Source organism: Panthera pardus, unplaced genomic scaffold (genome assembly GCF_024362965.1).
Source record: "Panthera pardus isolate Hobbes unplaced genomic scaffold, ASM2436296v1 HiC_scaffold_10, whole genome shotgun sequence".
Classification (NCBI taxonomy): domain Eukaryota; kingdom Metazoa; phylum Chordata; class Mammalia; order Carnivora; family Felidae; genus Panthera; species Panthera pardus.
Window position 1 is genome coordinate 34,431,884 of NW_026526655.1, and position 258,305 is coordinate 34,690,188.

Genomic DNA, 258,305 nt, shown 5'->3' on the forward strand with positions numbered 1-258,305 from the left:
GACAGAGAGAGAGAGCAGGAGAGGGGCAGAGAGAAAGGGAGAAATCCCAAGCAGGCTCCACACTGCTAGCACAGAGCCTGATGCAGGGTTCAAACCCACAAACTGTGAGATTATGATTGGAGCTGAAACCAAGATGCTTAACCGACTGAGCCAAACCACCACAACCAGGAATTCTAGTACAAACCTGCAGTAAGCAGGCATGTGTGATTAACCACAGTTTAGATTCTGCCCTGTGATTAGGACCAAGGGAAAGGCAAGGGTATCGAGGGTGGGTGCAAGAGAGTGAGTTCAATGATGACATGTGGACTCCAGCTAGGTAAAGAAGGAGGGAAGAAATAAAAAACGTTGAAAAAAAAAATTTAAAAAAAAAAAAAAAAAAAGAAGGAGGGAAGAAGTCAAGGGTGGTGTTGGCATTGGAAAGATGGCAGATAGGGTCAATGGACTAACCAGAGGCCCCAGTGGCACTGCAGACTGTTGGGAGGCAGGGGCCTAGAGAAAATGAGATGGAATGGTAGGAGGTGGCTGTCATAGAGAGAAGTGTTTGCAATTGAGACTTGGGTGGAAATATTGGCAAAGACAGAGTTTACTGGATGCATGACTAGGAGGATATTGTGGTTAAGCTGATGTAAAGGTGGTTGGGAAGCTCAGGGGCAAATGCAGAGTGAAAAAATGGGAAAGTGAATGCCAAAATGGAATTATAAATGAATTAACTCTTTTTCTTTGTGTGTTATTCTATTTCCCAAATATTCCACAATGTGCATATATTACTATATAAGCAGAAAAAAAGCTATCAGGTAAAATCAAAGATATTACACAAAGATAAAAAGGAAAAAAATCCCTTTATTTTATTGGTGAGTCAATTACTACTATGTACAAGTACCCAGTCCACAAAGCTCATAAAGTTATTCCCGTTCTAGAGTTGTACCAGTACTTCCAAGCATCTAACAGAATCATTTAAAATGAGACCAAATGACAGATATGAGTTTCACAGTGTACGTACTCTGTTTCAAAAAAAGCCTACTTTAAAATACATATATATTTGTACTTGCTATATTTGCATTTGCATTAAGAAATCCTGAAATTATCTCTGGGATGCAAAGGTGGGAGGACTGGGCATTTAGTGGACAGAAATGCAGGCAACACTTATCTTGAATACCTCTTTGTATTTTCTTATCGTTGAACAATGTAAAGATAATACCTATTCAAAAATAGATTTAAAAAGTAAAAATTAATACAATTTAAAAATTTTAATAGAAAAATCCTCTTTTAAAAATTCATATATGCTAAAGTTATGTTATAAAATGCTTCTTTGTATTAGCAAATCAGTCTTTCTTTAAACAAAGAATTTCCCCTAGTACCTTTTAAAAGCTTTCCATTTTTAGGAATTCAGCTACTGTTCAAAGATACAAATGTGATATTCACATCCTTAAAAGCAAACTGCAGACTTTTTTTTTCCCTTTTTAATTTTAATGCGAGCAGTGGAAAGGGGGAGACAGAGAGACAGAGACAGAGACGGAGACAGAGAGAATCTCAAGTAGGCTCCACGCTCAGTGCAGAGCCCAATGAGGGGCTGGATTCCACAACCCTGGGATCATGACCTGAGTTGAAATCAAGAGTCAGACGCTCAACTGACTGAGTCACCCAGGTGCCCCTGCAGACTTCTGAGGAGAGCCAGATCCTACCAGAAAGAAAGCTAAATAACTTGTCACATGAAACATGTACTTCACCAGAAGAGAGTTACATGTCTTTGGTATGGCTCCAGAGTTTAGAATGAGAGGCAATGGATTTAAGTATGTTCTAAGCAGGTAGATTCAAGTCACCACAGGGAAAAGAACAATGAAAGCTGTCCAAAAGTAAAACCAGGCGGCAAGATTGCAAATCAGGAAATACACAGGATTGCAAATGTTCCACTAACAGCTGTAAGACTTTAGTAAGCCTTTTTACACCCTGAAGGCTGGACCATGGGTTCTCTAGGGTCCTTCCAAGCTCCCCAGTCCATGGCTTTGTGTGTAGTGTGAGTTCTCTCTGTTGAGAGTTAAGCAGTGGTTGAGGGATGATGGTCTAGGAGTCTATCATGGCTTAAGAGGATGAACTGGAGCAGGTTTCAAATAGATTAACCACTGGTGCCTGACAGTAAATCTGAGGACCTCTGGCCATGGACCCCAATCCATGCTACATTAAAAAGCTCAATGCAAAGTTCATCACTTTCTATGGGCACCAGGATGTGAGCACAAAAGTTGCTCAAATATGATTATGCAGAAGAGCCAGGATGCATCTCTATTAATTTTTAAGATTATCACCAAAAAGGAATTACAACATTTCAAAGTGAAGGTGGAGAACTCATAGACCCTGAGAATAACTCCACAAACATCTAAGGACCCAAGAATTCCAAGGTTGAGAACAACTTCACTAAATCACTCATAAAGTATCTGACCTAGAAGATTTTGTGAATCAAATATGGCACAAAAGTTATCTACAAAATGAAGTAAACTTCTAATTTGGTCTACCTCAGTGGAGACTTGATCATTGATTGATAAGGGGCTGCTATTCAGCAGCATTCACCATAGTGTTATACATACTGGTCAATGTGTTTTGATTGGTCAGTAACCATATTGTACCAGCTGCTTGTATGTTTGAATTACCTGAGCACTGGCTAAGGGAAACCCTGGTGATATCACAACTGCCCACTGCCATGGTGAGACCTTGTAGCAGAGGCCACTAGGATGCTGTGGTGACTAATATCTCTAATAATAATCAACTCCAAGAGTACCATTATTAAATAACTAACATTTGTATAATATTCTATTAAAATTTTCCACGTCCTTCATTTTGTTTGGTATAAGCCCAACTTTTGAGAAAAAAATAGAAAACAAAGAAAAAAATCTAACTACAGCTCTTGTAGGTTGAGCAAAACTAGGCAAAATATACAGAAACCTCACTGGGTCTGCACATTTCTTTCATAAATGTCTGCACAGACAATGGCGGTAGTCTCTGCTGAACAGCTGTGACCAAATCACTTGCTGTGCTCCACTCTAAATTATCACACACGTGGGCGCACACACACACACACACACACACACAGACAAGGGAAAAGTGTGTAGATGCTCCATTTAGGAGAAATGACTGAAGGATGATTGTACTCCTACTGTCTGCATAGGCGTGTGACTTACAGTCATAAATGTCTAGTGACCCCTAAAGTGCCTGCTGGAGAACTCTGAAAAGAAAATTCATGGGAAAGTTTCCTGATCCTAGAACTTAACCTTGCACAACCACTAAGTTCCAGCAAAACAAAAATACAAAATAGACCACAGGACCAGGACTTATACATAAAACCCCAAATGTTGCTGAGGAAGGAGAGTTCATTAGCAGTGTTTTGTCCAGCTGGATTCAGAGCCAAGAGCTAGCCTGCTGCTGCCGGGGACATTGTGAATCAGTCAGGGGAAAACCAACATTTCCCTAAGAGGACATCGGTGGGTATTAGTATTGATTTGTGGCTAAAATTCAGCTGGAATTAGACACAAAAGAACTCAAACTCTATTTCCGTTAGGTGACTGCCAGAGGTATCTGCTACGTAAAGGTCTTGTATATACCTCACAACAACTAGATTTAAATGGATTTATATATTAACCTATCCTTATCTTAAATAGGTAATTTTTCTCTACTTTATAGATAAGGCTCGAAAACTAGCTTGACTTAGTGTCTCAGAGCCAGAAAGTCACAAGGCAAAACAGAAACCAAAGGCTTCTATCTCCAGATTCTTTGCTCTTTGCTTTGTACCACACCATCTTTCACTTGCAGAGAAGGACTATGAAGTGGCCAAAAGCTGTGTATATTCAACTGGGGAAGGACTGTAATCACCAGCTGTTCGCTTTGACTTGTATATACAAAGGTTCTGGAAGATCATTGGACTTACACATTAATAATTACAAAATCAGGCATCACTGAGAGTTATTCTTCTTCATTCCTGGATATCTTTCATGGGTGTCTACATATCCAAGGAAATGTTCCTAAAAAGCCCTGTTATGTCCCATGACATTCCAGTTCACTCAAGTGGGAAATAAAACCCTGTAAACAATAACTGGCTGGGGGACTGTAGCAAATCACTCTGCCTCCTTGGGCCTCAACCTCTTCATCAATAAATAGAGGCCTTAGGTACAGGACTTTCAATCTCCCTCCCTTAGAAAATAAAAAAGAAAAATTCCTCTTGAAATTGAAAAAAAAAGTTTACATACATAAAGATATTCAAAACCTTAATGTAAAAAGTAGCAAGGCTTCCATACAGAACCACACCCCCCACCAAGGCACAGCCAGACAACTCTCTAAGGAGAGAACAACAACTTCTGTGAATAGCTTCATCCCTAAGGCTGTCTCTCTCCTCAATTCTTTGGGCCAGAGAAACAGAGCATGTTGGAAACAAGGCAGGGGCTGTTGGCTTTAGTCAGCACAGTGCAGCCACCAAAAGAAGCTCTGGCCAAGAGAGAGACGCTATAGTGCAGACTGAGTCCTGATTCAAGCTTCACCTGAAGCCAGCACTACCCAATTGTGTGTTTTCAGATGAATGAGGCAATAAATTCCTTTCTTTGCTTTGGTTGGTGTGATGTGGGTGTTCTGTCATCAGCACCTGAAAAGTTCTGATCGACACAGAATTTAACCTCAGGCTGTAACCTCACTCTGGTCCCAGAGTGGCTGAGTTGTCTCTCTTCATACTGAACTATCATCTTCCTAGAGCCAAACCTGTTCCCAACCCAAGATAAAGAGTTCCTGTGGAAACACCTTCATTATACTAAAGCTGGAAATGGGCATCATATAGACAAAAATTTCACCCCAGCAGATGTGGAGATGAGAAGCCTTAGGAAGTGGAGAGCAGAGAAAGGGTCAATGAACCATGTGGGATCTCATCATTATCCAATGTCCAAAACAAGGCCACGCAGAAGGGACACAGAATGTTCACAAGGGGTGGTCATACAGAGAGGAAATCAAAGCTCAGTTGAGGTTAAGAATAGTGGTTCTTTAGAGCTCAAAGGAATCTTAAAATGTATCTGGTACTACCTTTTACCTCACAGATACACAAACCAAGGCCAATTGCTTTTTCTCAGGGCACAAAACTAATGCCAAGACTACAACCCAAGGCTTCAATAAAGTGTTCTAACAATTAGACTTGTCAAAAAAAAAAGGTTTTTTTTAAAGAATTTGTTGAATCAGAAAATAGGGCATTTCCTATTATTGGAATGACAGGCTCACCATCTATCAATGATTCCTATGGTGGGTGGGAGATTGGAAGAGATGACCAAAGGTTCCTTTCAAGTCAAAGAGTCATTGAGAACTCTCTACTACAATAAAAGTTTTTCCTGTGGCACAGGGAATACTAGTTTTTTCCGTAGTGTATAAGCAGGTTGGGGCATCTGTCTCTTTGTTCCTTCTTTGTTTGCTTGTTGACTCACATCATTGTTGACAGCAGTGAGGATGGATAAAATATCTTCATGTCTGCAGGCAGATAAGAAAAAATATTTTCAATCAGGAGACAGAAATCACATACCAGGTCATACAAAGAAACCCTAAAACATGTGGCTTCTTCCTAGTCTAACAGGGCAAAATTCTAACTGGAATCCTGTCAAATATAAAGAAATTCTTATTTTGAAATTAAAAAAAGAAATGCTAAATTATACAAAAGTTTTCAATATTACATTTAATGTTTGAGAACACTATAATAGACACATCTTGCATTTTAACTTTTTTTAGTTTATTATTTATCTTGGGGAGGGTGTGGTGGGAAAGAAATTGAGAGACAGAATCCGAAGCAGACCCTGTGCTGAGAATGTGGAGCCTGGTGTAGGGCTCATACCCACAAACCATGAGATCATGACCTGAGCCAAAACCAAGAGTCGGATGCTTAACCGATTGAGCCAGCCAGGTGGCCCTCTTTTTTCTTTTAAGCAATCTACACCCAACATGGGGCTTGAACCTGACCCTGAGATTAAGAGTGTCACACTTTTCTGACTGAGCCAGACGGGTACTCCACAACTTACATTTTAAGGTCGTTGGTCCACAAAGGAAGGTTGCACATAATTATTTTTCCATGTTTCTCCTCCAAGCTGGTGGATAGATATAGACAGACACACAGACAGATGATAGATAGATGATAGATAGATAGATAGATAGATAGATAGATAGATAGATATAGATAGAATAGATAGGTAGGTGATAAAGATAGAGAAGGACTCTACTATTTTTTTTTAAGTTTATTTTGAGAGAGAGTGCACATGTGCACAAGTTAGGAATAGAAAGAGAGAATCCCAAGCAGGCTCTGCCCTCTCAGCACAGAAACCCTGACACAGGGCCCAAACCCACAAACCATGAGATCATGACCTGAGCTGAAGTCAAGAGTTGGACGCTTAACCGATTGAGCCACCCAGGTGCCCCAAGGGACCCTACTATTAATAATGCCCTCTCTATTCTTGGTTTGAGGAGGATACAAAGATAAACATGACACAAATTTCTAGGCATTTCAAATGCAGACATGAAGCATGTACCAAATATGGTATATACACAAAATGCATACTATAAGGCAGAATGTGATCAATACTATATGAAAAGTGGACAAAGTTCCACTGCAAGTTCAGACGAAAAAGAGAACTTCCTGGATTCCATACAGGAGGTAGCTTGTGAGCCTGGGCTTGCAGGATATTTAACATTTACCAAAATGTTCCAAGGATGGGCAATTCATACCACTGGGGGAAAAAAAAAAAGCAAGGCTCTGGAAATAGAACTCAGGTTTGAAGCATGGTTCCATCACTCGTGGACCCGTGTGGTCTTAGGCACAGTCACTTATTTCACACTAAATATGCCTCTGTTTTCTCAGCTCTAAAATAAGGACCATAAGAATACCCATTTTAGGGACTGCCATGAGAAGTAAATGAAGTAAATTTGTGTAAAGCACATAGAAAACTGGCTATAATATTCCACTGACCATCATTTTTATTGTTATTAACATTGCCACTACTTATCCTCATCATCATTGCTATGTTCAAGGGACAGCAGGCCCTGCCTGGTTCTTAGTTCTTACACCCTGTCTCACACCAGCTGTTCTCTCTGCCTCTGGATCATCCTGTGGTTGACTCATCACCACTCAGTCTCACTTGAAATATCACCTCTACCAAGAAGCCTTCTCAGGTAGCTCCCTGCCCCATTCTCTATAATATCTTGTTTGCTTTCTTCACAGCAGGTATCACTTCCTGAAATTATCTTATTAATTTAAATATTTACCTTCTTACCTTCACTTACCCACTGGTCTATAAGCTCCATGGAGAAGACATTCTGTCTCCCTTGTTCATAACTTACCCTTAGCCCGTAGCTCGGTACCCAGGACAGTACGCACACAGTAAGTCCTTGATAAATCTGCCCTGTCCTCAAAGTCATAGGACATTGGTTTTTGATGGCTATGGTGGGGATGGAGGGATTAATGAAGAAGATGGAAAAGCTAAGGTTGACTCAAGGTTCCAATCCTGAATTCCTAGTTTCGAATTCCCAGAACACTTTGACCATTCCTTAAAATGTGAATTCAGGAGAAGAAGGCAGATAGAGAGGGCTGGAAGATGAATTGAGGACTATGCATACTGAATATGAGCTCCAAGGGCAACAAGGAGGTGGGATGTCTGGTAGGCTGCAAGAAATGTATTGGACCGACCCTAAGAATGAGATTCACTCAGTCACTCATTGGTCCAGCAAATATTTATCAAGCTCAACAATATATCAGCTACTGTGTCAAGTGCTAAGGACATAAAGTTGAATGAAATAACTCTGCTCTCCAAAAACTCAGAGATTAATGGACCAGAGATGGCAACTTTGGAGACATTTTCATGGAGGTCAAGCGGCCTCCAGGGTATAGCTGAAGCTGCCCAGAGCTATAAAGAACATAGAATGGGGTACAGGGCAGAACTGCAATGAAGACCCATTTCCAGGGTACCAGGTAAGGAGCACATGGTAGATACAGATGGAAAGTTGTCAGAGCAGTGGCAGGAGATCAAACGTATAATGCCAAAGGCAATACATAGGCACTCAGTAAACATGAGTGACTGATAAATAAATGAAGGAACAAATAAAAGGCCCTCTTACCTTTATTTATACTGTTTCCTTCTGCCCAGCATTTCTTTCATCTCAATTATTTACCTAACATCTATTTGTCATCTCTAGAAGCTTTCCCTGATCCTTCAAATCTGGGTGAGGTACTAGTTCTATGTGTTTCCATAATACCTATGCTGTATAATGTGTATTTGCCACAGGGAATGCTCTTCCCCCATCTATTCTTTCTATCTCTCTAGACTGTGAGCAACTCGAAGGCAGGGACTGTTTTGTTTTTTTTCAATTCTGTATCTTCCTTTCCAGTTATATGCTAATGCTCAACATAGGTTTATTGGATGGATAAATGTTTGGATGGATGGACAGATGTTTGGATGAATGGGTAGATGGATGATGGATGAATGGATGGATAGATAGATGGGACAGATGGATGAGTAGACTGATGGATGGATGGACAGACAGATGCACAGATGGGTATGTGAAGAGACAGACGAACAGGTAGGTAGATAGATGGATGGACAAACCGGTAGGTATATAGTACAACTCAAACATCTCACCTTGGGACCAAGTTCTTCAGATTATTATACAGAGACTGAATATACCAGCTGCCTTCCTCTACATGCCGAAAGGATACATAGCCAGGGACAGTGGCCAGGCCAAGAAGGAAATCTGCATCACTGGGAACACTGGCCAGAAGGGAAGGGGTAGGAGGTGAATGCTCGGAATTTATAGCATCTGCTTCAATGGATACAGATGGTTGTATCTCTTCACCCTGACAGGCCTGGATAAAAAAGAGTTTGGGTTTATGAGCCAGGCCAGGGCACTGCTGGGCTGTGAAATGAGACATGATCTCCCGAATGGGAACAAGGGCCTCATCTGAGGAGTAGACAGCTCCAAATTTCCCATGGGTCAGAACACAGAACACAAAGCAATCTCCATCAGCATGGCCTGGATGACTCTTATATTCCTTCAGAACCTCATCTAGACGTCCTTTGGTCACATTATTATATATATGTACGCTGAACCCCAGCCACTGAAACACACGCTCCAAGCACTCTGTTAAAAAAAAAAAAAAAGGAAAGAAAGGGGAAATAATAAAATGAGATAGAGTAAAATGAAACAAAATTAAGGGGTGGAACAATGTTAATAGTTATAAAACTTGCACAGCAAGTAGCCTGAAGCTTGGGTTTTTATTTTACTTTCATAACAATAAAATTTTATTATTTACCTACCTTCTTATAGTACCCACAGCACTATCACAATGGTCCTGAGAGTCAGCAGAGGCCACAGTTTCATACTACTTCACAGATGAGGAAGCCAAGGCCCAGGACTCACCCACAGTCACAAACTAGTTTGTGGTGGAGCCACAGCTCAAACCCAGTTTTTTTGTTGCTGATGCACCATACTTTCCCCCAACCCACAGAGCTGTACATGGTCAGGGACTCCTTTTGCTCTTTCAGCAGATTGGTAATACCCCAAGTGCTATGGTCTTCATGTTTGTGTCCCCCTAAAATTCATATGTTGAAATCCTAACCCCCGAGGTGAGGGTATGAGGAAGTGGGGCCTTTGGGAGGTGATTAGGTCATGAGGGGAGAGCCCATAAAGAGACCCCAGAAAAAAAAAAGAGACTCCAGAAAGCTCTTCTGCCATGTGAGGACACAGCACAAAGACTGCCACCTAGGAAGCGGGCTTTCACCAGGCATCAAAATGTCAGAGCCTTGATCTTGGACTTCCCAGCCTCCAGAACTGTTAGAAATAAATGTGTGTCATTTATAAGCCATCTAGTTTATAGTATTTCATTACAGCAGCCCAGGTAGGCTAAGACACCTGGGATATACAAGAGGCTTAGAACATTTATATTACCCTTACATTTAAATTTTTTTAATGTTTATTTATTTTTGAGACAGAGAGAGAGAGGGATAGAGAGACAGAGCATGAGTGGGGGAGTGGCAGCTAGAGAGGGAGACACAGAATCTAGGAAGGCTCCAGGCTCTGAGCTGTCAGCACAGAGCCAGATACAGGACTCCAACCCACAAACCCTGAGATCATGACCTGAGCTGTAGTCAGATGCTTAACCAACTGAGTCATCCAGGTGCCCCATATCATCCTTACATTTAAATGGAAGATAGGGGCACCTGGGTGGCTCAGTTGGTTAAGCATCCGACTTCAGCTCAGGTCACAGTCTTGCGGTCCGTGAGTTTGAGCCCTGCATCAGGCTCTGGGCTGATGGCTCAGAGCCTGGAGCCTGCTTCCGATTCTGTGTCTCCCTCTCTCTCTGCCCCTCCACCGTTCATGCTCTGTCTCTGTCTCAAAAATAAATAAACACTAAAAAAAATAAAATAAATGGAAGATAAAAAATTACAGAAAGAAAATATGAAAACTAAAAAAAAAAAATGATTTTAAGATCCCCAACTTGCATCTTATAGACTATTCAGACTTTCTTACCAGCATCTCTATGAGTCCCTGGTCGATCTGAGAGTGAGGTAAAGCTGTGGTTATTAACAACAACACAGTGGCCTCTGTGCTTCCGATCCATTCTGTACACAGCTGCTTCCTTGAAAGAAGAAGAAATAGAATGACTTATTAGGGAATCCTCATTTTAAGGGTTTAATGTTTCTAACCAATCACTTCATTTATCAGTACCAAAGGCTGAGAGTTCTCAAGGCTATGGTCCTGGTCTAGAATTACTCAATTAAGTCCAAGGTGAAATGCCAGGTATTGATTAAAATTCAGACTTCATTTGGTTTGACTGCAGAATGTCAATTAGCAGTGTTAAATAACAGAATATGTAATTTAACTTCAGCAAATCAAGAGCTTATGCAAAAGCATCTTCCTTTCTGTTTTCTTTTTTGTTTCTGTGTTTTTTTAGAGAGAGAGAGCTAGCACAAGCCAGGTAGAGGGGCAGAGGGAGGGAGGAAGAGAGAGAAAGAGAGAGAATCTCATAAGCCAGGTAGAGGGGCAGAAGGAGGGAGGGAGAGAGAGAGAGAGAAAGAAAGAGAGAGAATCTCAAGTGGGCTCCACGCTCAGCACAGAACCCAACGCAGGGCTCGATGTCACAACCCTGGGATCATGACCTGAGCCAAAATCAAGAGTCAGACTCTCAATTGACTGAGCCACCCAGGCACCCCACATCTTCCCTTTTGGATTAGCAAAGTGAAGGAAGCATAAGTAAGGATCTAACAAGACAATAAAGATATCAAATGTTTATTTCTTTTTCAGATGGTAAGATTCTGGAGTGATCTGACTCCCCTGAAAACAGAAAAGTCTCTTTTGTAGAGATCACAGTGAGAATTTTAAAATACGTGCCATTATTTCTGAAGGTTATTGTAAACAGCATGTAATTACAAGTGAGCTGAGTTGGCTCCAGTGGGACCTGTGTGTGGCTGAAGTGATCTCCTAAAAACATGGCATATCTTTGATCCAAGCAGAAAAGAAGTGGCTTCAGTCAATAGAAAAGAAACTCCCCTACCTGGAAATAATTCAAAGGCTGTGTGTGGCTGTAATGGCAACAGCATTGCCTCCATAGGCAAAGGTGAACACACTTCTGATTGTTTCAGAAAAAGGTGGGATAATCACAGAGACAGAAACAAGAACAATGACAGAAACAAACATCTCTGAGCCCTCAAAGTCATTAAGGGATGGACCCTAGCTGGAGAAGACCTTTGTGCTGGTTTCAGAAGTTAAAGTCTCAACAGATGCTCCCAAGATCTCTATGGAGACCAGGGTTTCTCTGTCGCCTTGAAAGAGAAGTTCTCAGATTCTTCAAATATCTTTCCCCAAACATTTAGATTTCCTTACAGAGGATGGGTTAAGAGTCAAGATCATGTGAATCAGCTAAAGTATTTCTGGCAGAAAGCTTGGCTGGGTTGAGACAGTATCTATCTGTTACTGGATATAGACAGGCTGGACGGACACCAGGAAGAGGAGGGGGAAAAACAGAAAGCCCAGAGAACCCAGTCTGGGTAGGGCAAAAATCAGACCACAGCCCAGAATTCATTTAGCCATGTCTTTGGCATCGGCTAAAGATCGCATTCCTCTGAAGTGTTCCTGCAAATTTCTTGGTTCCTCTAAATATGAATCCACCACAGATGAAGCCAGTGATGCGTTGTCACGTAGCAATACAGGAAAATGAAACTTGAAACTTTTCTTCTCCCACATCCAGCAAGTTTTCAGTAGAATCCAGCAAGCTCTGCCCTTGTCTCTAAGGCTTGAGTTAGTTATTAACTATAGTTAAGGGTCACTCCTGGGTGCACAGCTCAGGCTGAGTGAATCCAGCATCCCCAGACCATAGAACACAGCCAAAAGGGGCCAAACTTCAGCTGTACACAGCACCTATAAATTCCTCCTCACCTTGGGAGAAGGTAATACTGCAAGAAAGCCATGTTCAAACTTCCAAACCACAGAATTGCAAAACTGAAAGAAACTCCCTTATTTTTCAAAGAAATGAAGCAATCGCCTGAGCGCCTGAAGCCACACTGTGTTAGAGCCAGGTCTTCAGAGGGTGAGCTCTGGAGTCAGACTCCTGGGTTCAGATCCCAGCTTCACTAGTGGGTCCATTTAGGAAGTACTATATCCATTCATTGAGTCTCCACTTCCTTGTCATTAAGTGAGAATAACAGCAGTACCTACCTCTGGATTGGAGGATTCAATGAGATAAGCCCTAGAAAGCTCTTAGGACAGTGCCTGCCTGGCACATAACAAGTGCTCAGTAATGGTAACTCTAATCAACATTGTATCACACACTTTCCTGCTTAGGCAGAAAGCAGAGATTCCTGGGAATGTGAAGTGTTTGGACTCTGAAGTTTAAATTTCCAGAAAAAAAAAAAAAAAGGAATCGCTTCTGATAAACTTTACATATCACAGGGAGACTACACCAAAAGCGTGTTCATAAGCCGTTTAGCTCTGTAGCAGATTCTGTAATATTTTCCTAAGGTTATGATTTTGGGGCAAAGATCCAAGGCACTAAATACATCATTGCCAAGTCCCTCCCTCTGTCATCTCTCACTCTGAAAAATACAAGCAGTATCTGGAGCCACACTACACCAGATGTTCCCAGAGTCAACATTCTGCTCTGTCATGCTGGCCTGTGGGTTTCAGCCCTACCAAGTGTTCCTTCCCTCCTTACAGAGGGTGATCTAATTCTGAAGGGTAGAGGGAGAGCAGATGCCAGCATTCCCCAGATGCTGTGGTGCAAGGGTTTCAGAGTACAAACCACCCATTTCTCTCCATTCTCCCACAGAAAAGCCTGGTAGAATCCATGCCTGAAATGAGATAAGAAATGAATTCTCCACTAATTTGTTACCTTTCTCCCTCAAAACATCTCAAATTGCTTGGTAACTGTCATATGTTTCTATTCCTGCCATACTGATCCAAGTTATATAAAGTGTATTAGAAACATCTACCATAATTCCTCATGGGCTGATCTTGCCCAGAAACCCTCTGTTGAGGAAACAGGAAATGAATGAAATGCAGGAAATCCACACAGTTAGGATGAGGGTCAAAAAGCTGGACTTGATGCAAAGAACAGACACTTAATCCCCAGCAAGTTCAGCAGCAAGTGACAAAAAAGAGAATCATCTCTCTCCTTTCAGAGGAGGAGGCTCACAAAGACACAGTGGCAAAAATACAATATGACATATGCACAAAGATATTTATTCATTGCAGCATTATTTGAAATAACGAAAGACCAGAAATAACTCTAATGTCCACCACTAGGAAGTGGGCGAAAGAGCTGTGGAGCAGGATGAAGAAGATAATTTCTGTACAGGAGATCCCGTTACATGAAGGAAGTCAAGCGAAAAACAGTATTTTAATGGGGCACCTCATTTATAATAAAGGGGACAGATGGCTGGGTTTTTTTCAAAAGTAACAACAGGATAAATAGAAAATAAACTAATAAAAAAAGGTAATCTACGGAGGAAAGGGAAGAGGGGCAAGAATGCAATGGAGCCTCCTCTGAGTATACTCTCTTGACAGTTTTTACTTTGGGCCTACAGAAACATTTTATATTATTAAATGTAAGACTGAAACATAGCCTAGGGTCCTCACCTTTTGTGCATGCTCTACCACATTCACTCCACTCCCAAACCCCTTGCCCTCAGCCTGCAGCAGAAAGTCTCAAAGGGGTTCTGGGGAGGGGTTAACACTGCCACTTGGCCACATGGGGCGCAGCACCAGACCTGTTTGAGGTGACCGGCAAGTCATCCCCAAGTTCCTGGAGGTGCCTCCCTGCTGGAGCCCACCAAGCTTCCGGCTGCAAGAGAGGGACTTATCTTCAAGCCAGACCAAAGCCACACAGCCTCACTCCCAGGCTGCACAATACCAGAATTTCCCAACTTTGATGAACAAATGAAAAAAAGAACTTTAGTTTCACTCTCTAAAACACTTCCGGCCTTTCTTTTTGCAAGCCGTATTTTCCTTCCTGCAAAATGCTAATTTCTCTCAGCGACATCCAAGGACCAAGCAGGCTGTTTTCTGGGTTTATCCAGTTGGTTTTGAAAGCAGTTGAGTGAATTTTCTGGAATTAAGGGCAACACAGATACAGCAGCAGGCTCTGCCCAGCATCCCCAGGACCCAGGTTTCCTTAATTTGTCTCCTTCCTTGTGCTGATAAAATCAGCCAAAACAGGGACTAGAAATAAGCTTTAACGTCAGCCTGGCTCTTTCTCTGAAAATGCTGCATCTTCTGTTGACACCCTCCCAAACTCTGTGTCAGAGAGGAATGAATGAATGAAGGAAGGAAGGAATGAATGAACGAATAGATAACTGACCCACTGCCTGGACATGCTCAGTCTTCTTTCCACTGTTTTCAAATAATAAGGGTCCAATAAGTCCTTAAAAAGAAGCTGATATTACATCTCTTCAACAGAAGAGCATGAAGAGAAAATGCAGAATAACAGAAAGCATTAAGATAACAGAAAAGCATTAAGAAATCATATTCCACATTCAAATATATTGATTTGGTTTTTAATGTAAATCAATTTAAATAATTAGGGGTGTTACTTGAAATACAGTTTCTTCTCATTAAATGCAATGGTTGGTAGTGCTCTTTTATGTAAGAAAACCTCTAAGGTGCTAATGAAACATGATATGATTTACCAACTTTCATTTTATCCAGGGCCAGGATTGCCTAGATAACTTTTTTTTAACATCCCAAATACTCAAACTTTATTTTATTTTTTTATTTTTTCTTCCAAGATTTTATTTAAATTCAAGTTTGTTAGCATATAGTGTAGTATTAGTTTCAGGAGTAGAATTTAGTGATTCATCACTACATCTAACCCCCAGTGCTCATTACAACAAGTGCTCTCCTTAATCCCCATCACCCATTTAGCCCATCCCCCTACCCACCCCCTCCAGTAGTCCTCAGTTTGTTCTCTGTATTTAAGAGTCTCTTATGGTTTGCCTCCCTCTCTGTTTTTATCTTATTTTTCCTTCCCCTCCCCTATGTTCATCTGTTTTTTTATTTCTTAAACTCCAAACATAAGTGAAATCATAGAGTATTTTTCCTTCTCTGACTTATTTCCCTTAGCATAATATACTCTAGCTCCATCCACATCATTGCAAATGGCAAGATTTCATTCTTTTTGGTATGTGTGTATCACATCTTCTTTAGAAATTCATCAGTTGATGAACATATGGGTTCTTGCCATAGTTTGGCTATTGCTGATAGTGGTGCTATAAATATTGGGGTGCAGGTACCCCTTTGAATCAGTATTTTTGTGTTCTCCAGATAAATACCTAGTAGTGCAATTGCTGGGTTGTAAGATAATTCTATTTTTAACTTTGAGGAACCTCCATACTGTTTTCCAGAATTGCTGCACCCGTTCGCATTCCCACCAACAGTGTAAGAGGGTTCCCCTTTCTTTGCATCTTTGCCAACAACTATTGTTTCCTGAGTTGTTCATTTTAGCCATTCTGATAAGTGTGAAGTGGTATCTCATCATGGTTTTGATTTGTATTTCCCTGATGATCAGTGATGTTGAGCATCTTTTCTTGTGTCTGTTAGCCATTTGCTTGTCTTCTTTGGAGAAATGTCTGTTAACATCTTCTGTTCATTTCTTAACTGGATTATTTATTTTTGGGGTACTGAGTTTTATAAGTTCTTCATAGAACTTATCCAATATGTCTTTTGCAAATATCTTCTCCCATTCCACAGGTTGCCTTTCAGTTCTGTTGATTGTTTCCTTCACTGTACAGAAGCATTTTATCTTGACGAAGCCAAAGAGTTCACTTTTGCTTCTGTTTTCCTTGCCTCTGGAGACATGTCTAGTAAGAAGTTGCTACAGCCAAGCCCAGAGAGGTTGCTGCCTGTGTTCTCCTCTAGGATTCTGATGGTTTCTTGCATAAGTAACTTTTAAGACACCTTCTGACCCTGAAAGTCTAGGAGAAGGCATGTAATATGAGGTGCTCCCTCCCAAAGCCTCCTATACTCTCAGCACCATGACAACTCCTCCCATCTTCATCTGGCCATAGCCAGAATCCTCTGAGGTCAGCAAAATAGCAGCGCTCTACATGCCAAGGCTGAGCTACTCCCCTTAGAAACTACTGAATTTCTAAGAGGCAAAGAGCAAAGTCGTGTGTGTGTGTGTGTGTGTGTGTGTGTGTGTGTGTGTGTGTGTGTGTGTTTTCTACATGCACAGAAGTATCTGAGCACACACAAAATTAGTTGAAAAAGTAGGTGCAGAGAAGGATTAAGTTTAGCGGGCAAAAAAACTTTTAGAGAAGAAAAGAGGGCTCTCGCATATAGCAGAATGCTGAGTGCTGACTTATAAAGGTAGAGAAAATACTGGAGTTTGAAAATCATTGCTTTTCAACCAACATAATAAAAATTGAATCACACTAGGATCATTAATGGATACTAAATCTAGGGGAAATTCTTGATGCAGAGTGGGATATTTGTAAAGTCTCAAAATGTCTCTCTACCACTTGCTTACTAGTTGCAGGGGAGAAATAGTAACTATACAAAATTAACTGTATAGTGAAGAAATCAGACAACACCTTGACCAAACAATCAAAATTACCATCACAAATAGGGAGCAGACGGACACCACTGCTTCCAGGTGTGATGCCCTGAGAAGAGTACATCATTTAGGTAATATTCCTGCCAGAATATTTAAGCTTGAAACAAATCATAGGCAATACAACGCACACCAAAAATGAGGACAATTCTATTTTTTTAATAAAAGGTGGTAGTGAGGGTGACAATATTCTTCAAAAATGTCAATGTCATAAAGAAAAGTTGTTCAAGATTAAGGGAGACTACAGACACATGACACCTAAATACAATAATGATCCCAGATAAATTATGTGTTGGAGGGGGAAAAAACTATAAAGGATATTATTTGATCAACAGAAAAAACTGAAATGTGGAACTTCAATTTGGTGAAAGTATTGTATTAAGTAAACTTTACTGGCATCAATAACTGTACTATAGTTTTAAAAGAATATCCTTATTCTTAGGAAATACATAGTAAATATTCAGGGGTAAAGAGTCATGATGTGTGCAAGCTACTCTCAAAAAGTTTGGAAAAAAATTATGTGTGTTTAAATAGATAGATGATATATAGGTAAATAGATAGGTAGGTAGATAAAGACAGAGAAAGAAAGCAAAGGCTAACACAAATGGTGTAAAAGTCAACAACAGGTAAGTGAATCTGGTAAAATAGTACACAGTGTTCTTAGTATTACTCGCATTCAACTTTTCCATAAGATTGAAATTATTTCCAAATTTAAAAATAAAAAATTGTAACTGTAAAAATATGAAACCATGAAAGTAGTAAAGAAGCTATGAATGAATTTTTAAGAATAAAAAATAAAACTTCCACAAACAATCCAATTAAAAAATGGGCAAAAGGACTTGAATAGACATTTCTCCAAGAAGGATAACACAAATCGCTAACAAGCACATGTAAAGATGCTCAACATCAGTAATCATTAGGGAAATGAAAATCAAAACTACAATGAGATACCACCTCATACCCATTAGGATGACTACTATCAAAAAACGAGAAAATAAAAAGTGTTAGCAAGGTTGTGGAAAAATTGGAACCCTTATGCTTTATTGGTGGAAATGAAAAATGATACAGCTGTCATGGAAAACAGTAGGAAGGTTCCTCAATAAATGAAATACAGAATTACCATATGATCCAGCATTTCCCCTTCTGGGTAAATACCCAGAACTGAAAGCATGATCTTCTGGGTAAATACAGGAACTGAAACCATGATTTCAAAGAGATATTTGTATACCCATGTTCATAGCAGTATTAATTCACAATAGCCAAAAGGTGGACACAATCCATATGTCCATCAAACATATGTGCATTCATTTATGAATGGATAAACAAAATATGGTACATACACACAATGAAATATTATTCAGCTTTCAAAAGGAAGAAAATTCTGACATGGTTGAACCTTGAGGACATTATATAAAGTGAAATAAGCCAGTCACAAAAAACAAATACTATATGAATCCACTTATATGAGGTACCTAGAGTAGTCAAATTCACAAAGATAGAAAGTAGAATGGTGTTTGCCAGGGGCTGGTGGGAGGGAGGAATGGGGAGTTACTGTTTAATAGATATTGAGTTTGAGTTTTGCAAGATAAAAAGAGTTCTGGAGATTGGTTATACAACAATATAAATGTACTTAACAGAACTGAACTGTACACTTAAAAATGATGAAGATAGTAAATTTTATGTTGTCTTTTATCACAATTAAAAAAAGTTCCAAGGCCAAGATAACTGCATTGATACTGATAGATGTTAGCAAAATAAAACTGCCCAAGTCAGCTGGTAAGAAACATTAATTCCAGGGAAGAATGTCATATGTGTCTTCCAAGGATCATGATCATGTTATAAGAAACACACTGCTCCTAGGTTTCAGCACGAAGAAGAAGAAGAAGAAGAAGAAGAAGAAGAAGAAGAAGAAGAAGAAGAAGAAGAAGAAGAAGAAAAAGAAGAAGGAGGAGGAGGAGGAGGAGGAGGGGAGGGAGGAAGGGGAGGAGAAAAAAAGGAAAAAAAAAGAAAATGAAACAGATTGCAAATTTCCCAGTGTTTTCCCTCTATCCACCCTTCTATTGCTGGGCACTAAAGGAACCCAGTTCTTGTTCTCTGGAAAGGACAGGCTACATAATTTGTAGGGCTCCATGCAAGATAAAATGTGAGGCCCTTTGTTCATACATAAAGAACTGTTTAAATTTTTTTTTTATTTTATGGAAAGAGAGAGCAGACATGAGGGGCAAAGAGAGAAGGAGAGAGAGAGAGAGAGAGAGAGAGAGAGAGAGAGAATCCCAAGCAGGCTCCATGCTCAGCAAGGAGCCCGATATGGGGCTTCTATCCCAAGACTCTGGGATCATGACCTGAGCTGGAATCAAGAGTCAGATGCTCAAATGACTGAGCCACCCAGGAGCTCTCATTATTAAGAATTTTAAAACAGTGACAGCTGAGCATTAGAAAAGCATGGGCAATGTGGGACTGCACAGGCTGTACATTCAGGAAGCTGGCCTTGATCAAATTGCACAGATAAAACAATCCATTTCAAAGCAATCCAGTGGTGTACTGGAGTCAACTCAAACCAGCTAGTGAGAGCCATTTGTCAGATTTTCAGAAATTCTGCAAAAACCTGAAATCAGCCATAATGGGAACACTTACCCCAAACACTACAAATCAGAGTCTCTCTCCTCTCTCTCTTTTTTGTTCTTTCTTTTTGGAATAGGGAATTGAGGGTGGAGAGTAGAGCTGGTCATTAAACATTTGCCAACACATCATTGAACCTACCTGTAAGGCTCCAAAGAATTGGTTAACATCTGAACGAGAAAATAGTTCTTCCTCTCCTTTATGCAATGACTCAGTTTCCTGGTCAACAGGAGGTGTCACTACCTGGGAGGCTGGAAATAGAATCACAGACAGTAAAACAAAAATCATCTTCTGACTAGTAGTAATCCAAGGTAACCAATCATCACAAGATATTATTTTATAGGGACCTGTAGATTTGTAGTGCCATTTACTTAAAGAGGCCTACATATATACCTAGGAAAAAAAATGTGAATTTATAAATTGTTTTTCTTTATCATTGTATTTTCATTCCTTGTATTATTATATTTCATTTCTTATTATGTTTGTGTTTTTATTCTTTTTATAATGTTACTAGTTCCTTAAAATTACCATATACTGTACTAAATGCTATTTCAGAATGTATGGTACTTAATGTGTCAGATAATGGCCAAGAGATAACAAAGGCATTACCTCAAAAAATAAAAGCAGAACTAAGACCATAGTAAAAAAGATAAAGAAGAAAAAAAGGAAGGGAGGAAAAGAAAAAAATCAAGAAAAAACACTCAAAAGTGGTAATTAAATAAATATGGGTTTTTTTTAATACTAAACATGTTATGTATATAAAGTTATTTCTATGGAACCATTACTAAGAATGAGCTATGTCTGTATTATGTTCATAGGAAAATATCAGCTATATTAGGTGGGAATAAAGAAAGTTATATATGATTAGCATGATTTTATTTAAATATATATGTATTTATCTATCTACACACACACACACACACACACACACACTCACAAACTGTCTCCATATAGAAGAAAGGCTACAAAAATATACTCCAGTGATTAGGTCTGGGGACTGGCCAGCAGTAGATAAACTCTATTGTCATTATTTGAATTTTTATTTAATTTTATTATAATTATGATACATTACTTTTAATAAGAAATTTAAAATACTAAAGCAAACACCAAGACTCAAGAAAACTTAGAAAAGTATCCAGGCAGTCCTTAAATAGAGCTTGTGTTCTAATCAGATACAATGGACTTTGACGTGGGCGTCTGGGTAGCTCAGTCAGTTCAATGTCCGATTTTGGCCAGGTCATGATCTCGTGTTCATGAGTTCAAGCCCTGCATTGGGCTCTGTGCTGACAGCTCAGAGCATGAAGCCTGCTTCAGATTCTGTTTCTCCCTCTCTCTCTCTCTGCCCCTCCCCCACTCACGCTCTCTCTCTCTCTCTCTCTCAAAAAATGAATAAACATTTTTAAAAAGTGGACTTTGCCTTTGGATCACATTCATTTACAGAAAAGTCTAAAATCTGCATACCTACTATTTTTTCAGTCCTTTAGTCCTTAATCCTAAATGGCAGAATTAAGCCCAAACTCTTAGGGCTACAGAAAGTCAACAATGAAATATTAATTGATATTTATGATATAATAATAAATATGTATTTGGTCTCTGCCCTCCTTTTCCTGGCACGCAGCTCCTAAAACCCTTGGAATCTCTGAAGTGCTAAGCATCTTTTGCTATAAGATGCTAATAAGATGACTGGTGATTGGGGGCTCCTGGACAGCCTCTAGAGGGGGGCTACTTGCCAGTGGTCAAAGGGTTAGAACTTTCAACCCCACACTCAGACCTCTGAGAAAGGGAGAAGGCCTAGAGGTTGAATAAATCATAACGGCCAATGATTCAATCAACCATGCCTACATATGAAGCCTCCATAAAAATCTCTAACTGAAGGAGCTTGGAGAGCTTCCAGGTTGGCAAATACGTGGAGATGCTGAGAGAGTGAGTTGCCTGGAGAGGGCCTGGAAGCTTTATCTCCCTTCCCCCATACCTTGCCCTATCCGTTTCCTCCTACACTTGGCTGTTCCTGAGTCAAATATTTTTATAATATATAAGTAATCTAGTAAACTGTTTTCCTGAGTTCTGTGAGCTTTTCTAGCCAATTACTGAACCTGAGGAGGGGCTCATGGGAACCATCAGTTTGTAGCCAAGTTGGATACAAGCCGTGAGTATTCTGGGGACTCGCTAACTTGTGACTGGCATCAGAAATAGGGGGCAGTCTTAGGGCACTGAGCCTTTAGCCTAATTTAGTTAAGGTGTGTACTAACTCTGGTTAGTGTCAGAATTGAATTAAATCATAGGACACCAAGTTGGTGTCTACAGAGAATTAGAGAATTGGTTGGTATAAAAAAATCCTACCCATCTAGGTCAGAAGTGTTCCAGAAGTGTTGGTGTGATAATAGTAGAGGAAAACTTTTTTTTTTATTTTGACACCCAAAAGAGATCACACAGCAGGTAGGTTGTAGAAAAGAAAAGTCAAAATTAGAATTCTTCTTCTGATATAAAGCTCAGGGTTCAAGATTCACTGAGGCATTTACTACATAAACACTAGAGTGCCTTCTCCAGAGTTCAAATATCCAAAATAATTTGACCACCTACCCTGCTCATTTTGCGTGGGGTACTAGCTACAGGAAAATGGCAATGTAATTTTAAAAAAATCTCTGCATTCAGAATTCAGTAATGATTCCAAATGTATTTTTGATATCAACTCTCTGCTTTTTATTTCTCACTTGATAACTTTGGTTAGAAGAATCATTTTTATTTTTCATAACTTTTACTTAAATTATACATTTATTCATTGCCTTATTATTGTTTGAGATTTTATCAATTTAACAACAGTATATTTTGTCTCTCAACTCATTGCGTATTTACAGAATTCTTAGAAGTTTCCTTTTAGCTAGTTTCGTTTTCAACCAAAGACATTTGCACACCAGATTAACTCACTGAACTAAAATATGGGTGTGGCATTAAAGCTACTCATGCATTTTTATTTCAGCTCTTGTTTAACACTGGAGAAACAGACCTGGAAAAACACAAATATTTACCAACCAGCTTTGACTTCCACGCTGTGCTATTACCTCCATATAATACGACAGCAATACAACCTTTACAAGACAGGACTAAAGAAAAAAACAAGGAAATAAAATTCTTCTCTGTTAGTAATTTCTGAGAATATGAACGTTTTCATGACTTTCTGACAAACATATTCATAGCAACATGTTTTACGCTATGCCAGACATGCATTTTACAGGAATTACTTCATTCAGTTCTCAAAACACTCATGAGGTAGATAGTATTATTATCCCCAGTTTACAGATGGGGAAAGTGAAACACAGAAAGGCTAATAAAAGAACCACTGAATCATTAATAAGTGGAGTCCTGGCAATCTGACTCCATAGACCTCATTCTTCATCCTTATGCTATTCTGCCTCCTTCTTTTTTGTTATTTCATTCAAAATTATTTTCTCTACTCTCGCCCCACAGATGAATGAGAAAAAGACATTTACCTAAACCTTTTCTTCATTAGAATATAAGATCCAAGACAGCAGAAGCTTTGCTGTATACACTACTGTGTCTCCAACTTCTAAAACTCTGCCTAGTACAGAGTTCGCATTCAATAAATATGTCTTAAATGAGCAGATGGGGAGAGAGTTCTGGCTTTTCTAAGACAATATCATCAGAGTGATGAGTAAACATCATTAATGACCAGTTAGTTTAAGAATTCCCATGGTCTTGTGCAAAGAAGCAAGTGTAAGTAAGCTAGTTACCTTTCTCTCTCTTATATTTTTCTATCTTTCTCATAAGGTTAGGTACAACTTTTCTGCAGAGATCCTCCAGTAACATCAGATTATCTTCATCTATTAGAGCTTGTTTCTCCAGATATGCCAGGAAACTTAGAGAGGTCTGCAAGAGAATCAATGGAGTCACATTTACTTGCCCTCTGAGGATCCATTCATTCTTTAAACATTACCTGCATGGCCTCTAGTCACTAGATTTTGCAATGATGAATAAGGCAGAGTGTTTGCCCCTGAGGGGTTCAATCGTATGGGGGAAGGTGGATTACCAAGTAAAATATACAATCTATATTAATACCAAATACCAAATATATGTAACTCACTACATACCAGGCAGTGCTTGCTGTACATTAACCTCAAAAACAAGCCAATGAGGCTAGATCCTATTATAATCCACATTTTAAAGATGAAATAACTGAGGTTCAATCACTTGTCCAAGGTCATAGAGCCAATAAGTGGCAGAGCTGGTATCTGTACCTGCCAGTCTGATGTCAAAGTCTCTCTTATTAACTAACCATTGAACTAGACTGCCTGTCACTTACAGCTGTAAATGATATAATTAGATTAGGGCAGCAGCAAAACAGAAGCACCAAAGAAACAAGAGGCAAATATTTGGTATTTGAAAAGAAAAAAAAATTTCTTAAATACTGCTGGGAAAAAAACACAAATCAGCTAGTATTATTTTAATATTGAAATACATGTGGGGTGGAAGGTATCATATTCTTTTCAGTAAATAAGGCTTCTCAATGTATTAAGCTGGTTATGAAAAAATATACAGGGACAAAATTACATTAGAACCCACAGAAAAGAATAGCTGCTTAGAAAGGAACCTCTGGACACTATCCCACTGCATACATGAAGCATCAGCAGAGTGGGAACTGGGAGAAGTCTCCAGATATATGGAACAGTTGAACGGTTAAAAAGGGACAGTGTGTTCAGGAACACTGAGAAGGAAGCTTGAGTGCAAACACTGAGCGAGAGCTAGATCATGGCTAGAACTGCGGGCTGGTATCAGACCACGCAGGAACATACAGTATATGAGGAGTTTGGGCCAAGTGTCCCACGCGTCAAGGAGTGGCAGAAGTAGTTTTTAAGGAGGACAGTAACATGAATACATTTATTTTTAGCAGAAGTTTTGAAATAGGTTGGAGAAGGAAGTGGATTAGAGAGAAAATATTGGCAAGAGGTACTGGACCTGAGAAACAGTTCTGAAATAGAATTTGGTGAGTTGTGCAGATCAATTGGGAATGGGTGAAAAAGATGACTTAAAATGGTGGTATCACTCATTTATTCATCATTCGTCTATTCCACATAGCAGGCTTCACAAAAGCTGCACATGGGAGAGAACTCTTTTTTTTCATTTATTTTTTTTTATGTTTATTTTTGAGAGAGAGAGATAGAGCATGAGCAGGGAAGGGGCAGAGAGAAGGGGAGACACAGAATCTGAAGCAGGCTCCAGGCACTGAGCTCTCAGCTCAGAGCCCAATGCGGGGCTCAAACTCACAAACTGTGAGATCAGGACCTGAGCCAAAGTCAGATGCTTAAATGACTGAGCCACCCAGGCACCACTGGGAGGGGATTCTTGAAGGATGACTATGTCTTCACTGCCAGCGTGGAAAAGGACATTCCAGGCAAAGAAAACCACATGGGAAAAGTGATGTGAAACTACAAATCTGGTTATGAGGAGGTTCATGTTGGCTTCAGTACGAGCAGTTTCATTGGAGTGATGAAGTTGAAGTCATATTGAAATGCATTGATATGTGACCCAGAGTTGACTTAGTGGAGAAAGAGCGCATACAAACTATTCTTTAAAGAAGCTTGGCAGTAGAGGGAGGGAGGGAGAAAGAGCAATAACAGAAGGATGAGGAAGGGTTACTGAGTGTGTGTGTATGTGTGTGTGTGTTTTCAAATAAGGCACTCAAGATGTCAACAACCAAGGAAAAGAACAGAATTGATTACTTGATTTCTGTTCTCATCTGATCAAAGAGAGATTATAATTTTTTTTTTTAATTTTTTTTTTCAACGTTTTTTATTTATTTTTGGGACAGAGAGAGACAGAGCATGAACGGGGGAGGGGCAGAGAGAGAGGGAGACACAGAATCGGAAACAGGCTCCAGGCTCCGAGCCATCAGCCCAGAGCCTGACGCGGGGCCCGAACTCACGGACCGCGAGATCGTGACCTGGCCGAAGTCGGACGCTCAACCGACTGCGCCACCCAGGCGCCCCGAGAGATTATAATTTTTTAAGACATTCCAGAGACAGGGCTCCTGGGTGGCTCAGTCAGTTAAGCATCTGACTCTTGATTTCAGCTCAGGTCATAATCTCACAGTTCATGAGTTCGAGCCCTATACCAGGCTCTGCACTGACAGTGTGGAGCCTGCTTGGGATTATCTCTCTCTCCCTCTCTGCCCCTTGCTCACTTGCACCCTCTCTCTCAAAAACAAATAAATAAATAAAAGAAGTGTGTGTGCCCCCACGTGCAGCCCTAGCACACCAATAGCTTGGCCCAGGAATAAAGCAGGAGAGAGGAGCATGTGCAGGAAGATTCATCCAGAGCTGATCAGCTGGGCAAAGGGGTCAGAGGGAATCTACCACACAAGGGTCTGTGGTAGGTCACAGGCAGATGAGCTCTCTCTGAACCTCAAAACAGAAACCCCATTTTTTTAAACTTTCTTTTTTTTTAAGTTTACCTCTTTTTAAGAGAGAGAGAGCACAGAAGGGGCAGAGAGAGAGGGAGAGGGAATCCCATGCAGGCTCCGCAACATCAGTTTGGAGCCCAATGTGGACTTAAACTCATGAACTGTGAGATCATGACCCAAGCTGAAGTTGGATGCTTAACCGACTGAGCCACACAGGCACCCCGAAACCCCATTTTTGACAGCATCCTACTAAGGGTGAAGAAAAGGGACTAAGACACGATTCCAGAAGCAATGATAGAAATTCATTATAACTTCGTGGAAAGTTCATTGGATGTTTGGTAAATGACACCTTCTATACGCGCGCGCACACACACACACACACACACCACGCAATTTAAATGGAGTCTGTACTTTAAGAACACCACTCTGGTTAATACTAGCAGGAAGTGTCTGAAACCTCTTTTGTTGTGCTCCTTTGCTAAGCTAGTAGATTTGGGTGTGGTTTCCTTTACATCCAACGTCCTAAGTTGATTGCTACTCTGAGAACGGATTTCCGGACTGTTGTTTGAGTCTTTCAGCATGTGTAAAGACAGCTATTCTGCTATGAACCTGTAGAAAGTTATCAAAAAGGAGCCCTAGAACACCCTACAAAGGTCATTTCTCTAACTCTGGAGAGACTGTGTGAATTTAGAACATTTCCTTTTTGACTGAGGGAAGTTCAGGCCCTCCCCACCCAGCTGCTAAATAATTTATTTCAGTAACAAAAGTCTTTGCAATTGCAACTGCAGATAATGGAGTCTTATTAAGCCCCCATATAGAAACTCACCTAGCTGCTTAGAGACTGTCCTTTACATACTTCAGAAGGCTAGCCTGATCTCAAAGTCCAGTTGAGATCAACCTGGATTATCTCAGGTATATAACTCACCCACAATTCTCACATGACAAAATAGATCTCCTTCGAAATAAAGCTGAGATCATTTGGAACCCAAGAAGGAAGTGTGCTTTTCCTGAATCTGACCGGGTATTTCCATAGTTCTATGCCACAGCGAAATACAGTGATTTCTCCCTTTACTCCTGTACTGAATGAGAAAAGCATAAAATCATTTGGCTGCCTGAGCATGGGCCTTAAATGACTTAAAAGCTAATTTAGCAGGGGGCAAAATGTTTGGAATACTTCTGGCAACCAACCACAGATGGCTGCAAGCTAAGGTCTAAGACCCATGAGGAAGTACAGGAAGAAATACATCCCCCAGTTTTTCCTAGTAGAAAATCACGGCTTGGTGTGGAGCATATCAGGGATTCCTGCCCATCTCCTCATCCCTCATCCTGCTGTGGGGAGTATGGACTTCTGTCCATGACGCAGAGAGAAGTGTAACCACAGAGAGTGGGTTCATTTTATTTATAAACCCAGACACTAGAGAAATCACAAGAGGATGTTCCAAGCTAGGAGAAAATATTATCAGAATAATCTGGAGCACTTCAAACTACAGGAAATCAATGTGGAGACATTCAGACTCTGAATCCAGCTGCCGATTTGCAGGAAACACAGGGGAAAGAGGAGCACATTGAACTGTACCAAGCACACGCAATCAGCAAAACTCAGACTGAGGGAAATTCTACTGGCCAGGTGTCCTGGGGTTCTTCAACAGACACATTTTAAGAAAAAGAAAGGGATTGGGGGGAAGATGGTTTAACCTACAGATTAAAAGACACTCAAAAGAAATAAACTGGCCAAGACTAAACTTGACATCTAGGGATGCACAGGTAAATGATAAAGTCGTAAAGACACATAAGAACATTGTTACCATAAAAGCCAAAACAGTGGTTTCTTCCAGCGGGTGGTAAGTAAGGGGCTGTGATTGGAATGGGACAAGTGGAGGGGTTTCTAGAACAGCTGGCAAAATTCAAATTCTTGACCTGGGTAGTGGTTTCAAGAGGATTAGCCTTATAACAATTCTTTAGTCTGTATGTGTATTTTATTCATTTTTCTACACTTGTGTTTTGTTGGGGTTTTTTTTAAGAATAAAAAGATAAAAGAAAAAAGTGTAAAAAAAAAAAAAAAAAGAAAGAAAGATATCAGAACTTCCAGAGAGTATCTAAGGGAAAAAATTAGTAGATTGTGACAAGGGGCAACAAGTATAAGAATGTTATTAGTGTATCTTTGCACAACCCCATTAGGGTGGCTTAGTTCGTCCTGCTAATCTCTCCAGTCATTCATCATAAAATCACATAAAAGCAAGGGTCCAGGCCATTTTCTCAGAAAGAGAAGGGAAAGATTGTATCATCCCATTCATTCATGCTTTCATTCAGAGCACCATTTTGTAACAGATTCTACAAGGTTCCGGAGCTATAACAATGAGTAAGACTTGGTCACCAACTCCAAGGAACCCACACCCAACTTTTAGAAGACAGGAGGAAGCCTCCATAAGTGACTAATCAAAAGACACAGAGGGTAAAATCCCTGAGGGGTATGAAAGAGGAAAAAAAAGATCTTAAAAAACTGTAGCCTAAACAAAATGAACCTGTTCGGGTCTACAGGTCTAACACCAGGAAATATATTTAATGAATTCCTTACATAGTCCTCATTTGACCTACCCCACCCACCCACCTCCTCATTTCCTTACTGTGCCCGACACATTTCTATATGGTAAAACACAGTGGGTGCCAATAGAAGTTAACAATTTACTACCTGATTACTATGTGCCAAATACAGGCCCCTAAAGTTTTACCCACATTATTTCATCCAATTCTCCCAACAGTCCTGGAAGGAAGTAGTGTAATTGTCTACAATATGACACATGAGAAAATGGAGACTCAGAAAGGTTCAATCACTTGCCCCACATCGAGGCATTAGTCACAGAACCAGGACTAGAATCCAGGCCCATCCAACACCAAAGTCAATGTTCCTAAGCACTGTATGGTATCATCTCCTACAAATATAAACCCTTCTTGAAGACCCTTTCCAGCATATTCCCAACACTGATTAAGGCAGTGCTCACAGGGGCACATGGATGGGTCTGTCAGGAAAGCGTCTGACTTTTGATTTTGGCTCAGGCCATGATCTCAAAGTTTGTTGAGTTCAATCCCCAACTCAGGCTCTGTGCTGACAGCATGGAACCTGCTTGGGATTCTCAGTCTTCCTCTCTCTCTCTCTGACCTTCTCCTATTCACAATCTCTCTCTCTCTCTCTCAAAAATAAATAAACATTTTTTTAAAAGGCAGTGCTGACAAATACCCCACTCTTTATGACCCACTTACCATCTGGATTTTGGGAATCGATTCCCTCATAAGGAAGACCATGTCCTTTAAGTTCTCTGAGCCGATTCCCTCTGACAGTTCGTACAGCAGGTTTCTAAGACATACATCCAGAGAGACAAGTAAAGCCTCACACTTGCAAAGGACAGCACAGTAAATTGAGTGCTTTTTTATATACATTTTCTCTCATTTGAATGATCACACCCTGTGAGCAGATAATTTCAAATCCCAGTGTATAGATTCAAAACTAAAACTCTAAGCTTTAAGTGGCCTATTACATAAAGATAACATAATAAGCAGTAGAGGCAGTCCTTCTGATTCCAAGTCCAGTGCTACTTTCCATCCCACTAGGAAGATGTAAAACTCAATGTTGGCATGCCTTCCCATCTCCTGACCGCATTCTAGGAATTCAGGCTTACTCTATAGGCCTTCGTCAGAGAGGACTTGATACCATTCTATAGAAAGTCCACTGTTGAAAAAAAAGGAAACTATCCCAGCTTCTGGAGAGTCATGTAACTGACCACCAGAAAAGCTGAACATTCCATTCACACACTAACACCTCTGTATGCTGGAGATCTTAACCAGCGGAGTGGAAATAATGACTTCCAGAATTCCCTCACTGACTCAAGTATAGCTCAGATTCTGGGAGCCACTTCAAGGAGGGAGACCTGAAGGATTCTAGTCACCCCAGCCATAAAATAACACTTCAACTCTTCCTTGGGAAGTTCTCTAATGTAGATACGTCAGTGGACAATTAAAAACCGTATTGACTAAGTCCTGGTGATGTATTGTACAACATGGTGACTACAGTTAAACAACACAGGTGACCCTTGAACAACACAGGTTTTAACTGCATGGGTCCACTTGAACTTGGACAAATACAGTACAGTACTATAGATGTATTTACTCTTCCTTATGATTTTCTTAATAACATTTCCTTTACTCTAGCTTATTCTATTTTAAGAATGCAATATATAATACATGTGACATACACAATATGTGTTAACTGTTTATGTTATCTATGGGGCTTCTGGTCAACAGTAGTAGTGAAATTGGAGGGGACTCAAAAGTTTTGCTGGATTTTTGGCTGTGTGGGGATCAGCACCTTAACCCCCACATTGTTCAAGGGTCACTGTACTGTGTTACATATTTAAAAGTTGCTAAAAAAAGAAGAGTCTAAAAGTTCTCACCACAAGCAAAAAAACTTTGTAACTATGTGTGGTGATGGATGTCAAACTTACTGTGGTGATCATTTCACAATATATAAATATATCCCATCATTATGTGGTACACCTAAAACTATTACAATGTTATAGGTCAATTATATCTCAATTAAAAAATTTAATTAAATAAAAAAAATAGTGTTATCTAAGGTCTGACCCATTATAGACCTAATCCCTATATTTCACCCCTTGTGTAAAACGTCTATATTTTACCCTTCTGGGTTTCATACAAAAGGGTATGAACATTTAAAACCGGACATGGCATAAATGGTGTCCTTCCCTACCTCAGAGACACATCCCCCTTTTCATTTTGCTTACTTGGCCCCACGCATGCATTATCTCCTCTCAAATCCCCGCAATGACTCACAGGAGGAAGGGCTGTCTGGGAGTACAGAGGGTAAAAGGAAAGCGCGGGCCCTGCTATGCTGAGGCAGGCTTCATTTGGCGGTGAGAAGCAAACCAAGGGAAGCCACTACCAGGCCCAGAGCTTTGCTGACCTCCCAACTTTTCATCTCATTAGTGCTGGAAGCTGAGAGATCTCCTGGTTTGGAAGCATCCAAGGAGGTAGATAAGAAAAAGATCTTAATCCCAACCTCCTTTCAAAGCCCAGTGGCCCGAATGAACACTAGCTAGATGGAAAAACCCCCCTGTCTTGATCACAGACCCCTCCTCACCTGAACAGAGAGACCCTCCTTCGGGTGGGCAGCAAACTCTCCACTTGCTCTCTGCTTTGGCGGAGGTACCGCAGCAGCGAATTCTGTTTGAGTATATAGAGGAGTTCTGCTAGGAAGAAGGGGTCTTCCTCACTCAGCAGCTCCCCTGCCAACAGATGACCAAAAATATCCGAGGCTGAGCTGGACTTCTCCAGCTTCTTGTGGGAGATCCAGTCTCGGCAGAGAAACTTCAAGCCCTCCACATCTTGGGCCTCCAGGTTTGAATCAATAATCAGAAGCTTCTCACGGAAGTTCACTTGACAATTATCATCTGAACGGAACCTCAAACTTTGACCTTGAGATGTCATGGCCAGCCTGAAAGAGACAGAGAGGTGGGACAGCACATAAGAGAAAAAGGATCCACAGAACCCCACTTCCCCAGCCTCCTCCATGTCAGGCATTAGAATTTCCTGGAAGTGCTGAAAAATAAAAATTCCTGTGAAATTATTTCAAAAACCAATAGGCAAAAAAAAAAACCCAAAAAACAAAAAACAAAAAAAACCAACCTTCAACCACAGCACTTCTATGTTAACCCTTCTGGAGGTCTGGAAGGAGCTCTTTTTGGAACTCAACCTACTTTTCTTTCTCCCAAATCAAAATGTCCCTGGTGGGCGCTAGTCAAAAGAGAGAATGACAAAGCACAATTTCTCCCTGTTAGAGCTCTTAATTCACTTCCACCAAATGGCAGAAATAGTGCTCAGATTTATGCCTTTCATTTTAGAAATAAAGCAGTCTCGGATTTTATATTTCATAAGTGTCTACCAATTTAAGGATGAGGTAACACTGCTAACCATAATGGGACAGGTTTGTATCTCACAAAAAAGAGAAGCCATAATCCTAGACTCCAAAGGGTGGTTTTAAACAAGAGTTGCTCAGATCAGTGAAGGAAGTCACAAATAATCTAAATCAATATTTCTACCGGATTAGTTCATAAAGTTCATATGGTATTTTCTATACCAAATTCCATTCGAATCAAAGGAGCAATGAAGTGATAAAATTTTTCAGTGTAATATAATTCGTACTATAAGACCTCAAGGTATATACTCTTTTCGAAACTGAGCTATTTAGAAACAAGAAACCACTTTCTAAAGGAAGAACATAACAAAACACAATATCGATAACAAAAAATGGTTATACCTAGGTGGTATAATTACAAATAACTTTTCTTCCAGGCTCCTCTCTGAGTTTCTCAGATTTTCTGCAACAAACACACATTACTTTTGTTGTTAGAAAAAGAAAACAGAGAGGTGCCTGTCTGGTTCAGTCAGAAGAGCATGCAACTCTTCATCTAAGGGCTGTGAGAACAAACCCCACATTGGGCATAGAGCTTATTTTTAGAAAGAGAGAGCAAGAAAATAGAAAATGTTATTTTTAATGTGATCATCCATGGGGTCTTTCCTTCTGGTAGCAGCCTGTGATACCAGAAACCAAATGAATGGCTTTTTGGAGATGTCTTCCTATTCCAAGGTAGCATACGTTTGCCTTGCAGTTTCCCGAAGATTCCAATCTATAACTTTAGTGAGTCTAACAGGCTTTGTCTCCATTTGTGGACTAGCATATTTCTGCCAGTAAAAGTCTGTGTTGGAGCTTTCCTGGGACTTTTTAAACCTTCATTTTCCCTGGCATGGCTAATAAATCCCGGCAGAAAGAGTGCCATTGCTGACAACGAGAGCTTTTGCAAGTTTCTAAAACTGAAAGAAGGAACAAGGCTAGCGTGTAAGACCTCAGCAGGGGAAAGGTGCTAATCACATACCTTCAGATCAAATTCCGCTTGTCCTCTGGAGGTAAATGGTTCCGGGGGAAATTGCCTGAAAACAAGTTTTTAAGAAATTAAAATTCTCTGTGTAATCCACGTTCCAGGGAAGCTCCCATTTGCGCGGGAAGAGAACTCAAGACTTTCTGCCTATGCAAGTGAAAACTGGATGTCCCGGTTCGGGTAACTTGATAATTAACTTCCTGCTCACGTCATAGCTCCCTTGACGGCCTCTCCCCCTCCCTTTTCCAGGTTTAGGATAACTCTGACAAACAGCGCCTCCTAAAGGCAAGAGTTACAACTTTCCTGCCGGACAGCTAGGGATTTTCCCAGGTTAAACCAAAGACTGCTGCAAATGAATTCTTGGAAGGCACTAAGTGTTTTTAGCCTTTCCCTTGGATCACTAAGATTGGAGAATCAAAAAAGAAAGAGAGAGAATTGGAAAAGGAGAGAAGGAGAGGAGATGAGAGAAGGAGGGAAACAGAAAAAGAAGAAAGAAAGAAAGAAAGAAAGAAAGAAAGAAAGAAAGAAAGAAAGAAAGAAAGAAAAGTAAAAAAGAAAAGAGAGAGAAAGAAGAAGCAGGGAAGGAGGAGGGGAGAGGAAGGAGGGAAGGATGGAAGGAGAAAGAAAGAAAGAAAGAAAGAAAGAAAGAAAGAAAGAAAGAAAGAAAGGTAAAAAAGAAAAGAGAGAGAAAGAGGAAGCAGGGAAGGAGGAGGAGAGAGGAAGGAGGGAAGGATGGAAGGAGAAAGAAAGAAAGAAAGAAAGAAAGAAAGAAAGAAAGAAAGAAAGAAAAGGAAGGAAAGAAGGAAGGAAGGAGGAATATTTTCCTCACCATCTACTCCCCCAAACTCATTTAACCTTTAAAATAAAACCCAAAAAGCTCAAGAAAGGGTGGTCAGCCATATTAACTCTTTCTCAAAAAATTGCATGTGCAAATAAAAACATTATTAAGACAAAAAAAGAGGGAGAGCTAGACTATAAGCCCATTTGGAGGTATTTTCAGGGAACTCAATTAACAGCAGACAAAGTCGATGAAATCTTTGGCCTCATAGCACATTCAATGCAGCAGGAAAGAGACTTTGGAGACATTATTTCTAAGAATAAAAACAATACCTAATACTTATATGGCAACTACCATGTGCCAGGTACTATTTTTCATTCAATCATCTCAAGTCTCTAAGATAAATACTACTAGTATGAACGCTCTTTTAAGGTGCAAAAACTAAGACACAGAAAGGTTAAGTAATTTGACACAGTGAACTAGTGGGAAAGCCATAATTTAAACCAGCAAACCTGACTCTAATTCACTATACTATAATTCAACTAATTCAAACGTGCAGAGCTCTGGGAAGAAGCACAGAATCTTAGAAAGGTATTTTATCTCTGAAAAAGAAGTAAGATTTATGATGCTTTATTAACAAATATATTAAAGTGCCATTCTCATATCCTTGGCGTCATCCAGAGAATTTCTGTGTTTAAGAAAGACGAGCCCTATTACTCAACTATAAAAATGAATGAAATCTTGCCATTTGCAACGTGGATAGACCTCGAGTGTATTATGCTAAGTGAAATAAGCCAATCAGAGAAAGACAAATACCATGTGATTTTACTTACATGCAGAATCTAAAAAACAAAACAAATGAACAAACAAACAAAACAGTAACAGACTCATAGATACAGGAAACTGTTGGTTACTAGAGTGAGGTTTGGGGGGCAACCAAAATACGTGAAGGAGATTAAGAGGTAGAAACTTTCAATTATAAAATAAGTAAGTGATGGGAATGTAACATAGAGCATAGGAAATATAGTCAGTAATTTTGTAACCACTCTGTGTGGTGACAGATGGTAACTATACTTAACATGGGGATCATTTCATAATGTATAAAAATATAGAATCACTATTAGGTATACTTGAAACTAATAGGATATTCTATGTCAATTGTAGTTCAATTTTTAAAAATTTTTTTTAACGTTTTTATTCATTTTTGAGACAGAGAGAGACAGAGCATGAATGGGGGAGGGTCAGAGAGAGGGAGACAGAGAATTGAAACAGGCTCCGGTCTCTGAGCTGTCAGCACAGGGGCCCGATGCGGGGCTCGAACTCACGGACCGCGAGATCGTGACCTGAGCCGAAGTCGGCGCTCAACCGACTGAGCCACCCAGGCACCCCTGTAGTTCAATTTTTAAAAAGCTTACAACTTGAGGGGTGCCTGGGTAGTTCAGTCAGTTAAGTGGCAGACTCTTGGTTTTGGCTCAGGTCATGATCTCACGGTTTGTGGGTTGGAACCCCGAGTTGGCTCCACACTGGCAGTGTGGAGCTTTTTGGGATTCTCTTGCTCTCCCTCTCTCTGCCTCTCCCCCCCTCAAAATAAATAAATAAACTTAAAAAAAATAAAATAAGCCTATAACTTGAAGTCTAGAGGAAGGAAGGAAGGAAGGAAGGAAGGATGTAAGAAAAGAAGGAAGGAAGGAAAGAAAAGAGAGGGGAGAAGGAGGGAGGGGGAAAGAGAGATTAAATTGCTCTGCAAGTGTGAAAACTGGAAGCAAGTGTGAAAAACCTGAATGTGGCTTGAGGAAATGATTGTGTATGACACAATAAAGTACATAAGCCGTTTCAACTTTTGTTCAACAATATCAAATATTTAGTAACCTCTTCCTAAGTGCAAAGCACTGAACTGGGCACAGTTAGGAAGAAAGTGAATACAATGCAATGTCTGCCTTCAAATAATTATGACTACTACCATTTCTTCACCTCTTCTTTTCTGATTAACTGTATAAAGTCAAGATTATTAGTCCATTCAGTAGATGATGAAATCAAAGTTCAGAGATGCTAAGTATCTTGCTATCATCCCAAAGCTGTTGATCCCAAGGCTACTGCCGCCTGTAACTCCATGTGACATAATGTCTGTAAACATTGGGCAGGGCATGGTGACGCTGCCACGGGGCTTCACCTAAATGCCACAAAAGCCCCAAGGAACAAAGGATGGATCCTGATGAAGATGCCTTGGAGGAGGAGGTATTGAGCTAAGCCTGGAAAGTAGAAGTAGAATAGAGACAAATGAAGTAAAACTTAAACTTTTATCCTAGTACTCAACCAAAGTTTACACTCAAACCAAGTTTACAGAGGTAAGACCGTGTGCCATGTCATTTGTATTGAATATTTCATACTTCTTCCAATTTGGAACACAGTTACTGAGGGCGTGCTGATGGCAAGTTGATAGTAGTGGAAAGAATAAACATTTCTTACAGCATCTTTCCTGATTGGTCGCAGTCAGCTGGGTCTACATGAAGAGCTAGTCAAAACCTACATAGCCTTTTATAGCGATGGGAGTCTGCTACTACCCTGGTGACAAAGAGGAAATACTGGATTATTTCTTTTTAGTTCTGCCTTGAGAGCGGCTGGTGGTGGCAATAGAAGGTTTTTCTTTACAACCAGGCTTTGGTCCAGGTTTTCCACCCTCAAAATTTATAAAAGGAAACTTTATAAGTGTAAAGACTCCTGAACTAAAAAATGGACACAGGTGATGGGGAAGGTAGGTGTATGAACTGGAGAAGAGCTCTGTGCCCTAAAATTTGCACTTCAACCCTGGTTCTGAGGTAGCAGGTTATTTTGATTAGCCATCCCATCCCAAACTTCCAGGACCTCCACACCTTATCCACACACTCCAGACCTTGCCAGAAACAATTTTATTCATGGGAGCATGGTGAAGCCAAGTACCAAAGTAGAAGACTTTCTCTGGCAAGGATCCCAGCAGAGATCTCTAACTAGTGAACTGGCAGGAGACAAGTAAAATGTGGCCCATTTTGGATTCACTATATTACAGACTGACCTGTATTAATATGTCCCTTTTCTTATTACAAAAGTGGTAATTAAAAAAGAGAGGTTAACTTCCAGTATTTAATGTAGAAAAGCTGGAAAATGGAGAAACATGCAGTAACTTGTAGTCTATAACTACCTTAAAATTTTAGTATATATTCTTTCACATTTTTATGTGTATATTATTTACCAAAAATTTAATTATGCTGTATAATTTTCTTTTTTCACTTAATAACACACATTTTTTCCCATATCATTACATAATCTTTGAAAACATGATGTATAGTGGCTACATGATATTCCCTTCCATGGATGTTCCATATGTATTTAACCAATTTCTAATTATCAGACATCCAATTTGTTTCCAAGTTTTTGCTATTGTGAACAATGCTGCATAGAAGATACTTATAGAGGGGTGCCTGGGTGACTCAGTCCGTTAAACATCAGACTCTTGAGCTCCGCTCAGGTCAGGATCTTGCAGTTCCATGCAATGGAGCCCCGTGTCAGGCTCTGCGTTCACAGTGTGGACCCTGCTTGAGACTCTGTCTCTCCCTTCTCTGCCTCTCCCCCCCAAAAAATAAATTAATTAACATTAAAAAAAGAAGATACTTACAGACAAATCTTGGCACATTTTTTATTATTTAAAATAAATTAAATTAAATTATTTAAAACATTTTAAAATTATTTTCTTTGGATGAACCCAAATGTAGAATTAGTAAGCTAATCTTTAAATTCACCCTACCCCAGTCCATCTTACTTTTAAGTGAGCTGGGGGCAGGGGGGCGGTGCCTGGGTGGCTCAGTCAGTTGAGCATCTGACTCTTGATTTCAGGTCAGGTCATGATCGCAGGGCCGTGGGATAGAGCCCTGCATCAGGCTCAGCATTTATCATGGAGCCTCCTTGAGAGTCTCTCTCTGCCCCTTCCCCTCAAAAAAAAATTAAGTGAGCTTGGGACAAGAAGCTCGGTAATTCTGAGGTGACAAAAACCTCAAAGTTCCACAAGATAATGATGTTTACTAAAAGATTTTAACAGATTAACATTGGATTCGCTAGGGAACTAGGTGGATGTGGTTAAAAGAGTAAAATATTTTTAATGCTGCTAAAAAAAAAAAGAATCAAAAGATAACTCAAAATGGGTCAGAGACCTAAATGTAAGAACTAAAATCATAAAACTCTTACAAGAAAATATAAGAGTAACTCTTCATGACCTTGCCTAATGGCAATAGTTTTGGACATATAATGCCAAAACTTTTAAGCAACAAAAGAAAAAATACATCAATTAGACATCATCAAAATATACAAATTTTGTGCTAGAAGAGACCCTATTTAGAAAGTGAAAAGACAATCCCCAGAATGGAAGAAACTATTTGCAAATCTTCTATCTGATAAGAGACTAGTATCCAGAATATATAAGCAATACTTATACCAGAACAGTAAAAAGATAATCAATTAAAAATGGGAAAGGATTTGGAGGAGCCAAGATGGCGGAACAGCGTGGAAGCTTTTTGTGTGTCTTGCGTCCATGAAATACAGCCAGACCAACACTAAACCATCCTACACACCTAGAAAACTGATTGGAGGATTAACACAACAATCTGCACAACCTGAACCACAGAATTCAGCGGGTACGTGGCACAGAGAGCTGAACTTGGGGAGCAAGAAGCCACTAAAGGTAGGGAACCCCTTTTGCGGGCAGAGAGAGGACGGAGACTGGGGAGGGGGGGAGCATATGGGAAAAGCACCCCTCCCCAAAAGTAGCTGGAGAGAAAGTGGAAAACTGGAAACAGCCACGGGACTAAACTAAAAAGGGAGAAAGGAGAAAGGAGAGGGTTTAAATTCCATTAAGACTGTAAACAAGGGAAGCGCAAAGGCTGCAACTCTGCAGCTTGATACCTGGCGATGCTCTGGTGGGAAGGGCGAATCCCCAGGAACAGAGTGGGGTCTGGGAGGTTCTCGGGCCACACAGGGAAAAGCAGTTCTACTGCTGGGGGGCATTTGGTAGAGACTATTGAAGCCACCTGGTCCCAGCAGACCCTGGAAGGCAGCCACATTTGCTGGTGCTGGGACAAGGTCGTTGAGGGTGAAGCCTGGTACCAGATTGTGTTGTGATTTTCCATAATCCCTGAAATGCTGCTGCTACACTGTCTCACGAACTTTTTTGGGGGCGGGCTGGCACCTGGCCGCAGTCTCAGAGCACCGGCAACAGCATGGCCCAGCAGGCGTTCCTGGGTGCAGCCGACATTCGGCCATTGCTCATTCAGCCATTGCTCGGTGAGACCCTCCCACAGAGGGGCGGAACGGGTCAAAGCCACAGTCCTTCGGAAGTAAGGGGCCAGGGAAAACAGCCACATCTGACACAAAACTTGGGAGAGCAGTACTGCCTCAGGCCTGGTCACAGAGAGTGAAAAAGCGGGAGTGGACGAGAGCTAAAGACAGAGGACCGGTGTGCAATTGCTGATCCAGGAGAACAGACTGGGTAGCTAGGTGGCACCATTTTCACTGCTCCCACAAATGTGCATACGCACCTACGAGCACCACAACAATCCACCCCAGTAGGCTAGCAGCACCATCTAGTGGAGAGCAGAGCTGTTACACTGAGCCCCGCCCAACTGGGCCAACATTGGTCTTCAAGAACACAAGCCTCACCGCCGGGCTTAATTTATGGACTATAAAGAGCTACATAGACTGACCTGTAGGGGAAAATGAGGCAATTTCAGTCCTACTTCAATCTGTTAGCAGGTTCATCTATTCAATTTTTTTTCTTTTTTAATCTTTTTTTTCTTTTTCATTTTCTTCTTTTACAATTCTTCTCTTTTTCTTGAATACAGAAAGAGAAAAAATTCATTTTTATTTTCAATTTTTATTAAAAATGTCTGTCTTCAATTTTTATTACTATATTTTTTACTTTTGTGTAATTTTTTTCAAATTCTACTTTACTTCCATCATTTTATATTGGTCTACTTCAGTGTACTCACCTTTTCAAATTTTCAAACAATTTCCTTTTTTTCTTTCTCTTTTTTCTCTTTCTCATTTCTTTTCATTTTCTTGAATGCAGAAAGAGAAAAACTTCATTTTTACATTCAATTTCTTTTAAAAATATATTTATTTAATTTTGTATACTATGTTTTTTGCTTTTATGTAAATTCGTTCAAATTCTATCTTACTCCCATCATTTTATTTTATTCTACTACAGTGTATTCACTTTTTCAAATTTTCAAATGATTTCTTTTTTTTCTTTTCTCTTTTTCTCTTTTCTCTTTTTTCTCTTTTTTCTCTTTTTTATTTCTTTTCTTTTTTCTTAAATACAGAAAATGAAAAAATTCATATTTACTTTTAATTTTTATTAAAAATATTTTTCTTTAAATTTTTTTCTACTATATTCTTTCCTTTTGTGTATATTTTTTCAAATTCTATTTTACCCCCATCATCTCATTTTAGTCTACTTCAATGTACTCATTTTTTCAAATTCTCAAACGATTTCCTTTTTTTTTCTCCCCCCCCTTTTTTTCTCTAATCTGTCAAACCACTTTCAACATCCAGACCAAAACACGCCTAGGATCTAGAATCGTCTATTCTATTTGTGTGTGTGTGTGTTTTAAGTTTTAATTTTAATATTTTTTTAATTTTAATTTTTTTAATTTCAGTTTTTCTACCTCATTAATTCCTTTTCTCCCTTCAAAATGACGAAACAAAAGAAGTCACCCCAAAAGAAAGAGCATGAAGAAATGACAGCCAGGGATTTAACCAACACAGATACAAGCGGGATGTCTGAACCAGAATTCAGAATCATGATAATAACAATACTAGCTGGAGTCAAAAATAGATTAGAATCCCTTTCTGCAGAGATAAAACAAGTAAAAAATAGCCAGAATGAAATTAAAAATGCTATAACTGAGCTGCAATCATGGATGGATACAGCGGCAGCAAGGATGGACGAGGCAGAACAGAGAATCAGCCATATAGAGGACAAACTTATAGAGCATAACGAAGCATAAAAAAAGAGGGAGATTAAGGCAAAAGAGCACGATTTAAGAATTTGAGAAACCAGTGACTCATTAAAAAAGGAACAACATCAGAATCATAGGGATCCTAGAAGAGGAAGACAGAGAAATGAGGGTAAAAGGGTTATGTGAGCAAATCATAGTGGAAAACTTCCCTAACCTGGGGAAAGACACAGACATCAAAATCCAGGAAGCACAGAGGACTCCCACTAGATTCAATAAAAACCAACCATCAACAAGGCATATCATAGTCAAATTCCCAAAATACTCAGGCAAGGAGAGAATCATGAAAGCAGCAAAGGAAAAAAGTCCTTAACTACAAGGGAAGACAGATCAGGTTTGCAGCAGACCTATCCACAGAAACTTGGCAGGCCAGAAAGGAGTGGCAGGATATATTCAATGTGCTGAATCAGAAAAATATGCAGCCAAGAATTCTTTATCCAGCAAGGCTATCATTAAAACTAGAAGGAGAGGTAAAAAGTTCCCCAGACAAACAGAGATTAAAGGAGTTTGTGACCGCTAAACCAGCCCTGCAAGAAATTTTAAGGGGGATTCTCTGAGAGGAGAAAAGATGAATGAATAAATAAATAAATAGATAAATAAATAAATAGCAAAAGCAACAAGATTAGAAAGGACAAGAGAACACCACCAGAAACTCCAACTCTACAAGCAACATAATGGCAATAAATTCATATCTTTCAGTGTCACTCTAAACGTCAATGGACTCAATGCTCCAATCAAAAGACAGAGTAACAGAATGGATAAGAAAACAGGATCCATCTATATGTTGTTTACAAGAGACTCATTTTAGAGCTAAAGACACTTTCAGATTGAAAATAAGGGGATAGAGAACCATCTATCACGCTAATGGTCAACAAAAGAAAGCTGGAGTAGCCATACTTATATCAGACAATTTAGACTTTAAATAAAGACTGTATCAAGAGATGCAGAAAGGTATTATATCATAATCAAGGGGTCTATAGACCAAGAAGACCTAACGATTGTAAACATTTATGTGCCAAATGTGAAAACACCCAAATATATAAATCAATTAATCATAAACATAAAGAAACTCATCAAATTACCATAATAGTAGGAGACTTCAACACCCCACTCACAGCAAAGAACAGATCATCTAATCAAAAAATCAACAAGGAAACAAGGGCTTTGAACGACAGATTGGACCGGATGGACTTAACAGATATATTCAGAACATTTCATCCTAAAGCAGCAGAGTATACATTCTTCTCCAGTGCACATGGAACGTTCTCCAGAATAGACCATATACTGGGACACAAATCAGCCCTAAGTAAGTACAAAAAGATCGAGATCATACCATGCATATTTTCAGACCACAATGCTATGAAACTCAAAATCAACCACAAGAAAAAATTTGGAAAGGTAACAAATACTTGGAGACTGAAGAACATCCTACTAAAGAATGAATGGGCTAAACAAGCAGTTAAAGAGGAAGTTAAAAAGTATATGGAAGTCAATGAAAATGATAGCACCACAACCCAAAACCTCTGGGACACAGCAAAGGCAGTCATAAGAGGAAAGTATATAGCAATCCAGGCCTTCCTAAAGAAGGAAGAAAGATCTCAGATACACAACCTAACCTTATGCTTTAATGAGTTGGGAAAAGAACAGCAAATAAAACCCAAAACCAGAAGAAGACAGGAAAAAATAAAGATTAGAGCAGAAATTAATGCTATCGAAACCAAAAAAAAAAAAAAAAAAAGCAGTAGAACAGATCAATGAAACCAGAAGCTGGTTCTTTGAAAGAATTAACAAAATTGATAAACCACTAGCCAGTTTGATCAAGAAGAAAAAGGAAAGGACCCGAAAATAAAATCAAGAATGAAAGAGGAGAGATCACAACCAACACAGCAGAAATAAAAACAATAATAAGAGAATATTATGAGCAATTGTATGCCAATAAAATGGGCAATCTGGAAGATATCGACAAATTACCAGAAACACATACACTACCAAAACTGAAACAGGAAGAAATGGAAAATTTGAACAGACCCATAACCAGCAAGGAAATCGAATTAGTAATCAAAAATCTCCCCCAAAAACAAGAGTCCAGGGCCAGATGGCTTCCTAGAAGAACTCTATCAAACATTTAAGAAAGAGTTAACACCTATTCTCTTGAAACTATTCCAAAAAATAGTAACGGAAGGGAAACCTCCAAACTCTTTCTATGAAGCCAGCATTACCTTGATTCCAAAACCAGAGACCCCACTAAAAAGGAGAACTATAGACCAATTTCCCTGATGAACATGGATACAAAAATCCTCAACAAGATATTAGTCAACTGGATCCAACAATACCTTAAAAAAAATTATTCACCATGATCAAGTGGGATTTATACCTGGGATGCAAGGCTGGTTCAATATCCACAAAACAATTAACGTGATTCATCACATCAATAAGAGAAAGGACAAGAACCATATGATCCTCTCAATAGATGCAGAGAAAACATTTGACAAAATACAGCATCCTTTCTTGATAAAAACCCTCAAGAAAGTAGGGATAGAAGGAGTATACTTCGAGATGATAAAAGCCATATATGAACGACCCAACGCTAATATCATCTTCAATGGGGAAAAACTGAGAGCTTTTCCCCTAAGGTCAGGAACAAGACAGGGATGTCCACTCTCACCACTGTTATTCAACAAAGTATTAGAAGTCTTAGCCTCTGCAATCAGACAACACAAAGAAATAGAAGGCATCCAAATCAGCCAGGAGGAGGTCAAACTTTCACTCTTTGCAGATGGCATGATACTCTATGTGGAAAATCCAAAAGATTCCACTAAAAAACTGCTAGAACTGATCCATGAATTCAGCAAAGTGGCAGGATATAAAATCAATGCACAGAAATCGGTTGCATTCCTATACACCAACAATGAAGCAACAGAAAGAGAAATCAAGGAATTGATTCCGTTTACAGTTGCACCAAAAACCATAAAATACCTAGGAATAAATCTAACCACAGAGGTGAAAAATCTATACACTGAAAACTATAGAAAGCTGATGAAAGAAATTGAAGAAGACACAAAGAAATGGAAAAAGATTCTACGTTCCTGGATAGGAAGAACAAATATTGTTAAAATGTCGATACTACACAAAGCAATCTACATATTCAATGCGATCCCTATCAAAGTAACATCAGCATTCTTCACAGAGCTAGAACAAATAATCCTAAAATTTGTATGGAACCAGAAAAGACCCTGAATAGCCAAAGCGATCTTGAAAAAGAAAACCAAAGCAGGAGGCATCACAATCCCAGACTTCAAGCTATACTACAAAGTTATAATCATCAAGACAGTATGATACTGGCACAAGAACAGACACTCAGATCAATGGAACAGAATAGAGAACCCAGAAATGGACCCACAAAAGTATGGCCAACTAATCTTTGACAAAGCAGGAAAGAATATCCAATGGAATAAAGAGAGTCTCTTCAGCAAGTGGTGCTGGGAAAACTGGACAGCGACATGCAGAAGAATGAACCTCGACCACTTTCTTACACCATACACAAAAATAAACTCAAAATGGATGAAAGACCTCAATGTAAGACAGGAAGCCATCAAAATCCTTGAGGAGAAAGCAAGCAAAAACCTCTTTGACCGTGGCTGTAGCAACTTCTTACTCAATACATCTCCAGAGGCAAGGGAAACCAAAGCAAAAATGAACTACTGGCACCTCATCAAAATAAAAAGCTTTTACACAGCGAAGGAAATAATCAGCAAAACTAAAAGGCAATGGACAGAATGGGAGAAGATATTTGCAAATGACATATCAGATAAAGGGTTAGTATCCAAAATCTACAAAGAACTTATCAAACTCAACACCCAAAAAATAAATAATCCAGTGAAGAAATGGGCAAAAGGCATGAATAGACACTTCTCCAAGGAAGACATCCAGATGGCCAACTGACACATGAAAAAATGCTCAACATCACTCCTCATCAGGGAAATACAAATCAAAACCACAATGAGATACCACCTTACACCTGTCAGAATGACTAACATGAACAACTCAGGCAATAACAGATGTTGGCGAGGATGCAGAGAAAGAGGATCTCTTTTGCATTGTTGGTGGCAATGCAAGCTTGTGCAGCCACTCTGGAAAACAGTATGGAGGTTCCTCAAAAAACTAATAATAGAACTACCCTACGAACCAGCAATTGCACTACTAGGCATTTATCCATGGGATACAGGTGTGCTGTGTTGAAAGGATATATACGCTCCCATGTTTATAGCAGCGCTATGGACAATAGCCAAAGTATGGAAAGAGCCCAAATGTCCATCGACAGATGAATAGATAAAGAAGAAGTGGTATATATATATATATATATATATATATATATATATATACACACACACACACACATACAATGGAGTATTACTTGGCAATCAAAAAGAATGAAATCTTGCCATTTGCAACTATGTGGATGGAACTGGAGAGTATTATGCTAAGTGAAGTCAGTCAGAGAAAGACAAAAATCATATGACTTCACTCATATGAGGACTTTAAGAGACAAAACAGATGAACATAAGGGAAGGGAAACAAAAATAATATAAATACAGAGAGGGGGACAAAACACAAGAGACTCATAAATATGGAGAACAAACTGAGGGTTTCTGGAGGGGTTGTGGGAGGGGGATGGGCTAAATGGGTAAGGGGCATTAAGGAATCTACTCCTGAAATCACTGTTTCACTATATGCTAACTCATTTGGATGTAAACTTTAAAAAATAAAAAATAAAATTTAAAAAAAATGGGAAAGGATATGAATAGATGTTTCTACAGAGAACATATACAAATGGCCAATATGCACATGAAAAGATCTTCAACAGAATTAGTTATTAGGCAATGTAATCAAAACTACAATGAGGTATCACTTCATATATAATAAAAAAAGAGAAAGAAAGAAAGAAAGAAAGAAAGAAAGAAAGAAAGAAAGAAAAAAGGAATAAAAAAAGAAAGAGAAGGAGAGGAAGGAAGGAAGGAAGGAAGGAAGGAAGGAAGGAAGGAAGGAAAAAATAGACAATAACAAGTGTTGGCAAGGATGTGGAGAAATTGGGACATTGCTGGTGGGAATGTAAAGTGGTGCAGCCACTTTACTAAAACAGTTTAGCAGTCCTCAAAAAGTTGAACATATACTTACTATATGATCCAGTAAGTCCATTCCCATGTATATACCCAAGAGAACTAAAAGCATGAATCCACACAAAAACTTACACATGAATACTCATAGCAGCATCATTCATAAAGGCCAAAAACATGGAAACAATCCAAATTTCCATCAGTTGATGAATAGATAAACAAAATGTGCTCTGTCAATTCAATGGAATATTATTTAGCCATTAAATGAAATGAAGTACTAATGTATTCTTCAATATGGATGAACCTTGAAAACACGCTACGTAGAATAAGTCATATACAAAAGGAAACATACTGAATGATTTGTTCATAGGAAATATCCAGAATGGACAAATATGTAGAAATATAAAGTGGATTAGTGTTTGCTCAGGGGCTGGAGTGAAGGGGAAAATAGGAAATGATGGCTACCAGGTATGGAAATTCTTTTAAGGTAGATGAAAATGTTTTGAAATTAGATTGTGCATGTGCACAACTGTGAATATACTAAAAACCAGTGACTTGTATAGTTCAAAAGGATGAATTTTATAAAATGTGAATTATATCTCAATGAAAAAAGAAAGGGATGTCTGGAATATGTCACAATCATATGTCACAAACTACCTTGTGATTGTTAATTGTATGGTGTCAACTTGACAGTTAAAGGATGCCTAGATAGCCATTAAACATTATTTCTGGGTATGTCTGTAAGGACGTTTCTGGAAGGGTTAGTATTTAAATCTGTAGACTGAGTAAAGAAAATCTGCCCTCATCAATGTGGGTGGGCAACCTCCAATCCATTAAGGATTGGTCCAATAAAAAGGAGGAGGGGCAAATTTTCTCTCTTTTTGAACTAGGATGGTCAACTTCTTCTACCTTTGGACATTAAAATACTCTTGGTTTTCTGGGTCTTTGGATTCTAGGACTTACAACAGCAGCCTTCCCTGCTCCCCACTCTCCAGCCACACCCTTACGGTGTAAACAATAGAGAATCTTAAAGGTTTCTAAGGAAAGTGACAGAGCTGCAATTAGGGAGATTCTTCAGGTTCTATGTATAAAGTTATCATAGAATTAAGAGGGTGGTGGCAGGATCAGTGAGAAAGCTATGATCATAGTTCAGTGGAGAAATGATGGAGGCAGAAGAAATGTAATAATAGAGATAGATGGAAAAGGCATTATAGGTACAGAACCAACTAATTTGGAAACTAGCTGGATGAAGAAACATAGGAGAGGGTGGGTCAGAGTGAAAATGATATTCTGGAGGTGCTGTTAACTGAAATTGAAGACACAGGCAGAAAAGCAGATTTGGAATGGAGGTGTTTTTGTTTTTGTTTTTAATATTTGGAATATATTGAGTTTGAGGCGCGAAAAGGAAATGAAGTGGAAACACTGGCCAGGAAGCTGCAGGGCAAGATTTGAACTTGAAGAGTCTGCACTAGAAATATCCAACTTATTAGCAGCACAGGAGTAGTAACTGAAGTTACAAGATTGTTAAAAGAGAACATATAAAAAGAGAAACAAAGGAGTGATCCTTGTGAATATCCACATTTATGGATCTGGAGGAGAAAGATACAAAGAAGACTTGGTCAGAAGTCTGTCCTTGACAGAACTTCTAGGGTGAAATACACTAGGGAAGTAGGAAGGGGACAATGACCCCATAGAATCTAAGGACTACAAGTTTGGTAAGTAAGCTCAATGTTGCTCTTGGATCTTATAGATGTGGCAGAATGATTAAGGTGAAATCCAGATATCAGGGAAGTATGGAGTAAATGGGTAGAAGAGGAGAGGGTATAGTCTAAAACATACCTAAGACAGTAGCTTGAAAGAGAGGGGCATGGGGCACTGGGGTGGCTCAGTTAGTTAAGGGTCCAACTCTTGATTTTGGCTCAGGTCATGATTTCACAGTTTGTGGGATTGAGCCTGGAGTTGGGCTCCACACTGACAGTGAGGAGCCTGCTTGGGATTCTCTCTTTCTGCCCCTCCCTTGCTTGCTCTCTATCTCTCTTTTTCTCACTCAAAATAAACGAATAAACATTTTTTTTTAAGGGAGACAGGCTTTATTTGATGGAGGAGTCAGAACTTGTTTTTAGACCAAAGGTTCAAAGACAGAAAGAGAGATTAATGATACAAGACAGTTGAAATAACGTTCAGTCATGGATGGAACTGGAGAGTGTGATGCTAAGTGAAATAAGCCATACAGAGAAAGACAGATACCATATGGTTTCACTCTTATGTGGATCCTGAGAAACGTAACGGAAACCCATGGGGGAGGGGAAGGAAAAAAAAAAAAAAAAAAGAGGTTAGAGTGGGAGAGAGCCAAAGCATAAGAGACTGTTAAAAACTGAGAACAAACTGAGGGTTGATGGGGGGTGGGAGGGAGGGGAGGGTGGGGGATGGGTATTGAGGAGGGCACCTTTTGGGATGAGCACTGGGTGTTGTATGGAAACCAATTTGACAGTAAATTTCATATATTAAAAAATAAATAAATAAAAAATAAAAATAAAAAAAAAAAAGAAATAACATTCAGTCTTGACAGAAGACTGACCTATGCCAAAGGAAGCACTAAGAAGAGGATGCAAATCCCAGGTTTCGGGCAGGAAGTCCTTACCAAATAAGGAAGAAAAGATGTTTCTTGTATCATCATTTAAATAGTGAAAAATAAAATAGTGAATAACTTAAATATGATACAAAACATATATAGACATGACTACTTGAATGAAAAGAAAGAACAGTGTTAAATATTATGCCATTTATGGGGGTGCCTGGTAGCTCGGTGGGTTAAGCGTCCAACTTCAGCTCAGGTCATGATATTGCAGTTTCTGAGTTCAAGCCCCACGTCAGATTCTGTGCTGACAGTGCAGAGTCTGGAGCCTGCTTCGGATCCTGTGGCTCCCTCTCTCTCTGCCTCTCCCCTGCTCGTTCTCTCTTTCAGAAATAAATAAAAACATTTATTAAAAACAATTATGCCATTTATGTTTAAAATAAATGCATCAAATGTGTTTATGTATTAAAGAAACTGGACCTTTTACAATACATAATTTTTATTTTATTTTCATTTTCATTTTTTTAATGTTTATTTACTTTTGAGAGAGAGAGAGAGAGCGCGCACGAGCAGGGGAGGGGCAGAAAGAGAGAAAGAGAAAGAGAAAGAGAGACAGAATCTGAAGCAGGCCTCAGGTTCCGAGATGTCAGCACAGAGCCCAACGCAGGGCTTGAACTCATGAACCGTGAGATCATGACCTGAGCCGAAGTTGGACACTTAACCGACTCAGCGACCCAGGCGCCCCATTTTAGTTAATTTTTTGAAGTTACAATATGTGCTTTGCATAAAATGAAACAAATAATACAACTGCATTTATTTAAAACTCCCAGTATGCTACCAACGTTAGGTATTGCGAGACTCAATATAAAGCTTAAGGATCAAAACAGTGTCATATTAGTAAAAGAACAGACAGAAAAATCAATGGAATGCAACAAATAGTGCCAGAACAACTGGACATACAGAAAAAAAGAATATAGACACAGACCTTGTACCTTTCACAAAAAGTAACTCAAAATGATCATAAACTTAAATATAAAATGCAAAACTACAACTTCTGGCTAATAACAGAGGAGAATATTTAGGTGATCTTGAGTTTACTGATGATTTCTTAGAGCACAAAAGCACAATCTGGGCGGGGTGGGGGGAATGGATTAATTGAACTGCATTAAAATTAAAAACTTCTACCACAGACTGAGAGAAAATATTTGTAAAACATATCTGATAAAGGACTTCTATCCGAAATATACAAAAAACTCTTAAAACTGACCAGTAAAAAAACCAAACAACTCAGTTTAAAAATGGGCAAAAGAGGGGTGCCTCTGTACATCAGTTAAGCATCTGACTTGGGCTCAGGTCATGATCTCATGGTTCAGGTGTTTGAGCCCCACATCAGGCTGTGTGCACTGACAGTGTGGAACCTGCCTGGGATTCTCTTTCTCCCTCTCTCTCTGCCCCTACCCCACACATACTCTCTAGCTCTCTCTCTCTCAAAATAAATAAAAACTTTTAAAAATAGGCAAAAGAGGGGCACCTGGGTGGCTCAGTCAGTTGAGTGTCTGACTTTGGCTCAGGTCATGATCTCACAGATAGTGAGTTCGAGCCCCACATCAGGTTCTGTGCTGACAGCTCAGAGCCTGGAGCCTGCTTCGGATTCTGTGTCTCCCTCTCTCTCTGCCCCTCCCCCGCTCATGCTCTGTCTCTGCCTCTCTCTCTGTCTCAAAAATAAACATTAAAAAAATTTTTTAATAAAAAATGGGCAAAAGATTTGAACAGACATCTCAACAAAGAAGATATACATATTTTAAATAAGGATATAAAAAGGTACTCACCATCGTGCCATTTCGTAATCATAAATTAATACGTGTTATCATTATACATCTATTAAAATGGCTAAAATCCAAAACATTAATGCCACCAAATACTGGCAAGAATATGGAGATACAGGAACTCTGCAAAATGGTATATATAGCCACTTGAAATACAGTCTTACATTTCTTCCAAAGTTGAACATAGGCTTACCATACACTTCAACAATTGTTCTCCTAGGTATTTACCCAAATGAGTTGAACATTTATGTCCACACAAAAATCAGCATAAAAATGTTTATAGCACCTTTATTCACAATGCCAAAACTTGGAAGCAACCAAGCTGGGTGTTAAACATGTAGGTAGCTCATATTTTAAGTGCACATATATTTTTAAACAATAATTAGAGGGACTCCTGGGTGGCTCAGTCAGTTAAGCGTCCAACTTCGGCTCAGGTCATGATCTCACGGTTCATGAGTTCGAGCCCTACATCAGGCTCTCTGCTGTCAGCACGGAGCCTGCTTTGGATCCCCTGCCCCTCTCTTTTTCTGCCCCCTCCCCACCCACACTCTCTTTCTCAAAAATAAATAAACATTAAAAAATAATTAGAAAATTAAAATAATCATCCAGATAAATTTTTCTTTTAAACTTATAACCTAAACATTTTAATCAAATAATAATGCATCAGTTGGACTGTGTTAGGTTTAAAAAATATAAATATAAACCCCACATTTTTTCTCTCACATGAAAGTCCAGAGGTAGGTAGTCTACAGCTGGTATAGTGATTCTGTCCTCATCCAAGAAGGGTCCTTTCTGCTCACCACTCAGCTGTCCCTATAGTGTGGCCATTATCCTCATAGTTCCATATGGAAGTTAAGGCTCCAGCCATCACATCCACATCCTAGTCAGCAAGATGGAAGAAGGGATAAAAAGGTGAAGGGCAAAAAATAACTGCCTTTCTTAAATTTCTAATTCCAATATAGTTAACATACAGAGTTACATTGGTTTCAGGCGTACAATATAGTGATTCAGTAATTCTATATATTACTCAGTGTTCATCATAAGTATACTCTTAATTCCCTTCACCTATTTCACCCTTCCCCTCACTTCCCTCCCCACTGGTAACCATCAGTTTGTTTTCTATATTTAAGAGTCTGTTTTAGGGGGGCGGGGGGCGCCTGGGTGGCTCAGTCAGTTAAGCGTCTGACTTCAGCTCAGGTCGTGATCTCGCAGTTTCTGAGTTCAAGCCCTGTGTCGGACTCTGTGCTAACAGCTCAGAGCCTGGAGCCTGCTTTGGATTCTGTGTCTCCCTTTTTCTCTGTCTCTCTCTGTCTCTCAAAAATAAATAAACGTTTTAAAAAAGTTTTTAAAGAGTCTGTTTTTTGAGTTGTCTCTTTTTTTTCTTGGTTTGTTTTGTTTCTTAAATTCCACATATGAGTGAAATCAGATGGTATTTGTCTTTCTCTGACTTATTTCATTTAGCATTATACTCTCTAAATCAATCTATGCTGTTGCAAATGGCAATATTTCATTCTCTTTATGAATGAGTAATAAATATTCCATTGTTTATATACCACATCTTCTTTATCCATTCGTCACTCAACACTTGGATTGCTTCCGTAATTTAGCTATTGTAAATAATGCTGCAATGAACATGGGGGTGCATATATCTTTTTGAATTAGTGTTCTTGTAATCTTTAGGTAAATACCTAGTAGTGGAATTACTAGATCATATGATAATTCTATTTTTAATTTTTTGAAGAACCTCCATACTGTTTTCCACAGCAGCTGCACCAGTTTGCATTCCCATCAACAGTACATGATGGGAATGAAGGAACAGAAAAGGGTTCCTTTTTCTCTACATCCTCTTCAACATTTGTTATTTCTTCTCTTTTTTATTTCAGCCATTCTGATAGGTATGAGGTGATATCTCATTGTGGTTTTGATTTGCATTTCCCTGATGATCCGTGATGTTGAGCATCTTTTCATATATCCGTTGGCCCTCTGTATGTCATCTTTGGAGAAATGTCAGCTCATTTTTAATCAGATTGTGTTTAGCTGTTGAGTTGTGTAAGTTCTTTATATATTTTGGATACTAACCATTTATTGGATATGTTATTTGCAAATATCTTCTCCCATTCTTCAGGTAGCCTTTTAGTTTTGTTAATTGTTTCCTTCACTGTGCAGAAGCTTTTTGTTTTGATGTAGTCCCAATAGTTTATTTTTGCTTTTGTTTCCCTTGTCTCAGAAGGCATGTCTAGAAAAATGTTGCTACAGCTGATGTCAGAGAAATTACTGCCTGTTTTCTCTTCAAGGATTTTTATAGTTTCAGGTCTCACATTTAGGTCCTTAATCCACTTTAACTTTGTTTTTGTGTATGGTAAAGTAGTTCAGTTTCATTCTTTTGCATGTAGCTGTCCGGTTTTCCCAATACTATCTGTAGAGGAAATTGTCTTTTTCCCTTTGCATAGTCTCACCTCCTTTGTCTTAAACTAATTGACCATATAATCATAGGTTTATTTCTGGGCCCTTTATTCTGTTTCATTGATTTGTGCCAGTATCATACTGAAAAAACAACTGTCTTTTAAGAGAAGTTCTCAGCAACTGCCAAATGATTCTGATGCTAACATCTTATTGGCCAGGACCTAAACATATGACCACATCTAGCTACAAATTGAAGCTTGGACAAGTAGACTATATTCTGTGAGGCTTTGTGCCCAGTTCCAAATCAAGGCTTCTATTACGAGGGAAAAAGAAAATGAATATATGAGGACAGCAAGCGGGGTCTGTCCACAGCCAAATTGACAAGGCTGACCTCAAATTCTGACCTCTTGATGGTATAAATAACATCCTTAATCCTGAAAACTTGCTTCTAAAATCTCAGAGGAGAAGAAGAGATTCTCATATCAAACACTGCAGATAAAGGTGTCAAGTGACTCCCACTATGGCCTATTCATGGAAGAGGATTGAAGAGGTTGGGGAATGGCATAGAACAGGGTTAAGGTTGGGAGAAACAACAGGGATAGAAGTATTGGTCAACTAGGGGTTTACTAGTCAGTCTTCCTAACCAATGGCTCAGAAAAGCAGCCCTGAGACCAGGAGTTCTGCTTCTGAAAAGAGGGGCTAGAGATGAGACAGAGAAATAAGGATAAAAGTAAGAAGAGAGGGTAGTTTTGTTAGTGATGAAGAATCAACTACTTGAAAGTTGAAAGGAACCACCTAGGCTCTAGGGCAAAGTCAATATTCTCAAATATATAGACAGATGGAGATGAGAATTTGGAAAACAGAAAGAAGAGATAATATCAGCCACAGTTCTGTCATCCATACGCCACTTTGTAACTATTTCTTTCTGGCCCTTTGTTTTCCTATGGGAGGTATTTTCTGTTTTATTTTAAGCATAGTTAACATAAACATACTATTTTGTACTCTTTTCCGGGTAACATGAATATATGAGCATTTTTCTCATTATGATATTCTGTCAAAGCCATATTGTGAACTGGTTAAGCATTTGGGCCCCAAAGTAGCTCTCTTCATGGCTTGAGTTTATATCCTAGTATGGGGTGATCACGGATAAGCTACTTAACATCACTTTGCTCATTTTCCTTATCTATAGGATGGGAAGAAAAAATAATGAGAATAATACCTACCTCATACAGCTGTTTTGAGGATTAAATGAGATAATTCGTTTATTTGTGTTTATCTATTTGTGTAATTATCTATTTGTGTAAAGAGCTAATAATAGGGGCGCCTGGGTGGCTCAGGCGGTTAAGTGTCCGACTTCGGCTCAGATCATGATCTCACGGTTTGTGGGTTTGAGCCCCAAGTCAGCTCTATGCTGACAGCTCAGAGCCTGAAGCCTGCTTCAGATTCTGTGTCTCCCTCTTTCTCTGCCTCTCCCCCTGCTTGCACTCTGTCTCTCTCTCTCTCTCTCTCAAAAATTAATAAACATTTAAAAAATTCTTTTAAAAAGAGATAATAACAGTTTGATGTAAGCTCTTATTATTTACAAAGATAATTTTAATGGTTACATAAAGTATCAACCAGTGGACCTATCATCATAAGCATACCCTTATTACTGAACACTTGGCTAATTCTCAGTTTGGGGCTATTATAAGGTTTGAAACATTTTATTGCATTTATCTCTTTTATATTTAGGATTATTACTTAAAGTAATATCTTAAGAATCTTCACATATATTTTAGAACATTTTATTTAAGCTAGGTGGTAGGTACCATGGGTATTCATTATATTGTTATCTAATATAACTCTCTTTTAGCATGTCTAAAATATTTCACTAAAAACCATACTCAAAAAGAATAAGAAATGCATCTAGTAATCAAATACTCATATGAAAAAGTATCAAAGGAGAAGTCATAGACTCTACTATTCAAGTGAGAAAAATAACTTCCATGGAAACTAGTGGACCAAGATGAGGGCCTTGAAGGCTCTCCACGCTCTAACAATAGGCACCTCCTAGCTTACCACTCACCATTGCTCACATTCTCTCTATGCCAGGTAAAAGTTACACTCAAATTTTCTAAAACATGTCTTGCATTTCCCCTGTCTCTTCACTTGCGTTGTCTCCTCACCTACAGCATATTCTCCTCTCCACCTCAAAATCCTACAAACTTTACAAGGTTTGGTTCAATATTTCCAAAATAACTTCCCCACAGGGTGGTATAATGATAATAGTAATGTTCACATGGCATCACCAAAGCAGTTACAAAATCTCCTTTATTGGGAGGGCGCCGTATCAGGCTCAAGTGGCCCCAAGCACTCTCCTGTCTTCCTCTTCCCCTAAGGGCTTCAAGGTGACAGCCAGGAAATCTACACTGACACCTGTCAGCTAAACTATTTCCAGCTTAGCTGAGCTTCTGACAGACACCTTTATTCATGGCTGGAATCTCCAGTCATAGCTATGCATCAACCCATGTTTGGACTTCTTTCCATTACTGGACACCCCATCCATGACGGAACATCCTAATTATGGCTGAATGTTTCCATCCATAGCTAGACATCCCCACCAATGGCTAGACATTCTGCCAACATATAGATATATCCCCGTGGCTAGACATCTCCATCCATGTCAGAACATCCTAGCAATTACCAACAGCTGGAAATTTCCATCTATGATTGTGTATTCTATCCCCCATGACTGGGCTGGGCATTCACAGTCATGGCTGGATATCTCCCCTCCCCCATGACTAGACATCCTCCCTGATGACTGAATATTTCCCATGGCTGGATCTGCCCTGTATGTACCTATAAAGGGTTTGTCTGGGAGGGGAAAGACAAGCTCCCCCAATGGGTATGCTCATAAAAGCTCTTTCATTTAAGTAAGCAAGGGAAGGCAAGGCATTATTCCTCCCATTTCGTCAGCCTAGGCCTGAAATCATAATCCCTCTTTACTCCACCCCAAACTACTTGCCAGTGAGCAAAACACCTAAGCAAACACTTAACACTCTTCTCTTTGGAGCCTAGGGATTGGTTGTATTAAGAATAACGTAATACAAAAAAAAAAGAAAGAAAGAAAAGAAAAGTGATAAAAGTAAACAGACGACAGAGTATAATTTAATAAAGTATTATTTAAAAAGAGGGAAGGGAAAGAGAAGGAAAGAAAAGATGCTGATTTGCCAAGCTCTATATTTTCACCATGCCAGGAAGGTGGGATAAGGGGAGATATGTGGCCATGCCACCTATCTGTGGGGAGAGGATAGAGGCTGGAAAGGTAAAATAATGACTCTCATAAACAGCAGAGAGGAGTATGATGCCTTCTCTGAAATGATGCTACACATTTCCAATGTTTGTTTAATTTCTAAAGAACACTAGATGATAGGCTGATGGTCGACATTCTAGATCTAGCACTATCACTGATTTTTTTTTTTCCTGAGATTTGGGAACAAGTCACTTAAAAGCTGTGTGCCTCAGTTTTTTTGATCATAAAATGGATGTTCTCATTCTTTTGGTATGCATTATGGTTGGCTATCCACAGGGTCATTCCATGCCCCACTTTTTAATTTTGGACACCATGTGCCTCAGAGGAGCTGAACCCCTCTCCAGCCCAGGAGACTGAAGCTGGGCTGGTATAAACCAACCATGGTGATCCTATTCCCTCTGCCAAATGCTGGTTTAAGAATGGGCATGTCATTCAATTCTAGCCAATGAGAAATACGGAAAAGAAACACTTGGGGAGGAAGGCTTCTAGGGAAATTTTCCTTTGATCTTAAGAAGGAACACAAAGAAGAGGTGTTTTCCTTTCTGTCATTTGGGTGTGATACTTGGACCTGTGGCCATCTTGTAGTCATTAGATGACAATTCTGAAAATAAAAGCCAAAACAAAGAAAGTACAGAGCGGAAAGATAGAAAGCACCAAATCCTTGATGACATCATTCGATCAGTGACTTAACCAAGCCAGCATCTATACCCCTACCTCTGGACCCTATGCTTAACAAGCATAAACAAACAAACAAACAAAACTGGTATTTTTGTTGTGAGTTACGTCTTCCATTACTTGCATCTTGCATCCGTTACTTACTATCATTTTGAATGATAAAATAGTTAATCAAGAAGGTTCACGTTAATGTGAAAGATTTTCAAAATTCAGTCCTCAATAGAATACAAGATATCATATTACTACTTTTTATTTTAAAATAGAAATAGAAATTAGACTATAACAAGAATACATCGAAGAAACGAGGTTACAAAAAATCAAAACATATCTGATGCCAAAGTCAATAATTCCAGCAATTGGTAAATCTCAACCAATGAATAAAGTCTAACTATAAAAACAGCTAATCCAATTGGATGACAGACTCAGGTAAAACACCCTGAATGGCACACTAAATCTTAAACTTCAAGTCCTGAATCATAGACTATCCATTTTTGCCATAATCTTAGAAAATTTGAAAGGTAAAAAAAAAAAAAAAAAAAAGGAATGTAAACACAATGAAGAAATAAGCCTAAGTACATCATACACATACTTTTGTAACCGAATGTACTGATCCATTTTGTAATCATTGTAAATTGTCTATTTTTTAGTGTGTTTAAAACATTTAAGAAAATCTAATGTATTAGACTTGTGGTTTCAGTTGAATGAATGCTTGATTAAGTTTACCATCATATTTATATACAGAAATTTAATTCATTAAATGTATCAAGTTTTCATTTATAGGTTACCTTTTAAATTCATTTAGATTTATTGTCCTTTTCAAATGTTTTTTCTAGTTTTATTGAGAAATAATTAACATACATCACTGTCTAAATTTTAAGGCATACAGTGTGATGGTTTGATTTACATATACTATGAAATGATTACCATGATCAATTTAACTAACATCCATCTTCTTATATAGATGCAATAAAAAGAAAAGAAAGGAAAGGACAAAGGAAAATTTTTTTCTTCGTGATGAGGACTCTTGGGATTTAATTTCTTAACAACTGTCCCGTATATCGTACAGCAGTATTAGCCACTGTTGTACATTACATCCCTAGTACTTACTTATCTCATAGCTGGAAGTTTGTACCTTTTGACTACCTTCTTCCAATTCCCTCTCCCCCAACCTCTGTGGTTACCTCTGGTAACCACAAGTGTGATGTCTTTTTCTATGAGTCCTTTGTTTGTTTTTTGTTTTCAAGATTCCACACATATGTAAAATTATACAGTATTTTTCTTTTTGTGTCTGATTTATTTCGCTTGCCTAATGTATTCAAAGTCCATCTCTGTTATTGCAAATGCAAGTTATCTTAATAATATACAAAAATGCATAAAACTAAAAAGCAATATAAATAAATACTTTGTTTCTGGGTTTGGTCTGCAATTTTTTTGTGAGCCAAAGATCCTATACATGGTATTTTGAGGCAAGTTACTTGCAAGAGTGGGGATGATCCCACCTCAAAAGTAAAGAGGAAAAAAAGGTAAAAAACATGTGCTATTCCAGCATAAGATAAGAAACAGAATAAATGGAAAATGCTTATGACCTGGTCTGGATGGAACAGAAAAGGATGCCAAAGCTGTCAGGACTCTAAGATCTCTCCCGGTTTCTTTCTGTAATAATTAACACAAGGTTCTGGTTCATGAGGACAGGCATATACATTATTCTTGCAGGTGCCCCTCAACAATGTTACATTCAAAAATATCCTCAGGTGTCCCACACTCATTAAAACAAAAAGCAAAAATAACTGCTTATGAATGGTCTGAATACTCCTTTCATGCTTTTCAGTCTTGCTGATTGGTCACAGCAAAACACACACAAATATGCACATAAGAAATACACACCATTTAAAACCAAGTCAAAAAATATAAAAATAAATATATATTTTTTTTTAATTTTAAATGAGGGGTGCCTGTGTAGCTCAGTTGGTTAAGCATCTGACTCTTGATTTCAGCTCAGGTCATGATCTCACATTTCATGAGTTCGAGCCCTGTGTGGGCTCCCTCTCTGACAGTGTGGAACCTGCTTGGGATTCTCTTTGTCTCCCTCTCTCTCTTACCTTCCCCAGCTTTTGCGCTCTCTCGCTCTCTCTCTCTCTCTCTCTCTCTCAGAATAAATAAACTTAAAAATAAATAAATAAATAAATAAATAAATACTTTAAATATTTTAAATTTTTTAATGTTTATTTTTGAGAGAGAGAGAGAGAGAATGCATAGGGGAAGGGCAGAGAGAGAGGGAGACACAGAATCTGAAGCAGACTCCAGGCTGTGAGCTGTCAGCACAGAGCCCAAGGTGGGGCTCAAACTCATGAACCGCAAAATCATGACCTGAGCCGAAGTCAAACACTTAACTGACTAAGCCACCCAGGCACCCCTTAAATGATATTTTTAAATAATGATCTCTTTTTAGGTCATGTCATCAAATCTGCGAGAGAAAATTATTTGCTGTAAAGTGTCACTTGAGTTCTAGACAGACAAGTAATCTCAAATTATAAAGTCACTGCTATTGTCTGAATGTTTGTGTCCCTCACCAAATTCATAGGTTGAAACCCTAAGCCTCAGTGTGATGATATTAGGAGGCAGGGTGTTTGGGGTGACTAGGTCATGAAGGTAGAGCTATCACAGACAGTTTGCTTCCTGTCTCTGCTCTTTGACATGTGAGGGCACCATGAGAAGATGGTCATTAGCAGACACAGAAGCAGGTTCTCACCAGACACCAGATGTGTCAGCACCTTGATCTTGGACTTCCCAGTCTCTAGAACTGCAAGAAATAAGTGTTTCTTTAAGCCACCCAGTCTCTGGCACTTTGTCATAGTAGCCTGAACAGAGAAAGACAGTCCCCCTGACTTAACATCCGAATCTTGTACACAGAAAATAAATTTGCAAATTAACTGTGGTTGTATGTGGTAGGTAAGATTGTAAGTGTTTGTTACGTTTCATTGTTTTTGTTTTTGTTTGACAGAGAGAAAGAGAGTGAGAGAGAGAGAGAGAGAGAGAGTACATAAGCAGGAGAGAGGGGAGAGGGAGAGAAAGAGAGAATCTTTTTTTTTTTGGAGAATTATTTTATTTTAATTTTTTTATTTTAATAATTTATTGTCAAGTTAGCTAACATACAGTGTATTCAAGATTAGATTCCTAATCTAATGTAAGAACATACAACAGCCAGTGCTCATCCCAACAAGATCTGTCCTCAATGCCCATCTCCCATTTTCCCTGCCCTCTCAACTTCCTACCCCCTTCAACTTTCAGTTTGTTCTCTGTATTTAAGAGTCTCTTATGGTTTGCATCCCTCTCTGTTTGTAACTTATTTTTCCTTCCCTTCCCCTATGGTCTTCTGTTAAGTTTCTCAAATTCCACATATGAGTGAAATCACATATCTGACTTTCTCTGGCTGACTTATTTCACTTAGCATAATACCCTCCAGTTTCATCCATGCTGCTGCAAATGGCAAGATTTCATTTTTTTCATCACCAAGTAGTATTCCATTACACATAATTCCATTATCCATATATCCATCCATCCACATCTTCCTTATCCATTCATCAGTTGAGGGACATTTGGGCTCTTTCCATAATTTGGCTATTGTTGATACTGTTGCTATAAACATTGGGGTACATGTGTCCCTATGAAACAGCACTCCCGTATCCTTTGGATAAATTCCTAGTAGTACTATTGTTGGGTCGTAGGGTAATTCTATTTTTAATTTTTTGAGGAAACTCCACACTGTTTTCCAGAGTGGCTGCACCAGTTTGCATTCCCACCGACAGTACAAGAGGGCTCCCCTTTCTCTACATCCTCGCCAACATCTGTTGATACTAATTTTAGCCACTCTGACCTGTGTGAGATGGTATCTCAATGTGGTTTTGATTTGTATTTCCCTGATGATGAGTGATTTTGAGCATCTCTTCATGTATCTGTTAAACATCTGGATGTCTTCTTTGGAAAAATATCTATTCATGTCTTCTGCCCATTTCTTCACTGGAATATTTGTTTTTTGGGTGCTGAGTTTGTTAAGTTCTTTTTATATTTTGGATACTAGCCCTTTCTCTGATATGTCATTTGCAAATATCTTCTCCCATTCCATTGGCTGCCTTTTAGTTTTGTTGTTTCCTTTGCTGTGTAGAAGCTTTTTATCATGATGAGGTCCCAATTGTTCATTTTTGCCTTTATTTCCCTTGCCTTCAGAGACGTGTTGTGTAAGAAGTTGCTGGGGCCGAGGTCATAGAGGTTGTTGGCTGTTTTCTCCTCTAGAATTTTGATGGTTTCCTGCGTCACATTTAGGTCTTTCATCCATTTTGAATTTATTTTTGTGTATGGTGTAAGAAAGTGGTCCATCTTCATTCTTCTGCATATTGCTGTCCAGTTCTCCCAGCACCGTTTGCTAAAGACACTGTCTTTTTTCCATTGGATACTCAGAAAGAGAGAATCTTTTTTTTTTTTTAACATTTATTCATTTTTGAGAGACAGAGCATGAACGTGGGATGGGCAGAGAAAGAGGGAGACACAGAATCTGAAGGAGGCTCCAGGCTCTGAACTGTTAGCACAGAGCCTGCCACAGGGCTCACACCCATGAACAGTGAGACCATGACCTGAGCAGAAGTCGGATACTTAACCGACTGAGCCAACAAGGCGCCCGTCAGAAAGAGAGAATCTTTTTTTTTTTTTTAATTTATTTTTTTTTTTTTTTAGAAAGAGAGAATCTTAAGAAGGCTCCACGCTCAGCGCGTGTTGCAGGGCTTGATCCCACAACCCTGGATCATGACCTGGGCCAAAATCAAGAGTTGGATGCTCAACCAATTGAGCCATCCAGGTGTCCCTCATTGTTTTGGTTTTTTATTTTACTTTTCTTCTTGGAGCATGGATACACACAGGCTAATTAACTGTGTTACTGCAACCTTATCTCCATGGCTCCGGTTTACTTGATTGCACGAGGGAAGGCAACACAATCATGAGTCACCCAATTCAACCAGTACTTGCTTTTTAAAGTTTCAAAGCCAGGGTGCCTGGGTGGCTCAGTTGGTTAAGCATTCAACTTCAGCTCAGGTCATGATCTCTCTCACGGCGTGTGAGTTCGAGCACTGCATCAGGCTCTGTGGTGACAGCTCAGAGCCTAGAGCCTGCTTCAGATTCTGTCTCTGTTTCTCTGTACCCCTCCCCCATTCACACACTGTCTCTCTCTCTCTCTCTCAAATATAAATAAACATTAAAAAAAATAATAATAAAGTTTCAAAGCTATTTCCTTTCTAACACTGTTTTGACAAGCTTTCAGCAACAGAGGCCAAAACCTTCAACCCAGAAGCTTTAGCTCAAACACCCCTTCCTGATAACATTCCTCACAGACGGTCATTTCTGCCATAACAGGACCCCATCTTACCCACGTGACACATACATTTGCTTGAAAACTACTTGGGGCTAGTGATGGAGACTGCAGAGCTAAGAAAGTCTTTTGGCTTTTCATTTGCAAGAGAGGATGAGTTTCTTTCTCAGAGTGTGCTGCAGCCAGACGTAGTACCTCTCCTTAGCAGACACTTTGCTGTTCCAATCATACACACTGCTGTTGAGTTCAATGTGGAGTTCCAAGAGTGGGCGTCTTCTGGAGGGAATGAGAAAGGCAAAAATTAATGCCATGCAAATATCAAAGAGGAGACAGATTGTCATTTGGGTGAAATGAGGCAACAGATGTGAAAGTGCTTGAAATTGTTCCTTTCTAAATGCTCTATAAGCTGCTTAGTGAGTGATCCAGACCAGCCTGCAACACTCTGGCCCAATGACCCTCACCCAAGAGGCAACCGAGTCATATTCTGGGGACACTCCAGTCAGATGATAACCTAGCTGGACCATCTATGCAAATGGAGGACAGATATAAAAGACCATGGATACTGCTGGTCCATGAAGTGTCTACCTTGGAAGGCTGAGTCATCCCTACTACCGCCTACTCCTTGCTGCTGAGCCACTACTGAGGGGGCTGGGGAGTCACAGGCGATGAGATGTATTCCTGAGGTCCCCAGAGATACAACAGAATGCATTTCACACATGGCTCAGGAACATGATTCTAAACTGTAAGGAGGGAACAGCTGAAAAAGGACTGTTAATTTTACATGGAAGTATAGTGGGGCTTCATTCAGCTTAAATGAAAACCAGATCACCAAGGTTTCCCTTAGAAAAGTATTCTTTCCAATAAACATCAGAAACGTCTGTGTAACAAAGACTTGCAAACCTGAAGAGTCAGGTACCATTTTTCACCTATCAAACTGTCAAAATGGGGAAATAAAAAAAAATGCAGTGTCGGGCAGAGCTCGGGGACATGGGCGCTCTCATGCAAAGCAGGTTTAACTGTCCGAGATGACAATCTGATAAAATGCATCCAAACCTTTAAAAATGCATGTTGTTGGGGTGCCTGGGTGGCTCAGTTGGCTAAGCGTCCGACTTCAGCTCAGGTCACAATCTCACAGTTCGTGGGTTCGAGCCCCACGTCGGGCTCTGTGCTGACAGCTCAGAGCCTGGAGCCTGTTTCAGATTCTGTGTCTCCCTCTCTCTCTGACCCTCCCCTGTTCATGCTCTATCTCTCTCTGTCTCAAAAATAAATAAACGTTAAAAATAAATAAATAGGGGCGCCTGGGTGGCTCAGTAGGTTAAGCGGCCGACTTCGGCTCAGGTCATGATCTCGTGGTCCGTGAGTTCAAGCCCCGCGTCGGGCTCTGTGCTGACAGCTCAGAGCCTGGAGCCTGTTTCAGATTCTGTGTCTCCCTCTCTCTGACCCTCCCCCGTTCATGCTCTGTGTCTCTCTGTCTCAAAAATAAATAAACGTTAAAAAAAATTTTTTTTAATAAATAAATAAATAAATAAATAAATAAATGTTGTTGGACATAGTAATTCTTCTTCTGGGTATTTTCCTCAAGAAAACAGTAAATATAAGCACAAACACTGAACTACAAAGATATCGAAAACTTTTTTTTATGAAAGCGAAACACCTTCCAACGCCTGAAAATTGGTCAAGTAACTTATGCCATAATCATATTGTGGATGGTTCCACAGACATTAAAATGATGCTTACAGGGGCACCTGGGTGACTCAGTTAAGTGTCTGACTTCGGCTCAGGTCATGATCTCATGGTTTGTGACTTCAAGCCCTGTGTCGGGCTCTGTTCTGACAGCTCAGAGCCTGGAACCTGCTTCAGATTCTGCGTCTCCCTCTCTCTCTGTCCCTCCCCTGCTCGTGCTCGCTCTCTCTCTCTCTCTCTCTCTCTCTGTCTCTCTCTCAAAAATAAATATTTTTTTAAAGTTTAAAATGATGCTTAGAAATGTAACTAGTGACATGTAAAACTGTATGTGATATAGTGTTACACCAAGTAGAAGCAGGTTACAAAGTAATAGCAGATAGCGATTTCATTTTGGTTTAAAAAACATATTTATATACGATTGTGTGGGTATCGAAAAAGATCTGGAAGACAATACACCAAGATTTGGCTAACAGAGATTGGTTTTAATAAGCAGGATTATAACTATTGGTTATGTTCTGCTTTAAGCATTTATATTTCATTGTTTTTTTTTTAAATAAGGAGTATGTACTGCTTTTGTAATTTAAAAAAAATTAAAAATTTATTTATTTTGAAGAACAATATCCAAACTACAAGCTGACTAACAAGTGACCTCCTGAAGCACAAAGGCAGGTCATAAAATGTGAATCCTTCCCAAGGCAACCCCAACAAGGAATGAAAAATCCTTTTCTCCCTGAAGAGAAGGGCATCAAATATGGCACAATGGTAATCTCCATCTCTCCATCTTGGCAGCAAGAAAACAAACAAGTGGTCTGGGCATGGGCCACGGCCTGAGTGGCTCACCTTTCTTGCCACAGTTTCTGGGAAAGGCACTTCAGGTACAACGATGGTGAGCTGGAGGACCGTTCCAACAGGGAAACGTCTGCTGTGCACAGGCTCCAGAGGAAGTCAGCTTCTCGGTGGATGGTACAGGGCACAGGCTGCCTGGCCTTGGACTCCACATTGTTCACTGCTGGCCCATCCACCTCCAGGAAGCTGCTGCTGTCCAGTTGGCCCTCTGACACCACATAGTTCTGAATAAAAAAGAGCTTTGGCTTCCCTAAGAGAGAAGGGCATGCATCTCCCATGAACATCCTCCTGATCTGATCCAAAGGGAACCCTGGCTGTGTCTGATCCACGCCAAACACGCTGTGGGAGCCACCTCGGCTCACCAGGACACACACAAAGCTGTCATAGTCTTGGTGTTGGGGCATGCAGGCAACTTGGCGAAGAATCTGGATTATACTGTCCACACGCAGGTACAAAAAATACTGGACTTCATAGCCCAAGGAAGTAAAAGTGTCCCGAAGAAACTCTGGATAAAATAAACACACATGGAAAACAACACTAAGGTTAGAAAAGTTTAAGAGGTACTGGGTAGCAGTCCTAAGCACAGTCTGATCTCCGCTACTTCTCCATTTCTGCTCTTATGCCATATTTTGAGGTTGTGAAGGACCTGAGCATGGGTCAGGAGAGAATCAACCTGAAACACGTGACATTCATGTCCCCGATTCTCACTTACAATCTGTCCCCTATTATGATCTGTCCCCTGCCTGAAGCTACTATCACATCTGGTCACAGGCACAGACTGGGCCCACTTCTAGTCTGATGCAACCAAGGCGGGGTACAAAACTTTTTCTCTTCAAAACAAAGTTGGGGATTTTTCAAAAGGCTCTTTCTTAAAATAACACCCAAGTGTGTAGGAATGGATGCATTTTCAGAGCACAGACCCAAATCTAGATCAAAAATGATGGCACGAGACACGAGTTCCCACCTTCCCGTGGGCTGTGGGCTGATACAGAGGCCCACAACTACATCTAAGTTGTGACCATTTCCAGACTCCCCAGTTCCTCTTAGACCTGCCTCCCAGTGTAACCTCTAACTGAGCAGTGGGAGTCCTTAGCCAAGATTCCCTTCAGTGCCCTCAAAGATTCTTCTCCCAATCTCAAGAAACAAGAAGAATCCCAAATACAAAATCTAACAGCACACCTAAAGGAAATAGAAGCAGAACAGCAAAGACACCCCAAACCCAGCAGAAGAAGAGAAATAATAAAGATCAGAGCAGAAATAAACAATATAGATTCTAAAAAAAACTGTAGAGCAGATCAATGAAACAAAGAGCTGGTTTTTTTAAAAAATAAACAAAATTGATAAACCTCTAGCCAGGCTTCTCAAAAAGAAAAGGGAGATGACCCAAATAGACAAAATAATGAATGAAAATGGAATTATTACAACCAATCCCTCAGAAATACAAGCAATTATCAGGGAATATTATTTAAAAATTATATACCAACAAACTGGACAAGCTGGAAGAAATGGACAAATTCCTAAGCAACCACACACTTCCAAAACTCAAACAGGAAGAAATAGAAAACTTGAACAGACCCATAACCAGTGAAGAAATTGAATCAGTTATCAAAAATCTCCCAAAAAATAAGAGTCCAGGACCAGATGGCTTCCCTGGGGAATTCTACCAGACATTTAAAGCAGAGATAATACCTATCCTTCTCAAGCTGTTCCAAAAAATAGAAAGGGAAGGAAAACTTCCAGACTCATTCTATGAAGCCAGCATTACTTTGATTCCTAAACCATACAGAGACCCAGTAAAAAAAGAGAACTACAGGCCAATATACCTGATGACTATGGATGCAAAAATTCTCAACAAGATACTAGCAAATCGAATTCAACAGCATATAAAAAGAATTATTCACCATGATCAAGTGGGATTCATTCCTGGGCTGCAGGGCTGGTTCAACATTCGCAAATCAATCAACGTGATACATCACATTAATAAGAAAAAGATAAGAACCATATGATCCTGTCAATCGACACAGAAAAAGCATTTGACAAAATTCAGCATCCTTTCTAAATAAAAACCCTGAAGAAAGTCGGGATAGAAGGAACATACTTAAACAGCATAAAAGCCATTTATGAAAAGCCCACAGCTAATATCATCTTCAATGGGGAAAAACTGAGAGCTTTCCCCCTGAGATCAGGAACATGACAGGGATGCCCACTCTCACCGCTGTTGTTTACTATCGTGTTGAAAGTTCTAGCATCAGCAATCAGACAACAAAAGGAAATCAAAGGCATCAAAATTGGCAAAGATGAAGTCAAGCTTTCACTTTTTGCAGATGACATAATACTGTACATGGAAAACCCGACAGACTCCACAAAAAGTCTGCTAGAACTGATACATGAATTCAGCAAAGTCGCAGGATACAAAATCAATGTACAGAAATCAATTACATTCTTATACACTAATAATGAAGCAACAGAAAGACAAATAAAGAAACTGATCCCATTCACAATTGCACCAAGAAGCATAAAATACCTAGGAATAAACCTAACCAAAGATGTAAAAGACCTGTATGCTGAAAACTATAGAAAGCTTATGAAGGAAATTGAAGAAGATACAAAGAAATGGAAAAACATTCCGTCCTCATGGATTGGAAGAATAAATATTGTTAAAATGTCAATTCTACCCAAAGCAATCTACACATTCAATGCAATCCCAATCAAAATTGTACCAACATTTTTCTTGAAGCTAGAACAAGCGCTCCTAAAATTTGTATGGAACCACAAAAGGCCCTGAATAGCCAAAGTAATTTTGAAGAAGAAGACCAAAGCAGGAGGCATCACAATCCCAGACTTTAGCCTCTACTACAAAGCTATAATCATTAAGACAGCATGGTATTGGCACAAAAACAGACACGAAGACCAATGGAATAGAATAGAGACTCCAGAATTGGACCCACAAAAGTATGGCCAACTAATCTTTAACAAAGCAGGAAAGAACATCCAATGGAAAAAAGTCTCTTTAACAAATGGTGCTGGGAGAACTGGACAGCAACATGCAGAAGGTTGAAACTAGACCACTTTCTGACACCATTCACAAAAATAAACTCAAAATGGATAAAGGATCTGAATGTGAGACAGGAAACCATCAAAACCCTAGAGGAGAAAGCAGGAAAAGACCTCTCTGACCTCAGCCGCAGCAATTTCTTACTTGACACATCTCCAAAGGCAAGGGAATTAAAAGCAAAAATGAACTATTGGGACCTCATCAAGATAAAAAGTTTCTGCACTGCAAAGGAAACAATCAACAAAACTAAAAGGCAACCTACAGAATGGGAAAAGATATTTGCAAATGACATATCGGACAAAGGGCTAGTATCCAAAACCTATAAAGAACTCACCAAACTCCACACCCCCAAAACAAATAATCCAGTGAAGAATTGGGCACAAAACATGAATAGACACTTCTCTAAAGAAGACATCCGGATGGCCAACAGGCACATGAAAAGATGCTCAACATCGCTCCTCATCAGGGAAATAGAAATCAAAACCACACTCAGATACCACCTCATGTCAGTCAGAGTGGCTAAAATGAACAAATCAGGAGACTATAGATGCTGGAGAGGATGTGGAGAAACGGGAACCCTCTTGCATTGTTGGTGGGAATGCAAACTGGTGCAGCCACTCTGGAAAACAGTGTGGAGGTTCCTCAAAAAATTTAAAATAGATCTACCCTATGACCCACCAATAACACTGCTAGGAATTTACCCAAGGGATACAGGAGTCCTGATGCATAGGGGCACTTGTACTCCAATGTTTATAGCAGCACTTTCAACAATAGCCAAATGATGGAAAGAGCCTAAATGTTCATCAACTGAAATGGACAAAGAAATTATGGTTTATATACACAATGGAATACTATGTGGCAATGAGAAAGAATGAAATATGGCCTTTTGTAGCAACATGGATGGAACTGGAGAGTGTGATGCTAAGTGGAATAAGCCATACAGAGAAAGACAGATACCATATGTTTTCACTCTTATATAGATGGATCCTGAGAGACTTAACAGAAGACCATGGGGGAGGGGAAGGAAAAAAAAAGTTAGAGAGGGAGGGAGCCAAACCATAAGAGACTCTTAAAAACTGAGAATAAACTGAGGGTTGATGGGGGGTGGTAGGGAGCGGAAAGTGGGGATGGGTAGTGAGGTGGGCACCTGTTGGGATGAGCACTGAGTATTGTATGGAAACCAATTTGACAATAAATTTCATATTAAAAAAGAAAAGATTCTTCTCCCAGTTTCCGGGAATCCTGGATTGACTTTGCCTGAAGAAGCAGTGTAAGGCAGTGGAAAAGTCAGACTTTATGTCAGACAAGGCTGCCTTCTAACACTGACCTTACCACATGATGGTAGCATGACCTTAAAGAAGTGGGTCTCCTTAGCTTTAAATGGAAGTGATGATACCTATCCTGTGAGCATGCTATGAGGATTAAATGAGGTAATACATATAAAGCTCCTGGTGCTCAAGAGAAATGAGTTCCTATTACCTTTAAAATATATATATATTTTATCCATCTTTTTGAAGTTTCCATAGCCTTGGAACTGTAGAAATCGTCCCCAGTCCATTTCTTTCCCATCTGCTCAGTTTGCCCTCATCAGAAAAATAAATACAGTCTCTTGATTTTTTATATCTTTCTAACAGTGAAGAGAGACATCTTTCTCTTCCTCATTAAGAAATGCCACATCCTTTTGAGCCACCCATTAAGTTTCTGTTCCTTGTCTGAAGGATGCCTCCACTTCTTAGTTCATCTGCAGAGCAGAAAAACTGTTCTGCCCTAAGCTAAACAGACGTCTCCCAATTCAGATAGTTACCTTTACTCTTAGCCAACTTTTTGGGATTTCTTTCCATGTCTCATGACTGTGTACCCACCTCTCTTCGTCCCCTGGGGTGTGGTCTTCCAGAAGTCTACCACTGCATTCACCCCAAACCAAACAACATAACAGTAATTAGAACAGATAAAACTTCTACCAAGGAACAAAAAGCCCCCATCTCATACCAGTGTAGGCATCACAGAAAGGGGATGTAAGTCATTCCCCTGAAATCACCACATAACAGTTCTCCACAAATTCTCAACTCTCTACACTAAATGGGAACAATATGAAGTCTGAATAGTCACAAATAATTCAGAGACTCACAGCTTCAACCAATAGTTTCAACCTTCTTGCCCTGCAAATTTTACCAACACTAATAAACTACAAAAGTGAAAGTTAGCTATCACATTTTGTCTTCTGGCTTCTCAGCAGGAAATAGGGAGAGAAAGGTAGGAAAAGAAACCTTGAGTAAACAAAAAACTGGAATAACTAGCCACCGGGCAAATAAAAGCTGGCTTGGGTGCTCTGAGTGTAATTCACCCAGCCTGTGGGCAGTACCTGGATATGTTCACATTGGGTCTAGTGGAACTTTCCACTCAGGAGAGCTGGGTTTAATTGTGGCCCCACATCTACCAGATATGGCAGTTTTAAATGTGTCCACAAATTTTTTGACACTCCTTCCTTAAAAAGAGTGTAATTACCCTCCCCTTGAATGTGGGCCACACTTGGTAACTTATTTCTAATGACTGTGGCTGAAGGGATACTATATGACTTCCAAACCTAGATCATAAAAAAATGCAATTTCTACCTGGCTCTTTCCCTCTTTTGAACAGCTCACTCTGGAGGAAGCCAACTAACCTGTCATTAGAACACTCAAGCAGTTCCGTGCAGAAGCCCACATGAAGAAATAAGGGCTGCACCAACTTCCCAGCCACATGAGGGAGCCACCTGAGAGGATTCTCCAATCCCAATCAAGCCTTGGGATGACCCCAGCTGAAATCTGACCACCATCTACCAAGAGACTCTGGGCCCGAGCAACCCAGCTAAGCTACCCCTAAACTCCTGCTCCACAAAAACTGTGAGAGATATATAAATAAATGAATATTGTTGTTTTAAGCCACTAAATTTGGAGTGATTATTATTTGATAATAATACATTATTTGATAAATAATTCACCAGGTAAGTCAGGAAATCATAATAACCATTAATTAAAGATGTAGTTAGGCTATGTACTTGTATGTCTGGCCCACAGATAAGGGTAAAAAAAACAAAACTATAATGGAGAGATATAAGGGAGGTGCTAATCTCCTTAAAACCCTATGATAAATAAATATTGTGGTGGAAATGAAGAACATGATACACAGGTTGCCGATAACCTATGAAATAGCTCACTCATCCCCACAGGATCTCACTGTGGTAGAAAAAGTCCACCAGCACTGCCCCCTGGCCTTCACCTCAGCAGATGTAGGCAAGCTTTCCATACCCAGTACTGCGCTCAGGTTGGAACACAGGACTGAACAATGTGAGAATCCAGACTAGGAACCCAGTTCCATGACTACTGTTTTATTCCAGTCGTCTATTGAGGACTCACAGGTCATGGAGTATTCTTTCCTCCAGGGGGCAGAAGCAAACAGGGAAAACCAGACTCAAAGCTCTTGTTTACTTAGACTGACTCACTTCCCTCAAAACCCAATCTTCACTGTAAAGATTTCCCCCCTTATCAAAGTCCTTGAAAGAAAGCCATAGTCTCATAGATGCTGGAGAGGATGTGGAGAAACGGGAACCCTCTTGCACTGTTGGTGGGAATGCAAACTGGTGCAGCTGCTCTGGAAAACAGTGTGGAGGTTCCTCAAAAAATTTAAAATAGATCTACCCTATGACCCACCAATAACACTGCTAGGAATTTACCCAAGGGATACAGGAGTCCTGATGCATAGGGGCACTTGTACCCCAATGTTTATAGCAGCACTCTCAACAATAGCCAAATGATGGAAAGAGCCTAAATGTTCATCAACTGATGAATGGATAAAGAAATTGTGGTTTATATACACAATGGAATACTATGTGGCAATGAGAAAGAATGAAATATGGCCTTTTGTAGCGACATGGATGGAACTGGAGAGTGTGATGCTAAGTGAAATAAGCCATACAGAGAAAGACAGATACCATATGTTTTCACTCTTATATAGATGGATCCTGAGAGACTTAACAGAAGACCATGGGGGAGGGGAAGGAAAAAAAAAAAAGTTAGAGACGGAGAGAGCCAAACCATAAGAGACTCTTAAAAACTGAGAATAAACTGAGGGTTGATGGGGGGTGGGAGGGAGGGGAAAGTGGGTGATGGGTATTGAGGAGGGCACCTGTTGGGATGAGCACTGGGTGTTATAAGGAAACCAATTTGACAATAAATGTCATAATAAAAAAAAAAAAGAAAGAAAGAAAGCCATAGTCTCTTTTTCCATGCTGGTGTGCAGGGGTCAGGGACAGAGCAAGGGCTGTCCCGTGCCTTAGATCTCTTTCCTTTTTCTGAGCTTCCTGTAGGCTCTGGCTAGAGCAGTGGCTGTCACATAGCAGTGAGCAGGCAGCTGCATGTGAACAGGGAAAGAGGAAGCAGTCTTGGAATCACAAGATGTGAGTTTAAGTTCTGGCTCCTCCACCTACTGGGTTAGTCCCATTTTTCACAGTAGCTGCCTTGTCATGTCCCTCAAATAGGGGAAGAAAAACTTGGGTGCTGAGTTTGGGAAATACAACCTTAATGACGGCAGAAGTCCCACTTCTCCTTCCACCCACCCTGGAAACCCCAGTACTGACCCAACCCTATATCTGTAACACTTCCACTGTTCTTGAGAAATCAACTGCCCCAAATGGTGAGCAGACAAGGGTAGGGGTCAGCACCACTCACATGTTTGGGGGCTATTGAGATAAAATTCAAAAAATGAAATACAGTCGAAAGTCATGACCCCATTCATTTATAATTTGTTTTCATCAAAAACGAGTTCACATTGGGCACCTGGCTGGTTCAGTTGGTAGCACATGCAACTCTTAATCTAGGGCCATGAATTTAAGCCCCATCTGGGGTGTAGAGATTACTTAAAAATAAAATCTTAAAAATATATACTATAAGACAAAATATTAAAAATATATAAAACAAAATGAGTTCACATTAATCTTGACACAACCTATGAAAAGAAGTCCATTAAATAGACGTATGGAATAACTAAGAAAGAGGGAGCACTTCCTTCATCAGTCTATTTACCATTATGTAGTGAGCACCTTGAATAAGCCCAGTTCTTTCTTTTCTTAATTTCTTTTTAACATTTATTTATTTTTGAGAGACAGAGAGAGACAGAGCATGAGCAGGGGAGGGGCAGAGAGAGAGGGAGACACAGAATCCGAAGCAGGCTCCAGGCTCCGAGCTGTCAGCACAGAGCCTGATGTGGGACTTGAACTCACAAACCGCGAGTTCATGACCTGAGCCGAAGTCAGACTCTTAACTGAGCCACCCAGGCATCCCAGCCCAGTTCTAATTACTCACAAATGGAATACAAGTTGGGCAGGCTATTCTTAGTGAGAAGGGGAGTTCTGAGATCAACTACAAATGTGAGATGCAACATTGGTTAAGACTTAAATAAGTTTCTTTACAGGAGGACTGCTCAGAGACTTTAAGGCCAATATGCAAATCCCCAAAGGAGGAACAAATTATTCACCATTTCTCAAATTCTTTTGACCCCAAAAGTTATGTTTTACACAGTTCCTCTTCCCTATGTGGCAGAAATACATTGTGAAATACAGATGAAGCACCTGTCCTTCAAGAAGCCTATAATCTAGTTGGGGAAGCAAAGCTTATAAATATGCACAAAACAATGGTTGACATGTCACATGTACAGTGGGATTTTAGGTAAAACACACAGTCAGAGAAGGGACTGTCGGTGCAGTCTGAGACACCTGGAGATGAGATTGTGGTAAAAGTACAATTTAAGCTGGAAGAACAAGTGAAATAGGAGGTCCCCCAGATAGGGGATGATGACGAACAAAGACAGAATGAGTGAGTGAGTGAGGAAGTGAGTGGCAGAGGCAGCCTTGGATAAATCTGACTTTTCATTTGTTTCCATAGACCAATCAAGGGGTTTCGCTGGACAATCTATATTCACTCAAAATTATAAACTACTTGTTAAATGTCTTCTTTTTAAGTACAAATGATTACTAGTAATTCCTTCTGGACTAGCTTTTCGTAGCAGAAAACAATATCAATAATAAGCCTGTGTATTGCATGTCAAAGAAGCTTCTGTGGCACCTCAGGCAGCCTCAAAGTACTCTACTCTTCCACGTATTTGCAACTCCTTATCCACAATGCCAAAGCCCCAAAAGCTCTGAAAACCTTCAGTTCTTTTCCTTGATTCATTTTGTGGCAAAACCTTTCCTGAACTGATGAGAGGCTATTGAGAGTCTTTATTCCCCTTAGTGTGAATATCCATTCATTTTGCTGTAGAAATACTAACGTATACAATTATGGGGTACTTCCCTGGACCCCCCTGGAGTGTTCTATGAATTACAGCATCTATACTTTGTCATCTTTCTAAACTCTTGGATCTTCCAAATCCTGAAATACAAAGGTCTCCAATAAGGGATTGTGGACCTATAATTCTTATTTATATCCTAGGTTTAAAGGGGAATTTTATTTGTGATACTAGGTTTCCAAATGAAGGTCTGCTTACCTCTGCTCTCAGAGGTAAGAATGTCCAGAAGAAAAAGGACGCCACCACAGACTTCCTGGTCTCTTGCCTCTAGGAGGAGGCTATCTTTAATAATATATTAATCCCATGATAGCAAGGAGGGGAAGCCCCACTTCCTTGGCACTCAAGCTGGCAGGCAGCATGTGGTGGCTGCTCCCTCTGAGCCGTCTCCACTGCCATTTACCACTTGCCTTCATAGCTCAGAAGCAGAGGTCACAGTGACTGCTCCACTTCCCCTTGCTGAGATGTTCCTACATTTGTTAGTACAGGAAAATGCTACTGATCTGAGTTGTTACTCATTCCATTGAGGGCAAAGGGGGTAAGGGGACTGGGCAACCCCAAGGACATTAAAGCTCAAATCAACACCACCTACAAAGCGTTTCCACTATTAACGTCTGGCTTTCATGACTCCTGTTGCTCTGTTTGAAGAGGAAGTTTACTTACACAAGATTTATAAAGATTTTCAGAGAGAGCAAAGGAGAAGACAGAGGAATAAACCCTTCCTCTTAAAATCTGCAAACACCAACTTCCATTCAGGAGCCTAAAAGCCAGCCAGAGCTTTAAGTCAAAGCTCAGATCCATCCGTCTGCATTTTGAGACATTCAACTCTCCATTCCCAACAAGATCAGAATTCTGGTGCTACATCAGGGCACTGAGAATCAGGACCTAGCAGAGGCCTAGCTTTCTCTTCAAGAAGAGATAATTGACCTCTATCAGGTTTCTTCTCAAGGACAAGCCACCAAAAAATAACTTTATCCTTGTTAAACAATGTTGACACTGGACTGACCGATCTAACACCGGACTCCATCTTTGTCTCACGCAGGGCCAAGCATGGCGTTTTGCACAAAGTGCTCAATAAACATTTATGGGATAAAGGAAAAATAAACCTGTAGATGTTTAGAAGACATGCATACTCTTTGGATAAAAGTCTGATTTTTTTTTTTTTTTCGGAAGACAGGGCAGAGTCTACTAAATTCTACAGATACAAAGGAATGGTTTTAGAAACACAGAAGCTAACAGACCTTATTCCTCCATTCATCTAGCCAACAAATATTTATTGAGCTCCTATGTGCCAGGCACTGTTCCAGATATCAGACACATAGCAAAAGAGATGGACAAGCTCCCCACCCTCACGAAACTTACATTATAACAAAGTAGCTAAAATCAGAGGCTTTGGAGTAAAGCTTTCAAATGTCAGCTCTATCATTTACTAGGGAGTTAAGGAAGGCAGTTCACTGTGTTCTGTTTGCTCACCTTGAAAATGGGGATAATAGTACCCATCTTACAGTATTATTTATGAAGATTGAGTGAGAATTAGCAAAATACCTGGCACAGAGCAGATTTTTAATAAACTTTACACTCTCATCATCACCACCCCTGTTAGTCTCACAGTATCACTGTTAGTTTCTCTCAGAGCCCTTGTTTCAATTGGCAATAATGTCTATTCCCAGACTCCTGCACTCTTTCCAAATAATCAACATTAACCAAATGATTAAGTTAACTAGGCAAGAGACAAAGGAAACCCCACCTAATCTCTCCAGATGAAGCACCCCCCTCCCATGCTGTCAAGATGGAGGTGAAGAAATGAAGTGTGCTGCGTGGATTTAGGATTACTGTCAACTGAAGCAGGATTTCAGGCCTACAGGCCTCAGTGAACAAGTGCCAGGAGAGAATTGGAAAATGAGGAGCTGGAGCCCTAGAGAGAGGGTGTGAGAGAGGAGACTGCCTTCCACTTCAAGTCAATTGATACTCTCCTGCTATTCTGAGTCTCTGCTGGTGCTGGCATATAAATGGATTCAGGACCCTTCGGATGATAAAAGCCACCACACAATGGGAGTAAAAGTGCCCTGTTTCTTAACTATCAACTGGCCACCCGGCCACCAGGGGCTTGTATTAGTAGCCTCAAGATCAGTTATTTGCTTTGTCCCCAGAACCAGGGAGAGCTTGAGTCAAGGGAGCAAATGTTCAAACACACCTATGTCAATACCTGCACATGCCTCAGGCCAGAGATACTGTCCCAGGAGCCACCTCCAATGCTATCCTCACTCCCATCTTTCTCTCCTATAGTCTTGCCACCCCCTACCCTCCCTGGCCCCAACCTTTGTACTCAGACTCTCTGTCTCTGTCAAGCCCATTCATACTGATAACTAGTGGGAGTGGACTGCCCACCTGGGTATTTCCCCTCCATTCCAGTTAGCCCCAGCCTATGGGAACCTGCCCCACTCGTCCCTGAGCCCCAGTGCAGGTGTCAGACCCCCAGTCCTCTGTTTCCTCATTTGTCTGGGCTTAGACTCCATGTACAAAGCCACAGAAAGTTCTAGCTTAGTGGTTTGCAACAAAAATGAAACAAACAAAATGAAAAAATAAGGTTAGCTAGCATTTTGTATATGCTCACAGGGTGCCAGGCACTGCTCTAAGCTCTTGACAAGTATGAACTCACTCACTTCTCCCAACTTCCCCAAGAGAGAAGTCCTGTTATTAATCCATTTTATAGAAGGGAAACTGAGGCATGGAGAGTCTAGGAAAATTGCCCAAGGTTATAATTTAGGACATGGCAGAGCCATGATTCAAACCCATGCAGTCATATTCCAGGGCCCAACTCTGACCATGCTCCTATAACGCAGGAAAACATAAATATACATTCAGTCCCTGCCCACAAGAGGCCCATAACTCAGCAAGGGAAGCAAATATACACTGGGTTTTAGCCACAAATTCATAGCAGGTGATAGCTTTATGATTATCTTCATACAACAAACATACATCGTGCAGCTGGGCACGTTCTGCCAATGAATGAAACAGAACTGACTATAATAGAAAGTAGAAGATGATTACTCTTTTAAAGCAGGAAGTTACTCATTGAGAAAATATTTTCTCATTCTTATATGGATACTAATGGCTAAAAAGGAAAGGACACGCATCTATAGCTGAGGAGATGGTATTTCTCACATTAAACCAAAAATAGAACATGAGAAAATGAGATCGTATCTTAAAATTCTGGGAAATTCAACCTAATATTTGATTATTTGACCTTCTCTTAGAGTCTCTTTCTGTAAAACTCACCCTGGTAACATTTAAGTGAGCCTGAAAGACAGATATGACTCATTCTAAGAATTTTGAAAAGCAGGAAAACTGTGGGAATGTAATGATCAACTAAGGAAGAGGTAAATAATTAAGCACATTGTTTCGCAATGAGATTCTTCTTACATTCTTTGATGCATCACCAGTGATTGATTCAGTTTGAGTAAGACATCCAGCAACAATTGAGCAAGAGAATCAATTCAGATTGAACAACAAGGAACACACAAGTAGTACAGACTCAGGCCAACAACCAAAGTACCGGGTGCCAGAATCAAGTGACACACTGCCTCTAAGTGAACACACATTATGACATTTTTAGTGTCCCCCAGAAGAGCTTTCATAGTCTATCTATATGAAATGATGGGGTATCTGCTAACACTGAAGCCAGCAAGCCTTCCATTTTAAACCCCACTCTGGATCCCCAGCCTCCTCTCTGCCACAGCACCCAGCATGAAAAAGCCAGACTGAAGCTCACCAACTTTCACCAATTACACCTTTGTGCCAGAGACAATGCTATGTGCTCCCCAGGTCTCCTTCCAGTTTCCTCCTGGCATGCAGCCAGACTGAGTTCCTTATCCACTGCAGTTAAGTGGGGCCACATGAGTGCATTTGACCAATGGAATGTGGATGGAAATGATGCATTTCACTTTCTCAGGACTGGCCCCTAAAATCTCTTGTGAGATCGTCCATGAATTTCATTCATCCACTGTGGGATCATGTCAGGGTCCCCAGTTGTGGGTTCAGCTCATCACATCGGGGTCACCAATTGTGGGTTCAGCTTTCAGTTTTGTCCAGCAAAGCCAAGGACGGCAGAAAGGATTACTCAAGACGCCACAAGTCAAGACAGGTGAAAGGGAGGCTAAGAGAAGTTTCCCCGAGCTGCTCTCAAGTTCCTGTATTTATTGGGCCTACATTATAGGGAAAACATTGTGCAATATGTCAGCGGCTACTGCCAGTGAGAACATATAGAAAGCATGCAAAAAAACAAGGTGCTCCTAAGACTACAAAAGAGCAGATGCTGAAAGCAGGGTGGAGAACAAGATAAGATATTCCATAGATAACATGGTCTAAGGAATTCACAAGCACAGGCAGGACCCAATCCCTAAACATGCATTAATTAGATACTGGTCAGCTGTTTTCAGCAGGGCCAGAAAGTAGTATAATGCATTCCCTATAATCTCCTTAACCAGAACATAGCTATTTGATTTCCCACAATCCACCAGCCAGATACAGAGGATCCTGTGGAAAACCCCAAGGCTTCAGATGATGAAGCCACTGAATGACACATGGAACAAAGCTGGCTCCAGCCCAATTCATACTAGGCTGTGCCATGAGTGAGAAAGTTTCCCTTGCTATGTGAAACCACAGATTTTGGCAGTGGTTTGTTATAACAGCTTGTGATGATCACTGATGAATACAGCTTTTCTGGGCCATGACCTCACTGTGGGGTATCAGTTAATCTGCAGCATGCATACCTACCTGTATCATTGCCAATGCAGTCAATTATCAAGCAGATTCCCAGGGGCTTGCTCTGCATCCTATATCTCTCTTGTATGTGCTGGAAAGGAAAACAGCAATTGTTGAAAACGCTAGACATTGCTCTGCTTCCTATAGGTCCCACCCATAAACCATATTTTCTTTTGGATTTCCTCAAACTTCCTGTTGCCAGGTGAGCCATTCAATAGATACAGCCTGAAGTCACCACAGCTGACATTTCCCATTAATTTCATATTTTTCCTCTATTTGGGTAATATGTTTAAGACGAGCTGTTTCAGTTTTTATTTAATTTTAATGAAAATCACAGTCCCTTTACACACGTCTTAGAGCCACAGGATAAAGACAATTTAAAGCTGAAAGGATGGATCTGTTTCCACAGTAACCTAAGGTTACACAAGTGATATCTTTCCAAACCAGTAAAAAAGGAAGCTTTCTATTGTCTCCTTATGGTGAAAAGGTTTCAGCCTTTAAAAAAAAAAAAAAAAAGCCAGAGCAAGTCAAGGTTCAGTGTCATTGCTTACTTATATATTCACCAATCACTCAGCTGGGAAGAGAAGTGCTACTTTGGAATTTTCCTGCATTCCAAAGTTCACTAACGCAATCCACTTCCACAACAACTTCTTTGCTCTATCCAAGGTTCCCCCTTAGGAGATCTCTCAAGAAAAAGGCACTCTCACACTGTCAGCATCCTATTCTTGTCACAGAGAATTCTTAATAGATATTTTAAAGAAGCCAGTGTTCCCCACAGATACTGTGCAAACAATACAATACCAAATTAGATCATTTATTCCATACCTGAGGTAGAGATGTTCCTGATTCCTGAATGGATGTCTTCACTGATTCTCCTGGGGGGGTGGGGGGGTGAGAGAGAGAAACCATTTACAAAGCTGAAGGAGAACTAAGCACACTCCCATGCTGACTGGGTTTCTTTATATCTCAGCTGTCCTCTTCCCCTATTTTCTTCCCCTTACTGTGTCCTCTTTCCTCAGCTCTACTTGGCCCCAAGGTTTCAGCCTCACACTGAAGAACCTAACTGATAAGAAAACACAAGTCTGCATGCCAGGCAGGGGTTATATAGAAAAACTGCTTAAATAGCAAAGGGGGAAAAAAGGCTCTCCCTTGTCTTTCTCCAGGTGAGGACCAGGTGACTGATGAATTTTTAAACTGATAGGGAGAATCCAATAACCTCACCACCTAGCAATATCAATAGCTTTTTTCCATGTGGACAAGGTGGATAAGGCCTAGAGGGGGAGAGCCTTAGAGACTGCAGAGAAGGGAAAATGTACTTGTATTAGCCACTTGTACAACAGATGGCCATGTTTTCTTAGTCCAGTGATATTGAGAGATCATAAAATAAAATGGCAGTTGCAAGATAAGGACAGTGAGGCTAGCAAATGTAGATGAGCCTAAAGTCAATATCATTAGGTAAAAATGACTTTATTAGCCCAGAGAGGTGGAGAAACCACCAGTTTTGAAGCCGTAAAGGGCTAGCTCAAACCCTAGCACCATCACTGATGAGTTCTGTGATCTTAGGCAAGTTTACTGCTGAAGTCTCAGGCTCTTTTGTTTTGGTTTTAAATCCCTAAGGTGAACAAACCAACATCTACCTTAGAAGATTGTTGCAAAAATGAGAATGTCAAAGACAAGCAAAGAAAATGCCAGTATTTTTAAGGTTTGAGGGAAATGAGGCCTTTCAAGTGTGTAAGTTGAAACAGTGTTTTAAGGGGCATCTGGTTGGCTCAGTCAGTGGAGTGTGTGACTCTTGATCTCAGGGTTGTAAGTTCAAGCCCCACGTCAGGTGTAGAGAATACTTAAAACAAAATAAAATCTTAAAAAGAAAACAATCTTTTTAAAGAACAACTGGTGATATCCTTTAAAACAACATTTTGCTTCTAGAAGTTTATCCTAAGGAAATAATAGAGCAAGTATGCAAAAATATGTACTGCATAACTGTTTATAATGACCTCAAACTGGGGCACCTGGGTGGCTTAGTTGGTTAAGCATCTGACTTCAGCTCAGGTCATGATCTTGCAGTTCATGAGTTCGAGCCCTGTGTTGGGCTTTGTGCTGACAGCTCAGAGCCTGGAGCCTGCTTCAGATTCTGTGTCTCCCTCTCTCTCTGCCCCTCTCCTACTCACACTCTGTCTCTCTCTCTTCCTTCCAAAAATAAATAAACAGTAAAAAAAAAATTTTATAATGGCCTCAAACTAGAAAAATACTTAAAAATGAAACTGGCTAAATTAATCATGATACATATAATGGATACTATACATGTTAAAAAGGATAAGAAAGATATTTTTGTATTTGACATGAAAAGATACATAAGACATAGTAAGTGAAATGGATTATTTTACAACATGAATATTATTAATACAACATACTTAAATATATGTATTTGTGTGCATATGCTTACACATAGATATGCTTAAAAATAACAGTCCAGCGGTATATAAATCAAATATTAACAGTGGTTATCTGATACTTGGGATTAAAAGGAAATTTCTCTTTATCATTTTGCATTTAAGCAATCATGGATTAACAGAATAAAAAACACAAAATAACTTATTTTAATATGCTTATCTCAGATTAAGGCATTTAATAAGAGCTTAATAAATTACAGTGATCATCATCATCATCCAATTGAAATCTATTTGGAAGTCAAAATTAATATGAAGACTTTTCCTTTTATTAGCAAATAAAGCATCCAGGTGAAAGCAGGTACCTAGCTCTCCTAAGAATCACCAGAGGTGTTAGGTGCCTCACTTATCTCTCCTGTATAACTACAGTGAAGGATAAACCTGCCGTCAGGGTGTGCTGTGGAAAGAAGACTGATTGTTCTTCATTCCTATCCAAATCTGCCAGCTCTCCTATTTTCCTTTTAAACAGCTTTCAAAATGCAAATTCTCACCACCTCGTCAATGTTTTGAGAAACATGCTGTCACTTCAGGAATAAATTCACTTCTCAATAGCTTTTGCTGGAGAGCAGAATACTAGGTGAGGAATGACAGGCATGAGCTATGCCATCTGGCTAATCTGGGAGAAATCCTTCTCAGTTTCTAGGTGCAGGCAGACAGCATGTAGGCTGAGTCTAAGATTTTGGCAAGGGGCCTGCCACATAAAGAAGGCTTCCATCGGCTCTCAGCACTGCACCCAGGACAAACTCCAAGCCCCTCAGGGAAGACTGAGCCCTCCTTACCTGCCTATCAATCCCCTGCCTCCTTGAGTTCTGAAACACAATCATCTACAATGCAGTGTGAGACCAAGTCTCAGCCTTCACTTGAAGGAGGACTCAAGACAAGCAAAAGAAATTCATTTTTTAAATGATGTTATAGGATCAAGTGCTGATGTTTTAAGAGAGAAGAGAGAAATCGTATGGGTTGAAATGCCTAGTTTTTAATTGTATTTTTTCCTTCTTTTTAGGAGTATAGAGATGTCATCTGTAGAGTATCTAGATGTATTAAATAAGCTATAAAACAAGATCCTAGTAACCTTTCTTCTTCCTGCTGCTAGATATTCAATTTAACTCAATTTATTATCATGGCTAGATTAATGTTTCACATAGCCTGATCGTAGTTCTATTTCAGGTATAAAACCTGAAACTTCTTAAAAACATCGCCAAGATGATGAAACTGAGTAAGAGGTATTTAAGTTCAAATAAGCTAATTCATTACCTAATTAGAAATGCCAATGACTACATTTTAAGAACTTAACTGCTATTTATTTTGAGAACTTAATCAGAATAGGTAGATAAAGGAAATGGGAAACTCCAAAAATGCAATGATTTGTACTTGAATTATCAAGCATTTATAAAGAATGAATGTAGGGGCACCTGGGTGGCTCAGTCAGTTAAGCATCCGACTTCAGCTCAGGTCATGATCTCACGGCTTGGGGGTTTCAGCCCAGCATCAGGCTCTGTGCTGACAGCTCAGAGCCTGGAGCCTGCTTCGGATTCTGTGTGTGTCTCTCTCTCACCCTCCCCTGCTCACATACCCGCTCTCCCTCGCTCTCAAAAGTGAATAAACATTACAAAAAAAGAAAGAAAGAAAAATTGGCCTTACTCTGAGTATCAGGTTGTCCCACATTGAGTCTTTGTTCATTACTTCTCCCATTCTGGAGCTTCAAATATAAAGAATAAGGTCATACCCCCTGTTAGTTTTTTCAGAGGCACTTTATATCACACCTCTTTAAATATCTCAAGAGAATTCTTACCCAGGAAAAAAATTAAAGTATCACATTCACAGTTAAATTATCTAAAGGAGAATAGCAAGAGCGGTTAACTCCGTAAGTCCCATTTCTATAGCCAAAGAACAAGGCAACTCTTCTTTTTAAAAAGTAAAAATACAATGAACATGTAAATATGCTAAATTAGCTTATTAGAATATTCCAAAACAGCTCAATGAAGTCAGATGTTACGGTATTGTAGAGTTGCTATAATAGCTGCAAGTTAGAACAAGCTGTTGGAACATCAGATTGACATTCTACCTGATCCTTTAACACAGAGGCAATGTACGTTATGGTTAAGGATGAGAGTTCTAGGGGTGCCTGGGGGGCTCAGTCGGTTAAGCATCCAACTTCAGCCCAGGTCATGAATCTCACAGTTTGTGAGCTCGAGCCCCGCGTCGGGCTCTGTGCTGACAGCTCAGAGCCTGGAGCCTGCTTCAGATTCTGTATCTCCCTCTCTCTCTGCCCCTCCCCAGCTCACACTCACTCTCTCTGTCAAAAATAAGTTTTAAAAACTTAAAAAAAAAGAAAGAAAGAAAGAAAGAATGAGAGTTCTAAAGTACTGGTGAGGATGTGGAGAAAAAGGAACCCTCATGCACTGTTGGTGGGAATGTATATTTGTTCAGCCACTGTGGAAAACAGTATGGAGGAGGTTCCTCAAAAAATGAAAAATAGAAATACTACATATTCTGGTAGTTCCACTACTGGGTATTTACCCAAAGAATACGAAAATATTAATTCAAAAAGATATATGTACCCCTATGTTTACTACAGCATTATTTTAAAAAGCCAAGATATAGAAGCAACCTAAGTATGTATTGATAAAGAACAGATATGGATAAAAAAGATACGGTATATGTATAAAATGGAATATTACACAGGCACAAAAAAGGATGAGATTGTGCCATTTGTAACAACATGGATTGACGTAGAAGGTATCATGCTAAGTGGAGTAAGTCAGACTGAGAAAGACAAATACCACTCATATGTGGAATCTTAAAAAATATATATATGGGGACACCTGGGTGGCTCAGTCAATTGAGCATCCGACTCTTGATTTCAGCTCAGGTCATGATCCCAGAATCATGGAATCAAGCCCCACATCGGGCTCTGCACTCAGTGTGGAGCCTGCTTAAGAGTCTCTTTCTCTCTCTCCCTCTGCTCCTCTCCCCCGCTCACACTCTCTCTCTAAAATAAAAATAAATTAAAAAATTTTAAAAATATGAATAAACAAACAAAAAGCAGAATCAGACCTATAAATAGGACAAACTGATGGTTGCCAGAGGAGAGAGGGGTGGGAGGATGGGCCAAATGGGTGACGGCTTCCAGTTATGGAGTGAATAAGTCACAGCCTAAGAAATATAATCAATGATATTAGCTTGTATGGTGACAGAAGATAGCTACACTTGTGGTAAACATAACAACATAACATAATGTATAAACTTGTCAAATCACTATGCTGTATACCTGAAACTAATGTAACATTTTGTGGCAACGATACTCAAAAAAAAAAAAAAAAAAAATAGTGGGAGTTCTAGCCCAGACAAACCTGGCTATGAATCCTGATTCTGTCACTTACTAGCTATGTAAGCTTGAGCAAGTTATTTTACCTCTATGTCTGTTTCTTTATCTTCAAATGAGGATAATAGCAATAGCCACCTTATACATTTTTGTGAAGACTAAATGTACACAAGCATTTAGCACAGTGCTAGCTTATGGAAGAGCTTAATAAATGTCTAGTTACTGTGTTTCTATAATGCTTAGCTACACAGAAGTCACATATGGGCTTGGTTCTTAAAAGTCAGCTACCAAAAAAAAAAAAAAATCAACTACCAATTCTGAGGGCTAGAATGAAATTAATCAGAGAATGAAAGATTGAACCGACCCTTTCTCTTCTCAGATGACAGGTCCTTTGTAAGGTACATATACCACATACTCCCAACCATCTGATAGGTTCAGCTTTCAAATGACAGTTCTCCTCTGAAGCTATCCTAGCCAAAAGAGAGAAGTATACTATTCATTAAGCTGTGTCTGTAGCTAAGTCTGTGTGTCTAAATTAAAGAAAAACATGTAAGTTGCTTTTATCACTAATAATAAGAGACTTAGCCAGAAGCTGATAATACTACAATACTACATAGAATTTGGAAACCCACATGGATGTGCATTCACATTTACATAGCTATTAAGGAGATACAACATCAAAACAAAGCTGGATTTAAAAAGCATCATATTGCAGAGTGACACAACTTTTTTATTCTATAAAATGTTGGTATCATGTGTCATTTAGTGTCACTATGATTCACCTCCTAATTTTATGAGAAATATGCTGAATCCATATGCCACAGGGTCTGTTTACTAAATGAATGATCAGGGTCACAGATATACAGAAAATTAAATGACAGAAAATCAAATGTCTATTTACATATACAGTAAATACAGTTATTCTCATCAACAAAATAGAAAGACAATAGTAAAAATATGGCAAGGTTTTAACTAAGAGTGACAGTATAATTTATATTAGATATACAATAGCAGAGAATACTCAGAAAACCTGGATGTGAATCCTAAATCAATTTGGTTTCATAATTTGTTATCATAGAGATTCAGAAGGACAAAAGAAAGTATATTTTATTCTTGAAAAAAAGTGACAGATATATTTAAGCTATGTCATGACTGGTATATAGTTTATTAAATATGCCATGTCACAGAGGAAGGAACATGGACTGGGCCCAGTTCTGGTGATAGGTAGAGGTGGGCAATCACTTAATGCACTTTAGGCCTAAATTTCCTTATTTGTTCAATGAGGGGGGTGAACAGTATAATCCTTAATACCCATTTTAGCTCTGAAATTCTATTGCTCAGAGATATCCTCACATCTCACATTTTTCATGAAACTATATTACAGGGTAGTTAATGTTTTCTTCAGATGCTTTTAAAGTGTTTATAATTTAATCATGAAATTGCACTGTGGCCTGAGGCCTGACTACAAATTCCACATATACTAGGATTAACTCTTCAAGATAAAAAATTAGCCAAGAAGAATTCTGATAATACCTTGCACCATTTACTAAAACAACAACCAGAAGTGACTATGTGATATTTAGGGTCACAACTCAATTACTCAATAATATCACTCAATAACAAAAACACTTTTGTTGAAATCATTAAATACGCCCAATAACAAGCAAATGCACAGAGAGGTAAATACAAGTATATTTATTTTGAATCACTGTATTAAAAAAAAAGACTGGAAACAATCTAAATACACACAAGAAAGGGCTGTACACATTGTAATACACCCAGGATTAATCGTAGGATAGAAGTGATTTATTGCTCTTCTTTTATATTTCTCTATATTTTCCAAATTATCTCAATGAACACATGCCAATTTTGTGATCATAAGAAGTTACACATATTTCAAAAACAAATCCACATGACTATCACATTTTTTCAGATATTAAAGTTCCAGAAAGTAGAACCATATGCACCCATTAAAAGCAATGACAAAATAGAGGTTGTCACATATGATTCATATGGAACAATTTCCAAGAATTCTCAGCTCAATGGGCATAGTGTTCTACCATTTGCACAGAAAGGAAAAACCAAAAATGAGATATGGTATGTATATAGACTGTCTCTGAATGTGTATAGAAGAAAATGGTTAACAACAGCTGCCTCTGGGGAAAGGAAGTGGAGTAAGAGAAAACATACTTTAAAAAATTCTTTTAGTATATTTTGAAATTTTTGTCCATGAGGATGCACTATCTATTTATATTTAAAAAGCTAAATCTTCTAGGGACGCCTGGGTGGCTCAGTCAGCGAAGTGTCCAATTCTTGATTTCAGCTCAGGTCATGATCTCACAGTTTGTGAGATCAAGTCCTGCATCCAGCTCTGCAGTGACAGCAAGGAGCCTGCTTGGGATTTTCTGTCTCCCTCTCTCTCTGCCCCTACCCCATGTATGTGCACTCTTTCTCTCAAAACAAAAACAAAAACAAAAACACCTAAATTTTCTAAAGAACAAATGAACTATGAAAAAAAATGTTCAATTGGATATGTAGATACACAAACATGCATAGAAAAAAGACTAGAAGGAAATTTGCCAACATACCTTTAGATGGTAGGATAGAAGTGATTTATTGCTCTTCTTTTATATTTCTCTATATTTTCCAAATTATCTCAATGAACACATGCCAATTTTGTGACCATAAGAAGTTACACATATTTCAAAAACAAATGCACATGACTATCACATTTTTTCAGATATTAAATGAAGTCCATGCTGTGCAAATGTCTGTATTTTTATCAAAGTTCTGAAACTGTTTCATGCTGGAATTCCATACATGTGCTCCAGACTCACCCTTAAGTTATATGAAGGATCCTTAAGACTCAAATTTGGGAGAGATGCCTGGAGTGCACTTATATAACTTGTTTCACCTCCTTGAGCTATAAGCAGGAGAGAGGTATGGAGTTAAGATTTATAAGTTACTATCAAATGCATATTCAACAATGGCTCAGTTCAGGGTCAATCATCTTTCAAAATATCCTAAACTTTCTAACCACCCTACTAAGGTCAAAATATCTCCCACTATCATTAAGAATGTGCTAAAAATGCTACACCCATCCTTGATTTTTTTGTTGGTCATGGGGTGACCTGTAGATCATTGGGTCTCAGCTATCCCCATTAGGCTGTAACTCTATGGTGGCAGTGGACTGCTAACAGAGCAACAGAGTCCATGCTGAGCCTGAATCTAAAAGACAATGGGGGAGGGTGGCATGAGGAAGAAGGCCAATGTGAGACTGGTCACCTTTAAGAAGGGGGCAAATGCACCCTTTTCCATGGGGTTTTGGAAACTCAGGACACATGCAGGGCAGTTATGGGATCCCAGTGACAGGATGAGACCCAGAATTGGATAGTGGTCAGGCCAAACATTGGAGCAGTGCAGCAGGGCCTGGCATATCCTCAAAAGCTCTGAGTGTCCACTGTGCTGCCAACCTATGCAGAAAATGGGGGTGCAGACTATTTCATGAAGGCCAGGATGTTAGGAACTTCTCAGCAGCATTTTGCAGAGAGCTGAGACTCTGTGATCATGGGTGTGGGTGATAAAGTCAGCAGATCTGAGATATGAAAGTTAGAGGGGATGTGACCTCGAGCCACAGGCTAGTGGGGGCTGTGGACACTCAGGTTCTGTTCCCTCCACCCATCCAACAAATGAATCTTTACCAATCAAACCTAGTATGCCCAGGGTACTTTCCTTGGGCCACTGAGAGGCCAAAATTCTACTTACCAGACTGCTTGTATTTCTGGACTTTTGTCTTCAGGTCTATTCTGTGGATGTTCTTTAAGCATTTTTCTAATAAATCCAATCGATCTGGAGCAATCAGATTTAGCTTCTCCAATTCAATCACAAGATCTAGGAAACTCTAAGAGAGCCACCAAGAGGAAACAAATTTCAGTAAGGTGAACTGTTAAGCCCTAAATGCAAACCCCAAGCTGTGTGATTTGTAACAGCAAGCAAACGTGAGAAGAAGAACCCATTCCATGATCTGCAGTGATCTTAAACCAGACCTCTCTGTTTCATAGTCCCTCCAGGGCCAGAAGCAAATTACACTCCTGGATTTTACAGAGAAAGAGGTGGTGGTAAGTCTTTTGGCGGACAACCTGTACCTAGGTTGGGGACACATGAGTCATTTTACGTCATCAAGAAGTACTGTGAGATGAGGCACCTGGCTGGCTCAGTCAGTAAAGCACACAACTCTTGATCTCAGGGTTATGAGATCAAGCTCCACATTGGGCATGGAGCCTACTTAACAAAAACAACAACAACAAAAAAGTACTGTGGGAGAGCAGGCCTAAAAATAAAATCTGCCTGAGTTCATTCTGTTCCAAAAGGCTACTCTGGTATTATACTGAAAAACTCTAATGGCTTTCCTAAAAAGGGAAGAGAGAAGATAGCTGGGGGAAAGAAAAATCCCCATGATGCAGTTTTGAAGTTCCTAAAATATGTAAAATTTTTTCAATGTTTATTTATTTTTTAGAGAGACAGACTGAGAGCTAGTGGGGGAGGAGCAGAGAGAAAGGGAGACACAGAATCTGAAGCAGGCTCCAGGCTCTGAGCTGTCAGCACAGAACCCAGTGAGATCCCACAAGCATGAGATCATGACCTGAGCCAAAGTCGGACGCTTTACTGACTGTGCCACCCAGGCACCCCAGAAATTTCTAAAATATCTTAATCACTGCTAGACATTCCAACTCATTCTGACTCTGGGAGTATGAGGCAAAATTAAAAAGTTAGGGTATATTGCTACTTACTTGCCCTAGACCACAGAGATTATGAAAGAACTATATTTCAGAAATAGGCATTGCTTTGGGTTTTATTTCCTCTAACATTTAGTTACTGAGGTGCTATATTTATTTATTTTTAATAATAATCATCATGAAATTGATATAAGTGATTGGCAATAAGTTGACTTGAGGATACCAAAAAGAAGTTCTATTTTTTCCTTTTCCTTCCCATTTGACGCATTTGATGGTGGGGGCATACAGTCACCCTATATTTATAGATTTCAGAAACAAAACTACAATTATTATGGAACATGAGAAAATTCTCAAGCAACAATTTACCAGAGTCCTTAAAGACAGGTCCTTTAAGAACATATTTTCATATTCTAGAGACCGGAGTTTTTCCTGGCCCGTCCTTAGGCCAGCAGTACCACATAAGGTCAGACAATTTAAATACTTTTCCAGCAATTGCAATATCCCTGAGATCTTGTTTCCTACCTAGTTTCCAATCCCAAATCTCTAATTTTGCCATTCCCTGGATACACAAGTCATAAGTACCTTCTCCCTCCCAACCTCCACATGCAGCCTAATGACTCCACACTGATCTCAAGCTAGTTGAGGGAAAATAGATGGCCATGGGAGAGCAAGATGAAAGTGAATTTGAAGTAAAAAGATTTACTTTTCTCACTTCCTACCTTCACTCCCAGCTTGGGTCTCCATATTCAAGTGCCCACTTCCCTCTTCCCACACACTACAGAGCAACCCTCTCCTTCTGATATGCCCTTGGAAACATGAACCAAGAAAAAGAATACTCACCTTATCCTTGGCTACCTTGCTTCGGCCCATATGATCCCTCATGAGGAAAATTAATGAGGACACATCAGATTTGTCCAAATCTTCACCAATCTCTGTCATCAACACCCTGCAACCAAACAAGATTTTTTTTAAGTAAATTCAGATACTAATCCTAATGAAAACACCAAAAGCCTATGCTTCTGCCATGCCAATAATTGCTTAAAAGACTAATTCAGGCCCCCATTTGGATGTGCACCCCCATAAAACAGAAAGCCTAGACCACCCTAGGAAGAGATCTTAAGGGAATTCAAAAAGGAAATTCATCCTTTCTCCTACTTTCAATAAGAGATAGTACCTCTCTTTCCAACTAACTGATCTACAAACAACTCAGAGAATAAAAACTTCCCTAAAGAATCCCCTAGTTCCCCCAGATGTTATGATGAAATAAGCGAAGAACATATATGACTAAGATGAAAGATAGAAATAGAATTTGAAGTCATCCTGTCTTCCCCATCTTACAAGCCTCCAGGTGATGAGGATGCTGCAGATCCAGGGCCTACACTTTGAATCACAAGCTTCTAAAGCAAGCTTATACCTGGGATATCGTGGCCCACTCCTAAACTCAAAGGGTAAAAGGCATCTAGATCCTGGGGATTATGACCATAGATATTTTTGTCTACAAAGCCTCACCTGACTCAGTCACCTCTGCTCCAGTTGGAGCCACCATCACAGTTTACCTGGGCTCTCAGGACACCCTGTGGTTGGCATTATTGCCTTGACATTGTCATCTCTGCTTTAGAGGGCTGTTTTCCCAATTAGGCTCTCAAATTCTTGAGGACAGAAGATGCTTCTTTCATTTTGTTCTAATGCTTACTATACACCTAGCATATATAGACCGCCCCCCCATAAAAAGCCCACTGAACAGATGAATCAGTGAATTTAGCATCCCCTCCCTCTACCCACCCTTTCCACCCTCTGGAACTACCTACATTCACATTAGCAAGGAGACAGGAAATAGAGAGTGCCCCAACTTATTCACTGAAACCCAGCACCTCTGAAAAAGTTTTAAGAACATATTGACATTTTATGATGGTTGAAGAGGTAGAAGATGATCAAGAACAACAACAATAAAAATAAACTCTTTCACTTGTTTGTGTGTTTGTTTTTAAGTAGGCTCCATGCCCAGCATGGAAGCCATCATGGGGCTTGAACTTATGACCCTGAGATCAAGACCTGAGCTAAGACTAAGAGTTGGATGCTTAACCAACTGAGCCACTCAGGCACCCCAATAATAAACTCTTGCGATTGTAGAGGGATTCACAGTTTTAAAAGTACTTCACATACTAAATTATCATAATTGATCTTCACCAACAAACTTGGGAAATCAGGTATTATTATTTTTAGCTTTACAAGTAAGAAAACAAAGTCCCAACTGGTGTTAGTGGCTGGCTCAGCCTAGGTGGCCTATAACTGGTATTTCTGGGACTTGAAACAGGCCTCCAGACCTCAGGTCTCTGACACTTTTCAAGGGCAGAGCTGCTTTCAACTCTCTTTAATACAGTTCTCAATAATACACATATTCTCCAAATATACACCATTGATATAACTTAAAGGCTGGTGGTCTGAAGAAAAAGGAACCATTAATTTAAGGTCACAAGTTATCTTCCTTTCTGCAGAAATGCAGCCTTTCTTATGGTTTGTGTTCTCCTCTCAGTCTCCAAGAGAGTAGTTTGTTAACAGGAGGAAGGAAAAACTCAGATGGTCTCAACTAAAGGGGACTCCAGTGACCATCCCTCTCTGAACTGGAGGGGGCCTATGGCTGTTTAATTGATGAAATGTTCATTCAGCACCCCTGCCCTACCAAGCCTCTAGGGGCAAGGACCCCAAAGAAACTCACAGAAAGGGAGTCCACTTCATAAGCTCCTTAGCAGGGGAAAGACCAGTGGGGACTCAGGAGGGAACACAGAGTTCTACAAAGGTCAGGAAAATCACTGTCAGACTTGTTATTTCCTTTCTCAGTACCGGAATTTGCCAGTCTGACATCACAGACCACAACAGATCCCACAGATAGAGGATGGCAAGAATTACTAGTTCTTAGTTGTTCTTATCTCTCTCATTCTATCCATTCGGCAAACACATACTACCCAGCCCTTCCACTTTCTTTATGATCTTCTACCCAGTTACTTTAAGTGAACATGTTCTAAGAATTCAAAGACTTCAAAGGAATGAAGTAACATCATAAGGCAGTCGAATCTGTGGGCACAGAAAGTAATGTGTTTGCTTTTTTTTACTGTCTTCATGTCTATTGTTCATAAGTCCAGACCACCTCACTCCCTCCCACCAGGTCCAGCCTTGGGAATAGATAATGAATTACCTATAGTCTGAAACAAGCTGAGGGTGCCTGAGCAGGTGCGTCTCCACCACCCTTTTGTCCATCTTCAAAATCCGCTTGAGCAAGTCAAACCGCCTCACTCTGTACAGTAGCTCAGCCAAGCCCATGGCAGACAGCTTTCCTCTCTCACTTAAAATATCCAGAAGGTCCCTGACATTAAGGGGAACAACATCTGCAGCAATGTCCCGGCACAAAAAAAGAATCGTTTCCTTCTCGTCTTCATCAAGTGCCTCTTCAACCTGATAGATGACTTCAGCAGACATCCTGCGCAGTGTCTTTCCAAGGAAATGCAATAATAAAACTCCACTCCAGTCAACAAAAGGCCATGAGGCTGCTGACATCATTTCTGATGGTTTTCTTCATTTCTTTCAAAATCCCCTTTCCAATGGAGGAGTTCTGTGATTAAAAGGGAATCTTTTTAAATCCTCTTATCAAAATAACTTATGCCTAACATTCATGGTATAGGTTCTTCCTTTCTTGGTCTAACTTAGAAGATTAAACTTGTATTGTTAACCCTATAGAAAGTGATCTTCAGTAGACAAAGCAACTGATTGAAAAATCAAGACACACAAAGAAGGTAACCTACATTTTAAAGGAAATGAAACCAGAAACAAATTATCTCCCAAAAATCCCACAGGCCTTATCAGAATTTGTAAGAATGTAAAATACAGTAAGAAGAAAATCATAAATGACGAAATGGCATATGAATAAGCTTGGTGGGAGGAAGAAGAAAAAGCCCAATGATGAAGAAGCTAACTGGACCGGAAAAACTGGTGTCACAGGGTTAACTCCCACTTTCAGTGACCCCAACCAGGTAAGTTTAAACAAACATGGGTCTTGATAAGAGACCTTTGGCAGGGTGTCAGAACTACTCCACCCATTTTTCCCAGTTGTCTCCTACTATAAAATCCCTCATTTACACCTATAAGTAGAAACCCTCCCTGGCATCCTCCCAAAGTCTCAGGTCATTTTCACAACTTCATCATGAATACTCATAGGACCTCCCACTTTATCTGAACAAAGGCCTTGTCAAGCTTTGATCACTGCTTCAGACCCTGAGCCCATGGAAGTGCCAGAGGCCCCTTACTCTCAACACATTACTCAGGTCAGCAATTGTCACAAGAGTTCCTGACGGTATCAGTGGAAGGAAGGAAGTAGAACAGAAAATCTGGAGAAAAATCTTGGTCCCAGGGCTGGACTTGGGTGGGAGCAACGGGAGGTCATGCCATGGATGACTTCTTAATTTTTTTCCATTGAAACTCAACCTATTCTCTTTCAAAGTCTAAGGTGCAAATGGCAGTCACTGTCTATTCTAAAGTTTCACAGCTATATTTTATGTTAAATAAACTCTTGTGTTCTGAAAGAGTATCTTGTCTATTTCTATCAGAGAACATTAAAAAAATAATTGGAAATACAACCCAACTATAAGTTGCTAACTATTACTATGTATTTGTGTACAAGTATATTTATATTTTTTTCTTTTTCTTTTTTCTTTTTTCTTTAGGAGAGAGACAGATAGTGCAAGTGGGAGAGAGTGGCAGAAGGAGAGGGAGGGGGAGAAGGGGAAAGGGGGGAGGGAGGGAGGGAGGGAGGGAGAGGGAGGGGGAGGGAGAGAGAGAGTGAGAGAGAGAGAGAGAGAGAGAGAGAAAGAATCTTAAGCAGGCTCCATGTTCAGCACACAGCCCCACATGAGGCTTAAACCCACGACCCTGGGATCATGACCTGAGCTGAAATCAAGAGTAGGATGCTCAACTGAGTGACCCACCCAGGTGCCCCACTTGCATTTTTATGTTATTTATTGAGCTATATTTAGTGAAAATAACACTGAAGGTATTTTATTTATTTATGTACAATTTCAGTCCATAATAGATTTAAAGCATCTTATAATAACAACACTAAGTACAAGAAATATTTTATATGAGAACAAGGCAGGGGGAATTAGGTTAAAAAATATTAGTTTAGAAAGTTGAGCTGGGGTGGAAGGATAGAGAATACAAAGCAAATATGCAGACCAGAAAGGCCTAAACAGTTTTTAGTAGACTGTGAATTCGTCCCTGAGTTTTCTGGCAGTCAAAGCAAAAAATGATATATGGGACATTTTTTTGTTCTTGCTGTCAAAGACAAAATACCTTCTTAGAGTAAGCATAACTTTCCTAGAGATCCAGAGTCCCCCATCAATGAAAATATTGATAAGTTCTTTAGTGTCTGAAAGTAACAAAATCAAATTTACTTTAATTTTCGTTTTATTTTTCAAAAATCTAAAATATTTTGTTTTAAAGTAGACCATTTATATCTTTCACACTGGGCTTCCCACAACCAGGCTAAACAGGTGAGTTCTTAATAAAAATAGACATTTTACTTAATGCATACTTGCTAATAGGTATTCTTATGTCTATGCCAATCTCATACTCATTCATCAAAACTTCACTTAAATCTAGCCATTGTGAATGACTGAGGAAATAGAATTTACTAAACGATTGCTCAATGAAAGTGGAAAATCTGGCACTCAGACTTTTTTTTTTAACGTTCACTTATTTTTGAGACAAAGAGAGACAGAGCACGAACGGGGGAGGGCCAGAGAGAGAGGGAGACACAGAATCTGAAACAGGCTCCAGGCTCTGAGCAGTCAGCACAGAGCCCGATGCAGGGCTTGAACTCATGGACCGCGAGATTGTGACCTGAGCTGAAGTCGGACGCTTAACCGACTGAGCCACCCAGGCGCCCCTCAGACTTTTTTTAAAATTTTTTTAGAGAGAGAGAGAGAGTGGGGGAGAGGTACAGAAGGAGGGAAAGAGAGAGAATCCAAAGCAGGCTCCATGCTCATTGCAGAGCCCAACACAAGGCTAGATTGCACAACCCTGGAATCATGACGTAAGCCAAAATCAAGAGTCAGATGCTTAACCAACTGAGCTATCCAGGCACCCCTACTTTACTTTTTTTAATCTGAAAGCTTAATAACAATTTTATGTGTTTCAGAGACCCTAAATCTATACTTTATTCAGGGGCTAACAATACTTTAACATAACTTCTAGTTTCCATGAAAGGTAGTCAAGTACTTCTTTTTCTATTGACTAAAAGTCACAATTTTGTTAGTAGTTGTTATATTTTAACCTATAAAATATTCGTACACACTAGAAAATATAAAATAAGGATGAGGTCATTAAACACAAGAGGAACAAATGAGATGTTATCCAAATTCACAAGACATATCTGGAAAAAAAAAAAAAAAGCCAAAGAGAACTCTAGAAATCAAATGTACAATTCCCTGTTTTTATTTTTATTTTTTTTTATTTTTTTTCAATATATGAAATTTATTGTCAAATTGGTTTCCATACAACACCCAGTGCTCATCCCAAAAGGTGCCCTCCTCAATACCCATCACCCACCCTCCCCTCCCTCCCACCCCCCACCAACCCTCAGTTTGTTCTCAGTTTTTAAGAGTCTCTTATGCTTTGGCTCTCTCCCACTCTAACCTCTTTTTTTTTTTTTTTCCTTCCCCTCCCCCATGGGTTTCTGTTAAGTTTCTCAGGATCCACATAAGAGTGAAACCATATGGTATCTGTCTTTCTCTGTATGGCTTATTTCACTTAGCATCACACTCTCCAGTTCCATCCACGTTGCTACAAAGGGCCATATTTCATTCTTTCTCATTGCCACGTAGTACTCCATTGTGTATATAAACCACAATTTCTTTATCCATTCATCAGTTGATGGACATTTAGGCTCTTTCCAAAATTTGGCTATTGTTGAGAGTGCTGCTATAAACATTGGGGTACAAGTGCCCCTATGCATCAGTACTCCTGTATCCCTTGGGTCAATTCCTAGCAGCGCTATTGCTGGGTCATAGGGTAGGTCTACTTTTAATTTTCTGAGGAACCTCCACACTGTTTTCCAGAGTGGCTGCACCAGTTTGCATTCCCACCAACAGTGCAAGAGGGTTCCCATTTCTCCACATCCTCTCCAGCATCTGTAGTCTCCTGATTTGTTCATTTTGGCCACTCTGACTGGCGTGAGGTGATATCTGAGTGTGGTTTTGATTTGTATTACAATTCCCTGTTTTTAAAAACAGTAGCCAACTTTTGGAGTTCATAGTTATCAATGATGTAATAATTTTGTAAATTGTTAACAAAATTAGATAATCGCTTTTAAAAATATTATCTGCTCAGTTTGTTCCATCCAACCATTATACCAGGACTGTTTTCTGCCAGTCACGCACACCCAGCAAGCGAACTGGCATGCTGTCTTCCCTCTGTACTAATGGAGGTAAAGTTTGGCAGCAAAATCCAAATTACTCAGTGGTAGCATCTGGCATATTCAGAAAAAATATCAAAAGGAAAACTACAGATCTCATGCTGAGTCAAGCCAACACTCAGCAAAATGCCAGTGTGTATATGTTAGGGTTAAGTGTAGCTAAACACTTAACAGTTAACAGGCAGTTAAGTGTAGCTAAAGGTGACAGGCACTTGAGAAAGGGGAGCATGGAAGGGAGACCTAGGGCTAGGGTCCAGATAATCACTACTTTGTTGGGGTTTCTTTTAAGCCCAAACCAAGAAATTAACATAAAAAGTTCTCTCAGACTAAGGAAGCCTATAAGATCTTCAGAGGCAAACTCAAAACCATCCCATAAAGCTACCTTCACAACCCAGGGCATATGAGACATCCATTATGCTAGAGGCAAGTTCATGCTTAAAAATTACCATGTACAAAAATAAAAATCACCATGACAGTAGACAACACAAATAAAATTCACATCTGAAGAACCTACATCTGAAAGAATTTAAATAAGTATGAAAATAATTCCCAAAAAATGAGGAAATTTTCTGCAGTATAATAGGCCAAATGAATGGTTCTGAATCAGTGGCAATTTTGTCCCTCGGGGGACATTTGACAATGTCTTGAGACATTTTCGTCATCATTACCAGGTGGTGCTACTGGCTGTAGAAAACAGAGGCCAGGGATGCTGCTCAACATCCCCGGATGTACATTCCCCACAAAAAGGAATTATCCAACCGCAAATACCAATAGTGCTAAGATTGAGAAACTCTACATTAGATAATTGAAAAAAAACTGGCTATCATAGACACTCAAATGAATTTATAAATACAATATAAGTCAAATAAAATTTTTAAAAAAATTTCCATGGACTGTGGCAAGCTGATTTTAAATGTATGTTAAGGAGGAGAAAGTCTAAAAATAGCCAATATAAGTTTTAAGAACAACCAGTTAGAAGTTGCCTTACCAGATATCAAGGTTTTATACAAATGTAATATGGTACAGGGGATATATAATAAAGCAACCAATACACAGGTGAGGACTCAGAAATCAATCCATACACAGATGACTGAGGTGGTCCTGAAAATCAATAGAGAAAGGACATTCATATCCAGAAATGGGGCTGGGATAACTGGTTATTCAATACATATAGGGGGAAATTGAGATCCTGTCCTCATATCATTTACAAGTCAATTCCACATGTACTCAAGTCCTGGATATAAAATTCTAAATGAAAATCTATAACCTCTGATTACAAAAGGATTTTATAAGACATAAAAAGTACACATCCTTTTAAAAATGAAAAAGATTAAAAAATGATAAAGCACAGAGAAGGCAAATGCATCATATTTAATTAACAAAGAATTAGTATCCAGAATATAGAAAGCATTTCCACAGGGGCACCTAGCTGCCTCAGTCAGTAGTAGAGCATGTGGCTCTTGATCTCGGGGTTGTTGGTTCAAGCCCCACAATGGGTACAGAGATTACTTAAAATTAAAATCTTTGAGAGAAAGAAAGAAAGAAAGAAAGAAAGAAAGAAAGAAAGAAAGAAAGAAAGAAAGAAAGAAAGAGGGAGGGAGGATGGGCTAAATGGGTAAGGGGCATTAAGGAATCTACTCCTGAAATCATTGTTTCACTATATGCTAACTAATTTGGATGTAAATTTTAAAAAAGAAAAAAAAATTAAAAAAGAAAGAAAGAAAGAAAGAAATCCTGCAAACCAATAAGTATAAGACAAGCAACCCAAAGGGAAAATAGGCAATAGGCACTTCCCAGAAGAAAAAACCAAATAGCCACTAACCATATGAGAAGATGCTTGAGCCATAATAGTGGTCAGCAAAATGCAAATTTAAGCTACAATGAGATATTACTTCCCATCAGTTAAATGCTAGTATCTGTTACCAATTGTCACAGAAATATAAAATTGCCAACATTACTAGAAGAATCACAAATTAGTACAGCCACTTTGAAGAACAATTTGACAATATTTGGTAAAGATAAAAAATATACATTACTCTATGACATGAAAATTTAATTTCTAAGTAAATATCCCTTAAAAACTCTCAGACAGGTATACACACTATACAGCCTGGAAAAGGAATGAACCAGAACTACATGAATCTCACAAACAAAACACAAAACAACACAACAAATATTTTTGCTGAAGCAAAAAGCAAGTTGCTAAAGCATACATACCATATGATTAATTCACATTAAGATCCTAACTGTTAAAAATAATACCATATATTGTTTAGCAATGTGTGTATGTGTGTGTGTGTAGTGAAAATATTAAAACATACATAGTAATAATAAATACTGAATTCAGAAAAGTAGTTTCCATTACAGGATGAACAGAATGTGACTAGCTAAAAATGTACAGGGGAAATGACTGAATTTGTAACGTTTTACTTTATAAGCAGAGAAATAGGTATACAGATATCAAAATAAATGTGCCTCAAACCACATTCTCTGACCACAGTACAACAAAATTAGAAAACTATAATAAGCCAAAGGGAAACCCTACACATTTTCAAAGTAAAAAATTAGTTTTTTCTCTTCCACACCCAGCCTTTACTAGTTCACAAGCACTGTATAAAGAAAATACAGGCGTAGGGGAGGAGGAAAGGGAGAAGCAAAGCATACTGTATAGAAACCAACTCACAGCATTCAAAATGCTTTTAGAGCTTCCGTGGTGTATATATAGATAAATATTAGAACAAGAAAGCCTGGAGGCATCCCAAAGTTATCCTCCAAAAGAACAGGTCAGATTTTATTTAGCATGGTTCAAAGATGGAGAAGAGGGGGTTGGGAGTGGGTGGCAGTTCGAATGAGTTCTTTAAAGTTCCATGTAAGGACAGTGCTCACCACTTGCCAGCCCCCCCCACCCCCACCGCAACTACCACTGCCTGAGCTGCCTAGCTCAGCACTCCACTCACCTCCTTAGATGTTCACTTGCAGCTGCTGAGAGACAAAGGGGGGATCCAAATCCAACTCTTTTTCTTTCTTGTTTTCAAATACCCAGTCCTCCTGATCGGTTAATATTCTGTCAGTTTGGTTTCACGCTACTGTTTTAAGCAGTTCACCTTCTCTAGCCAGACAAAACTGGCATCTGGGTATGTTTTCTAAAATTTGTAAGAAATCCCCCTTTTCTTTTTCTCCCTTTACTGGCAAATTCTAGTTTAATTCTTCTTTTCCACACCTACACAAAGTCTCCACAGTGCTTCAAACTGTCCCCAATCTTCACAACCAAAGCAACAAGACCGGTTCCAGTTTCATTTCTCACATGGAGGTCATGGGACCGTTGCCATTTAAAAAAACTAAACAAAGCTGATGTCACCAGAGTTAAAATCCACAACACTGACTAATAGAAGGGGTGGTATCAGGTTCTAGAAACAAAAAACACTCCAGGTATTTTCAGTAGAAATACATGTAATACAGGTGCTTCCAAAACTGTTGTAAGGGCTGGAGGAAATGGCTCTCGCCTGGGCTTCTGAAAAAACCTCCTCTATACCCAGAAAGATCTTGGTTCAGCCAGGGCAGTGGGGAATCAGGAGGCCGTCCCTGGGAGTGCTGGGCTCACCTGCATGGGAGTGACCCAGAAATCAGAAAGCAGCCGACCACACCACCTGCTTCCAACACCTCTAAATCTGGTGAGTAGACATGGTAACTGCTGCTGCCCAAATCCCTACCTCACCACCACCATGCTTGCCAACAGAGAAACTAACAAGAGCAGCCAGCTGTTAGGCTTTACCTCGCTTCTATTTACAAATCTTGCCTGAATGCACCTAGTTGGCAGAACTTAGTTTACATCCCAGTTGTAAAGGAGTCTAGGAAATGCAGTTTGTAATGTTCCATCCTCTAGGCAGAGATGGGAATGGGTCCTGAGCACCAACTGACCTTAGCCACCACAGAAGGATAATCTATGAGGACATTTTTATCTTCTTTGTGGTTAAATCCTGGGCAAGGACCCCAGTGCCTGACTCATAGTAGGCACTCAATTAGTATTTGCTGAATGAATCAGTGAATAACTGGAGTCTTCACAAGTTGCTACCAGGTAATGGCCTCACTTCCTTTTCTCCCTGGACTGATCCTAGAGCACATGCTAACTCTCTCTGACCAATACCTGCAATTATCTTGCCCTTTTGCCTCCTGACCACCAGCTCTTCGGTATATGACTCGTCCTGATTTGCCAGAACTTTCCAGTTTTAGCACTAAAAGTCCTGTCTGTATCATCAGGAAACTCCTCAGTCCTGGGAAAACCAGGATAGTTGGCCACCCCAGCATCCCATCTTTGGATGGTAAGCCTCCTCCACTCATACATTTAGAGTAGCAAGTCATGCCAAGGAGAGAGGGAAAGATCACACCAAACCCTTGTGGCTTTCAACCTGACCTGGTCCTTACTGTCACTCAGCAACTACTTTTACAGGACCTTGGTCAGCTCCATCTCCACAGCTGCCTAACAGCTCTAACTTTCACCACCTACTAGTGCCATCCCTCATCAGTTGACCTTGCCATTTATCAGGAATAAGTTTCCACAACCTTCCACCTTCCCATTGTGGGGCCATCACCTGCTGCCCTTCACCTTGCCAGGGCCATCCACCCCGTACCCCCCATGCCCTCTGTCTCTGTGAGCCCCTACAAACACTCTTTCATCAACCTCTCTCTACCTCCAGCTTATAAAAATGTTCAAGTCTCTCCAATATTAAAAAAAGAAATAAAACAAAAAAGACCTTAAGCCTGAGATCCCAAGGCCAACCACCCTTTCACTTTATTTCCCTTCACATTAATGGAACCTTATGAAGGAAGAGTCTGCACTCAGTGCTTCAACTCCCACAACTTCAATTCACTCCTTAGTATGCCCCTTATCTGCATCCTCCCTCCCACCATATCCTTTACATAATGACACTCTGTGCCAAGCCATACTGGAACCTGAGGCAAAAGAAAAATCAGTAATACTGACGCTGTCTCTATTTTAAATTCTGATATTTTGTTCATTGTGACTTTTTTGCATTAATGTCAATTTTTTTCAAAATATTACACTTCAAGATTTATCTTTTTTTAATTTTTTTAACATTTATTTATTTTTGAGACAGAGAGAGACAGAGCATGAACGGGGGAGGGTCAGAGAGAGAGGGAGACACAGAATCCGAAAGAGGCTCCAGGCTCTGAGCTGTCAGCACAGAGCCCGGTGCGGGGCTTGAACTCACGGACCGTGAGATCATGACCTGAGCTGAAGTCGGACGCTTAACTGACTGAGCCACACAGGCGCCTCAAGATTATTTATCTTGATTGCTGAGTTTGTGAGCACCCTCTTAAACGTTGTGCCTGAAGTAAGTGTCTTACTTGGCTCACTCTAGTATTCCAGTCCTGCTGACAGTGGTCTACTTCCCATTAAGCAGGGAACTTGGTGACGTCCTAGTAGCTACATCCAAAGTCACTTGGAAGCCCTCTTTTACCTGGGCACACTACTCCGTCTGATGCTGCCGATTAATCCCTCCTGGAAAGTCTTCTTTGGCTCACCTCAGACCACTATAGCTTATGCAATACCTCCCTAACCTTCTCTGACTCCTCAGTACCCTCTTTCAGCAACTTCTCCTAGCAACTATCTTTTAGCAACTATCTCTCACCCAGACTTTTCCCCTGGTCTTTCTGTTCTCCCTGCCTATGGTCTCAACCCCTCCAAATTGATCTCCTTTCAGAATGAACTTTATAACATTCATGCTTGAACTAAGTCATTTTCCTGTTTTAAACCTTCCAATGATTCCTCATCTCCCATTGCAGGTTCCAATTTTCTTTGCATTCAAGGCTCCTTGTAGTCCAGCATCTGCCTTCATCTCTTATTAACACAGACTTTGCACATTTGGCTTCAACCTAACTTCAACACAGAGTTCTTTCCCATGCCTCTATGCCTTTGCTTGGACTACCTCTTCTACTTACATGTCTAGCAAAAACAAAACAAAACAAAACCCTTCTCAGTTTTCAGGGCCAGCTGAAGCATCTCCTACTGTGTAAAGCTTTCCTGGGAAAAGCACACACAGACTTAGCCAGTAACTTTTTTGTATTATCACAGTACTATGAACATACCTCCTTGGTATCCAGCATTAGTCCCAATAGGCGACAGTAAAGTGTGGTTAACTTAAGTCAGGCTTCTCAATCTTTCTCACAGGATGTCAGTTTTGCCTCCAAACTATCTGGTATCTAAAGCACATAACATTCTCTGTAATCAGCAGCACAGCCACCAGCATAACTGGTTCCCATTATACCTCGACCTGTCCAAAGACATACTGAATATTCCATTCTTTGTAGTGCTTCTGTATCTGAAGCAAGGTCATAGCATGGCATGAAAACAAACAAACAAACATGGTCACAGTATGAAAGCAAATGTAATTTCCCTGAAACACCACAAAACTGAACAGTGATGGAGAAAAGCCAGCTTTGCCAGCTGCAGAAAGCAGCATGCAAAGCTGGAACTTTCATGTGTCTGGAAATCCCCACTGAGATATGAACATAAAGTCCCCGAGAGAGTCACCCAGAGGATTCTGAAAGGATCAAGGAGAAGGGGTTACATGATCCTGGGCAAAAGAGAAGTAGCCATCTAATGGGAGTTCTAGAACCTAACAGAACCCCCCTTCCTCCCGTTTGTGTACAGAATCTGTAGAGGTGGGAAGTTTGTGTAACAATTCAAGCAGCTAATATAATGAACCCTCTTTCCTCCTCCACCTGAGGCATTTTAAACCTCAGAGAGCACATGAAATGCCATTTTGCACAACCTCCCCCCCCCACACAGAGATATTTAAAATGAGGTCTATAAATAACAGATCATTATGTGGTTCCTGATTTCTGGAATGCTACAGATACATACTCAAACATAGTCTAGATGACCATATACTGAAGCTGAGCCATAAACACTCCAAGTTGAGATGTTACTGACCACTATTATGCATTAGTAGCTAAAATTATATATTAAAACATGATTTGGCTTCACAAGCCATGTGCTTCAATTATAGCAAATTTCCCACAAACAATAGATAATCTCAATTATAAAAAGACATAAAATTAGAAGATTTTTTTAAAACATTTTTTCTTAGAAAGGGAGAGAGCCAAACCATAAGAGACTCTTAAAAACTGAGAATAAACTGAGGGTTGATGGGGGGTGGGAGGGAGGGGAGGGTGGGTCATGGGCATTGAGGAGGGCACCTATTGGTGTGAGCACTGGGTGTTGTATGGAAACCAATCTGACAATAAATTTCATGTTAAAAACTTTTTTTTCTTTTTTTAAGTAGGCTCCACACCCAACATGGGGCTTGAACCCACAATCCTAAGATCAAAAGTTGCATATTCGACAGACTGAGCCAGCCAGGTGCTCCCCTAGAAGATATTTTTATGAAGTTCTTTAATGAAGTTCAGGCCCATGACTCTCAGGGAAGCTCCCACAAACGCCAACATAACATTACCACCAATCACCTCCCTGTTTTATAACAGTTGCATAGAAGCTGCAGAAAATGAGGGAATTAAAGAACCACAGAATAAGAAAGGATCTAGATAGAAGGAGATTATAAATCATCTAATCAGACACAAAAACATAAACAGAATCACCAGGGGCAATAAAAGCAAATCCTTTTACTGCAATGGCCCACTCCATCTTAACCAAAGTTAAATTTCCACAAGGGCAAACTTCTCCTACATAGCCCAAGCACCTAAGAGTATCTCCCCAAGAATACCTAAGAGTTCTGCCCAACCTGTAATTAAACTCACTGCAAATAGATATCTCCATGTTCTCTGGCCAGTGCTTTTCTGTCCCAACCTCTTTGCTCAAGCATTTGCCTCCATTTGGAAAGCTCCTCCCCTCTTCCCAGTCTCTACCTGTTGAAATTCTACCCCACCTTTCAAGACTTCACTTCCATAAGCTTGTCTTGATCCCCAAATCAAGTCATCTCCTGCTGCTTAGTAGCACTGTTTTATTTATTTATTTATTTATTTATTTATAGTCTTTATTTTTGAGAGAGAGAGCACAAGCAGGAGAGGAACAGGGAGGGAAGGAGACACAGAATCCAAAGCAGGCTCCAGGCTCTGAGCGGTCAGCACAGAGCCTGACGCAGGGCCAGAACTCACTAACTGTGAGATCATGACCTGAACCGAAGTCAGGCACTTAACCGACTGAGCCACCCAGGCGCCCCATCGTAGCACTGTTTTTACTTTCGTCTGGCATTTATCTTATTCTAGTTGGGTACCTGTCATATGTGGTGAGGTCCTTGAGGTTTGGTAGGTTCTCATTCACCTTCATTAGGCTGTGGTGAGCCCTGGCCAGGCCTGCCAAAAACAGACTGGTCATCATTACACAGCTCCAGCAGGCCTGAACATGTGTAAAGCTTACTCATCCTTTCACAATGTACAATGAAGCAAGATGGGAGCTGGTGTTGGAGCAGATATCATACTTGGAACCTGGCTGTTAGATCCAGGAAACAGATTGTGAAAGGTAGCTTTTGCAAATATAAGGGGTAACAATGCTATTGGTTAAGTAACAGTGGCTTAAATGTGATTTGTAAGAGGCTGGGTGAGCCCCTATGCAGGGCTTCCTAGGACCTGGCAGGACCTCACCTTAAACAGGCGGAATACAACATCTCTAGCCAAGATGTGTTAACAAAAGGTACATCTCCCTGTACCTTTAGCTAAAATTTTACCTTTTGCATTTATCACAATTTCTAAAACCCTAAGATTTATGTGTCAGGATTTTCATTTTTGCCAAGTCTCTAGGCAGGTCCTCTGTGTGTGGTATAATTCTCAAAGGATGGACTCAAAGATGCCTAAATTTAAAGAATTCTTTCCTCAAATAGGACATCAACAAAATTACTAATACTTTGGGGCACCTGGGTGCCTCAGTCAGCTAAGTGTCCAACTCTTGGTCTCATGGCTTCATGGGTTGGAGCCCCACGTTGGGCTCTGCACTGACAGCACGGAGCCTGCTTGGGATTCTCTCTCTCTCCTCTCTCTCTCTCTGCCCCTCCCCCACTTACACTGTCTCTGTCTCTCTCAAAATAAATAAACTTTTAAAAAATTACTAATACCTTGTATGGCTCAGATACGTACAAAGAATTAAGGCTAGGTCACAGCCCTTCTTTGCACTACTTGGAACTAAGATCTGGTCTCTGAACTCAGACTTTGCTGAATCATTAAAATTTGGAATCCTGCTTAAACTCAGTTTTGCCTGTTGGTTTTTGTTGCTGTTGCTGTTGTTGAGGAAATTGAAGCCTCAGAGTAAATTGATGAATGTAGTAAATGCCTCACACTATCATATGGCTGTTTGGTGTCTTCTTTATCACCATACAACTGCTATCAGGAAGATACACATTCCCTCTTCTCAAGGTTTTCATCAAAGGACTCAAAAGGGGGTCAAGAAACAACCAAGGTATCAGTTATGCTACAGTAAAATAAAATGTTTAGCAAATATTCTCTGAGGCCCATCTATACAAGACTAGCTTGAATTAAAAATTCAACCTAGGGGTGCCTGGGGTGCCTCAGTTGGTTGAGAGTCCAAATCTTTTTTTTTTTTTTAATTTATGTATTTTTGAGAGAGAGAGAGAGAGAGCACACAAACTGGGGAGGGGCAGAGAGAAAGAGAGAGAGAGAGACAGAGACAGAGAATCCAAAGAAGGTTCCAGGCTCCGAGCTGTCAGCACAGACTCCGATGCAGGGCTCGAACTCACACACCATGAGATCCTGACCTGAGCTGAAGTCAGATGCTTAACCAACTGAGCCACCTAGGCGCTCCAAGAACCCATCTTATGGTTTGGGAGCTTGAGCCCCACATTGGGATTCTCTCTTTCGCTCCCTCTCTCTGCTCCTCCCTTGCTTGCACTCTCTGTCTCAAAATAAATAAATAAAATTAAACAAATTCAACCTAATAGGTATATTTTCTCAGTTTATACAACAGATTCTTAGTAGCTAAAGGGACAAGGTTAGCCCATCAGGAAACAGTCGTGTTCAAAATCACAAGTTGTGCATAATACAGGAGATACAAAGCTCTTAAACTTATTTTTATAGGATTCTTTCTTTTAATTATAAAAAGCACTACTTGGATGCTATAGGAAAATCTGGAAAATGAAGAAAAGTGAAGAAGAAAACTAAAATTCCTCATTTGCTTCAGCCCCATCATTATCTCTGGTACCTGTTTCCAGCTTCTTATTTCCTACCTGGTTCCTCTTTCTACTTTCCGTGGCATTCCTGTTGACAACCCAGGTGAAAAAGATAGACTCAGTAAATGCAGGTGCTCAGTAAATGCTGAATGTAGGGAATAATTAACTTATTATTTATTTTATTCAATTCTTGCAAGGAATTTGATTCATTCACCAGATAGTATCCACGCAAGATTTTCATGTGTTTATTCTTTAAAACAAATATCACTGATTTTAAAAACTATACTTTTTGAAAGTTTCAAGTCCAAAACCAAAACCAAACAAACAAAATATAGTAAGCTAAAGTGAAGATCTGAAAGAAGTTTAAAAAAAAACAACAAAAACAACAACTCAAGAACTTGACAAGTAGATAAGGAAGCTTATCAGATGATAAAAGGAAACCATTACCCTGGGGAACATTTTAAACCTTGGAGCACGGAACTACAAGAGGATTTTTCAATTATATTGAAAAACTGAAGCATATAGATATTAATGTAAATAAAATGGGTTAATTTCTCCAGTAGAAAGGTTCCATGTAGAAGACACAAACCATCTTGAATATATACATGAACATTATATCACATCTTTCACAAGTACTGAATCACCAAAGATGACAACCCAATATATAGAATAAGAAAAAAACAATGAGAAAGCTGTTTGTTTTGCACAAAAACTTAAATGGCCAAATAAAGACAATATGGCTAAAAGCAGAGACCATCAGAGAAAAAAGCAGTTTTATCTGGAAAGAAAATATTAAAATATATACATATTCATCATTCATTCATTCAAATGTACATGGAGTCAAAGAAGAAATTACTTCTCTAAACCCAGAATTGAGGGAGAAAAAACACTGGGGGCATATGAGCAAGCAGATGAATTAAATGTAAATTGTGGATACACATATTCTCAGAAACAAGAAAGGTGGTCATCAGGGGGGAAAAAATCATTAGAAACACTGATGCCAGAGGAGAGTGAAATTACATCTGAGAAAAATAGAGATGTTAATAGAAAAGAAAAAAAAAAAAACAGTTCTGAAATGCAGTTGAACAGCATCATACAAAATAAGAAAACAAAAGAGCAAAAAATTATATATTTAAAAACACTTAAAAGGCTGTATTTGAGTGTGTAAATGTCTGAAAAAGACACTAAACTGCAACCTTTGGTTATCTTAGGGAACAGACTCCTGAGAGCTTTCTCTATTTACTCTGCATGAATTTTAACACAGAAAATTATAATACAACTTAACTGAAAAGTTTTTAAAGAAAAGTATTAGGATACAGAGTGTTAAGTGCAATTCATGGTAAGTGTAAAGACAGCCACAGAGTGTATGAAAATGTAGAGGAAGGGAACATTCGTGGGTGGGTTATGAAGTCTTGGGAGAGGAGGTGACAGAAGCTGAACATAAAGGAGAAATAGTGTTTCTTACCTCAATGATGCATAATACGGAAAACAGGAATGAGCGTTGAGTACATGTTGCCCTCTGTTACCTGTCATTACTTCTCCAACTGGCCCCACCATCTTCCTCCCATTCCTCCCCTGTCAGTGGCCCCCCTCCAGGCCCCTTAAGCCCAAGTTACCCGTGTGGATAACTGCTCCGTCTCCCCCAACCACTCTGAGAGCTTCTGGGGGAAGGAACCAAGTTCAGTTCCGTCTCTATGTCCCCAGCACCCAGAACTCAGCCTGGCCCATAGGAGCTCAATAAATGTTTGTAGGATTACACTGAATCAAAGGAAAGGAGTCAGTTGAGTCCAAAAACACGACTTTAATTAACTTTTGCGGCCCTACAAAGGAAGAAATAACCAAACGGAGTCCGTTCCTCAGATTTAAAAAAGTGACACGCCTCGTGACTTCTACTGCTGTAAGATGAATCCCCAGGAGGCTCCAGAACCGGCCGGAAGGGCCAAGAGGGGCTCAATCCTTTTCTGCCAGGATCCGGGACAGTTACAGCCCCGGAGCCCAGGGCGACTCCCGCAAGGGGGCGCAGGTCGAGAGAGGAGAGACGGACAGGATTCTTAATTCTACTCACGCCCGGGTAGGCCGGCTCTTCCCGCTGGATCTCAGGCGGGAAGGGGACCCACCAGTGCGGGACCTGCCGTTAGGGGAAACCGCGTCGGGAGTACTCCGGGAACTGGAGGAGAGCGTTGCACGCATCAACAGGTGCACTCCCCATTGGGCTTTCCGCGAGCCTCTTCCAGCTGAGCCCCTGTGCGCCTCTTCCAGGCCGCCCACAAGAGACTTAAGGCTCGAGAACCCTCAGCCCCCCACACCTAAGAAACTCCACGAGAGCACATGCGCTGCTGTCCCGAAACTCTCCGTTGTGTAAGCAAAGGGCCCACGTGGCGCTCCGGGGAATTAACGTGCTGCTGGGGGAGACCCAGTAGGTGGGTGCTGCGGCTACGCCCCACCTCCCCACTGAGAGTGAAGGTCTGACTCGCGGGCGCCCCAGAGACGAAACCTGCTTCCGTTTCAATTTGCGCTAGGCCCCCTGCTACCCTGAAAAAACTGCCCTTTACTACACTCCCACCCACCCACGCCCATTTCCAGGAGGGCAAGGTGCACTTCACACCTGCAGGCGGATTCAGTCTCCTTCTTAAAGCAGGTGCAAGCTAGTAAGTAATATAGTGTTAAAGAGAAGTACCAAGGTCAGTAACAAACAGAAATCTAAAACATAAAGTCGTTAGAAAAGGCCATTTTAATCAGGACCTTCATCCCAGAAGCTGTAAGTAAAACACAAGGTAACATGAAAAGGGAAAACTTCTGTATGGCAAACATTCAAAATTCCTTTCCAAATTTGAGTCTTTTCTTTTTAATTTTGGAGTTAAGCCAAGTTTTTTCCTAATGAACTTTATCGTAAGATTATTTAGGGGCACCACCAGAGGGAAAATACCAAAAATTCTGTTCCTCTTATCTGAAATATCTTAACTAAAGTAGGTCAAGCCCACCAGAGCCCAGTTTAAATTTTAGATTACCCAGGTCTGTCGGTGTCCAAATGCTTGACATATTCTCTCTATTGGCACTACAGTCTCATTGCGTAAAAAATTTCAAGTGTCAACAAATGAAAATAATTCGAGGCAATTTAGCGTCCTTACTAACCTACGCCCTTACTCATTTCCTGTTCCCTTGAACCAAAAACGTACTTCAGTGGCCTCTGTTCTATTGCATTCCACTGTTAATGTTTAGAAAGAACATGTCCTTCTGTCCCAATCAGGACACAGTCAAGAAATAACATCTTGAACTCAACGTCTCCCAGTTCTTTGGGGGGAGGCGGGGAGCGGAGAACAAGTTTAAGCTAAGGCTTTACCAAAATCTTACCAATCATTCCAAACTTTCGCAAAGTTTCCTTGCAATTTGCCAAAATACATATTGCACTGCTGTGAAAAACAACAGTCCTGACCTACTTCACCAGGCTATGGGGAGAAAGTAAAAATTCCTGCCAGACCAGCTACTCCGGCGGAGACACATACATACTGCTGCAGGAAAAGTCTTCTTTCTCATCAACTTTTCGAAAGAAAAAAAGCCAAGTCTTTTGAACAGTTTACCCCAGGAATTGAGCAACTCTCAATTTTAAGCAACGTTTACTCGTCCTCTGGAGCTTCAGTGTTAGGCAAGGGTTACGTGGGCTGGAGGTAGGGGCTCTCGGGACAGCACCCGGGACCCTGGCAGCCACCCGCGGCCCTGCTGAGAAGTGGGGTGGGGGAGGGCGAGGGAGCGGGTTTGTTAGGCGGTTTGTCCCGCTGCCACCGCCCCCTGCCACCGCCCCCAGCCGCCCCGGGAGGGCGCCTGCCAGTCCAACGGGAGGTAAGGACCCCACAGGGCTGAGTCACCTGCCAGAAGGCCCCCTCTTCCCGTAACCCCTGCCTGGCTTCTCCCGCCCCAGACCAGTTCCGGGAAGAGCTAGTCCGCGAGTAGCTGCTAGGGGCGGGAGGGGCGGGAGGGGCGGCTGGGGAGGCCCCCCGCTGCCCCCACCAGCCTCGAGTCTTGGACCTGGGGAGGGTGGGGAGCGGGGAGAGCAAGCCCTGGGCACTTACCGTCCTGCACACCGCGGGGCTCTTCTTAGGCTGCCCTGTCAGGCTTCGCTGACACTGACGCAGAAAATCGTAGGCAAGATGGAGAAAGGAAACTGAAAGCCTAAGCCTGGAAGCGGACGTGGCGCCTTCCTGCCCAGTCACGCCTCCATTGGCCTTGCTCACCCAGGAAAAGCCGCTAAGAAAGCTTGATGGCCTGACGTTCACTGTGTTAAACCCAGAGACCCCCCTCCGCCCCCCCACTCACCAGTCCCTGAGTCCTTTTGAATTAAAACACTCCTGTGCCACAGTCAACCAGCTGTTACTACCCTCTATTACTGAGCAGGGGAGAAAAAAATATATCACCCCAAAATGTGTCTTTGGCATGTGGATTGTTCTGGTGATTATTTTCAAGAAACAAACTCGGAAAGAACCTTTGACCCTCCCTCTAACTGTGTAGACGAATTTGGATGTGCTCTAGGAAGGGACCTATCAACATAGTTAACTATAGTATAATATGAACTAGGTGTTTTAGACAGGGAAGAAGTTAGCAAAGTCTGTTAAAATTCCTCTCTCTGTCCCATTGTTTCCGTCTGGCCCAGCAAACATTTGTTTACCGAACATTTACTCTCTTTCATCTTCCTGTGAATTGTCTTCCTTCCCTTTGAGGTCCCAGGCCCCTGACCCCTCCCTTCTCCTTATCTCTGAATGACACAGAAGCCTCACTTGCCTGACTGCCTGATAGGTAGGTAATTAAATTTTGTAGTCTGTTAATCTGTCATATGCCAATTTAATTCTTAGACCAGACAAAAGAACGTTGAAAGGTAAAGTAAAATTGTCTTCTTCCTCAATATCTGGATATGCTATGAACCCAGGGTGTTTGTTTAAGGTAGTTCTAGTTGTCATTAAGAGCAAGCAAACACTGCTAGTGTTTGGATACCAATGCATGGGAATGAATAATCGCAAGTGCAAAAGCACTTTATATTTTAATGTTTATTCCTAAAAACCACTTTCTTCTGTGTCTTTTTTTTATTTCTTAACTTTTCTTGAAATCAATTTAAGCTTACAGGAAAGTTGCAAGAATAACAGCACCAAGAGATTAACTACTGGCCTGAGAGCATGAGGAGCTCAGATGACCCACTCCCCAGTGATACTGATGAAAATTATTTTAAAACAAGCGAACAACAAATAGTCACTTAAACCCTTGGAAATAGTCCTAAGAGAAAAACAGCAAATGAAAAAAATATCTATTCAAGAAAATCCATGAAAATGTGATAAGAAAGGCGAGTGAGAATCTGTAGTATTTCAACCAGGACCGCTTCACCCTCTCTACTCAGCAGAGACCCCACTCTGCTGCAATCAAGAACACAGGTTCTCCTCTCCCCATAATTCCAGGGGGTGGAGCAGAATGTCAGCAATTCTCACCAGGCCCTAGTACCTGACGCTAAAGCTAAATCCTGGGTAGGTGTGGTTGAGAGATGGAGGATCTTTTCTCCCATCCAGTCCACTCATGGAATAGAGGATCTACCTTGGGCTGGAGTGCTGCGAATACTAGGGACCTAATCACCCTCACCTCAGAAGTGGTAGTTGGGACCAGAGAGATAAGCCAGAGGACCTCGGGCTACTACCCCCTCCTCTACCTAGAGTTCAGCCCCTAAGAGCAGAGATGTGACTCAGTTTGCCACTGTTCTTCCTCTTCCCCAAAGCCCTGGCTTTCTAATTGAAGGGGGGGGGGGGGGGGCAGTCCATGAAACACATAGCTTAAATCTCTTCCCAAAGGAAGTGATTTCATGTGCCAAAAACATGGAGAAATGTAAGCCAAGCTGTGCTCTCAAAAACCTGGGGGTTTTAGTGTTAGGCAATTGTGAGGAGATTCAAGATATGGGCTAAATTGTAAATTGGCTAGTTTGCCAGAGAGAACCAAAGATAAAGACAGTTGAGGGAAGCCCTCCTTGGGTGAGAACAGATAATAACACTGACCTCATAAAATATTGCTTCAAAGGACCCAGAAGTTGATTGGATCCATTTATAGAGAAATTTATGTCTCAGGACAGCATTGAAAATAATAGAGCAATCAGGCAGTGAACTGTTGAAGTTTAACAGCTGGGTGTGGTCAGGAAATAAGACAAAGAGAGCTGTAGCCAAATTACCATAATACTAGGATAAAAACATCAGAAATTTAAGAGGGGGGGAGTAAACTTTACTAAAATAATCCAGCCAGTCACTAAACAAATAAACAAGCAAATAATAACAAAGTGAGGAGGACGAGGGAGGAAAAATAAGCACCCAGAGTTGGTACTTGTAATAAATGCCCAGTTTCCAAAGAAAAAACAAGGAAGTATGCAAGGAAACAGGAAGGTATGACTCATACACTGGAAAAATAGGCAATAAAAACTGCCTGTGAGAGCAACTTGATGTCAGATTTATCAGAAAAAAATTCAAAGTAGCCATTATAAATATTTTCCCAGAGCTAAAGAAAAGCAGGATCAAAGAAGAAAGGTACTGATGAAGTTTGGGGGTGATGCATGCAGTGGTCCGGAGCCAATGGCCAAGAAAGAATTCTTGAAGACATTTTTGGTGCAAAAACGTGATTTTATTAAAGCATGGGAACAGGACCCGTGGGCAGAAGAGCGGCACAGGGGTCATGATGGGTAACTCATTATATACCCTCAGGTTGGGAGGGGGTCAGGGATAGAGTAAGTCTCTAAGGTATTTTGGGAGCAAGGTTTCCAGGACCTTGCTAGAGGGGCTAGATGTTGCTAGGCAACCATTTATTACCATTTAATAAAACCTCAGTCATGAGACCCTTCAGATATATATCAGGGGGCCATAAGCCACATATCACACATCATTAAGCCACATATTACATATTATGTCACACATATCCCACCTGGGGTGGGGAGGGGTGGGTGGGAAAGAAGCGTGCTGTTAGCCTGTATTTTGCCCTCAGCTTGGCCCACACTCCTTCATCAGTATGATAATGTCATATCAAAGAAAGAATACCAATAAAGAGATATTCAGCCCCTAGAGCAGGGACATAACTCAGAAATTATAGAAATGAACCAAATAGAAACTCTGGAGTGGAAATAACTTTATTATGGGCTCAACAGTAGATTTGAACTGGCAGAAGAAAGAATAAGCTAACTAAGAAATGGAGATTATACAAGCCAAAGAACAGAGAGAAATGAAGAGAGCCTCAGAGAAATGCGCAACACCATGGAGCACACCAAACACATGCATAATGGGAATACCAGAAGAAGAGAATGAAAAGAAGCAGAAAAAATATACAAAGAAATAAGAGCTAAAAGCTTCCCAAATGTATTCAAAAACTGTAACCTACACATCCAGGAAGCTCCAAAAATTCCAAATAAGATAAATGCAAAGAGCTCTACAAGCAGATATATTACAGTAACAATGCTGAAAGTCAAAGACAAGGAATAAACCCTGAAAGCAACAAAGGAATAACAACTCTTGCTTACAAGTATATACCAGTAAGGTTAATAGTTGACTTCTCACCAAAAACTAAATAAAGGCTAAAGGCAATGAGAAAACATATTCAAAGTGCTGAAAGAAAAAAAACTTTCAACTAAGAATCCTATATCCAGCAAAACAACCTTATGAAAATAAGACTGGGGAAATAAGGTGAAATACTCAAACAAAAACAAAAAAATTGTGCTAGCACACCTGCCTTTCAAGAATTACTAAAGGAAGTTCTTTAGGCTAAAAGCAAATAACTCCAGACAGTAATTCAAATACTCACACACAAAAAACAAAGAGCACCAAAAAAAGTAGTTACAAAATTATAAAAGGCAGTATAAATAAAAACAGTATGGAGGTTCCTCAGAAATTAAAAATAGAAATACCATAATATCCAGTAATTCCACTACTGGGTATTAAAGAAAATGAAAACACTAATTCAAGAAAATATATGCACCCCTATATTTACTGCAGCATTATTTACAATAGTCAACTTAAGTGTCCACCAATATATGAATGGAAAAAGATGTTTATACATATATGTATACATATATATATATATATATACACACAATAGAATATTAGTCATAAAAAAAAGAATGAAATCTTAACATTTGTGACAACATAGATGGATCTAGAGGGTATTATGCTGAAATAAGACAAAGACAAATGATTTGATTTCACTTATATGTGGAATCTAAAACACTAACACACATAACAAATGAGCAAACAAAAAAATAGAAACAGACTCATAAATACAGAAAACAAACTGGTGACTGCCAGAGGAGGGGAGTGGGTGGGTTGATAGGAAAAATAAGGGAAGAGGATTAAGGAGTACAAACTTCCAGTTATAAAAGAAATAAGTCTGGACTAAGTACAGCATAAGGAAAATTATTGCAATAACTTTGTATGGTGACAAAAGGTAAATATACTTATGGTGAGCATTTCATAATGTAATTGTCAACTCATTATGTTGTACACCTGAAACAAATATTGTATGTCAACTATAATTCAATTAAAAACAAAAAAATGAAAATATAGAAAATAGTATAAATTAAAATTTCTTCTCTTCCTCTTAATTGGTTTAAAAAGCAATTGTGTAAAGTAATGTAATGGATCATTGTGCCTATAACAGAGAAATTAATATATGTGAAATATATTTGCCAATAATAGCACAAAGGAGGTGGGTAGGAGCAAAGCTATACTGGGATAAGGAAATGACTACAGATGGTAAAGTAATAATTGTACCAATGTATTTTTGAATGTATAACATTAATTGATGTGATATATAACAAAATACCACAAAGGGAGGAAAGAGGGAATAGAGCTATGTAGGAGCAAGATTTCTATATTTCATTGGAACTAGCTAGTATAAATCCCAGCTGCCTCTGGTAAGTTAAGATGTAAATGGTAAACCATAGAGAAATCACTAAAAAATAACTTTAAAAAATATGTTGAAAAATCATTAAAGAAATTAAGATACTACATTAAAAAATATACGCTTAATGCAAAAGGAAGCAGTAAAAGAGATATAAAGGGACAGAAAAGGCATGAGACATATAGAAAACAAAAAGTAAAAGTAAAATGGCACATGCAAATCCAACTGTGTAAATAATAATATTAAATGGAAAAGGGGGCACCTAGGTGGTTCAATCAGTTAAGCATCCGATTCTTGATTTTGATGCAGGTTTATGAGTTTGAGCCCCTCGTTGGGCTCTGCGCTGACAGTGCAGAGCCCACTTGGGATTCTCTCTCTCCCTCTCTGTCCTTCTCCTGCTCACACTCTCTTTCTCTCTCTCTCTGAAAATAAACAATTATATATATATATATATATATATATATATATATACACATACACATATACATATGTAATGTGTATGCATATGTATGTAAATACACACAATATGTATGTATATGTATACATATATATACATATATATACATATATATATGTAATGGAAAGGCTCAAATAACCTAATCAAAAGGAAAGCTTGTTAGACTGTATTGAAAAAAATCTATGCTCAAGCTATAACTGTCTCGTGGTTGGTGGGTTTGAGCCCCGCATCAGGCTCCCTGCTGACAGTGCAGTTCCTGCTTGAGATTCTTTGTCTCTCTCTCTCTTCCCCTCCCCTGTTCGCTCTCTCTTTCTCTCAAAATAAATAAAAATTTTTTAAAATACAAAGATACAAATAGATTGAAAATAAAAGTATGGAAAAACCATAGACCAGGGGAAAATATTTCCAATACATGTCTCACAATGGACATAAAACTTGAATATATGAACAATAATAACAAAACAAATAACCCATTTTAAAAATACGCCAAAGAGGGGCGCCTGGGTGGCTCAGTCAGTTAAGCAGCCGACTTCGGCTCAGGTCACGATCTCTCGGTCCGTGAGTTTGAGCCCCACATCGGGCTCTGTGCTGACAGCTCAGAGCCTGGAGCCTGTTTTCAGATTCTGTGTCTCCCTCTCTCTGACCCTCCCCTGTTCATGCTCTGTCTCTCACTGTCTCAAAAATAAATAAAATGTTAAAAAAATTTTTTTTAATAAAAAAAATTTAAAAAAATACGCCAAAGATTTGAATAGACACTTTACAAAACAATTGCCAATAAGTACATGAAATGATACTTGATACCAATAATTATTAGGGAAATGCAAATTAAAAGCCTACTGGAATGGCTAAAATCAAAAGAACTGACAATACAAAGTATCAGCGAGAATATGCAACAACTTCAACTTTAATACAATGCTAGCAGAAATGTAAAATGGTACCACTTGGAAAACAGTTTGGCTACTTATTGTAAAGTATACTTATCATATGACCTCACAAAAGTACTCTTAAGTACTTATTCAAGATAAATAAAAGCATGTATCTGTACAAAGACTTGTATATGAACATTCACAACAGCTTTACTTATAATAACCCCAAATTGGGAACAACTTAAAATTCCATCAATAGACAAATGGATAAACCATGGCAGTATATCCATGCAATGGAAATACTACTCAGCAGTAAAAAGAAATAAGCCAAAGATTCATGCAACAACATGGATAATTATGCCTGATATGCAAGCTAAATTATTTAGGGGAAACATACTGATGTCTTTAAAATACATCAAAAAAAAGTCCGTGAGGGGAAGATGGCGGCTTAGGAGGACGCTGGGCTCACCGCGCATCCTGCTGATCACTTAGACTCCACCTACACCTGCCTAACTAACCCAGAAAACCACCAGAAACTAGCAGAACGGAGTCTCTGGAGCCAAGCGCAGACAAGAGGTCCACGGAAGAGGGTAGGAAGGGCGGAGAGGCAGTGCGCGCTCCACGGACTGGCGGGAGGGAGCCGGGGCAGAGGGGCTGCCCGCCGGCCAAGCAGAGACCCCAAGTCTGGCTCGCAAAAGCGGAGGGGCCGGTCGAAGTGTGTTCAGACAGCAAGCGGGACTTGCTTAGCATCTGGGAGGTCATAAGTTAACAGCTCTGCTAGAAAAGCGGGAAGGCTGGAGGACAAAGGGAGGGAGAGTTGCTGAGCCCCGGGATGACAGAGCTCAGTTTGGCGGGGAACAAAGGCGCTCGCCAGCGCCATCTCCCCCGCCCATCCCCCAGCCAAAATCCCAAAGGGAACCAGTTCCTGCCAGGGAACTTGCTTGCTCCGTGCAAACACCCAACGTGGTGCTTCTGCGGAGCCACCCCTCCGGCAGCGGGTCTCACTCCCTCCCGCTGCCACAGGGCCCCTCCTGAAGTGGATCACCTAAGGAGAAGCGAGCTAAGCCTGCCCCTCCTGCCCCCGTGCACCTTGCCTACCCACCCCAGTTAATACGCCAGATCCCCAGCTCCACAAGCCTGGCAGTGTGTAAGTAGCCCAGACGGGCCACGCCACCCCACAGTGAATCCCGCCCCTAGGAGAGGGGAAGAGAAGGCACACACCAGTCTGACTGTGGCCCCAGCGGTGGGCTGGGGGCAGACATCAGGTCTGACTGCAGCTCCGCCCACCAACTCCAGTTATATGCCACAGCACAGGGGAAGTGCCCTGTAGGTCCTCACCACTCCAGAGACTATCCAAAATGACCAAACGGAAGAATTCCCCTCAGAAGAATCTCCAGGAAATAACAACAGCTAATGAACTGATCAAAAAGGATTTAAATAATATAACAGAAAGTGAATTTAGAATAATAGTCATAAAATTAATCGCTGGGCTTGAAAACAGTATAGAGGACAGCAGAGAATCTCTTGCTACAGAGATCAAGGGACTAAGGAACAGTCAGGAGGAGCTGAAAAACGCTTTAAATGAAATGCAAAACAAAATGGAAACGACGGCTCAGATTGAAGAGGCAGAGGAGAGAATAGGTGAACTAGAGATAAAGTTATGGAAAAAGAGGAAGCTGAGAAAAAGAGAGATAAAAAAATCCAGGAGTATGAGGGGAAAATTAGAGAACTAAGTGACACGCTAAAAAGAAATAATATACGCATAATTGGTATCCCAGAGGAGGAAGAGAGAGGGAAAGGTGCTGAAGGTGTACTTGAAGAAACCATAGCTGAGAACTTCCCTGAACTGGGGAAGGAAAAAGGCATTGAAATCCAAGAGGCAGAGAGAACTCCCTTCAGACGTAACTTGAATCGATCTTCTGCACGACATATCATAGTCAAACTGGCAAAATACAAGGATAAAGAGAAAATTCTGAAAGCAGCAAGGGATAAACGTGCCCTAACATATAAAGGGAGACCTATAAGACTCGTGACTGATCTCTCTTTTGAAACTTGGCAGGCCAGAAAGGATTGGCACGAGATCTTCAATGTATTGAACAGAAAAAATATGCAGCCGAGAATCCTTTATCCAGCAAGTCTGTCATTTAGAATAGAAGGAGAGATAAAGGTCTTCCCAAACAAACAAAAACTGAAGGAATTTGTCACCACTAAACCAGCCCTACAAGAGATCCTAAGGGGGATCCTGTGAGACAAAGTACCAGAGACATCGCTACAAGCATAAAACATACAGACATCACAATGACTCTAAACCTGTATCTTTCTATAATAACACTGAATGTAAATGGATTAAATGCACCAACCAAAAGACATAGGGTATCAGAATGGATAAAAAAACAAGACCCATCTATTTGCTGTCTACAAGAGACTCATTTTAGACCTGAGGACACCTTTAGATTGAGAGTGAGGGGATGGAGAACTATTTATGCCACTGGAAGCCAAAAGAAAGCTGGAGTAGCCATACTTATATCAGACAAAGTAGACTTTAAATTAAAGGCTGTAACAAGAGATGAAGAAGGGCATTATATAATAATCACAGGGTCTATCCATCAGGAAGAGCTAACGATTATAAATGTCTATGCGCCGAATACCAGAGCCCCCAGATATATAAAACAATTACTCAAAACATAAGCAACCTTATTGATAAGAATGTGGTCATTGCAGGGGAATTTAACACTCCACTTACAGAAATGGATAGATCATCTAGACACACGGTCAATAAAGAAACAAGGGCCCTGAATGACACATTGGATCAGATGGACTTGACAGATAATATTTAGAACTCTGCATCCCAAAGCTTCAGAATATACTTTCTTCTCGAGTGCACATGGAACATTCTCCAAGACAGATCATATACTGGGTCACAAAACAGCCCTTCATAAGTATACAAGAATTGAAATTATACCATGCATACTTTCAGACCACAATGCCATGAAGCTTGAAATCAACCACAGGAAAAAGTCTGGAAAACCTCCAAAAGCATGGAGGTTAAAGAACACCCTACTAACGAATGAGTGGGTCAACCAGGCAATTAGAGAAGAAATTAAAAAATATATGGAAACAAACGAAAATGAAAATACAACAATCCAAATGCTTTGGGACACAGCGAAGGCAGTCCTGAGAGGAAAATACATTGCAATCCAGGCCTATCTCAAGAAACAAGAAAAATCCCAAATACAAAATCTAACAGCACACCTAAAGGAAATAGAAGCAGAACAGCAAAGACACCCCAAACCCAGCAGAAGAAGAGAAATAAAGGTCAGAGCAGAAATAAACAATATAGAATCTAAAAAAACTGTAGAGCAGATCAACGAAACCAAGAGCTGGTTTTTTGAAAAAATAAACAAAGTTGACAAACCTCTAGCCAGGCTTCTCAAAAAGAAAAGGGAGATGACCCAAATAGATAAAATCATGAATGAAAATGGAATTATTACAACCAATCCCTCGGAGATACAAACAATTATCAGGGAATACTATGAAAAATTATATGCCAACAAATTGGACAACCTGGAAGAAATGGACAAATTCCTAAACACCCACACTCTTCCAAAACTCGATCAGGAGGAAATAGAAAGCTTGAACAGACCCATAACCAGCGAATAAATTGAATCGGTTATCAAAAATCTCCCTACCAATAAGAGTCCAGGACCAGATGGCTTCCCAGGGGAGTTCTACCAGACGTTTAAAGCAGAGATAATACCTATCCTTCTCAAGCTATTCCAAGAAATAGAAAGGGAAGGAAAACTTCCAGACTCATTCTATGAAGCCAGCGTTACTTTGATTCCTAAACCAGACAGAGACCCAGTAAAAAAAGAGAACTACAGGCCAATATCCCTGATGAATATGGATGCAAAAATTCTCAATAAGACACTAGCAAATCGAATTCAACAGCATATAAAAAGAATTATTCACCGTGATCAAGTGGGATTCATTCCTGGGATGCAGGGCTGGTTCAACATTCGCAAATCAATCAACGTGATACATCACATTAATAAAAGAAAAGATAAGAACCATAGGATCCTGTCAATCGATGCAGAAAAGGCCTTTGACAAAATCCAGCACCCTTTCTTAATAAAAACCCTTGAGCAAGTCGGGATAGAAGGAACATACTTAAACATCATAAAAGCCATTTATGAAAAGCCCAGAGCTAACATCATCCTCAATGGGGAAAAATTGAGAGCTTTTCCCCTGAGATCAGGAACACGACAGGGATGCCCACTCTCACCGCTGTTGTTTAACATAGTGTTGGAAGTTCTAGTGTCAGCAATCAGACAACAAAAGGAAATCAAAGGCATCCAAATTGGTAAAGATGAAGTCAAGCTTTCGCTTTTTGCAGATGACATGATATTATACATGGAAAATCCGATAGACTCCACAAAAAGTCTGCTAGAACTGATACATGAATTTAGCAAAGTTGCAGGATACAAAATCAATGTACAGAAATCAGTTGCATTCTTATACACTAACAATGAAGCAACAGAAAGACAAATAAAGAAACTGATCCCATTCACAATTGCACCAAGAAGCATAAAATACCTAGGAATAAATCTAACCAAAGATGTAAAAGATCTGTATGCTGAAAACTATAGAAAGCTTATGAAGGTAATTGAAGCAGATATAAAGAAATGGAAAGACATTCCCTGCTCATGGATTGGAAGAATAAATATTGTCAAAATGTCAATACTACCCAAAGCTATCTACACATTCAATGCAATCCCAATCAAAATTGCACCAGCATTCTTCTCGAAGCTAGAACAAGCAATTCTAAAATTCATATGGAAACACAAAAGGCCCCGAATAGCCAAAGTAATTTTGAAGAAGACCAAAGCAGGAGGCATCACAATCCCAGACTTTAGCCTCTACTACAAAGCTGTCATCATCAAGACAGCATGGTATTGGCACAAAAACAGACACATAGACCAATGGAATAGAATAGAAACCCCAGAACTAGACCCACAAACGTATGGCCAACTCATCTTTGACAAATCAGGAAAGAACATTCAATGGAAAAAAGAGAGTCTCTTTAACAAATGGTGCTGGGAGAACTGGACAGCAACATGCAGAAGGTTGAAACCTGTCAGAAAGACCACTTTCTGACACCATTCACAAAAATAAACTCAAAATGGATAAAGAACCTGAATGTGAGACAGGAAACCATCAAAACCCTAGAGGAGAAAGCAGGAAAAGACCTCTCTGACCTCAGCCGTAGCAATCTCTTACTCGACACATCCCCAAAGGCAAGGGAATTAAAAGCAAAAATGAATTACTGGGACCTTATGAAGATAAAAAGCTTCTGCACAGCAAAGGAAACAACAAACAAAACTAAAAGGCAACCAATGGAATGGGAAAAGATATTTGCAAATGACATATCGGACAAAGGGCTAGTATCCAAAATCTATAAAGAGCTCATCAAACTCCACACCCGAAAAACAAATAACCCAGTGAATAAATGGGCAGAAAACATGAATAGACACTTCTCTAAAGAAGACATCCGGATGGCCAACAGGCACATGAAAAGATGCTCAACGTCGCTCCTCATCAGGGAAATACAAATCAAAACCACACTCAGATATCACCTCACGCCAGTCAGAGTGGGCAAAATGAACAAATCAGGAGACTATAGATGCTGGAGAGGATGTGGAGAAACGGGAACCCTCTTGCACTGTTGGTGGGAATGCAAACTGGTGCAGCCACTCTGGAAAACAGTGTGGAGGTTCCTCAGAAAATTAAAAGTAGACCTACCCTATGACCCAGCAATAGCGCTGCTAGGAATTGACCCAAGGGATACAGGAGTACTGATGCATAGGGGCACTTGTACCCCAATGTTTATAGCAGCACTCTCAACAATAGCCAAATTTTGGAAAGAGCCTAAATGTCCATCAACTGATGAATGGATAAAGAAATTGTGGTTTATATACACAATGGAGTACTACGTGGCAATGAGAAAGAATGAAATATGGCCCTTTGTAGCAACGTGGATGGAACTGGAGAGTGTGATGCTAAGTGAAATAAGCCATACAGAGAAAGACAGATACCATATGTTTCCACTCTTATATGGATCCTGAGAAACTTAACAGAAACCCATGGGGGAGGGGAAGGAAAAAAAAAAAAAAGAGGTTAGAGTGGGAGAGAGCCAAAGCATAAGAGACTGTTAAAAACTGAGAACAAACTGAGGGTTGATGGGGGGTGGGAGGGAGGGGAGGGTGGGTGATGGGTATTGAGGAGGGCACCTTTTGGGATGAGCACTGGGTGTTGTATGGAAACCAATTTGACAATAAATTTCATATACTGAAAAAATAAAAAAATTAAAAATTAAAATACATCAAAAAATAAGATGGATTGAAAAATGAACAAAAGAATGTGTTAAAACAAGTATAGTAGAATCTAAAACATTTGACCTTTGAACTGTGAAGGTTCACATATGCAGATTTTTTTAGCATACTACTATAAATGTATTTTCTTTTCCCTATGATTTTCTTCATAACATTTTCTTTAGCTTACTTTATTGAAAGAAATCAACAGTTTATGTTATTGGTAAGGCTTCTGGTCAACGGTAGTTAAGTTTTTGATGAGTCAAAAACTTAACTATTAGTAGTTAAGTTTTTGATGAGTCAAAATTTATGCAGATTTCTGACTGCATGGGTGATTGGTACCTCTAATCCCCCGCATTGTTCAAGAGTCAATTGTAGTATAATCTAGTAGTAGGTATATGGGTGTTTACTGTAAAATGATTGAACATTTTTTAAACGAAAGGTTTGGGAAGAAAATATTGTGCTGAGTGAAAGAATCCAGACACACAAAACGTACAAGTATGATTTCTTTTACAGTACATAAAGTACTATATAGTATATATATACTATTTATATGACATTCTAGAACAGAAAAAAACAAATCTCTAGTGACAGAAAGTAAATCAGTGTTTGCCTGAAAGTGTTGATTATAAAGGGGGATAAGAAAAATCCTGGGGTGATGGAAATATTCTGTACACTGATTGGATGGTAGTTACATGGGAGTATATATTTGTCAAAAGTCATTAAACTGTACACCTTAAATAAATGTATTTATTTATGTAAACTACACGTTGATAAAGTTGATTTTAAAACAAACAGGCAGGGGCACCTGGGTGGCTCAGTCATTTAAGTAACTGACTCTTGATTTCAGCTCAGGTCATGGTATCATGGTTCCTGAGATCGAGCCCCTTGTTGGGCTGTGCACGGATAGTGCTGAGCCTGCTTGGGATTCTCTCTTTCCCCCCCTCTCTCTCTCTGCCCCTTCCATGTGTGTGTATGTGTGCACGCACACTTGTATGCCCTCTCTCAAAAGTAAATAAACTTTTGGGGCACTTCGGTGGCTCATTCGGTTAAGCTTCCAACTTCGACTCAGATCATGATTTCACAGTTCCTTGGTTCAAGCCCTGTGTTGGGCTCTGTGCTGACAGCTCAGAGCCTGGGGCCTACTTTGGATTCTGTGTCTCCCCCTCTTTCTGCCCTTCCCCCACTCCTGCTTTTACTCTCTCTGTCTCTCAAAAATAAATAAAACACTTTAATAAAAATAAATAATAAAATTTTAAAAATAAATAAGTAAAACAAACAAGCAAACAAAAGTGGATGGGAAGCTCTGAGCTTCTAAATGGGTCTAATCCATTCTGATCATCTCACTGGATAATCTGGTTGTGCTATTTCCTTGGGGAACTTCCATTGTCAGTATTTTCATATTTTTCCTTTAGATTGTTCAGATTTAGCAAGAGGAATTTTTTAACCTCTCACCTGCAAAGGAAAGGCCTGGCTGCCAGAGCTTCCAAAGTGGAGAGGGAAAAGATTGTTGAAGTTTCCTAATCCAACAGGCATACCTCATCTTAGTTGGACATATTTGACCTGCCCCCTTCCCCACTTATTGAAACCCTTTCTTCCTTTGCTTAAAGGAGCCCACTCTCTCCAGATGAACCTCCCACATTTCTGGTCATTCCATCTCAGTCTCTTTATAGATAGAGTTCCTTTGCTTTGTTTGCCCCTTAAATATTGACTCTGTCCTTGACCCCCTTCTTTTTGTCAGCCAGGATTCAATTATCTTTTGTTTTAGTGATCACACATCCCTCTACTGTATTTCTTTAGTTTCCTTGTCCATCTGATTTCTCTTATGGTTTGTTAGAGTTCTATCTGTCATCTGCCTTCATGAAGCACTAAAGGAAATGTGTTGAGTACAGAGTATGACAGAGTCAAGGTCAGAGGAGAGAAAAATAATCAGAGCCTAATGCCACCAACTGGTTCAGTGATGTCCCAGGCCTGGAGGGAGACGCTGACACAGATGTGGCATTTCCGAGTCATACTGCTGCTGTTCCTTACTTGAGATGACCTATTTCCATGCTGTTGCCCCACAGCAAGGAGCCCTTTTGCAACACAAAGCAAATGTTCAGACACTCTGGTTTTCCTTTCTTTTTGACTGAACATTAAAAATAAAATGTTAGGAAAGAAATCATTGTGCTAATGGCAAGAAGTCAGACATTGAAGAGTACATACTGCTTTAGTACGTAACACTGAATTTAGAAATAGGGCTGTTTCCCCATGGCTCAGGGCAGACTCCAGTGGAGAAGCTATCACGCACATATCCCCTCCTAGAGCCTGCAAAGATATTTTGACAAGGGGAGCTACCATTTGAAAATAGGCATGCAGTACATGGTAGCTACTATTTTATCATGGGAATATTAATATGCTGTTTATACAGATCAATTCATGTTATTCTCTGCAGAACCATTATCCTCATTTTATTACTGAAAAAAACTGAGGTTATAGAGGCAGAATAATTAAGTAACCAGAGGTTAAAGTCATGTAGGTAATAATTGGAAGAGCTTGGGTTCAAAAGCAGGGAGTCCAACTCTAGAGCCCTATCAGAGAGACCTGTTGACTAGTGTTAACTAGAAGTAGCTATATTGAGAATAGAATGCCCCTCACTCCCACTCCATATAGAGATACTGCTACTACTGATCATTTTATTGTCTCTATAGTTTTGTCTTTTCTAGAATGTCAGAGAGTTGGAATCATATGTAGCCTTTTCAGATGGGGTTCCTTAACTTAGTAATATGCATTTAAGGTTCCTCCATGTCTTTTCATGACCACAGTTTATTTACCCATATGTCTACTGAAGAACACTTTGTTGCTTCCAAGTTTTAGCAATTATGAATAAAGCTGTTTAGACATCTATGTGCAGGTTTTCATGTGGATGTAAATTTTCAACTCCTTTGAGTAAATACCAAGAAGAAGGATTTATGGATTGTATGGCAAGAGTATGCTTGGTTTTATAAGAAACTGTAGAGAGACAGGTCCTAAAGGTGCAGTGACGAGAGAATTAGAAAGCAGGGGGCTAAGACTCTCCAGGAGCCGAAGCCATCGGTCCCCTGGCTCAATCCTCTTTTATTTTTGCAAACTGTCTGATGACAGCAAGCACATACAACATAGTATATGGCATTTTGACAAGTCATGCACCTGCAGTGTATTCCATACTGGGTCATGAGTACATCTGGCACCAGAAAAAAACATTCTTATCCCCAGGCCTAGCACCTGTATGATGTCCTTCTGGAGAGAACGAGCAGTCTGGGCAACCTTCCATCCTGGGAATGAAACTGCTTTCAGTTTCTTGCTGCTCTGTCCCTTTCCTTCAGGACATTCTTATGGTGCCTCCAGCTTCTTGTTCTCCAACAAGAAACTACCAAACTTTTCCCAAAGTGCTGGTATTTTGTATTCCCATCAGCAATGTATGAGAGTTTCTGTTGCTCCACATCCTTGCCAACATTTGGTGTAAAGAGAGTGTAGTGATATCTCATTGTTATTTTAATTTGCATTTCCCTGATGACATATGTTGTGGAACATCTTTTCATATACTTATTTGCCATCTGTATGTCTTCTTCGGTGAGATGTCCATGAAGGTCTTTGGCCCATTTTTTTAAAATTTAGTTTTTTATAATTACATCCAACTCAGTTAGCATGTAGTGCAATAATGATTTAAGGAGTAGAATCCAGTGATTCATCACCTACATATAACACCCAGTGCTCATCCCAGCAAGGGTCCTCCTTCATGCCTCTTCCCCATTTAGCCCATCCCCCCACCCAAAACATCTCCAGCAACCCTCAGTTTAGTTCTCTGTATTTAAGAGTCTCTTATGTTTTGTCTCCCTCCCTGTTTTTATATTATTTTTGCTTCCCTTCCCTTATGTACATCAGTTTTGTATTTTAAATTCCACCTATGAGTGAAGTCATTTGATATTTGTCTTTCTCTGACTAATTTCACTTAACATAATACACTCTAGTTCCATCCACGTTATTGCAAATGCCAAGATTTCATTCTTGATCACCAAGTAATATTCCATTCTTTATCCATTCATCAGTTGATGGACATTTGGGCTCTTTCCATACCTTGGCTATTGTCAATAACACTGCTATAAACATTGGGGTCCATGTGCCCTTTCAAAACACACCGGTATCCTCTGGATAAATACCTAGTAGTGCAATTGCTGGGTCATGGTGTAGTTCTATTTTTAAGTTTTTGAGGAACCTCCACATTTTTTTCCAGAGTGGCTGCAGCAGTTTGCATTCTCACCAGCAGTGCAAAAGGGTTCCTCTTTCTCTGCATCCTCGCCAACATCTATTGTTGCCTGAGTTGTTATTTTAGCCATTCTGACAGGTGTGAAGTGGTATCTCATTATGGTTTTGATTTGTTTTTCCCTAATGATGAGAGATGTTGAGCATTTTTCTACATGTCTGTTAGCTATCTGGATGTCTTCTTTGGAAAAGTGTCTATTCATGTCTTCTGCCCATTTCTTCACTGGATTATTTGATTTTTGGGTGTTGAGTTTGTTAAGTTCTTTATAGATTTTGGATACTAACTCTTTATCTGATATATCATTTGCAAATATCTTCTCCCATTCTGTTGGTTGCCTTTTAGTTTTGCTGATTATTTCCTTCACCATGCAGAATATTTTATCTTTTTTTTTTTTTAATTTTGTTTCAACGTTTTTTATTTATTTTTGGGACAGAGAGAGACAGAGCATGAACGGGGGAGGGGCAGAGAGAGAGGGAGACACAGAATCGGAAACAGGCTCCAGACTCCGAGCCATCAGCCCAGAGCCTGACGCGGGGCTCGAACTCACGGACCGCGAGATCGTGACCTGGCTGAAGTTGGATGCTTAACCGACTGCGCCACCCAGGCGCCCCCAGAATATTTTATCTTGATGAGGTCCCAATAGTTCATTTTTGCTTTTGTTTCCCTTGCCTCCAGAGACATGTTGAGTAAGAAATTGCTGCAGCCAAGATCAAAGAGGTTTTTGCCTGCTTTTTCCTCAAGGATTCTGATGGCTTCCTGTCTTACATTGAGGTCTTTCATCCATTTTGAGTTTATTTTTGTGTATGGTTCATTCTTCTGCATGTCGCTGTCCAGTTCTCCCAGCACCACTTGCTGAAGAGACTGTCTTTATTCCATTGGATATTCTTTCCTGCTTTGTCAAAGATTAGTTGGCTATACATTTGTGAGTCCATCTCTGGGCTTTCTTTTCTGTTCCATTGATCTGTGTGTCTGTTTTTGTGCCAGTCCCATACTGTCTTGATGACTACAGCTTTGTAATAGATCTTGAAGTCTGGTATTGTGATGCCTCCAGGCTTGGTTTCCTTTTTCAGGATTGCTTTGCCTATTCGGGGTCTTTTCTGGTTCCATAGAAATTTTAGGATTGTTTGTTCTAGCTCGGTGAATAATGTTGGTGTTATTTTGATAGGGATTGCTTTGAATATGTAGATTGCTTTGAGTAGTATCGAAATTTTAATAATATTTGCTCTTCCAATCCATGGACATGGAACATTTTCCCATTTTTTTGTGTCTTATTCAATTTCTTTCTATAATTTTCAGTGTATAGATTTTTCATGTCTTTGGTTAGGTTTATTCCTAGGTATTTTGGTGCAATTGTAAATGTGATTGATTCTTTGATTTCTCTTTCTGCCACTTCATCATTGGTGAATAGAAATGCAACTGATTTCTGTGCATTGATTTTTATATCCTGCAACTTTGTGGAATCCATGTATCATGGATTCATGTATCTAGCAGTTTTTTGGTGGAATTTCATGGGTTTTCTACATAGAGTATCATGTCATCTGCAAAGACTGAAAGTTTGACTTCCTCCTTGCTGATTTGGATGCCTATTATTTCTTTGTGTTTTCTGATTGCTGAGGCTAAGATTTCCAATACTACATTAAGTAACAGTGGTGAGAGTGGACATCCTTGTTGTGATCCTGACCTTAGGGGAAAGCTCTCAGTTTTTCCCCATTGAGGATATTACCGGTGGGTCCTTTGTATGTGGCTTTTATGATCTTGGGGTATGGTCTTTCTATCCCTACTTTCTTGAGGGTTTTTATCAAGGAAGGATGCTGTATTTTGTCAAATGCTTTCTCTGAATCTATTGAGAGGATCATGTGATTCTTATTCTTTTATTAATGTGATGTATCACATTTGCGGATATTGAACCAGCTCTGCATCCCAGGTATAAATCCCACTTGATCATGGTGAATAATTCATTTAATGTATTGTTGGATCCAGTTGTCTAGTTGAGAATGTTTGCATCCATATTCATCAGGGAAATTGGTCTGTAGTTCTCCTTTTTATGAGGGTCTCTGTCTGGCTTTGGAACAAGGTAATGCTGGCCTTGTAGAATGAGTTTGGAAGTTTTCCTTCTATTTATATTTTATGGAACTACTTCAAAAGATTAGGTGTTAACTCTTCTTTAAATTTCTGGTAGAATTCCCCTGGAAAGCCATCCGGCCCTGTACTCTTGTTTTTGGGGAGATTTTTTTTATTACTAATTCAATTTCTTTACTGGTTATGGGTCTGTTCAAGTTTCCTATTTTTTTCTGTTTCAGTTTTAGTAGTTTATATGTTTCTAGGAATTTGTTCATTTCCTCCAGGTTGCCCAATTTATTGGTATATAACTGCTCATAATATTCTCTTATTACTGTTTTTATTTCTGCTGTGTTGGTTGTGATCTCTCCTCTTTCGTTCTTGATTTTATTTATTTGGGTCCTTTCCTTTTTCTTTTTGATCAGTCTGGCTAGGGGGTTATCAATTTTGTTAATTCTTTCAAAGAACCATCTCCTGGCTTCATTGATCTGTTCTATTGTGTTTTGGTTTTTGGTTTTTTTTGTTGTTTTTTTTTTTGATATCATTGATTTCTGCTCTAATCTTTATTATTTCCCATCGTCTGCTGGTTTGGGGCTTTATTTGCTGTTTTTTACCTCCCAGCTCTTTAAGGTGTCAGGATAGGTTGTGTATCTGAGACCTTTCTTCCTTCTTTAGGAAGGCCTGATTGCTGTATACTTTCCTCTTATGACTGCCTTTGTTGCATACCAGAGTTTTGGGGCTGTGGTGTTATCATTTTTATTGACTTCCATGTATTTTTTAATTTCCTCTTCAATTTCTTGGTTAACCCATTCATTCTTAGTAAGATGTTCTTTAATCTCCAAGTATTCATGGTCTTTCCAAATTTTTCTTGTGGTTGATTTTGAGTTTCATAGCCTTATGGTCTGAAAATATGTGTGGTATGATCTCAATCTTTTTGTACTTGTTGAGGGCTGATTTGTGTCCCAGTATGTGATCTATTCTGGAGAATGTTCTATGTGCACTCGAGAAGAATGTGTATTCTGCTGCTTTCAGATGAAATGTTCTGAGTATAGCTGTTAAGTCCATCCAGTCCAGTGTGTCATTTCAAAGCCATTGTTTCCCTATTGATTTTCTGCTTAGATGATCTGTCCATAGCTATAAGTGGGTTGTTGAAGTCCTCTACTATCATGGCATTATTATCAATGAGTTTCTTTCTGTTTGTGATTAATCGATTTATATATTTGAGTGTTTCACACTGGGGGCATAAATGTTTACCACTGTTAGGTCTTCTTGGTGTATAGACCCATTATTATGATGTAATGCCCTTCTTCATCTCTTATTACAGTCTTTACTTTAAAATCTAGTTTGTCTGATATGAGTATGGCTACTCCAGCTTTCTTTTGGTGACCATTAGCATGATAGATGGTTCTCCATCCCCTTATTTTCAATCTGAAGGTGACTTTAGGTCCTAAATGGGTCTCTTGTAAACAGCAGATAAATGTTTGCTTTCTTATCCATTCTGTTACCCTATGTGTTTTGATTGGAGGGTTTAGTCCATTGACATTTAGAGAGAGCACTGAAAGATATGAATTTCGTGTCATTGTGTTGCCTGTAGTGTTGGAGTTTCTGGTGGTGTTCTCTAGTCCTTTCTAGTCTTGTTTGCTTCTGGTCTATTTTATTTTGTTTCATCTTTTCTCCCCTCAGAGAGTCCCCCTTAAAATTTCTTGCCAGGCTGGTTTAGTGGTCATGAACTCCTTTAGTTTTTGTTTTTCTGGGAAACTCTTTAACTCTCCTTCTATTTTGAATGACAGCCTTGCTGGATAAAGAATTCTTGGCTGCATATTTTTTTCTGATTCAGCACATTGAATATATCCTGCCACTCCTTTCTGGCCTGCCTAGTTTCTGTGGATAGGTCTGCTGCAAACCTGATCTCTCTTCCCCTATAGGTTAAGGACTCTTTTCCCTTGCTGCTTTCATAATTCTTTCCTTGTCTGTGTATTTGATGAATTTGACTACGATATGCCTTGTTGAGTGTCAGTTTTTGTTGAATCTAATGGGAGTTCTCTGTGCTACTTGGATTTTGATGTCTGTTTTTCCCCAGATTAGGAAAGTTTTCTGCTATTACTTGCTCATAAAATCTTCTACCCCTTTTCCTCTCTCTTTATCTTCCAGGACTCCTATAATTCGGATGTTATTCCTTTCTAATAAGTCACTGAGTTCTTCTCTAATTCTTGTATCATGCTCTTTCGCCTTAGTTTCCCTCTTTTTTCTGCTTCATTATTCTCCATAATTTTGTCTTCTATATCACTGATTCACTGCTCTGCTTCGTCCATCATTGCCCCTGTTGCATCCATTCAAGATTGCATCTTGGTTATAGCGTTTTTAATTTCATCCTGACCTGATTTTACTTCTTTTATCTCCATAGAAAGGTACTCTATGCTTTTTTCAACCCCATCTAGCATTCTTATTATCGTGATTCTAAATTTTATTTCAGACATCTTGCTTATATCTGCGTTGATTAAGCCCCTGGCTGTCAATTCTTCCTGTTCTTTCTTTTGGGGTGAATTCCTTCATTTTGTCATTTTGGAGGAAGAAAAATAACTAATAAAAAAATAATAAAATAAAATAAAATAAAATAAAATAAAATAAAATAAAATAAAATAAAATAAAATAAAATAATAAAATAAAATAGGGGCACCTGGATGGCTCAGTCAGTTAATCATCTGACTTCGGCTCAAGTCATGATCTCACAGTTTGTGGGTTCAAGCCTCGCATCATTATCTGTGCACAGAAAAAGGAGTGGCAGAATATATTCAATGAGCTGAATTGGAAAAATATGCAGCCAAGAATTCTTTATCCAGCAAGGCTGTCATTCAAAACAGAAGGAGAGATAAAGAGTTTCCCAGATAAACAAAACCTAAAGGAGTTTGTGACCACCAAAGCAGCCCTGCTTCAGATTCTGTGTCTTCCTCTCTCTCTGCCCCTCCTGTTTGCACTCTGTCTCTCTCTCTCTCTCTCAAAAATAAACAAACATTAAAAAAAGTAAAGCCTAAAACAACATAAAAAATCAAATAAAGAAAACTAGATCCTAGGTGTGTTTTGGTCTGGTTGTTGAAGGAAGCTTAATAGGATAGAGAAAAAAGGGAAAGAAAAAAAAAGGAAAAAAGTGAGAAAAAGTTTAAAAATTTAAAAAAGACTTTAAAAAATGTATACAATAGAATAAAATGAAATGAAGAAACTGAAAAAGAATTTTAAAATTTTACACAAAATAAAAAATATAGTAAAAAGAATTTTTTAAAAATTTTTACAGGAAAATAAAAATAAATTTTTCTCTTTCTGTATCCAAGAAAAGGAAAAGAAAGGAGAAAAAGAGAAAAACAAAACAATGTAAACAAAAGCAAACAAAACAAAACAAAGCAAAATGACAAATAGATGAACCAGCAAACAGACTGAAAACAGACTGAAAACTGAGTTACATCCTGTTTTCCCTATAACTGAAACTATGAAGCACTCTATACTCTGTACAGGAGAGACTTGTGGTCGTCCTCTACAGCATGCACTTGGAAGGTGCATTTGGGTGGGGCTTTGTGTAACAGCTCTGTTCTCCACTGGGTGGCATTGCTTAGCTTACTGGAGTGGATCAGTGTGGTGAGCGTGCATGTTTATGCACCTGAGTGGGATAGCTGAAAATGGCATCACCCAGCTTCCTATTTCTGTCACAGGAACTCTGTGCTCTCACCGGCCTGCAATCATGCACCTCTCCTTTGTCTCAGGCTTCCATCTACTCCCTACTTCTTCACTGTCCATGTCCACCTGTCAGGCAGCACCTCCATCCTGAATTTTATCTCAGATGGGGCTGTGTTTCCAAACCCCTCACTTCTGAGAACCCTGTGGCTTGGATCCAGTCCAACCCTCTGAGGCAGGGTCTTGTTGAGCAATGGCCAGGTGCTGGCTTGCCCCAGAGAATGTTCATGCAATTGTGTAGTGGCAGAGGTTCAGAGATTATGGCAATTCACAACACACAGATGGCACCAGGTTTCACCTCACTCTGGCATCTTTGTTCCAATACCAACAAACATGGCTGTTCTCTGGGGTCCTGAGACATGGGCTGTTCCCCATGTCCGCTGGGACCTTTGTTTGTGGGGAAGCTGTATGGCCTCTACCAAATGCCCTCCAGTCAGGGAAACAACTTCTCCCCATGTGATCTACAGACCCGTCGGTCCTCACTGCCTGCTCCTGGGGATTCTCCCTTCCTCCCCACCAGAGCACTGCCAGGTAGTGAGCTCTGGAATTTCTAACTCTGCACTCCCATGTTTATAGAATCTTAATGGTATTGAAACCCTCTCCTTTCTCCCTGTCAATGTTTTTGGGGAGCAGATTTCTTGTTCAGTCCCTTGTAAGGGTTTCCCCTTTTTCTCTTTACCTCCAGCTACTTTCAGGGGGAGTGCTTTCCCTGTATTCTCCCATTGTGCTGCATTCTTCCCCCTTTCTCTGTCCTCTCTCTGCAAAAACAGCTCCCTACCCTCCACAGCTTCTCTCTCCCCCACCTCACTTCTTCACACCATGTACCTGCTGAGTTCTGCAGCTCAGGTTATGTAGATTATTGTGTTAATCCTCAGATCAATTTCCTAGGTGTGCACAATGGTTTGGTACCAATCTAGCTGCATTTCAGGAAGGAGGGAAACTGAGAACTTCCATGCTGCTCTGCCATCTTGGCCCCACCCCTCTCAGGACCACACCCATTTTTAAATGAGATTGTTTTCTTATTGAGTTTTAAGATTTCTTTTTATATTTTGAATTTTTAAAAATTTTTTAACATTTATTCATTTTTGAGAGAGAGAGACAGAGAGACAGAGAATGAGCAGGAGAGGGGCAGAGAGAGACACACACACAGAATCTGAAGCAGACTCCTGTGCTGATAGCTCAGAGCCTGACATGGGGCTCAAACTGGGAATGGCAAGATCATGACCTGAGCCTAAATCAGACACTTAACTGAATGAGCCACCCAGTCGCCCCTCTTTTTCTATTTTGTATATAACAGTCCTTTATCAGATATATCTTTGCAAATATTTTCTCACAGTCTGTGACTTCTCTCTTGATATTGTCTGTCACAGAGCAGAAACTTTTCATTTAAATGAAGTTCATCTTATCATTTATTTATTTCATAAATTGTGCCTGTGGTCTCATATCTAAAAATGATTGCCAAACCCAGGTGTGCTTAGGTTTTATCTGATGTTATCTTCTAGGAGTTTTATAATTTTGCATTTTAAATTTAAGTCCCTGGTCCATCTTGAGTTAATTTTGTGAACGGTGTAAAATCTGTGTTTAGATTAAATTTTTTTTGCATATGTATGTCCAATTGTTCCAGCACCATCTGTTGAAGAGACTGTCTTTGCTCTATTGCATTATGCTTGGTCCTTTGTCAAAAATCAGTTGACTATATTTATGAGGGTCTATTTCTGTGCCCTCCATTCTGTTATGCTGATCTATTTGTCTATTGCCAATACCATATTATATTGATTACTGTGGCTTTATAGTAAGTCTTGGAGTCATAACATCAGTCCCCCAACTCTGTTCTTCTTCAATATTATGTTGGCTATTCTGGGTCTTTTGCCTCTCCATATGAACTTTAGAATCAGCTTGTCAATATCCATAAAGTAATTTGCTGGGATTTTGCTTGAAATTGCACTGAGTCTGTGGATCAAGTTAGGATTGGTTTAGTTTTGGAGAGGATTTATAAATATTGGGGGACAGGAGGCAGAAGAATTATTGTGGAGATATAGAGATAATAAATAAGTTAGTAATAATCAGCTACAGACAAATAAATGGAGGGATTTTAACACAGGCTGTATATTAGATGATATAATATATTTCCATTAAATTTCTTGGGTGTGATGGTGGTATTACAATCATGTAGGAAAATGTTCTTGTTCATAGGAGATAAATACTGAAGAATTTAGGGATAAAGTATTGTGCCTGCAAGTTACTTTCAAATGGGTTAGCAAAGTGTGTGTGTGTGCACAGACGCCCATGTGTCTGAAGGTTTAGAAAGACAGAAATAACAAATGTGGCTAATGTTACCACTGGGGACTCTAGATGAAGTGTGTGTGTGTGTGTGTGTGTGTGTGCGCGCGCACGCGCGCATGTGCACGTGTGTGTATTCTTTAAACTTTTCTGTTTTTCAGACTTGAAATATTTGAAAATTAAAAGTTGGGAAAATATCTGTATGAGATTCTGATATTCTACCAATTGTATTTGGAATGCAATACAAGATATTTCATACACATCATTTTGTTTTAAAATGTTGTATTGAGTTTGGGGGAGAATATAAATATAAACATTTCCTACACAAACATTAGTCACAAAACACCATATCAAGGGAAAAATATATTCTTCTGAAGTTTGGATATTAAAAAGCAAGATACATTCTACTGGGAAGACAGGAACCAGTGAGGTGTTTTGCAGGGTGTCACTGTATATATTTATTTCTTTTCTTATTTATTATCATCCTTTGTGACTAACCTTTAAGATCCATGAACCAGGGACCAAGACTCTTGTTTCTCACTGTACATCCAGCACTTAGTACAGTGCTTGGCTCATAGTAGGTCCCTGTATTAGCTGGGTAACACTCACTGTGTTAACAAAGTAGCCCAAAAATAGTAGTAGTTTAATATAATAGAAATTTCTTTTGTCATCACCTACCTAAACAATGCAGGTATTCCTGGCAGGCAGCTAACAGTGATTTCAGGGAATGAAACGCTTCATGTTTTGGCTTCATCATTCCCAAGGGATTTGTTATCCTCAGCATTCAGTCAGCAGAAGGGGAAAGAGTGTGAAGAAGGCATACCTGCTTCTTAAAATCCTGTCATAGAAATGACACATCTCATTTTCACATACATTCCATTAGTGAAAACTAAACATATGGCCATACTGAGAAGCAATATGTGTATGTGTATGGGTAGAGGGTAGGGGTGTCTGGAAAACCCTTGTCCCTGAGCTGGCAGCCACTTCCCAAGGACAAGTCTATAATATGGAAAGACAGTGAATTTTGGTAGACTGTTAGCCATCTCTATCATAGTGTTCAAATGTTTGTTGAATGGATGAATAATGTTTCTGAGACTGCCTTATTCTTTGTAAATATAATATCTTGTAAATCTTAAGATGGGGAGAAGTTCAGATGCAGTTCATAACAACCACTGGTGGTTCTGTTCACTTTATAAATTCTTCTTTGGCAAGATGTAGTAACAAGGCCTACAGTACCCCCTTGTCTGAAACAACTTAAAAACCAGATCAACAAAATATATGAAACAACAGTTTTCAGACATTGAACATCAAACAGTGCAGGACAGTGATCTTTGAGAGAGGTGAGCCCTATGATTCTCCTAGATTCCTGCCTGGAAAGATTTTCCAGGTTGTGGCACAGGGACAGAGAACTCAGGTAACACCTAGTCATCTCCTTAAATTGAGGAGACACAGTCCTAGGAGGCTAAGTGGCTACAGTTTGCAGAGCATAGTATCAGAGGTGAGAGTAATGAACAGAGAGACAGCTCTAAGGATCTTCACGGGGTCCCCCTTAAATATCCAGCTAACTATTAATCAGTGTGCATGAGGGAAGAAACCATCCAAGTGTGGGGGGAAACTACCCAAAAGAAGCAGAGGAAACAATTCTCAAAGTTCATCCAGGGCCAAGAATGATTCAAGTTTGCACCAGACAGTGGAAAATCTTATAATTCATGGATCACTGAGTAGTGGAGGAAAATCAGCCCTACACTCAAAGCTACTCTAGATTCATATAACTTAAGAGCAAGACTGAAAAAGATTCAACTGTTTATAAATAATTTGCATCTCAGGACAAAGCTCAAATTTACTTATAAGAATACAAAAATATCTAGCACCCAACAAGCTAAAGTTCACAATGCCTGACATTTAATTTAAAAATTACAAAAATGCAAAGAACCAGGAAAATACAACCCATAATGAGGACAGCCATCAATTAATAGAATCAATGAATCCCAACTACAAGAAATATGATAAAACTACACAAAATAACATGATAAATTTCTTACAACCAGTGAGATGCCTGTGGATATGACTAACCTGTCAATTTGTCCCATAACTTTCCCTTAGGACAGGACCTGACTGAGCTAACAACATAATATTTCTAGAACATTGCCAGAATATGAAATTTAGTGTCTCCTCCATTCTAGACCTTAAATGAATCAGATCGGCCCTAAAATGTGAGATCCAGCCTCAGATAATACCAGCTGTCACCAGCTTTCATCTAGACAGCTTCCATTTTACTGCTCAGAATTCTTCCATTTATTTTCTTTGCCTGCCTGGATTGGTGGTCCCCTTGAATTTTAATCTATGCTCACATCCTTTTAACTTGCACAATTCATTTGGACAGGATTTTTTGGCTTTGGCTTTCAACACTCTTCCAGACCTGATTTGGTAAATGTCCTCTGCCCCTCAGGACCAGATAGGCTAACCACCATTCCTATCAGGAAAATGAAAATTTTCCAGGAAATTTGAAAAAACATATCTTAAAATTTCTCATCACAAGAAAAAAAACTGTGTAAGGTAATGGATGTTAACAAAATTTTTCTGGTAATCATTTTGCAATATATACATATATTAAATCATTATATTATACACTTAAAATAAATATGATGTTGTATATCAATTATATCTCAATTGAAAAAAATTTCTGGGGCACCTGGGTGGCTCAGTTGGTTATGCGCCCAACTCTCAGTTTTGGCTCAGGTCATGATCTCACGGTTCATAAGTTCAAGCCCCACATCGGGCTCTGTGCTGACAGCATGGAGCCTGCTTTGGATTCTCTGTCTCCCTTTCTCTCTGCCCCTTCCTTGTTCACACATGCCCTCTCTCTCTCAAAAATAAATAAACATTAAAAAATTCTTTTTAATTTTTCCAAATATAATTTAAACTTTCTGACTATGTGGCCAAACTCTAGGTAATGTTGGCATCTATCTGGGTATTATGAAAGTTTTATCAAGTTGAAAGCTGAGAATTTCAATCATATTTGTTATTAAATCTGGAGCCTTAATTGAAATGTGCCTTCACATCAACTATGCTTTATGAGAAATAGTTCATATTCTTACTGCCTCAATCAAAATTAAGCAATAATTACTAGTGCTATTGACACAAATGCTAACTCTATAAGATGCTTTATATAAATAAAGTTCAATAAAGTATTTTTGGACATCTTCTGTATTACTGCAAAAACTAATTTTTGTTGGATTGTTTGCTTTAATAGCTGTCATTAAAAAATTAACCTAGATACATGGATTTCTGATCATATTGCTCTTTGTTAAAAACACTTGGTCATGCTTCTGCTATATAAACAATGCTTAAGTATCTATATAGAGTCATATGTGGCTTATATGTATAACCCTAAAATAAACCAGAATGGGTAGTGCAGCTTTAGTAGTCCCAAAGAAGGCTAAGATAAAAGAAGTTCTGGAACACAACTTTATTTTTATTTTGGTAGACATTTGGTTCCAGTAAGACAAGGAGTGAAAAGGAATGTGGGAAATCAGAGAATATAGACTATAGCCTGGGGCTGCAACAAGTTGCTAGATGGTGAGCTTTGGAACTCTTATGGCACTGCAGCTAAACCTATGTGATTTGTGGCTTAGTGAATAGATAAAACTATGTATAAGAAGTTTAAATGGGCGCCTGGATGGCTCATTTGGTTAAATGTCCCGACTAATTTTTTTAAAATTTTTTTAATGTTTATTTTTGAGAGAGAGACAGAGCGCAAGTGGGGGAGGGGCAGAGAGAGAGGGTGACACAGAATCTGAAGTGGGCTGCAAGCTCTGAGCTGTCAGTACAAAGCCCCATGTGGGGTTCGAACCCATGAACCACGAGATTATGACTTGAGCTGAAGTCAGATGCTCAATTTACTGAGCCACCCAGGTGCCCCTAAGTGTCCTGACTCTTGATTTCAACTCAGGTCATGATCTCATGATCGTTAAGACCAAGCGCCGTGTGGGGCTCTGTGCTGGGTGTGGAGCCTGCTTACGATTCTCTCTCTCTCCCCCTCTCACACTGCCCCTCCCCAGCTTACTCTCTCTCTCTCTCTCTCTCTCTCTCTCTCTCTCTTTCCATCAAAAAAAAAAGAAGTTTCAATGAGAATTTATACTCTTCATTTAAAAAGCAAAATTGATGAATAGACATTTTTTTAAATTTTTTTTTTTTAACGTTTATTTATTTTTGAGACAGAGACAGAGCATGAACGGGGGAGGCTCAGAGAGAGAGGGAAACAGAATCTGAAACAGGCTCCAGGCTCTGAGCAGTCAGCACAGAGCCCGACGCGGGGCTCGAACTCACGGACTGCGAGATCGTGACCTGAGCCGAAGTCGGACGCTTAACCGACTGAGCCACCCAGGCGCCCCAAATAGACATTTTTTAAAGAAAACATATAGGTACATGAAAAGATGCCCAACATTGCTAAATCATCAGGGAAATGCAAATAAAAACCACAATGATATGTCACCTCATATCTGTCAGACTATTATCAAAAAGACTAAAGGTAATAAGTGTTGGTGAGGTGTGGAGAAAAGGGAACCCATTTACACTGTTGGTGGGAATATAAATTGGTGCAGCCACTATGGAAAACAGTATGGAGATTTCCTCAAAAAACTACAAGTAGAACTACCATATAATCCAGCAATTCTCCTTGTATTTATCCAAAGAAAATGAAAACACAACTTGAAAAGATATCTGCACCCCCATGTTCATTGCAGCATTATTTACAATAGCCAAGATGTGGAAACAAACTAAGTGTCCATTAGCAGGTAAATGGTTAAAGAAGATGTGGTGTGTGTGTGTGTGTGTGTGTGTGTGTGTGTGTGTGTGTGTGTGCATGTGTACTTAAGTAATTATTCACTAAATATTTAAGTGAATGAATAGAATACAAAGAAAAGAAACTGAAATGTCTGCCTCTTTTGTTGTTGCAACTCCATGGACCTCCTTGACTTGGAGCTTGGAGAAAGGTTGGGCAAGAATGCCCCATTATTTGCACTCAGGAGTTCTTTTCCTTGTAATTTTGACAAAACAAAACAAATGACCAATGTGTTGAAGGAGTAATGTTTATTGTGTGCAATGGCCATAGAATAATTGGTTGCATTCAGCAGAAATTGGTCACAACCTCTGATGGTATTTGTATCACCAACTCAACAAATAAGAAAAGGTTATACAGCATGTGTCAAAAAGCTTAGGCCTAACTCAGTTCTAATATCCTTGCCATGGGTTTGGGGAAGGGCCATCCAATCCCAGAATACATGCCCAGGTCACCGTCACAACTTTTTTGTAAATAAGGTCAGTTTTCTGATAGGCAGTTGGAATCCTGGAAGCCTCTTAGACATTGGAAAATATAGGAGTCTCCCCAATTCTTCATTCCCTAAACATTTATAGATTCATAAATGAAGTGTTTATCTGTGACAAATCATTTCTGTCACCTCACTTATATTTTTAGACATCTAATGAGTTTATTCATTCAACAGACACTTCCTAAACACCTATCACATAGGTATAGTCCCTGTCTTCAAGGAGGCCATAGTTTAATAAGGGAGTCGGACAAGGAAATGAATAATTATGATGCATTATAAGTGCTATAATAAAAGTATGTACAGGGTTTAGGCTATAAAAGATTTCATTCATTTTCTTATAAATGTAGAAATTGATAGATTAGACTTATAATTGCTGATTAACCCAAATCAAATATAAGGAAGCATTTACAGATAATGAATTAAGGAATTAATACCTTGAGTTTAATCCCTGTATTGTAAATATATGAATTGTGACATGTTTCCTTGTTAGAACTTATCTAGCATCTACAGATACAGTTTCAGTTTTAATTATATGTTTCATTAGAAAGTCTGGTCTGCATATAAGATATAATTCTAAGACTGTATATCTGTGTTAAACCCTCATGCTTTAGTATTATGTTACTATGACATGGGATTCCCAGGTCCAGATGCTACCACCACCTGTGAACCTGATTCTTTCTCAGTAAAATGATGCCACCTGCACTGACACAGGCATTCTTTATTTTTAGGACAGTTATTGCTATGGTTATTATGAACCACAAAGTTGGCCTTCAGTACTATGTTCCTGAATAGTCAGTATTTCCCATGGAAATTTTGTAGCAAGAGAATAAATGAAATAAAATATATCATACATACAGCACAAGAATAGCTATAACCACACAACATTCACTTAATTGTTGTATTCATTTAAATGTATAATGCAGGGACACCTAGCTAGCTCAGTTGGAGATGTGTACACTTGATCTCTGAGTTGTGAGTTCAAGCCCCACGGTGGGTATAGAGATTACTTAAATAAATAAAACAAATATAAAAGTTTTTAAAACATGTATAGTGCAAATTTTTTTCCAATCTCTTCGCTCTTTTACAATAAGGTAAAAATGTCTGACTAATTTAATTTTTCCCCTAAATTTTAATTTAAATTCTATTAGTTAACATTTTAAATAACTAAATTTAGAAGGATGTTTGGCTTATTACCAACTCAGCAGGAAAATGTAGGTTTAATGCTCTTATTATTTCCAAATTCAGTTTGGGAACTGAGTAATTAAAATTAGCATAGGTGGAACATATGGTACTAAATGCTTTATTTATAATGAGATTTAATTAATTTACAAATACTCTAATTGGTAAAAATCCAAAAGCAAAATTGTGGAGGCTCATAAAGCCTGGCTAGTTAAGATTTAAGAAAGGAATGTTTGCATTGTTAGTAGTGGACAAGGGTGGGGGTGGTGGGGTGCGGTATGGCTCCCAATCAAATAGGAGGAGGTAGGAGATTGTCCCCGTCCATAGGAACTTTAGGAGGAGCTTCCTTAGAGAAAGCAATTGTAGGATCAGTAGATTGTTCAGTATGTAAAGGGACTAAGGCTGCTCTAATTACTCCCCACATCGTAAAGGGAAGATTACCTTGTTCATGACATCTTTTAAAATTTTTACCAACTCTCTCCCTTACTTCAAGGTCTAGAGTTCCTCTATCAGGAAACCAAGGATTGTTTTCAGTAACACTTTTTAAAAGGCTCTGAAGTTGAGCCTCAGTAACCGTTGCTCTGCTAGCTTTTAACAGCTGTCAGAGAACTTTGATGTAATGTTTTTGTTCAGCAGAGTTCTGTTCCATCTTAAGAAACCCAACCCCGAACAATGCCCTGGAAATCAGATAACCTAAGCACGCTTGGATGACTTACTGCGCAGTAGTTTCAGTTTGCCTTCTTCAAGGGTTCCGCCGTCAAATCGTCGCTGCCACGAACCTGGTCGGGGTCACCAAATGCTGGATTTGACCAGTAAACCCTGGGGCGACGAATGACATTACTCCAGACTCCTGAATCCGTGAAAGGAGAAAATGAGGAGACCAATCGTTCTAGTGGCCATGGTCCCAAGCAAAGCTCAGTCTCCGGTTTTTATTGACAATCTTATTAGTACTTCTTAAAGGGTGCAGGGGAAAGGAACGTGTAGTTTCAAAGCAGGAGCAAAGCATAATCACAAATTATCGGGCGATAAGTACAATCAGGGTAGTGACTTACAGGCTGGTGAGCCGAGCCGAACGTGAGGGGGCAGTGTATAGTCAGAGGAAGGGAATTGTTTTACTATTTTAGATTAAGCATTTACAGAGTGGGAAAGAAAACATGCTGATCCACAAGCAAGGTCTGGCTGTTTTCAGCCTTGACATTTCAAAGGAGACCCGGTTTTCCTGGTCTGCTTTGCTGCTTCTCAACCAGCCGTTTCCCAGGCTGCAAACATTCCTCTCTTAATTCTTAGCCAGCCAGGCACTACAAGCCTCCAGACAAAATATTTCTTTTTAACTATAACTTGCTTTGAAGAGCATTGTTTGGAACATTATTAAAACTAATTCTTAGAGTGCCTGGCTGGCTCAGTCGGTAGAGCATGAACTCTTGATCTTAGGGTTGTTGGAACCCTATGTTGGGGATAGAGTTTGCTTTAAAAAAAAAAAAAAAGTACTCTTTTAGCTTTAAAACACAGAATGAAAATGTATGACTTTTCCAAATGGCACAAAACCTGATTTACTTTTTTTTTTTTCTGATTTACTTTTTAAGTGTACATAGTGTTCTTATTTTGTAATAGATTCCCAGAAACATAAGACTTTAGCAATGACCAAAATTCTTTTCAGTTTTGTAATTTGAGGCCACATTTCAAAAGTTACTTCATTTTTTTTTTTTTTGCATGTGAAATTAAACAGAAAAATACACAGACTTAAGACAAGGGTTTTTGTCTTTTTAAAAAATAGCTATAAAGCTATGTTTTAAATTATGTGTATGAAAGATAATTCAATCTAAGACAATATATCGCATTTACCAATTTAATCTTTATCTGAGTTTGCATTTTGAATATAGTTTATTATATGTATAATATTTATAATATTTAATAATATAATACAACATAACAAAATATTAATATGTACTTTTATATATAACATAATATATAAAATTAAGGTAAAACTTCTCTTTGAAGTAGATCCTTTCTGATAGAGTCATTGGCAAGTAAATGCAATTTCCATTAGGTGTTCTAGTCTTTTAGTTTCTGAAGCTGATTTTCCAACCTAAAACAACAAAAAATTGTTTTTATGTTTATCTATAAATTTTGAGAGAGAGAGAGCAGAGAGGGGAGGGGTAGAGAGAGAGGAAGAGAGAGAATCCAATCCCCATGCGGGGCTGGAACCCATGAACCGGGAGATCATGACCTGAGCCAAAACCAAGAGTCATACACTTAACTACCTGAGCCACCCAAGCATCCCACAAAAATCTTTTTTTTTAATTATTTATTTTTTTTCACAAAAATCTTTTTGAAGCCAAAAAACCCAAAACACAAACAAATTTCCAAACCCTCTCCCCACTACCTCACAAATTGTTGTTGGAGGTAAACCAGAACTCACTGAGGATTCCACTCTTATTAGCATAGCATTTGAATTTGAATACCTGGCAACTTTGGGGATTTTGAGGACCCACAAGGATTATATCAAATTTTGAAACTCCTGTTGCCAACTGAATGACAGGTACCATGAATAACATTTAATTTTTGTTGTATACTACCTGGGTTTTATGTTATAAACTATAAATTGAAAAAAATGCTTTAAAAATTTTAGTGAGTTTTTTGAATGCTATTAAAACAATTTTCCTTATTGTTTATTTTCTGAGAGATAAAGAGACAGAGCATGATTGGGGGAGGAGCAGAAGGAGACACAGAATCCAAAGCAGGCTCCACACTCCGAGCTGTCAGCACAGAGGCTCAACCCCATGAACCATAAAATCATGACCTCAGCCAAAGTCAGATGCTCAACCTACTGAACCACCCAGGAGCCCCTGAATGCTATTTTTTAATAACAACACTCTTATGAGGAGAAATCACATTAAATTCCAATCTTTGTCTTAGCATTTTATATGTAATATGTAAATATTATCATCTATGTGCATTCAACATACACAAACAGGGGTGCCTGTGTGGTTCAGTTGGGTGTCAGACTCAGGTAGTGATCTCATGGTTCATGAGTTGGATCCCCATGTCAGGCTCCCTGCCATCAGAGCAGAACCTGCTTCAGATTCTCTTTCCCCCCCCTTCTATACCCCTCTCCTACTCACTCTCAAGCACGCTTTCTCTCTCTCTGTCAAAAATATCATAAATATTAAAAAAATACACAAACATGGAAGTTAAAGGTAAGACAAAGATTAAACATATTTCAAAATATTTGCTTATCATGATGACTACATGCTATCATGAGTTAATATAGCAGATCAATGTACTCTGTTTTCCTTTTTTTTATGTTTCAAGTTTTTATTTAAATTCTACTTAGTTAACATATAGTGTAATATTAGCCCACTCCCCACTCACGTCCCCTCCAGCAACCCTCATTTTGTTCTCTAGAGTTAAGAGTCTTTTATGGTTTGCCTCCTTCTCTCTCTCTCTCTCTGTCTCTCTCTCTCTCTCTCTCTGTCTCTCTCTTTTTCAGATCAATGTGCTCTTAGGGCAGGGTTCATTGTACTGATAGTGGGTCCAAGTTCATATTTTGGTCTTCTTGATTTTTTTTTTTTTTGGTTGACTTTTTTCATGACTAGATCATTGTATTCACCTAGTAATGATGCTGACAGGGTTCATAGCTCTGTTATTTTCTTTTTGTTTGCTTGTTTTTGCATTATTGGTATTAGCTTCAATCAGCAATGTCTTTGTGAAAATCTTTCTAAGCCACTTAGCTACTTCTTGAAGATTAGTTTAGTTAAAACTAATTAATTGATAACAAATTCCACAAGCCAAGCACATACAAAGTACAGTCTGTAACAATTTGCTGAAAAGTTCCTTTATTGTCTGCTTTGAAGGGTAGAACTCCCACTTCCCCTTTAAGACAGCTTATTTACTTTTCAGCATACAGATCTTTTACATCTTTGGTGAGGTTTGTTCCTAGGTATTTTATGGTTCTTGGTGCAATTGTAAATGGGATCGTTTTCTTGATTTCTCTTTCTATTGCTTCATTATTGGTGTATAGAAATGCAACCGATTTCTATACACTGATTTTATATCCTGTGACTTTGCTGAATTCATATATCAGTTCTAGCAGCTTTTTGGTGGAGTGTCTCAGGTTTTCCATGTAGACTATCATGTATGTCATCTGCAAAAAGTGTAAGTTCGACTGCTTCTTTGCCAATTTGGATTCCTTTTATTTCATTTTGTTTTGTGATTGCTGAGGCTAGGACTTCCAACACTATGTTAAAAACAATGGTGAGAGGGGCGCCTGGGTGGCTCAGTTGGTTAAGCGTCTGACTTCAGCTCAGGTCACAATCTCGTGGTCTGTGAGTTCGAGCCCCGCGTCGGGCTCTGGGCTGATGGCCCAGAGCCTGGAGCCTGCTTCCGATTCTGTGTCTCCCTCTTTCTCTGCTCCTCCCCCGTTCATGCTCTCTCTCTGTCTCAAAAATAAATAAACGTTAAAAAAAAAAAAAATTAAAAAAAAACAATGGTGAGAGTGGACATCCCTGTCATGTTCCTGATCTCAGGGGAAAAGCTCTCAGTTTTTCCCCAGTGAGGATGATATTAGCTGTGGGCCTTTCATACATGGCTTTTATGACGTTGCAGTATGTTCCTTCTATCCTGACTTATGAAAGGAATTGACGAAGACAAAAAGAAATGGAAAAAAACATTCCATGCTCATGGATTGGAAGAACAAATATTGTTAAAATGTCAATACTACCCAATGCAATCTAAATATTCAATGCAATCCTAATCAAAATTGCACTGGCATTCTTCTCAGAGCTGGAACAAACAGTCCTAAAATTTGTATGGAGCCACTAAAGACCCTGAATAGCCAAAGTAATGTTGAAGAAGAAAAACAAGGCAGAAGGCATCACAATCCTGGACTTTAACCTCTACTATGAAACTATAATCACCAAGGCAGTGTGGTATTGGCACAACAACAGATACACAGACTGATGGAATAGAATAGAGAATCCAGAAATGGACCCACAAATGTATGGCCAACTAATCTTTGACAAAGCAGGAAAGAGTATCCAATGGAAAAAAACCAGTCTCTTTAGCAAGTGGTGCTGGGAGAACTAGACAGCAACGTAAAGAAGAATGAAACTGGACCACCTTCTTACACCATACACAAAAATAAACTCAAAATAGATGAAAGACCTAAATATGAGACAGGAAACCATCAAAACCCTAGAGTAGAAAATAGGCAACAACCTCTTTGACCTCAGCTGCAGCAACTTCTTACTCAACACATCTACAAAGTCAGGGAAAATAAAAGCAAAAATGAACTATTGGGACCTCATCAAGATAAAAAGCTTCTGCACAGAAAAGGAAACAATCAACAAAACTAAAAGGTAACCAATGGAATGAGAGAAGAATTTGCAAATGACATATCAGATAAAGCGTTAGTATCCAAAATCTATACAGAAAATATCAAAGTCAACACCCAAAAAACAAATAATCCAGTGATGAAATGGGCAGAAGACATGGATAGACACTTTTCCAAAGAAGACATCCCGATGGCCAACAGACACATGAAAAGATCAGTCATCATCAGGGAAATACAAATCAAAACCACATTGAGATACCACCTCACACCAGCTAGAGTAGCAACAACAGATGTTGGTGAGGATGTGAAGAAACAAGAACCCTCTTGCACTGTTGGTGAGAATGCAAACTGGTGCAGAAACAGTGTAGAGGTTCCTCAAAAAAATTAAAAATAGAATTACCCTATGACCCAGCAATAGCACTACTAGGAATTTATCCAAAGGATACAGGAATGCTGATTCATAGGGGCACATGTACCTCAGTGTTTATAGCAGCGCTATCAACAATTACCAAATTATGGGAAAAGTCCTAATGTCCAGCAACTGATGAATGGATAAAGATGTGGTATGTATATACAATGGAATACTACTTGGCGATGAATAAGAATGAAATCTTGCCATTTGCAGCAACATGGATAGAACTGGAGAGAATTAAGCTAAGTGAAATAAGTCAGTCAGAGGAAGACAGATATCATATGTTTTCACTCATATGTGGAATTTGAGAGACTTAACAGACCATAGGGGAAGAGAAGGGGGAAAATAGTTTCAAACAGAGAAGGAAGCAAATCATAAGAGACTGTTAAATACAGAGAACAACCTGAGGGTTGAAAGGGGGGGTGAGGGAGGAGGAGAAAATGGGTGATGGGCATTGAGGAGGGCACTTGTTGGATGAGCGCTGGGTATTGTATGTAAGTGATGAATCATGGGAATCTACTCCTGAAACCAAGGGCACAGTGTCTACACTGCATGTTAGCTTGGAACAATGGAACATTGGATTCCACTTGGAATCCACAAAATGAGAGGAAATCCCACTGTCAATCTGTACAATAAACATTAGTAAAATTGAATTCATTTTTATTAAATATGAAAAAAATATATGTAAGCTTAAATGATGCTGCAATAAACATAAAGCTGCATATACCTTTAAAAAAAAAAAAAGAAAAAAATACGTATGTAAGCTTAAATGTTTTCTCTTCTCTCCCCAGTAGATGGTCTTGCACATTCCCTGAGTTATGTATATTCCATTTGGGGGACCATCATGTTAGAAAATGAATCTATAATCTGATAACCAACTTTTTAAAAGAAAAATGGTAAATATCAGAAATAGGGAAGAAAAGGAGAAGAATCAAGGATAGCACTGAAATTATTTTTACCGGAATACTTCTCTCTAGCTCCTAATTAAGCAGGCCTTGCCAATGTCCTCTCTCTATGAAGTTAAACAAATTTACACTAATATCAGACTGCATTTCCTTTAAAACCCAATACATAGCATCTTCATTTCCACAGTATCATTAAAATCTACATTTGATGGAAGCAGCAAGTGGATGACTGTAAATACACCCCATGGCTGTAAATATATATTGAACACTAAGTTCTGCTTGTTTCTACTGCTTCCATCATGCCAATATCCTGCAAACCCTTCTTTTCCTTTTTCATTTTCTTCTAATTTTTTCTTCTATCATATTAACCACTCACACGGTTAAGTTCCTATTCTTTCCATGTTTTTGTCTTTACATATATTCTCTATACCACCTTGTCCCCTGAAGTGCTCTCTCATGTTACTTTTTTAAAAATGTGTGAACCTCTTTCATTAGGTGTATCAAAATAGAGTTTCCTTCAAAGTACAGGGATACAGGGGCACCTGGGTGGCTCTGTCAGTTGAGCATCTGACCCTTGATTTCAACTCACGTCATGATCTCATGGTTCCCAACCATGAGCCCCAACTTGAGTCTCACGTTGAGCCCCCGTGTCAGGCTCCATGCTGACAGTCTGACAGCACAGAGTCTGCCTGGGATTCTCTGTCTCCCTATCTCTCTGCCCCATGTGCACGTGTGTGTTCTCTCTCTAGCTCTCTAAATTAAATAAACTTTAAAAGCAAAACAAAGTACAGGAATACAGAAAAATTACTATATTCACTATTTGTTGTTTTTCATTAAATATTACATGCCATAATTTAGATTTTTAAAAATCCTTACAGTTTACTTCAAGCATAATTAGATAGTTCTGAGAAAAGATCCAAAAGAATAATTCTATGGCATCTTATAGTACTTATCACATACCAACATGATAGCTAATGTAATATAGTGGTTACTATGGAGTCAGACCTGGGTTGAAAATTTAACTCTGGAACTTACTAGCTGTGCCATCATAGGCTTTGTTACTTTACTATGGACTTGCCTTACATACAAAATGGGGCTAATAATACTTTTACATATAATCATCTACAGTGCTTATTTATGAGGCTAATACTTAATTAACATTATTTCCAATTGTCCTTTGATCATACATTTTAAGAATGAGTATCACATTTAACTGGTTCTAGTCCAAGCAATGGCAGTAGCTAAGATGACAGTGATTTGTGTGCTTTGCAGCTCCCAAGGAATTAAAGCAATAGTTTTCAAAGTAATAGAATGTAAGGAAAACTTCACTCCTTGCTTCCAGAAAAAATTGTGATAGATAAGAAAAACTCAAAAATAGGAGAAAAAAATTATTGTTTTTCTCTATCATAAATGTGTCAAGCACTGCACTTTCCATCTTTTCTGCACCTAACCCAGCAAATGAGTTTACTCATAGCTATTCAGGGTATCTACTTTTTTTTTTTTTTTTTTAAAGTAAGTTCTACACCCAACGTGGGGCTTGAACTTATGACCCTGAGATCAAGAGTCACACACTATATTGATTGAGCAAGCCAGGCACCCCAGGTTACCTACTTCTTAAGTGAGCTTTGATAGTTTTGTCTTTTTATGTTTATTTATTTTTGAGAGAGAGCGAGAGCGAGACAGAGGGTACCCATTTTAATCTCTACACCCAATGTGGGGCTCAAACTCACACCCCCAAGATCAAGAGTCATATGCTCCACCAACTGAGGCAGTCAGGTGCCCCTAACAACCTGTGTTTTAATTGGAAAGTTTTAGAGTTTCAATTTTAGACCACTTACATTTAATGTAATTATTCATATGATTAAGTTTAAATCTACCGTCTTGCTATTTTTATTTTTCCTCTTGTTCTTTGTTCCTTTTTAAACACTTTCCTTATCTTTTGCAGTCTTTTTTTATTATTTCATTTAACCACATTCCATTTACTACTATCAGCTTATTGGGAATTCTTACCTCATGTATTTACTGATTTCTCAAGTTTAGGTTTATAAAGAAGAAATTAACAAAGGAAAAAAAATATCCTGGAGTTTTATATTAACTTTGTTATTCAAGAAAAAATATTACCTCTCTTCAACAAGCTCAGTTTTAAGTCTCAACTTTACTTAGAAATTTAATTAAAATTTAAAAATTCAATGTAGGAAAAATGTGGTTTATTGTTAGAAATACAGGGGAAAAATATCAAACTTTTCACATCATGAGGATAATGAGAACTAAGGCAAGAGTAGATAACATCACAATAAAGAAAAATGAACACAGTACATGGATATGTCAACCAGAACTGGGCTGTAAATTGTTTTATAGTATAATCTATACCACCTGCGGAGGATGGTAAAAACAGCAAGGCCAATTCCCATCTAAAAACATACTGGAGTGCACTCATGTTCATAGTAGCATTATTCACAATAGATAAAATGTAGAAGCAAACCATGTGTCCATCAATGGTTGAATGGATAAGCAAAATTTAGCATACACATACAATAGAATACTATTCAGATTTAATAAGAAAGGAAATTCTGACCCATGCTACAATATGGATGAAACTTGAGGACATTATGCTAAGTGAAATAAGCCAGTTACAAAGGGACAAATACTTTATGGTTCCATTTAGGAGGTACTTTTGAGTAGTCAAAATTATAGAGACAGAAAGTGGAACAGTGGTTACCAATAGTTGGGAGATGGGGAAATGGGGACTTATTTAATAGGTGTAGACTTTCATTTTAAAAGACGAAAAGTTATGGGGATGGATGGTGGTTATGGTTACACATTTTGAATGTATTTAGTACTACAGACTGCACACTTAAAAGTAGTTAGATGGCAAACATTATAACAACTAAAAAAACCTGAAAAAACAGAAAACAAAACCTGTTAAAACATATCCATTTGGTCAGATATATGCTAGTGTTCTGATTGTGCAGAATGCACAACTGCTGGTACTCAATCCCCCACATATTTCAAACCAAATCTGATATGGCTTGAGACTTTAAATAATCTCTACACCAAATGTGGGGCTTGAACCCATGACCCCAAGATCTAGAGTCCCATGCTCTACCAACTGAGCCACCCACATGCCGCAAGACATTTTTTTTTTTTAATGACAAAAAAGACCAGCAAATGTATTCATACTTTATTAAATCTTAATAGTATTTTTAGGGAAAAACACACAGATGAGTAGGGTACATTGAAGAAATCTTATTTTTATAGGAGAGTTAAGAAGCCTTTAAGATACTTTCAGGTATTATCTTCAATGATGCTTCTTCTCTTTTTTCTGGGACTCCAGGTAATATTCAGCCCCTACAGCTACCACAAATGCAGCAAATCCCCATTTGAATCCTTTTAATAATGCACCAACAAAGGAAACATTGTTTGCAAAGCCACCCATGTATCTCCAAGCTTCATTGCTAGAGGAAAAAAAAGGGAAAATTATAATCACACATAACTTATGTACATTCACTGAGTAAAACAGACTTAATTTTCATCTAACAGACTTAAATGCAACCCTATATAAGATAATCTAAGTGGATCACAATAGGAGTCTTTTGTGACATAAGATAATTAGGTCTATATGCCCACGTTTCACATATAAAACAGAAGAAAAAAGACTTGATGATTTCACACTTCACAGCCATTAATAATCAGGATTTTATAGAATTCCCAAATGTAAGACTCACTTCAGCCTATTCATTACCGGTCAGCTGTGTGGCTTTGCCCACAACAGTCATTACAGCATCATATAAAGAGAAGTTAGAAACTTGGGTATTAAACTTTGCTCTGCCACTTAGATTCTTCACAGCCTCTTAGGCTGCACAAGTTACTTAACCTGTCAGGGCTCGCTTCCACTTTTACTCAATGATGATTACTATCTACCTTATAGTGTTATTATAAAGATTAAACAGGGTAAAGTATGATATATTCTGGCACAGAGGGTATGTAACACTCAACATTATTATTACTATTCCAGAGGCTCACAGCTTTTCCCTGTCATAGCAGACTGAGCTTTAGAAGACTGACTTCCTGCCCTGGCAATCATTCTTCAGAGTATCCTGAACAGAGAAGTAAACAGAAGTCAAAGACCTCTAGTGAAAAAAAGTCTCTCACAGATAGGGATGAGTAAGTGGAAAAAATCATGTTATAAAAAACAAAATACACTTAAACTCTAAAAAATCTGACTTACTAGAATACATGACAGCTAATCACATCTAATTCAGATACCAAAACCAGACAAAGATATCAGAAGAAAACTATAGAATAATATCCATCATGAACATAGATGCAAATATTCTCCACAGAATTTTGGAAAACTGAATCCAGTAATATATGAAAGGATACTAACATCATGATGAAAGGTTTATAGTTCAGGAATGCAAGATTTGGTTTGAGATTTTAAAATCAATAAGAGTAATTCATCATATTAACAGAACAAAAAAACAATGTGAGCATCTCAGTAGCTGCAGAAAAAGCATTTACCACTAAAGAGAACTCCACAACTTGATGAAGGGCATCTATGACCACCCTCCAACTAATATATTTAGTGGTGAAAGACTGAATGCTTTCCCCCAATTAGCAACAAGGCAAGGATGTCTGCTTACACCACTTTTATTCAACATTATACTAGCAGTGTTAGCCAGAGTAATAATACAAGAAATAAAAAGTTTACAAATTGAAAAGGAGGAAGTAACACTGATTTTAGACAAAAGGATCATTAAGTAAATTCTAAGAAATCTGTAAAAAAAATCTGTTAGAAGAAAAATGTGAATTTAGCAAAGTAACAAGATACAAAGTCAATCTATAAAACTCAATTGTGTTTCCACATATTAGCAAAGAAAATTGAAAATTTATGTTTAACAATACCATTTACAATAGCACAAAAATATGGAATTCAAGATAAAATTAACAAAATCTACATAAGACTTGTATATAAAATAAAACACTGCTGAGAAAATTAAACAGAATCTAAACTGTCCATAGACTACAAGACTCAATAGTGTTAAGACACCAAGTTTCTTTTTTTTAGTTTTTATTTAAATTCCAGTTAGTTAACAGACAGTGTAGTATTAGTTTCAGGTATACTATATAGTGATTCAACTTGTTAAGACATCAATTATCCCTAATTGAGCTATGAGTTAATGTGATCTCAATTAAAATTCAAGCAGCCTTAGTAGAAACTGAAAAGCTCGTTTTAAAATTTAAATGTAAATACAAAGAACCTAGAATAGCTAAAACAATTAAAAAAAAAGAAAGAAAAGGAACTTAGATACTGATCCTCTAGAATAAATTCTATCTGAATTATTTAATTATTCTTACCGGCCCCATGGATCCCTTAGCCCTCGTGCAGCCAGCTTCTCCTGGACAGTTTCTAATGGTGTCCCTTCTATCTTCCATTGTTTATAATCTGGAAGTTTTAGTTTACCATGACCATGTTCATGTCCATGTCCATGGGCCATGTCTAAACGATAAGATTAACATAAAAGAGAAATATGCAGATGGTAGATATCAAGCACCCAAGTTTACTATGCAGATTGTAGATATAAAATACCTAAACATTTGTTAATATTTTAAAAGAAGAGTCAAATAAATATTTGAAAATTCTGAGTTAATAGGTTTTACAAACAGCATCTTATTACATAACTAGTTTACGTTCACTTAGGAAATACACATGTACAAATTTTAAAAAGAAAAAGTCAATATTCCCACCATTCAGAGATACCCATTTACTTTTGTTCCTTTCATTTTAAGAACAGCAAACATTTATTGTGCTCTCTGCCAGGAGCACCAAAGTGCTTTAACATGTATTAACTCCATTACTCCTAAAACAACTCTTTGAACTTAAATTCCAGTAACTGTCACCATTTTACAGATGGAGACAACGAAGCTCCAATAAGGCAACTTTCTGAAGGTAACAAAAGTCGTAAATGGTCCAACTGGTTTTGAACCTTGCAGTTTGGTTTCACAGCCCTTTCCCCTAACTTCCAAGCAATAATACTGTTCCTTCTTTCTAGTCCTTTTATAATGTGTAAATATGCATAGCGACAATGTTGTACATACTGTTTTGTTACCTGCTTTGTTTAGATGATTCTTTTAAAATGCAGTGTTACTGTGTTTAAGTATTTAAGATCATATGCACTTTTTCTGTAAAGAGCCAGATAGTAAATATCTTGGCCTTTGTGAAACAAAAGGTAAAATCAAGGATATTTTGTAGGTGGGGCGCCTGGGTGGCTCAGTCAGTTAAGCGTCTGAATCTTGGTTTCAGCTCAAGTCATGATCTGTTTGTGAGCTGGAGCCCCACCTTCAGTGCAGAGTCTGCTTAGAATTTCTCTCTCCCTGTCTCTCTTTGCTCCTCCCTGGCTTGCTCTCTCTCTCTCTCTCAAACAATAAATAAATAAACATTTTTTAAAAAGGGTGTTTTGTAAGTAGTTACATAATGAGAGAAAAATTTTTTTTCAAAATATAAGAATAACTGAGTACAATTTTTTGTAAAACAGGTCTGATGAAAAAAATTAAATTCCCTTTTTTTAGGGATAGTATTTTGCTTAACTGGGGCATAAAGTTAGTGTTCCTTAGTTATCAAATTCATTCCAAACGTTCATCTGTAAAAACCAGTCTTAGCTCACGGGCAGTACACAAACAGGCAATGGGCTGGATTTGCCCAGCAGGCTTTGGTTCGCTGACTACTGAATTAGATCAATGGAGACCTTAGGACTCCAAAGCCTCCTTAAATAAAATATGCCTGTAATGGTTATAATAAAGACCAAATTTACTAGTGTTTTTTGTTTGTTTATTTATTTATAATCTCTACACTCAAGGTGGGGCTTGACACCCCCAGATCAAGAGTCACATGCTCTAGTGACTGAGCCAGGCAGGAGCCCCACCCACTAGTGTTACTGTTATAGATAATGTAAAAATAAACTTCAGGTCAGTCCCCAGTTAAATTGTTATGAATTTCAAATTAAGGGGGTATGAATTAATACCCCCTTTTCTTTAAGGTTACCAGTAGCAATTCTATAATCACCACTCTCCAGAAATAAAACCAAACCAAATAATCACTACCATTATTTCTGCATTTATAACTATGAACAGGCCCAATAATAAGGCAGGGCTCTTACACTGCATTTTAGAAGACAGAGGTAATTATTACATAGTGTATACTAAAGACACATTATGTGAAATGCTCATACCATTAAACAATAGTTCTCAGAATATGGGGGGAGGGTGGGAATTATACATAGTAATTCTGACAAATTAACCAACCCTTTATATTTAGACATATTAAGATAATCACAAAACATTATTTTGATGATTTTTACATTTAAAAAAGAATAAAAACCAAGCTACCAAACACAAGCTAGAACAACATTCACAATTTCAAGTGAAAACATCTGATCCATTATTTCCTTATTATTATTATTTGGTGGATTCAATAATATAAAGGGAAAAAAATTACAGTTTCAGATTTCAGGCTAACTTTTGAGATTCAATACATTATTATAAAAGAAATAATTTTAGAAGTATTTAATTAGAATGATGTCTTGGCTTCTTCAACCATGTTTTAAAAAACTTTTTTTGTTTAATGTTTCATTCAAAAATCTTTAAAGAGATTACAAGACAAACCCTCATTTTGGCAAGTATCAATTCTAGAATATTAACTCTAATTGACCATCGATATACTTGGAAAAGAACACAAAACATCAACATTTTTTGATAAAATAGCTTGACCTGGGAAAATGAAAATGGAAGCATTACCATGAATGAAGGCTATTTCAAAGTTACAATATTACTATGTTCAAAATACTAAGTAATGTGGGAGATAAATCTTTGAAAGAAAACATGAAAGTATACATACACTCATTTCTCCTAATTTCTTTTAATAAATTCAATATGTTTTCTCTTTTACCTCATTAAAATATTTCAGAAAGAGTCCCTTACTAAATCGAATATTTCAATGACTTTTCAAAAAGTTGAACACAATTTCTAGGGAAACTTTTGTTTTCTTTTAAAAATTATTTCCACTTATATTCATACAATGGAGTATTACTCGATAATCAGAAAGAATGAAATCTTGCCATTTGCAGCTATGTGGATGGAACTGGAGGGTATTATGCTAAGTGAAATTAGTCAGAGAAAGAAATGACTTCACTCATATGAGGACTTTAAGAGACAAAACAGATGAACATACGGGAAAGGAAACAAAAATAATATAAAAACAGGGAGGGGGACAAAACAGAAAAGACTCATAAATATGGAGAACAAACTGAGGGTTGCTGGAGGGGTGTGGGAGGGGGGATGGGCTAAATGGGTAAGGGGCACCAAGGAATCTACTCCTGAAATCATTGTTTCACTATATGCTAACTAATTTGGATGTAAATTAAAAAAAATAAAAAATATAATTAAAAAAAAGAATACAAACACAGGAAAAAAAATTATTTCCACTTCCAATAGTCATAAATCAAACAATGATATCCTGATCACTTGAAGGAAGTTCAGAATTCTACTTAAGTGCAGACTTTAGTGCTATATAGATCTGACATCAAGTCCTGGATGCACCATTAATAGCTATAAACTCCTGGGCCTATCATTTAATCTCTCTGAACTTGTTTCCTCATATAACATGAGCATAAAACCTACCTTGCAAGATTGTGAGATTTGAGGAAAACACATTGTGATGTGCTTTCCACTTTCGTACCCAGGTGGTAAAAATGTGACTTAGCACAACCATTGTGAAAAACTGGCCTGACCTAGAAATGTTGAGCATCTGAATACCTTAAGGTCTAGACCTGCACTATTCAGTATCATAGCCACTAGGACTTAAAGTGGGGCTAGAATTTTTATGTCATTTTAATTTAAATTTAAAATCGGATCCTCAAGTCAGTTATTGGAAATTTTTTTTTATGTTTACTTACTATTTTTGAGAGAGAGAGAGGAGAATGAGCGGGGCAGAGAGAGAGAGAGAGAGAGAGACAGAATCTGAAGCAGGCTCCAAGCTCTGAGCTGTCAGCACAGAACCCAACACAGGGCTCGAACCCACAAACCACAAGATCATGATCTGAGCTGAAGTCAGACACATACTTAACTGCCGGAGCTACCCAGGTGCCCTACAAAATTTGTTTTTAAGGTTTATTTATTTTTGAGAGAAAGTGTGCAAGGGGGAAGGGGCAGAGAAGGGGGGGGACAGAAAATCCGAAGCAGGTTCTGTGCTGACAGCAGCAGGCCTGATGCAGGGCTCAAATGCATGCACCGTGAGATCATGATCTGAGCCAAAGCCGATGGCTCAACCAACAGAGCAACCCAGATGCCACAGTTACTGAAAAATTTTTAAAGTGTGTTTGGAACAATTCAGGTGAACAAATCTGTTTTTTCAACTGTAAACTTTACAAAATATAAACACTGGATCAAGTGTTTATATTTATGAAAACTTACAAAACAAAAATATTCTGCAAGTGTAAAATACATTGGTTTTGAGATGGTATAAAGAAAATGTAAAATATTTCATTAATAACTTTTAATACTGATTACATCCTAAAATAATATTTGAATATACTGGGTTAGATAAAATATATAATTAATTGTTTCTTTTTACCTTTTTAATATGGTTACTAGAAAACTGTAAATTATATGAGCTCTTGCCTTATATTTGGATAGCACTGTTATTAAAAAAACTCATGTTTTTTTATATGTAACAATAGAAATATACACATATTTTTAACAATATATGTATTTTATAAAAATCTTTTTAGCCACATTGTTTATGTGGCTAGCCCCAAACTGTAAATGACCCTAACATCCCACATTAATGAATTATGGAATAGACACATTACAGAATACCTAATGAAAAACTACATGCAAAAGTATGAACAAATCTCACAAATAAAGAAGGGAGAGTAAAAAAAAAGATAAATACACTTTGATCCCATTTATATAAATTGAAAAGCCAAACAATTCATTTTTTAGAAATGCATCATAGATGGAAAAATTAAAGTAAAAAAAAAAAAGTAAAGTAAAAAAAGTGAATGTTTATGACAAGTCAGGACAGTAGTACATCTTGGTGAAGGAGATAGAATCATAGAAGCTCAGACAGGGAGCTTCTAAGGCAGTGTTTTTCAATCTAGTTTTTAATTCTTGCACCCCAAAGGAGCATTTTTGGATATTTTTTTTCCCTTATGATGTTTTCATTCCCCCCCCTCCAATGAAATTTTAATACCACAGATATACTGTATATCTGCTTACATACCATGGCTCTTTGGAGGGCCACAAACCATTGTAGTCTTTGTTATTTGTTTTGTCTTTAAGATTTTTTTTCACCTCTCCTCCAAGAACAAACTTTCACCTCCTTGAAGGGCAATCACCTCTGCTGAAAATGCAAGTTCTAAGTTATTGGCAATGCTTTATTTTCTAACCTGAAGGGTGGTTACACAGGGTTTGCTTAATTATAATTATTTAAATGTATTTATGTTTTATACACCCTTCTGTTATGTAAACTTCACAATAAAAACTAAAATTAGATAAAATAACAAATTATGCCAAGGACTCAACAATGGATAATTATTTCAGTTTCAGAACCGTTCAGACAAAAAAATCCAGCAAGGTCATTAGTGCTACAAAGAAAGAACATGTGATCATGAAATTTTAAAAAAGCTATCTTCTTGTGTTTGGAGTGAACCTGTAATTTGGTGACCAACCTCCACTAACCTGGCCTGGCATATTTTCCCTGACTATGAAATAAGAGGATAATAGGGGCGCCTGGGTGGCTCAGTTGGTTGAGCATCCAGCTTCATTCAGCTCAGGTCATGATCTCACAGCTCCTGAGTTTGAGACCCCCATCGGGCTCTGTGCTGACAGCTCACAGCCTGGAACCTGCTTCGGATTCTGTGTCTCCTACTCTTTCTCTCTCTCTCTGCCCCTACTCCACTCATGCTCTCTCTAAAATAAATAAACATTAAAAAACGAAAGCTTAAAAAACAATTTAAAAAATGAGGATAATGCCACTTACAGTACATGTAATTTTATGGTTTTCCAACGACTTTCAAGTACATATCCCAACTACCCCTCATTTTTAAACTTGTGAATAAGAACATTAGAAAATAAAAGACAAGTGAACTTTTAGTGTCCTCTCCAGTCCCTGCGCCTACTTATGTGTAATTTAAAAATAGTAACCACTCTATAAAACTGAATGTGATTTTCGTACACTGCTTTCTGCATAAACATTCACACCAGAAAAAAAGCCTTGCCTAAAACCATACATGCTTGTTGTGAGGCAGATATTCCAATTATTCTTATTTTACAATTTCTAGATTTGAGGCTGTTCTGATTTTATTCAGTTCAAAGGTAAACCAGAAAACATGCGGCGGGGGTTTGCGGGTGGGAAAGGAGGAAAAAAGTATAAGCACAGTAACTCTCACCACTTCTACAAACTACCCCTAATTACCCCAGGACTTCATTGTTCTCTCTTGCTAGTTCTTCGATCTTCTTCCCTCGAGGTACATACTCTCAGGCTCTTTCCCCGTTTAGTCTCTCCCTTTTGTACAATCCCCAGAATACAGTCTCACTCTTATTCCTGATCAAGAAGTCTCCCACCAACTCTAATTTACCTGACAGCAATCTGACCTCTCACGACACTCAATTAACCCTCCAGCCGGAGCCAAGCGGAAACGGAAATTGTCGCCTGAGTGACTTACCGCAGGAAAGCAGAGAGGCCATTTAACGTTCCGCACTGGGTCACGGATTCCTGGACTCAGTGGAGGGTACATGGAGAATGCTGGAAGCCGACATTTTTTTCCGCACACCTGTGCATCAGTGGTCTGACTGAGGTAAGAGTAATTGTAGAGGACAGAATGGCAGGGAAAGAGTGATGTTTTCCTTGCTTGGAGACCGGAATCCTTAGACACTGCACAGAGGGGAGGACCGCAGACATACTCCAGCCAATAAGTGAGGCAGTTGTTGAGCGCGGATTCACCCAATGGGAAGGCTGGTTGTTGCGCTGCAGTTGGCAGGCTGCTGCGGGAGGCGGTGGCGGTAAGAAGCCGGAGGCAGCGGGGTGACAGGTAGGCGGCGGCGCTGTCTTTGGGGGACGCAGAGTGCCAGGTCAGGACGGTTTTTCTTCTCTCGGCTGCAGGAACTGACGAGGGGGGTCTGGGGAGGGGGCAGCTGGAGTGTTGGTGGTTCCGGAACCTCGCGTAGACAAGGTAGCTTGGGAGGGTCGTGAGGAGAAGGCAGCTGAGGCGGGTGGAGGCTGAACCTTGCGGGGCGACAAGGGGGCCTAGGGCGTGGGGGGCTGCGGTGGCGCTGGCAGAGAGAGGAGAGAGGCAGAAGCAAGACGATATCATGAGGGCTGGACGACTTCCTTGCATGAAGCTCCAAGAGAGAAAAGGACGCGGCATTGCAGGCACCTGAGAGAAATCCTAGGAATTGCTTCTTATGGCCATTTCCCGGGGTGGGAAGGGTGTGTGGAGAAGAAACATTTACTGGCGGTCAGATCCTTCAAACTGTTTATAGCTATACATTATGTAATCGTTGGCTATCATTTACCCAAATAACTAGGTTGTCGCTCTTGGAAGAGGTCTTGCAACCTATTGATGTGTCAGAATAGTTTTTTTCGTTGGTTTGAGTGGTTTCTACCTTGGCAGTCTCTGTAGGTGAAGAAGCATGAAGGATAGAGTAATCAGGAAGAGCTTATCCCAAATACGGATTTGGGTTGAGAGATAATGTTAGTTTGAGACGAGCGACTAGGTTCGTGTTTGTATAGTTCATGAATTTATTTGTTTTGAGGGTCAAGGTTGATTACAAATACTTTTTTTTTTTTTTAATCTTCAGGAAAGTGGAGAGCCGCAAAAATCTATAGTAGGAGGTAAGTGCGAGTTGGAAAATGACTAGAAAATTAGTTGCTAGATTTCCGCCCCCCCCCCCCCCCCCGAATTGTGAATGTTAGGGACTATGAAAATAAGGTGGTGGTTTGAAGGAGGTAGGGCGGGGAAGTCATCTTTTAAGTAATTTGCTTTTTAAGTCTGATGAACTAGTTATGAATTGTTTCTTAGGTTTAATAAGTATGCTCTTTGAACCTTTCCTAGTGAAGTAAAATGTATTTACAGACATAATTAACTGTAAATTAACATTTTTTGAGTTTTTATAATTGTTTGCACAGTGGAATGTAGAATAAAATAGGAATTCCATTCCGTAGGTGTTACCAAAGGTCGAGCTACATTTTGCTATAAAATTTGATTTTATAGCCCACTGGAGAGGTGTTTTAAAAGAAGCATTATAAATTGCTAAAATTTAAGCTGATTGAAATGTAGCCTATAGTTGAGAAGATAAAGACTAATGTAGTATGAGCAAGTGTATAATTTTCCTTTTTGTATTAATGATAATTTATATTAGTATATCCCAGAACCTAAATTAAAAGACTTGCTTTTTTTCTCTGAATATCATTTGGTAAAGAGAGGTGGATCATTGGAGTTTGTTCTGAAATGTTTAGAGTACTGAGATATTTATCAGTCCTTCAGATAAAAATTTGGATACTTGGTGTTTCACTCATTGTCTTTTTACCTTTTTGCAAGAGTAATTCTATCTCAGTCATAAAGAATACTTCTGCTTCTATTTTGGGTGCATTTCTGTAGTGTGAGTACCTGTGAACAAATCTCTGCTTTTTTGCAGGATGGTGTGCGTGTCTGTGTGTTTCTGTGTGTATGTATGTGTTTCTTCTTCTTATGTAACCAGCCTGCTAGAGCTGTCTTAGAGAACTAATGGCTGATGTTGAATGGCCAGTAGGTGTCATTGTAGAATGCAACAGAGTTGAACATTGGGTAGGAAATTACCAAGTGATTTAAAAAACACTAGTCAGAATTAGAATATAATAATAATTGGCTTATTATTTCCACATCATTAGAAGCCCAGTTTTCTGACACATTTCAGTATTGGAGCTGTTTATAAGGAATTTGAAACACTGGGTGTAAAGAAATAACATTTTTTGCTCTAAAATAGACCTTCAAAGCTTTTTTAACCCAACTGTTAAGCCATCTTGATATGCAATATGGATTTGGGTTTGTTTGAATGTTTTTAATTCACAGTTCTGGCATTTAATAGTGTTTTATTAAGTTCTATAATGATTAAGATTTTCAGCTTGACTGAGCTTTATAATAGAAAAACCAATGCTACATAATAAAACACTAAAATAATAAAATGTGGACAGAAAGTCTCCAAACAAGTTACTAGCTGCACACAAAAAAGTACTTTGTTGTTGTTCTTTTAATGCAAGAACGGAAGAATTTCTGTCTTTCATTTTTTGTGGCTTCTTAGTTTTTCTCATGTTTAAAATAGCTTCTTTTTATATTTTTATCCTGCTAGTAGACTATGTGCTTTCTCAGGATGATGACCGGAGTATTTGTCATTGTCTGAAATGTAACATAATGAATTCTGGAGGGAGCAGGCATAGAAAGCTCTGAAGGTGGCTTACAACTGGCGTGAGTACAGCCCTTACCTGCTGAGCCTTCTACTGAGCTCTTTTCTCTTTGTAGCTCTGGTCCTTTGCCTGCTGTTGATACAGTGTTTAAAAATAGAGTTGGACCTAATTCAGAAATTCTCCATGAAGGTGGCGAGTTACATATGTATCAGAATAATCTAGGAGCTAAAAAAAAAAAAAAAATCATACGCACATATCCATTATATCACCTCCACTTCGCTTCAAATAGGGGGAATATGAAGGGAGGTAGATATATTTTGAAGAAAAAAAGACCCTCCTAGATGATATGGTTCATCACTGGCTTCCACTTTAGAATTATTCATCTAATTCACGGCTCTCATACTTGTGTAAAATAGCAATAGTAGTTTTCACTTGAAAAGAAAGGGCTGCCAAATCAACCAATATTTTTATAGCTCAATAAAATTTCACCATTTAATGTCATATTTGGGGTAGATTTTCTAGCCAGGAGCTAAAATTTCCAGAAATAAAAATTGTGTTGAATGTTTTGATTTGGATTAGTTTTTACTTGGCAGTTAGCTGCTTTCCATAAACCAAGCTAATTTCTTCCACGATTCAGACCTGTGCTGATTTGCACAGATATTTAGTCATGTCTTGTTCTTTTAATGTCTCTGAAAGCTATCTAGTTTTAGAACCAAACTAGAATTGGACCAAAGTCCATACCTTACATTAGGGTTCAGTCTTGGTATTGTACATTGGACAAATGCAAAATGACATTTATCTACCATTATGGTATTAAACAGTAGTAATAAAGCTTTTTAATCAGAATGTATTCCTTTTGTAGTTACTTCTGTCTAAATGAAAATGGGAGTGGAGAGTATACTGTGGTTCTTTCTACTTGATAATTGTAAAATCTAAAGTTAATATGAATTTGCAGTCTATCATAGTACCTACTGCTTTATTGTTTGTGGAAAAACACTAGGAGTGAATGTTTCTGTTCAGAGTTCTGTGGTCAGATCTCTTGTCATTCTGTACCTTGTTCTTTTGATTTTGTTTGCTCAGTTAGCATCTAAATGTGATGATTCTTAAATCTGAGTCCTTAATCCAGAGCTTTTTCTTGATTTCTGGTTCCTATCCTATAAACCTAATTGCATTCTAGATGAGAATGACCTGCAGGTCCCTCAAATAAAGTATGTCTAAAAGTGAATTCATGTTTTATTCTTTTATCATCTATGTGGTAAAGCTGGAACCTTGTATTATCTTTGACACTTTTTATTCATATACCCCTCATGTCAATAATGTTAGGTTCTGTGGACTCTACCTTCTTATTACTTTTTAAATCCCATTTACTTCTCTCAATTTCTATAACCTTTAAAAAAAGTATGAAGAGTTAGGACTTAGAGGTGTACTATCTAGATTAGAATTTGAGATCTACATTTGTAGCCTCAATTTCTTTGTTTAAAAACAGAGTTGTACAACTGTCCAATTGCATTCTTAGGCATTTATTCCAGAGAAATTGAAACTTATATTCATACAAAACCTGTACATAAATGTTCATAGCAACTTTATTACAAATAGCTCCAAACTGGAAACAATTCAAATGTTCTTCAACAAGTGAATGGTTACACAAACTGGCACATTTATACCATGGACCACTAGAGCGAGCAATAAAAAAGAACGAGCTACTGATACATACAACATCCTGGAAGACTCTCAAGTGAAAAAAGCCACTCTCAAAAGGTTACATACTGTATGATTCCATGTATATAATGTTCTTTAAATAACAAAATTGTAGTGATGAAGGGCAGATTAATCATTACCAGGGGTTAGGAACCAGGGAGAGGGGAGCCTCTTGATAGAACAGTTCTGTATCTTGATTGTGGCAGTCGTTACACAAATATACATATGTTATAAAATTGTACAAAACTATACACACACAAATGAGTGCTTATATAACTGGTGATAACCTGAATAACCTCTGTAGACTGTACCAATGTGAATTTCCTGGTCTTGATATTTTATCATAGTTATGCAAGATGTTACCATTGGGGGAAAGTAGACCAAGGGTACCTGGGACCTCCTGGCACATATTTTGGGAACTTCCTGTGAGTCTACTTCAAAATAAAAAAATTTTGAAGGGTAATTACAAAGATTAAATGAGAAAATATAAGTAAGTTTCTTATTACAGTACTTGGTGCATCATAAATACACAATAAATATAATAGTAGTAGCAGCAGCAGTAATGATAGTTCAGGCCTCTCACCTCTTTCACTACGACTATTCCAACAGTCTTATGGGTCACCCTGGCTTCAGTCTTTTCTCGCTCCAGTCCATTCTACAGTGCAACCAGAGTACTCTTTCTGAAGTGCCTATCACATATTACTTACCACATGCATAGTCCTTTAATGGTTCCCTGTTGCACTTTCATACATTAATTTCATTTTTTTTAATGTTTATTTATTTTTGAGAGATTGAGCATGAGCGGGGGAGGGGCAGAGAGAGAGGGGGAGACAGAATCTGAAGCAGGCTTCAGGCTCTGAGCTGTCAGCATAGTCTGACGTGGGCCTCGAACTTGTGAACCACAAGATCATGACCTGAGCCGAAGTTGGATGCTTAACAGACTGAGCCGTCCAGGCACCATAATTTTATTTTTTTTAAATCATAGTGGAATGAAGCATTGGAGTCAGCATGACCTTCAGAATACTACAATCGGTGAATTAAAGATAAAAACAAAAATCTTGAGTGATTTTTCTCATCTTTAAGGTACTATTTTAAGTATTGTTACTTTAAAGTTTTGTTTTTATATTGGTGCCTAACACACTATGCCAAAACCTAATGACTGAGGGCAAAGAGATTGATAATTTTTCATCCTTCTGTAGGTTTACTGAGCAGTACCTCTGTTGGTTTCACTGGACTCTCATGTAGTTGAAACTGCCTGAAGAATTGACTGAGTTGGAAGGTCCAAGGTGTCCTCACTCGCATGTTTGCACTTGGTGCTGGCTGTCCATTAAAGTCCTTCAGTCTTCTCAGTATGGCTTCTCATTCTCTAGTAGGCTAGTCTGGCATCCTTACATGGCATTTTCAGGGCAGCATTCTAAAAAAGTGAAGGTGGAAGCTGCAGGGCTGCAAGCCCTCTTTGGGGCTTAGGCCTCACAACTTTCATAATGTTCCTTCCAAAAGCAACTCACCAGGCTAGCCTAAATTCAGGGGAATGGAGAAATAGAAGAAGACCTCTGTCACAGTCAGTTTGAGCTGCTATAACCAAATACCATAAACTAGGTGGCCTAAACAACAAACATTTATTTCTCCCAATTCTGGAAGCTGGGAAGTACAAGGTCAATGTACCAGCAAGTTGTGTTTCTACTGACAGCACACTTCCTGGTTCAGAAATGGCTGTCCTCTTATTGTGTTATCACATGGCAAAAGTGGGAGAGAGCTGTCTGGGCTCTCTTGTATAAGTGTATTTATCCCACTTATGAGGGCTCTACCTTCATGACTTAATCACTTCCCAAAGGCCCCACCTTCTGATACTGTTACATTAGGGGTTATTATTTCATTATATGAATTTTGGGGAGACATATTCAGTCTATTAACAGTAATCTACAGAGAGATCAGATTATTTTCCATTTTCTTAATGTAAGGATAAAAAACACTCCCCCAAAATGATATATTTGCTAAGAACTGTGAAAAATTTTGCTGAGACTTAACAAGTAAAAATAAAAATACAAGTACAAAAGATGTTAAATGGCAATCCAGGTAAGGCAGGTTCAAAATCTTTGTGAAATAGAATAGTTTGCATAATATGTGAGGAAATCAACCTTATTGCTTACAACAACAGCATTGCTTGGGAACTTGAAGGAGGTTAATCTGTAGAAAGGTCACTGATATTTTTTTTATACGAACAGCTTTTATTATTGTCTTTTTTTTTTAATTAAAAAAAATTTTTTTAATGTTTATTTATTTTTGAGACAGAGAGAGACAGAGCATGAACAGGGGAGGGTCAGAGAGAGAGGGAGACACAGAATCTGAAAGAGGCTCCAGGCTCTGAGCTGTCAGCACACAGCCCAATGCGGGGCTCGAACTCACGGACCGTGAGATCATGACCTGAGCCGATGTCAGATGCTTAACCGACTGAGCCACCCAGGCGCCCCTTATTATTGTCTTTTAAAGTTTGTTTATTTTGAGAGAGTGAGAGAAGGAGAAAACCAACAGAGGGGGGGCAGACAGAGGAGGGAGATAGGATCCAAAGCAGGCTCCGCACTGACAGCAGAGAGCATGATGTGGGGCTTGAATTCACCAACTGTGAGATCATGACCTGAGCCAAAGTCGGATGCTTAACTGACTGAGCCACCCAGGCACCCCTATTCAAACAGCTTTTAAACAGCTGATTTAACATCTTTCATCAAAATGTTTATTTTTTCTAACTTCTTATTTTCATATAATTTGGTCTTGCCAGTCACAGTTTTATAAGCCACAGTACTGTTCTAGAACATAACTTCCAAATGTTGGCAAGAAGTTATAGTACAGTATTATGAAATCTTGTCACTGTATCACACTACTATAAACACCCCTCCAGCTGAACTATAATAGTGCTGTACCTTTGCAGACTACAGGCTCTTTGTTTAGTCTTCCTTCCTACTCTACCGCCTATTTCAGTGGAAATATTTTATGTTTTATCATCATTAAATTGAAGCATAGCTAAGATGGCTGTTGGCATCTTAGATCACAGATTTGTTGCTTGGAGTCTCTTTTTTACCTTATCAGTAAGCAATTGTGTTTGGCTGCTAGAAACAAGAAATAACCATTGCTGGGGCGCCTGGGTGGCGCAGTCGGTTAAGCGTCCGACTTCAGCCAGGTCACGATCTCGCGGTCCGTGAGTTCGAGCCCCGCGTCAGGCTCTGGGCTGATGGCTCGGAGCCTGGAGCCTGTTTCCGATTCTGTGTCTCCCTCTCTCTCTGCCCCTCCCCCGTTCATGCTCTGTCTCTCTCTGTCCAAAAATAAATAAAAAAAAACGTTGAAAAAAAAAAATTAAAAAAAAAAAAAAAGAAATAACCATTGCTTAAACGGGATAGTAGTTCATCTCTTTGTCTTGTGGAAAAAAATCAGAAACTTGAAGAAAGAAAGGCGGAGAACAAAGGGGGCACACTTCTCATCTTCTAAGAAATCTTTCTAGGGGTATCTGAGTGGCTCAGTCAGTTGAGCATCCGACTTTGGCTCAGGTCACATTGGGCTCTGTGCTGACAGCATGGAGCCTGCTTCAGATTCTCTCTCTCCCTCTGTCTCTGCCTCCCCCCCCCCACTCATGCTTTCTCTCCCCAAAATAAATATTGAAAAAAAAAAAAAGAAAGAAATCTTTCTAGAATTACCCACACACTATTTCTTCTGATCTCATTTACCAGAACTTAGTCATTTGGCTATAAGTGAGGTTCTGAAATGGCTTTTAGCTGAACATGTAGACCAAATCAATGGGGATAGGGGTAGGCATCTATATTGGGTGGGAACTAATAGTCTCTGCCATATTTGCTTCCTGTCTTCTCTGCTGATTCTGCTGCTGACTGCCCATTTGTTGCTGTCAAGTCATCCATCCACTAGACGTGAATTAAGTACTAACTGTGCTCTGGCCTTGTTAGAACTGGAAATACAAACACAGCTGAGGAATGTTCCCTGTCCTAGAGAAGCCAAGAGTTTAATAATAGGACTAATAAACTTGTATACAGGTTTCTGGGAATGGAAAGTATTAAGTACTGTGTGCTATTAGGACTAGTTACCACCGTCATTCTATGTACCATATCAATTTCCAAGAGCCTTAAGATGGAGAGGGAGAGATGACTCCTTTCAAAGAGCAATATTAATGGGAAGAAATCAGTTGTTCTCTGCTTCCTAAGAAGAAGGATTGAAGGCCGTTTCCCTTCCCTAAAGGCTAGAGAAAGAGGTCCTAAAAGAATCACTCTTGATGTTTTGTGTGCTTTTAAGAAGAGAGACTGTTGTTGCAAATAGCTTTTTTCCCCCCAGTGTAGAGCAGAAGCTCTTTAACCAGAAAAACATGGCATGAAGTAATGATGAGTATAAATGATATTTTGATGTCTGCAATAAATGTAATTTGATATGAAACTACCTGTGATATCTGTTGATGACCAAGACACAGAAAATACTATGGATTTTTTTTGTTTTGTTTTTGTTTTGCCTACATTTATAATCAAATGAAATGATAAAAGTTAGGTAGAGATTAATAAAAAGAATGATATAATTCTTTTCCTGTCAAAGTTTATGAGTTTTGTTTACAGATTCCTGGCAGTCTGTGGACTCTAGATTGAGGATTTGTGAGTGAGGGGGAAAGAAGGGGCTCTGAATGGATACAGGGTTGTATGCTAAGAAGGACTTTAAAGAAGTGACTGGGGCGCCTTAGTGGCTCAGTCGGTTGAGCAGTTGGCTCAGGTCATAATCTCACGGGTTCGTGAGTTCGGGCCCACATTAGGCTCTGTCTGTGCTGACGGCTCAGAGCCTGGAGCCTGTTTCTGATTCTGTGTCTCCCTCTCTCTCTGCCGCTTCCCCCACTCATTCTCACTCTCTCTCAAAAATAAATAAACATTAGGAATTAAAAAAAAAGAATAAAGAGGAAGTGACTGCTGATCTGAGTCTTGAAAGAGTAAGGTGGTTATGCTAGAGGGTAGTTGAAAGGCATTCAAGAGAGGAGGAGGGTAGCCAGTAAATACATGGAAGTGTAAGGTAGCCTGGCATGTCATGGAGTTGCAGGTAAACATTGGTGAGGGGCATCTGTGTTGAGCCAAGGTAATTTCTATTCCTGCTGACAAGGCCATTTTGTTCATGAGCATATTGAGCAAGTACTGATGACAGAGCCCATGTAGCCAAACCTTAGATATGTACCTCTGGTCATCTCTCTCTTCAGGCATAGGGAACAACCACCTTGTGATACAACTACTTGTATATCTGCCTCCTGGGAGGATTTCCCTTTTCTGCTATGTTTCAAGGCCACCTCTGTTAGGGGTAATGCCAATGTCATATGGAACCATGTTTAAACCAGGCCTGACTTCTTTCTTTTTTTATCATAGGGAACTCTGCAGGTTCATAGATTTAGTGAAGTGTATGCCATGGGTGTTTGAGCCATTTGTTTTTAAGGCTTATTTGTGCTTTGGGGGCCTGTGCTAACCTCATCGTATACATAACCTTTTGTAGTCATAGGATCAGTTTCTTTTTTTTTTTTTTCTTTCTTTTTTTTTTTTTTTCTTTCTTTTTTTTTTTTTTTCTTTCTTTTTTTTTTTAAAGTCAGGATCAGCTTCTTATGTAGTGGTAATAACCAGTCTTCAAATAATGGCTTGAAATTTAAAAAAAAAAAAAGATTTGTTTATTCTCATGTAAAATTCTGCGAGCCTGGGTGACTATAGGGCAGCTATTATCTATATGATAGATCACCATTGCATCTTTATATTTATTTCTGCTCTGTAATCATAGTGGCAAGGGAAGAACACGTTGGAGAGTGCATATTGGCAATTAAATGCTTCCAGAGGAGTCATTTCTGCTTGTTGTTCAAAGCAAGTCATGAGGTCACATTTGACTTAAATAAGGTAGAGAACTATCATCTTGTGCACTGAAGGTTAGGAATAGCTGTCTGATACAGTATCACTTCCACTCAATGATGGATTGCTGCTAGTACATTCAACTGGTGGGTTAGAACACCCAGTTCTTAAGGGTAGATCAGGTCACATGGTCACTTGTGCCCCATGGTCATTCTTTAAGCAGGACCCAAAAACCAAGCAAGGAGCTGTTTCTCAAAAGTAGCATAATCATCTACAGCAGAGGACATAGCTTTATTCTAAAGCAGTGATTCTCAACCCGGGGCAGTATTGCTTCCTAGGGGATATTTGGCAATGTTTGAAGACATTTTGTTTATCATAATTTGGAGGGGAGTGCTACTGGTATCTAGTGGGGAGAGGCCAGGGATACTGCTAAACATCCTACCATGTACAAGACAGCTCCTTGCGGCATTAGGAGTGACCAACGTGCTAATTGTGCTGAGGTTGAAAAACCCTGCTCTGTGTGGGGCTCTAGTTGTAGTGTGATTATCTTATCAAAGCCTACTGGTAACTTTATACAGCTGCTTTATCATCCACCACCGATACTTCAAATGCCACTGAGTTTGCTAGATCTTACTATCCAAATAACAAAGTATCTTGCACTGCCACACTGGCCTGCTACACTGCCTTTTCTGTCCTGGACCCCATTTAAAACTGGCAGCTTTATGGGCTATTCAGGAAATGGGGCAAAACAGCACTTTAAAATATGGTTTATTTTGTTTCCAGACTTTAAAGAGGTCCATATAGGACCATGTTTCTTTCTAAGTGGTGGTGGTGGGCTGATCCATGGCAGCCTGTCCTTCATTTTGAAGAGAATATCTTGGCATACTCTAGTACTACACCTCTAGGGACTTCATCAAGGTCTCAGGTTCCTAAATTTTTGTGTGATTCTTCCACTCTCTGGCATGCCTGTATTTTTGCAAGGTATCTTACCAGGTAAAATAAGCACGATGTTCTCAGTGTAATGAACAAGTGAAATCCTGTGGGTTGGTGAGGTGTTCAAAGTTCTTGTAGTCTAGATTGATGAGACATGGCTTTACCACTTACTAGCCATGTGACCTTGTGACCAAGTGATGTAACCTGTCAGTGACTGCTTCTTCATCTATGAGATGGTGATAAGAACAGCACTGACCACATAGGGTTTTTATAAATAGTAGATGAATTTTTTTAAATGCTTAAGGGATGCCTAACTGGTTCAGTTGGCAGGGCATGTGACTCTTGATCTTGGGGTTGTGAGTTTGAGCCTCATGTTGGGTGTAGAAATTACTTAAAAATAAAATTTGGGCGCATCTGGGTGGCTCAGTCTACTCTTGGTTTCAGCTCAGGTCATGATCCCAGGGTTGTGGGGTCGTGCCCTGCATCAGGCTCTGTGCCGACTATGGAGCCTGCTTGAGATTCTCTCTCTCTCTCTCTCTCTCTCTCTCTCTCTCTCTCTCTCTCTCTCTCTCTCTTTCTTTCTCTCTCTCTCTCTCTTTCTTTCTCTCTCTCTCTCTCTTTCTCTCTCTCTCTCTCCCTCTGCCCCTCTCCCCCTCTCTTTCTCTTAAAATAAGATATAAAACAAAATCTTAAAATAAAAATGCTTAGAATAGTGCCTGGCATATAATGAATTCTATATAAGTATGAGCTAAAAAAAATAATACTGGTAATACAAAATCCTTATGGAGAAAATATAGATTGGCTATGTTTTTAACTTTAGCATAGGGAAGGAGTTTATTAAAAAAACAAAAAGCATAATACTATAAAGAAAAGAAGAGTGACAGATAGGACTAGCTGTTTTCTTGATTTTTAAATATATATTGTAAAGATAAGTGGGGTGCCTGGGTGGCTCAGTCAGTTAAGTGTCCGACTCTTGGTTTTGGCTCAGGTCATGATATCAAGGTTCATGGTTTTGAGCCCCATGTCAGCCTCTGCACTGACACTGGGGAGGCTGCTTGGGATTCTCTCTCCCTCTCTCTGCCCCTCCCCTGCTTACATTCTCCATCTGTCTCAAAATAAACAAATAAACATTAAAAAAATTTTAAGGATAACCTCCTTTGTATACCTTTAATTGTAATTAAAATTAGAAACAGTACATCTGTTTTCTAGTACTATTCAAAAAGGAATATTGGTCATGATTAGAAAGGAAGAAATATTTAGGCACTTAGATGCCTGCCCCTGCTCTATTCCCCTTTATCCAATTTTCTGTTTTTGCTTTTTACTGATTGTAGTTCTGGATTATAGTTTAAAATGATTAACTCAAATATTTTTTGCCTTCAGAAGAGCTTTTCCTGAACTTTGTCAGTTAACTAGGTAAGGAAGAGAATTGTTTAGAGGTAAGAATGTCATCAAATCCAGATACTTCTGCCTTCCTTGAGTCTTTAAATACCAACTACTTTAAACATTTATTTGGCATTTGAAAGTTTATTCTAAAATTCAGTGTAATTTCCTGGAATAAGTTGTATTTAAGGTATGCCCATCCTTAAATTTTTTTGTAATGTTTTATTTATTTTTGAGAGAGAGAGAATGAGTGCAGAAGGGGCAGAGAGAGAGGGAGACACAGAATCTGAAGTAGGATCCAGGCTGTGAGCTGTCAGCGCAGAGCTTGATGCAGGGCTCGAACCCACAAACCATGAGATCATGACCTGAGCCAAAGTCAGATGCTTAACCAAGTGAGCCACCCAGGTACCCCAAGGTATGCCCATCTTTAGCATACAGAATACAGTCTTTGAGTTATTATTTCCCATTGAAAGGAGCCAGGATTCCTTGGAGAAATGTTTGATCACCCTGGAACTTCTTGTCCCTTTAGGAAGTTAGAAGACTATCATCATTTACTAGGTTTATGTCAAAAGGGCTTTGGAGCAGTGTTGGGGTTCCTATGACCACTCCCAAATTTCATGATTTGTTAGAATGACTCACAAGTCATTCTATTCAGTTATACTTTATTACAGTTCAGTGATAAAAATCAGCAAAACAAAAGGCACATAAGGTGAAATCTGGAGGATACCAGGTGCAAGCTTGCAAGAGTCCTCCCATTGGAGTTGAACAGGATGTGCTAATCCATCCAGTAATGAGTTGTGACAACATGTGCAGCATGTTATCTACTAGGGAAGATATCTTGAGCCTAGATGTTCAGGGTTTTTATTGGGGGGTCAATCATACAGGCTATAGTTACTGAAGTTTCAGATCTCCTAAAGGAAAGTTGATTTTACCATAATCACGTTTGTTTGTACAAACTACCTAGACAAACCAGTACAGTTGGATTCAAAACTCCAAGCATGCAAAACACTTTTATCAGAACTTTTTTAAATTTTTTTTTTATTTTTGAAGGAGAGAGAGAGAGAGAGAGCATGAGCGGGGGAGGAGCAGTGAGAGAGGGAGACACAGAATTCAAAGCAGGCTCCAGGCTCTATGCTGTCAGCACAGAGCCCGACGTGGGGCTTGAACTCACAAACCATGAGATCATGGCCTGAGCCAAAGTCAGACACTCAACCGACTGAGCCACCCAGGCACCCCAGAACTTTTTATTTTTTTAATCAGTGCATTTCAAGAGTTCATTTTCCAGGAGCCAGCTGTTACAGGTTGAGTCCTATCGATCAAAAAGTTATGTTGAAGTCCTAACCCCCATTACCTCAGTATTTGACCTTATTTGGAAATAGGGTCATTGCAAATGTAATCAGTTAAGATGAAGTAATACTGAAGGAGGGTTGACCTTTAATCTAGTATGACTGGTGTCCTTATAAGAAAAGAGACACAGACACAGTAAGAAGATAGCCATGTGACAACAGAGGCAGTGGTTGGAGTGCTATATCTACAAGCCAAGAAAAACCAAGGATTGCTGGCAACTCCAGAACCTGAAAAGGCAAGAAAAGATTCTCCCCATTTCAGAGGAAGTATGGCCCTGCCACATCTTGGTTTTACATTTCTGGCCTCCATCAGGATTGGGAGACAATAAATTTCTACTGTTTTAAGCCATGTAGTTTGTGGTAATTTGTTATGGCAGCCCTAGGAAAGTAATAATCTAGCCAGTGGCCACAAAAACCGGCCCTTCTTGAGAATGTGCAGTGTTTGACCAACCCAGGCTTGCTGAGTTAACTGATGTGTTCACAGGAGCCAAGCATGAAAAAGCTTCCACAGGGCAAAGATGGAACAATTTGAGTATTAGAATAATAACTATTGTGGGTTGAAACATATCCAGTATATTGAGCCCATGAGTTTATAATGATATTTAAAGCAAAACTAATTAGCTACCAGTGGATGATGCTAGTTAACCAACTCATTTTGGAAACTGGTAACTAAAGGGAAAAAAGTTAAGCATTTATCTTATCTTAGAAAAATGCTACTACAAAGTAACCAAATACTAGATAAAGAGAAGTTTCTCTTTATAGAAATATTCTAATTAAATGAAGAAAGAATAATAGGATTAGGTAATTATAACCATTGGGTAACCCCTAAAGATCCCTAAGCGTTAATCACCAACAGCTGCTAACATCACAGAACATGACAATCAGACATTATGAACCTTTAGGCAAGAGAACACAGCATCAACAGTCTTCCCCCAGCAAAAATGAATCTACTCTGGTCAAACTGCTATATCCAACCACAATTTTATAAGAACTACAGAAGATAGAGGAATATATTATATTATTAGGGTACAATCAGCAAAATCCAGGCATGTGGAAGATGATAAATAACTGTTTCTTCAACAGATAAATTACAAGATACACACACCCCTATAGCTTAAAAGAGATTTAAGAGACACATTATCCAATCCTGGTATGTAAACTTCATTTGGATACTGATTCAGTGTTTCAAAAAATTGACATAATTGTAAATTTGAATACCAACCGGATATTTGATTACATTTAGGAATTTAAAATTTCTTAGATGTTATGATATTGTGGTTATGTGTTTTAAAAAGCTCTTATCTTTTAGCAATATATACTAAAATATTTACAGTTAAAATGATAGCCTGAATTTGCTTCAAAATAAGTGGAGGAGACACTGGGGGAGTGTAATGAAAAAAGATTGGCCATGACTTCATAATTATTGAAGCTCAATAATGGCTACCTGGGGGTTCATTATGCTAATTTCCCTACTTATGCATATGTTTAAAATTTTCTCTATTAATTAAAAAGGGACATATTCCCAAGCTGCTATAGTTGAGAAGTCAATAGAAAAACAGGGAAAATTCCTAGGTGATGAAATTACATCAAACTGTATTTTTCTGAAGGATTTAATGATTTGTTCATTCTCCTTTGGAATAAGTTACTTGCCGTTTTCTGGGAGTGGAAAAGTAATGAGCCTGGGAAAGAGGTTTGAGGTGAATAGAGTAGTTACCTGTACGTTATCTTGATAATGCTTTGCCCAAATAACCCCCAGAATATAGTTATCAATTTCAGTTTTCATATTCTTTCTCTGCTATATTCTGTGCACTTTTGCCTCTCATTTTTGAGACCAGATCTCATTTAATTAATCTCAAGAAAAACATCTCTTTTCATGAAATTTGAAGTTGTTTCCTGGAGCCATTCAGTAAGATATAATCTAAAAAATCATTGGGGCACCTGGGTGGCTCAGTCAGTTAAGCATCCGACTTCGACTCAGGTCATGATCTCAGTTTGTGGGTTTGAGCCATGCGTCGGGCTCTGTGCTGACAGCTCAGAGCCTAAAGCCTGCTTCAGATTCTGTGTCTCCCTCTCTCTCTGCCCCTGCTTGTGCTCTATCTCTCTCTCAAAAATAAATAAACATTTTTAAAAATGGGGGTGGTGCACCTGGGTGGCTCAGTCAGTTGAGCGTCCGACTTTGGCTCAGGTCGTGAACTCACGGATCATGAGTTCCAGCCCTGCGTCAGGCTCTGTGCTGACGGCTCAGAGCCTGGAGCCTGCTTCAGATCCTGTGTCTCCTCTCTCTGTTACTCCCCCGCTTGCACTCTGTCTCTGTCTCTCAAAAATAAAGATTAAAAAAAAATTTTTTTTAAGATCTTCAACGATGCATTCAAGTTACACATCACATACTTAAATGGTTTTCAGCCATTTATTGTGTGTCTAGGTATGAATATTCTTGAGTTCATCCAAGCTGGAGTTTGTTGAGATTCTTGGATGTGTAGATAATGCTCTTCATTAAATTTGGGAAATCGTAGGCCATTAATTCTTTAAATACTATTTTCGCCTTTCTTTCTCCTCCATTTGGGTCCCCTTGTGCTCATGTTGATATGTTTAATGCTGTCCCACAAGTCTAAGACTCTGTTCGTTTTTCTCCATTCTTTTTTCATTATGTTCCTCAAACTAGATAATCCCAATTGATTTATCTTCAAGTTTACTGATTCTTCCTTCTGCAAGCTCAAATATGATGTGCCTCTCTCGAGGGTTATTTATTTCAGCTATTATACTTTTCAACTCCAAATTTCTGGTACTTCAAAAACTTATCTCTATATTCTCTAATTTGAGAGATATCATTCTCTTATTCTCATTTAGTTCTTTACATGTGGTTCTTTTGTCTTTGAACGTATTTGAAAGAAGTGATTTAAAGTTTTTGTTTAGTAAGTCTAACATTTGAGCTTCCTCAAGGATAGTTCTATTTACTGCTTTTTTTCCACATGGCTTTTCCATTTTTTTTAAATGTTTGTTTATTTTGAGAGGGGGGAGAGGCAGAGAGAGAGGGAGAGAGAATCCCAAGCAGGATCCACACTTCTTATATAAGTAATTTTGTTGATAATTCAGAAATTCTTCCTGATTGCTAGAGTTCTCTGTCCTGTAGCTTCCTTGTGGGAAGCAAATATATCTCTTCTTCAGTTGATGCTTGCTTACTCTTTTCTTGGCTCCTGTGTATTCAAAGGAACCTCCAGCTTCTTTCTGTGGTCAGTGTCTCTGACAGTGTTCTCTCTCTCTTCCATGTGATGCATCTCTGATCCATAGTGAGCATTTGCATGATCTTCACTGACACAGTATCGAAGTGCTCATTCCAGCATATCAATAAGCCTTTTTCACTCTGACATCCTGGAGTCATTAGCTAGCCCATCTCTTGCCCTTTAGGTTTCTTAAATGTGAATCACACCAGTCTAACGTATTCTTCAAGCTGCTGGTCATATACGTCAAGATCTCTGAGTAATAGCCCTGAAGTTCCTTCTTTTTGGACATGGGTTCAAGAGGTAATACTATTGGTATCTACTCCTTGGGGAAGGATGAGACACATGGCATTTCAGTAACCTTTCCAAAAAGTACTCTCCAGTATAGTTCTCCAGGAACTTCTAAAAACTTTCGTATTTTGGCTTAAGGATTAAGATGTGTGGAAATGGATTGAAATCCTCTCCCTTGCAAACACCACATTGATTCTCTCACAACCCCTCATCTTTAGTTTTTAGAAGTTTTATTATAATGTATCTAGGTGGTGAATATCAAAACCATTTGTTTTGATGGGAGGATATTCATCCTGCTTAGGATTCTCTGAGCTTCTTGGATCTGTGGTTTGATGTTTTTCATTGTATTTTAGAAAATTCCCAGCCATATTCCCTCATGTTTCTTTTATCCTATTCTCTCTTTTCTCTTTCTGGGACTTCAAATAAAACTATGTTAGGCAATTTGATACTGTCCCACAGTTCTTGGATGACCTGTAAATTTTTCTTTACTGTTATTTCTTTTTGTGTTTCATGTTTAATAATTTTTTGGACTTATTTTTAAGTTTATTAATTCCTTCCTAAACTGTATTGGAATCTCCTGATAAGCCTGGAAAAGGAATTCTTTATCTTTGAATCATTGTTGTTGGTTTTTTCTCCCCCTACCATTTCCATTTGATTTTTTCTTACAGTTCCCATTACTCTATTGTAATTACCTATCTACTCATGCATATTGTCCAACTTTTTAATAGACCCCTTAATATATTCTAGTCATGCTGGAGTGCCTGTCTGGTAGTTCTAAACTGTGGGTTATTTCTTAGCCTGGTCCTGTTGATTGCTTTCTATCTTGAATATAAGTGGTTGTTTTTGTGTCTTGAAATTTTTTCTTGAATTCCAGATACTTTGTGTAGAATAGTAGAGACAGTTAACTTGTATTTATGGCCCCAAAATGAGCACTTTTCTATATGGTCATTAGTGTGTGTGGGTAGGTTTAGTCAACCTGCTCAGGAGTTGAGCTGGGTTTGGGTCTGTTGCTACCGTCATTACCTTCAGTGCTTCAAAGTTTTCTGATGGTATGTTGGTATTGGTTTGTGTTAAGGTGTGGACTTAGTTCTTAGAGGGTTTTCTTCAGTATTCATACTTCCCCCTCAACTTTCAGCCATGCCCATCCACCTGTAACACAGAGGGGGCTGGTCTTTCACATTTGGGTGATAGGGAGATTTTTTTAACTGCAAATTCTATTTTTAAAATGGATACAGGAGTATTCATATTATCTCTTTCTTCAGTGAGTTTTGGTGATATGTTTCTTGCAAGAAATTTGTCCATGTCAACTAAGTTGTTCAGTGTATTGGCATAAAGTTTATAAGGATTCTTTTATTTTTTCTTAATATCTGTAGAAAATAACAATAAGAAATTAATGAGAAAACAATCACGTATTTATCTTTGTAATTGCCATTTATGATATTCTTCAATCCTTTGTATAAATCCCTATTTCTATCTGGTTTTCTTTCCTTCTCTTCAAAGGGCATTTCTTAGTGCTTAGGCATAGTGCTTTTCATAGTGCATTTCTTAGTGCAAAGGGCATAGTGCTTTTATAAGACTGAAAAAGTATTTTTTTTTTGCCTTTGTTTTTGAGAGATATTTTTGGTTTACAGAATTCTTGGTTGACAGATTTTTTTTTTTCTTTTGGTATTTTAAAGATAATGCTTCATTGTCTTCTGTCTTGCATCTTTTCTGTCATGCTTATCTTTGAGTCTCTGTGCATGTGTCTCTTTCCCCCCTTCAGTTGTTTTAAGATGTTCTCTTTATCACTAGTTTTGAGCAATTTAATTATAATGTGCTTTGGTGTGGTTTTCTTCATATGTCTTGTCTTGGGTTTCATTGAACTTCTTGGAACTGTAGGTTAATAGTTTTTATCCAATTTAGAAAAATTTAGAAAATTTTTTCATCATTGCTCCTTTCAAAAATAAGTTTTTTAAATCCCTTTTCTTCTCTCTTTTCTCCTTTGGGGAATCCAGTTACAAGTATTGTAGGCTGCTTGAAAATTGTCCCACAGCTCACTAGTGCTTTAATTCTCTTTTCTCTCTGTTTCATTTTGACTAGTTTCTGTTGCTGTGTCTTCAAGTTCACTAATTTTTTTTTTTCTGCAATGTCTACTGTGCCATTTTTCCCTATTCAGTGTAATTTTTACCTTGTTATGGCTTTTATTTTTAGAACTTTGAGTTAGGCCTTTTAAAAAAAATCTATGACTCTACTTAATGGTTTGAATATTTATTGTTTTAAAGTTTTTGCTTATTGTAACATTACTTAATTTTGGGTGAGTTTTGATCAGTTTTTCTCTTCATTTTGGATCTCGTTTTTCTGATTCTTTGCATTCTTGGTAGTTTTTTTTTATTGGATGTTTGAGACTGTGAGTTTTACCTTGGGGTGTTCTGGATATTTTTGTATTGCTATAAGTATTGGCAAACAGTGATTCTTCCAGGTTTTGATAATAAGATTTATTAAGCACTACTAGAGCTTTGTTCAGTAAAAAGCTAATTATTCTCCATTATTTACAAAGGACTCTCATGTACTTTACCTGATTTTCAACCTGGTTGGTGAGAGTAGGTTCTATTGCTGGCTCTGCATGAATTCTGGGCATTGCTACTTCTAATTCTTTAGGGGTTTCTTTCCCTGACTTCTTCCCTTTTCCTGGCTCACACACTTATGTGCCGATCAATTCTCATCTGACTACGAGAAGAGAACCTTCTACAGATAGCTAGAGTTCTTTCTCTGTGCTGCTCTTTCCTTACTCTATCCTACAAACTCTAATACCTTGATCAGCCTGGACTCTCAGCTCTACTTCCTTAACTCAGGAAGTCAGCCAGGTTCCACCTGGCTTTTTCCTTCCTTACAATGCAGCCTGGAAACTCTTCCAAGGAAGGAAAATGGACAACTTCATTGTTCTTCATTATGTGTGCCCAGTGCCTTGAAAAATGATGTTTATAATCCTCCCCACCTTTTGATTATGTCAGGCAAGAGAGTAAATTAAGTTCCTATCACTGTCTTCTCTAGAAATAGCCTTTCTCTCTTCACTTTTCTTTTTTCCCTCATTACGAGGATCATGACTGAGGGTAAGTATATTGTCTCTCATCCTAGTCTAACCTCAGTCTTAGGCTTGCCTTTTGTTTAGGAACTCACAGTTTTCTTGCCCCAACCCTTACCCCCAAACAGTCATAGACCTGTCCCTAGGTATTGGGCATATGTATTGCTGATATCTTTTTCTAGCCTTTGGCTTGACTTGTCACTCATTCTGTCTTTTCATGACAGATTTAATACAGTACAATTAATGTATTTTTCATTGTTGTTATAGTGCCTTTTTTAATTGCTAGTTTGGCTGCTTCAAAGACACAAAGATGGTTTGCTATGGTTTTTTGTTTGTTTTGTTTCGTATACTTCGTATACATTTAGATCTGTGTTCTACTTGGGACGTAATTTTGTGAATTGTGTAAGTTTAGAGATCATGGTACATTATTTTCCATAGTGATGTGATATCCAGTTGACCTAGCATCTTTTATTTAAAAGACTGTCTTTTGGGGCAGAGGATCTGAATAGACATTTTCCCAAAGAAGACTTACTTACAGACAGCCAGTGGGTACATGCAAAGATGCCCACCTTCACTAGTTATCAGGGCAATGCAAATCAAAACTACAGTGAGGTATTCTCACACCTGTTTGGCTGTTATCAGAAAGATAAGAAGTAACAAGTGTTGGCAAGGATTTGGAGAAAAGGGAACTCTCTGCACTGTTGGTGGGAATGTAAATTGGCACAACCACTATGGAAACAGGTATGGAGTTTCCTCAAAAAATAAAAAAATTGAACTACCATATGATCCAACAATTCTACTTCTGGGTACTTATCCAAAGAAAACACAACAAGAACCTAAAAAGATACCTGCACCCCCATGTTCATTACAACTTTATTTATAATACCAAGATATGGAAACAACCTACTTGTCAATGGATGCATGGATAAAGAACATGAGGTAGATAGATAGATAGGTATAGATACACATATGAATATGGATATAGATATAGATATGATATAGATATAGATACAGACAGACATAGATATATAATTGACAATTTGGGGTTAGGGGCACTGACACCCTGCACATTCAAAAATTTGTGTATAACTTGTGAATTCCCCAAAACTTTACTAATAGTCTCCTGTTGACCAGGAGCCTTACCAATAATATAGTTGATTAACATAGATTTTGTACATTATAGGTATTATATACTGTATTATAGTAAAGTAAGCTAGAGAAAAGAAAATTTTGAGAAAACAAGGAATAGAAAATACATTTTACAGTATTTATCCACAAAATCTGTATGGAAGTAGACCTGTGCATTTCAAATCCATGTAGCTCAGGAGTCAACGGTATTGACGTCTTAACAATATTAAGCCTTCCATGACCATGTGATGAGTTTTCCTTTATTTATGTTTTTAGTTTCTTTAACCAATGTCTTGTAGCTTTCATTGTACAAGTCTTTAGCCTCATTGGTTAAGTTAATTTATAAGTATTTTATTCCTCTGGATACTATTGTAATAGAATTTTTTAGTAAATAGAATTTTTCCTTTTCAGATTGTCCATTCTTAGTGTACAGAAATGCAACTGATATTTGTGAGTTAACTTTGATTCTGCTACTTTTGGATATGTTTATAGTTCTTTTGGTGGAGTCTTTAGGGTTTTATACATTATATATACAAACATGGTTTTTGCTTTTTCCTTTCCAATTTGGATGCCTCTTATTTCTTTTTCTTGTATATTTACCCTGGCTAGAACTTCCAGTACTATGTTGAATAAAAGTGGTGAAAACAGACATCTTTGCCTTGTTCCTGATCTTAGAGAAAAAACTTTCAGTCTTTCAACCTTGTGTATGATGTTTTCTGGGATTTTCATGTACGGCCTTGATTTTGTTAGGATAGTTTCTATTTTTTTTTTTTTACATTTTTTATTGAAAAAGGTGTTGAATTTTGTTACATGATTTTCTTGCATGAATTGAGATTATCATGTGGCATTTTCCCTTCATTCTAGTAATTGGGCATATTACATTTTTTTATGTTTGACTCATCCTTGCATTCCAGGAAAAAAGTTCTACTTGGTTATAGTATATAATCCTTTTAATATGCTGCTGAATTCTGTTTGCAAGTATTTTGTTGAGGATTTTTGCATTGATGTTTATAAAAGATCTACGGATCTCTTGTTTTGTTGTGTCTTTGTCTGGCTTTGGTATCAGGGTAATATTGGCCTCATAGAATGAATTATGAAGTATTCCCGCTTCTGTTTTTTCAGAAGTTTGGGAGGATTGGTATTAGTTCTTTAAATGTTTGGTGGAATTCATCAGTGAAGCCATCAGGTCCAGGGCTTTTCTTTATCAGAAGATATTTAACTGCTGATTAAATCACTTTACTAGTTATAGATCTATTCATATTTTCTGTTTCTCATGATTTAGACCTGGTAGTTTTTTTATTCCCAGAAATTTGGTTCTCCAATTTGTTGGTGTACAATATTTCATAGAATTCTCCTATAACTCTTTTTATTTCTATAGAATCAGTAGTAATCTTCCCCTTTTCATTTCCAATTTTAGTATTTTGTGTTCTCTCTTTTTTTCTTAGTCCATCTCACTAAACCTTGTCAATTTTCTTAATCTTTTCAAAGGACCAACTTTTGGTTTTATTGCTTTTCTCTATTGTTTTTCTGTTCTTTATTTCATTTATCTCTGTTAATCTTTATTTTCTTTTTTTTAAGTAAACTCAGACTTCTATCATCAATGGATTTTTATTTATTTATTTAAGATGTTAATTTTTTAAAATGTTTATTCATTTTTGAGAGAGAGAGAGAGTGAAAGAGAGAGAGAGAGAGAGAGAGAGAGAATCCAAAGCAGTCTCCAGGGTCTAAGCTGTCAGCACAGAGCCTGACACAGGGCTCGAATCCACAAACTGTGAAATCCTGACCTGACCTGAAGTCAGACGCTTAACCAACTGAGCCACCCATGCACCCCAGTTTTTGTTATTTTCATCCTTCTGCTAGCTTTGGGCTTATTTTTTCCTCCTTTTTCTAGTTTCTTTCTTTCTTTTTTTAAGTTTTCTTATTTATTGGAGACAGAGGGAGCCCGAACTTGCACGCATGCACGTGTGGGGGAGGAGCAGAGAGAGAGGGGGAAAGTCCTAAGCAAGGCTCCGTGGTATAAGCTCAACGGGCTCAATCTTATGTCTGATGCTCAACCTACTGAGCCACTCAGGCGCCCCCTTTTCTAGTTCTTTAAGTTGTAAAGTTAGGTTGTTTTGATTTGAGAGCTTTTTTTGTTTTTTAATATAAGCATTTATAATTCTAAATTTCCTCCTTAGCATCACTATTGCTACATCTCATAAGTTTTGGTATATTGTGTGTTTACTTTCCTTTGTCTCTTAAGTATTTTGTAATTTATTTTGTGATTTCTTCTTTGGCCTTTTGGTTATTTTAAAATCTTTTGTTTAATTTTTACAATTTTATGGATATTCCCATTTTTCTTCTGTTCACTTCTGACTTACTCCTGTTATGATCCCAGAAGACACTATGTGTGATATCTGTTTTTCTTAAATCTGTTGATATTTAATTTGTGTCCTAACATATGATCTATGTTGGAAAGTGGCCCAGTTGTACTTGAAGACTATATCAGCTTTTGTTGGGTAGAGTGTTCTGTATATGTGTGTTAGATCTGGTTGGATTATTGTGCTGTTTACATCCTCTGTTTCTCTAATTTCCTTTTGTCTGCTTGTTCTATCCATTATTGTGATGGGGTATTGAAGTCTCCAAATGTTATAAAACTGTTTCTCCCTTCAGTTCTGTCAGTTTTGCTTCAGATATTTTGATGGTCTGTCATTAGGTGCATAAATGTTTATAATTGTTACGTCTTCTTGCTGTATTGAACCTTTTATTACATATAATGTCCTTTGTCTCTTTTTTGAATTAAAGTTTATTTTTCAGATATTAGTATAGCCATCTTTAATCTCTTTTAAGTTACCATTTGCATGGACTATCTTTTTCCATTCTTTTAGTCTCTGTGTCTTTGGATTTCAAGTGAGTCTCTTATAGATAGCATATATTTGGATCATGTCTTTTTATCTGTTTTGCCAAACTCTTTTGAAGAGTTTAATCCATTCACATTTATAGTAATTAGTGATAAACAATTCTGTAGTTTTGCTATTTGTTTTCTACATATTTTATCTTTTTTTGTTCCATATTTCTGCATTGCTTTTGCATTTAGTTGATTGTTTTAGTGAAATGTTTAAATTTATTTCTCATTTCCTTTTGTGTATATTCTATAGCTGTTTTTGTGTGTATATGTGGTTACTGTGGAGATTGAATTTAATATCCTAAAGTTATAACACTGTAATTTGAATTTGCACTAATTTAACTTCAATAACATAATAAATCTCTACTTCTTTACAGATCCCTTCCCACCCCTTTCAGTTGTTGATTGCATCTTTGTACATTGTATGCTCCAAAACATAAATAATTCTTTTAAAAGCATTTGTCTTGATCCAGTTGACAGCAAAATAAATGTCAAGGTTGGTAACTATACATTACCTCACTGTGCAGTCGTGACAGTCTTTTTATGATACTCAGCATGGGACAGTCATAATTAAATTAACCTCAGTGCCTCTTAAGTGCATGGGACCTAAACAAAATAGTCATGTAAAACCCGTACCTTGAGCAGATGCAGCTTTCCTCCTAAACATCTTTTACAAATTAAGAAGTGTTTGCAAATAAATTAATGTATTAGTTTAAGTTATGTAGAAAACAAAATGTGGACTATATGCCGGTTACAATAATACTAGCTTTTAGACCAATAGTTGGTTCTTTTTAATGTATTAGTCTCCTAAATCGTATAAAAAAATGGTTATAGGGACACCTGCATGTCTCAGTTGGTTAAACATCCAACTTCAGCTCAGGTCATGATCTCACAGTTTGTGAGTTCGAGCCCCACATCGGGCTCTGTACTGACAGCTCAGAGCCTGGAGCCTGTTTTGGATTCTGTGTCTCCCTCTATCTCTGCCTCTGTCTCTGTCTCTGTCTCTCTCAAAAATAAGTAAATAAACATTTTTAGAAAATGGTTATAAATCATTGTTACAATAATATTAACTTACAATGGCCCATGTATTTGCCTTTGCTGAGATTTTTATTCCTTCACACAGCTTTGAGTTTATTGTCTAGTGTCTTTTTATTTCATTTTGTAGGATTCCCTTGAGCATCTCTTGTAAGACATGTCTAGTGGTAGTGAACTCTCCCTTAGCTTTTTTTTTTTTTTTTTTTTTTTTTAATCTGGGAATGTCTTATTTCTTGTCTCACTTTTGAAGAATAGTTTTGTCAGATGTAGGATTCTTGGTTGCCAGTTTTTTTTCTTTTAGCAGTTAGAATATATCAGCCCACTGCTTCTGGGCTTTAAAATTTCTTATGAGAAATCTGCTTATAGTCTTATTGAGGGTTCCTTTGTATCTGAGCTCACTTCTGTCTTACTGTTTTCAAGATCCTCTTTGTCTTTCAACAGCTTGATTATAATGTGTCTCAGTGTGGGTCTCTTTGAGTTCCTCTTACTTGGAGTTCACTGGACTTCCTGGATGTTTATATTCATGTCTTTCATCAAATTTGGGATGTTTTCAGCCATTATTTCTTTAAATATTTTCTTTACTGGGGTGCCTGGGTGGCTCAGTCAGTTGAGCATCTAACTCTTGATTTTGGCTCAGGTCACAATCCCAGGGTCATGGGATTGAGCCCCACATTGGTCCTGCTTAAGATTCTCTCCCCGCCCCCCTCCTCTCCCTATCCTCCCCTCTCCCCCTCCATCTCTCTCTCCCTCCTCTCCCCTCTCCCTTGTTCCTGTTCTCTCTCTCTCAAATTAAAAGTTTTTTTAAACAATGAATGAATGAATACATACATACATACATACATACATACATACATAAATATTTTCTCTACCTCTTTCCCTCTCTTCTCCTTATAGGACTTACACAATGCATATCTTGATCTACTTGTTGGTAGATAGGTCCCTTTGACCTCTGTTTATTTTCTTCAGTCTTTTTGTGTTTTTCAGACAGGATAATTTTCATTGTCCTATCTTGAGGTTTACTTTCTTTCTTCTGCCTACTCACATGTGCCTGTGTATCCCAGAAGTGAAATTTTCGTTTCAGTTATTGTATTTTTCAGCTGCAGAATTTTTTTTGGTTTTGTTTTAGTTTTTCTGTCTCTTTATATTTCCATTTTATTCATATCTCATTTTCTTAACTTTCTCCACATATTCCTTAGTTCCTTAAATACCTTTAAGACAGTTGTTTTAAAGCCTTTGTCTAATATATCTGCCATCAGGTCTTCTTCAGGAACAGTTTTTCTTTGAATGGGCTACTCTTCCCTGTTTCTTCACATACCTTATGTGGTTTTTGTTGTTGTTGAATGCTAGACATCTTAATATAACAATGTGAAACTCTGGAAATCAGATTTTTGTCCTTCCTTAGGGTTTTCCATCCTTTTTTGTCCCTCCCACCTTGTTTTTGTTTTTATTTTGTTGTTTGTTATAAGCTATCTCCGTGCCAAGGGTCAGCCTAAGATGTAAACTTAATGTCTTTTCTGTGCACATTCTGGGCATGCATGATCACTTTCTATTTTTCCCTTCATATGCAGTTGTTTTTGTCTTGGTCTCCAATGTCTGGCTCCCAAAAGGGGAAAAAGAGAAAAATGGAGGTGGGGTTGGAATATGGGAACAGGCAATTAAGTCCCCTGGAAGTCACTTTAGTGGGAGGAGTGAGGCTTACAACAATGAAGGGAGATGGGACAACAATGGTTGCCCAGCTCTTTTTCTGTACCTCCATGATCAGAAGCAGCAGTCAGCAATCAGAGCACAAATATTTGATATTTGTTGGACAGAGCCCTATTTTCCCATCCTGGCTCCTGCAAGCTGCTATAGAAACATGTGCTTTGCTCCTTGCTATGTGGCTCAGGGTGGGGGATGGGTAGCTATTGCTGTGCTGAGAGCTGAAATTGACCAAAATTAATCACAATTAAAATAAAAACCACAGGTCTTTCCGTGGAAGTTTTAAGCATTCAGTAGACTTCAGAGTTCCAAAGCAGATTCTGTAGGTATGATTGTTGTCTAGATGCTGATAGACTCCTGGTGCTCTTAACTCTGTCATCTTCCCAGAGTCCTCTCCTCCACCTTAATACTTTAAAGTTTTGTGTTTTTTTTTAATGTTTGTTTATTTTGAGAGAGAGTCCATGTGCATGTGCGTGTGTACCGGGGAGGGGCAGGCAGAGAGAGAGGGAAAGGGACAAAAAAAACCCCAAGCAGGCTCTGGATTGTCAGCCCAGAACCCAACATGGGGCTCCATCGAACACATGAACCGAGAGCTCATGATCTGAGCTGAAACCAAGACTCGAATGCTTAACCCAACTGACCACCCAGGTGTTCCTCCTCCACCTTAGTTTTTAAAACAAGCATCATGCTTGATTTTTTTTTTAAGTTTATATATTTATTTTGAGAGAGACAGAGACAGCATGAGTGGGGGAGGAGCAGAGAGAGAGGAAGACAGAGAATCCCAAGCAAGTTCCATACTGTCAGCACAGAGGCCAGTCAGGGGGCTTGAACTCATGAAACTGCGAGATCATGACCTGAGCCAAAGTCGGATGCTTTAACTGACTGAGCCACCTAGGTGCCTCTACCTTAATTTTTAAAGGATATTTTTGCTGGTTATGTAAAGGATATTTACTATATTCTAGATTGGCAGTTATTTTCTTTTGTCCTTTTAACTATCATTCTGTTATATACTGGTTTCTTTTGTTTCTGTTGAGAAATTTGCTGTCAATCTTACTGTTTCTTTGAAGGTTAGCTGAATTTTTTTCTATGCTTTTTATATGAATTTTTTCTTTTTTCACTCATTCCTTTTATAGTTTGATGATGATTTCCTGGGTATGGTGTTCTTTGAGTATATTCTGCTTGGAGTTGGCAAAGTGTCTTGAATCCCTGAATTGATTTCTTTCATCAGTTTTGTAAAACTGTTATTCTTTGAATATTGCTTATATCTGTTTCTGCTCTTGTCTGGAACCTTGATTGTATGTATATTGACATTTTGAGCATATCTTCCATTTATCTTAAGCCTTTCCTCCAACTTTTCCCCTCTCTTCTAGTCTTCTTTCTTCTTTCCTACTTTCTTTCTCATGTTATAGTTTGGTATTTTTTACTGACTTACCTTCTAATCCTATGGTCTGCTGTGTCCAGTTTACTATAAAACTAATATATTGAGTTATTAATTTCATATATATTGTATTTTTCAGTTTTAGAATTTACATTTTTTTTATATCCTAATTCATTGGTGAAATTTTCCACCTCATCAGTTTTGTCGATTTTTTGCTCTAGTACCTTATTCAGAATTATTTTATTCTTTAATAGTATTTTGCTATAACACTACCTTTTTTAAGTTTATTTATTTTGAGAGAGAGAGAGAGAGCACGCGCGAGAGGGGAAGGGGCAGAGAGAGAGAGAGAATCCCAAGCAGACTCTGTACTGTCATCATGGAGCCCAACATGAGCCTGAATCCATGAACCAGGAGATCATGACCTGAGCCAAAACCAAGAGCCAGATGCTCAACTGACTAAGCCACCCAGGCACCCCCACAATTATTTTAAATAGTTGTCCTTGTGTGTGAACTTTATTGTTGGATCATCTGTGGATCTAGTTTTCTCTTAATTATTGGTCATGTTTTTGTCACTTAGTATATTTAGTAATTTTTGATTGTGTGCTAGACCTTGTATATGAAAGAACCATAGAGGCTTCAAACAGTGTTACCTCCCTGACAGGGTCCCCCACCCTTTTTTTTTTTTCTGTTGCTCAAGTGGCTGAAGGGCTTATTACTTCAATTTATCTATCAGAGTTGAATTGTTCTAAATTTTTTTTTTTAACGTTTATTTATTTTTGAGACAGAGAGAGACAGAGCATCAACAGGGGAGGGGCAGAGAGAGAGGGAGACACAGAATCTGAAACAGGCTCCAGGCTCTGAGCTGTCAGCACAGAGCCGACGAGCCGAAGTCAGACACTCAACCGACCAAGCCACCCAGGCACCCAGGAGTTGAATTGTTCTAAAGCTGTGCTAAAGTTTAATAAACCTCAGGTTTCCTATCCGTCGCCTTGTTGGTTTGTTTGTTTGTTTGTTTGTTTGTTTGTTTGTTTGTTTTTGCCCCTTAAATTGAGAACCTAGTGAGTACCTGTATCCTTAACCCTGAAAGATTGTTGGAGAGTCATCTCTACAGAGATTCCCAGTATAGCTCTCAAGTCAGCCTGCTTATACTGCTTCAAAATCTGGCAATTGTCTTGGTGGCTCAAAATTCCCAAGGTACAAAGAGTTTCCTTGACATCAAATGACCCTTCCCAAAGTATGACCATTTCTTGCGTATCTTTCCAGAGGTTTTCTCTTAGTCCTCTTCAAGGTTTTTCACCCACTGCAGAACTCATGAAATGAAAATCTTACATGATAGTCAATACATAAGAGATAAAAAGTCAGCTGCTATGGTTGGATTGGGAGGCTCTGACACATCTTTAGTTTGAGAAACATCAGAGACTTTGCAATGATCATATAACTTTACTCCAAGAGAATTTTATTGTGCTCTTATTTGTATTTTTTAAATCATATTTTGTTAATGAACATATTTTAAAATGTTAAGTTTTTTTGGTGTTTTAGATTTTAAAGTTGTAATACGATTTTGAATCAAAGTGGTAGAGTATAATGTGGTCAGCAGCTACTTAAAAATAGCTTCTACTTTCAGAGGAAAGTATACTTTTAGCAATTTGAAAAGTTTTCTCACTGATCAAAATAATTTTTAATATGTTTTTGTACCAAAACTTCAAGTAATAGCATTTCCTGTGTTCTTTTTAAAAATGATAAAATTTTCAGTTCTGTGAAACTCATCCAAAATGATGATATAGCCATTGATACTTATTATTTAAGGTTGATGTTACACTGCATATTGAAATTTTAATGATTTTGTGTGTGTGTGTGTGTGTGTGTGTGTGTGTATGTGAGAGAGAGAGAGAGAGAGAGAGAGAGAGAGAGAGATATCACTGTAATGCGTTCCAAAAGTTGGATTAATGGAATTTTTGACTGAAAAGGACTGAATTTTGTAGATTATTCAAGTGAAACTCCCTAATATTTAAGTCAGCTCCTCAAGGTCTTACAGGTAATTAATGGGAAATTTGAAACTAAAATTCAAACTTCATTTCTCTAAATCTGCTATTTAAAAAAAAAAAAAATTTTTTTTAACGTTTATTTATTTTGGAGACAGAGAGAGACAGAGCATGAATGGGGGAGGGTCAGAGAGAGGGAGACACAGGATCCAAAACAGGCTCCAGGCTCTGAGCTGTCAGCACAGAGCCCGACACGGGGCTCGAACTCACGGACCGCGAGATCATGACCTGAGCCGAAGTCGGGTGCTTAACCGACTGAGACACTCAGGCGCCCCTGCTATTTTTTAAATTTGGTTTAATGATGGTATACAAGTGTATGCTGGTCATTATAGAAAGCTTTTTAATCCCTAATTATTTTTAAAAATAGATAAATTGTATTATAAATGTTTTATCAAAATTGTTTTTTATTTCATGAGAATATTATCTTAATATTTCAGTTTTTTAATTTTTATTTTTATAGAGCTGGAAAATATTGAAGTCTCAACAAATGAATTCCACACTTGAATTCTGCCGCATTCCTATGCCACCTCCTCCTTTAGAAAACTGATCTTAGAACAGAGGTAAAATTATGAAATTTAAGTTCTTAAAAGTTAAAGAATTTTTCCATACAATTAGACATGTTGGAATTTTTGGTCATCTTTGGTGGGTAGCTTCTATTTATTTAGCAATTTTACCTAAGAGACTTGAAATAATCACATCTTAATTACTGCCTTTGAGTTTTACTTTTGAAATACTTTTTAATAATTTTTAGTAGTTGTGTCTTTTAACCTTCTTGTTGCCTAAATCTTTACAGTTACTGAATAATTGAATTTACTCATCATAATTGTATTATGTAACTACATTGAGATCAGTGCTGTCCAATAGAATTTCTGTGATGATGTCTGTGTTCTTTATCTGTGTTCTCCAGTATGGCTGCATGTAGCTACTGAGCACTTGAAATGTAGCTAGTGCAACTAAGGAATTGAGTCTTTAAATTTTATTTTGTTTTATTTTATTTTATTTTATTTTATTTTATTTTATTTTATTTTATTTTATTTTATTTTAAATAGCTATATGTAGCTAGTGGCTACTATATTGAATGGTGCAGCTTTAGGGTTTTTTTTAGAGAAGTTGATATTTACAATAAATGCACATCTTGAGTACTCAAATTTCAGATTTATACCTTGAAATATTGTTATAGTTGTTGGCCTAGTTTGAAAATTTGCAGTAGCAAAAACCATTTTTTATGATTTCATATGTTTCCCTGATAATTGTATAGCTTTGTTTATCCAGTAAACCCCAGAGAGCAGTTACCATAATTAGTTTTTCTCACTGATGTGTTAACTTATTTAATCTTAAAAAAACAAAAAAAACTTTGACATAGGTACTTACATTATCTCCCATTTATAAATGAGGAATTTGAGGCCATAAATTAATTTGGAGTAATTTTTCCACAGATGCATAGCTGGTAGGTCATGGAACTGGAATTTGAACTCAGGCAGTCTAGAACCAGACCCCCATACTCTAACCATTAGGCTGTACTGCCTCTTATAATCTGATTCTTTATAAATTGACAATTTCCAAAAAAGATACATGCTGTCAGCTAAGACACAATTTCTGCCTGTGTAGGCCATGGAAAGCTTATTGTACTTGGATCAGTATAGTGAGTTTGCTTCCTGGCAAGTAGTTATTGACCTTCAGATCATGTTCCAGCAGTTTCTTATTTTGTTCATTATGTTGTATTCAGGGCTTGCTAATAAAGGTTGCCATTACCATGGCCATCAAAAAGATAATTGTTTCCTGTGATGTCTTTTTACTTTGTTAGATAGTCTGAAAGTAAGGCAGTATGGGCCCAAATTGAGCTGCATGCTGGAATATCAGCTTGATTTTTGCTTTTAAGACTTTAATTTTTTTTAAGTAATCTCTAGACCCCACGTGGGGCTTGAACTCATGGTCTCGAGTTCAAGAGTCTCCTGCTCTACCTACTGAGCCAGGCAGGCATCCCTTGATTTTTGCTTTTAAATATGCTTTCTATATACCAGATAATGGAATGGGTATAATATACAGTGGAAAAAATCTACAGAATTATACATTGTCTGGTTAAATATAAGGGAAACTTTTAGTACATTTATAACTACGTTCACAGCTACCTCCAGATACTAAGGTACTGAGAATAGTTAGGAAATCCATATTACACAATTTCTCTGTAACCAGCACTATTCTGTTTTTCAAATGAAGGTACTTGAATATTTTTAGGATTTTAGATATAGTAAGTAAAACTAAAGCCCAAAAGATTTAATTGATTTGTCCAAGGTCATATAAGCAGTGTGGTTCATTGATTCAACAAATACACATAAGTACCTACCATTAAGTCCAGATACCATAGTATGTTTGTTAGCTTTGAGTATATAGTGAATACCCAAATGTGACCAAAACAGAAAGGGACCGTTTTCATATAACTTAATAATCTTATAGGGAAGATCGATAATAAGATCTAAGAAGCCAGGTATAAAATCCAAAGCTCTAGGAAGGAAATGAACCATATTTGTTGGAATGGAAAGTAGTAGAGTAGGGAGAAAGGGATGCTATTTAGATGAAGTGGTCAAGAAAGGCTTGCTGAGACTAACAGGATTGGAAGAAGGCAGCTATTTGTATAGCAGTAGTAAGACAGCATTCTAGTCTGGAAAGAATCCCTGGGGTGAAGGGGTGCATGAAGTTATAGAAAAACTTAAGAGTATGGCCAGGACATAGAAAGCTGTGGGGAGTAGTATGAGCTACAAGAAAGGGGACAAGGTACATTTTTCAACCGTAGGTTTTGGAATAGGCATTAAGTTAAAATCCTAGTTTTACCAGTTCAACTGTGTTACCTTGTGTGGGTCATTTGACCTAATTTACACATTAATTTTCTTATCTATTGGGAATAACAGAGATTATTTTATAGTACCATATATAGTGTCAGGAAAATTAAGTATATAATACTTGTAGCAAACATTTATAGTGTTTACTTGTGATAAGAATTATTCTTTTTTTTTTAAGTTTATCTTTATTTATTCTGAGAGAGAGATAGAGAGCAAGTGAAGGAGGGGATGAGAGAGGGGAGAGAGAGGAAATCCCAAGCAGGCTCCACACTGTTAGTGCAGAGCCCAAAGTGGAGCTCAAACTCATGAACCATGAGATCAAGCCACCAGGTGCCCTGATAAGAACTATTCTAAGTACACAATAATTATATGAAATAAGTACTGTGCTGCTGTTATCCTTCTTTTTGAAACCAGAGAAATGAGGCACAGAGGGTTTAAGTATAGCTAGTAAGGGGGTAACTGTAGCAAGTGAGTACCCTTAAACTTAGACAATCTGGCTCCAGAGTCCATGCTCAGAGTGGGTCCTGGTAATCCCTTAAGTGGGTTTGTGAGGTCAAAATTGTTTTTTATATTAATACTAAGACAGTATTTGCTGCCTTCATTGTCATTCTCTGATGAATACACAGTGAAGTTTTTCAGCAACAGATTGAATGCAGAAGTAATTATGAGATTTGCAAAAAAAAAAAAAAAAAGTAAAACAACAAATACTACTCTTCTCACCAAATTTGCTTTTGTTCGGGAAAAATAAAATTTCACTTTAAAACATGTCAAAAAAACCCCACTGTGTTAACATGTAATGGGCTTATTTTTTTAAATGAGTTAATAAACTTTTTAAATGTAGGAGTGAAAGGGGGTTCTGAGGCAAAAAGTTGATTTGCTGCTCTAACCCACTAGATTCTACTGCTTTATTAATCAGATAAATTATAGAAAACAACTGATACAATGTTCATACTTGATAGGCTCACTAGTAATTTACTTTTTCTTTTTTTTTTTTTAAATTTGTTTTAATGTTTACTTATTTTTGAGAAAGAGAGAGAAAGAGCATGAGCGGGGAAGGGGCAGAGAGAGAGAGGGAGACACAGAATCTAAAGCAGGCCCCAGGCTCTATGCTGTCAGCACAGAGCCCAAAGCGGGGCTTGAACCCATGAACCGCGAGATCATGACCTGAGCCGAAGTCAGACATTTGACTGAGCCACCCAGGCGCCCCTACTTTTTCCTTACTTTTAAGATAATTTTCTTTACATTTTAACATTTTTGAAATCAGGATGTGTCTTGACTGAATAAACTTCAGCTACCAGGCAAGTAAATTGTGAAATAGCAACAGTCATCCTTATTTGGTATTTTGAGAATTTGGCTTTGTGAATTCATTTATTCATTTATCATTTCAATTAATACTAGTAGCACCATATTGAGTTAAATTTTTTTATTAAAAATTTTTTTAATGTTTGTTATTTTTGTGTTAACGTTTTTAATTGAGTTTCCATCTGTAAATTGTTGCTTAAAATGTCTATAAAATATCACAGTATAATATAGCTTTGCAATGAATAATGGTCTCAGCCGAAGATTGCCTGACATGTGCCAATTAATTCAGAGAAAATTTGCCAGATCCCTCGGTCTCTAATTTCAAACCTGGACAAGGTTGATATTCCTGTTTGATGCATTTGGGAGAATATCTACCTGTCAAACGTTTCTGGGTGCTTTTTAAAGAAGCTATCAACTTCCAACCATATTTAATTTGGAAAAATAAAATTATTAAGCTTAATCACATGGAAAAAGCAGGCAGAAATCTCAGGTTTTATTATGGCCAAAAATAAAACTGTCATTACTGCAGGTGCTAAATAATTGAGTTCATGAGATAAGTAAATCAATAGATGTTTGAGTACCTGTTATGTGCCTCACACGTCTCTGTGAAGTACGGATTCTAGTGGGAAAGACAGACAATAATAAGTAAACAAATAAGATAATTATGATTTTGCTAACTGCTATGAAGGAAACGGACAGAATGATAGGGGATGGAAGGAAGAGGAACTTGGGGAGCCAATTTAAGTAGAGGGAGCTTCTCTGAGGAAGTGACATTTGAACTGAGTCTAATCCAGACATAAAGAGAGGGCTGGGAGAGTGTGCCTTATGGCTAGTAGAACAAAGATGTCCAGAAGCATAAAGCATAATTAAAATTTTTTTTAATGTTTATTTATTTTTGAGACAGAGAATGAGCAGGGGAGGGGCAGAGAGAGAGGGAGACATAGAATCTGAAGCCGGGTCCAGACTCTGAGCTGTCAGCACAGAGCCTGATGCAGGGCTCGAACTCATCAACTAAGAGATCATGACCTGAGCCGAAGTCAGATGCTCAACTGACTGAGCCACCCAGGCACCCCAGCATAAAGGATAATTTAAAAAGTCATATGTGATTATATGGATAAGCTTATGTTTTTGTCCTTTAGTTAAACATTTTTTCATTTTAATAAAGGTTTGTTTCTTATTTTCTACTTAAATTTGTTACTGAACAAATTACAGTCTTAAAATTAGTAGTATTGTAGAGTTGAAGAAATGTGGTGGTATTTGGTTTTAATTATTAACACCACTGTATTTCTGTATTTAAAAGTATTACGTGGACTCTTGGGTGGCTCAATGGGTTAGGCGTCCGACTTTGGCTCAGGTCATGATTTTGCGGGTTCGTGAGTTCAAGCCCCATGTCGGGTTCTGTGCTGACAGCTCAGAGCCTGGAGCCTGCTTCTTATTCTATGTCTCCCTCTCTCTCTGCCCCTCCCCCATTCATGCTCTGTCTCTCTCTGTCTCAAAAATAAATAAACACTAAGAAAAAAAAAATGTTAAAGAAAAAAAGTATTACCTTGCAGTCATTTTAAAAATAGTATTGGTAGAAAAAAAAATAGTATTGGTAGAAACTAAAGTGATTTGATAAACAAATTTGTTGTTATAGAAGAGATTAGATAGGAATTTAAAATAATGAATTTAACCTGAATGTGAGACTTTCTCTTTTTTTTTCTGAAGGATTACTTGGGGAGCTTTTTAAAATAAGTATTCCAGGCTCTATATCAAATAGGGATTCTGATGCAATATATACAGATAAAAAGATTTGTGGGATTTTTTTGAAAATAATATTTGGGTTTCTTTTTTATTTTAAAAGCAGTTGATGTTCTTTGTAGAGAATTGGAAAAAAATATTAATTTTAGTTGCTTGTCCTTGCCCTTTTCTATAAAGCAGTAGCATACATTTAAAAAATCTTCTAATCCCTTGTAGTTAGCAAAAACATAACTTACTAGTTTATAAATTTTTCCTAAAACATAAAACCTGGATTTAAACCATTTTTATATTTTAAATATTTATGTTAAAAACTTCTTCATTTTGGGGGCACCTGAGTGGTCAGTCGGTTGAGTGTCTGACTTCAGCTCAGGTTATGATCTCAAGGTTCGTGGTTTTGAGCCCCATATCAGGATCTGTGTTGACAACTCAGAGCCTGGAGGCTGCTTCAGATTCTGTGTCTCCCTCTCTCTCTGCCCCTTCCCGGCTCATGCCGTGTCTCTTTCTGCCTCTCAAAAATGAATAAACATTAAAAAAAATTTTTTTAAGTTGCTCATTTTGACTTTTTAAAGTTTATTTTTGTGTAACAATAGCTAGTTAGAAAACACAGTGAAGGGGCTGCTGGGTGACTCAGTCAGTCAAGGATCCAAGTCTTGATTTCGGTGCAGATCGCAATCTCATGGTTTTTAGGATTGAGCCCTGCATTGGGTTCTGCGCTGACATTGCGGAGACTGTTTGGGATTCTCTCTCTCTCTCTCTCTCTCTCTCTGCCCATCCCTAGCTCTCTCTAAATAAATAAACTTAAAAAAATAATAATGAAAAAGAACCAGCGTCACAAGATAATATAAACCATACAGGAATCAACTTAATTGGAAATGTGTTGACCTACATGAAGAAAAAATAAAATTTATATTAAGATGTATAGAAGAGGATTTTTAATAAAGAGCAATGCCATGCTTCTGTATGGGTTAACTCAATGTTGTGGAGATGTGATTTGGAATTCATTTGTAAACTCCTATGAGAATGGAGTGTAGGAAAGAAACTTATCGATATAATTCTAATATTCCTCTGGAAGAAGGAAGCAGGCAATAATAAACACATTTTTAGGAAAAAGAATCTCTATACAAGAAGGGACTTGGAATATTTTTTACTAAGCTACAGTAATTAAAACATTATAGTCCTGGTGCAAAATTAATGGGAAAGTAGCTCAGAAATAGTTCCAAATGTATGTAAGACTTTTTGTATGTGACAAAAATAGCATTTCAAGTAACTGAGGAAAAACTGGACATAAAATATATTAGAACAATTTAGAGCTGTCAGGAGAAAAACATTTGTTAGATCTTAATCTCATATCACATTCTAAAGTAACTTCCAGATTGTTTAAACTATAAATGTCATTTCTAATTTTAGAAGATTCACACTTAACTAAACAAGCAGAGCAATTTTTAAAATATAATAACATATATCGTGGTATCTTATACATCACAGCATTTTGTGTATAAAATCTTTAATGTTTTGGCAATAGGTATGAATGTTGATACTAATTTTTATTATCTTAGTTTTAAAAGTCATGTATATCATATTAATAAATGCAGGACAGTTAAAGCCTTTATATTTAGATTTATTTAGATATTTTCATGCTGCGGTATTAGCTTTATAAGTAGAGTAGGGAGAAATTATTCTGTACATGTGACAGTCATGTGCTTTAAAAATACATGATTGGGGGCACCTGGGTGGTTCAGTTGGTTAAACGTCTGACTTTGGCTCAGGTCATGATCTCACAATATGTGAGTTCGAGCCCTGCATTGGGCTCTGCTCTGACAGCTCAGAGCCTGGAACCTGCTTTGGATTCTGTATCTCCCTCTCTCTGCCCTTCTCCTCCTTGAGCCCTGTCTCTTTCTCTCTCTTTCTCAAAAATAAACATTAAAAAAAAAAGATGGAGTATGGTTTTGAGAGTTTATATTTGGATATACTATCAATAATATTTATATCCTGTGACCTTAAAATTTCAAATCCAGTTTTTACAAGTGATACTACAGAAAAGAACAGAAAATACATAAATAAGTATGAAGATGTTCATTGCAGCATTTTTTTTTTTTTTTGTAATATAGGAAAATTGAAAACAACCTATGTGTTTATCAGTAAACTATTAAATGGTAAGTTTTGGGCTTAATTGCTCTATGGCTGTTAAAAAGAATGAGATCTATAGGTCTTCTGTATTTTTAGCAACTGAAAAAAGCATATTGTAGAAAACTACATCTGATGAACATGTGACTATAAACTATATACATGCACTTATATATAAACATGCATATACATAAATATATATTTGAAAGAAAAATAAATACCAGATGGTTGACTCTGTTTAATCTTCATGGGTGGGATAGTTGGGATTTCCTTTTTTTTTTTTTTTTTTTACATACATATACTATTTATAATATTTGAACATTATTTAATAATTGACTATCAACCATTAATTCATATTTGTAGCTAAATATATTTGTAAAATTATAAAGATAGCAGTTGATATGCAGGGCAGAAATCGCTTTTTAATTTTCCAGGAAATAAAAAATTAAAATCAGTTGGAATCCGGCAATAGAGATACAGGAGTTTTTTTAAGTTACAATTTGTTTATTGGAAATCAGTCCTTGGTGTCACCACTACAATGAAATTATGCTTTTCTTCCTTACGTGGTAATAAATATATCAGAAGTATTTACCTTCTTTTCTGGAGTACTCTTCAAAGAGGATGTAAAATTCTGTTTTTCTTCTTAATCTTGTGCTCCATTGAGCTCATTAGAAATGATAAAGTGGTAGGAAGAAGATGCTATAAATTATATTAACAAAGCAGCCCCTTTTGTTTATATCTTCATAAGAGACTTGAGGAAAGGAAATACTAAAGGGAGATGAAGATGTTAGAATTTATACTTAAATTATTTCCTAAGAAACTAATGTAGGTTTTGTTTTAATATACTTTATTTGAAGCTTAATAAAAATGTAACCTGGGCCACCTGGGTGGCTCAGTTGGTTAAGCGTCTGACTTAATCTCAGTTCAGGTCTTGATTTCAGGATTGTGAGCTCAAGCCCTGTGTTGGGCTCCAGGCTGGGCGTGAAGCCTATTTAAAAAAAAAAAAAAAAATGTAACCTAGCTTACTTATTTTTCAGGTACTTTGTAAGTCAAAAACATTTCTTTAAAATTTTTTTTTAATGTTTATTTATTTCTGAGACAGAGAGAGAGCATGAGTGGGGGAGGGGCAGAGAGAGAGGGAGACACAGAATCAGAAGCAGGCTCCAGGCTCTGACCTGTCAGCACAGAGCCCGACGTGGGGCTCGAACTCACAAACCATGAGATCATGGCCTGAGCTGAAGTTGGTCACTCAACTGACTGAGCCACCCAGGCTCCCCCAAAACATTTTTATTCTCAGTAGCTGTTCAGGTATTTTAGTTTCCAGAGACTTGGTAGGAATTCTCAGAGCAAATGCTGTGGCAAGACTGAAATTTCTTTAGTCTTCATACTATTGGGAAATTTGTAGCTAGATGTGAAAAGGATACAGTCCTCTCTCTGCATTGTAGCCAGGTGAGCTTTTCAAACCTTGAATCTTATAATACATCTGCCTAAAATCCTTAGTCACTTTCTACGCTTAAGGCAGACTGTAAATTCTTATTTATACCATCTGGGCCATGCCTACCTTTCTACACCCTCAACGTTTGTCCCTTGCTTTTTGGTCACTTGGATCTTCTTTCAGATTTCCTGTGTTTTCTTCTTGCCACAGGGCCATTATATAAGCTGTTCCCTCTTTCGAGAATGCTCTTTTCCTAATTCTTTAATTCTACTGATCTTTGTTATCTCACCTTAACTGTTGCCTTAGAGAAGTCTTCTTTGATTCCCTCATCAATGTTAGGTTCCTTTTATTATGCTTTTGTGTGTCATGACTTCTTATTCTTCATCTCTTTGCAAAAATGCATTTAGTTTTCTGTACTAGATAAATGCTTCATTATAGTGACTTTCCATCTGGTTTTATCATTGTCTTACCAGCTCCTAGCATAATGGCTGTCATTTGTGTTTAAGAAATACTTATGGAATGGATCAATGAATTTCTGACTAAATCCTGCCTTTGCTTTAAAGTCGTCTCCTGGAGTTCTGAGCAGCTTTCAGAGGCAACTACCTTAGGGTATTTAGACAATTGTTCATAAACATTTTTTATTGAGGTATAATTTATGTAGAGTCAGAGGTACATTAATCATAGCCCTGTCATGGAATCCATTTTTAGGTGAAGAACGAGGTTTCAAAAGGTAGTACCATTTAACTGTTGTTTAAAAGGAAAAAAGGGAATTCTGACATTGATTTGAACAATCATCATAATAAATGTGGGAACCTCACAAAATTACTTCTTTGAAGGCCATTGTCATTTGGATGTATGGCTGTGCTATATTTTATGAAGGTTTTTTTTTTAATTAATTATTTTAGACCTCATTTATTTTAGTTTTTTATTTTTTTTAATTTACATCCAAATTAGCTTATAGTGCAATGATGATTTCAGGAGTAGATTCCTTAGTGCCCCTTACCCATTTAGCCCATCCCTCTCCTACAACCCCTCCAGTAACCCTCATTTTGTTTTCCATATTTATGAGTCTCTTCGGTTTTGTCCCCCTCCCTGTTTTTATATTATTTTGTTCCCCTTCCCTTATGTTCATCTGTTTTGTCTCTTAAAGTCCTCATATGAGTGAAGTCGTATGATTTTTGTCTTTCTCTGACTAATTTCACTTAGCAAAATACCCTCCAGTTCCATCCATGTAGTTGCAAATGGCAAGATTTCATTCTTTTTGATTGTCGAGTAATACTCCATTATATATATACACCACATCTTCTTTATCCATTCATCCATCGATGGACATTTGGGCTCTTTCCATACTTTGGCTATTGTTGATAGTGTAATTTTTATTTATTTTGAGAAAGAGCAAGCGAGGAGGGGGGGCAGCAAAAATGGGGGACGGACAGAGAGCGAGAGACCAAGAATTCCAAGCAGCACAGATCCCACTGTGAGGCTCAAGCTCACAGACTGGTGATCATGACCTGAGCTGAAACCAAGAGTCGGATGCTTAGCCGACTGAGCTACCCAGGCTCCCCTGTGAAGTTATGTTTTAAGAGTCTTATTTCTTCAGCAAGAGTTTGTAACTTGAGTGTCCATGTCTATTAATGAGCTTTAGTTGATCTGAACTCCCAGAAATTATTTGCAGAATTGTGTATGTATGGGTATTGTGTTTATCTTTTTATGTAGTGTTTATTAATCCTTTTTTTCTGAAATTTTATTATGGAACATTTCAAACTTATAATAAAGTAATGACATTAGTGTAATAAAACATATATACCAGTTATTCAGCTTGAATGGTTATTAATTCATAGCCAGTCATATTTCATCTATACCTAATTAGTTTTCCTTCTTTGACTGCTCCTGCTCCTGTCCTGATTGATTGATTGATTGACTATTTATTTATTTATTTTTATTTTTGAGAGAGAGAGAGAGAGAGTGCTAGCGCAAGCAGGGGGAGAGGGGCAGAGGGAGAGAGAAAGATCCCAAGTGGACTCCATACTCAGCACCGAGCCTGATGTGGTGCTCAATCCCACGACCCTGGGACCATGACTGAGCTGAAATCAAGAGTTGGGCACTCAACTGACTGAGCCACCCAGGTGCCCCTGCCCTGATTATTTTAAAGCAAGTCTCTGACACATTTCACCAGTAAATATTTCAGTATGTAACTTTAAGAAACAAGCAGTATTAAAACAAAAAACAAAAAAAACCCAACCTAACTATAATAGTTATCAAATATAAAAATAACCTATGATAATTCCTTAATTTTATATCATCAAATAACCAGTCGTGTTCTGCTTTCTCCAGTTGTATCATACACTTTTTAATTGTTTGAATCGGAGTCCAAGAAAGATTCATATGTTGGTTATTGATTTTTTTAATCTGTTAGGTTTTCCTACTATCTTTTTTCTCTAGAAATTTATTTGACTAAATTCATCAGTCTATCTTAACAGCATTTGCTATTTGAAAATAAAGGAAATGTCTTACTCCTAACAGCATTTGCTATTTGAAAATAAGGGGAATGTCTTACTCCTCTTCATACTCCTTCCTTACATCGTACTTGATATAGTGCAATATAGAGAGACATTAAAAAGTCCTTTTGGAATTGAAGGGGGAGAATTAGAAAATCTGATTCCTTTTTACAGGGACAAATTTAGTGTGAAATTTGACACACTTTTAGGAAATACTATCTTTTAATAAAGAAACTTATTTCAGGGGCGCCTGGGTGGCTCAGTCGGTTAAGCGGCCAACTTCGGCTCAGGTCATGATCTCGCGGTCCGTGAGTTCGAGCCCCGCGTCGGGCTCTGTGCTGACAGCTCAGAGCCTGGAGCCTGTTTCAGATTCTGTGTCTCCCTCTCTCTGACCCTCTCCCGTTTATGCTTTGTCTCTCTCTGTCTCAAAAATAAATAAACGTTAAAAAAAAAAAAAAGAAACTTATTTCAGTTGCTTTGAAGACATTATTCTCCCCTCAGAGAAGTTCTTTATTTTTTCCAGTTCTTAACTTTTTTCTTTTTTTCAGTGCTTATTTATTTTTGAAAGAGAGACAGAGTGTGAGCAGGGAAGGGGCAGAGAGGCAGAGACAGAAGATCCAAAGCAGGCTCTGGGCAGACAGCAAAGAGCCCTATGCAGGGCTTGAACTAACAAACTGTGAGATCATGACCTCTCCCGAAGTTGGACGCTTAACCTACTAAGCCACCGAGGTGCCCCTAGCTCTTACTTTTTGAGCCTTTAAATTAAATTAAAATCCAAGACCTTTTCATTGTCTTTCTCACTTTAAAAATAATATAGGCTGTTTTAATTTTTTTCTGTAACTCAAGAGTTACACATAATTAGAATATCCTCAGTATTCCTTACCTCAGAGGTAAACACTTAAAAGTTTAGTGGATATATTCGTCCAGGCTTTTTTCACATTTTATTTAGTTTTTTAATGGAATTATAGTTCACATAATTGTACAACTTGCTTTTTCTACTTGGATATTTTTCCATTATAGAAAAAATATAAATCTACCTTCTTTAAAGCCCTTATTTGTATAAACATTTATAATCAGTGTGCTGAATATATGACCCTTGATTTCTAGCTTTTCTATATTTGTCATTTATAATCTGTCACATGGTTTGTTGTATGAAATGTAACTTAATTCCAATTGTATATTTGGCAGAAGCTCTAAGCATAGACTATTCATTTGTCTTGGGTAATGTGCAGTTTGATTTTACTCAGTAAACTTGTTTTTTGGTTTTGGTTTTGTTTTATCCCAAATCTGTTTATTGGAATAGTTTCTTACTCATCTTGAGTCTGGGTGCTTTAAGGGCTTCCGTCTGAAGGAGCATCCTTCTATAAGCCTTGCTTTTCCTCCTGTAGGCTGGCAGAGGACAGTGGAACAGCCAACACACAAAACAACCATTTGTGCATGGCTAAAGATGGTGTTGATTTTGTAGCATCCTGGGCACTTCACGTCCATGAAGTAGGAGTTGGGGCTCTGCACCAGGTGTTTCTTCTTGTACTTCCTCTTCTCTTCCAGGACAGGTGGAGGAGGTCCTTCACAAGGGGCATGTTCTTGTGAGGAAGTATAAACTTGTTTTTGCCACTTTGAAATATATTTCTTGGGGAAAATATAAAAGTATTAGGAAAAGAAGTTTCAAATATATCCCTGAAAATAGAATTTATTTCTTAAAAATAAGTTTTGTTTTAATTGAGCTCTAGTCTAGAAGTAAGCCTTCTTATCTAAAATATATACAAGGTTAGTTTTTCTGTTAGTGAAAGGTACACATCCTTTACCTTTGGTAGTTTCTTTAAGTACATGATGCCATCTTCAAGTTTGGTGCTTTTTTTCTTTCAGAGATAAAAAAAAGGACTAGAAGTTAGAAGAAGATGCTGGGATCTGAACGTGGTGTTGTGGAAGAATGGTTATCAGAATTCAAGGTAAATTGGATTGGTGATAGGAATGTATCATATGATTCTATATGTCCATAATTCAAACAGTGAATATGTGCTCTGGAGAAACCGAAACAAATGTTATGATATGAAGTGGAAATGGCAAAATATGAAATAATGTGTTTCTGTAATTGTAACTCTTTAAAAAGGCACTAAGGTGAATAATGGCTAGAAGGTAATATGGAAAAATAAAAATAGTTGTTAGGATTGATGAGGGGATATATCCATTTTTAAATATATTTAATAAAAAAGGGGAAGTTTCCAAGCTTTAATAAGGCACAGACATAGGATTTGTGTCTTATATTTTTATTTCCTGTAATTAAAAATCATTCATTGATTTTATTTAAAACTATATAACTTCTGAACACTAATAGAAATAAATGTTTCATAAGTATAAAACGCAAGAATAAAAATATATTCTAGGGGCGCCTGTGTGGTTCAGTCGGTTAAGCATCCAACTCTTTATTTCAGCTCAGGTCATGATCTCACAGTTTGTGAGTTTGAGCCCCACATCAGGCTCTGCACTGAGGGCGCAGAGCCTGCTCGGGATTCTCTCTCCCCCTCTCCCTGCCCTCTTTCCCTCCCCCAAAATAAATAAAACTTATTATGTGTGTGTGTGTGTGTGTGTGTGTATTCTATACTTATTTTTTTTTTAGACTAGGTTAGTTTTTTTGTTGTTGTTGTTGTTGTTTTAGTGTTTTTATTTATTTTTGAGACAGAGAGAGACAGAGCATGAGTAGGGGAGGGGCAGAGAGAGAGGGAGACACAGAATCCAAAGCAGGCTTCAGTCTCTGAGCTGTCAGCACAGAGCCCGACGTGGGGCTCGAACTCCCAGACTGTGAGATCATGATCTGAGCTGAAGTCGGATGCTTAACTGACTGAGCCATCCAAGCACCCCTAGAGTAGGTTAGTTTAAAGTGACCCTTTTCAGCAAATCTTGGTACGTGTGATTTCTAATAATTTTTCATGGTTGACTAGTTAGAAGAACTGTACACTATAACATCCTAACAATTTGTCTTATTAACTCTAATGATATTTCTTGTATTAATTATCTTTACTTTTCTTAATTGACTCTATCATAAATCTTTTCAAGAGAAACTGAGGTAAAATATATTTCCTGACTTCCCAAATATTAAGTTTGCTTTTGATTTCCTTTGATGTTTCTTTTAGGCGTTACCTGACACTCAGATCACCAATTATGCAGCAACTTTACACCGGAAAAAAACACTGGTCCCAGCCCTCTATAAAGTTATTCAAGATTCGAATAATGAGGTAGGAAAGCTTATAAGAAAAATAATTTCAACATAGTAAAGTGAAATATGTGTACTGAAACACATATGTAAGTTTTGTAGTTTTCCCTTCTCTTTTTTAAAATCCTTCTTATGGAACTGGAAAACTTTCTACTGTTTTTCATTCTGATAGTTGCTTTGGCTTTCCCTTTCCCTTTCCCTTCCCTCTTTATATTTTTAAATGTTTTGACAGATTTGTTCCTGTTGAGGACTGTATGTTTTGAGTCTTGATCTGAGTGACCATCATCTCAATAGATTACTTATTTATTTGAAACTTTTCTCTGTTTCTGTTTGGGATGTTTCCTTTTCTAGAATCCAAATGTTAGCCTTACACTGATTCAGCTTTTTTTAATTTTAAGTATGTTTGCTGTTATTTTATTGACAGTGTGGAAGTGTATATATTACTCTGATCAGTGAACTCAAACTGGTAACATGAAATGATGCTGCTAGTAAATTTAGCTTGAAAATGATTGGAGAAAGCACTATTTAGCCTAAATAGTTAAGATCAATAAACTTAGAGTAAGAGTTTCCTGTTATTCAGCTTTGTGATAGAAGAAGGAAAAAAAAATTCAGCTGTTGAATCTATATGTTAATTTATGCAAAATACACACATTATCTTTCCATTAACACAATAGTATGACATATAGTTTTATCACCACTGGATTCATGTATGCTTTAAAATGAAAATGAAAGGAACACACAGGAAAGTAGCTTCTTATCTTCCCAGATACAGCCTCCAAGAGTGCCTCTGCTGTGTACTGGAGTGAGTTTGAAGAAGTTCAGGTAATCATCTCCTAACCAGCAGCTTAATTTAAAGTGCATCTTAATTTTTGTCCTACCACTAAAAGCTTGCTTTATTGACCTCTTTCTTTACTATCTCCTAAACTTGGATTGGCTCTCAGTTAGGCTTGCATCTGTTGCTGTTTATAGCAGCAATTGCAGGATTCATTTGCTTCTTTTTCTCTTGCTGTGTATTTATGTTTTATAACTTTAGGTGTAGTAATGTATATATATTCATATCCTTTTTGGTTAGGAGTTTTCAAAATTCTGTTTGAATAATGAATGTGTGTTATTTCCTACCCCTTGTTTTGCACTGTCTTAACATTTAAGCTTTGCTTATTAAAATTTGTTTTATGCTTTCTCTTTACATTGTAAGCTCTTCATGAGCAGTGGTCATATAGTCTGTATTTGTTACTTCCCTAGAATCTACTATATTATCATGTACATAATGAACACTTAGTAAATATTGATTAGAAGAATAGTGAAACACAAAATGAGATTCTAAAATGCTATCATTTTCATTAACACTCACAAGTATATAAAAAGGATTGGTTTCCTTTTTTATACTTTAGAAGCTCTGACATTAAAAAAAGTTATTCACATTACTTTATATTGTAATACTTCATAATAATGTATGAGACCTTATCATGGGTAGAATTGGAAAATTACAGCTTGAGAGATAAAAGCTCAACAGTAGTCATTATAATCAACCAGTTGCCAGAGGAGAGCTGTCTTTCCATCTTTTCTCCTGTCAGGTTATAAGGTTCTAACCATGTGGTCATATTTCAGAAAAGCAGAATGTAGAGCTCTATAGAATCTCAAACTAATTCTGGATTTCAGTTATAGAAGGAGGCCCCTTTTAGTCCTGATTTTATTGTATTCTGAAACGTAACTGTTTTACTTAGTTAACAGGAAATTATTTCAGAAAATCGTCACATGCCACATATAATATTAATTGAAGCTTATGGTGATCTTACAGTTTTGCTTTAAAGACCTTAAAAGTTCTTAAGAAAGTGTATTTCCTAGTTTAGTATTACATATCATGGCCAACCTGTACTGCAGCTGAAATTTTAATCTCTACACCAAACTTATTGCTTAATTTTCTTCATTTCCTTTGTTCTAGAGGTTTCCACACCAAACATATTGCTTAATTTTCCTCATTGCCTTTGTTCCAGATCCTCTAGTCACTCTTGCAGTTCTTCCCCTTCAGGAAGACCTCCATCTAATCGTTATGTTAACCCTATCACTTTTTCATGATTTGATTCCCTTTCCTTCTTCCTTCACATGGCTCACTTCTCTCTTTACCCAGCTAAATTTTCATAGGTCATTTCCTTGCAAACATTCTTAGCTCCTTTGCTTCTCATTCCATTCATTAGTTCTTTTTCTTTGGGGGAAAATCTCAACACTGGAAAAAATCCAGCCATCCATCTTCTTCAGGCCTGTACCTGAGCAGCAGAACATACTTGCAGAACACAGTTTTGTTGACTTTCTCCACTTTAAATGCAGGACTAAAAGGCTCAAGGTCACATAATACTGCCTTGCATTCTTGCTTTACTTTCTTGGTACACTGTCCCACTGCATTTTACACCTTCTCTTTCCTCATACTCTTACCCTCCTTTTCCTCATCTCCAGCTTGCTTTCTGTGTCCTTAAAAAAGAAGAAGATAATTGGGAACTCTCATATTTTCCCCTTCCTATCTACCACTCTACCAGCTTTTCCACCTACATTCTTTTGCCTTTTCTGCTGTTCAGTGGATGAAGTGTCTCAGGTGGTATCAAAGTGTCTCTTGTACTTAGGCCTGGATCACATCTTCTCTGGCCACCTCAAAGATTGCTCCTGCAGTTATCCCTCCTCATTCCTTCATCATTGATTTCTGACCAAACTCCTCCTCCTCCCCATTTTTAAAAAAAGCAGAGTAAAAATTTTGACAACTCTGTATTTCTTTGCTATGCTTAGTTAAAATGTAGTCTTTTACATGCCATTGTGGTTCTTGCTACTGAGGAAGGGAAGTTAAGGTCTTTATAACAGAAACGAATCATAATTGTACCATGGCAAATAAAATTGAGAGACAGCAATTCTGGAGTCTTTGACTAAAGAGAAAAATAGATTTAAAACATAGATATATATTTTTAATAAATACACTTATGAGAGCAGCAATCTTTAATTCCCCAAAAGAGCTTTTTTGTCAGTACTTTAAAAAGATACCAGCAGTTGACTATTTTCAGAAATTTATTACTTCATTATTGACACTACACGGAATATACTATTTGTAGTTAAATAATCCTCACCTCCTACTCTCAACCTTCATTCTAGTATAAGAAATGTGGGATAGTGGAAGCATCAACTTGCTGTTCGAAGACCTGAATTTTAAGTGTCTTCCTCCACCACTAACTTCTGTGACTTTGAGCAAATTGTCTGACTAGTCTAGACTTCTGTTTAAGGGGAGAATTGAAATTTTTTGAAGATTGTAAATATTATGACAGTGATTTCACATAATGGGCCTAGTAGTTACTAGACACGAGGGTGTACATGTGTGTGAACTTTTTTAGCTTTAAAGTCATTCCCTAAGAGCTAAGCTTAGCTCATCTAAATATATTAACTGTACAGTTAACATTGGGTTTGTTGATTTTTGATTTGCAATCTTGAAAGTAGTGACTTATTCTAGACGGTTAGGTTATTACAGACCTATATAACTTCATTCAAACAGATTTCCAAATGTATATGCATTATTTAATCATTCAGAAAAGAAGGTAGCATATAAATACTGAATGATTCATTTTAAAGCTAGTATTAAATTTTAATTTAGACATTTTTTATAGTTTCTTGTCAATGTGTTATTTGCATTTTAAAATCATACCCAGTTTTGTGTAGTCTATAGTTATTTGAACAAAACCGTTTTAGATTGGCAGTACATGATTAGGAAAAAGGGAGAGATTTATTTAACCTGCTCATTTCCTTTAGTTTTCAAGGTGAAAAAGATCTTCATAAGTCCTATTGTGTGATATCATATGAAAAATTTAACACTAAAAAAGCTATTCCTATATTTTCAAAATCTTTAAATATAATTAGTAGAATTTAGGTCAGTCTTAAAACATAAAAGTAATTCATTTGTTTTACTTGTATGTATGTAAAATATTAGCTAACATTTTGGATATCCAATTATTATATATTGCAAAATCCCTTTGTCTACTGAGTAGTATATAATTTTATTTAAATCATAATCTAAGTTGAGATTTAAAGTTTATTTCCAACAAGAGCATTTGAAGTTATTTTCTTTCAATAGAAACTTTTTAAAGTGGAGGATAGTAAGGGCTGATAATAATAGAAAAGGAAACTTAATATAAATGTAGTACATTGGTTAAATAATTATCTAACAAATTTAACGGATCAGTGTATTGAAAAATAAGTTGATATTATATGGGCACAAAATACTTATAGTTAGTAAATTGGTCAGTTTAATATATAGTCTCTGTGCATAAGTAGAGATTAAGGTTTGGGACACATTGATTCAAAATATGCAAAAATTAATACTGAAAATTTATTTTTTAAATATTACACAAGTATATGTGCTTTAAAAAAAAACACAGTTACAGCAAATGAATAGAAATAGCTAATGTACTTTATTTTCCTTTTAGCTTCTGGAGCCTGTCTGCCACCAGCTGTTTGAGCTCTATCGTAGCTCTGAAGTTCGACTTAAGAGGTTCACACTGCAGTTCTTGCCGGAATTAATGTGGGTTTATTTACGGCTTACAGTTAGCCGAGACAGACAGAGTAATGGTTGCATTGAAGCACTTCTGTTAGGAATTTACAATTTGGTAAGTTGAAAAAGATAGTTTGGGAAACTTTAAGTATTTTGTAAAAATTTTCTGAAGTAATACTTAAAGAATATTTATTAAAAAAATAAATTGAAAGGTCTACTGAGTAATTTATTTGAATTTATGAGAGGCTTAATAAGTAATTGCCAATAATGCATTTTATAAAATAGGTGAAAATATTATAATTGATAGCATTGTTAATATTTTGTGACTTATCTTTAAATTACTTTATTTGACCAATGTTTATGAATGTGCTCCATTTAAAATTTTTGAAATTTATTTTGAATAATCATTTGATAAAATATATACTTGACACTGTATTGTTAGAAATTCTTCTAAGAAATTCTTAAGTATCTTAAACATTATTCTGGGGTTTTTTTCCCCACAGTGTCCAGTTAGGACTTTGGTATTGAAATTCCTGCTCTTTGAAGATATCCTTTGTATTTAGTATTCATTGTAAACAAGCACTCCACATAATAAATTTTTTTTTCCATATTAATTTTTCAAATTTAAATCCAAGTTAGTTAATATATAGTGTAATAATGATATCAGGAGTAGGCTTTAGTGATTCATCACTTACATATAACACCCAGTGGTCATCCCAACAAGGGTAAAGTACCTCACAAAACATTGAGTTTCACTGTAAATAAATATTTTTCTATACCAATGTTCAACCCTCAAAGTATTATCCCTTAAAAGATCATTAGAAAACATTTCTATCCCTGGAACATATATCTGAAGAAAGGAGTATGGCCTTTGGAATCATTTGTATTTTATTTAAAACTAGGCCCTGCCATTTGTTTGCTGTTTTAAATTTGGTCAGGTTACTTAATATCTTGACTTCAGTTGCTTCATCTGTAAAACAAAAATAAAACATTGTTAACAGGATTAAAAACAATTAGGAGAGGCGTGCCTGGCTGTTTCAGTTGGTAGAGCATACAACTCTTGATCTTGGGGTTGTGAGTTTGAGCCCCACATTGGGTTTAGAGATTGCTTAAAAATAAAATCTTAAAAACAAAAAAACAATTAGGAGAATCCACATACTACCTGAGGTGTTTAATAAATGTCATTAATAGTAGTAGCAGTATCAAGTAGTATTAAGGGAGAGGTTTTTTTATATGAAAAGCTGGTCTAGGTATAAAATTCTCTAATTTGCCAACTTGCCTGATTGTTTTTTCTTTTAAAGCAGGAAATTTGTTTCATATATTACTCTCTCCTCTAGTACTTAGCACAGGCACTTAGTAGATGTATGTTGATTTAATAATTGAATTTGGTGGGGCGCCTGGGTGGCTCAGTCGGTTGAGCATCCGACTTCAGCTCAGGTCACGATCTCGTGGTCCGTGAGTTCGAGCCCCGCGTCGGGCTCAGGGCTGATGGCTCAGAGCCTGGAGCCTGCTTCCGATTCTGTGTCTCCCTCTCTCTCTGCCCCTCCCCCGTTCATGCTTTGTCTCTCTCTGTCTCAAAAATAAATAAACGTTAAAAAAAAATTAAAAAAAAATAATTGAATTTGGTATTTTCAATTATGTTGAAAATTAAGCTATCTTTTTACTCATTTTTTTAACGTAATAAAATTCAGTAGTGGGACAAATGAAGCAAAGTATTTTTAAGCAGGATGCTGACAAGTTCTTAACAGTGCTTATTGGTGCTATGGTTTAATTATCTTTTAGCATCTTAAAAATAGTGTACTTACAAAGTAAATGGTCAGTTATATATCAGAATGTAACCCATGCTTCTGTCTTCTTCTAATTCATTTACTGTCTGTGTTCTTTCTTCTCTGTGGCTCTCAATTTTTCTTACCACCTAGGGTTTCTTTTATATATTTATTTTCTTTTTTTCACTTTCCCTCTCGAGAACTTCTCTCTTGTTTCACATAGCCTCAGAGGGAGTTTTATATTGCCCTCAGCTTAAACAAACTGTAGAACATCCTTCTTCAAGAACACACAAATATAAATAAAAGTTATTTGGCTTAATTTGAAATTTAGGAATAAAAATTAAACTCGTATTGCCTAACTTAAATTAGGTCCATCCGTCTTACCGTAGACTTTCTCTGAGGCATACTGGCCTGAATGTGGTAATAACTAGTTTGACTACAAAATAGTTAAATGATCTCTCCAAGGAATTTTTAAACCCATTTTCCTGCCAAAATTAGAGGTAAGGCCAATGTTCACATATAATTGGTACTCTCCTGTGACATATTAAACTCAGAAATGAGCCCTACAGAGAAGTTCTTTTGGGTTTTTGTTTTGTTGATGATAGTTATTGTTGTTGTTTCTTCCATTTGTGCTGTGTAACTCTCAGTCTGTCTCCGACCTTTCTTCTAGGTCTACTAAGGGGGCAGCCTTCTCTCTCTGGATTTTATGCTAATTATGAATATATTAATGTGGATTAATATGTAAAATTAATTAATTAAAATTAATTGATATGTAAAAGAAACATAGACCAAATGAGGCAGTAGAGGAAAGGAGTGGTAATGGAGGAGCATTTCACCCCTCTATATGCTAGTGTCTATAGGCAGATTTTTATTGATACCTGTAGACCACCAGAGGTACCAGAGACTAGAAATGAAGGACACCATTGTCCTTTTCATTGAAAGATAAAGTGCTTTTAAAAGAAAACAATTTTCTTGCAATTCAGTAAAAATTACTTAAATATGAATCTATTTTTAATCACTTGGACTAATATTCATTATGTTAATATGTAGCTTAAATTGGGTCATTAGTCTTTTGCTGAATAATTGTAACAGGTTTTTTTAGTCAGGATTCATTCTGTGTTAGAATAATGTGTTTTTTCTTATTTAATAAGTATTTCTTGGCTAAAACATATAATCTGTTTGACTCAGATCTAATTGCTTATAATCTCCCTGTCCTATCTGTAAATTTAACATGAAAGATGATTTGTGTGCCTGCTTTATGTCTTTGCTGTCACATTGCATTTGATTTAGTTGCAGTATTGTGCTGCATATCTCTCAGAGGGTAACTCAACTACTAAACTGTGTAATTTGCTAATAGGTTAGAAAAGATACACTAGGATAGTAATATTTTTTGTATATTGCTATTTCTAAAACTCTTCCTCAGTTGTCAATGATATATTGGTAAATTAAGAATTTTTTTCTTATAGCCCTGTGATTATTTATCTTTGTATGTATTTTTTAACTATAGGAAATTGCTGATAAAGATGGAAACAATAAAGTTCTGTCTTTTACTATCCCTTCCTTATCCAAGCCTTCAATATACCATGAGGTAAGTAAGATTGGAAAGGTAGAATTATTTAAAATTACTCTGAGTAAGATGGGGTGCCTGGATGGCTCAGTCAGTTAAGTGTCCAACTCTTGATTTTTGCTCAGATCATGATCTCATGGTCTGTGAGATAGAGCCCCTCGTCAGGCTCTGCACTGCACAGAGCCTGCTGGGGATTCTCTCTCTCCTCTCTGCCCCTCTCCCGCTCACACTTTCTCTTTCTCTTCCTCTCAAAATAAACATGAAAAAAATTTTTATAAAAAATTATATTGAATAAGAGATCAAAGTCAATTTTTCACCAGAGATAAACACTAACACATCTTTATTGATTTACTTCTTAACAGTAGGTGCCTGTTAGTGGTGTAAAGCTATGCTGTTATCAAGAGAGGCAGAAAGTAATTAATGGAAAATTTCCTCTAGTTCTTATTTATTTCTTTTTCATTCTTATACCACTATCATTTTCACTTTTTTATTAGTCTTTTATGAATTTTTAAAAATATTCTTTAATTTTTTGAAGTCTTCCATATTCATTAGAAATCTGTGTTAGATTGATTTTTTTATTATTTTTTAGGAAACTGTCTACTTAAAAGGATATTAATACCAATTATTTCCATTTAAAGGAGTCTATAACTGATGCACTGTGTCTATTCATTAACAGCACACTTTTGAGTTTTGCTTATATTTATTTGAACAATGTGAGAACCCTGATAATCATAATAGGTAGAAGGCTGCTGTTAAGCTGAAATCCTTCTGCCTGCTTTATTTAAGGATATATTCTATGAATCAAGCTTCAGGTCTATAGTGGCCTTTGGTGTATAAAGTTATAAGGAAAGCACTTAAAGAAACTTTACCAGTAGTCCAAAAATTATTTTCCATTTTCTTATCAGTAAACAGTATCCTCTTGTTTCACAACTCCATGCTGCTATTTATTTTCTTAATTAATTCCCGTGGGACTTCATTGTGTATTGGAAATAGAATGCCTCTTATTTAGCCAAGACTTGTTTTAGCATAAAATATTTCTGAGAATATAATCTTAATTAGATTTTAATTAAGTTCTGTGTATCATGTTACAAAATAAAATAGAGGATAGTGAAACATTTATGAATGGATGCTTCTAACTTTAGGAACATCTAATCAATCGTGTCACTAGTAAAGAGACATTTGATTATAGTCTTAAATATTGTTTATAACTCTCTGTACCTTTAAGTTTTTATTTTAATTACAGTTAACATATAGTGTTATATTAGTTTCAGGTATACACTATAGTGATTTCAACAATTCCATTACTTCATCTAGTGCTCATCATGACAAGTGTACTCCTTGATCCTCATCACCTATTTAACCCATGCACCTTGTTTTCTTCATTGTAGAATGGGATTAGTGAAAGTATCTACCTACCTGAAATTAGACAAACTGCAGAATTTAAATGTACAGTGAAGTCTCAAGCCTGCTTTGTGTTCTGGAATACAAATAAATTAAAATTGATGAATCTGAAAAAAAATTTTTTTAATTTTAAAAATAAAATTGATGTTTTTATAACCTTTAGTCTTTCCAGCAACTTTTTTTTTTCTTTTGGGAGAGAGAGAGAGAGCGAGAGGGCGAGCATGAGCAGAGTCAGGCACTTAACTGACTGAGCTCCAGGCACCCCTCTGGCAACTTTTCTTATTCTGTGTTCTAAATGTAGATTCATTCCATAATCTTCCAAAAACAAAGCAGTATATTTTTAGTTTTATGTATTATATATAATTTCCAAAAAGAGCTGTAGAATGTATGCAATTGAAAAATGCAAAAGGTTTTAAATAAGAGAAATGGTCTTAAACTGCCTTCTGCTAAAACAAAGCTAAATGTCCTTATATGATACAGATTTTTACTTCATTTTAAAGACACAGTCTCATACTTTACCTTATTTTTGTAGCCCTCAACAATTGGATCCATGGCTTTGACAGAAGGGGCATTGTGTCAGCATGATCTCATCAGGGTTGTTTATAGTGATCTTCATCCTCAGAGGGAAACATTCACTGCACAAAACCGGTAATGGTCAAAACTGTAGATAGTAATAATTATTAATTTATGCTTAATAGTTAACTCTAATTACTTTGGTTCAAGTTTGGTGAGAGAAGAAGCAAAAGGTTTAAAATGTCATACTAGTGAAATACATTATAGTAGTGAAATACCTATCCATCTAATGCATGGTACTGTGTGTAGTCATCTTGTGTAAAGCAAAATAAAAACTAAAAGTGTGGGCATAAAGTCAGCCAAACCAAGGTTTGTGTTCTAGCACTATATGTTAAAAGGTCTCCCTCTCACGCAGACTATTTATTCTCTATACCTTGCTTTCTTCAATGCAGAATGGGTTAATAGAGTACCTACCTTCCTGAAGTTAGGCAAACTGAATGCATAGTCCCCAAGACTTCCCTTACTTCTGACACTAACTGCAAGTTTGGGAGGGTTCCCATAACCTCTCTTAGGTTTGATAACTCACTAGAAGGACTCAGAGCTCACTGAATGAAAGCTGTTTTATTCACAGTTAAGGTTTATTACAAGAAAAGGAAACAGATGAAAATCAGCCAAAGGGAAAGATGCATAAAATAGAATCAGGAGGGTTCCAAATGCAAAGTTTCTATTGTCCTCATCCATGGAGTCAAGATGCTTCCTTCTAAAAAGAAAAAAAAAAAAAGGATGCATTCCTCCTCTCCCAGCATCAATGTGTGACAGGATAGAGTCAAGTTCAATGTCCAGACTTTTCACTGGGCTCCATTATTGTAGATATGACTCATTAGATTTATTTGCTCACATGGTTGATCTCCGCCTCAAGGTTGGTTGAGGCTGTGTGACCCAAAGCCCCACCCTAAATCACATGGTGGTTGTTGTTTCTAGTGTGGCCAGTCCCCACTTTAAACAAAAACACTCCTGTCAGGTATGACATAGGTTGCTTCCTAGCGGGGAGGCTAGACTTCTTTGGGCAAGGCCAAATTCTTTACTATACAGACTATGCCTTGGCCATCGGCCAAGTCTTTTAAACAAAAACAATCATGTTTATCTGGGCATAAATATGACAGACACATTTATAGGACAGACACATAGCAATGCGATCATTATGAATAAGCCCAACATTTGAGAAGCCAGTATAAATTAGGGATAGATTTGAAGAAACAACTGATTTATTCTGTAAAGCCACTACATACATACTCATATTTTTGTACCAGTTTGAATATTTTCTATCCTGCTCTACTCTATTTGCTGCTATTTGTACCTTATGATAAACTTGAGCAGAAATATTGATCATAGAAATTAGTTGATGATTAGCTAAGTCCAGTTTTTCCCTCAGGCCAGTCATTTTTTACATTCATCCTAAAGAGGCTTTAACTCAATTTACCAATACATCAATATTAGTATTATAACCTTACCAACCATGCCAGTGTTACACCATATCACAGAATGACAGTAGGTGTGACCTGAAAAGTAAGAGGCAGAGATACTGGCATATTACTAGAGTCTTAGTTAACTATTACTGCAGTTCATCCTCATATATTACCAAGATGTCTCCCAGAACAATGCCACTTAGATTTGCAGGCTTCTGTTTGACTTTATCAGGTTCTAAAATCAGGAGTGGTCTCACCAACATATGGTTTCACCGTTTCAAGAATCTGATGTACCAAGAGACAGTGTCGTCTCTTGCTTTTAACCTCTCATGGTGGCAGTGTAATATTGAATTTCTCTCATTGCATAATCCATTTATTAATTCCTTTATCTCAACTAAACACTCTGACCTGTCTCCATTTGTACCCAAACTTTTCTACTTTAGAAGGGATGTTAAGTTTGGCCACTGTGCTGGTCCAGATTGCTGGCAGCAATATTAGCCTAGCGTGTGCCTCCCCTCAGTCCACTCCCATCCCTATAGGTAGATTTACCTAGGTACAGACCTAGTGGGCTCTTGACACTAGGTGATACATCTGTACTCAGTGTCAGCCCAGTTTTGCCAGATGAGATGATGGCACAACCCACCCCATCAGGCTCTTGGGAATTTTGAAGATACAGTTATAGTTTCTTGCTTAGAAATCCTCTGCTTCTGGCACCTGCACTTGCAGCCCTGCTCCTAGACCAATGCTTTAGGTAGAAAAAGAAAAGTTGAAGTGATGTGGGGAAGAAAGAAGTATAGTTATACCACCATGTTCTGAAGAAGTATGTAGTCTTACCAACATTATCCTACCCACTGCTTTCCACATCCTTAACCTCATATTAACATACATGATTGTTGTGAGGAATAAGTGAGCTGATGCTTGGCATAGTGCCTGTCATGCTTACCACATGTGCCTGGCACATAGTGAATGTTAGTCATACTGTCATTTGTTGTATAATATTTTATGTTTCTAGTAAAATAGTACTCTTGTTGGTTATAACATTTGAGTTATGGAAGGAATGTAAAATTAGACAAATTTCCACAGTCATTTACCTCTGATTGGTGCTTCAGTCTGGAATTCTGGTTCTTCCTTTGGGTCTTTCCGATATTACATATATGATAGAAAATGCGTTGGCTTTCCTTGCATCCTAACACATTGTTTTGGAATTCAGCTTTAGTGATCATCCTTTATTAGCCAGCAGAGTGCTGTATAACACTTGGGGAAGGCTTTATCCCAACTTAAAGTAACAGCTTAATTTTTTTTTTCTAGTTATATTGGTTTACTTAAATAATTTCACAATATTAAATTTACATTAAAAGAGTGGTTCATAGTGTAGTCTGCAGATTGATTTGCATTAAAATCATCTGGTTACCTGGTTCCTTTTTTGTTTTCTAACTCTAATTTTTAAAAGTATAACATTATATACTTGTGGTAAATTTTAAATAGAAGAGAATATAAATAGATGAGAATAAATGGGAATACAAAGAGAATAGTATGTGTCCTCTTCCCTCTTACCTCCATTTCTACCCTCAGTAGTTAAAATGTTAGTCATTTTGTTGTGTGTCCTTTCAGAATATTTTAATGCATGCAAAAGCATATATTCAACTTTAAACACATGCAGGCCCATACACACTGGGCTCCATTATACATATTGTTCTGCAACTTTTTTCCATAAGAATAAATCTTAGGGGTGCCTGGGTAGCTAAGTCGGTTAAGTGTTCAACTCTTGATCTCAGCTCAGGTCTTGATCTCAGGGTCGTGAGTTCAAGCCCTGAATTGGGCTCCGTGCTGTGCATGGAGCCTACTTTAAAAAAAGGTTGGGGGCAGGGGGGAATAAATCTTAGACTTCTATAACAGCATATAGAGATCTCCATATTCTTTTTTAATGACTACTTAGTATTTCATTATATATATGTATATACATTCATATATATATATACACACACATATATATATACACATACATATATACATACACACACACACACACACATACATACATACACACATATGTACATACCCTGTCAGTTTTTTAGCCAGTCTTACATTGACTAAAATTTAGGTTGTTTTACTTTTTTGCTACTGTAAACAATATTGCAGGGAACCTAGTTTTGTTTTGTTTTTGTATATATATATATATATTTGGTGCATAGGAGCACCAAAGTTATCTGTAAGATAAATTCCTAGTGGTGAAATTGCTCAGCTAAAGATTGTCTCCTTTTTCACTTTGAGTAGGTATTTCCAAATTACCCTCCCCCTGAACAACTACACCAGCAATATCCTACCAGTAGTTTGAGAAGGCCTATTTCCTCATACTGACCCCCAATAGTGGGCATTTAAAAAATTTTTAATCTTTGCCAATTGATCATTAAAAATTGATGTTACATTGTTTTATTTGTCATTCCCTTAATTATGACTGGGCGTAAACACTTTTAATATATTCATCAATTATTTTTCCTGACTTATGAAATGCCTATTCATGTCCTGTCTCCATTTTTCATATTGAACTGGATATTTTTTCCCCTAGTGATTTGAAAGAGTTTTTTTTTTTTTTTTTTTAATTTTTTTTTTTTTCAACGTTTTTTATTTATTTTTGGGACAGAGAGAGACAGAGCATGAACGGGGGAGGGGCAGAGAGAGAGGGAGACACAGAATCGGAAACAGGCTCCAGGCTCTGAGCCATCAGCCCAGAGCCTGACGCGGGGCTCGAACTCACGGACCGTGAGATCGTGACCTGGCTGAAGTCGGACGCTTAACCGACTGCGCCACCCAGGCGCCCCGAAAGAGTTTTTTAAATATTGAGAAAACTGCACTGTTTTACACCTTGCACATTTTCAGTTAATTATTAATTTTTACATTATTTTTAATTGAGGTATACTTCATATACATTAAATTCACCCCCTTTAAAGTGTACAATTCATTGATTTTTAGTACATTTACAAGATTGTGCAACTGCTAACACTGTTTAATTCCAGGACATTTTGGGGCACCTGGGTGGCTCAGTCTGTTGGGCATCCGACTTCGGCTTAGGTCATTATCTCACAGTTTGTGAGTTCGAACCCCATGTCAGGCTCTGTGCTGATACCTCAGAGCCTGGAGCCTGCTTTGGATTCTGTGTCTCCCTCTCTCTCTGCCCCTCCCCTGCTCATGCTTTGTCTCTCTCTCAAAAATAAATAATAAAATATTTAAAAAGAAATAAATTAATAATTCCAGGACATTTTTATCACACCAAAAAGAAATTCCTCTTTCCTTCCCTCCATTCCCTGGCCACCACAAAACTTACTTTTCTATCTGTAGATTTCTGTCTATTCTAGACATTTAGTGTAAATGGAATTATGCAATATGTGGCCTTTTGTGTCTGACTTTGTAGCATGTTTTTAAGATTCATTTATGTGGTATTGTGTATTTAGTACTACCTTCCTTTGTGTAACTGCATAATTTTCCATCATTTAGATATACATTTTATTTATCCATTCATCAGTTGATGGACATTTGGGTTATTTCCACTTTGGGGCTATTTCTGAATAATACTGCTATGAACATTTGTTTATAAGTTTTTATATGAACATACATTTTCATTTCTTTTGGGTATATACCTAAGAGCAGATGGTTAGGTCATATGATAATTTAATGCTTAACTTTTTAAGAAACTCTCATGATGTTTTCTAGAGTAAGTGTACCATTTTACATTCCCACAAGCAAGCATCCATCTCTTGAAGTGTAGCCATTGAAGTGGTTATGAAATCTGTTATCTCACTTGTGCTACTGTTTCTTTGTTTTTTGCTGTAGTTTTAGTTTTTTGTTATTTAGTTTTTGTACAGTCTACTATATCAAGAATACTCACATATACACATGCAGATACGTATTTTTTTCATATTTAAACATGCATTCACTCTATACAGTTTATGAAGAAAAACTACAGTCTCCAGTTCCTCCCTACCCCCTCTTCCACTTCTCCTTTCCGAGGTATTATAACAACTTTTAACCAGTGGTTCTCAACCAGAGCATTTCTGCCTCCCAGCAAACATACGGTAATACCTGGATATTTGTTTGATTGTCACAGCTAGGTAGGAGGGAGGGCTGCTGTAGGCATCTGATGTGTAGATGTTGCTGCTCAACTATCCTGTGATGCTTGGGCCAGCCTCCCACAACAAACGCTTATCTAGCCCAAAATGCCAGTGGTGCAAAGCTTGAGAAATCTTGCTTTTAACTGACTTTCTTAATATTTACTCTTTAAGTAACTTGCTGCTTCTTAGTTTTTGAGTTTGGGATATTATCTAACAACTATCTCTATGAAAGATAAAGATTTAGCTCATTTTCTCTCTCTTCCTCCTGTCCTCTTGATATAGTTCTGTTTAACTGTGGGGAACTCATTTTTCAAATTTATTATTATCAGTGACCACGGTTCATTTTAAGCTTCCTTGCTTTGTATGACTGAGGTTTGTAATTAATTACTTTTCCTTTCCTGTGTACCTTTTTGTTTTACTTGGAGTTCATAATTGTCCTTTTTTTCTTTATTATCTGCTTTATAATTCAGCTCCTATAAATTCTCTATCAGTTGTCTAAATCTCCTTTTAAATTTTCATTCATATCAATTATTCTCCCAATTTCATTTTCCTACGAAAGGGGTTCCTGGAGCCTTTCACTTACTTTAATCTGGGCTGTGTTGCCCTCTCTGCCTGGTATACATTTATTATCTTGGGATCTCCCTTCACTCTTTTTTTTTTTTTTTTTAATTTTAGTTAACATACAGTACAATATTGATTTCTGGAGTAGAATTCAGTGATTCATCACTTACATATAACACTGCTCATCACAAGTTCCCTTTTTAATACCCATCACCTATCTAGCCCATCTCCCACCCACCTCCCTCCATCAACCCTCAGTTTGTTCTTTGTCACCAAGAATCTCTTGTGGGGGCGTCTGGGTGGCTCAGTTGGTTGAGCATCCAACTTCGGCTCAGGTCATGATCTCACAGCTCATGAGTTGGAGCCCCGCGTCAGGTTCTGTGCTGACAGCTCGGAGCCTGGAGCCTGCTTCAGATTCTGTGTCTCCCTCTCTCTCTGCCCCTAACCCACTTGCATCCTGTCTCTGTCTCTCTCAAAAATAAATATTAAAAAAAAAAAAAGAGTCTCTTGTGGTTTGTTTTCCTCTCTTCTCTCTCCCCCTCCCCTTCCCATGTGTTTATCTGTTTTATTTCTTAGATTCTGTATAGGAGTGAAATCATATGGTATTTTTCTTTCTCTGATTTACTTATTTTGCTTAGCTCCATCCACATGGTTGCAAATGGCAAAATTCCATTCTTTTTGATGGCTGAGTTAATATTCAATTATATATATGTATACCACATCTTCTTAGCCATTCATTAGTCAGTGGACATTTAGGCTTTCTCCATAGTTGGACTATTGTTGATAATGTTGCTATAAACATGAGGGTGCATGTACCCCTTTGAATCTGCATTTTTGTATCGTTTGGGTAAATACCTAATAGTGCAATTGCTGGATCACAGGGTAGTTCTGTTTTTAGTTTTTTGAGGAACCCTTATACTGTTCTCCTGAGTGGCTGCGCAAGTTTGCATTCCCACCAACAGTGCAAGAGGGTTCCCTTACTCTGCATCCTCACCAACACCTGTTGTTTCTTGTGTTGTTAATTTTAGCCCTTCTGACAGGTGTGAGTTGATACCTTGTTGTGATTTTGATTTCTATTTCCCTTGATGATGAGTGATATTGAGCATCTTTTCACGTATCTGTTAGCCATCTGGATGGATGTCTTTGGAAAAGTGTCTATTCATAAACTCTGTCTATTCATTTCTTCAGTGGATTATTTGTTTTTTGGGTGTTGAATTTGATAAGTTCTTTATTGATTTTACATACTAACCCTTTATCAGATATGTCATTTGAAAATATCTTTTCCATTGCGAAGGTTGTCTTTTAGTTTTATTGATTGTTTCCTCTGCTGGGCAGAAACTTTTTATCTTGTTGAATTCTCAATAGTGTATGTTTGCTTTTGTTTCCGTTGCCTTTGGCGACGTATCTAGTAAGAAGTTGCTGTGGCCGAGGTCAAAGAGGTTGCTGCCTGTGTTCTCCTCTAGGATTTTGATGGTTTCCTATGCCCATTTAGGTCTTTCATCCATTTAGAGTTTATTTTTGTGTATGATGTAAGAAAGTGGTTCAGGTTCATTCTTTTGCATGTTTGTCCAGTTTTCCCAACACCATTTGTTGGAAGAGACTGTCTTTTTTCCTCCCTTCACCCTAATTCTGGGAATTCCCTTTGTCTTTTTCCTTTGTGGATCTGTTTACTGTACCTATATCCTCATTCTTTTTTCCTAGTATTCTGAAATTCCACTATGATATTTCTTGGTGTAGGTTTATTCCCTCCATTGTGCTGAGCACTGGGTGGACCTTTTTGATTTGGAAACTCATGTCCTTTATTTAGACTGGAAAATTTTCTTGAATTATTTTTGTTAATTAGTTTGGCTTCTCCATTTTTTCTGGCCTTTTATTGTTTTTCTTTTATTTATTTGGTCTTTTACTTTCTAATGGTGGTTTTATTATTTGGATGTTGGAACTATTGGAATGGTCCTCTTTTCCCTGCCATCTGCCATATCTTTTTCCTTTAGCTTTACTTTCTGTGATATTTCCTCAACTTCATCCACCAGTCTTTTTCTTGAGTTCTTAATTTCTGCAGTTAGTTTTCTAAGTAGTCTTTTTAAAGAGATCCTTAATTTTTCCTAGAAACAACATCTTCTCTTAATTTGGGGGAATATTAATGATAATGTATTTATTCAAAGTTTTTTTTTTTTCTCCTTGTATATTCTATGTTTCCTCCAAATTATGCCCCTATCCTTTTTGTATTTCTTTATTTTGATTTCATTTCATGTTAGTGGAGTTCTTCAGATGTCTGGTAATCCTCCCCACTCCTTATACTATGGAAGACTAAGGAAAGGAAATAAAAAATGAGCAGCTCTGACTTTGTGAATAGGGCTAGTTGACTGTGAACTTCACTGAGCCATTTAGTTGGATAACTTCCCAAGTCTATATACCTCTATGTCTTTCCTCTTAGAATGGTCTAATTCCCTAGAGAAACTCTTTCAGTCTCTTCACTAGAGGGCTGGTTGCTAGCATTCTAGTGACCAAGGAGGGAAGGAGAACTTGAGGTTTCAGTATCCAGTATGAAATATTTTATTTTCCTTTTTTCAGTATGGTATCTGCCCCACTCCAATGCCCACTCCAAACCACAATTATTAATTGCTTGGTGGTTCCCAGGTAGAAATTTCTTTTTCTTTCTTTCTTTCTTTCTTTCTTTCTTTCTTTCTTTCTTTCTTTCTTTCTTTTCCTTCCTTCTCTTCTTTTTTTCTTTTCTTTTCTTTTTTTTTTTAAGTTTATTTATTTATTTTGAGAGAGAGAGGGAGAAAGAGAATCCCAAGCAGGCTCTGCACTGTCAGCATAGAGCCCGATGCAGGGCTCAATCCCACCCGTGAGGTCATGACTTGAGCTGAAATCAAGAGTGAGATGCTTAACCCACTGAACCACCCATGTGGCGCCCACATAGAATTTTCTGTAATCCTTTAAAAAAGTAAGTCTTCAATAAACCTAACAGTATTGAGATGGAGAAGGAATCTGAAGACTGCTTCCAAGTCAGACTTTCAACTCAGTTTTTAACTTTTTCTTTTGAAATAATTTCACTTTTTTTTTTTTTTTTTTTTTACAGAAAATGTCTCAAAAATAGTACAAAGAGTTTTTACATACTCTTTACCACCTATAAGAAGCTTTTTAGAAGTACAACTTTCTTGGATCATGCCCTCATAGATTCTAATTGGGTCAGTCTGGGTTGAGGCACCAGAATATATCATTCCAGAATGTCCTTAAATAACAGTAGTGTGCATCCAGATTAAGGAGCCACTTTCTTAGAGACTTTAAAAATTAAGAAATATTTATTCATTCAATAAAATTTTTTATAAATTTAAAATAAACGTTTTTGAGCAATTATAACATATTAGACAATGTTGGATGCTAGACCTAGGAATGATAAACTAAATGAGTAAACTAAAGTTGCTTATTAGTAAATAGGTACTACGTAGGTAAACACCAGCAATTAAGATTCACTGTGCTGTATTAGAGCTACAAAACAAAGGGAACTGTTTCCTTTAGCTGGGAGAATTAAGAATGGCTTTATATCTAAGGTAAAAATATGAACCAACATTTGAAACTTAAGCAGTAATTACCCAAGTGAAAAAGTATGTTCTAGTAAGAAAGAGTAGCCTCTATAAAAGCAAGGAGTTACAAAAAGTTATGATGTATTCATGGAGTGGTAAGAACATTGATGTAGTGTGGTATATGAGGTAAGCAGTGGAGGGAAGTAAGGTTGGAGAGAGAGGTTTTAAGGGTGGATTTTAAAGGCCTTTTATGTCATGATTGGTTTGGATTTTATCATGCAGTCAATAGGAACAGTGGGTTAATGTAATAGGGGAGTCATCTGTTTAAGCATGATGGCTTATTTTTGGAGGAGGAAAATATAGATGGTAGCAATTAATAAGGAAGATGAAAACAGGGAAATCATTGAAGAGGATATCACAGCAATCTGATTGAAAAATCATGACGGTCAATATTAACACATTCTTGTTATATACACCCACCAAAGAAATGACTTACTGTAGTCTCTGGTAGAAATAATTGTTTGTAATCCTTTTCCTTTGTTTATTTTTTCTAGGTTTGAAGTCCTGAGTTTTCTCATGTTGTGTTATAATTCTGCTATTGTGTATATGCCTGCTTCATCTTACCAGTCTCTTTGTCGGATGGGCTCCAGGTGAGAAGAATAATTATCATTAGCCTTCATATTCATTTATTTGACAAATATTTATTGAGCGCATTTTCTGTAATAGGTGCTGTTCTAATTTTTGGTAATATAGCAGTAAACAAAACTCAAGGAGCTTACATTCCTGTAGGAATTCTTATCATCCCTCACGTATCATGACTTCTTAAAAGTATTTTAGCATTAAAGAAGTAGTTTCTAGCTGAACATCAAGTCAAGCCAAGATGTCTTAAATTTAGTTTGGCTTAGTAATACACCTAATCACTGCCTGGATGCCCAGTTTTATAAATCCCTTTGAGAGCTTTGAATAAATAGTCCTATATGTGGAGAAAGTCTGAAGGAATGTGAAGTTTTTCATTTATATATTTCACAATAACTGTGCTTTGAATAAAATTAGCAATAGCACTAATCATTTATATGTCTCATTTGTATTTGTGTGTTCCAGTCTTCACTAATTCAGAATTTCTAATAATTTGAGTTCAGCTGAGCTGAAATTTAAATGTCCAGTATAGAAAAAAAATTTAATATAAGTTAGTTTGGAGTCAGAGTACCTTTTGAGTCACAGAATTTCAGTTATTAAAAGAACCCTGAGTTCATTCTATCCAACTGATTTTTTAAATTTTTAAAAAATGTTTATTTATTTTTGAGAGAACGTGAATAGGGGAGGGGCAGAGAATAGGGTAGGGCAGAGAATAGGGGAGGGAGACGCAGAATCCAAGGTAGCCTCCAGGCTCTGAGCTGTCAGCACAGAGCCTCATGTGGGGCCTGAACCCACAAACCGTGAGATCATGACCTGAGCTGAAGTCAGACACTCAGCCAACTGAGCCACCCAGGTATGTCTCTGTCCAACTGATTTTTACTTGAGGAAACTGAGTCCCCTGAAAAAGGTTAAATGCTGTACAGTAAAACCTTGGTTTGGGAGCATAATTCATTCCAGAAACATGCTTATAATCCAAAGCACTTGCATATCAAAGCAAATTTCCCCATGAGAAATAATGAAAACTCAGATGGTTCATTCCACAACCCAAAAATATTCAGATAAAAGTGATTACAGTACTGTAATATAATACAAAATAATAAAGAAAATACAAAATATAAAGAAAAGTAAATTAACCTGCACTTACCTTTGAAAACCTTTGTGGCTGGTGTGAGTGAGACGAGAGAGGAGAGGATGACTTTCACTATCACTAATGGAATCGCTGCTGTCTATTGACTCAGTGGAATCTTTTTCTGCATGGGGCCCATTGTATACATGTTGTGTTGTATACATGTTGACTATAGTACAGTATTAATAAACTCTTGTCATATACTGTATTTAATGTAACTGGCAATAGGGCAGCAGAGGAGAGGGTCTATATCTGTAGACGGCCTGACCTAGAAGGAAGCAAAGCATTCGTAAGCTTACTCTTGTGTGGAAAAGCAAAGGACTGTCCACAGGTGTTTTGAAGTGACAAAAAACACACTAGTGCCAGTTGTGGGCACCTTCCAGCGTTCTGAAAAATCACTAATTTCTGCCAAACACTGCAGCCTGAGACCAAGCATCTGAGCATCAAGACAGTCACCTGCCCACGATTCCACAGCAAGAGAGAGAGAAGAACCCTTGGCTCAGTTGTGATCATGTGACATCTGGTATCACATACTACTCGTATTGCAAGACATCACTCATTTATCAAGTTAAGATTTTATTAGAAATGTTTGCTTGTCTTGTGGAACACTTGCAGAACATGTTACTCGCAATCCAAGGTTTTACTCTATTAGTTTTCTATTGCCTCGTAACAAATTGCCATGTACTATGAACGTAACAGCTAAAATAGCACACATTTATTATTTCACAGTTTCTGTAAGTCAGGAGTCTAGGCATGCATTAGCTGGGTCCTCTGCTTAGGGTCTTAGGAAGCTGTGTTTAATATGTCACTGGAAGTTACAGTTTTATCTGAGGCTCAACTGAGGTATTGTACACTTTTATTGGCAGAATTCTGTTCTTATAGTTGTAGGACTGAGGGCTTCAGCTTCTTGTTGGCTGACTGCTAAAGGCCAGCCTAGTTCTTTGCCACGTAGTCTTCTCTACATAGGCAGCCTACAAAACGGTAGCTTGCTTCTTCAAAGCGGAGAGAGACTCCAGCGAGACCTGCACTGCAGCCTTGTTATATAAAATAATCACATACATGTAGTCACAGAAATCCCATCACCTTTGCCATATCCTATTGGTTGGAAGCAAATCACAGATCCCACCCACACTCAATAGTAGGTGATATATAGGGTGTGAATACCAGGAAGGGAGGGATCATACAGGGATTCATGGCCCTACAAGAGACTGTCCACTCCCAAATGTTTTGCTCAAGTTCATACTGTTGTGTTAGTGGGAAGAGAGTGTGGTCCTATTTACAACAAAATTGTTTTGCTAATTGGGGAAAAGTCAATCTAATTAGCTACAAGTTTGATTTTATAGATTCTCTTAAAATAGCTGTATTATTTTCACTTGCCTGTAATATGATTAATGACTAACAAAATTCTTGTCTCTAACCTAGATACTGTTATCAAGAGAGTATACTGTTTAAGTACTTATTGCCTATCTACAGATAAATTTATTTATAGGGGTGCCTATGTGGCTCAGTTGGTTAAGCATCTGACTTTGGCTCTGGTCATGATTTTGTGGTTTGTGGGCTGGAGCCTCACGTCGGGCTCTGTGCTGACAGCTCAGAGCCTGGAGCCTGCTTTGGATCCTGTGTCTCCCTCTCTGTCTTCCTCTCCCCCACTCATGCTCTGTCTCTCTGTCTCTCTCTCTCAAAAATAAATAAACATTAAAAAAACATTTTTTAAAATATTTATAAGCGACTGTCATTGATTCATGAAAACAATTCTGCCAAATCTGTAATTTTTGTGGCACTTTATTAACAGAGTTTCTTAAGAGCAAAAATGATGGCAGAATTTAGTGGTCCTCACACTTTTGTTCATATATCCCCTAAAAAATTTTGACACCCTGTGTAGCTGTCACACGTCTTAAGTTAACATTAAAATTTTTCATTTTATCTTAAATAGTTGCAAATGGTATGATTTCTGGCATGTACATATTCACAAAATAAACCAAATAATTGTTAGGTCAGTATTTTAAATGTTTATAATGTAAATACCCACCATAATCCATTTGAGGAATAGATGAACAAGCTTTTAATAATCTAATATTATTTCTTTTCCTCCTTGAAATTGATCTTCCCTACTACTTTGCCCACATAATTTTATACTAATATAATGCCATACTATGTTTACAAGTCTTTTTGTTTTTAATTTAACCATTGTAGGTTTTGTTTTGTACTTTTTTTTTTTCAAGCAGGCTCCACACCCAGCATGGGGTTTGAACTCAGAACACTTAAGATCAAGAGTCACATGCTCCACCAGCTGAGCCAGCCAGGCATCCCTATGCTTACAAGTCTTTAATTGATCTCTTAATTGTATATCTCTGCTACAAAAATATATGTGTAAATTGAGATTTAAAAAAAATTTCCCGAGACTGTAATGCACTAAATACTGAAAAATTTCTTCTGGACTCACCATTACAATTATTCTAACAAACTAATTGATTAAAATAATACAAGTACTTTACAACTTTGATAATTATTCAGCATAACTTTTCTGGAAGCATTTCTTAATGAGATGAAGACAGAAGCTTATTTATGGCACTTTAATTAAAAAATGGCCTCATAGAGCACCTGGCTGACTTAGTGGGTACAGTGTGTGACTCTTGATCTCAGGGTTGTGAGTTCTAGCCCCATGTTGGGTGTAGAGACTACGTAAAAATAAAAGAAAATAAAAAGCCCTCACAAACATCAGTATTTTGAAATGTCCCTTAATTTGTTTTGAAATTTCTGTATCTCCCACTAATTCATCCTGATACAATTTGGGACATGTAAGAATTATACATTTGTTTTGTAAAGAAGGAGAAGGACGACAGAGATAGTTAGCTATTTGAGAAAACTTGTTGCTTTTATTGAGAAGGTTCTCTAGAATGTATGCTTCATGAGGGTAAAGATTTTATTTTTATCTTTTTGTCTATTCATAACTGTATGCCTAGGCCCAGGACAGTGACTGGCACATAGCAGGTACTCAGTAAATATAAGAGGGATGAATAATTGAATAAGTGAATTTATGGAAGGAAAAATGTTTAATGAATCAGGAAATCAATCATACATGGCAAATTCCATCTTTTCCTAGGGTTTGTGTGAGTGGGTTTCCACGGCAACATGAAAAACACTGGAAAGAACTCTGTGGTCGAATAGTATTGGATCCCGAATTCATGGTGCAACTCCTCACAGGGGTTTATTATGCCATGTAAGTAGATAGACTATAAAACTCAGTGAATTGTTCCTAATGTTTGGAAGCTTAATATTTCTCTTTTGTCCTTATCAGTTGCACAACACTGACTCTTATTCCATGAAGGACCCATTATCTTCTCTTTCTAATATGAATTCCTTATAGTACTTTTTAAAAATGAATTGTACACTTGTTATTTAAATAACAATGATTAATAATAATGATCAAAGACAATTTTTAATTGAGATGCAATTTAAATATAAGATTTTATTAATTTTAGATGCACAACCCAATGATTCAATATATTTTATATTGTGAAATGATTACCTCAGTAAGTTTAGTTAACATCCGTCACTACACCTAGTTACAGATTTGCCCTCAAGATCTGTCCATGTTGTTGCAAATAGCAGGATTTTTTTGCTTTTTTATGGTTGAATAATATTTGTTGCCCCCACCCCATGTGTGAGTGTGTGTACACCATATTTTCTATTTTCTTTACCCACTCATCTGTCAGTGAACACTAGATTGTTTCCATGTCTTGCTTTTGTAAATAATGCTGCAGTGAATGGGAGTGGAGATGTCTTTTCGAGTTCAGTGATTTTGTTTCCTTTAGATATGTACCAGAAGTGGAATTGCTAGATCATATGGTAGTTTTATTTTTAATTTTTTGATGAACCTCCATACTGATTGCCATACTGTTGCTGCACCAGTTTACATTTTCATCAATAATGCACAGGATTTGCTCTCTCCACATCCTTGGCAACACTTACTTCAATATTGTCTTTTTGGTAATAGCCATTCTTGCAGGTACAAGGTGATATCTAATGGTTTTGGTTTGCATTTCCCTGATGATTGGTGATGTTAAGTACTTTTCATGTACCTGTTGGCCATCTGTATGTGTTCTTTGGAAAAATATCTATTCAGGTCCTCTGCCCATTTAAAAAAAAAATTTTTTTTTTAAGGTTTATTCATTTTTCATAGAGGGAGGGACAAAGCATGAATGGGGGGTGGGTGGAGAGAGAGGGAGACAAAGAATCCAAAGCAGGCAGGTTCCAGGCACTTAGCTGTCAGCACAGAGCCCGACATGGGGCTCGAACTCACAGACTGCAAGATCATGACCGGAGCTGAAGTCAGATGCTTAACTGACTGCTTCCTCTGCCCATTTTTTAACCAGATTATTTGTTTTTTTTAATGGTGAATTGTTAAGTTCTTTATATATTTTGGATATTAACCCATTATTGGATATATCATTGCAAATACCTTTTCCCATTTAGTAGATTGCCTTTTCATTTTCTTGGTGGTTTCCTTTGCAAAAGCTTTTTATTTTGGTGTAGTTTCAATAGTTTATTTTTGCTTTTGTCTCCCTTGCCTATGAGGACATATATAAATAAAAAAAAAAAATGTTGCCAAGGCAGATGTCAAAGAAATTGCTGCCTATGTTTTCTTCTAGGAGTTTTTATGGTTTCAGGTCTCACATTTAGGTTTTAATCCATTTTGATTTGATTTTTGTGTTGATGTAAGATGGGGGTCCAGTTTCATTGTTTTGCATGTCATTGCCCAGTTTCGCCAACACCATTTATTGAAGAGACTTTCCTTTCCCTGTTGTATAATCTTGGCTCTTTGTTATAAATTAATTGACAACACATGCCCGAGTTTATTTCGTGGCTCTCTTCTGTTTCCATTGATCTATGTATGTTATATATGCCAGTACCCACACTGTTTTAATTACTGTAGTTTTGCAGTCTAGTTAGAAATCAGGAAGTGTGTAGCAAAGGAAACAACCAACAAAACTAAAAGGCAACCAACGGAATGGGAAAAGATATTTGCAAATGACATATCGGACAAAGGGCTAGTATCCAAAATCTATAAAGAGCTCACCAAACTCCACACCCGAAAAACAAATAACCCAGTGAAGAAATGGGCAGAAAACATGAATAGACATTTCTCTAAAGAAGACATCCGGATGGCCAACAGGCACATGAAAAGATACTCAACGTCGCTCCTCATCAGGGAAATACAAATCAAAACCACACTCAGATATCACCTCACGCCAGTCAGAGTGGCCAAAATGAACAAATCAGGAGACTATAGATGCTGGAGAGGATGTGTAGAAACGGGAACCCTCTTGCACTGTTGGTGGGAATGCAAACTGGTGCAGCCACTCTGGAAAACAGTGTGGAGGTTCCTCAGAAAATTAAAAATAGACCTACCCTATGACCCAGCAATAGCACTGCTAGGAATTTACCCAAGGGATACAGGAGTACTGATGCATAGGGGCACTTGTACCCCAATGTTTATAGCAGCACTCTCAACAATAGCCAAATTATGGAAAGAGCCTAAATGTCCATCAACTGATGAATGGGTAAAGAAATTGTGGTTTATATACACAATGGAATACTACGTGGCAATGAGAAAGAATGAAATATGGCCTTTTGTAGCAACGTGGATGGAACTGGAGAGTGTGATGCTAAGTGAAATAAGGCATACAGAGAAAGACAGATACCATATGGTTTCACTCTTATGTGGATCCTGAGAAACTTAACAGAAACCCATGGGGGAGGGGAAGGAAAAAAAAAAAAAAAAAGAGGTTAGAGTGGGAGAGAGCCAAAGCATAAGAGACTGTTAAAAACTGAGGGTTGATGGGGGGTGGGAGGGAGGGGAGGGTGGGGGATGGGTATTGAGGGCACCTTTTGGGATGAGCACTGGGTATTGTATGAAAACCAATTTGACAATAAATTTCATATATTGGGAAAAAAATAAATAAAAATAAAAAAGATAAACAGAAAAAAAAAAAAAAGAAATCAGGAAGTGTGATGCCTCCAGCTGTGGTCTTTTTTTTTTTCAAGATTGTTTTGGCTATTCGGGGTCTTTTGTGTTTCCATACAAATTTTAGGATTATTTCTATTTCTGTGAAAAATATCATTGAAGTTTTGATGGGGATTACCCTGAATCTGTAGATTGCTTTGGATTGTATGGACATTTTAACAATATTCTTCTAATCCATGAGCATACAATATCTTTCCATTTGTGTGTTTCTATTTCATCTGTGTCTTATATAAAAATTTAAGTGTACAGTATATAGGTCTTTAATTTTCTTGTTAAATTTATTCCTAGGTACTATTTTAATGCAATTATAAATGGAATTTTTTCTCAATTTCACGTTCTGATAGTCCATTATTAGTGAATATAAGTGCAACAGATTTTAAATACTGATTTTTGTATCCTACAACTTTATTGAATTTACTTATTCTAATAATGTTTTTAGTGACATTGTTAGAGTTTTCTATAAATACCATGTTATCTGCAAATAGAGACAGTTTTACTCTTTTCTGATTTTGGATCCTTTAATTTCTTTTTCTTGCCCAATTGCTATGGCTAGAATTTCTAGTACTATGTTGAATAAAAGTGGCAAGAGTAGGATCCTTGTCTTGTTCCTGATCTTAGAGAAAAAGCTTTGAGTTTTTCACCATTGAGTATGATGTTAGCTGTAGGCTTGTCATATATGCCTTTTGTTATTGTCAAGGTGTGTCCCCTGTACACTCACGTTGTTGAGTTTTTATCATGAATGGATGTTGAATTTTGTCAAATGGGTTTTTTTTGCACCTATTGAAATGATCATATGATTTTTATCCTTCATTTTGTTAATATGGTATATCATATTGATTGAATTGCAGATTTTGAGCCATATTTGCACCAAGGGATGAATCCCACTTGATCATGATATATGATCCTTTTAATATATTGTTGAATTTGGTTTGCTAATATTTTGTTGAGAATTTTTTTGTTCATCTATGTTCATCAGGGATATTGGCCTGTAATTTTCTTTTCTGGTAGTGTTCTTGTCTGGTTTTGGTATCAGAGTAATGCTGGCCTTCTAAAATGAATATGGAAGTATTCTCTCCTGTTGTTCAGAAGAGTTTGAGAAGAATTGGTATTAATGTTTCTTTAAATGTTTGGTAGAATTCACCTGTGAAGCCACCTGGTCCTGGACTTCTGTTTGTTAGCAGGGTTTTGATTAGTGCTTCGATTTCCTTACCAGTAATTGGTCTGTTCAAATTTTCTGTTTCTTCATGATTCAGTCCTTGTAGTCTGTGTGTTTTTAGGAATTTATCCTTCTTCTAGGTTGTCCAGTTTGTTGGTGTATAATTGTTCATAGTAGTCCTTTTATTACTTTTTAAATAGCCAAAATATAACTAGTCATTAAATTAGAGTCTGGAAGTAGGTCAGGCTTTCTTTCTGGAAAACTATGTCTATCTACATAGTTCATAACCTAAGTTTTCATAAATGCATTTCAGTAGATTACCCTAAATATCAACACATGATAAAAGCCAATTATGTGAAAAGACATCTGTAAACTATTTTAAACATTAGTAGATAAACATTGGATTTCAAAAATCTTCATTTTGTACTTGTAACCAAAAGTAAGACAGTTTGGAAATGAGATGATACAAATGTTAATGTGAAAACTTGTTTTAGAACCACAATAGTAGGACTTGGAACAATAAAAATGTTGTTGAAGATTAGAGATATTTGCTAAAGATAGTAAACAATCTGCTTCTCCACAGGTATAATGGGCAGTGGGACCTTGGCCAAGAAGTCCTTGATGACATCATTTATAGAGCTCAGCTAGAACTTTTTTCTCAACCACTATTGGTAAGTTATTATATTTACTTTTTATTAAACATACCTATGCCTGAAAGGGGCACTAGTGAATAAAGATATTCACTATATAAGATATGAGGCAATCTAAATCATAGAGGGGAAAAGGTTTATTCTGTAACATTTGGTTAACTTTTGGAGAGAAAACAAAATTTATTTGGATCCTCTTCTACCACATATCAAAATAAAGTTCAGATAAATTAAGAATCAAATGTTTTGAAATCCTTTAAGAAAAGAAAGAGGAAAAGGTTAGAAATACTAAAATTTCTAGAATTGGAAGGATTTTCTAAGCTTAAGAGATGGGACAAGTCACTCAAAATAGGTTGGGTTTTGTTTTAGTTTTTGACCACATAAGCATCTAAATTCTAAACCACCAGTTTTTTAAAAACAAAGTTAATATGTATTGTACAAACTGAGAAAAAGATTCTCAACAAGCATGACAAGAAAGCCAATTAGTATTTTGTTCTCTATAAAAAGATTTCATACTCTCCCACAAAATAAATATATTTCCAAAAGGTAAATGGTCGATCAAAAAGCAAATGCGAACATGTAGTAGTGGAGTAAGGAAGGCATTCTTTCCTTTACCAGTAGCAGTATAACGCAATTCCGAACCTCCCTTTATAGAAGTAGTTCAGTCATGTGTGTTTTCTTTAACCCACTACCTCATATCTAGCAAAACATCCCAGAACTACTTTGAATTTTTTTAATGTATTATAAAATGTATAATATCCAAACATTAGTGTTATTTTTAATCTCAGAGGAATCAAAACAATAAATGTTTTGGGACACCTGGGTGGCTCAGTCGGTTAATAAACGTCTGATTCTTGATTTCGGCTCAGGTCATGATCTCATGGTTGTGAGATCGAGCCCTGCTTTGGACTCTGTGCTGAAAATGCGGAGGCTGCTTGGGGTTCTCTGTCTCTCTGCCACTCCCTGCTTGTACATGTACATGTGTGTGCATGCTTGCTCTCTCTTTCAAATTAAATAAACTTAAAAAATTCTTAATTAAAAAAGATGTTTCACAGCAGAGTATGATTAAGTTTTTATATATGCAAGGGGCACCTGGGTGGCTCAGTCGGTTGAGCATCCGACTTTGGCTCAGGTCTTGATCTCACATTTCATAGGTTCGAGCCCAGCATCGGGCTTTGCACTGATAGCACAGAGCCTGCTTGGGATTTTCTGTCTCCCTCTCTCTCTGCCCCTCCCCTGCTCGTGCTGTTTCCCCTCTCTCAAAAATAAACACTGAAAAAAAAATTTTATATTCAAAGATTTATGCTAAAGAAAATGCTAGCTTGTGTAAGTGGTCAGTCAAGCAGTGTACAACTATTTTTTAAATCTAGACAGGACAGAGGCAACATACAGATCTAATGGTCATCAGGTGATTCAACTGTGGATGGTTTTTCTTTGCAAATTTCTGTGTTTTCTGGGCTTTTTGTAGTATTATGATGGTATTTTAAGAATATTACTTGTGGAGGCGCCTTGGTGGCTCAGTCAGTTAAGCGTCCGACTTTGGCTCAGGTCATCGTCTTGTGGTTCATGAGTTTGAGCCCTGCGTCTGTGCTGACAGCTCAGGGCCTGAAGCCTGCTTGGGATTCTGTATCTTCCTCTCTCTCTGCTTCTCCCATGCTCATGCTCTCTCTCTGTCTCTCAAAAATAAAATAAATGTTAAAAAAATTTTTTTAAAAAGTATTATTTGTGGTTTTTTACTTGTAACACTTTAAGAGCACAATTAAAAATTTTTTTTTATGTTTTATTTATTTTTGAGAGCAAGAGAGACAGAGCACGAGCGGGGTAGGGTCAGAGAGAGAGGGAGACACAGAATCTGAAACTGGCTCCAGGCTCTGAGCTGTCAGCACAGAGCCTGACGCGGGGATTGACTCACAGATCATGACCTAAACCAAAGTCGGACGCTTAACCGACTGAGCCACCCAGGTGCCCCAAGAGCACAATTTCTAAAGCTGTTTTCTTTGTACCATTTTTTAATATCTTAATACAAATATAAATTTATTGAGGTAGCATTTATAATAATTATTTACTATTTGAATTTCTTTTTTTTCTCTCAGGTCAACATGCCTAATTTTATCCTAAGGGTCACATTAAAATAAATGGATAAGAAGATAAAATAATTACTTCATAATAATAATACCCTGCATTTGTGATACTCTTTAAATTCATACTTTTCTCCTTGTAGCAGTCTTATAAATTAAGTAGAGGTGGCATTTCCAAGGCAATATAAGTAAAGAGATTAGTAATCTCTAATCTTAGAGCAATCCTTTGTTGTGGGGGACCTTTGAGGGACCCAACAAACAGCACTCCTTTTCTCTATTAAAATTTAGAGCCAGATGATAGGTAAAATAGTTGGCAGAGAAACAAGCCTCATCTTTATTCCTGATAAAAGCTAAATTTAAAGACTTAACTCCCCACCCCTCAGTCTGGATGTTGGAATAGCCTCCTGGAGAAGTTTGAATTGGCAGAACTGGCACACTTGTCCAGGAGACTGCATTTTACTTGTCCTTTCCAAGTATAGAGGAAGGGAGAAAAACAATTTTCTAGCTCAAGATCTTTGCTAAATTAGTACTTCCCAGTTAAGAAACATGCACCAGTTGGGGCAGCCTGGGGGCTCATTTGGTTAATCACCTGACTCTTGATTTTGGCTCAGGGCATGATGTTACAGTGGTTCGTGGGTTCAAGCCACGTGTGTCAGGCTCCGCGCTGTCATTCTCTGTCTCCTCTCTCTCTGCCCCTCCTCTTGCTTGCACTTGCTTTCGCTCCTTTGTCCCTCTCCCTCTCTGTCTCTCTCTGTCTCTCTGTCTCTCTCTCTCTCTCTCTCTCTCTCTCTCTCTCACACACACACACACACACACACACACACACACACACACACACAGTGGTGAAACAAAATGCCAGCCATGTTTAGGCAAAATTTCTCCTTATGGAAACAGAGTGGAGAAAAGGCTAATTTTTTTTATCAGAGATTAAATTTTTCATGTTATTTATCATCTGAATAATCAAAAACCTACTCTAAATTTTCTTTTTCAGGGTTCAAATGTTAAACAATTTTCTTTCTTTGGAATGCCTTTTCTCTTTGCAAGTGAACAACTTTAAGGAGTCTGTGGAGTGTATGACTCACATTTTTAAAAATAAATTCTCATTTTAAAAGCTTCCCTAAAACAATACAGAACAATGGAGGTACAAACTCTTTTGACATATTGTACTTTTATATTTTATAGTACCAGTTTAAAATACATACTCAAAAAATTATAGAGGGGTGCCTGTGTGGCTCAGTTGGTTAAGTTTCCAACTCTAGATCTCAGCTAATGTCTTAATCTCAGGGTTATTGAGTTCAAGCCCTGCATTGAGCTCCACGCTGGGCATGGAGCCTACTTAAAAACATTTTTTAAATAAAATAAATTTTATTAATTTTTGAAAGACAGAGAGAGACAGAGCACAAGCAGGGGTGGGGCGGAGAGAGAAGAGGACACAGAATCTGAAGCAGGCTCCAGGCTCTGAGCTGTCAGCACAGAGTCCGATGTGGGGCTCGAACTCACGAACTGCGAGATCATGACCTGAGTCAAAGTTGGACACTCAACCGACTGAGCCACCCAGGCACCCCTAAATAAAATAAATTTTAAAAAATTATGGAAACATAATAAAATTATGGAAACATGAAGTAAAAAATAATCATAAATTATATATTGAGTGTAAATATACATAGGCTTTATATTATCATTTTAGGTTGCCAATGCCATGAAAAACTCATTACCATTTGATGCTCCTGATTCTTCACAAGAAGGCCAGAAAGTACTTAAAGTGGAAGTCACTCCAACAGTGCCGAGGATTTCTCGGACTGCGATTACAACAGCTTCAATCCGTCGTCATAGATGGAGAAGAGAAGGTGAGTACAAAATTCCTGTAGCCCATTCATGGATTCTAGCAAATTTATCACTGTTTTTATAGACTAGGTTAACACATGATATTATAGTACTGTATATAATTAAAGTAAAATTGTTTTATTTTTTAGTATAGCGCTGGAAACGCAGTTTAAGTGCCTGAATTTATTTTGATATAGATATATATTTTTTATAATGTAGAAAGATGTTATTAGACTGCTCTATGAACATTAAAACAGAAAATAAGATCAAGTTAATTTTTGTCTTATTTTTGAACTAGTAATAACAATTGGAAAGAAGTTTCTTTAAACCTGTTATAATGGGAAAAAAGGTGCATGTATGAGCATTGTGGGAGAAAATTGTGTAACTGACCAAACCAATGGTGAAATACAAGCTATCTGTAGAGAGTTGGTTATTGTATTTTAGATTTTTATCTTTGCTTTTCCTTGTTTTGTAAGTGCTGAATCCAGCAGTATTTCATAGGCATATGGTACTTAAATGGTCCAGCTGTCTTGCCTAAGAGATATTAATTGCCATTTTAATGATCCCTATTTTCCTGTCCTATTCATTTGCAAACCTCATATTGTTCATCTGCCTCCTTATGTGTGTGCATGCCGTGCACACACATGTAACTATATAAATAGCGTTTGTGTTTTTATCATATCCATATATACATTCTCTTATCTGCCTGGGGCAAAATGCTCAGAAAAGAATAGAACAGCACAAAAGCACTAAAATTTTATATGTTGAATCCCAGATGGCTTTGACTTCTCAAACGAGGCTGACTCGAGTATTCCTGGCTCCCCGGTCCAACACGGCTCCACTGACCTAGGGATCAAACGTGTGCAAGAGGGGGAGGTGCTGGTGCGCAGGACCCCTGAGCACGGCTCACCGGAGCCCAACTCAGCAGCAGCCACAACAGAGGGTAGGACAGAGATGAGGAGGCAGAAGTCAGTGAGGCAGTTGCTGGAGAAGGATCCTGGCTCTCTATCCCCAAGCAGAACATCTTTCCATTCTAGTGTGTGTTTCCACTATCCCAGGGTGTATTAGCTCCTCCTTGCAAAGCACACCTCCCCATATGCCTAGCACCAGGTTAGGTACAATCTTTAGTTACCATTTGTGCTGGCCTGGAATCTGCATTCTGTGTAATCAAAGAACAGCTTGGCATGGCTACTAACAAGGCAGAGGCCTATCTCCAAAATGCTTGGGATTTTTTTATTACTGAGCATGTTTATTCTAACATTGGGAAAGGAAAAATGCACCCAATGGACATGACAATATGAATTGATTTCTTATATATAATAATTTATTCCTTAATATATGAAGAGAGTTTTAAAACATTCATACATTATCTTTGGGAAATTGGACTAAAGTGGAGCTGGCCTATTTATCTCTAAGTCCAGGTTGGTCAGTTAACAAGAATTTCTTATCTCTTTGATAGAGTAAACCAGTATTGATCACTTTTTACAGTCTGTGGGTCAAGTCACCTGGGTCTAACTAGTAAACTACTGGCCTCTTTCCTCTATAAATGTGCTATCCTGGTGGACACTGCATTTTATCATTTATTGTAAATATTGACGGTTGTCTTACATAGCTTCCAAACAGAATTGAAATGTGTTATTTAGAGTTCAGGTGTCCTGGTAGATCTTGTTTCCACAATGTCGGTATCTCAAAATGAGAATTTATTTTTACCCCCAAATCACCACCACCACCACCACCACCACCACCACCACCACCACCACCATCACCACCACCCACCACCACCCACCACCACCACCACCACCACCACCACCACCACCACCACCACCATCTGTAAAAGAACACTTTTCTCCAATAGGAAACTATTTATTTGCCGTCATGTGATGCTCATAGGAGTTGGCTTTGTGAAAGAGGGAACTGTAGCCTAAGTTTTTCATTATTTAATGTGTTGCTACTCTGGAACCTTAACACTAATTAATAAAATATAGCAAATAGTTTTAAAATAAGTTATATATTTTTACTTAAGACCAAACATATATGGAGCAGTTACCTTCCACCTTAGGGAAGTCTCTTGCTCTTTGGTGCATTAGCGTTTGAGCATGCTCAGTAAGAATTTAAATCTGTCCTCTGTTCCCTTGCCCATTTGCCCACATTGACCTGACTTCATTTAACAGTGTTGCATGTGCATGAGATAAGGACCCCAAAAAGTTGGTGCTGTTTCACAGAGATCCTGTGAAAGATGCAGCCTTCCCTTTTCAGTTTCTCTGTATCTCTTTGTTATCCCTGAGATAGTCAAAAAGGCATAAAAATAAGTATATGAATTGATGTTGAACCCATAGTAGGCCTAAATTGAACAACAGCCTGTTTCTCAACATTCCTGATGACTAAATGAGCCACTTGATATATATACTACCATTCTTAGAATGTTGATTATTTGTGCTAAATGTAGTACTATGTTAATTAATGCTTGATGAAATTCTAGAGAGTGTGGGATTAGGTTGGAACATTTCTTCCAGTTCATGAAAAGTCATATACTTTGAAAAAGGAACCGAAATAGTAGTTCTTTTAAAATGGCCTCTTTAAATATTTACTATCACTGGTAAAATTTCAGTTTGTGAGAGTGGGGTATTGCCACAAGGAAAGAGGAATAAGTTCCTTCAATGTGTTTGAAATTTCTCAAAAATTATTTTGCCTTTTAATCTAGATTAATTATATCTTTACATCAATTTCGGAAGGAGCTAAATTTATAAGAAAAGGCAGACATGAATGGAAAATTTCATTAAAGATCCTTTTTGGTTATCTTCCCTGCAGATCATGAGTAGAGTTATATCATCATCCAGGGAAAAAAATAGAAAGGAAAAAAAGTTGTGAGACATAACTGCCTTTTTATTCCTTGAGGTTTTTTAAATAGAAGGAAGGAAATTACTAAAACCTATGTAAAGTGTTGGTAATTCTGAAGTCTGCTGGAGCTTTTGTATTAACATCAATATTTGGCCTTTTAAAAGAATTTTCTAGTGTGATGGTTTTAAATCATTTTACAATTAAAATTATATTTGTTATGTATTGAAATTGAAGGGAGACTATAAACCCATCGCCTTCCCTTACCCTGATTGTCAAGTAACATTTTATTTGTGACTTTTAAAGTTGGATTTAGGGGCGCCTGGGTGGCTTAGTCGGTTCAGCATCCAACTTTGGCTTAGGTCATGATCTCACAGTTTGTGAGTTCCATTCCCACATTGAGCTCTCTGCTGTCAGCGCACAGCCCACTTTGGATCCTCTGTCCCCCTCTCTCTGCCCCTGCCCTGCTTGTGCTCTATCTCTCTCAAAAACAAGTAAACATTAATAAAAAATTAAAGTTGGATTTAAAATTCTTACTAAACTGAGGACAATGCCTATAATTAAAGTATATTAGTATTCAATTGTATTGGAACAGCATTTCTTGGTATATGCAATATCTGTAGATTCTCTTGCATGCTGGCTTTTATGTTATCATCATCTCTTTTATGGCCATATTGCTTGGGCATCAGATCTGCATGAGGCAAAATTTAGATGCTACCACTAAGTCTCTCAGTCTCCTTTCCTCAGTATAAATAGATATATATCTGATGATACATTTTTGTTCACTACAGTTTTATGTTACTGATATCAGTTGTGAACCAGTAAATACCTTTTCTTGGGTATTTTGGATTTCTTTATACTAACTGTAAGTAAATTGTTAAGATGATACCATGTGAATATAATATAAAGTTTCATTTTGAGGTACGTTATATACTCTTTTGAAGAAGGGGTTGAGAGAAGTGGTGTCAGCTGCATTTTCATATGGCTTTGCATGATGGTTAATTATTAAACTGCTGGATATAATAACAACATGCCTTCTGCTTTAAGGATAGTCTATTTTGTTCTTCTTTTGAAGGAAGGAAATAACTAATCCATATAAGAAAATATATTTAAGAAACTATTTTTTATTTTTCCAGGTACTATGTTAAATAAAGATTGTGTTTAAATATTTTATGTGTATTTTACTTAGATAACCTATATCTCAAAGTAATATTTGTTTAGAATTTTTTCCTAATACCTTAACTGTAATATTTATATCTATATGTGGATTCAGATTAAACCTTTCTTGCAGTCTGGCAAACATATGTAATGATGTAGCAAACTGCTATCCGTTAAGAGATTGTTGATCATACTTTCAGTAAGAGAATTGGGCTTTCTGGAAAACCCAAATTAAATACATTAGATACGCTTCTTCCCTTCTAACAAAATCCCAAGGTAAGGATTCTTTTGTTAACTGCAGTTTCTGCACGAAACATAATGGGACACACATTATCTTATGATTATAACAATAATACATCTCAAGACTAAAAATCTAAATTATTACAGATGTACATACTATAGAAAGTAAAAATCCTTATAGCTATCTCTGCTAGTTACTGATAATCAAATATTTCCTTCACATTAATTTGTCAAGAAAATATGGAAACCAGTGAGTAGATATGCCCATAAGACAAAATATAATTACGATGTTACTGGAAACAATATACAGTTTTTTAGAGTTAGAAAATCTACTAGTTCCATGTTAAAAGCTTTAAAGCCATGTAGAAGCACTTAGCTGTTGAGTAAATGTAAAATCTTACTGCCCTTTTTAAAAAGGGTTTGCCTGTAGGAATAATGAGTTTGACATTATTCTGGGTGACTGAAATTAGAAGGGTGACTCTTGAATGGTCTGTTTTATGGTGGGTTAAGGAAGATATGAGGAAAACCTTTTGATTTTTTAAAACCAGATAGATATCATCACCTCAAATTGACAAGGGTGTATTATAAAGATTAGTAACAAAATGTATTTCACCTGAAGTTGTTTTATATGCCTAAATACTGAGATACTAAGTTTGTTTGTGGATAGTCTTACAAAAGCTGGACTAATTCAAACTGAATAAACACAATGGATAGCATATTAGAATTCTGTGCAGATTAAGATTTCTTCCCCTAAATTATTTAGGGTAAGTGTTGATTTGATAACAGGGTCATTGCCAACCTATAGCAAACATTACCCAAGAGATAAGGTCAGTTGAGTTTTTATTCACAATTCCTTCTTTTTTAACTTAGCTATTGCTGAGTCTGTCTGATTTGTTTTTTAGGTGCTGAGGGTGTAAATGGAGGAGAAGAGTCGGTAAACCTAAATGATGCAGATGAAGGCTTTTCATCAGGGGCCTCCCTCAGCAGTCAGCCATTTGGGACCAAACCATCCTCCTCTTCTCAGAGGGGAAGCTTAAGGAAAGTAGCAGCTGGGCGTTCAGCTAAGGATAAAGAAACAGCTTCTGTCATCAAATCCAGTGAGAGCCCTCGAGATTCAGTCATTCGCAGGCAGTATGTACAGCAACCAACTGATCTTAGTGTAGATTCAATCGAGCTGACACCGATGAAGAAACACCTGAGCCTGCCTGCTGGCCAGGTGGTGCCAAAAGCCAATAGTTTAAGTCTAATCCGGACAGCCAGTGCTTCCTCAAGTAAATCATTTGACTATGTAAATGGCAGTCAAGCAAGTACCAGCATTGGGGTTGGCACTGAGGGAGTTACTAATCTAGCAGCTAACAATGTTAATCGATACTCAACTATCAGTCTACAGGAAGACCGGCTAGGTCAAGCTGGAGAAGGTAAAGAGCTCCTTAGCCCAGGAGCTCCCTTAACCAAGCAGTCTCGATCCCCAAGTTTCAATATGCAGCTAATATCCCAGGTGTAGTTCTGACATCCTCTCTCATCTTTTTGCTTACCTTTTAAACTGAACATTTCATTGTACATGAAGACACTTCATCCCACATTGTGAAAAAATTGGTCATCGTAATCAGATTTGATTTAGTTTAGGTATCTTCATACTGTATTTTGTATGGAAACAGCAATAAGGTTTTCTTTTTTCCTCCTTCCTATATCTTCTCTTCACCTTATTCCTTGTAAATGTGTTTGTGAAGCAGTATAAAATGTATGCATCTTCCATACCTTCCTTTCTCTGTGGGTGATGTGCAATCCATCGTAGGCTGATCGGTCCCATTTCAGCACTGTGAGACTGAGGATACGTTAGAGGAAATGGTGTATATGATCCCTATGAATTGATTCTTTGGCTTTTGTTTAAAAAAACAAAACGGGTTTGTTCTCATAATTTATAGAACTGTGGAGATTACTGGATCATATTTTTTTCTCTTTTAACCAGGAGTGCCTCAGAGATTCTGCTATGACTTTGGACTTCTCTGAGTCTGTGCAATCATTTTCTTGAGAAGCATGGGGAAAGGTGGTAGACTGCTGCACTTTTTCATTAAAATGTGGGTGGCTCTTTTTCCCCCCATCTCCTTTATCTCCAGGACACAATGTTCAGTTACTGAGGCATTTAAATCAAGTTAGGGCCCCCTCCTTTGGAGGGCAGGGCTCAAAATTGTTTGTTTAATTGATAATGCACTTTCTCAATGGCTCTATAGTCATTATTAACATGTCTTCCCTCCTCCCCACAAGGACATAGGTCATTTCTGTCCTTAAAGTTTGAACAACTAAGAAATCAGAGAATCCAAGGGGCATGTTCTATTTCCCAGGAATGATTGACACTTTGGTGCTGGGGTTTGTTGGGGGAGGGGGAGGGGGTGGTTTTTGTTTAGCTCGTGTGGGACTGTGTGTGCGAGGGGAAGTTTTGATAGGTTTTTTTCTTTTCCTTTGTGAGCTGATGATGACTGAAGTAGAACAAGTACGTCTTCAGGTAAAGAGAGGGATTTCTCAACTTGCTTTCTGTGATGTCAGACTATTGGAGAAGCCCTTTCAGCTGCTTTCTAGATGTACCTAAATTCAGTCAGATATTTTGGATTAAGAAACCTGAAGTCCTGATAGATCATATACTTTAAGGAAATACATCAGGGACAGATAATTGGCTGAAAACACTGATGCTTCAACGTGACACATTTTTATAGAACATTTCTACCAGGGGGTACTGACTTGATTTCTCCGACAAGGACCACACTGCCTTTGTGTTTAGTGTAATGCAATTTGTGTACCTTCTGATCATATATCTGCAAAAGTTTCTCATTTTTATAAAACTTGGAAATCATGCCAGTAAGCTAGATGTTGAATGTATGTAAGTATCATTTTGGTAATTGTGCTAAGAGGCTACAAAAAACATTATTAGTGAAAAAAATTTTTTTTTCTGATTTGGTTGGGTAAGATTTCAGTATAAGTTCTTTTCGGTCTCAGGCTCTAATGCTTGATTGAAAAAGAAGAGAATATATTGGCTTTTTAAAAATCAGTGTATTGTGACTTGAACTGATATACATTATCCTTCCACAAAATACATCAGAGCTATTAGTGCTTTATACATTTAGACATTTTTATTTTATTGTGAAAGAAAAATATACTGAATTTATAGAAAGCAAGTATTTAATTAACAAAGTTTAAATTTTTATCTCTACCAATTAAAATTACAGTAGATTTTGATAAAATAATCGGGAAAATGCCTCTTGTTTTTTTCCACATCTGAAAATCTCCCCTCTCCTCTTCTTATTTTAAGAGGGTTTGTTTTGTTTTATAGGGGACTTTGTTAGAATCTTTATAAGAACGATGAGATGCTTGTTTGAATTTGGTGGTCTGTAACATTTTTCAGCTCATATGAAAATGGAAACCTAGAACCTGAACTGAACTAACACAACCAATACTACTACTACAACATTGCCAAAGTCTGGGATAAAGTTAAAAGTTTATAAATAGAAATGTATTGATGTGTGTGTGAGTGAGTGAGTGTGTGTGTGTGTGTGTGTGTGTGTGTGTGTATCACAAAGACATATTTTAGATGTCCCTCTTTTTTAATTTAAGGGATGTCAGATAAGTGAGTTTGAAAGCAGCCAAAAAAAATGAGGTGTAAAGATCTGTAACATACTGAGGAAAGCAAAGTTTCAGGTATGAAAGGAAAAGAGCATTGTTCTTACCAAGGGGTAAGATCTTGGCCATCAGCGGTTGATTTAGGAGGCTGATGGGTTGTTTTGATTTCAACAAGTTGTACAGATGTTGGCATCTAAATCTAGCATGGTTTGGTTAAAGCGCATGTGCGCGCGCGCGCACACACACACACACACACACACACACACACACCACACAAAACAATACCAAATTACAGCAAAAGCTGTAATACATATAAATCTCGCTTTTATTTTGTTAAAAATCTTATACTTGAAAAGTTGGTTTTGAAAAACTTTCAACTTCTAAGAATTCATTTATCTGTATGTATATACATGCGTATTTTGTATGTATATATACCCATTAATGTTTCATGACCCTGTAACATTTTTTCCATTCTTTTAAGTTATGTGATTTGGCTTTAATGAAGAAACATTTCATTTAGTTCAAACTGTGCATTCAGGGTCTTAGAACAGATTTCCTGTGCAAGATATAATTAAAATGGAATGAGTTTTAATAAACCATAAGTCAAATTTTCTAAGAGATTTTTTATATTCATTTGCATTATTTATTGGCATTTAATTCAAAATAGTTTTCAGATATACAACAGCTGTTACAAATATATACCAGCAATATGCATACTTTATTATTTAACAGCCTGTTGTTTTATACTTCTTACCTTTCATAAGAAAAAGTCCTTCTCTCTATGGAAAAGCTCATTACAGAGAAAATACTTGTTTTCTATAATAAAACAATCTGATTGATGCCATCTGTGTCAGGTTAGAGAAGCTGGAAGGGGGAAAATGGTTATAGTTTGAAGTACTGACCCCTACCACCACTCTTATGCTCCCAGTTACTCTTCTGTGCCTGTTTATTATAGTCAGAATTTTTGTGCTAGACGAGACCCTAGAAATATCTAGCTAGTAGCCCAGCTCCCCAAATATCATCCTCAGGAAACTGAGACTCAAAACGGTTGTGACATGATTAAGTTCACATAACTAAGAAGCAGAGCCAGAATATAACTCCTGTCTCCCATCAAATGCATATTAACACCCACTGCCTCCCTGTACTCCTACTATGGTAAACGTGGTATGTAACTGTCTCCATTTTTGCAGTTTCTTTATATTTCTGGTCTAGTAGTTAGTGAATGTAGCACATTAAGAAAAGTATGAAATCCAGAAAATATGCAGAGTAATAAACCTAGATGGGAAGTGTTGGAAATGTAGGTATCTATACCACAGATGTAAGGATAGATACATTTTTTTAATTCTAATTTATGCCTTACTATTTTCTGCCCCATGCCAGTTGTATGCTGCCATTTTATAGTTGATTATATTTCTGGGGATTTATTTAAATGCAAAAATAAACCCAAAGAAATGGCTTTGATCAGTGTTTCTAGCTATTTTAAAATAACTTTTGAATCAGCCAGCCAGCTTTCACAGTCACCGACGTGGCAAATTAATTGTATTGCACAATGGAGTATTGCAAAGAAAAGATTAAATAAATTTCATTCCATTAATTTCTAATGTTGAGAAAATAGAACCTTACATGTGCTTTAGAATAGATACAAGCAATATTTCCTTATGTAATTGAAAAAGGTTTATAGTGTGAAGTTTATGATTCCATAATGGAATGGTGACCATAATGTCATTTAAAATGTATATACCATATAAAATGTCTTAAATGCAGTAGTCTCAGCTATATAAGCTCAATATTTCCAATGTATATTCTCAAATTCCACTTAGTAGCTTTAAATTAAACTATTTATTAGACACTGGAATACTGAGAATAACTTTTCAGATTTTTTTGTTTGCACTATTTTTGTGAATATTTTAATGAAGTGGGGTGTTTCTGCTACCTCACTTTGTGAGGTTTGTATGGGTCCATTTTTGAATACTTTAGTTAATAACAATCAGTTGTCTCATTTAATTCTCTGCATGTTCATTTATAAATTTAAAAAACTAGTATCTGTCTTTAGGGGGTAGTATGCTATTTATATAAACACTGGCAAGGAAGAGCTCTCCATTTCTAATCTTGGATTACAAACTAAGTTTTTGGTTTTTTTTAAATCAGTATTTCAGTTATGTATTTGTTTTTCAGGTTAAAAATGTTTAATAGGTCATGCCAGTGGTCAAAAAATCTGTAAGAATTTTAGAGCAACTTTTCTATACTATGGCTATGTTAAACAGTCTGAATATAAGACTTTTTACCTTTCAAGTTGAATGATTATTGTCATGTTTCAAACCACTAAGTCGGTTGAGACACTTATTTGTAATACTTTAATTTTTTTAAAGTGCTTTCTAGAAACAAGTTATTTGAAAACCAACTAGAAATGATTGAAAACTTAAATTCTCAAAAATTAGAATATTTGCCAGATTATAAGATAGAATGCAGTGTGAAATTGTAAACAGTGCTAATAAAATCATGAGTCACCAGATTGGTACAATTTTCCATTTCCAGGGTGGTCATGTTGATAATATAAGGCATAAATTTTAGTATTACCTGCATTGTGTACCTAATGGGTATATCATATTGGCACTGAATATACATAGGAAATAATATTCATAAAGTCAACCAATGTGCACTTAAATTATATTAGGTTTTTGGCATTGCCAGAAATTTGTATGGTGATCCTGCCATTAGAATTAGAGGAGTCCTCATCACCCAGCCTTTCCCTATTCCATAGACACATTCCTTCTAAACCTGACCACACAATCATAAACTTTTGGTAACTTCAATTGCTTCAGTATTTTTGTACTCTTAACTATTAGTCACATGAGTAATATACACGAGAGCAAACAGTTCAGAATAGAAGTTAGCCGAAAGCTGGAATTGATGTGAAATAACTGGCAGCACAGTACAGAAATGTAGGTTCTATGTTTTACTTTGGAATTTGAGAAAATGTTTACAAATTAAGGCACATTCAGATGACTGATTTTATGATACTAGGCTCAATATAGATTTTACAAAAATCAGAATTAAGTATAGCTTACAGTATATATGAGTCTTTGTGTATCTGGAGGTAGGCTCAATAAGGAAATTCTTTTATTTTCAAAGAGAAAGGAACTTAATTGGACCATCCATCCCCAACTGCAGAATTGGTATCAAACTGGTTTGCTGTATTTATGTGTCAACAGCTCAGTGTTAATTGTATCAGAGGAAATTCTTCATTGATTACAAAATTTACCAAAGAAAATGTATCAACCAAATATAATTTTTTTAAAGTACCTAACTGTTAAGGAATGAGGCCCCTTTAACATAAAGGATTACTCTCTAGCCCTGGGGGAAATAAATACTAAATGATTCTTTGATCTGCAACATAGGTATACAGTACCTACAAGATTCCATTTCAGGCTTTCTTATGTCAACGTTTTACACTTCCAGCAAAAGTACCAGTTAAGAAGTCCAAATATTATTCATTATGGCACATTTTCATGTCTCTTTAAATTAAGGATTCTGCTCATCAGTATTGAAATTCCTAAAATTGGTATATTGTATGATATGATGGCTTTTTAAAAATAAAATTGAGGGGGGAGTTATGGAAATGCATCTTTTAAAATGGGTAATGGCAGTTATTTCCAGTAAGTATGATACTGGCCAAAATGGTATGTTTTTACATAATTTATGTACATGATCACTCTGGGTGTTTTTTTTTTTTCTTTGCAGAAAACATCATTAATAAAAGCTAAAATACTCATTTTTTAAATGCATGGACCAATAAGAACTAATGGATTTAAACTATTAAGTAATGATTTTCGGGGGGGCGGGACACAAAATGTAATTATATATTAACTAATGTTGCAAACAGATCCTATATATGTGTTTTTTTTTCATATCAGGTGGTAGTTTAAAAGTAACGTATTGGTAGGCTATCTTGGAAACAGAAGATTGGCTTTCCAATAATTCCTAATGTAGGTTTTGGATTTTTTTTTTAAGCTTTATCATCCACAATGAATTGAGAGATAAGTTCAATGCTCCATGTATTGTTTTAAAATATTTGTGGGGTGCCTGGTTGGCTCAGTCGAGCATGTGACTCTTGATCTCAAGGTTGTAAGTTCAAGCCCCACGTTGGGTATACAGGTTATTAAAGTCTATGAAAAAAATGGATAAATAAATATTTGTAATAAGCTTAACTGCTTTCCAGTGAATCTTTTTGATTCTCATTCTAAAAATTATGCTGACTTTACATTCATTTTAACTGGTTAAGATAAACTGTTTTTATGGTGCAAAAATTATTTTCGCACTATTTTGTCTCCTGAGCTCTCCTGAGCTACAATTTCTCAAGAGTTTTATTCTAGTAATATATAGTCTGGTCTCTGTCACAATGGACAAGTAAACAGGAGATATCCCACATGTTTGCTTCATAAAATGATATGGAATGTATAGATCAGCTCTTCTTGTTTTTTTTTAAACCAGCATCAACCTACAGCTTGGTATAAATTTCCCAAGTATTCAGAGACTCGTGCCGGTGAAAATTTAAATAGGATAGGCATGAAGAAAATATGATTTCTATTGACTGATGTCCTTTCAACCTAGGACTAGTGAAAACTTTCATTTTTTAGAGCTGAAGAAAAAAAACGCACATTTAAAATCATTTATTGGTGCATGTAAGCCATTATCTTAACTGTCTTACTGAATTGGTTAATGCTGTTGATTGTTGAAATGTGAAACATAGTCACTGTTGACCTTGTAAATATCTGCCAGAGATGAAAAAATATTTTAAGTTATTGTAAATAAAGATGTATAAAATTCATTATCAGTCTGCAATGCAGAAACATATCTAAGATGTTAAATATTGTGTTTCTTGAGAGATGTGTAATTTTCCCCTAGATGTATCTAGTTACATTAAGACTGTAAATTTTCTTTTGTACAGTATAAAAATACAGCTTTATTTGGCTTTTGACTGGATTCCCCTGAGTTAATTTTATATCTTACCTAAATTTTATACCCTAAAATGGTCCTTCATTGTATTTTTTTCAAAGCATGCCATTTTATTCATGTATGTCTGAACTTTTTATTTATATGACACACTATTAAGGCAGTTTATAAAACTAAAGCAATAAATAAAGTTACATACAGCACCATAAAATAAATAACATGAAGGCAGGAATGAACTTAATACATAAAATACATGCCGTATATTTATGTTATTGTTGAGATACAAATTTATCTATCTGAACTTTAAAACAGCCAATGTAAAGAGAGATTAATTATATGAATTTTAGAGATCCTTAAGATAAGACAAATCAGTTTCTTAGGTAAAGCACAATTGTTTCTAGAACTGAGATGAAAAAACTGAAAATTTTCTCCTAAGGTCCTTATAAAGAAGATCCAGCATTACTACAGTCATTTACATTCTCTTCAGCAAGGTATGAAAGTGCCTGTTTCCCTGTACACTTACCAGTAATTAGTTTTCTAGTCACTCAACTTTTTGGTCTTTCCCACATTGTGTTTTCTAAAGATACACTTTAGCCTTCTCTTGGAACGTGGGTTGAATGAAGAGCTGAGCTCCAGGCCCTCTTTTCCTTTTTTTATATATGCATTTTCTAGAAAAGTCTCGGACCTTTTTTTCCAACCCCCTCTTTCCTCATAGCTACTGTTCCTTGCTTATGAACCAAGGCTTTATTCTTTTACTTCAGATCCAAGCAATATAAAATACTTTTTAAAAATACTTTATTATGCCTTAATTCAAATTTGCTGATATAGATGATCAGTTTCAGAAGAGAATGGTTTAAGGCAACTCACAAAGTCTGGTTTGTTGTTTTTGCCTTGATTCTGCATCTGCAGTAGTTAGGGTGGGTGAGATTCACCAGTTTGACAGTTTCAATTTTTTCCTTTTATTAAAAATGTCATATTTGCTCATGTTGAAAACTTTAGAAAATACAGAGAAAATACAAAGGGAAAAACTAAGTTACTGTAATAAAATAGTGAATATTAACAAGATAGCAGCAACACTGCCCTAATACATATACAACTGTGGTCCACATCACAATAATTTACATTCCAGAGATCCTTCCCACGTGAATTAAACAATAACAACATTCATTGGGCTCTAGGACATCCCAAGCACCATTCTAACGACTTTAACAACTTTAAAAATTCAATAATACAACAGTGTCTGATAAGTACTGTTATTCTCCTTTTGTAAGAAAAGGAACGTTCATCTGTCCAAGGTCACAGAGCTAGTAAGTGGTACAGCTGGAATTGAACTAGACACTCAGGCTCATGGACTTGTGCACTTAACATAAGATGCTGCTTCATACAGTATTGATTATTCTCAGTTATTAGTATACTTGTCCTATCCCCCACAAAGTCAAGACCCCTAAGCGGGGGGGGGGGGGGGGGGGGCGGGGGGGGAGGCGAGGGGGAGATTGGATCTTAGTAGAGCTAGATTACTAATAGGCAAACTAAGTCCAGGAAAGAATCAAGCCCTAAAACCCTAGGCATACATAATTATAAATTCTCTCCTATGTGTGGTTCCAATTATGTACCATCCATAATTGTGTACCATTCTAGAGAGGAGAAAATAGTCTTTGTGTGGTTTGTGTGAGGGGCCTAAGTTGAGAAAAGCTGACTTAGAGTATAAGGAAGCAGAGGAAGCTCTCAAAAAACTTAGAAATATTTTATCTGTTTTTATCCTCATCCCTCCCCTGCAAAAAAAAACAAAACAAAACAACAACAAAAAAAAACCCTGCAAGGTAGCTTAGGAAGAAATTAGAACCTTTTTGGGCTGACTTACAATTATTTTAGGATTTAATGTTTTAAACACCATCAGAAAGGGTACAAATAAAGTTTTATGTTTAGAGTTTCTAAAGCTCTAAATCTGGCCCCTGGGTCCTCATCCAAATAGGATCAATATAATCCGTAATAACAACTCTGGTTTTCCTCAAGATGTTATATCAGAAACGGGTGGGACTGACTGCTTCTAAAACTCATTTGAAGGACCAGTCACTTTTGGCACTTAGGGAACAATGTTTAATGCATAGGAATGAAAACATTTTTTTCTGGCCAGGTCATGCTGACCAATACAAACTTAAAATCTGAGTCATTGTATAATTTAAACACAATTCAAAAATATTTTTTTTTCAAAAATTTTTTATTCTCTCCAATCAACACTCAGTGGGAAATATCCCCATTTCCTCAAAGAAAATAATCAGAATTTTAAATTCTATAGATACTTATAAAAAACTTATAAATAATGGCTTTATGCACATTATAAAACTCTATGTTATGTACACTGTAAAACTTCTAAAACTCATTTCCCAGAGTCTGAATAATTATGTGCATATTTTTTAAGGATTAATCTGCCAAATCTTTCATTACTAATTTGTGCTTTATGAGGGTTTTATCATCCCTGGTGTAAAAAAATCTTGGAGATAGGGGTGCTTGGGTGGCTCAGTTGGTTGAGCATCCCACTTGGGCCCAGGTCATGATTTCATGGTTTGTGGGTTCAAGCCCCAGGTTGGGCTTTGTGTTGCCAACTCAGAGCCTGGAGCCTGCTTCAGATTCTGGGTCTCCCTCTCTCTCTGCCCCGCCCCTTCCCTCCTCATGCTCTCTCTCTCTCAAAAATAAACATTAAAAAAAATTTTTTTTTAATTTTTAAAAATTAAAAAAAAAATCCTGGAGACAAAATAGGATCTCACTACTGTATTCCTAGTGAGAATTTTTTTATTCCTAGATGTTCAGATAGAAGTAATGACTTTCTCCTGAGCAGGACTGAAATCAAACTGATATCTTAAAAAAAAAAAAAAAAAAAGTCTTGAGAGGCGCCTGGGTGGCTCAGTCAGTTGAGCATCCGACTTGGCTCATGTCATGATCTCTCAGTTTGTGAGTTTGAGCCCCGCATCGGGCTCTGTGCTGACCGCTCGGAGCCTGGAGCCTGCTTCAGATTCTGTGTCTCCTCCTCTCTGTCCGTCCCATGCTCACGCTCTGCCTCTCTCTGTCTCTCAATAATAAATAAACGTTTAAAAAAATTTTTTTTTAAGTTGAGTAAGTGGCTCAGTCAGTTAAGCGTCCAACTTCAGCTGAGGTCATGATCTCATGGTTTGTGGGTTTGAGCCCTGCATCAGGCTCTGTGCTGACAGCTCAGAGCCTGGAGCCTGCTTCAGATTCCGTGTCTACCTCTCTCTCTGTCCCACCCCACTCACGCTCTGTCTCTGTCTGTCAAAAATAAACGTTAAAAATAATTTAAAAACTGGGTAGAAATTATGTGCTGAGGCATCTGTCACTGACACTCTAGTCCTATTATACCCTTAGAAAGTGTGTGTTTAATGCATAGCATCTAGATCATTTCATATGATAAAAATTTTCATACTCCCTAACTCAGTGGTTCTCAACACCAGCTGCATGTTAAAATCATCTGGGGAAAATTTTTCTTAAATTTTGATTACCAGGCCACATTCAGACTCTCTGGGATTGGGATCTAGCATTAGTAATTTTAACAGCTTCCCAGGTAATTCTCATGTGCAATTAACATTGAAAACTCTCTTTAATCCTATAACAATCTTTGGCATTCATAGCTAAGCTTTCCTTCTTTCACCCAGAACCACTGACTCAAGATTTTTTTTTCCTAGAGAAATATATAAAACAGTAAATGCCAATTTAAGAGATTAATCCACTGTCTGTGTGTGTGTGTGTGTGTGTGTGTGTGTGTGTAGACTCATCAATGCGACACTCTGCCTTTCCTCTTCCTTTACTCAGACCACTGGACGCTATAGGCATGAATACAATTTCATTGGCCCTAACCTTAAGCCCCTGACACTTTGAGGTTCTTGTACTTCTTGGGCCTGCGCACTTTTTCATGCCCTTCAATTTATGTTCCAAAGCTTCATCACTTTGAAGTACCACTTTCTCAGGAGCCTCAACTCTTCTTCAAATGGAGGCCACCACTTCAAAGAACAATTCTATCTACAGCTATCCTCATCTCCATGCTGCCTGTCTCAGATGAGGTATCTCACTTCATTTATTTTACTCAGCATCCTAAGGCAATTCTTTTTTTCTCCCTTTGGCTCTAATCTATACACTGATGACCCCTAGATCTCTCTCTTGATCTCTTGACCGATTTTCAAACTCTTATATCCCCTGTTTGCAGGATAATTGGATATCCGTCTTTCAAAGTAGTTTCACAGTCAAGATGCCTCAAGCTAAACTCTTTCCCTCTTACCTGTAATCTTGCACAGCACACTGGGAACTAATACCCAGGCAACAATGCCAGAAACCTGAGAATTATGTCTTCCTTCTCCCTCACTTCTATATCCAGTTTCCAAATCCTGCTGACTTTGCCTTTTTTTTTTTTTTTCAAATTCATTCTTTCCTTTCCAGTTTTACTACTACAGTTCAAACTTCTGTGTTCATCTTCATATCTAGACTGCTTTGATAACCTCTTAACTAGTCCCCTGCCCCTCTCAAATTTAACTTCATTAGTGATTAATAAAAAACACCTATCAGTCCCCTGGTTACAGTTATTCAATGGTTCCATCATAGAGGATAAATTCTGTTCTTTAGCCTGAGATTTCTCCCACTCCATCTCCTATCATTCATACTTTTACTTAAGGTTTAACACCAAACTGCTTTGTACTACGACACCCATTTTTTTAAGTTTATTTATTTTTGAGAGAGAGACAGTGCGAGTGGGGGAAGGGCAGAGAGAGAGGGAGAGAGAATCCCAAGCAGGCTTTGTGCTGTCAGTGCAGACCCCAGTGTGGGGCTCGAACTCACAAACTGTGAGATCATGACCTGAGTTGAAACCAAGAGTCAGACGCTTAACCGACTGCACTACCTAAACGCCCCTACCACACCCATTTTTTAATAGCATACGCTCCTCCTGAAATCCCTTTTCCATCCTGATTCTCTATCATCTGTAGTTGGATAGGCCTTTCCTCTGCTACTTTTCCTCTGTTTACCTAAGCTAAGTGGTAGTTGTCCTGGTAGTTCTCAGCAAATTCTATCCTTGCACTTACACATTATTGCATTGAAATTACCTGATTCTTTCTACCCAATAAGAATCTTAAGTTCCTTAATGGTAAGGGACATATCTGGGCACTGTGTCCCTGGTATAGGTAGGTGCTCAAAGTTAACTGAACAAACTGAACTATTCAAAGAAAAAGACTGAGAGAAATGAAGGACACTCAGCTCCTTCCCTCTTTTCCACAAATACACCACAAAAACAATCAAAACCCACCACTCAAACCAAGGCCTCTGAGTCTAGACTTTAGTGTAGATTTGAAGAAGAGATGGAAGAGAGTTTACATCATAGAAACATAAAGAACATATTAGAACATTGAATGTCTACTTAGTATTCCTCATATTTTTATGAATTTTTCAATCATTTCATTAATTGTCAGCTATGTTCTTTTCTCTTCTCCCTACTCACCCTTCCCCATATAATTTCCAATATAGAGAAAATTGCCTTTATCCTTTGTTTTCTTAAACTTTGCCGACCAAAATGGAATATTAAGGTATCCAGGCTACCATCATTTCTTTCTCACATGGATTTCTTAAACAGCTTCCAAAAGGTATGACTCCATCCCTTCTTTCTGCTCCCACTCTTACTCCTTATCCAGTGATCTTTCAGTACAACTCTGACTAGCGTACCAAGAGCCAAACTAGCGCGCAAAACAACAAACCCAACTTTGGTGCTTGCCTCTTACCCTTTAGGTACCTGCTATATTGACTTGGGCTTTCTAGCTGGAAAATTTTGCCCCTCCTCTTTCCCTGGCCTAAAACTACTTAACCCTCAGTCTAAACATCTCTTCCTCCAAGGAAATTGTTCCGGACTTCTGTCCTTTAGATACTTCCGCCACGTGATTCAATAAACATTTAACTTCTCATATGGTAGCATTTTTCTCATTGTCCCTTCATTATCTTCTCCTATAGTATTTACTGTGACAGCAGAGATCGTGTTTGTCTCAATAGT

General features: G+C 38.0%; 4 protein-coding genes and 1 pseudogene across 25 annotated transcripts; 1 reads left to right on the forward strand and 4 right to left on the reverse strand.

Moving 5' to 3' along the window:
* Nucleotides 1-820: 820 nt before the first annotated feature.
* Nucleotides 821-51,289, reverse strand: CASP10 (caspase 10). Of its 2 annotated transcripts, none has more exons than XM_019439189.2 (9): nt 51,133-51,289; nt 33,074-33,128; nt 31,282-31,635; nt 29,388-29,481; nt 23,464-23,599; nt 19,856-19,965; nt 10,522-10,630; nt 8,634-9,132; nt 821-5,484 (listed from the first exon to the last, which is right to left on the reverse strand). In XM_019439189.2, exons 3-9 carry the CDS (start codon nt 31,626-31,628, stop codon nt 5,331-5,333), a joined length of 1,449 nt encoding a protein of 482 aa, XP_019294734.1. In that variant the 5' UTR covers nt 31,629-31,635; nt 33,074-33,128; nt 51,133-51,289; the 3' UTR covers nt 821-5,330. The 2 variants fall into 2 exon arrangements, with proteins under 2 accessions (XP_019294734.1, XP_019294735.1); XM_019439190.2 differs by lacking the exon at nt 51,133-51,289 and adding an exon at nt 39,581-40,099.
* Nucleotides 51,290-62,207: 10,918 nt separating this feature from the next.
* On the reverse strand, nt 62,208-143,549 carry CFLAR (CASP8 and FADD like apoptosis regulator). Of its 13 annotated transcripts, XM_053906319.1 has the most exons (11): nt 143,419-143,549; nt 143,083-143,216; nt 92,503-92,916; nt 90,150-90,255; nt 88,339-88,474; nt 87,411-87,496; nt 82,890-82,947; nt 79,627-79,676; nt 78,814-78,892; nt 64,659-65,169; nt 62,208-62,411 (listed from the first exon to the last, which is right to left on the reverse strand). In XM_053906319.1, exons 3-11 carry the CDS (start codon nt 92,862-92,864, stop codon nt 62,273-62,275), a joined length of 1,527 nt encoding a protein of 508 aa, XP_053762294.1. In that variant the 5' UTR covers nt 92,865-92,916; nt 143,083-143,216; nt 143,419-143,549; the 3' UTR covers nt 62,208-62,272. The 13 variants fall into 13 exon arrangements, with proteins under 13 accessions (XP_053762294.1, XP_053762293.1, XP_019294722.2 ...); XM_053906318.1 differs by lacking the exon at nt 143,419-143,549 and having other exon boundaries at nt 143,083-143,382; XM_019439177.2 differs by lacking the exons at nt 143,083-143,216; nt 143,419-143,549 and adding an exon at nt 110,993-111,167.
* Nucleotides 143,550-152,181: 8,632 nt separating this feature from the next.
* Nucleotides 152,182-160,853, reverse strand: NDUFB3 (NADH:ubiquinone oxidoreductase subunit B3). 3 transcript variants are annotated; one of them, XM_019428417.2, is made up of 3 exons: nt 160,739-160,853; nt 154,374-154,515; nt 152,182-152,470 (listed from the first exon to the last, which is right to left on the reverse strand). In XM_019428417.2, exons 1-3 carry the CDS (start codon nt 160,758-160,760, stop codon nt 152,314-152,316), a joined length of 321 nt encoding a protein of 106 aa, XP_019283962.1. In that variant the 5' UTR covers nt 160,761-160,853; the 3' UTR covers nt 152,182-152,313. The 3 variants fall into 3 exon arrangements, with proteins under 3 accessions (XP_019283962.1, XP_019283964.1, XP_019283963.1); XM_019428419.2 differs by having other exon boundaries at nt 160,652-160,766; XM_019428418.2 differs by lacking the exon at nt 160,739-160,853 and adding an exon at nt 160,489-160,645.
* HYCC2 (hyccin PI4KA lipid kinase complex subunit 2) lies at nt 160,761-252,293 on the forward strand. Of its 7 annotated transcripts, none has more exons than XM_019428409.2 (14): nt 160,761-160,870; nt 161,874-161,907; nt 191,863-191,962; nt 205,205-205,287; nt 206,470-206,571; nt 211,004-211,183; nt 214,342-214,422; nt 216,335-216,450; nt 226,530-226,625; nt 230,841-230,957; nt 235,505-235,592; nt 239,334-239,493; nt 240,246-240,413; nt 244,606-252,293. In XM_019428409.2, the coding sequence occupies exons 4-14, from the start codon at nt 205,237-205,239 to the stop codon at nt 245,205-245,207; spliced, it is 1,761 nt and encodes a 586-aa protein (XP_019283954.1). In that variant the 5' UTR covers nt 160,761-160,870; nt 161,874-161,907; nt 191,863-191,962; nt 205,205-205,236; the 3' UTR covers nt 245,208-252,293. The 7 variants fall into 7 exon arrangements, with proteins under 7 accessions (XP_019283954.1, XP_019283952.1, XP_019283960.1 ...); XM_019428407.2 differs by lacking the exon at nt 160,761-160,870 and adding an exon at nt 161,006-161,104; XM_019428408.2 differs by lacking the exon at nt 160,761-160,870 and adding an exon at nt 161,064-161,144.
* Nucleotides 204,650-204,918, reverse strand: LOC128776689 (40S ribosomal protein S27-like; annotated as a pseudogene).
* Nucleotides 252,294-258,305: the final 6,012 nt, after the last annotated feature.

Bases quoted from the DNA above. Each gene is read 5' to 3' on its own strand.
- CASP10 (XM_019439189.2), bottom strand. From the start codon at position 31,628: ATGACATCTCAAGGTCAAAGTTTGAGGTTCCGTTCAGATGATAATTGT. The intron at 19,966-23,463 runs GTAACTAGCTTA...TTCTATTTCCAG, and splicing joins AAAATATAAGAGAGAGAAAG to CCTCCCAGGTAGTGACACCT. The intron at 9,133-10,521 runs GTAAGAAAGTCT...TTTTTTTAACAG, and splicing joins AGGGACTCATAGAGATGCTG to AGTGCTTGGAGCGTGTGTTT.
- CFLAR (XM_053906319.1), bottom strand. From the start codon at position 92,864: ATGATGTCAGCAGCCTCATGGCCTTTTGTTGACTGGAGTGGAGTTTTA. The intron at 78,893-79,626 runs GTATGGAATAAA...TTTCCTTTCCAG, and splicing joins CAGGAACATCTCTACCTCAG to CACATACAAGAGAGATATAG. The intron at 62,412-64,658 runs GTGAGCCACTCA...CATTCCCTCCAG, and splicing joins CAGAAACTGTGGCAAGAAAG to AAGACGCCCACTCTTGGAAC.
- NDUFB3 (XM_019428417.2), bottom strand. From the start codon at position 160,760: ATGGCCTCTCTGCTTTCCTGCG. The intron at 154,516-160,738 runs GTAAGTCACTCA...CTTATCGTTTAG, and splicing joins GGCCTCTCTGCTTTCCTGCG to ACATGGCCCATGGACATGGA. The intron at 152,471-154,373 runs GTAAGAATAATT...TTTTTCCTCTAG, and splicing joins CTAAGGGATCCATGGGGCCG to CAATGAAGCTTGGAGATACA.
- HYCC2 (XM_019428409.2), top strand. From the start codon at position 205,237: ATGCTGGGATCTGAACGTGGTGTTGTGGAAGAATGGTTATCAGAATTC. The intron at 206,572-211,003 runs GTAGGAAAGCTT...TTTTCCTTTTAG, and splicing joins TTCAAGATTCGAATAATGAG to CTTCTGGAGCCTGTCTGCCA. The intron at 240,414-244,605 runs GTAGGACAGAGA...TTTGTTTTTTAG, and splicing joins AGCAGCAGCCACAACAGAGG to GTGCTGAGGGTGTAAATGGA.